This window comes from Notamacropus eugenii, chromosome 1 (assembly GCF_028372415.1).
Source record: "Notamacropus eugenii isolate mMacEug1 chromosome 1, mMacEug1.pri_v2, whole genome shotgun sequence".
In the NCBI taxonomy this organism is placed as follows: domain Eukaryota; kingdom Metazoa; phylum Chordata; class Mammalia; order Diprotodontia; family Macropodidae; genus Notamacropus; species Notamacropus eugenii.
Genome location: NC_092872.1, coordinates 69,674,702 through 69,963,059, shown reverse-complemented (window position 1 = coordinate 69,963,059; position 288,358 = coordinate 69,674,702). Strand labels below are relative to the sequence as shown.

Below are 288,358 nucleotides of genomic sequence, written 5' to 3'. Positions count from 1 at the left end.
CACGACCTCCATATCTGAAACTGACATATAGCCTTTGAATTCAACAGGCTTCAGTCCTTGGCCTCCTAATTTGTTCTTTTGTTTTAGGTAAAGAAATGATCATAACATTATGAGCTTTGAGAGGTCAGAAGAGTGAGTGACCAGGAATATGAAAGTGGAGTCTCTACTGGGCTCTGAATCTAGACGTTTAAACTTTGATACCCCAAGAAGTGAGGAAAGACCTCTAGGATCCAAGCCAGTAGAGGCCAAGATAAGTTTCCATCCTTCAGTGATGTCACATTTGAATGTGAACTTGGTAGAACCAATACTATATAGAAACGATATTAAGTCTAAGCCTACTACCCAAGGAGAGAATTTGCCCCAAAGGTATTTGGAAAGAAATATTTATGCTAAAACAAAAAACAAAAAACATTAGCTTTCCTTGTCAACTCTCACTTATTCAAAGTTTTTTTTTTATTGAACATGTATAGATAGATATACATACATTGTGTATATATAAATACATGTTCATTTTACCATTAAAAAAATTTATGTTTTTGTTCTTTCTGTAACTTCAAAGAAATGATATTTGAATATTTCAGTATACTTCCTTGACACCCATTGAGTTTCCATCTTTGTCCAGACTTAATGAAATGAAGCAGCATACATAACTCCTCCTAGAAGGTTGACTCTATACAGATTGTAACAGCTCAACTATCAGATGGCCCAGAAATTAAAGTTGCTCCCTTTCTTCATTGCCATCTCTTCCTTGAAGACCCCCTTAACAAAACTTCTCTCCCTAACCCCAGGTGAAAATATTCTTTTATCTTCTTTCCCTATATTGTTACTGAAGTCATTCGCTGGCATACTTTCTCCATCAAACTGCAAATTATTGGTCTAATCATTTAGTCTGTATCCTCTATTGCACTTCTCCATGTGTTGATTCTCCGTTGATTTTAGCTCCTGTGCTCCTAGTTTTGTTTTATCTACAGAGCAGTATTAATAATTCTTTCAGTACATACATGCTGGTTTCTTTCACCTCTTTTGTGAGTCAGACCCACAAATGTACCTTGCCTACAAGTCAGATCTCTCTTTTGAATTACCTTGCTTCTGTCTCAACAACCACTCTCTCAGACTGCCTACTGTTTAAATGGTATGAGAAAATTCCTTTCAAATTTGATTATGCCCTCAGACACTAGCCCTGGGGCATGCTGATTACTCAGGACTTTCACTCTAAGCAAACTGAATACTAATCAAAAAAATCTTAAATTAGCCTATTAAAGAGTATGGGAAAAGTTGGAGGCAATGAAATAGGCAATTAAGGAGAAAAAAACTATAATGTATGCAGACTGTTTTATAAGGGATCTGTGGATCCATATGTGAATCCATAAATAAGCAAACACACCTTATGTAGGCTGAATAATAATATGCCTGCCACATATGTTTTCAAATGTGTTTAGATGTACTTGTGACTTTAAGAAAAACTCAATTATACAACAGAGTTGTACTTTTTTCAATGTAATTCCCACTATGAGAAGTCTCTCCACTAATCCAGAGCAGATCCTGTCTATGAAATTGTTAAGTTCTAGGGAGTTTCTTGAGTCTCAGAAGGTTAAGCTATTGCCCAGGTAGGATATGAACCCAAATCGTTCTGAGTCTAAGCCTAGGCCTCTGTCTACTATACCATACTGTTACTATGTGTAATAGGTCAAGTTCATTGAAAAGTATTACTGAATTCATGGTATATTTGTCATTTTGTATTTTCTTAAGAAGTAGATACTATCAGTCCAATTTTTATCCTGTAGATGGTGGGGATTGAATGTTTTTTATGTAAAAGTACTTTGTATTTGTAAAGGTTGGGAATCACTGTACCCCATCATGCTTTCTCTCCAGAGTCTACATATATTGCAGGTGTTTTTGTACAGAACTTTCATTTCATTGGAATATAAAGAATCAGAACCAAGATAATTCTCATGGTGCATTAGTGCAAGGCAGGGAGGGCTTAGAGGAATAGATAATAAAGTCTGTCTGAGACATCCAGTTTGAGTTTTCTGCAAGGCAGTTGGAGATGAAAGATTGAATATTAACAGAGACATTGAAGGAAGATAGGAAGATTTGAGAATCATCCACATAAAGACAGAAATTAAATTCATGGGAGCTAATGAGATCACCAAGTGAAGTAGTATAGAAGAAGAAAAGTTGATCTAGAACAGAACCCTGAGAGACACCAATGACTAGCAGGTATGACCTGAATAATAATCTAGAAAAAGATGAAGATGTGAATGAGAATCTCTTCCTTCCTCTCTGACCACTCTTTCTCGATCTCCTTTACCTAGCTCAGTTCCTGGAACATAGTTAGAGCTTAATAAATGCTTACTGACTGACTGACTGAAGTTCTGAGTTCAAAGGCAACCTCAGAAATCAAATCTGGGCAAGTCACTAAATTTCTGTCTTAGTTTACTCCTCTGTAAAATGGGGACTAGCACCTACTTCCCAAATTTGCTGTGAGGTTCAAACAAGACAATCTTTGTAGAGTGCTTTGCAAAACTTAAAAAGTCCTGAATAAATATAATCCATTAGGTTATTTGGAAGAGAAAAAGCATTTAGGAAGTGAATATCTGGCTAAGAAAAAGGTGTCTAAGAAAGGGAGATGAATTTCTGTATTATAGCATGGGATTCAGTGCATTTAAGGAAGTGATAAAGAGAGGAAAGTCATGCATGCTCTGACATTTCCTCTAGATTTGTGGGGAAAAGATTTCAAAGGGCTCAGAGTAAAGATAAGTGGGTTCCAATAGATTAATATTTTGGAGAACTAAGACCAAGAGGAACTTACAAATGAGATAATATTTCTTAAGTACTGGGCACACAGTGGATGTTATATAAATGCTAGATATTATTATTGTTATTTATTATCATATGATTTTTACTCATTCCAATGATTAAAATAGAAATGAAATGAGATGAATAGTTCACCTTTTTACTAATTATCATTATCCCCTTCCATTCTGATGACCTTAGTTCTTCTTTGCTTAGCATGTTTTTCCCAGTACATACATACACAAACATGTGATACATGTATGTATACATACAAATGCACAATTTTCCCTAATTATCCTCACTAGCTTGAGCCCACTCTGTTTGTACTGCTCCTGACACAGTTCTCATAGGACTGGACTACTCTTTATTTGTTTTTCATTCTGATTTACTTTGCTTTGATCTTCTCTGTCTTTTTAATTCTTAGTTTTAAATGAGTTCCCTGTACATCCACATAAGTCTCTTTGGACATCTCCCCTTTATGCTCATGATCAGAATAATTTCCGTTTAGGTCTTCAGAAATGGTTAACAGAAGTTAAGTATGAACATGGACAGACACATACACATATGTGTATGTGTATGTGGGTATAAATGTATATGTGTGTGTGTGTGTATACAAATACCCACAAACATATCTCTCAAACATATGTGGCCAGGGCACACATAGATAGAAGTATGCCTTAATGAACTTATATGGCCAGGACACACACACATATCTTATTCCTTTGACCTTATATAGCCCCTGATGTGATCAGTCTGCTTCTATCAGGCCTGCTCCCTACTGCTTTCCGTCACTGAATGATGCTCCTCTGATCCCACAGGCATTGCCACAGGCACAACTTCACTGACCATGTCATCATGGAGCTTCTCTGTGATTCTAGCTCCTGGCTTTATCTTTATAAATTACCTAGGATGTCTCAGTTGCTCAGTGGAAGAGTGGGCTCTTCCATGTTGTTGTTGTTTTTAGTTTAAAGTCCCAAGGCTTTGTGCAACTATTTAAAAACAGTAACAGCAAAATAACATTTAACTCTCATTCATAAGACACCCAAAAATAATTCCTGGATGAAATGATAGAGGGAAAACTACCCAGATTTGTTTTTCTCAAGAATGATCCGCCTGTTCCTCTCAGAGCCTTAGTAAGAATACTCTTTGAGAACCAAGAGGCTCTTTGCCCCACGTAACAAGCTCTTCAGGAACACAGAGCAGAGCCACTCCTACCTCCTATCACCCTCAAACTCAAGTCTACTTTTTAAACCATATTTCCTGGTTTCTGGGGTTTGCCTTTAAGGTTAGGTTGGGAATTCCATTTGCCTTTTTAATCTATGTTGATTATACTATACTAAATCAGCATTTAAAGGCAGCTCTCTCAACAAGGGAGTCTTTGGGTCCCTGTAAAGTCAGTTTATCAATTCTGAGATCCCCTTAGCCCTCTTCAAGTCAAGTGAGTATGTAGAAGGTGGGAGGAGAAGAAGGATAGAAGAAAACATAGGTCATTGTCTTTCTCCATCTTATACCACATTCCTGCCTTTTTTATATACAATCAATTCTGCTACAATGCAACATATGTATTCCTAAAAATCCCTTCATCAAACAAAATAAGACAATAAAAATCACCAGGCTTATGGGGAAATGGGGTTAGTTCACAACACTCAAAAAACTTCACCACTGACCTTTTTTAAAAAAGGAGCCTAATAAAAGTAGCAGCATAGTTTTACACGTTAGATGATGAAGAAATGCATGCATACTACAATAAACAGGAGCTGTGTCCATGATCTCAGGCAGTTACTGCTCAGCCTGTGCCCCAACTCCCAAAGGGGCCACTCAGGTTGGCAAAGTTGAATATACAGGCAATAGGACAGTGTGGATGGGCAGCAGTTCCTTGGCTTTGGTGGAAGATAGGGGATAGGAGAAGAGCATCCCTCCTTGGCTTCCAGCTCCTACTGCACCAGAAGATACATTATATGAAATACGGTGCTTTACTTTGAAAATGATGTAAAGTTTGCTTGCAGAGGCTGTTGTCAGAAAGTGTGCAGCTTGTGAGTCATTGTGAAGTGGCAGTTTTCTTCTGTGTTTTCCCAATGTTTCTCTCTGATGAAACCTCACATGAGCAAACACAAAATTTAAGTTATGCTCAGATCGTTCCATAACATATCAAGTGAACAAATCCATATTTTCAAAACAAGGGTTGGAGAAGAACTACTTAAATCATCAGTAAAGCCTTTTCAGGGTCTGGTTCCCTTATCACAAGTATTCAACAGGTCTGTCTGTCTGCGTTGGTCCTTTGTGCCACCACAGAAATGATGACATGACCGTGCACTTGACTTTGCTTTGAGTGAGGGAGGGTTATACAAAGTCACCAGGATCCCATGACTATAGTGTTTGACGTCACGTCAAGAGTTACCTACAAGAACGTGCCCAACTGGCACCGAGATCTGGTGCGAGTATGCGAGCACATCCCCGTAGTGCTGTGCAGCAACAAAAAGTGGACACTAAGGACAGGAAAGTCCAGGCCAAGGCCATCATCTTCTGCTGGAAGAAGAATCTGCAGTACTACGACATCTCTACAACATGGAGAAGCCCTTCCTCCGGCTTTCCAGGAAACTCATCGCAGACCCCAGCTTGCAGTTCGTGGCCATGCCTGCGCTGGCGCCTCTGGAGGTGGCCAGGGACCCAGCACTGGCTGCCCAGTACGGGCAGGACTTGGAGGTGGCACAGACCACGGAGCTCCCAGATGAAGAGGAAGGACTGTGAGGGAAGCGAGCGAGAGCCGGAGTCAGAGGTCTGGATTTAGAGGAGGCTGCCCTGGGCTGCCCCGGGGTGGAGCGGTGGCTGCGGAGCAGAAGGTGCCCTTCCATCTTTGGGATGCTGAAGGAAACAAATGGGCTTCTGAGGGAGGGTGGCAGCTTAAATATATATATAAAATTCATCTTTTGTACCCCCAGGTACGTCCCTTTGAGTTTCAGATAGAAGATGCTGCAGTCCTATCATGGTATTTCAGGGTGAATCTTGTCACTGCTCTTCCCATTCCTTTTTCATTTAAATCATAATAAAGATGTATTTCAAATATTCCCTGATTGCTGGGGTTGGAAGCTCAATTCCATGTGGACAGTCTCGGGCGGGTAAGGGTGGGAACTTCTAAATCTTAGAGTTCTCACGAGACCCCCCAGGAAACGACTGGGAATCGAGGTGAACCGAGCTATCTGGTGTATTTCTGCCTCTTTCCGTGAGAGACGTGATGGGAGAGAGCTCTTCCCGCCCTTGAGATTGTCCCAGATCTGGGCACACCTAACAGGCACGGTATTCAGATGCAAACTATGCGACTGGAGAGCTTAAGTAGGATCAGGAAAGCCTGAAAGCTCTCTTGGGCGGAGGGGCGCGAGCGGACAGGACACAAGGCTCTGCTTTTCCTCTCTCCTCTCTCCCCTCCCCCTCTCTCCCCACTTACACTTCTAATTCCAATCTCTTATTGTAAGATCTTTGCCTCCTTGGGAGATCTTTCTCTTTCCCTCCTAAGGAAGAATTCCCCTGCACTTGTAACCAGAACCCTGAAATAAAGCTCAACCCTTGTTCGACTCTGGAACGTCCTTTCTCTCATACGAGCATCCGGTTTGGCCAGCCGAAGACCTCCGATAGAGGTAAGGGAAGACTCGGGTAGCCCTCAGGCCTCTAGGCCTGGCACCTGATCACTTCTTAAAGAGGTCTATTCATGGAATGGGCCTTACCTCCCTCTAATTGAGTTCCTGAATAGACCAGGGTCTCCCATTGTATCCTGAGCCTTCTCCAGTCATCCTGGTGAATATCTGGTCACTGGACCCAGAAGGTTCAGGAGGAGAAAGTGAGGTTGGTGACCTTGCACAGCCCTCCACTCAAAATAAAGTGAAGTACAAGTCATGTCATCATTTCTCTGATGTCAGGGTCTTCTTGGAAAATGAAGGCCAAACACAGACAGACCAATATAAGCAAATGAGCTCTTATTCGTTTTGACAATTAGCATTTTAAAATCTGTTTTGTAAAGTCTATTAGATGCATACCATATTGCTATTTTAAATGGCCTTTGCACTTTTATGACTACTTGTTTTAAAAATGTATTTCATACATATCATCAGTAAGATACAACTGAGTCATACATTTCATGAAGCAAAGCTAGGGACTGGACAGGTTAGAAACTGTGCGACTGTTAGATGACTGGTCACAACTTTTGTAACTAGTTGTTTTAAAAGATTTATTTCAAACATATCATCAGTAAGCTACACCTGAGTCATACATTTCATGAAGTAAAGCTAGGGGTTAAAAACTTTGTGCTACCGTTAGATGACTGGTCACAACTTGGTAATAAAGTTAAAAGGTGTGAGTATATATGATTTAGATAGTTAAGCTAAAAGTTTTCACACTAGCTAAGTAGTGTACCTACGGTGGCTTGTGGAAGAAGGGTAAAGTTGAATAAAATAATCCCATGAGTGTTGTATATTTTTCCTGTGTATGAGCTGTCAATAGAATCGAATTTTATGTGAATTGAGTATCACTTGAATGCAACTTTTTAAAGACTATATTGCTTAACATATGTGGGAATGGTAACCATGCTTTAAAAGGGGGGCTTGAGGAAATTATTATTAATTACGGAAAAAAGCTAGACTTTGATAACTTCAACTTTGATAAGCTTTAAATCCACCATAGGCAAAGTATTCTTGTTGGGGAAGGAAGCTTATTACGACAAAAGTCATTAATCAGGTAATACTGTCATGACCACTGCCAGAATAGTGAGAAGATGGACCACATTCAGTGATGTCGATCTAAATTGAATCCTTGGAATGAGTTTTGTATTTGGGGTTCTATAATAAAAGTGAAGCATTTAATTTTAAAAAAAAAAAGGAAATTAGTGGATTTTCTCTCATTGGAGGCTGGACAGCGACTTGTTGGGGGCATAGCAATAGGAATTTGGGGTTAGGTCTGGTGTGATTTGGATTAGATGGACTTTGGGATCCTGCATGTAAGATTAGTATTCTTTTCTCTATAGAAATTGAGCACCCTGAAAGAATGGAATACTAGACAGTGCATGGAAGGGTGAGAGATAAGAATGATAAAAGGGACAAAAAAGGAGAAAGGGCTATAAGGGAAAACAGAACTAAGACAAGTCCTTGAGAATTTTGTCTGGGACTGGCTTCCTCTGACATCTCCCACTAAAGGCAGTTATACTTTGTTATCCAATTAGTGGCATGCTAACATTTCCTGTTGCCTGCTGCTTTCCTTGGGGTAGGGATATGCTTAGGTCAAGCCCAGAAGGGTCTGCTTTCTGAGAACACAGATCAAGTGTTCCAGCTGACTTTAATGAGCTCCTGGAGGCAAGGAGATGGTTTTGGGTGAGACAGACTGAATTAAAAACAGGATACCTATACTTGCTCCATAAAATGTGTGTGTGTACTTGTACTTAGTGTTACAATGGAAGGGACATGGATTGTGTTCTCTAATAATAGGAGTTTCCCTTAGGTGATTCCTCTTTCTGAAAAAAAAAGAAAAGATGTGTTTAAATGCAGAGGGGATGGCAAGTCACTGGATGTTTTACCTAAAGGTTTGACAGTTTTCTCTTAGACCTCCATTGCAGCCTGTAACCAAAATACTTATTTTTGCCTGCATTTCATCACAAGATGAACCATAAAGAGCTAGCTTCAGTTAGGCATACTACAAAGCAAAGAAGGAGGATGTTTCAGCTTCACACAAGAAAATTAAGTTCTGGCAATCCTGTAAATTCATCCTGAAATGACATCTTTATTTTGATTGAGTGACAAATAACTTCTGACTTAAAGCAGAAAATTATGTATATGCTCTTGGGATTAAACTGTTCAGGGTAAAGCAATTGAGAATAAAAAATGTGCCATTCAGTTCCATGTTCCTCACTAATAATGTTGTTAAGTTTGAAAGCACTGCTTCTCCTGGATGTTAGGGGGGAGACAGAGAAATCTCACCCTGCAACTTAAATTCCTGGAGATAGCACAAGGCCATTCTAATGGCTGAAGTTTAATGTGATAAAGAAACCCAAACTGGGGTCAACCAAGCCTGTCAGTCCAAGAAAACTAATAAGCCAAGCATCTTGACTTTTTTCTTTACATTAAAGCTAAAAGAGACCCCCAAATCACCTTAGCAATACCTACTGTGATGGTCTATAAAATAGTACATAAGGTATGGGTGTGCCCTAGGGCAAGGCTGAAGGTGAGAGAGGTGTCACAGGAGGAGAAAAACTGACATGAATAGTAAGGAGACCACAGGGAGCAAAATACAGCTCCATGGGAAAAAAAGGAAGAGTTGGGATGCTAAAATATAAGAATGAAGGGCTCTCGAATAGCATGGAGCACACCTAACAGGGGATGGTAAAAATGTATTTGCCTGAGGTCTTGCAAATCTAATCAAAAAGATTTTTAAACTGAAATGGAAAGGGGAAGAAGAAAAGTGCCTGCATATATCCCCCTAGCTATATAAACACAGACAGTAGCTATAAGTAGAGCAGTAGAAACCACCACCACCCCATTCACAGGAGGCAAAAATCCAAGAAAGACACCCACAATAAAATCCATGGCTATAGATATCGTATCATAAACACAAAAAGTGGATACCTGGAGTGAAAGAGATTCTGACACAAGGAGGCAAAGTGGATTTCAGAGATATCACTGAAACTTCGTTGAATGAGTCTTAACTGTTGGAAGGATATTCTTGATTTAAAAGGAGGGACAGATATATAGATAGATCTTATAGATATATAGAGATATAAGCTATATCAGATATATGTGTGTGTGCATGTATATATATAGATATATAGATATATGTATAACAGAGGAGAGAGAGAGTGAGAGAGAGAGAGAGAGAGAGAGAGAGAGAGAGAGAGAGGGAGAGAGAGAGAGAGAGAGGGAGAGAGAGAGAAGAGATCTTTAGTCTGTCTACTGATCTCCAATCCCAGGCAAACCTTTAAACTCTTAGCCCATTTATTAAATGGAGACAATAATACTGATAATACATATTATGTAGGGCTGTTGTATCATAACGTTGTTATGAGAATCCACAGGCCTTTTCTCAGTCTTCATCCTATTTTATCTCTCTGCAGTTTTTTAAACTGCTGACCATTCAATTCCTGGGTACTCTTTTTCTCTCAAGATCTTCATGGTCCCATTCACTTTTGGCACTCCTACTTCTGAAGGTACTACTTCTAGTCTCTTTTGTAGGATCATTATCTAGAATGCTAATTGGGGGTGTATGCTAAGGTTATGGGTTCTCTCTCTCTCTCTCTCTCTCTCTCTCTCTCTCTCTCTCTCTCTCTCTCTCTCTCTCTCTCTCCCTCCCTCCCTCCCTCCATCCTTCCTTCCCTCCCTCACTCTGTTTCTCTGTCTCTCATCTCATCAGTTTCCATGGGCTCAAAATCTATCTCTATGCAAATGATTCCTAGATCTATGTATCCAACCCTAGTTTCTCTCCTAAAATCCAGTCCCATATCATCAATTACTTTACTCAAACTGGGTACCCTAGAGGCATCTAAAACTCAACATGTCCAAAACAGGTCACTCTATCTTTTCCCCATGTAAGGTATATCAACAGTTTGGTTACTAAAAGAGGCAGTAAAAGAACTTTTATGTTTGTGAATTAAAAGAGCTTGTTACCTACTGCCTCATCAGTTTATGAGTAGACAAGAAGCAGATCTATGCTGGACAGATTGCTCCTAAAAAGACAAGGATCATAAGATCTCTAGTGCAAAGTTGTGAGTTGCCCTGAGAATATTCACATGCCCTTCATGTGTCTCCCAGTTAGATCTCTGTAAATGTGTGTCCAATCTTCCCCAGGGATACTTTTTGCATTGGTTTGATAATGTGACCCAGGTTTATGGATGGCTTGTATTGTTTTGATTACAACGCATTTGCCTTATATTAAGTAAATGTGTTGTGATTACTATTCTTGCTTTTATCTAAGCATTAAATAAGTTAGATTTGGTTTAGATGGTTTCATGTTGACTAATTTTGTGTCAATGGGAAGCATACTAGTGGAGCCTTGGGATCTATAGAGGCAAGAAGTAGGAGAATGTTTTCCCCACAAAAGTGTTACCCCAGAAGTATGAGAGAGTTTCAGTCGTAGTTACATGGTAGTGGCTTTTCTCTGAGACTCAAAGACCTGAAAGTGTTGTGGCTTATTGAAGTAGCCCAGGGAAAGAAAGGTGGAGGACTGTACTCACATAGGTATTATGCCCTAAGCCCACTGCTATTTCTAACTTTCCTTTTCCTGTTGAGGATACCATCATCTGTCAAGTAATCCAAGTACTCAGCCTCAAACATACTCAGCTCCTTACCATCCCTCTACATCTATATCCTATTAATTGTCAAGTTTTATTGATTTTACCTCCATGACAGCTCTCATTTTTTTTTCCTTCTGTCTTCACACATGGACATCACTCTAGTTCAGATCCTCATCCCCTCTTACCTGAACTACTACAATAGGATGGTCCCCATGCTTCAGGTGTTTCCCGTCTCCAGTTCACCTTCCTGTTCAAAAACTCTAGTGATTCTCTATTACATCTAGAATAAAACGCAAACTCCTTTATTTGGCATTTAGCACCCTTTATAATCTATCTTCAGTCTCCTGTCTCTCTGCCTTTGTACAGGTGAGCTGGAGAGCTCCTACAGGAGGGTATCCAGGATGTTGAGGGGCCTTCATTTCATGTGATGTGACAATCATTTGAAAAATATGGGGAAATTTAGACATAATATCCAGGTAGCTAGGTAGTATAGTTGGTAGAGTGCTAGAACTGGAATAAGGAAGACCTGAATCCAAAACTAGTTTGGGATATTTACTAGCTTTGTGTCCTTGGGCAAGTCATTTAAACTCTGTTTGCCTTAGTTTCCTCATCTATAAAATGGGGATAATAATTATCATTTCGTGTGGAGGAAATATAAGTTAAGGGGGACATGATAGCTGTCTTCAGGCATCTGTAATGGTAATAAAAATGGGAAGATCTTTCCCATTCATTAATAGGTCCATAAGTCACATGTGGTGGGAGGAGCTTGCTGAACAGGTAGAACAGGAAGGGTGGAGCAGAGCTGAGAGGAAGTTGGTCAGGCTAGTCAGAACTGGGAAGGACACAGCAAGCAGACAGCTAGGTTTGTGAGTGTTTGTTTGTCCCCAGCAGGGGCTTGGAAATGCCTTTGTCTCCTGTAGTGCTAATGTGTATTGACTTCTTGGTTACTATGATGGATTTGGCTTTATGGTGTTGGCATTTGGCTTTCTGGTATCTGAATAAATGTTTTTCTTCTGCCTTCTATATGGAGAGTCTGTTATACTTTATGATTCAGAATTATGCTGGCATATCCATAGTCACCCTCAGTGCTGTGAATATTACCTGAGCAATACAGCATCTGAAGAGCTAACATAAGGAAGAGAGGTCCTGTGAGCCTCTGAGAAAAAGACTAGAAGCAAAGAGTAAATCTGCAAAGAGACATTTTTAGACTGATTATAAGAAAAAACTAGAGTTGTCCAAAACTGGAATAGTCTAGTTATTAGGTACAGCTCCCCTGCATGGAAAGTCTTCAAGCAAAGATTGGATGACCATTTTTTAGATATTTTATAGAGGGGATTCTTGTTCATGTACAGATTCAATTAGGTAGTTTCTGGGGTCTTTCTGCTTCTGTGATCGTGAATAGAAGCAATTTCAACGGAATATGAAAAATTCAATTTATAATTCTCTTCATATATTTATAATAATAATGATAACCATTATTTATTATTTCAAATATTAATCATTTTAATAATTAAATTATTAATTAGATTTAATATTTTTAAACACTTTTATTAATTATGTAATTATTATTTAACAATAATAGCCAACACTTACATAGTACTTTAAGTTTTCAAAGAGTTTTAAAAATATCTCATTTTATCCTCACAACAGCCCTAGGAGGTAGGTAGTATTATTATTCCCATTTTACAGATGAGAAAACTGAGGGAAGACACTGGCCCAGAGTCACATAGCTAAGAAATATCGGAAGTCAAATTTGAACTCAGGCCTCTCCTGACTCCAGGTCTAGATGTTTATCCACTATGCCACTCAACTTCCTCCCTTTGCTAGTGTTAGGTACAGTGATACCACATGACTTACTCCCATTGCCCCCACTATTGGAGACTTGTGACAGTGCCTCACTTTTTGAACCAGCTATCATAAGACTCAACTGACTGGTTTCCTCTACTAGGTTTCCATGGCCATTGATTTTTCTATCTCTTGTCCAGTCATTCATGACCTATACTGGGGGGATGATATGGGAGAGAAAGGGAAGATGGGGAGTGTTTGGAGTGGGATATTCAAGAGACTAAGTTTCAATTCCTACCTCTAAGGGAAGCAAAACACTAAAAATCTAAGTATCATATGTTTAAAGGAATATAGCACTAGTCTAGTCTTATCCTCTTCATAATCATTCATCCTATTATCCCTTCTTTTTCCTATCATTTAGGCCTTTTCCTTATTATTGTGATCAGAACACTAGAATAATATATATCAAATCACGTGTGTATACCTATATACATATATATACACACATATATGTGTGTGTATCTGTATGTATGTATGTATGTATATACAACCATGTGTGTATATGTGTGTATAGCTAGATAGGTAGATAGAGGGATAGATGGATAGATAGATATATGATAGATAGAATGACCATGACCTGACTATATGTGTAGTCAGGTCATGGTTTGTCCACTCTTTTCAAGGGCCAACATAAAGACAAATCCAACAGTTAGGACCCAAAATGGCAAAAGGGAGCACATTTCAATAAAGCGCCCAATTCAGATGATATGTAGAGTGAGAGGACTATCAAACCTCCCCTGAAAAACCCCAAATCCCACAGCATATGAGTCCCCCCTCAAGGCTTTGGTCAACACAACGAGCCAGCACTAAACTCAGACATCTCTATAAACCTTAGGAAGATGCCTTTGGAATATCCTGCTTACTTTGTACAGTGCCAGCCCAGATCCCAGATCCCAGCTCAGCGTGAACATTTCTTTCTCCCATCTCTCACTAGAGGTTGATTTGAGAATGCCGAAATCCACAGGAGGAGAAAGATTATTCCCAATTTTAATTTGTCAACACACTTTTCATGATACTAATGAACATTAAGCCATTGCTGTGTCTCCAATTATTCTTACTCCCCCTCACTAGAGATATTCAGGCAAACTAAATGGCTACTTATTGAAGGGATTCCTGCACAAGTACAATTTGGAATAAATGACCTTCAAAGTCTCTTTCAACTAAGAGATACATTATTCTGTGACCTTTACACCACTGTGCACATACCCACATTTTGCCTGGCTCCTTCCTACCACAGTTCTCTGTATTTTGACTGCTTTTGTCAGTCTCTTGTTACCAAGTGACTTTCTAGTGACTATTGTCTGAACTCATGGACTTACTGGCATATCTAGGTCAGGAGAGTCCACAGCATACCCATGGGCCATTGCTCACAACCAAAATACAATACAGTGAGGCAAAGGGTTTGGGATAGGGGAAGGGAAAGAACATAAGCTACCTTAATAAAAGAGTGTGACCACAAAAGAAGCTCAAGAGAAGAATTATTTCAGATGAGCATCACTTTGCTAATGCCCTTGGTTGAGAACCTCCCTGGCTTCAGGACATACTTATCCATCTTAAGAGGACCATCTCCAGTGTTAGAATATTATTTCTCCAGTGAGGGACCTTGCACAACCCCTCCCTCACTTAAATCCAACTCACTTGCAAGTCATGGCATCATCTTCCTGATGTCACAGTCCTCTTCAAGAAAATGTTTGTTACAACAAGGGATTGAACTTGAAAAGTTTTGCTCTACACCACAGTTGTCTACTTCGACTCCTTTTTTCTATGGATTTGGGCATACTCCATACTTTGTCCAAACCGAACCAATCAGGAAAACCTGATTCCAGACATGACCTAGCATCTAGTTTTCCTGCCTATCTGGATCCCAACTGGGATGGTCACATCAATCAAATACCTTCACTGATTTCTCAGGTCCACAAGGTACTACCTTACTTCATTCTTTCCACTGACTCATATCAACTCCACTGTGAGAAATATGAAAATTCTGATTCAATTGACCTTAGACCTCTATTTATTCTAACCGCTAAGTACTATTATTCTCTATCTAGCTCCATCCCTACATCCTTTCATTATGGTCAAGTACGGAAATTCCAAATGGCCATATCTGAAGAGGTGAGCATTCTTTTTGTTATTGTCAAATACTTCTATTACTCTCTTTGTTATCAGGATCAAGGGAATGTCCTCTAGGTTTATGGCTCAGTACAAGGAAATTTCAGGGTATCATGGCATACTTCTCTTATCTCTGTGAATATGGAGTCATTCCTTTATCTCAAATTATTCCCTAACTTCTTTCCTTTTTCTGTCCCACCCCATTGGTGGTGGGGTTTTTTTGTTTTTTTGGTCCCTTTCATTTACTTCTTAGTACAGCAAAACCAAAAGAAAATCAAACCAGCTGCTTTCTAGCTTAGAGGCATTGCTGGATATAGGTCAAATTGTAAGTATTGGCAGGTATTTCTTAATACCAGAAGGTCCCTCATGAAACACGTGGTAGCAGCTGTAAATAATTAGTACTGTTAATAGACAAAGGATCTAGGAAAAGAAAGTTAAGCTTTGAATCAAAGCTTAGGGCTCATCTGTGAGAAAAAAAGACAAAAGGATATTTAGCTACTCAGATGAGTTTCAGAAAGAAATTTTATGCTGCAAATTCAAAAGGAGATGGTAAAATCTAGTATGTGAAACTTTAAAAGTTAGTGGAGGGTAGGTAGGAAAACAAAGTCCAAACAGAAGCATCCTTAAGGTGATTATTTGATTTGGTTTTTTATTGCCCATATCACTGGATATTATCCATGTACTGAGGAGTAAATGGGATGGAGGTTAGGTTAGAAAAGTGCCAGGTAAATTGTGAATCAATACAGAAATGTAGGGTATTATTATTGGTTTCAAGAGGGGAAATGATATGGTTAACACAATTTCAGTGGTAACTGGGTGTGGTTTTGTGTTGTCTTAAAAACTTTCAGTGGTTTGGAAATAAAAGAAATGCTATGAAATGATATTTCAAGGTATGCTTTTCTTTGTCTATCCAAACCAAACTATCTAACAAATAACATTACTGTTAACGTTTACTGAAAATCAAGAATTAGATATGCTCTTTGCCTAATGCACATAATTCCAAATACTTCTGGTTTCAATTGTCTGAAGGGTTTTGTGATTCTTTTTTTCTAGTTGGTTCTCTTGAAAGTTTCTGGCAAAAGTACGGAATGACTCCAGTCAGGAAAAAAGATGTCAACAAGATAACCTCCATCTCAGAACCTTGGCTTGCAATGCTGCTGTTTAACCAGATATGAGCCAAGTAATCCAAAGCAAGGAAAGTGACTCCTTCTAGTCTTATCTCCAGTGGCCTTGTAGTCATCTGTATTTGTCATGATTAAGTAAAGAGGTTAGAAAGACCAGGTAGTAAGATGTTGCTGAGAGGTATAAGACAAATGTCATAACATTTCATAATTTTATAGTCACAATGGTAAATATACATATTATATATGTGTGCATGTTCATATATGTATATATATATGTACACATACATACACATACATATGTGTGTGTCTATATATATATATATATATATGTATATATCAGAAAGGTTGGAGGGGTGAATCCTTTTCCTATGTATTGTAGTACAGCTATAGGGAGATTTATCTCAGGCAGGGGTTATGAAGAGTCCTAAGAACTAAAACAGGTTTTTCTCCACAAGTTACACACAGTTGAATGGAAAGATCCCAGAGGGGATGGTGGGACATTTTTCAGTTTTAAAAGAAATACCATTCAGAGAAGAGTTCAGAAGTCAACAAGCACTTATTAGGCACCTACTGTGTGCTAGACACTGGGCTAAGTGCTGAAGAAGTTCAGAAGAGATTAATAGAAGAATTCTAGGAAGATTTTAAAGCGCAGTCCTGGGTCTTTCTATCTTCTGGTACAGTCTGGTTGAGGATTAGACCAAAGGAAGCTTGATAACTATTCACTATGGAACTGACTGAGAAAACTGAGTTTCAGAGTTATTTCATAGCTAAATTGTGAGTTCCCTGAGGGCAGTCACTATCTTCTGCTTTTATTTGTATCCTCAGCACTAAACACAGTGCCTACAACATAGTAGGTCCTTAAAAATGATTTTTGATTGACTGACAAACCTGACTTTGATTACTGAATTAAGTTTCATAACTATTGGCTAAGATTACTTCTTAGTGACACTTGACAATAACCATGTAACAGTGTACCCTTTTCAGATTTTGGCTATTTTGATGACTGAAGAGGGCAGAGACAAGACAGATGTGAGCCATATACAAAGAGCACTATAAAAGTAATTCACAGAAATAATAAGGTAACTCTGGACAAAGACTACTTAAGCATCTTGTTTCCCAGTTGTTCATTTGCATATGACCAACAGAACTTTCTGGTTGAAAACTAGGGAACTCTTAACCACAAAACTGTTTTGTGATTGTTGGACAACTATGTATTACTTAGTTATGGCTTAGCTAGCAGAAAAGAGGATTTGGTAATGTACTTGCTATTCACCACAAGTTGGAGTAAGAGTAAGGCTTCTCACTAAAAGGACCCAACCTTGAAGCAATGCCTCACTGTACTGCCATCTCCAATCCTATGTGCTTCTACTTGTTGCCTAGGAAGAGAGAGAGAGAGAGAGAGAAAGAGAGAGAGAGAGAGAGAGAGAGATTGAGAGAAAAACAACCTGTTACAGCAAGTACCCTTTCTGTTAGGGAAAAAGTCACCAAACAAAGCATTGTGATCATCCTTCATTTTCTAAGAAGACCATGACATCAGAGAAATGATGACATGACTTGCACTTGACTTTGTTCTGAGTGAGGGAAGGTTGTGCAAGGTCACCAGAATCACTTTCTTTTCCTGAGCCTTCTGGATCTGGTGACCAGATATTCATCGGGATGACTGGAGATGGCCCAGGATACAATGGGAGACCTTGACCTTTTCAGGTACTCACTTAGAAGGAGGTAACGCATATTGAGTGAATAGGCCTCTTGAAGAAGCAGTCAGGGAATGGCCCTTTCAATGGACAAAAGAAAAAAATCATTAAATGAAAGTGTATAGTTTCAGGTGACTGATTATCGCAATATACCTGGGTACAGAAGGAACAAGAAAGGTTTGAGAACTATGACAACACTCTCAGGGAACGGTGAAGGTGAATGTAAGAGATGGTAAGAAAACTGTAATTATAGTCTGCCTAGAAGATATTATTTCAGGGACATAAGTGAGTGACCCTAAGAACAACTGGAGTTGGTCAACTAGAGCAGAGAGCCATGAATAGTGCAAAATCTATAGGTACACCTGGAAAAGTATCAGGAAGCAGTCAAGAGCAACAGGTAGTGAGGATTAGCTCTGCAGAAAACGGCAGGAAAAGACATCAGCAGCTTTCCAGTATCAGTATTGGTCGTCAGTCATCAGTTGTCCCTACATGTGTGCCCTAACCACTATGTTCTCTCCCCTCTAAATATATACATATATATACATATATACACAAATATATATGTGTGTATGTATATATGTGTGTGTGATTATATAGGTGTCTTAGACATGTGTTTTATTTGTGGATGCCCCACACTTGATCCCTAGAAAGTTCTACTCTTTCCCCTGAGTATGTATGTATTTTGGGGAGAATAAGTTCAAGATTTATGGAAGAAAGTATAGCAGTTACACTATTTGCAGTTCTATTTATAATGTTTTTATTGTAAACTAAATGCAATAACAGGGAAAAGTAAACTACATTGGTAGGGGCTCGTGAACTAAGGTTTAGAGAGCATTATAAAATTCAAAGTATCTAGAAACTGGGGTAGCTAACTTATGCCCCAGAGTGATGGACCCTTGTGGGTTACTCTTCTTTCTGCAAATGTGCATCTTAAGAGGACTTCTCTATCTATAGAGAATCACTCCCCCATTGCAATTCTGTACTGAACATTTTCCATCCAATAAACAGTATAATTCAAAAAACATTTAAGTTCCCACTGTGTAAGAAGGTACCATGCTAGGTGCTAGAAATACAAATAAATTTTTAAAGTTTTAAAAATTATTTCTCTTCCAGGAGCTTTCTACTGAGGTGAAGACTAAATGGTGTCAAATATCTTTGGGGAGCATGCATCTCCCTCTTACATGCTTCATTTGATTGATAATCAGAAGATTATTTTCTCTAACTCAATCTCTATCCCTCAGAGTATTGATACTTTTTGAGAAATTGTCCTAACTGAAAAAGCCAACCTTTTCCCTATTGGCAGTTTGATATTTGCCATCACTTTATAAGTTCATTTTTGATGTTATATTTCAAAGATTTCTAATGGACAAAGGAGATACCAGAAATGTACTTGTCTATAGGTAACATTGTGCTTATTATATCAAATTCCCAAACATTGCACAGCCCTCTAAGTAGTATCAATAAATCATTCAAAAGAGTTGAACTTGGAGGGAGGGAGTAAAGCAGGAAGAAGAAAAATTCCTTTTTTGCACTATGATGTGCAGGTGGATGGCCAAGCTAAAGAGCTGGACCACTAACGTAGATAGCTATGTAGATACCAGGGTGGACGATGAACTAGGCCCAGAGTTAAATAGGAACAGGAAAGTAGATTGAGAAATTTTAATAACTTCCTTTGAGATACTGTGTAGTGTTTTTCATGACCAAGGATTAAGGATAGGAAGAATTTCACTGATATAAAAAATTCCCAGGAGAGGAAATGCTCTCTACCAATGCAGATTGGTGCTTTCTCTGCAATTTATAGTCTTAAAAAGTTTCACAGAACACTGAGAGAGTAATTTGCTTAGGGTCACACAGCTAGCATATATTTGGGACCAAACTTGAATTTCAGCCCTCTTGACTTCAGGGCCAGCTCTCGATCCATTACACCAAACTTCTTCTCATAAGGCTAGTTCCTGGGAAGCTATTTATTCTTAGTGCATTGACTGGAATTATGTGTTATTACCAAAGAATGCTCTCTTATGGTCATAGATCATAAAATTGTAAGCACAAAACTCAAGGGTCTTTAGAGGTCATTCTGTCAGAATAGTCATTTTGTAAACGAGGAAACTGAGACCCGAAGAAATTAAATGATTTGTCTAAGATAGTGCTTACAGCTTTGTAGCTCAAAAAGTCTTGCCCTTCAAAAGGATAGCTAATGAACTGGATTTATCACTCTTAGCCATGATTTGTTTTAATAATAAAATAGTCAAGTAAAGGGATCAAGAAGTATTATCAAATACTGTCTTTAGAAATGAAATGGAATTTAGAGCAATAGTTAAAGAAATATAAAGACCTGAGTATGATTAGTAATCTTACTCAATGTCATGCATTTTCAATTAGTGCTTATTTTAACTCTGGCTCTATCCCCTAGGTCTGAATAGAACTATCTTCTTACAAAAGGGGCTTTGAATTAGTTATACTTATCCAGGGCAGAGTGGCAGGGATTGAGGAAGGTTTACAGGAAGACACTGAGCCCCTCAATTGTAATAATAAAAGACTTGGGTTCTTACTCATTAGATCACAGATCTAGAGATAGAAGAAACTCTAGTATCCAAATATTCCATTTTACTGATGAGGAAACAGGCCCAGAGAGGTCACATGACTTGCCTCTAGGCACTCAGATAGCTGTTAGAGGCAGGATTCAAATTCAAGTCTCCCTGATTCCAAATCCAGTGCTCTACATATTGCACCATACTGCTATCTAAGTCTTCCGTCATTTTGCCACTTTTGCCTAAGTGATTTTATCCCTCTGAGTCTCAATGTTTTTATTCATCAAATAAGGGGGGGCCAGCCTAAATGATCTCTGAGGTTCAACCATCAAAAGATTTATTTCCATCTCCCAAGTTCATTGCCTCTCAAAGCCAAAGATCACTCGATTTCAAAAGTAGTACTTTAAATGTTCCCTTAGCAATATTTAAACACATACCAGATTACTTTAAAACTGCCTTCTTTAAGAGTTCTTTAAGATAACCATACCTTTACAAAAACTCAGGAACTTAAAATTAAAACATAACATAGGTTCTTCATAGATAGCTTCTCAATACTAATAGTCAAAAGCACAGAGAGTCATGAGAAAAAAATTTCTTTTTTCTGTGCATAGGGAAGATTTTCAAGCAAAGTACAGATCACCACCAACCAGTGAAAGCCAGACTGCAGATTGCTCTTCCTGGAATTTTGCTTTGTATTTTACATTTTGAAATATTCTTCTTAAAAGCACTTGTCAAGGAGAGAAATTGTCAGCACCCACTCATACACTCTGTTTTCTTCAAAGGAATAAAGAAAAAAAAAACAATTCACCCTCAAGTCAATGAATATTTGCTACTTCAAAAGCAGCAAAAATTAAAGCATGCCAACAGTTGCACCCTCTTCTTTTAGTCCCCAAATCCTATTATTAAGAAGCAAATACTCAAATAACAGAAAAAATTGAGAAATAGGTAGTTTTCAGCCTCAGTGAAAACACATTCATGTATTTTCTATACGAAATGAAGAACAGCCTCGGTTCTTCAATTCAAGGGCAGTATCATTAGATGTTTTAACTCATGATATCCAACACTTAGAAAGTCCATTAATGTAATTAATGAAATTCAAATGGAGGATGAAATAACCTTCCTACTTAATTGTTTTTTTTCTGCAACAAAATTTTGATGTTTAGCATTTAAGCAATGGAATTTGTTCATTTTTCAGCTGAGGAAACTGAGGCCCAAAAAGGTTGTTAGCCATAATAACCATAACTAACATTTATACATTGCTCTAAGATTTGCAAAGTATGAAGTGAGCAGAACCAGGAGAACACTATACAGAGTAACAGTCACGGTATGTGAAGACTGTTTTTGATAGACTTAGCCTCTCATAACAATATAAGGACATTGAACATTTCCAAAGGACTCATCATGCAAAATGCCATCCACATCCAGGGAAAAACCTATGGAGTTGGAACACAGAATGAAGCAACTATTTTCTCCTGTGTTGTGTGTTGTGTGTCATGGTTTCCCGCATTAGTTTCAATTCTACTATGTAACATGACTGACGTGAAAATGTGTTTAATAGGAATGTATGTGTCAAATCCATATAAGATTGCATGTCGTTGGAAGCAGGGGAGATATGGAATTTATAGAAGTGATTGTCGAAAATTGAAAATAAATTAATAAATTTGGGGGGAAAAAAAGATTTGCGAGGTACTCTTACATATCTCATTCAATCCTGACAACAACCCAGTGAGATAGATAGTCGTTATTATATCTTCATTTTATAGGTGAGTGAACTGAGTTGAGTTAATAAGTAGTTGAATTAGGATTTGAACTCTGGTTTTCCTGACTTCACGTCTGACATGCTATCCACAACACCCCCTAGCTACTTTTTTTTTAATAACTTGGGTAACAAGTTATTTGGGTAATAACTTGGTAACATTGTGGGCCATAACGTGGGTAACAGGGATTTGAACTCCGTACATCACACCCATGGCGAGAGGTTTACAGTGGGAATTCTTTTCACATATAGGTTATGTTAGATGGCCACTGAGTTCCCTTCCAATTCTCAGATTCTGTGACTAAATCTAGTGCTTTCTCCATGAATTAATTAAATTCAACAAATGCATTTAGTGGCTCTTGTATGCAAAGCATTGAGCTAAGTACTAGGGGGTCCAAAGTCAAATGAAACTGCTTCTGCTCTCCAGAGAAACTAATATCTTTCTGGAGAAACAAAATATGTATGCAAAAAAGTACATATTCATGTAATTTCAAGAGGGAAGGGGTATAAACAATGGATATGGTCAGAGTCTAGATCAAAAAAGGAAGGCCGTAGGAGTGGCACCTTTGCTGTGTTTAATGGCACCTAAGAGATTTTTAAGAAGTGGAGGTGATGGGGGAGGACATTTCAGACACAAGGGTCAGTCTGTACAAAGGCATGGAGACAAATGACACAAAGTAATGACACAAAGAGGGAACTGTTAGTCAAGATCCAGTTTGCCTGGAAGAGAGAATTTGGGAAAGGAAATAAGAGTAAACAAGCCTAGAAAGGGAGGTGGGAATCTGGTTTTGAAGAACTTTAAATGCCAGGCTAAGGATTCTTTTTATCCTAAAGGCAATAGGAAGTCACCAAAGATTTTTAAGTGGGATAATCATGTAGTGAAAGCTGTGTTTTAGAAAAATAGAAATATCTATATGGACTTCCATATGTATTACTACTATTAGTCATTCATTTTCATATAATATTGGAAGATTTATGAAGTCCTTGCTTCTTACAAAAATATTCTGATAGGTAGATAAGTAAGTACGTGTATTATTCACATGTATTCACATATTCACAGATGGGGGGGATAAGCATTAATATAGTATCTTCTATGTGCCAGACACTGTGCTGAGTTCTTTACAAATACAAATATTTACAAATATTTATAAATATTTACAAATATTATCTCATTTCATTTTCATCTTCATAACAACCCTTCAAAGTAGGTGATGTTATCCTATTTTATTGTTGAGAAAACTGAGGTCACACTATAACTGGTAAGTATCTGAAGCTAAACTTGAACTCAGGTCTTTCTGACTCCACTCTATATACTGTGCCACCTGACATTCAGAGAAGTAACTGGTCTATAGTTACACAACTAGAACTAAGATATGAACCCATATTTCTGTGCTACACCACTCTCTCCTGGTTCCTCTGACCTGACTGACCACCCCTCCTAAGATTTTTTTTGCTATCATATTATTAGGGATGTAAGATGCCCCCTAATTGTGGGTTTCCTCAAAACTCTCTATGGACCCTTTTCTCTCAATCTCTCTCTCCTCCTCCTTCCCTTCTTCTCTCTCTCTCTCTCTCTCTCTCTCTCTCTCTCTCTCTCTCTCTCTCTCTCTCTCTCTCTCTCTCTCTCTCTTTCCCTCTCTCTCTTTCTCTCTGTCTCTCTCTCTGTCTCTCTCTCTCTCTCTCTCTCTCTCTCTCTCTCTCTCTCTCTCTCTCTCTCTCTCCCTCTCTCTCTCTCTTCCTCTCTCTCTCTCTCCTCATCAGTTTTCATGAATTTAATTAACATATTGATCTGGATGACTTTCATATCTAGATACCCAGGATCAGTAGTCTCTCCTCCGAATTTCAGTCTCATGACTTTCTTGAAAACAAAGCTTAAAATCTTTTCCCCCAAATCCCCTCACTTCCAAAGTTCCCTACTTCTGTCTAAGGCACTATGATTCTTCCAGTCTCTCTGGCTGCTAACCTCAATGTCATCTTCGACTTCTCACTCTCATTCCCACCATAAATCCTATCTGTTGCCAAACTGTGCCATTTTTACCTCTGACATCTAAGAATGTGTTGGTAGATGTTTAACAATTAACTTTCAGGGTGGGAAGGGAGGTATTCAGGACATATTTTTAAGTTTATTATTAAGCATTATTTGCATTTTCTCCATCACTTCAAGTCTCAGCAATCAACAAAACAATACATTACACCTTGATTGGTAGCCTTTGCTCATTGCTGAGGTGTAAACGCTGACGTTGACAATCCTCATGTGGCTCAACCAGCTCACCAGGGATCACATCTGTCCTTCAGGACATCATTTTTTCTGTCTGTTCACACAGCTGGTTCTTTAGTTGCTGTCTTCCCTCTCACCTGGGTTATTCCTGTCCTGTCCTTTCCCAAAACCTTAAACCTCCTGCCCTCTGAGGCTGGGATGCCAATGGGCTCCTCTGGACCCTCCTGGCTTTACAGTGATTATCAATAATGACTGTTGCTGCTTCCCTCCCAGCCTGATGTCTTTGTTTTTCTTGACCTCATTAAAGGGGCCATGCCCTGGCTACTTCTTAAACAGGCCTATTCAATGAATGGGCATTACCTCACCCTAAGTGAGTACCTGCAAAGACCTTAGCCTGAAGGGCCCAAGGTCTCCCATTGCATCCTAGGGCATCTCTAGTCATCCTGATGAATATCAGGTCACTGGATTCAGATGGCTCTGGAGGAGAAGTGAGGCTGGTGATGTGCACAGCCCTCCCTCACTCAAAGCAACGTCAAGTATAAGTCATGTCATTATTTCTCTGATGGCATGGTCTTCTTCAGCAATGAAGGATGAACACAATAATAAGGTTATTCCAACAGTCTTCTAATTGGTCTCCCTGCATTAATTCTCTCTCCAGACCAGTCTATCCTCTACACAACTGCCAAAGTGATTTTCCTTAAATTCAGATCTATTTCATTTCCTTACTCAAAAACTCCAGTGGTTCCCCATTCCCCCTAGGATAAAATAGTAGCCCTTATGCTTAGCTATTCACAACCTATTTCCAGTCTTACTGGAAATTATTCTCCCTTCAGTACTAGGCAGCTAGATGGTACAATGGTTATAACACCGGAGAGAAGACATGAGATCAAATTTTGCCTCAGGTATTTCTTAGCTGTGTGACACTGGGCAAGACATTTAATTTCTGCTTGCCTCAGTTTCCTCATCTGCAATGTGTAGTCAATAATACCACTTCCATCCCAGGATTACTGTGAGAATAAAATGAGATATTTGTTTTGCAGACTCTAAAGTGCTATATAAATGTTAGCTATTTATAGTAGTCCTCTGGAATCCAGCTAGATTGGCCTTCTGTCTTTTCCTCACACATGGTACTCCATTTCCCTTCCCTGGGCCTTTGCAATAGAAATTCTCCACGCATAGAATGCTCCTGCTCCTTCTTTCCAGACTCTTAGACTTCCTTCTTTCCTTCAAGTTCCAGTTCAAGCACTGCCTCTATGGGAAGCCTTTCCTGATCCTAAGTGCTAATCCCACCTCCACCTCATATTTATTCTCTTTATAATTATTCTGCACATACTTATATATGTGCTTGTTCTCTCTACACTGGATAATGACCTCCTTGAGCACAGAGATCATTTTAGACTTTGATATTTATACCCCCCAATGCCTAGCACAAGAGCCCCCAGCTAATGCTTGTTGGATCGAGTCTTTTCTTCAGGAACAGGGCAAAATAAAGAGGAACAGTCATTTCTTTATTCCTGGAAGCGATGGCTCTCCTAATTCAGCTTAAGCTCCCACTAGCTTTTTTAGCTATTTAGCTCTTTTTTAGCACTACTGACTCATATTTGACATTGGTATGGAATGCTGGGAAAGAAGACCAGACAGATCGCTCAGCCTGGAACGAGATTGGAGATAGCATGCTTCACACAGGTACCTGGAAACTGAAGTGTTGGTGAGGCAGGAGGTAGAGACCCAAACAGCAAAGTGCTTCCAAACAGCTAGAGCTTTAAATGGAAGGGAGGAAGAACAAAGATTTCCCCCCTCAATCTTGTCAATGCCAGTAATCTTTGTAGGAAAAATATAGGGGCTCTAGCCAGTTCTAAATGTGATGTTCAGTATTAGATATGACCTACAATACTGGATAGAGAGCTGGCCTTGCCTTGGAGTCAGAGAGTCCTGAGTTCAAATCTCTGTTCTGACAAATACTGACCAAGTGATCTTAGGCAAGTCACTTAACCTCTGATTTTCCCCAGGAAATGCTGTAAGACTCCAAGTTACACAATGCAATTATGCCTTCCACACCAAGGGGTTTAGGAGTGTGGAGACCCCATGATCTGGAAAATCCATGTAAAATTTTTGGCTCTCCCTTCATACCAGAGAAAAAATCTGAATTATTATAGTATTAAAAGATAAAATATGTTGATATGGTACAATACCATACATGTATTTTATGCATTTCTGAGTTGCTCATTTTTTTCTGTGTCATCTGCTGGCCTTTGTGTGTCGGCAGCAGCTTCCGTAAAACTCCCAAAAAATTCCCATTTAATTTCCTATTCTAATCCACAATATATTGAAACCTCAGTGGGGAAAGTCACAATGTGGAAGGAATAACTGTAGTTTCTAAGCTGCATTGGCAGAGGGAGTTCCCTCACAAGGATGATCTCTATACAGATGAAATCCCAGGTTTTCTACCTCTTCCTCCAAATTCAATATATGCCTTTATGTACAAACACCATCAGAGAAATCAAGGCCAAACAAAACCTTCTTCTCCTAATTCTCCTCCAAACCACATGCCATAAAGGAGGGGGGCCATATTGTAGCTTCAAATAAAGAATTCCTCTGAAGTAACAGCCACAGCTCCCCCCTCACATCCAAAGTGACTCCTCTGTTCCACTGTGGCCTCTCCCCCAAGGGTGGTTTCAGTGGCTTTTCAGATTCCTTGGCACCATTTCTATAAAGAACTGTCCTCTGCGGTCAGAGGATTTGGCCTCCCAGGCATTTCCAATGTGGATCCTCAATGAGGCTGGCTGCCACACACCCTATCTTGATCAATAAGCAGACCCAGAAAGGTTGGAGAAGCCTCAAACCAACCCACTTAACAAACCTTTAGTGGTTGTTCCCAGAGAGCTGAATCAGATAAATGGCATTTATCTTCACCCTTTCTGCCTTAAGAGAATACACATCTGCTGCGCCTGCTGTCAGATGGGGAGGAGAGGAGAGAAGTGCCTTACTTAATGTGTTTTGTCCTTATGCTTCTCTCCCTCCTCTTTGATTTTCCCAAAAGTAGCCCTGATAATATTCTCCACTTTCTTTTTCTATTTGCCAAATCTATGAGGCTTAAATTCTACACATAGCCCCCTCATTTAGGAGTGGGGAGAGATGGGCTCAAAAGAAATGTGGTCTAAATTGGAAGGAGGTGGTAAAAGGGTGAAGGGGTCCCAGGAACACAATACAACGTAAAAATAAATGACTGTGGTTCTGATTCTGAAGACCTAGGTTAAAATCCCATCTCTGGCAATACCTATGTGACCTTGGCCTGCATGACCTACTTAAGCAACCTGACCCTCAGTTTCCATATGTGTAAGAGAAAAGGATGGAGCTGGATCGTCTCTGAAGTCCCTTCCAGTTTTAAATCTTGAATCCTACCATTCTGACACTGGAGTATTCCCAGTTGTGGGAAAGGATTCTTGAAGTTATCCTAGGAAGTGGGAAGGTGCGGTAAACTGGAAAGACTCAGGACAATTTTGGCTCAGGGCCTGGGTTTTTCACCTCACTCTGCTGCTCATTTCCCTTGAATAAAATAGCACAGTCATCTGCGAATGCAGCAGGGGCTGCAACAGTTGATTAGCTAGCTAATTGTCTGTTTAAAAGAAGTGGATTTTTCTACAGAATAGTGAGTAAAGAAAGGAGCCACATTAAAATCCGGAAAATCTTCCTGCTAAGAGGAAGCCAGAGAATAGATAATTAGAGCAACTCTTTTCAGCACTGTGAGCTAAGAGGCAGCTGGGATGAAAGGTTGCCTTCTTATTGTAGTCATTTTTTTCCTTTCTTTGGTGTTATTAGAGGTTAAAGCTGTTAGTCCCTGAAGCCTAGTCTGCTTCAAAAGCTGGAGGTCTCACCTTAAGGAATCGTAATTATTACAGTTTCATTCTGCTTTTGGTATAGTAACTATGAGGTAGCTTCAAAGTAAAATGGAAAGCATTTACAATTCAGATTTTTTAAAATTATGGTTGAAAAAAATAGCCCTAAGTATATGGTGCCATTTTCAGTTAAAAAAAAAAAACATTTTTCTTCCTCAATTAACTTTTTATATTTTGTATTTAATTATATATGCAGGTGTTGTTTTCTGTCACTAGAATACAAGGTTCTTAAGTGACTATTTCCATTTCTTATCATTTTATCTCCCAAACAGGAATTTTTGTATTTCAACATGGCATCTAAAGATGAGCACCATCCTGAAGGGGATATAATGATTCATGATGAATGTGAGCAGTCTGAAACATATAGCCAACCCTTAAGGATATCTGTAGAAGAACAGGAGCTGAGGGTGCCCCCACAAAGTGTTTAACAGAAAAAAGAAGATAGGTTGGTCATGCAATGCAAGGATGGGATGACAAATGGATGGTCAGAGTGCCTCAGTAATGCCCTGTATATTTCAGGAGAAAATGAAGGTCTATGATATGTTGGATGAAGTCCCTGTGGCAAACTCTTTCATTGACACAGGTGAGGGTAGAGCAGGATGGGAAGGCATGGATGGATTGTGCTCTACATCATAGGAGAGAATTCCCAAATCAATGAGATCATAAATCCATTTAAAATCCAAAAACCCATAAATACCTAGAGCAGAGTAGCTGTTTAACAAGTGTTTCTTGAGGGATTGAGTTAGCTGATAAAGGTATCATTATTGCTATTTTATAGCTGAGGAAACTCAGAAGTCAGGCTTGTTTCAGGAGAAACAATAGATTTCATAACTTTCATAAGATTACATGTTGAAAGGGGACTTCATCCTTCTATCTAGCCCAAGGGTGGAGAACCTGCAGCCTTGAGGCTACATGTGACCCTCTAGGTCCTCAAGTGCAGACCTTTGACTGAATCCAAATGACACAGAACAAATCCCCTTAATAAAAGAATTTGTTCTGTAGAACTTGGATTGGGTCAAAAGGCTGCACTCAGGCTAGCATTCTAGCTAGATTCTATCCTAACCCTTCATTTTACAAGTGAAAAAACTGAGAACTAGAGAGAAGAAGGTGACCTGCCTAAGGTCACACAAGTAGAAGAACTAGAATTCAAATCTGGGTGGTCAGACCTCAAACTTAGTGTTCTGCTAACTTTGCTGTGCTGCTCCTAGGTTAGGGCTAGAACTTGAACCCAGATCCGATTATAATTCCAAGGCTAAGAGGAGTTGTTCTAGACTGTATGTGTAACCACTGTCCCAAGACCATTGGCGTAGGACTCTCCTTATTGGTGGAGATGAAAGCCCTGCCGTGCATGAGGGGCAGGGTGGAGTTGGTGAGGGATGAGAATTGCAGTTCTCAATCAGTTCCCCTGTAGGGACTCTTCATGTGGGAGATCTTTCAGTACTCCCCAGGCAAGAGTATTCTTCAAGCACAGAGCCAAGATGGCTTCCAGCTTCAAAAGGGAAGATGGTATAGGCCAACCTCTCTTCAAGTGGTTGAAGGGAAGGACTCTGGGAAGACATAAAAGGAGCTGGCAGTCTCAATCACATCCTTATCCCCAGGCTGCTACTGTAGAGACTTCGGGGAATTACCCTTTGGTTGAGATTCTGGACATGCTCTTGTTTAAACTGAGTTAACTCACTCCTGATGGGAGAGCTCCTTCACTCTGTATTGGCTGGTATTCTCCTATGTATACCTCCACTGATTTCTGTTCTGATAATGATTTGAAGAAATGGATTTATTTGCTATTTGCTATGTGTTCTCATTGTAGAACTAGCATGAGGTAGGAAAGGGACCAAGCCATGGATACAGAGATTGGGAGATGCCTACAAAGCGATCAAAAGTTAGATGGAACCCAATTATATCCCCTAAAAGAACATTTAAAGGAGTAGACAGATAAAATTCTAGCCTGGTACACTCTTTCTCTCTGGGAGAGCAAAGTAGCAACCTCTGGCCCCAGCCTCCTGCTTCCCCTCCTAATAGAAATGAAAATCTCCCTTGGAGAAGGTAAAGGGAAGAAAAGGTTAGAGATTATCTATACTGTCTCTTTGAACCACACAACGACTGCATCCTTTAAGACATGGCCCCTCTAAATTTGGCTCCTCTGACCATTCTATCTTTACAAATGACTTCTGTAAACTTGAACAGCATCTCAAAGGTTCCCAAATCAAACTACTGAGTATTGAAAGATTTCATATGATGGTTCAACGAAATTTCTTTCTATTGTCAAAGCAATAAAACTTCTAAAATATACATAAAATTGATATTTGACTTAGATGTAGTATTGTACATTTTTAAAAAGGTATGACTTACTTTTGGCAATAAATCTGTATTTTCTATAGGAATCCTTTCCTTTCCCCTTAATTTGACTGTCTTTCCTCTGTTGATTATTTCCAACTTGTCCTATCCACAGGATACATAGTGGTTTGCACGCTATCTCCCCCATTAGACTGTGAACTCCTTGAAGGCAGGGACTTTTGTTTTTCTTTGTATCCCAAATCTTAGCACAGTGTCTGGTACATCATAGGTATTTAACAAATTTTTATTGAATAACTGAAAACTTTAGAACAAATGGAATTTTGTTTAATCAAAATGCTATTTTAAACATCCAAGGAGAGCTCAATGTGTAAAAAGCAGGATCATATCAGGAGATGATCATCAATCTCTAAAATATTTTTTATTAAATTTTTATGAAAAAGATTCCCTCCTTGTACAAAGTATACTTTAAAGGATCTCCTGCTTCTTTGGCTTATTGCTCCTGCACAGGTGAACTAGGAATCTCAGTGCTGGCCAGTACTCCCCAGAGCTGTGGTCATCAATTCCCCTTTCAATAACACAAGCTTCCAAGACTCAAAACATAGCCAGGTTTACTAAAAAGTGAGGGAAAACTAGCAGGACTCATAGAAGAGCTTATAGAAAATAATTTCAGGGATTTCCAGTCCTGCCTTGGCTAGTGATACAGCAAAGTGCATCTGGGGCTTATTCCTTACAAGTATCCGACTCTTTTGACTTCTGACCCTTCTGATATCTGTTGTTCATTTTCTTCAATGCTTGTATCCAGCTCCTCTCATCAGATGTCACTAGTTGCTACTCTGCCATATAGCCTTTTCATTTCCCGGGAGCTAAAGTTAGTAGCAGAAAGTAAAGGATGGTGGCCAAGTTTTTCTCTTCCTGTCAGTCATTTCTACCTACTCCTGCTACTCCTTTTTGATTTTTCACCAGAGGTTAGCCCATGAGTCATACAAAAAATGGGTAGCAAGCCAGATTTGGCCCATACGGTATAGTTTTCAGACACCTGAACTGGGAGGGGGGCGGTCAACAAAAGTGCCCCCTTATGCCTAAATCCAGTCACCTAGATGGCATAGTGCTAGTTGGAGACTCAGTGTATTGGACTCTACATATGCAGCCAGGAAGATATAAATTAAAATCTGGCCTCAGACATTTACTGCCTATGGGAATCCTCTGCCTCAGTTTCCCTAACTGTAAAATGTAGAAAATTGTAGCACCCATTTCACAGGTTGTTGTGAGGATCAAATAAGATAATTTTTGTAAAAGCACTTAACAGTGCTGACAGAGAAGACATTATATATGTAAAGGTACATTCCCTTCCCCATCCCCATCTCCTATAGTGTATAGTTGGATTTAAACGCAAAAAGACTTGAATTCAAATTCTTCTTCAGACACTGACTAGCTGTTTCTCCCTAGTCAAGCCACTTAATCTCTCTGTGCCTCAGTTTTTTTCATGTATAAAATGAGGGTAATAATAGTATCTGTTTTAAAGGGTTTTTATGAAAATCAAATGAGAAAATGCATGCAAAGGGTTTTGTGAACCTTAAAGTTCTATATAAAATTCTAGCTATTACAATTATTTATCTTTGTGATGCTGTTATTATGCAAATTGTTCTTCTTATTCTACTCACTTCATTTTATATCAGTTTATACAAATTTTCCCAGATTTCTTTGAAATCATTCCTTTCATCATTTCTCATAATTCAATTATATTGCATTACATCTATCATTATATCATAATTTATAATTATGGAATAATGATATTCCATTATAGTTATAATTATACCATATTTATTTTCCAATTCTCTGCTACCACCAAAAAAAAGCCAAGAGAAACTTGAAAAAACTATAAAGGAGAGGTACCTTTGCCCAACACTATTAGCAGGGAAGTAGAAGACATAAGTAGGCAGAAGATATCTCCTAATACAATGATGAATTATTATAGGCTAAGCTAACCACAAGATAGAATTTGATACAAAAGGAAATAATTCTGCAATATTTACACGTAAAAACTCAGAAAAAAAAAAGATTTGATTAACTATAAGGACTCCAAGAGTGGATGAAAGAAATGAAAAAGAAAAGAAAAGAAAAAGGAAGAAGTTAAAACAAAAGACAAAGAATAAAATTTGAGCATCTGAAATGACAACAAATAGCTTAGAAAAGAAAGTTGAAAACATTACCTAGACAGAAGATATTTTAAAAATAGAATGAACCAACATGACTCAAAAATTTAATGACACAAGAAATATTAGAATTAAGTCAAAAGACTTTTTAAAAAAAGAACATAAAGTACATGCTACCAAAAATAATTGACATGAAAAAGAAGATAATGAGATATAATTTAAGAAGACAATTTGACAATCCCTGAGGTTCATGATCACACAAATAAACCTGGATATCACTTTTCAAGAAATCATAAAACTACATAGAACTATTGGAATCTGAGGGTAAAGTGAGAAAAAAAACTCACAGTTAACCAACTGATGGAAATGCCAAGTGTAATTGTCAAACTCTAGAGCTTCTAGATTAAGGAGAAAATACTGCAAGACAGCCAGGAAAAAAAAGAGATCAAGTACAAAGGAATCATAGACAGGATCACATGAGATCTTTTAACAAGCATTAATAAGGAAAGGAAAGCTTGGTTTATGATATACTAAAAGACAATAGAAAAACCTTACCACCTAGAATAATAACTTAATCCTATAAAATGGAACATAATCTAACTTGGAAAATCAACTTCTAGTAAAACAGATTCCTTTCTAAGCATTCTTCTTGACAAAACTAAAGCTTAATAGAAACTTTAAATCATGGAAAGGTGAACAATTTTGAGCAGCTTGAAAAGTCTGAATAATTATCAAGTGTTTATATATAGATAGAAGAAGAGGGCATTATCCTTTAGAATCCCATTTTTCAAAGATTAAGGAGGAAACAAAGAAAGATATTTAGGACCTGGATGTAATTTTGCTTAATTTTAAGAGAAAAAAAGAGAATGGGAAAATAAGAATATATTAGAGCTGTATTTATATTATATATGTAATAAAATATAATATAATGTAATATAATTAATATAATATAATATAACATACACATATATCTATATCCATATATATATATATATATATACACATATCCCTTCAATATAACCATGACATATATAAAAATATCTGGGGAGTCAACCTACCAAGACATAATCTGTGGTTATATAAATACAACTAATATATTCTTTATAGAAATAAAGACAAATAATTGGAAGACGGTAATTATTCATGGTTAGGCAATGCCAATATAATTAAAATGTAATTAACTTGTAGATTTAAAGGTATGCTTAAAAAAATTCCAAAGGATTACTTTTTAGAATTAGAGAAAATGATGACAAAATTCATCTAGAGGTACAAAAGTTAAGGGGATCTTTTTGTCATCTATGCCATGAATTATTTTAATGACAAAATTTAAATGAGAAATGTTGGAGGATAGGTCTGCAGGAGGACAAGCACATTGGCACATTGTTCTTAGAGATGCAAATTGGTTCAACAATTCTGGAAATGATGAATATGAAAAGGTCAAACAAACTTAGAAATAATAGCATAAAGTGCAGCACAAAGAATAATGAGCAAAAAGAAAACAGTTTTCAGGATAACCACAATCAGGGAAAGCAATTTTAAAACATTTAACTTTCATTAATGCACTAACCAATGAAAACTTTGAAAGACTGTAACAAACGTTCCTCCTTCCTCTTGGTAGAAAGATGATGGGTCAGAGATGCAAGGTAATACATACAGTTTCAGACATGACCAATGTGTTGGTTCATTGTTCTTAATCATATTTATTTTTCACTGGGGAAGGCTGAATTGGAAGCAAAGGTTGAATTAGTGAAAATTGGTGTTGATGTGGGCGGCAGGGCTGGGGTGCAGGAGGGGAAGAAATATATCAGCAAAACGAAAAATGAAAAAAACAAAGAGAAAAAACTACAAGTTTAGAAAGAAACAGAAACAAACATACATTTAAAAAAAACTATATGCAATCACAATTCATTGTTCCATATAGAATTCTTTTTGTCTTCCTATCTGGTGTATTGGAACGTTTATGTTTGTTGAGGATTATTAATTTCACAAGAAAAAATGAAAAAGAAAAATCATGGTTTTTCACATACTTCGCATACACACAGCAGGGGCAGCAAGGTGGCACAGTGGCTGGAACACTGGCCCTGTAATCAGGAAGACCTTTTTATGAGGTCACATCTGGCCTCAGACACTTACTAGCTGTGTTACCTTGGGCAATTCGCTTAATCTTGTTTGCCTTGGTTTCCTCATCTGTAAAAATGAACTGGAGAAGGAAATGGCAAACCACTCGGGTACCTTTGCCAAGGAAACCTCAAATAGGGTCATGAAGAGCTGGATGTGACTGAAAAGAAGTGAATAACAACGAACGCAGAGCAATTCATTTCACATCTTCCTCTTCCTCTCTTTCTAATTGTCAGATGCCTCCCTCCTTAGGATCTAAACCACACCCAAACTCTCAGTGCTACTTACTGCCTCTGCTATGTGTTGAACTGTGATTTAAAAAAAAAAAAAAAAAGGCTCTTTTTGGAGAGAAAACAACATAATCTTAAACCCAATGAAAACAAATATATTTCAGGGGAATTATAAACATTCCTTTTATCTTGCCAGATAAAGAGATTGAGTATAAATACTCCCGGTGCCGACTTGCCACATACAATTTATAACAGATGAAGGGTTTGAAATACTTTCATGTAAACAACCAGAGATTTCTTGATGGTTGCTAAAAGGCTGTTTGACACTCTTTGTAAGTGGGAGAGCATCTTGGAGTAAGAATGAGTCCTGGAAAATATCAGAGCTCATTTTCCAATAGCAAAGGTACTCCATTAGGTGCTGTTTTTAACTTTGAAGCCTTAACTTCAGATAATATTTACATAATTGACACCATCTCTGCCTGAATCCTTTACAAGATGTATAATAAATCCTAATGTATTTTAACTGGATTTACAAAGATGTGATTTTTAGCAAGAATGTAACCAGGGTACCCGTGGATTAGATTAGAGAAAGATTTTTTTATAGCTTCTCCATCTCACATGTCAAGGCAACAATGTCTTTCAACAGTGTTCCAACAAAAATGTTCTTCTTGTGTTAATTCATTGAGTTAGAATGTTAATGAGCTCCAAATATCACATGCCCAGCCAAATTCTGGAACTAACCAAGCCTATTAGTGTAAAATGATGAACATAGGCCTATTTGGAGGAGAGACATGATTATAAATTGGCTTCACTCCCATTATCTATGTATTCATGGCAAGTGTGAATTTCATGAACCAAAGCAGTAATATATCACGAGCAAATCTTTGTAATTCACCATTTTAATGCAATAACACAAGAGACAATCCATCCATGACTAAAATTTGCTCTGATCTATTTCAGCTGAAAAGGGTCATTTTTACCTTGAAAATATTTTCTAGAACAACCTAACAAATCTAGATGGATGGGGTGCTTTCCATTACCCATCATTTCCTTACGGAGTATTCATTCTGGAAAAGAACATTTTGACTTGTGGTACTCTGGGTCCTCCTCACTTTAAGTGTACCTAAAATTAAATTAAAAATCCACTGGCTACAAGTTAAGCATGTCAGTATTAATAATACAATATAAATGTATATAGCACTTCAGTAGTTTAGAAATGCCTTCCCCACAACGACTCCATGATTTAGGAGAAGCAAATATCATTAATTGGGTATCACTAGCAAGAAAAGAACAGTTGAGCAGCAAAATGAAATTAAGCCCTCAGACGTGCTGAGGACCTGAGGCCAATTTTGCAACAAATCTTTTTGGGGCATTGCAATGCCCCTTGACAGATACATGTGACCTGCTTTAGCTTTGATCCACCCACTGCCTGAGGCACATGGAGCCAATGGTGGGAGAAGCTTGCTGAATGGGTGGAGCAGTAAGGGTGCAGCAGGAAGAGAGTGAGATGGAGCTGAGAGAGAGCAGGCAGAGCAGAGCAGCTAGCCTGGATGTGAGAGGGTGGAATTTTGCTTAAGGGAGCTTGTTTGTGGGGAAACCTGATGGAGGCTTTGGGATGGTGGTCCTCCCTCTATTGGTAATGTGTACAAACTTTGTTGTCATGGTGGAACTGACTTTCTGGTACCTGAATAAATATCTTGGTTTTGTCTTTGAGGAAGAGAATTTATATTTTGTGAATTTACCTTGGAAATATGCCTGCACATCCATGACTGCTGCTGTAGGTATCTCATTGGCACTATAGATATGAGGTGAAATGAGCACACCAGGAGGTCAGTTTACATAAAATAAAGTCAGACTTCCTGGTACTAACTCCCAGTCCAGGGGAAGAAGTGGTGGAGTAACTGGAAGACAAATCACTTAATCTCCTAGGACCTCAATTTATTTTTAATTGTAAAATGGGAAGAGTTTAGAAGACCTCTGAAGTCTCTTTCAGTCTAAATCTATGACTCTCTTGTCTAGATTGGACACCTTTCTTACTTTCAAAACCGAGTTTGAAAATGCTTCCTACTATATTCTGCTACTTCAAACAAAATTAGACTAAGGTCTAGAGAATCCTAGGTATAAATAGGAAATAAGCAAGCAGTGGAAAGAAAGTAATGGTTCTTGGAATATGACATTACAAATTCATTTCCTCAGACCCTGATGGAAAGAGACCAGGACGTTATCCCAAGAGCCTGAGGAATCGCAATGCTTATAGTCCAGTGCCCAGAGCCATCACCCTGGGAAGCAGACCCTGCAAAGATGCATCCCAGGAACTCAATCTGAAGGAGGCACATCTGCTGAAGACTCAGAAAAGAAAGTTTTTGTCCCCCACATCTGTGGCACTGTCAAAGTGCTTCAACATCGGAAACAGATATAATTTTGTCAGTAAAAATGATAGTAAAAGCCCTTCCATCTGCACCGTAAGGACCATAAGCCTTTTGTATCTGACTGGTCACTGAAGCTTTCTTTTCTTTCCCATTTGAATGTGAGCTCCTTGGAAGCAAAGACTCTTTCTATTTGTATATCCAGTACTTTGCATATAGTAAGAGCTTAATATTCCATTTAATATCATTAAAATGTAAAACTGAAAGAGGTTGGGACAAAGATTTAGGCATTGCATCCAATCTGTGATAATGAAGTGTTAAACTAGCAAATAAAGGAGAAAGAGAGTGACAAAAGTAAATCCAAGGAGCCTGGGAATGGACAAAATAGGAGAGAAGGAAAGTCAGGGGAAGTAGACCAGATTGTGCAACAAAAACACAAAACAAATGTCAGAAACAAAGTTCTGATTAAAAAAAGAAAGCAAAATTATCCTTTTTATGCACATTCGCACAGCATCGAATAATGGATAGAGAGCCAGATTCAGAGTCAGGAAGTCCTGGATCCAATTGGCACTTCTTATAAGTATTGTCATTGTGACCCTGTGGAAGAGCCTTAAACTGGCTCAGTGACCCAGGCAAGTCTCTAAGACTATAAACAAATTCTAATCTGAACTGGTAGAATAATGAATCACATACAGGTCAGATCCACCACACACATACGCGCACACTGAGACATGTATATATACACATATGTGTAGTTAATGGGAAAAGGTACAACCTTAACAATAATTACCCTAAATAGGAGAGACTTAAATTCTTGGGTAGAATTAAAAAGAATAGATAATGAATAACAAAATGAAGTCAATGATTTGTTACATATAAGAAAGGCATTTATACAGGTACATATGAAAGAAAATAAAGCAAAATTTACTGTGTTCCTGACGACCCTAAAAAAAGCAGGAGTTGAATCAGATAAGGAAACAATAAAAATTTATGAAGTCAAGAGAAAAGATGAGTAAGCTACATTATTATTAAAAACACCATAGAGAAATAATAATATTAATCATATGCGTATGGCACACATACACACACACACACACACACACATACACACACCTCAAATGTCATAGTGACGAAGTCCTTAAAATAAAGGTAGACAAATCAAAAGTAGATATTGATAGTTACACAATAATAGTATGAGGCTTTCATAGTCTTCTCTCAGGGTTGATGAATTCAGCATAGAGCTTGTTGTTCATTCTCCAAGTAAAATATAAGGACACAAGTTATAATTTGAGGAATTTCATCTCTCATCAATGGGCATACTTCCTTTGACAATGCAAATCATAATGCATCTATGTTCTCTACCCTGTGAAATGTCCGTTCATGTCCTCCCACAGATCCTTCAGGGGAATTTACACAACATAATAGATGCTTTCCTCTAGATCTCTTGTATGGATATCAGGGGATCACTTGGTTTGTTCATCACTCATCTCTCACTCTCATCACAGGACTAGGCCATCTTATTTTTTGGTAACACATCTCTCTGATGACATCTTGTACCAACCAAGACTTCTATAAGAAAGGCAGCATTATTGTATTACAGTCTACTTACAACAAATATGTCCTTCTCTGTTGCCCTTTTGGTGAACTTCGGTTTTAATTCTTTGAAGATGATGGATGATATTCCCTGACTCACAACCATATAATATCACTAGAGAACTATTGCTTTAAGATGAACTTTTCTGTCAAGGAGAAGGTTGAGCTCATTAAAAGCACTACCCAACTTCCAAAAGGCAATCTAACCCATTCTTCTCTTTCTCAATTTTGTGCCAAGCTCGTTTTCTTTCTGTGTGGAGTACCTTTCCAAGATAGATCAACCAATGAACTATGTACATCATAAAATGCAAGGGGATTAAAGAATGCTTATTATTCAGACTATAATTCACAGTTGTATGAGTCAACCCAAAGAGTTTTTCCCACTTATTTAGTATTTCATGAGGTAAAGAATGACTTGAAGAGGGGAGACATTAGAGTGGCAAAAATAAACATGGTATAAGTAGTTGTCCTTCAAAGACAATTTGTGAAAACACCAGGAAACACCAGACCTCTTGGGGCAGAGGTTCAGCCTGAGGCTGACTATACAGAATTAATAAGCAACAAGCCCTGGGGGCAGTTGGGTTGGGAAGCAGCCTCAGCCTTAGAACCTTTCATTTTGCAGATAGTGTGAGGGTCTTTCAGCTGTGTAAGAGAAGATTGAAGGATCTTCCATTGTGAGAGATGCCAAGCACAGCTGTACTGACCAGACACATCCTGGGCATCCCTGTGGCTGCAGGGACAAGGAGCTATCACACACCTGGTGAGTGCAGTAGCAAGGGGCCATGACTGTGTTGGCTGTGGGTTCTTACATGAGAGCACAGCCTCTGGTTTCAGTTCCAAAGCAGAGAGGACAGCTGTAGTTTGCAGTCACCAGCAGGACCACAGTGAGTGAGATCCTTTTCCAGACAGTGTGGCTAAGGATCCTAGCTGTGGCTTAGCAGTAGAGAGGAGAACCCAAGATTGGATGCCAGACAGACTTCAGAAAATAAAAGCAAGAAGGCCCTGAAACTTGGGGCATCATTCCTCATACCTCCGGACTACAACTTGATTACACTAATAGCTGCTTAAATGAATGAATGAATAAAAATGAGTAAGCAAAGATGAAAGAACCCAACCATTAATAGTTACTATGGGGATAGACAAGATCTGGGTTCATATTCAAAGAAAGATAATGGAGTTAAAATTTAAAAAGCTTCTCCTTTTTCAATGAGAAATGTCAAATTGCCCCAAGCACAAAAAAAGTTCTTAGAAGAACTTTAAAAGGACTTTGAAAATCAAACAAGAGACACTGAGGAAAAATTAAAAAAAAAAATAAGAGGAATCCAAGAAAATTAAGAACATTATGAAAAGAAATCAACCAACTTGAAATAAAGAATCAAAAACTTAAGTAAGAAAACAATTTCTTGAAAATTAGAATTGGACAAGGGGACGCTAATGGCATTCTAAGACACCAAGAATCATAACACAATCTCAAAATTAAAAAATAGAAGAGAAAGTTAGACATCTCACCAGAAAAACAACTTATCTGGAGAACAGATTGAGGAAAAATGATGTAAGAATAGTCAGACTACCTGAAAATAACAATTTAAAAAAATTGATACAATATTACAAGAAGCTATCAAGGAAAATTACCCTGAAGTTTTAGAACAAGAAGACAAAGCAGAAATAGAAAAAAATCCACCTATCACCACCTGAAAGAGATCCCAGGAGGAAAACTTACAGGAATATCATAGTCAAGTTTCAAAGTTCCCAGGTTAAGGAGAAAATATTGGAAACAATGAAAAAAAAAACAATTAAAATTTCACGAATTTACAACAAGGATTACACAACACCTAGCGGTCACTACGTCAAAGGATGGTAGGTCTCGGAATACTCTATTCCATACAGCAAAAGACGTAGGGTTATGCACCAAGGGTAATTTACCCAGCAGAGTTAAGCACAAGACCAAATGAAGAAAAAGACATTTAATGAATGGAAAGACTTTTAGATTTTGTGACAAAAACTCCAGAAATTAAGGAAAAATTCAACATATTACATCCAGGAGAAATACAAGGTAAACATTAAAGATCAATTATAAGGGACTCAATAAGGTCAAATTGTTTACATCATATATGTGAAAATATTAGCAGTCTTCTTATGATTGTCATCATTTTGGGGGTTATTTGAAAGAAAGGCTTGAACTGAGCTGAGTATGATGGGATGGTTCTAAAAAATAAAACTGTGTAGGGAGAAATAAAAAGAAGTAATTGCACAAATGATATATAAAAGGAAATCTTCATACAGAAGACCTAGTAGGGAGGAGGGTGGGTAGTGAAAATTTTACTCTCATTGGGAATGGGTTAAAGAGGGAAATTACACATACATACACATGTATGTATGTATGTAAGTATGCATGTATGTATATGTTTACATAGTATAAAAATCTTCTAACTTTATAAAGAAATAAGAGGTCAAGGGGATAGGGTAGGGGAAGATGAAAAGGAAGGGAGTTTTGGAGGGGTGGGTAGGTTAAGGAATAGGAGGGCAAAGTAGCAGTTAGAAGTAAAGCAGAGGAGTGAGGAGAAATAGGGTCAACGAGGTGAGAAGGATAATGAGGAAAAATAGGAAGGAGGAAAATAGAAAATACACAGCAAGTAATTGTTACATAGAATGTGAATGGGATGCATTTACCCATAAAATGAAAATGGATAGCAGATTAAAAATTTGATTTCAAAAATATGTTGCTTTCAGGAAACATTATAAAAATGAGAGAGGTACATACAAAGATTAAAATAAAGGGCAGGAGTAGGATTTGTTATGTTAAAAAAAAGGCAGAGATAGTAATCATGATCTCGAACAAAGTTAAGTTAAAGTAGATTTAATCAAAAGTGAAAAACAGAGAAACTACATTATGTGTCAGCAATAGTATTCAGTATTGTTTTAGACCATTTAAAATACCTAGACAGTATAAAATACCTGAGCATATATCTGCCAAATCAGACACAGGAACTATATGAACTTAAACATTAAAAAAAAACAACTTTTTATACAAATAAAGTCAGATTTAAATAATTGAATTCATATTTATTGTTCATGGGTATAGACAATATAATTTCAAAAATTACAGTTTTACCTAACTATTTATTCAATGTCATTCCAATTAAATTACTAAAAACTTAGTTTACTGGGTTAGAAAAAATAACAAAGTTCATTTGGAAGACCAAAAGCTAAGGAATTTCAAAGAAACCAGGAAAAAAAAGATGTAAAGGAAGTATATTCAGCAGTATCCAAACTTAAACTATATTATAAGACAAAACATTGTCGAAGTGTAAAAAAGAATAATTTATATTATTTTAAATTAAAATTTCCTTGTTGTAAATAAAACCTATGCAACCAAGAATAGAAGAAATGCAGAAAATTGGGGGGAAAACTTTCATAGTCTCTCAGATAAGATGTGATTAGGTTGGAATATTGCTGTGGTGGAGGAAATCAGGAATTGGTTGATTTAGAAAAACATGGAAAGACTTGGACCTTTGAAGGAAGATGCTATCCACCTTCAGAGAAGCAGAAGACAGGTGGAAATAACTACAGAGGTCTTACAGATACGTGCGTGAGTGTTTATGTGCATATATGTGCATGTTTATAGATATCTAACTATAAGTATATATGTGTATGTATATGTGTATATATGTGTGTCTGTATGTGCTTTCTTTGGGGGGAGGGGAAAAATAAAGTAAGAAGTTCACAGCAGAATACAAAAGAAAATCAACAATGAAACAAAGAAAAGCTGGGCAGCTTTAAAACAATGTGTAGTGTCTATTATATAGGTTTTCTTGAAATGAACATTTATTTTTTTATATTGAGTCCTCTCATATGGTCTGCTGGGTATCTGCTAATATGTTTTTTTTTTCTTTTCTCATTTTGTATTTAAATTTTTTTTAAATTACAAATAAAAAGGAATCATGGGAAGTGAGAAAAAGTTACCAGATTTCACCAGATCATAGGAAATTTGAAGAAAGAGCTTAAGTAGTATAATGATATTAGACAACAGATTGGAAAGTTTTGAGGAGTGGTAAGAAAGTCTTGTGTAGATAACTAAATGATTGATAGTGGAAAGTGAGGAGACATATAAGATGAGCGTGAGGGGTTAGCAAGGCCAAGTGAGGGATTTGGGGTAGTGGGAGAACAATTGGGTTAAGTGACTTGCCCAGGGTCATACAGCTAGTAAGCATCTGAGGGTGGATTTGAACTCAGGTACTCCTGACTCCAGGGCCAGTGCTCTATCCATTGCACCACCTAGCTACCCCAGTGAAGGCTTTCTAAGAGTGAGGGAAATCCGAGCCTATCGGCAGACTGGCAAAAAGGAAACAACAAATTGGCTTATAATATCACAGATTTAAAACTAGAAAGGACCTCAGAGATCATGAATATAATTGCCTCTGTATTTACAACAAGAAAGAAAAACTGTAAAAATTTACACAAAGTTTACACCCACTCTTCTGGACCATTGGCCCCAATTATTGCTGAACAGAAAATCTCCAGAACATGAATAAGAACATTTTTCTAGACTTCCCTGAAAAAAAAATTCAGAATAGAAAGGGGTATTCCTTATAAAACTTTTCAAGTCCTACAAAACAGGCCTCGCAACTTAACAAAATGCAGTTTTTAAAGATTGGCAGACCAATATTGCTTCCTCTTCTCCTTTTTAAAATCCTTTTATAAAAATATATGAGAGAGGCAGCATTGAATAGTGACTATGAAGTCATGAAAACCTGAACTCAAGTTCTGTGATTCATAATAGCTGTGGGACCATGGGCAAAACACTCCCAATGCCCCAGGCAACCATCGAAGACTCTTAAGTTACAGAGGAGTTGCTGATTTGGAGCCTTTCAAGGTTTCTTAACCAGGGACTTCCCAATATCAACAAAATCACAGGGCTGAACTGCCTGAACCCCACACTGGCTGAACCCCACACTCCAAAAGTGTCGTATGGTAACTAGAATAATGTAACCGTGGGTGCCACTCATATAATTCTCAGAGTCCTGCATCCTTCAATTTCCCCTAAAATATTTACGTAAAGTCCTAAGCTCGTCACTGCCAACACCATGAAACACACAAAAAGAGCACATGGATTTCAGCTGTAGGTCCCATTGCCTCCAAATAGCTATTCGGAGATCTGACTTGACCCCTTTTTCAGGCCACCACCACCAGAGGCTTGACTTCAAACCTAAGAGAAAACTTTAGAGCATCCAAGAAGCAATTGCACAAAACTGTCAGCCACCTTTATGTCACATTTCTGCATTCTGTCATCCTTTACCTACTCGGGTAGCTGAGCTGTCATGTTAAATATAAATTAGCTGTCTCCATATGCAAGAAAGAGAAAATAAGCTTACCCTTCATCATGGTGTACCAGAAAGAGCACTGAGTAGATGTGGGTCCAAATCATCACTACATTCTTCTGTGACTGACTTCTGCATACTTGTACAACATTAGGCAAGTATCTTCATTCTCTGTGGGCCTCAGTTTATTCACCTGTGAACTGAGGAGGTTATGTTAGATGATGTCAAAGGTCCCTTCCAGCTCTTAACTATATGAATACCTATATTAGATTCCATCTGTGTATAAAAATCATGACAGGAAGTATCCAGTCTGTGATGAGAACTAGAATTGAGATTTATTCAAATTTTCCAGTCACCCAGATTGCCACTTAAAGACTAGAAAGTGACAGACAAATACAGTACAAACCACTTTTAACATCTCCCCATGTTTCATGTCTAAATTTAAAAGTCTTAAGTAAGGCCTCCCCAAAGCAATTTTCCCCCACATAATTTTTTTTTCCCTTTTTGGTCTGTTGATAAAGGGTAACTGAGTTTCTTCTGCTGTCTCTGTTTATAGGCCAAGAATTTTTCACTCATACCCAAATGGCTTTCGCACTTAGAGTGAGAAAGAATTAAGTGTGTCTGTAATTGGAAAATGGTTCTGACTGCTTTAGAACCACAATAGCCTGGGTACTGAATTACTGCTTTTAGATATCAAAGGAATCTGGTTAGCCAAGGAATACTTACAAGGAAATCAGAGAATGAAGAAAATCACATATATTTTTTGCCCTGTGGTTCTTATTAGGTTTATTTTTTTTTATTTTCCCACACATATTTTTTTTTTTTTGCACTCAAGTGATTTTTTGGCCAGGAAACATTAGCAGCTGAGCCCTTATTGTAGCACTAGAAAAGTCGTAACCCAAAAACCATCCAAAAAGACATTAGAGCTCTGAATTAGACAAAATGGAGGAGAAGCTGGAAGAAGAATAGTGAGTTCCTCTCCCCAACCCTAATTCCTCTAAACATATCTAGAAAATGAATCAGGCCAAATCTTGATCAGAAAATTCAAGAGAAAAAAAATCACAGCGAGTCTTTTTTTCCAGCTTAGGTCTACATAGGGAGATAGAGAGATCCCTGAGTATGAAATATGACCAGAAACTGAGGAGCGGAGTATTCCAACTCAGGGAGAGAATATGTACTAGGGCAAGAAGACCAAGATCCAGAGAAGAGGAACCTAGACTTATGCAAGTTTCAGGAATAACTGTGTAAACTGGAATTCTGACGTTCACTACTTCATCTCAGGTCAAAGATGCAGGGATGACTTAGGAGAGGACATTTACCTCTGGATGTCGTACCAGGATGAGAGAGGGAAAAGATAGGAATAATTAATGACATAGGACCTACTATGTGCCAGACATTGTGCTAAGTACTTTACAGATACTGTCTCATTCTTCTTAATAACCTTTTGAGGCAGGTACGTTATTCCTGTTTTACAGTTGAGTAAGTTGAGAGAAACAGAGGTTAAGTGACTTGTTTAGGGTCAGACATCTAGTAAATGTATACAGGCAGATTTGAACTCAGGTCTTCCTGACTCCAGACCCAGTACTTTATCCATTGTACTACCTAACTGTCAAGAAAACATGGTTGCAGGCCTTTTGTTGTGTGGACCAAGCAAGGAGTCAGTTCAGAAGGAAGCAGCATCTGTGTGGCTCGGACTTCAGGAATGAAACAGGGTCTCAATTCTAGCTTCAAGCCTTGAAGCCTGAAAGAGAATAACTAGGGCAGGAATTCTAAAACAAAAGGAAGTCTACAGTCATGTCATTTTGAACCAGCAGATCTTTCTGGCTGGCTAAGACCAATACAGTCTACTGGAATTGTAAACAGAGAAAGTTCATAGATATGTTGCTCAGATCCAAATCCACATCAGAAACTTGCACATCTCAGATCAGGGTGGGATCAATCAGAGTCAAGAGACACATTTTAAAAAAAAGTAAATATTCATAAGGGACTATGGAGATGTGGTACATGAGTTCCTCAGAATCTTACTATAATGAGATATTATAGAGGGAACATAGTAAGAGGGACTAAGAATGGTTCTATCATATCTTCTGTAAGGAAGGTCTGAGCTGGCTCTGTTGCTGTTTTCTTATGGTTTTGAGTATTACTTTAGGATCTCAAGGATAGTTCAGGTGGGGAACCTGCAAGTTTTCAATGCTTCCAAGTGGTCTGATCCAAAGCTGTTCTGATTAGACAGAGAGTTAACAAGTAATTCTAACATATCCTGATAATCTTAAAAGAAGAATGGAAAGAAAGAGGGAAAGAGACATATTACTGGGGAGAGAGAAAGGGAGAAGATTGGGGAAAATTATTTCACATAATCAGGATGTGCAAATAGATGTCTATACACATAAGGAAGAGGTGAGTGCAGAGGTTAATACTTGGATGTTACTCTCATCTGACCTGGTTAAAGAAATGAAGAGTACACATGCACACAGAGTTCATTACAGAAATATGTTTTACTAAACAAGGAACTAAAAGAGAAAGGGAAGAAAAGAAAGGGAGAAAATAAAATAGAGGGTAGGTTTAACTGAAGGGATTAGTTTGAAGGAGAGCGACTCTAATGATGTACACAAATAATTACAGCAACTCTTTTTGTAGTAGCAAAGAATTAGAAACTGGGGGTGGGGAGGAGGCAGGGGAGGTGTTGTCTATCAATTAAGGAATGGCTAAACAAGTTATGGTATATAAACATGACAGAACAGTACTGTATTATAAGAAACAATGAAATTGATGGTTTCAGAGAAACTTGGGAAGACTAGTGTGAACTGACAGCAAGTTAAGTGAGCGGATCCAGTAGAATAATTTATACAATGCCAATATTGAAAAGACAAACTTCAAAAAACTTAAGAGCTCTAATCAGCATAATGACCAACCTTGATTCCAAAAGATTCCTGATGAAACATGCTAACTCCTGACAGAGAAGTGAAGGACTCAGAGTACAGAATGAGATAGCTAGATATAGATAGATAGACGGCCGCACAGACAGACAGACAGACAGACAGACAGACAGACAGACAGACAGACAGATAGATAGATAGATAGATAGATAGATAGATAGATAGATAGATAGATAGATAGATAGATAGATAGATGATAGATAGATGGATGGATGGATGGATGGATGGATGGGTGGATAGATAGATGGATAGATGGATAGATAGATAGATGTGTGTGTGTGTCTGTTTAAGAGAGAGAATTTTTTTTGGACATGACTAATGTAGAAATTTGTTTTACTTGGCTACACATATTTTAAACAAGTTTTTGGTAGTATTTCCCATTGACCTAAGCATGTGTTAAAGTTCTTTTTTGTGGGATACATGCCCTGGCCCCTACCAAAAGAACTAGTTGCAACCCAGCAACTCCTGATTGGTCTCTTGGCACCCACGACTGGTGCTGCGTTGAAGATGATTGGCCCCAGAATCAGAAAGATACTTCCCTTTCAGTAGGTTATTAGAGCTGGGCAATGGGTTCCACCCTCCTTTCTTTTTAGCTGGCCTCTAAGATTAAACCAACTCTCCTTTAGGTTTCCAGCTAGGTAGGGAAGGAGAATCCCTACTGAGTGCTCACTGTTCTCCAAAGCCACTTCACTTCTAGGGACCAAGAGTCCAATTAGAAGGCATTAGGTTACACATGTCCCTTAACAAAGGGTTGGTGCACTTGATCCACCAAGAAAGTACCAGAATGCACACTCAGCTCCAATCTCCCCCTACTGGGCAAGCACATCCCTCCAGGGGGTTCATCAGTGTAGAGAAAGTTAGCTATACTAGTCTTCTGTTTTTATGATGCTCACTTAATCATCATTTTAAAAAATTTTTTTCCAAAAGTAACTTGTAAACCAGAAAATATTTCTTTAAGGCAATTTTTAAAATTCATCTTGGATCAGATAAAACAGAGTTTGGATGATCACATGTTGGGGATTATCATGAAGGGAATTTTTTACTTCAAGAAGGAAGTCGGACTATGGGGTACCTATAGTTTATTTCTATTCAGAGATCAATACATTTTTTTTCCCGGGTCTAGACTTGTAGGGTGTGGAAATTTCCTCCATGGTCATTTAACACAGAGTCAACAAGTCAGCTAGTACTTATGAAGTGCCTACTTTTGCCAGGCTCTGTACTGAGCACTTACAGCGTTGTCTGGGGCACTGAGATTAAATGACCTGCTGAAGTCACAAAAGCAGTATATATCAAAGATAGGGCTTGAACCTATACCTTTCTGACACTAAACCTGCCCTCTTTCCATTATGCCAAATTGCTCTCCTTATTCAGATAGTCCTTTGGTAGTGTGTTCTACTTTAAAAAAAAATAACTTCTGCCAGATTACATATCCATTGTCACTTTCAATAATGCCTTTCCACCAAGAAGTTGTAAACATGAAATTTTTTCCTTTGAAAAATTTTTTTAATTCAACTGAGTTCCCTAGATGAGTCAGAGAGCCTGCATGACCCTCAGCTGAGGATGTAGTAGAATGGCATTGTCCTTAGATTGAGGTTAGAATAGATGACATTTTTAGCCCCTTTCAGTTAGAGAATCTATGTATGATTTGGGGTGGGGATGAGGAAGGTAAATTAAAACCTTAAAGAGGGATTGAGCACCACCAGGAAGTTAAATGACTCGATTAGGGTCGCCCTGTCAGCATGTATCAGAGGAAGGACTCGAATCCAAGTCTTCCAGAGTCCGAGGCTGCCCCTCATATTCACTTCACCCACCGCTTCTCAAACATGATTCCACGATTCTAAAAACTGGGATGAGGCAAGGCAGCATCTCTGTTTGAAAAAGAAAAAGGACAGCCCTGAAAATGATAAACCAAGCAGCTTATTTTCTATACCTAGAAAATACTAGAACAAACCATAAAAAAAATCAATTTGCAAACACCCAGAAGATCATAGAGCCCTGGGTAATAATCAACATTGCTTTGTGAAGAACAAATGTTGTCAGAACCATCTAATTTCCTTCTAAAACAGAGTGACAGGCTGGGTAGATCAGGAGGATGAAACAGATGTAATATAGCTGGGATTTCACAAAGCTGCTGATGCTGCTTTTCACGATACACTCATCAACAGATATCTTCAGACTAGGAGCAATTGGTTGTAAGGTTACACTCAAAAGTTGTCATTACCATTTCAGAGCAAACCTCAGGGGGGCCATCTGGGTTCTATTTCACAGAGGGTGACTCTGGAGTTCAGCGTGAGTCAATATATTCATCAACAGCCACGAGGACAAATTGGATTCTGTTCATTAAGTTATCAGGACACTGAGATGGATGGATGGATGGATGGATGGATGGATGGATGGATGGATGGATGGATGGATGGATGGATGGGTGGATGGATGGATGGGTGGGTGGATAGTGTGACTGGCATGTGAAAGAAGAGGAACATATCCATCATCATAATCTACAAACATTTAAACTCCACAAGAGTAAGCTTTGGGGCTATGGGATTTACACAGTTTGCATTAGGTTTGGTTCATGCCCTCCAGGACCTCAAAAATTAGTTTAATAAATTACAAAACTGAACACAAATAATAAGTTATGTGGTTTCCTTTCCATTCTTTTCCTTTCCCTCTCTTTCCTTTCCTTTTTTTCCTTTCCCTTCTCATCTTTTCTTTTCTTCTTCTTTCTCTTCCTTTCCTTTCCTTTTCTGTTCAGATCTATGATTTCACCACTGTAGAGAACTTGGAGCATGTAAAAGTACCTTCACTGAAAAAGATCAGAAATTCTTCTATAATTTACAATCTTGGAGACATGCCTGGGGCATTGAGAAGTTAGATGACTTCATGATCACATAGCTATCATATGTCAGAGACAGGTCTTGAATAAAAGGCCTGATCTATATTTCACTTGTCACCTTGCTTCTTGCTGTTTCTCCTAAATTGTGGGGCCAAAAACTAAGCACAACGCCCTCAATATGAACTGATCACAGAAGAGCACAATGAGGCTATCATATCCCTAGTGATGTACACTATGACCTCCTTCACACTCATATTGATCCTGCAGTCCACTAAAATACTTTTTTTCACATGAATTGCTACGTAGCCACACATCTCCCTCCGCCCCTGTCTTGAAATTGGGATGTTGATGTTTTCTAACTCAAGTTTAATACTTTGTATTTATCCCTAGTAAATTTCATCTGGGCAGCTAAGTGGCACAGTGCATAGAGAGCTAGACCTGAAGTCAGGAAAACTCAGCTGAGTTCAAATCTGGTCTCAGACACTTACCAGCTGTGTGACCCTGGGCATGTCACTTAACCTTGTTTGTCTCAGTTTCTTCATCTGTAAAATGAGTTGGGGAAAGAAATGTCAAATCACACCAGCATCTCTGCCAAGAAAATCCCAAATGGGGTCAGGAAAAGTTGGACATGACTGAAAACAAATGAACATGAAATTTCACCTTACTAGATTCGGTCTGATAGCACAGGCCCAAGCACAGATCCATACTAGGCTACACTACTTCTCAATCCTAACATTCTGGATTCCCAAATCACAGGGATTTATTAGGTACTTGAGAGTCAAGTTTTACCCTGAGTCAAATGAACTAAGTTAGCATTCTAATACAAGAAGGTGATATCGATTTTTGCAATAGAAAAGTTAATATAAATATGACATTCAATAAACATCATTTATAACCTCCTGAATGGACATAAAAGAATAATAACGGGGTAAAATTTAATTAGTACAACAAAGGAGAAATAAAGGACGAAACTCAAACTACTAAAGCAGTGGTCGGGGATAGCTGGATATATTGAAACACAAGAGGAGAGGGCATGGAGATCAAAATGATGAAGTAGAATGAGTCAGTAAGATATGAACATGCTGAAAAAACAGTAAGTTAGATATCTGAATCCTTGAAACACAACACAAAGTCTTTGAGAAAAATCTCCCTTCTCTATTGGCCTTGTAACAAGTGTTCTGGGTGCATCCAGTTTGGGATTATTGACTTGAGAAATACGGGAGTGTGGCCTCTTCCTTCTGTGAACTGACACACCACATTGTACCTCTCTTATTATATTTTCACAGATTACAGAATGTTAGAGTCTGAATGGACCTGAGAAAGCTTATCCAATTTGTTCATTTGATAGGTAAAGCAACTAGAAGAGAGTGATTTAATATTCTAAATCTGTGAATAGATCACATTCCCCAATCAACTTTTTATTTCCACCAATGAAAGAAGAAAACCAAAACACATTTGACTTGTAAAAGAAGGAATTTAAGGACAGCATATCAACAGATAAACAGCAGCTAGCATACCTTACTATAACCTGCAGAATCTTCTTTAGGTTTTCCACTGCTATTAAATACTCTCAGGTAAATGTCTCAAAAACTCTATGTACAACTTTAATAAAAGTGCAATTCAATAGAAATGATGGCCCTCTTATCCAATCTCTTTATTTAGGGATGAAAAAGGAAAAATAATAGAAGTGAGATGTCAGGATTAGTCACTGAAGCTGTCACTTCCAATCATATTGCTAGAAAAGAATTCAAGAATTAAACTGGTCCAGTTCCTGCCTCAGGCAGTCTACACTTCTAACAGCCAAGACAGATGGATAGTTTTTCACTTCCTTTCCAAGGGTGTAGATTTTTTAGCTTCTCCTGGTAGCCTTTTCCAATGTTTAAGTAAAACAAATGGGCCAGAAAATCATGGGAGAAAAGCTCTGGACTTGGAGTCAAAAGATATGGGTTCAAGTCATGCTTCCAAAAACTATTAATTGAGTGACTGTGGGAAAGTTTTTAAACTCTCTGATTGTCAGTTTCCTCATCTATAAAACATGAATGACAAAACTTGTAGTTTTTAACTCAAAAAGATGTTGTGAGATATGAGCAAATGTATGTAAAGTGTTTGCAAACCTTAAAACAGCATATAGCCGGTACATTAAATATACCATTTAATTAGTCTTATGAATTCTTTGTTATGCTTATTTACAAATTACAACAATGACAACTTTGAATTCCAGCCTGAGTGATTTGGGAGAATGTTGTTACTAACAGCTGGAATAGGAAAGTCCAAAGAAGAATTGGTTTGGGAGGGAAATGGACAAATTACATTTTAGATATGTAGAGTTTGAGGTACTAGGCGGTTGGCTACAAGATCTTGGATAAGTCAATGAACGTGAGGACCAAAGGTAGTTCTAGCTCTATATGCTCCAGAACAGGTGTCAGATCTGCATTGGTGGAGGGAGTTTCCACATGGAGATTTCCTTATAACAAGGAAATTACAGGGACATATCAGCATGATTTTTGAACTTCAATGTGGAAGTATTCCCAGGTAAGTAGTTGGGCCCATAAAAAATAGCAATGGAAAGAAATGCATGCACTTAAAATCCATAGACCAGCCACTCCACTTTTCCCCAGCTTTCCATCTTACCCAAGTTCAGAAACTAGGTTTATTTAAAACCAAATTCTGATGCAACGCACTTTTGGAAGATAGTTAAGAGAAAAAAAAAACACAAATTACTTTCAGCACTTAACTTTTCCAAAGTGATTTCATATCTATTGTCTTATTTTATGACTCCCCTTCAACCTCTTGGGGCTTTTACTCCCTAGCTAGTCTTAATTTGCAGCATACACTCATGTAGGCCCTCCGGAGATGTACAGGGAAATTTCATCAGATTTCTCATTTGTTTTGTAAATTCTTGTGAAAAGTTCTTGTGAACTGCTTCAAAACTCCACTGTTGCTCCTTCCAACTACTCGAATAATGCTGGTCTTGTGACATTTATATATCCCTTCCTAAAAAGACCAAGGTCTCCCATTGCATCCTAAGGCATCTACAGTCATCTTGATGAATATCTGGTCACTGGATTCAGATGGCTCAGGAGGAGAAAGTGAGGCTGGTGACCTTGCATGTCCTTCCCTCATTCAAAACAAAGTCAAGTGCAAATCATGTCATCATTGCTCTGATGGCCTGGTCTTTCAGCAATGAAGGATGAACACAACAACAACAACTTAGGGGTTATTTTGGAACTGTCTAGGAGGTAGTTGGAAGTATAGACTGAACCTTGAGGGAAAAATTCAGAGGCTGGAGATTTAGTTTTATGAGTTATTCATGAATGACAGGAAGTCATAGGAATGGATGAGATCCCTGAGGGAAAAGATATAAGTTTAAAGAATGATCATAAAGGAGCTCTGGGGGGACATTTCAAGAATGGGAAATGAAGCAGGAACAGAGAAAGAGGAGAGTAAGAAGGAGAACTGGAATACTGATGTATCACATAAGTCAAGGGATGAATTTCATGGAGAGTTTCCAATGCCGAAGCAACTAATAGAATATACCAAGAATTAGAGTTAATATGTAAATGTTGCTATTTAGTAAGGCAGCATGGTATAGTAAATAGGGCAGTGTAGTTGGACTTAGAAAGACTTAAGTTCAAATTGAGCCTCAGATACTTATTAGCTGCATGACCCTGGGCAAGTCACTGAACCTCTGTCCCTCATTTCTTCAATTATAAAATAAGGATAGTATTAACCCTGAAGTAATAACTTTTCAGGGCTATTATGAAGTTAAAGATGAAATTATATTTGTAAAGGACTTAGCACAGTGCCTGACTCAGAGTAGGTACTTAATAAAATGCTTGTTCCCTTTCTTTAAGACTATGTTGCAGAACAAATACGGGTAGGTCTTTCCTCACTGAGGAAATTGTCACTGAAGCTATTTCTAAAATGAACATAAGAGAAAAGCCCAAAAGAAACCCAGACAGGCAAGATAGCTTTGAAAGAAAGCTTCTGAAATATTCATTTTATTATAAGTTGCTATACATTATGTCATTATATAAGTTGTTATGTCAATACTTGGATGCTTGGAGAAGTTCATCAATATTGTATTTCATGATGGCATGTTTGCCCAGGTTCTGGATAATGGACAATGCTCTTGTGCCTTCCCAGTCACCAATGCACTGAAGCAAGGTTGTGTGCTTACTCCCATGCTTTTTAGCATGATGTTTTCAGCCATATTGACAAATGCTTTCAGTGAGAATGAACATGGCATCAAGGTCAACTACCATACCGATGAAAAATTCTTTAATCTGAAAAGGCTACAAGCCAAGACCAAAGTGGAGGGAGTGTTGGTGCATGATTTTCTGTTTGCAGATGATTGTGCTCTAAATGCAGCCTTTGAAGCTGAGATGCAACAAAGTAGGGATCAATTCTCTGCTGTCTATGCTCATTTTGGCCTAATAATTAACACCAAGAAAACGTAGGTGCTCCATCAGCCACCACCACACCATCCATGTGTGAAACCATCAATTTACAACAAATGAAGAAGTTTTGAATGCTGTGGATAAATTATACCTTGGTAGTAGACTTTCCAGGGATGTACACATTGACGATGAGGTTGATGTAAGCATTGCCAGAGCTACCTCAGTGTTTGGGAGGCTCCAAAGAAAAGTTTGGGAGAGGAAGAGGTATTAGACTGACCAGCAAACTGAAGGTCTACAGAGCCTTTGTGTTGACCTCATTGTTATACGCATGTGAAACATGGACAGTCTCCCAGCGCCATGCCAGGAAACTGAATCATTTCCACTTAAACTGTCTTAGGAAGATTCTGTGGCATCACCTGGCAGGATAAGGTACCAGACACTTAAGTCCTTGCTTGAGCTGAACTGCCAAGTATTCAAACTATGTGTCAGAGAGAGCAACTCCAATGGACTGGCCAGGTTGTTCGAATGCCAAATGTATGCGTGCCAAAAAGACTATTTTGTGGAGAACTCGCATGGGGCGGACAATCACATGGTAGCCAGAAGAAATGATACAAGGACACTCTCAAGGTCTCTCTCAAGAACTTTGGATTTGACTGTGTAACATGGGAGACACTGGCATAGGACCGCTGAGCATGGCATGCCCAGAGCAGAAAGGGTGCTCTTTTTTTTTGCTCTTTGAGCAAAGCAGAACTGAGACAGCACAAAATAAATGCAGGATGCACAAATTTGGGATATCCACCCCAAATATTCACATGGACTATCTGTGCCCAACCTGTGGTAGAGCATTCCGAGTTCATATTGGTCTGATCAGCCACAGTTGGACACGCTGAAATTTCACTTTATCATGGTGATGTCATTTTGGTCCTCTTCGAAGATGAAGGACAACAACCAACCAACCAACTAGTATATGATACTTTACCATGAATTATATAATAAATATGTGATTATATTTATTACATGAGTAAATATATATCAGAATATATATTTAAAAGCAAAAATAAGCTATGTAATATAAATTCATATTTTCATCTACAATTCTCTTTTTCTGAACTATATATGTTCCATATGGAAAGACTGATTTTATTTTGTGTATAAGAATAAGAAGAAATACTTTATAAGTAAAAAAGGAAACTATTTTTAATAAATACCAATAGGTACTAATCAAAACTGTGAGGAATTAATAATAAAAAAGCAAGGTTAGCAATGATTATACATTAGTCCCTAGGTCATTTCTGTTTCATAATCATTTAGAAATAACCTATAAGATGATTTGGTCAGAATCCCGGATTCCTGGATTATATGCAGCTAACAAGCCAAAAAAAAAAAAAAAAAAGATCCAGGTGCAGGATGGGACTCTGACGTTTCAGTATTTCATGAATCTTTATGCCATTGCCCAATAAATCTGAAGTTTCCAATATATCTGCAAGTGAAAACTACAAGAAAAGTTTTGTGGGTAATGGTATCTCCACAGTGCATTTCAGGTTTCATTCTGTGCAGGTTTAAGGCAAGCATTTAATTTATATCTGATATCCAACTCTAGAGAAGCCACATGGACCATTAGAGATGTGCAAAAGTAGAATGGGAAGGGTTGCACTCCCTTTTCTCAGAAGTCTCCTAACAGAGACTGGACAACTATTTTCTGGATATGTTATGATGGGGATTCCTTTCATGTATAGGTGGACTAGATGGCTGCTGAGGTCTCTTCCCACTTGGAAATCTTATGATAATTTTTAAATTTAGTTGCCAAAAAAGTCTTATTATTACTTTCCTTTGCAAAGCACCTAATATGTCTGTTGTATTCAGGTCTAGTGAGAGAGTTCCCTTGTGCCAAATAGAAATACTGAAAATGTGGCTGTGTCTTGGAACATGAGTCCATCTAGAATGAAGGAAAGCCATGTTCTCTAACATATCCCTTCAAGAGAGGGCTAGGGAAACTGTATGGCAGCAGTAAGACCCATTCATAAGTAAGTATTTCTTCAGTCTTTTGCAGAAACTTACCACTACAATCGTGTGTGTGTGTGTGTGTGTGTGTGTGTGAGAGAGAGAGAGAGAGAGAGAGAGAGAGAGAGAGAGAGAGAGAGAGAGAGAGAGAGAGTTTAAAAGGACCTCTATTACAACCCCTTCATTTTACAGTTAAAAAAAAAAGTTCAGAGAGTTTCAAGGCTTGCCCAAGGTCACAAAGGTAGGAAGTGGCAGAGGTGCCATTTGAACCTGGGTATTCTGATTCCAGAGCCCACTGGTGTTCTTTCTACTGCACAATGCTGACATGGAGTTAGATCTTCCAATGACCATAGATAGAAAGGAGATGACACAAGTTAACACATTCACAGTTGCCTATTACTCTAGGGAACTAATTATAATGCTGGTCTTAAACAGCTCTATGTACCTACCCACTTCTCTTCTGGCAGTACAAGTTTCTCATAGAAAAGCATTCCTCAGAGTGATTGGTCCAAACTTTTCTGAGATTGAAATCTTAATTAAAACAACCAACACTAGTCTCCCTGGCTCCCTTAAGAGTTCTCTTCTTGACAGGTGGATAGCACTGGACTTCTTCAGTGCCAATCTGTTACATTACGCCCTCAGAGTGAATAATCAAACTGTCCCCAGACTGGAGCAATCAATCCAAGTACTTCAGGGCATTCACAATGAAGGCACTGAGGATTTCATTTTGCCACATCTGACATATATACACACACATACACATACTATATATACATACACATATTATATATACACCATATATAATACACATATACATATATACATACATGTATACATATATTGCACATATACATGTGTGTATATATACTTATATACATATAAACAGAGAGAGAGAGAGAGAACAAACCTCGATTTACGAATTTAATTCGTTCCGAGATTCTGCTCGTCATGCAATTTGTTCCTATTGCAAAGCGAATTTTCCCATAGGAAATAATGTAAAGCCAGATGACTGGTACCATACCTCAAAAAATATTCATATAACAATAATTATTTATAATTTTTAGTAAGATTCTTTGTCCCTAATGCTCCTAAAATATAGTAGCAATGATTAGTATACAATATAAACCGAAAATATAATAAAATAACCTATAGTATCCCTTCTACATATTGCAGTTTCAGTATATCGTCATTCAGCATAGGAAATTAAATGGGAATTTCGAGGGAGTTTTGTGGAAGCTGCAGACAACACATGGGAGCCAGCAGACTGTGCAGGACTTATCACCAAATGCTTAACCTAAAGTTGACAATAAGATACTGTAAACACCCCATAAAAGAAAGAAGAAAAAATTCAAACTTCTTCTTTGGTACAAAGAGAAGACCAAAAAAGTTCATGCAGATTTTCCAGATCATAGGGACTTGCACCCCTTATCCCCATGATGTGGAAGGGATAACCATGTATATATACATATAGATATATACATACATATATGCACATATAAATACACAGATATACAAGTATGTGTATTCATACATATACACACGTGTATGCATGGGTATGATACATGCATGTGTATGAAACAATACAATAATGGATGCTTATGATGATTTTGAGTCATTAAGACAATGTTAAAAGAAGGCAAGGAAGTATGTAAAACATTTTGGAAAGATTTTCATCAAAAGTAGATGAAGTTTTTTAAAAGGGTGGAAAGGTTTTAATCCTTTGGAAAATTAAAAGATCATTCATTGATGCAACCTAGGGCAAATCCTTTGCCTCTCTAGACATTAGTTTCCTTGCATGTTAAATGACAGGATTGGACTACTTGATCTCTTTGGTCTTTTTACATGTATGTACATGCATGCATGCGTGTTGTGATGATCCCATGACAATATCCAGTGTCCAGGCTGAGTTCAGCCTATCATTTTAGACTTATTTTCCATAATTCCCCCATATAATCTATATTCCAGTCAAATTAGCCTATTTGCTGGTTCCCCTTCCACCACCTCCCTACTCATTCAATTTACCACCTCTATACTTTTGTACAGGTTGTCCAGAATGCTCTTCCCTCCTTCAGTCTATCTCTCAGAATCTCTAGTTTCCTTTAAGGCACAGCTCTGGTGTCACCTTTCCTTACGCCCCACAGGTTGCTAGCATTCTCTCCCACATCCTATCGAAATTGCTGTAGACCCAATACAATGCAAACTTTTGAAGATCAGGAACTATTTCACATATTTAATTCCTAGTTAATAGAATGTCTTACATTAAAAGATATATCTCTATATATGACATATAGATATCTATATTTGTATATCTAGATAAAAGATCATATGTGATATAAAAGATATGTAGAATACATTAAAAGATAAATAGAATGTCTTACATTAAATGTTCAGACTTCTGATATCAGTAAGAAGTTCCAGTAAGAAAATTCATTCCGCCAATACAGCTAAACAAACCTTTCACAGTTTACAGACTTAGAGCTTGAGCCCCAGAGTTTGACTGGAAGCTGGTTCTCTCTCCCCACTACCCCAAAGTGCCTCATGCCTTATACGCTGAATGTGCTTAATTAAATTAGTGTTGATGTGAATTTTTCAGAACAGAATTTTGTGCATAGGAGCTCAATAGGCATTTGTTGAATTAAATGGAATGAGTAATAATTTAAGATAACATAGGATTACAAGGAAAAGAAGTACTTAAATAATTGAAGATGATCCATGTGAATCTCTCTGCATATTGCAAACAAGGCTCATTTGTTTCTAAACCTTTGAGTTAATGGATGTTTGTAAATGCCAGAGTATGCTTTTTATTAAAAATTACAATAATAACAATAAAAGCATTCCAATATTGTTTCCTTGTAACCAGTGAAAGAAAGAAAAAAATCATTTGATAAGAATAAAAACAGTTATTGGTTCTGACATGAAAATTTCTGGCTGTGAGGTAGAAATGCTGTACTCCAAATACCGGAAGAAATGTGAAATCTCCAGGGTTATGTTCAGTAACTCCTAGTTCAAAAGCAGATGCTGCAGGTGCATTATTTAAGAGCTTGTCAAAGATGATCTTCTCCAGCACATGACTTCAGGCTTCATCTCTTGATGTTGAAGGCGGTAAGGTGGATTCTCTTGAAAATGTGAATGCTAACTCCTATTACTTGATACAGTACCCAACAAGAACTGCTCAAATTCCTATTAATGGAACTTTAGATTTTCAATTAATATACTGGTTCCCATTTTACACAATCAAATGTTAAAGAATTCAAAGCCTTTTTATAATAACTTTAACTACTGCCATGCACACAATAATAATGAGTTGTTTCTTTTTCCAATTAACTTTAACCTCTAAATATTTATGTACAGTCGGATTGAATAAAGGTCAACTAGAACCGTAACTCTGAATTTCCTGGCTACTGTGCTATAAAATTTCAGATCATGTAGCATTAATCCCAATTTTCCAAGTGGAGGGGAGAAAACAGTGCAGGACGTAATCTGATGAGAAATTACCAACACAATCTTCCACTGATGAGACAAAATATTGAACTAATGGTAGGCTGAAACGTTGGTTTAATTCATTTATTAAAGTACTACCAGAGCAGTGCATGAGCAGAATTAAGCTAAAATAATGACAAGTTGCATCAGTTAAGATAATGCTTTACCCGTTTACTTTATGTCTCCAAACAACCAATATATAAAAACCTAATCATTTAATGATTCCACGTGTCTATGTGTCAAAGGTCAGATAAGACTAATGAAATTTGACGGGTTATTTGGCACCATTTAATACTCATTAGGATATGCTCTGTAGCAGTTTATTCAGAATAGCTCCTTCTAAGACCTTGTCTTACTGCCTTTCAGAGTCATTACATTTCTTAAAGTGTAAGTGTCTCACAAGAATTTTCTGCTACAGTTGTCCTTTAATAAATTCTCCTCAACTCAGATGAGAAAAGAAACTTGACAATTGCATCGATGTTCTCTTCCTCAACAAACCTACCTGCAGTTAAGCACTTTCCTTGTATATGGACAGTAGCAGAGAGATAGATGGAAGGACAATGGGCTAAATCAATGACTTATCTGAGAAGTCTTTAAGATACCGGCTTTTTTCACAACGGTTTTGTGATAATGCTGGGAGACAGAAGCAATATATCAGACAACCATAACTTCTTTCCCCTACTACAGATTTGGCAAAGTCAGCAATTTGGATGGTCAGTTGAAGAAGGGGTATAAGTTGCTATGAATGTGATATACAATAGCCATAGAGGTGTCCATAGTTCTAATGTTACTACTTGGTTCCAAAACAGAAGTTGATCCTAGGATCAGTTAAAAGATGGAAGCAGGAACCAAATCCCATTTTCCCAACCAAAATCTTTTTGGTAGTATAGGTTCTAAGTCTAACTCTGAGGATGACTGAATCTTTTCTTTTTATGTGAAGGTAGATGATTTTCAACCAGATCTCTAAAAATAGAAACTGATCATTCTCTCTATTAGTACCAATACTGAAATCAACCCACATAGACAGAGAATAAAGCCTGATACGCCTTTGATTTTTGTCTTTGATGCTTAGCCCTGGGAATTGACAACTATCTTTAAAAATAGTATACGATTTTCCTTATCAAACTTTCCAAATCCATGGAAAGTAATTTAAATGTGACTATGAGAGGCAACGATCAATAGTCACACCTTTTTGCTTTATTCTTCTTTTCTCTTGTGTGTTTCTTTGTCAAGAAGCTCTAGAATCTTTTGCCCAATTGATATAAACCTGAACACGTCTCTGTTGGGCAAACAGTCTAATTTCCCAACATCTATGGCTCCTGAAAGGGCATTTCATTTCATTATGGAAAGTAAACCATCCCAGATATTCGTCATTTGATATTTCCTCCTTAGACCCCAGAATTCTGGTAACAAGACCAAAAATACCATTTCCTTCCCTAAGTACCACCACTCAACAAAGTCTGTGGTTTCCTTTAAAGCAGAATGAGATTCTAGAACTAAGAATAGTTAAAATTAGCATTTTTTAAAGTGCATTTTTGGGGGTAGAATGGCTAAGGAGGACTCAGTAAGGAAGGACAAATCTGTCTTTTCCCCCCTTTTAAAAAACTTTTCTTCTCAAAATGGCCCAAAGGGAACATTGCCCAGATTCACCTTGAGACTGAGAAGAAGCACAGGAAATTGTTTTCAGACAGCCACTTGAAAACAGAAACTTATAATGGAAAAAAGCCTTTTCTGCCACAACTATAACATTGCTGCTAAAATGCTGTAATAAATGGTAAGAGGCTTTCTAATGTGCTCAGGATTGCCAAAATAAGCTATTGTGTCATTGTTAGATCTCTATGGAAGCTTGAACAGACTGAGGAATAAGCATAGGAGGCAGAACACAAGAGCAGTAACTGTTGAAAGAAATCAGCAGGGAAGCAGCCGCTTCAGTCGCTGATGTCATAACTGGGAGCATACAGGGAGAGCAGAAGACAAAACTCATTGTTGACAAGGTGCCACTGTGCACAAATGTCAAGAGCCAGGGAGCTGAAGAAATATGCGTGCATCCAAGAATACAGGGCAAGTAATTAACTAGTTTAGGGTAGACTTCTTTTATCAGCGTTTCTTTAGCACTGGGTAGGGAATCTCAGAATAAATTGATGAGTAGTTACAAAAACAAAAATTTTTTAAAAATCCATTTAGCTACCATTATTAGGAGAAGTTTATTCCATTGCAACTTTCCATACGTCTGTGACACAATTAAGGGAAGAAAAATGCTGGTAATACATGAAATGATTCTTTGGAGATGACATAGCTGCTAGCTTTGTAGTTCATGTGCACCACGGTGGCTTTGAAAGACTGATGGGTGACCAGTGCCCTTTGTGTGAGAATGTCCTTTGCAGGGAGAAAGGGGCTAATTCCTATTTCTCAAACCAAGGGTTTTCTTGGGTACTTTTCTACCTCCTCACCTGTTATCCTATAAAACTCTGACTTTGCTCAGAGTCATTGTAGCTTTTGCAGATACACACCAACTCGGTTAGCCAGTCATTCTATTTCCCAGAACTTGATGGCTACTCAAAATTTCTTTTTTCTGTATGCTCAATTTTGTCTTTTTTTTTTAGTCTCTTAATTGTCCTTGCAACTGCTGTATTGCTTGCCTTTCAATTCACTGTGAATGACATCATTATTTCAGTGCTGAGTTGGCTGTCTTGTACCTCCTCAGGGGCAATTCTATCTCGTCAATGCATGCCAAGAACTCAAACAAAACAAAACAAAACAAAAAAATCTTTGGTACCTCTGCTCCAGATACCAGATGGGGAATCCTCCTATGAAGAGAAAGCTTCACAGGGTATTGGATATTCATTTCATTCTTCTCTTACCTTGATCTGGAGTTTGATATTGTGTACTTACTTGGTCCACTGTTTCCTAAAAGTTCTCATTTATTTGATTTTTTTTTTTACCATTCTCATTTTCTACTGATGCATTAGTCTAGAATGTGCTACAAAGGTAGCACAAACCTGTTACAGCTTTCAGTTCAGTCTTCCATTGATATCGTCTTTGACTGAATAAATGTATGTCTTCTAGTATTCAGGCGGACACACCTTCAGGCTTACCAATTGGTCCGGTGCTATGATAACTACAAGACCATAATTTGAAGCATGAAATGAAGTACAGAAATATATTTCATTGCTGAAAATTATTAAAATCTATGAGAAAGGGATACTTCCAGGTCACATGAGCAAAAAGATGGAAAACTAGGTATTTTCTCCCATCCCCAAGACTTCTCAAACCTCTCCAAAACAGAAATTATACATTAAAGAAAAGGTAATTTCAGCTGCTTCTGTAGTCTAGAACACCCAGAATCCAAAAGGTTAAAAAAAACTCATTCAAAACCCAGAAACTGATACTTATCGTGAGCACACAGCACTCTTCTCCCATCTCTCATGCTACCTGCAGCAAGGCCATAGTGACAGATACAAGGACATAACATACATATCAAAACCCACCCTTTTACCTCATTCCCTTCTCCCTCTTTCCAGTGCCATGTAGATCACAGCTCCAGGCTGTGGAAGTTTGCTTGAACTTCTGACAGCCAGCTTGGTCACAGCCCTTCAGGAGCAAAAGTCTGCTGGGGACTGCAACCTGGAAGCACCAGCACTGCAAAGTACTGAACTACCCACTGATGGTCCCAGCAGGCCTAGAGCTGCTAGTGTTAGGCCAGAGAACTAAGACGCAGAGGGAACAGTCATGAGGTCATGAGGGCAGAACACTGAACGTGGGAGCCTGGGCACAACTCAAGCCTGAGGAAAAGTGCACAGCATCCTGCTGAGGACAATTCTGACTACCCAAAAATCACTTGGGGCAGAGATTTGAATTTCCTAGTGTAAAAAGGGACTGAAATGTTTTGAGATTCAACCCCCCCAAGGAAACCATAATCAGAAGGGAGTTAAAAAAGTGAGGGATGAGAAAAATAGGTGTGTGGGGGTTAGATGATGAGAAAAATAGGGGGTGGGGAAATGGGGAGGACTGGAAGTACCAAAGATTTCAGGAATAAATTGCAAAGATCTTACACATAAAGAGATAAATCAACAGGAAAAACAATAACATAAGGAAATATGACCTCTGAATCTAGTAAACAAGTTCAGGTTTCTATGAATACTGCAAAATGAAAAAAAAAAAAGACCCAACACTTGATAAGGTAGAAGAATTTGAATTTGGAATCTGAAGTGAACATAGAACCACAACATGCTATTCCGGAGTGGCTAAAAAGAGAAATGAGAATTATAAGAGCAGAATTTATGGCCTCCACAGCAAAAAATAATGAACAAAATGGAAAAACTTGAATTTGCATTGGCAAGCCTCTCCAAAGAAACAAAAGAACAGTAGACTGAGAATGCAAATAAAGAGAAGTAAAGGACAACCTAGAAGAAAAGTAAAAAACAAGAATTTTTACCAAATCTGTTCACTATAAAAAAACAAAACAAAACCCTGTGGATTTTGAAGATGGGATGCACAGACAATCTAAGAATCATATAGGTCTCCCAAAAGAATGTGACAGGGCAAAAAAACTTAAGTGAAAGAAATAATAGAAGAGAACTGTCCAGAACTTCTGAACATAGAAAATGAAATCTCAAGAGACAATCCACAGATCACTTCCAGAAAAAAAACAAAAAACCAAGACTACAAATTCTGAGACACACATTTAACAATTCGATTAAAAAAAAAAAAACAAGGGAAGGGAAAAGAAATCAAATGCCAAGGAAAGGACATTAGGATACCACAAAACTATTCTGCACCCACCATAAAAAGGAGGTGGGAATGCAAAAAGGTGTTTTGGAAGAACACTGCAGCTCAGAATGCAGCCCAGGAAGATCTGTCATGCAAATCTGAACTTAACCATACAGAGCAAAAGATGGACACTAATAATATAGAAGAATTTTTGAAAGAAAACCACAACTGAAGAGATTATTTGCTTCTCAAATATCCCCAAACAACAGAATTGCAGAATGAGTCAATAAACACAGCAGGGAAGGATGATAGCAGTAAGAGTGACATTAGAAAGGCAAAGAAGAGACTTCTTACAGAAATATGGTAATTGTGAAGTGGAAAGCCAAGGCATTATGGAGATACCCTGCCTATGGGTGTATGCTTCTTTTGTGGGACTACATTACAACATGGAAGGGTGTGCGTATGCCCTCCGTGGCCGAAGAAGACCATGCCATCAGAGAAAATGATGATACGACTTGCACTTGACTTTGTTTTTGAGTGAGGGAGGGCTGTGCAGGTCACCAGCTTCACTTCTCCTCCAGAGCCATCTGAATCCAGTGACCGGATATTCATCAGGATGACTAGAGATGACCCAGGATGAGGCAATTGGGGCTAAGTGACTTGCCCAAGGTGACACAGCTAGTGAGTGTCAAGTGTCTAAGGTGAGATTTGAACTCAGGTCTTCCTGACTCCTGCATTGGTGCTCTATCCATTGCATCACCTAGCTGCCCCACATAGAAGGGTATACGAAAGGGGAAAAGGAGAACAGAAAGATAGAGAAGAGAGAGTGATCCACCAGAGTCAAATCAAGGGCTAGCAATGAGGGCAAGGTGACCTCTGTGATCTCAGAAAGAGAAAAGCCTACAGGCCAGTGGGTGAGAAGAAGTAGGGAAAGATTCTAGATCTAGAATATCCAAGGAAATGATGAAAAGATGTAAGGACAAAAGGGGAAGCACTTTTAGACTTCAGACTACATAATAAAAGCAGCATTCACGGAAACCATCTAATATTGGTTAAAGAGCAAAGTAAACAAGGGAGATTTAGAAACAATAAAACTCAATAATCCAATGTCCAATACAGTGTAGAGGAAAAACTCTAAAAACTGCCAGGAAAACTGGAAAACAATGACAGAAATTAGGCTTAGACCAGCACCTCACAACATAACACATTACACGACTAATATTAAAAATCACACTATAAACAACTGGAAGAGAAACAGATCGTTTACCTTATACAGCTATGGGTAAGAAACGTGTTCTTAACCAAACAAGAGATAGAGGCAATTACGAAAGATAAAATAGGTAACGTACTTGAAAATAAAAAAGTTTCTGCACAGACAACATTAATATTATAATAAGGGAAGCAGTCAAATGGGGGAAAAAATCTTTGTGTCAAATTTCTCTGACAAGGGTTTAGTATTCAAGATAAACGGTGAATAAATACATATGCCTAAGAGCTATTCCCCAATAGACAAATCGTCAATGGATATGAATAAACAGTTCTCAGAAGAACTACTGAGTATTCACAACCACATGAAATAAATGCTGTAATCACTCATAAGAGAAATGCAAATCAAAATAATCTCAAGGTTTAACCTCACACTCAGCAAATCGTAAAAAAAGATGACAAAAAATGGCAATATTCAAAGTTGAAGGGGTTGTAAAGATAGGTATACTAATACATTGTTGGTAGAGATGTGAGGTGGTACAGTTATTTTGGAATTATAGAAATAAAGTGGCTAAAATATCTATTCCCTTTGAACCAGAGACTCCATTACCAGTCTTTCTACCCCAAGGAAGCCATGGACAAGAAAAAAGTTTCTATATATACTCCAAAATATTTATAGAAGCACTTTTTTGGTGATAGTTAAGAATAGGAAACAAAGCAGGTACCCATTGATTGGGGAATTGCTAAGTAAATTATGGTACATCGATGTAATGGAATACTACTGCACTGTAAGAAATAATGCATGTAATACACTGAGAGAAGCATGGAAGGATTTATATGAACTAATGCAGAGTGAAATAAGCAGAGTTAATAAAACAATATAAATGGAAAGAACATCAAAAAGTCAAAAGTAAATGTGACAAAATTATAAAGATCAAGTGAGACTTGAATAAAGGTATGAGAAGACACTTCTAACCTAACATTTTATGGAAATGAGAGGTCCACAGGTCACACACTGAACATGTTTTTGGATTTTTTTGATGTATGAATCAGGTGTCATGATTTTTTCCCTCTCTAAAGAAAGACTACTTGTCGTATGGGATGGCTCTCAAGAAGGTGGAGAGGGAGTGCTACAAACAAAGCATATCATGGTGATACACAAAACATAAAATATCAATTAAAATTTATTTTTAAAAACTTTGGGAGTGGAATTCTTGGGAGATGTCATCTCTAATCTGATGAGAGGACTGAACTCTCTCTCCACACACACACACACACACACACACACACACACACACACACACACACACACACACACACACACACACACACCCCTTGGAAATCCAACTTATTGTCATGGTAAAAGATGTAACTGGTCATTTATTTCAATAGATTCATCTATAAATGTTTCACTTACTCACAAAGAGTCTTTTATTTGAATTTTACCTTTGAATTTTATAGCTGGAAGTAGAAAGCAAACTAGACTAGGTTCAGTTCCATGAGATCTGACACAGCAATCCATGGGTACCTCCTTCTTTTACAGCAGTATGGCATGATGTGTGTACATTAAGCTTTACAGCAAGAGACTTTCTTTTCTATTCTAATTCATTTATTGCTATTTTGTTTCTAATAAAAATGTATTAAAAACACCAATTTCACTCAAGCATTTTTGTAAAATTTCAGCCGCACAAAGTTACTGTGACATTTAAATATTTTTCACTACAAAATAGCAAAACCTTTTGTCTTCAAAACCTTGTACACCTATTGTATGAATCAGACTTTCCCCTCGTCTCTGCCACTGTAAAACCAAGAAATATGAGTGCTAGAAATATGTATCAACTTGGGCTTCTCAATCTCACCCCCAAGCATCCTCTTCATCTCTCATCGTTCCTTACGTAGTACCTCCTTCCCATCTTCATATTTCCCTCTCTTTCAAAACTAGAAATACTGTCAACACTCATTGTTTCAACTTTTCTCTTCTCCCTCACTTCTCAGACCCTTGCAATATGGCTTCCAACCTTGATAAAATCGAACTGCCCTATTCAAAGTCACCAATATACCTCAATGGTCAAAGCAAATGGACCTTATCCTTTTTTACCTCTGCATGGACACTGTTGATCAATCTCTTCTTCAGGATACTTCTGAGTTTTCATGATACCACCTTCTCAGTTCTTCTAGTTCTGTGTCTACTTCTCAGTCTCCTTTGCTGGATCACAATCAAACCCTAGCCCCAACAGTGGGTGCTACTTAAAGGCATCTGTCCTCAGTCCTCTTTTCTTTATTGTTCACTCCCTCTTGGAATGATCCAATGAACTCCCATGGGTTCAATTACAATTCCTATGCAGAAAAGTCTTAGGTCTCATTCTCCTTTGCTGGATCCTCACCCATATTACACCCTAGGTGCTTCTAGAGTTCTGTCCTCTGCCCTCTTCTCCCTCTATACTACTTCACTTAGTGATCTCATCAGTTCTCATGGCTTTAATTACCATTCTATGCTAATGATTCTTCAATCTCCTTATCCTGAACCAATGTAACCTCCAATATCACATCTCCAACTTCTTTTTCAGTCCATGTCCAAACATGTCCAAAACAGAACTCATTGTCTTTCCCCATAAACTTTCCTACTTCCAACTTTTCCTATTACAATACTATCCTCCCAGTCCTTCATGCTCACAACCTAGGAGTTATCCTCAACTCATTTCTCATCCCCCAAAACCCTATATCCAATGTTACCAAGGTCTGCTGATTTCACCTTTGTACCATCTCTCAACTATTCCCCTTTCTCTCCTTTGACACTGCCTCCACTATAGTGCAGGTCCTGATCACCCTATGCCTGGACTTCTGCAATAACTTGATGGTGGGCCTGCTTGCCTGAAGTATCTCCCCACTTCAGTCCATCTTCCAGTCAACCACTAAGATAAATGATTTTAGGAAGGTCCAAACCTCACTTCTAACTCAAAAAATTCCGGGGGCCCCTTAAACCTCTAGGATCAAATAAAAAAATGTTCTTTAGTATTCAGAGTCCTTCATAACTTAGCCCCCTCCTACCTCCTTTGGTTTTACACCTTATTCCAATATGTACTCTTTGTCCGAATGATACTGGTCTCTGGGCTGTTTCATGAACAAGTCATTCCAGGCATTCTGTCCTCTGTGTCTGGAAGGCTCACCTTTCTCAACACTACTTTCTAACTTCCTGGGCTTCCTTTAAGTTCCAATTAAAATCCCATCATTTATAAGAAAGCGTTTCAATCCCTCTTAACTTTAGTCTTTTATTTCCTATGTATCTTGTATATTACCTGCTTTGTATGTTTCCATGTTGTCTCTCCCATCAGATAGTAAGCTCCTTGAGGGCAGGGACTTCAGCATTTCGCAGTGGCTGGCACATTGTAGATACTTAATCAATGTTTGTTGACTGTTTAAAGATAAGTGTGCAAATGTGCATATATGTGTATATACCCAGGTTGTCTCTGTCCCAAGTATCATTTCTGCATCACCATTTGACATTTTGAACAAACCCAACATCCCAAAGATATCTCAAACTCAGTTTTCATACCAAAACTCACTGTTTTCACCAAGGTAAAGTCAAAATGAGTACATGATTTAGATATAAAGACTGACACTATAAGTAAACTAGGAGAGCAAGAAATAGTTTACCTGTCAGGTCTGTAGAGAAGGGAAGAATTTATGAACAAAAAAGAGATAGAAAACATTAGGAAATGAAAAATGAATGATTTTGATTATCTTAAATTGAAGTTTTTGCACAAAGTTAGAAGGGTAGCAGAAAGCTGGGAAAGAATTTTTACAGCTAGTGTCCCTGATAAAGGCCTCATTTCTAAAATATATAGAGAACTGAGTTAAATTTATAAGAATCCAAGTCATTCGCCAATTGATTAATGGTCAAAGGATATAAATAGGCAGTTTTTAAGAGGAAGAAATTAAAGCTATCTACAGTCATATGAAAAAATGCTCTAAACCACTATTGATTAGAGAAACACAAATCAAAACAACTCTGAGGTACCACACTACACCAATCAGATTGGCCAACATGACAAAACAGGAAAATGATAAATGTTGGAGATGAGGGAAATGAACATTAATGCAATGTTGGTAGAGCTGTGAACTGATTCAACCATTCTGGAGAGCAATTTGGGATCTATGCCCAAAGGGTTATAAAAATGTGCATACCAGTAATACCATTTCTAGGGCTGTATCCCAAAGAGATCATAAAAATGGGAAAAGGACCCACATGTACAAAAACACTTATAGCAGCTCTTTCTGTGGTGGTCAAGAATTGGCAACTGAGGGGATGCCCATAAACTGGGGAATGACTGAAGAAGTTGTAATGGAAAACTACCATGCTATAAGAAATGATGAGCAGGGAGACTTCAGAAAAACCTGGAAAGACTTACATGAACTGATGCTAGGGGAAATGAGCAGAACCAGGAGAACATAGTATATTCTAACAGCCACACTGTGCAATGACTGACTTTGACAGATGTAGCTCTTCTCAGCAATGCAAGGTTCTAAGATAACTCCAAAAGACTCACTAGAGAAAACACTATCCCCATCCAGAGAAAGAACTTTGGAGTCTGAATGCAGATGGAAGCATACTATTTGCTCTCCTTCCTTTTGCTGTCCTGTTTCTTCTTTCTCATGAGTCTTCCCATTAGTTCTAACTCTTTACCTCATGACGAATGTGAAAATTTAACCCAGAAGTTTGCTTTTTTCTTTTTAATGAAACCTAAGATTTCATGGGTACAGGGAACTCCTAATGAGGAAAACCTTCTAACGCAGATCACCACCTTCTCTGCACTTAAGAGTTGGGTGGTGAATCTGAGAGCTTAAGGGACATGCCTGGGATATGAAGCCAGGTCTTCCCAACTCAGGCTGGCTCTCTATTCATGAACACATCTTTTCAAAGGTGCTCTTGTTCCTGTTTTCCAGATGAAGAAACGGTGAGTTATTTCATGACTTGCCCAGGGTTGTACAGCTAAAATACCATTAGGTATTTTGGTAGTGAAGCCATTCATATATCTAAAGACACTCAATAAATGTCTATTGGAGAGGCTGGTCGAAAACAGTTCTTCCACTCACTAACGATAATTAAGAAATTACAAATTTGTACTACTTTTGCTTGATCATAGCCAATCACCTAATGCCCAACAGAAGCCTTGACTTTTAATACCAGCTGTGCAACTTCCAAAAGTGAAAATGTTAAAACAAGCACCTTCCCTCACCCACCGACCCAACAAAGGAATTTAGAAAAATAAGCATCCTAGAAGTTATTTATGTTTAATGCTTAAAAGTCTGAATGCACAAACAATATTCTACCATTATAGAAGTACTGGTGGTCAATACAATGCATTAGAACTATGTACAATGCACAGTTTAGTATCAAAATCTTTCTACACTGTAGAGTATTACGAAACTGTCAATGACATCAAACACAATGCACTTAAGACACCATTTTTTTTTCTGCTACCACATTGGAACTTCAATGAATAGTCCATTTCAATTTGCAGCATCAACCCCTTTCTAGTATGAAATTAAGTAATTTTCTACCTATACGATAAAGTTTATCTACACGGTTCTTTTGATTTTGATCCATAGCAGCAAAGGCACTGTACATCAGCAGATCCACAGACTTAAAAGATTTATAAAGCATTCAAACAAATAATAATAATTAATAATAATAAAAAAGGAGTCACAGATCATGGTTTAACAGTAACAACAACAACATAAAAATATAACCACAACGTCTCTGGTAGGATGGCACAAAACAGCCTTGTGTCTACTCCAGGGACATCCAACTAAGACATGGAAAGAACCGATGGCCAACAGAGCAAGTCCTCCTCTCATGTGAGAGCCCATTCGTCCTGTTCTTGGGGAGGAGGGCTTCCTGCAAATCCTCCTTCCTCCGCTGTCCTCTCTTTGTCAAAGGCTTGGCTTACACAGTGGTAGGAATTCCTTTCCTACAGCTGTGCACCTGTGCAGTTCCCAAACAACACGCGAAATGTTTTCCATAATCTCTTGCAACCACAAAATTGCCCAAAGATGCACATCTCCCCTTTTCAAAGAAATGTGGCAAAAATATCCAGGAGGGATTAAGTTGTCTCTTTGAGGCCAATTTACTGTTCATCTTTCTATAATACAAAAAAAAAAAAAAAAAAAAATTAAAAAAAAAGTTATATAGTGACCATTGCCTGGTCAGTAAGACTAATAAAAAGGAAAGTTCTACAAATAGCAACCAGTTCTGAAGTGGTTCCTAAACCTTCAGGTATCTAAGAGGGTAGCATTCGTTGAGTATATGTAACTGAGACAGCTAGAAGCTAAACTTTCCAAATTAACCGAAATGCATATGGCATCAGTTAGAAAATTCTCTGTATTTAGCAAGATTTCCAAAATTTGTTTAAAAAAAAAAAAAAAAGAAGCATGTTGCTTCCTGTTGACATCAAACATTCAATGTCTTTGTATAGCTACCAGTCTATGCTGACAACAATTTCTAACTGGTCATTTTCAATGTTCTTTTGCCCTCCCCTGCCAAAAAAAAGGGGGATATCAAAGTACAACGCACCTTTATTACCAAGGCGGCAGCAGACAGCTTTATTTAGTCAGTTCATTGTTAGAAAGCCTTCTTTAACCAAAATAAATATATTACAGATATAATACATAATTCAAGATTCAGTTCACTGTTAAGTACGCTTATTCCGAGTTCTTCCAAGTAGATATTTCAAGATTTGGTATCACAGGTTCTTAATGAGCATTCACAATTCAATAGCAAGGAGCAAGTGGGGGGAGGGGAGGGAATCAACTCCACAACTGTGAGCAACATTTTAAATCCTTGGCTTGGGAAGAAAAAAAGGGGATTATACAGCAAAGTGCTACAGGGAGGAGTCCGGTTTGCATTAAGATTTGTCCTCAATAAATAACTTCATAGACTGTTGCCTTCTTGTCCCCAGAGCCGGTGACAATATACTTATCATCCACAGAGATGTCACAACTAAGCACCGATGAGGATTCTTTGGACTAGGAAAGAAACATAAAAAAAAACCATAAATGTTGAAGAAACTAAAGTTATAAGCTTTAAAATGAGTAAAAGTAAAAAATATTATCACCTACCATCTTAAGGGATAACCAAAAACCATAATGAGGAAATGTAATGCTTCTTTTTAAAACCCTAATATTTTATCTCTGTATCTCTGTGTCTCACACACACTCTCTCTCTTTCTCTCTCTCTCTCTCACTCACTCTCGTGATTTCTACAACTTTTGCCTTCTATAAATCATTCTAAGTTTTGCACAGTGGATAAAGAGCCAGTCTCAGAGCCAGGAGGAGGTTTTAAGTGTTACCTCCAACTCACACTTGGCTGGGTGACCCTGGGGAAGTTGCTTAGCCTTGCTCCATACTCTAGGTAATGGTCTGAGATCATAAATTGCAGAGAAGGTGGTACTTCTGTATTGGTAGAGGGAGCTTCTCCATTGGAGGGTTCTCTACATGAGTGATTGATAATCTAATTCCTATCTCTAGATTAATAATCATGATGATAATGATAATTTTTCAATACAAAGACAGAATAAATATTATTATCCCCATTTTAGAGATTAGGAAACTGATGCTCAGAGGGACTAAATTATTTGTTCATGACTATACACATACACACGCACACGTATCCATGGAGTTCTAGCAGACTCATACGTTAACTCTGTCAACTCTAGTTCTTTTTTAATGATGCCAAACTGACTCTACTACACATGATTCCCAGGAAATAGAGAATTTCTTTCAAAAGGACTGGGACAGGAACTGGACTTGGGATTTCATAAATACTGGTGACTCCTCAGGAAAGAAACTCCCTGTATTACCGAAGGTCAATCCTTTCTCTGCAATTTATAGCTTTAGACAGTTGGCTGGAGTACTAAGAAGGGAAATGACCTGCCCACAGGCACAGTCCAGGAGGAGACACATACATACATACACATACACACACACACACACACACACACACACAAAATATATTTCAGCAATTAAACAGCAAATATTTTTTAAGGATCTACTATAACATACACAGCATGAGACATATAAGTGTACCACTATAACCCTTTACACCAATTACTGTTTTAAATGGAACAGTATTACTCCAACTTCATGTAGCAGTCAGACTAGATGACGTTTAAAGACAACCTTAAAAGTTAATGAATCAGTGATTAATAAAAATCAAATCTGACATCTTCACACAATTCTATTCCTAATGAGTTAAAAAAAATATGTAGGAGTGAAGCATCATGAAATACCTGGAATATACTGGCCCCATAAGGGGTTCTCCACGCATTGAGCAGATTATCCTTTCCAGTGCTTACAAACCATTTTCCTACAATCAGATCATTTAAAATGTCAGAGTTAATGCCTCAGAATCAGAATTCAAATTCACCAAAAAAGAACAGAAAAATTCACTCAGAGCAATAAGAATTATTCAAATAAAAGTCGTCTAATTTACAACAAACTGAATAAAAATTCTGTAAACAGAGAAAACTGGTAAAGTTAAAGCCAGAGAGAGGGGAATACAGTCACATTCAAATTCAAACAAGAGAAGCCATTTCATACATCCAAAGGTTAAGCTTTCAAGAAGTAAACAAAGAACTATGCTGCCCCTGCCTCCCCATATGGCCAGAAAAGAAATGACAAAGCACGGAAATCTGCTTACCACAGTGAGCAAACTTAAGGGACAACACGCAGCTCTCATGAAGATGTAGCTGGTATTTGTCTGGTTTGGTAACGTGTAGCACCTCTACGTTACTGTTCTCCATCCCAACTGCAAGCCACTCTCCAGTGGGACAATATCCCAGAGAGAAGATCTAACATTAAAATAGCAAAAAAGAGTTTTTGTTCTTTAAATATCAGGTGACTTGACTTTGGCTACTTTAATTTTAACCTAAAAAGATAAATCCTTTTTATACCTCTTTCAGGTATGCCATTCTAATTAGGAGAAAAATCAAGACTGATTAAATAAGAGAGAAAAATAAATCCCCAAACGAATGTGAATGTGGAACATAATCTTCACAATGTATTCCATCAGTCTAGTCTGTAGCTTTAACTGACAGAAAAAATTACATAAAAATGCTCTTCCAAACCAGCAGCTAACAAAAAGTGCCTAACACTAAACAACCTTTAATGACTCGAACAAGTAAACTAAATTTAAAAAAATGTGAACCCCTATTAATAACTAGCTAATTCAGAATTCCAAAGTAACAAACCATGCACCATGCATGATAACTCTGGAACTTGTTTTAATTTCTGCCTTTTAGAATTTCACACATTTTATGGAAAAATCACAATTTCTAAAATATCAAAGGCTTTGAGACAGTACCTGCGATGTGAAGTCATGCTGCTGTAACTGCCGCCCTTCCCGCAGGTCCCAGGACCTAACCGTGTTGTCCAAACCTCCCGTCCAGAGCTTGGTGCCATCGTTCGAAATGTCAATACAGCTGGCTCCGTCTGTGTGGCCCTGGAATTGCCTGAAAATGTCAAAAAGTGGGGGAAGGGGAGAGGAGGAAAGAGATTTAGACAATGAGGTAGTTTGAAGATAACTTAATGGAGTGTTTTATGTCAAAAACCAGGTTTGCTTCCTTTGACACCATTAAATGTTATTATATTACTTAATAATAACTGCTCCAAACTTCAATAAATGGCAAACAGGTGTAGAATTTCCTATTTCACTTGGTTGTTTTCCAAGACCTAGGTAGCTTTTGAAATCAATGAACAAAGAGAAAATTATCTTTAAATGGAGTGAAAAACACAACTCACATCTACATTCAGATGATCTGTCCAAACAATGAAACACAATAAACCCAATCCTCTCCCCATAACTTGGTACAAGAGGGTGTGTGAGGGGATATAAGGCTAATTTTTCCCTCGAGAAATGGATAGTCTGCCAAGGAGAGATACTGAGCTCTCTATTGTCGAACTGTGTAATTCCAAAAGGCTACAAAAGTTAGTGGTGTAAGTGTTAGGCAGAGAAACTCAAAGCTGCTCTACCCGGAAAGGCCACCCTTGTCTAAAGGGAGAACAGGCTATATTGCCCCTCAACAGCCAGTACAAAGCTAGAGCCCAATCCATTATTCTCTTTTGCCTTCCTACCAACAGGCGAAGAGTACAGTAGAGAATGCTGGTGGTTCAACTAAACAGCTCAACTGAATGCAAAGCACACCAAAGGGAAAAGAAAGGTAACTGTCATGCATTTGTAGTTATTTTGCTACAATTAATAACACTACATATAAACTGGTTCTAAACAAACTCCTCAAGCCCACTTCCAAAGGCTTCTACTCAAATTACCTTTCATCTGAATTTGGCAATAATTATTCCCCGTGACCATCACTCTTACCCTCTCCTCTCTACTTAGCAGCTGGATCTATGCATGGACCTTTTCATAGCATAGTACCATGGAAAAAACACTGTATTTGCAATTAGGAGAAGTGAGGGATGTGGAGATCAGATTTTAATCTGTTACCATGCAACCTTGGTCATATCACTCAACATATCTGGGTCTCAGTTTCCTCACCTAGAAAAACTGGGAGACTAGATTAAATGATCTCCAAGATCTCTGCCTCTAAATTTAGGAACCCATTTTTCATCTATTTTAAAATTATAATTACATGAGTGTTGTTCCTTCCCCTCCACTGCTTGCTCTATTAGATCATAAGCTATTTCAGGACAGGATCAAAACCAATCAAAATTATTGAAATACCACGGCACCCGGCATAGCGTCATATATCCTGTGGATTCTCACTAAATATATGGTGATGATGGTCATGGTGGCATTGGCTCCCATCATTTAACATAGGATCATGCCCCAGAAAGTACCTGAGGTACAAACTAAACCCAGGTATTTTTGAGCCTAAGTCCAGTGCACTAACCACTATCCTATCTTTAAAGGATATCCAGAGAGATCACAAGTTACAGGAAATTTATCAAAGTATTGCCTCAACATGAGTTCACTTTTCATCTTATACTCTATATGAACGAAATGGAGAACCAAAATGTCTGGTTTTATAAAGCACAAGGAGTTAAGGGAATTAGATGCTCCTTTTCTTCTGGCCTGCTAATGATGACACTCCAGACCACTTGTGGTCACAGGAGTGCAGCAGAATGACAGAGAGGAAAGTACACTTGATTTGAAGATCTGAGATCAAATCCCTGCCTTGCCATTTCCTAGCTAAGTGACCCTGGGCAAGTCATTCAACCCAAGTCAGTTTCCGCATCTGTAAAATGTAGATAACAATACTTACTACTCCTCACCCTCACAGGGTTACTATAAGGAATGAGTTTTATAAACTAAAGCATCATGTAAACGGGCATTGGTACGACTATTAACTCTTATTATATATCCAGTGTTCATCCATTTGTATATACAAAGTACTGAGAAACAACTGTGGTCCACAGTGGCTAAATGAGCTCTTCCCTTGTTGGTAATAGGATCCTGTTGACCTACCTGACCAACGTCTGGTTGTGCAGATCCCACACTGCGATGTTCCCGTCGCTGCAGCAGGAGAAGCAGACCTTGGAATCGGGGCTGATCGCCAGGGCGTAGCAGGCGGGAGCGGAGGATGTCAGCTCAGCTTTGATGCGTGGGGTCGGAGCTGCCAGGTCCCAAATGGATAATGTACTAGCTTCCCCTCCAACGATCAGGGTGCGGCCGTCAGGGAGCAACCTGCAGGAACGGATGTAGTTATCTCTGTTCTGTGGAGACAGAAACCATCAAGAGATTACTCATGAGGAAAGGAAAACAGCATTAACATGAGAGCAGAGATCCATAAAAGTATTGTATTCCCTCCTGGTTTTAATGAGCCATTTATACTTATGACAATGATAAAGTGGATTAATGCCAGAAAATTACATGACATTAGGGAAGTACTTAAACTTGATCTACAGAATTTAGTACTGAGAGATATTTAATCTTAATTAGCATCAAAAAGCCACGATCTAGACTAAACCCTGAACAATTAAAAGCTTTACATATTCAACAACTCACAAACTCATGTAAGTTATTCATACACACCAACATGTACAAGTGCACAGATACATATGGCCTGTAAAAACCCAAAACAATCAAAACAGAGAATCATGTTCTACCATGGCTGTGTCTAGAGAAAGACTGCTTATTTCTTTCAGCCACAAACATATCAAGAGTTACAGGCATTTTTCCATAGAATTATTACCTGCCTAAATATGTTATCCTGATTTTGATTAAGCAGTTCTTACATCAACAGGAAGTAAGACCTTATCAAGGATTACTAAGACAGAGGGAAAAAAGGTTTTCCTAGCAGGATTTATGCTTGTTAAGAGAGGCAAAATATCTGCTCCCAAAATAACTTTAGGGCAAGTTATGACCAAATGTCAATGAGAGACATACTCATGGAGTTTCAATCATGAGTTAAAAGTTACTGTCAAATAGCAAGGCCAGAATCCAGCATCACTGTTTTCTATCTGGCCACAGGTGACGATGGGCTTGGTGTTTCAAAGCACCTCCCCTGGTCCTGTGATCTGAAGTATTATTTCTGCTTGCCTAACTTCCCTCTGTCTAATCTGGTTTTAAAATGAAAGGATGCAAGGGGCTCAGATTTCTGAGTATGTTTATGTATGCACACAACTGTGAGTGCACACGCACAAACATACACATATCTAGCTGGTAGAACCATGCAACCGCATGGACCATAAACAAAGCAAAGAGAATTTGCCAAGTAAGATACAAACAAAGCCAATGTTCAGTTTTCCAAGTTCTAAAAGAGGAAAAATTAAGGAACAGTAATGAATGACCCCAAACTCATTGTACTATCCTTTGATGACTATCATGTTGTATATTCATACATAGAATTTACTCAACTCAAATCACTTCTTTAAACTCAATTTAAAAAACAAACATTTTCCCCACAGTTGCATGTAAAGACAATTTTTAACATTCATTAAAAATACTGTAAACTCATTTATTTTCAAAGACATTAGAGTCTTACTCATCACTAACTGCTTACCAGGCAATCCAGCTGAGAGACTGGACTCTTATTTCCTGGGTGGCTGATATCCCAGACTTTGACGCATCCCTTCCCACCAGTGTACACGTGTCTTGTGGGGTTGCTTATCGTAACTGCACACACGACTTCTCCATGATTAAGAGTATTAATCTGACGAGCATGTCGAGGGATTCCAGGCCCAATGAGGGCATCAGGTGGAAAAGGTACTGGCTGCATCTGACCATCTGCGCTAACGTGAAAGGAGTACGCTCTAAAGGAAAGAAGAGTGAAAATGAAAGAAAAAAATCTGCTGAACTGTTTGTTTCCTGTGCTGAATTATGATGAGAAATAAGAAATGAAATGTTCAACATTACCTACAAACCGAAGAGCTGGGAGTGATTCAGAGCCCAAATGCTTGGATTTTCTGTTAATATCTCATCATAGCAATCATACATATTTCCAAGTTAACTGGCTGATAGAATGCTAGGCACAAAATGACCAGGGACTAAGGGGTTAAGAATCTTCAGAGCCCTTGGTAAAATGGCAGATGAGTAAAAAATGGGACTTCCCCCCACCCACCCCCCTTGACCTGACATGACAATCACAAATCCCAGTAATACCAAATGGAATCTGAGCTCTCAGAAAAAATCTACTGCGTGACTGCCAGGAAGGCCCACCTGTGAATGACCTATCAACAGCTTCATCTCAAATTCATTTCCAGGGAAAACCCTCAGGTTGGGAAAGTGTTTGGCTCTAATATGTGACTTAACATAGAGCATCTCCTGCAAGAGAATCTGTCTCTATTTTTAGGATGCTAAAGGCAGAGACAGGCATCAGCAAAGCAAAGGTAGTGAGGCAAGTGACTGTGACTAATTTCACATTCCTGGAGGGCAGAAGGAAAACTCAAAGGACAAATAAGCAGGAGGGCAAAGGGGAGAACCAAGATGGGTGTAAAGAGCATGGGAGGGAAGCCACCCTGGGTGGGTCAATCAAGGGAGAGCACTTTGTTTATGAAGCTGTTAAACCCTTGCTCCATGAAAGGCTCAGTGAGGGAGACTATGAGAGCAGGTGCCTTCTATTTTATCAACTAGCTGATGAGGGTCATGCCCACTGCTAGCACGATGTTCTAATATTCAGCCTCTACCAGACTCAGCACCCTCCTTTATCACACACAAAAGACACAGTCACACACATCAGATGGTTGTTTTCTAGTCTATCTAGCATTTTAGTACCTATAAGGTATCAGTCCTGTTGGTTCTTTAACATTACTTGTGATTTATCCCATTCACAGGTCACATACAGGCTCTTTACTGGTATCTAAAAAGACAGCTCATGACTGTTCCAGGACTCCACTCTGCCTGCTGTCAGGACGGATCTTTCACTTCTCTTTCCCTAGTTGTATCTTGTTCTGCAGGCACATTTCCCTGTTTTTATTAGAGTGGGGACTTGAGACAAGAAGTACCCTGTGGACCACGACCCTTGGGCTTGTGCCAGTTAGTGGGCGAGAGGGAGTTTTCTCTCTTTCTCCATTAGTCAAGACATCAAACAACATGCCCAGAAGAAGACACTCTATCCAGCAGGAAGCATTTCAGAGTCAAGTAGCTCAAGGAAGGCAACAAAAACATATACACTCCCCAGCTCCCCAGAAGGACGCAGACACAGAAAGGCAGTGAAACTTCAAGTCAGGAAGTAGCTTCAGGGAGCAGACTGGCAGCAGAGAAAAGAGCCGATTATGAAATCAAGAGAGAATTAGCCCTGGTAGTTGAGACTCAATCTTTGGAAAGCGATAGACCTAGGAAGGCCAGCTGAAATGATCCTCCCTGGGTGAGGCACAGTGAGGGAATTAACCTCATCTCATAACTTACTGAGGAAACAGAGATGATTCACTCTGAGTTCTCCCTTCTCAATGTCTAAAAAACCCCTAGATATCTCATCCCTCATTCTCTTCTCCTTTACCCCAGCCTCTGATAAAGAAATGATCCTTTTCTGAACAAAGGATAATGCCCTTTTCCATGTAATCCTTTATCCCCCTCCTGTTCTATCATTCCCAGTAGACTGAAGACTAAAAAAAAAAATTGAGAAACTTGAGCCAATCTATTATTTTTTATCTGAGGTCTACAAAAATGCCCAAATGTTTCTAACCTGGAAAAAAAAGTTCAAAAGGCCCAACCACTCCCTAAAGCTAACATTCAATATCTCTTCCTTTTCATGGCAAAATTTATTTAAAAAAAAAAAAAATCTGTCTACACTATCTACAATTCATTTCCTTTCATTCACTTCTCAAATCTCTACAATCTGGCTTCATTTAACTGAAACTTTTTTCAATGTTTTCCAACAATTTCCTAATGGCAAAATCTATCGGACTTTTGTCAGCATTCATTCTTCTTGGCCTTTTTACATTACTTGACAAAGTTGAACAGTGTCCAGAACATGTTCCTGGATACTCTCATTCTCTCTTTCTCTGGGTTTTTGTGGCACTCTTTTCTCTTGGTTGTCCTATTATTTGTATGACCTTTGCTCAGTCCCCTTTTACTGGATCATCATCAATATTCAAACATTTGCCAGATCTTCTAATTTCTACATCTATAACAAGGGTCCTTAACTTGAGGTCTGTAAAATCTTAAAATACATATTTCAAGATAATTAGCTTATTTATAATCTCATGTATTTTATTTTATGCATTTAAAACTTCTTAAGAAGGGGTCTCTCAAGCTTCACCGGACTGCCCAAGGCGTCTATACAACATCTCTCATAGCCAACCACCTTCTCTCTGTACTCACAGAGATATCACCTGGATCAGGCCCTCATCACCTTTCCCCTGCACTGCTGTAATAGCCTATTACTGGTATCCACCGTCTCTCCTCTCCAAACCAAAGAGCTACCAAAGTGATTTTCATATTGTGCAAGTCTGACAATGTTACTCTCCTATTCAAATTTCAAGTTACCTACAGCCTCCAGGTTCAAACAAAAACCTACTGGTTTGGCCTTTAAAGCCCTTTTTTATCACTTGGCCCCAATTTACCTTTCCAACCTCATTATAGATCACCTGTGCTCTAGCCAAACCTGCCTTTCTGTGGTTCCTCACACACTCTTATCTCTGGCCTCTGGTCTTTTGACCAGCTGTCATCTATGCAAGTAATTGCAAACAAAATCCCTGTTCAATACAGTATGTGTGTAACCTGACAAATCTGGCACTCAAATTTTAGCGTTCATCTTATAACCCAATCATATCCTTTTTCTACTTTCCAGACTTAAAAACATAAATAACTTCCTGATAGCTTCAAGTATACTTAAGGAATACTCAAGACAGTTTATATTTTAAAAAAATAAAATGAGTTTTTCAGATTTCAATGAACTCTATGTAGCGCATCGCAATAATAATAGGAATAGTTAATATTAACGAGGCACTCTAAGGTATACAAAATGTTTTACATCACCATTTCATTTGATACTCTTAACAATGCATGAGGTAGGGGCTATTCTTATCCACACCTGACTTATAGAGAAACAAGTATCTGAGGTGGGATTTGAACACAGGTCTTCCTGATTCCCAGACTACTCACACTGACTCTCTAAAGCTTCTGATAGCAGCCAACCTTTCTAGAAAATCTTAGAAACCTGATTAATGTGAGAAACGACTGCCAGGGAATGGCATGGATGCTGCTTGCCCAGATACCTGCCAAACAGATACTTTTTAAACCAGGACTATATAGAGGTGACCTGTATGGAAGATCTGAAGAAAGGAAGGAACAAGAATTATACAGAATAAGAAGAGGCAAATATGAGCTGTGATGTGCATGTGTAGAGAGTAAAAGATCCATTCATGGATCCATCACTGTATCAAAAATACGGAAACCTGGGGACCTTAAAAAGTCACCTAGTCTATCTAGCTAACTTCATACAGAAGCCCCTCTGGGCTAAATACAACGACCCGTTCTGGTTTCCAATGAAGGTTAACACACACTTCTTTCCCTTCTGTTAATAGCAAATTATACAAGCAGAATGTTATTCTTGTTGTCAGTTGTCACTGGATTACCATGATTTTGTTTAACCCTTTAAACGGTCAAGTGCTAATTTTTGGAATATTGAGAGGATAAAGACTTTATCTGGAAGTGAACAATGAGTCAAAACAAAGTGTTATCAATTGAAATAAAATAATAGCACCCTATCCACTATAAATCTATTTTGTTTCTAAGGACTTCCAAAAAAGGAGATTCTACAACCTCTCAAAGTAGCTTCTCTGATATGTGTAACAATCACAATGGAAAAGATCTCTAATTCCATCTTTGAGGCTCTTCCTCTATTGATAAAGAATGAAAACTCTCAATGTCTTTAAGCAACATCTTCATGAGCTGCTTAGGCCAGACTAACATAGTACAGTGGTGATGAAGATGAGTATTCTGAATGTTGGCTCAATCCAAGCAATAGACATACAGAGTTCATTGCCAGGACTGCATTCAAAGACAGCTAGGACAAGAAAACAAAAACGAACGAACCGAACTATAATTGTTAGGAAATGTGCCTGATGAAGGTATTCATCTTTAATTATTTTTACTCTATCAGGTATATTTTTTTTTGTCCTCAGCAGAGACGATTAAGAACAGTGAGGAACGAGGCAGCTGGAAAGTAGTAGCCCAGAGATAGGAGACAGCTATGATGATGGAGATTTGTCAACTGTTACACATGTTACTGTGGGAAAGTCATTAAATTTCTCTATGTCTCAATTTTCTTTTGTCTACGAAATGGATCTAATCTACTTTACAGGAATAGCAGAAGGACAGAACTATGATAATGCTATTTTAATATTTTCACCACCTCTGTATTCTGACCCTGTACACAACTTATACTTAAAGGCCATTATTAAAAACAGCCTTTCTTCTCCCCATTTCTTTGAAACCTTTCTAATTACTCCAAATAATCATCTTATCAGTGTTCTCTACTTTGTTCCCTAGCTCTCTGTACCCCAATTTAAATGGTGGAACCCCAATTTAGGTAAGACATTCTCTGTAAGTCTAGAGTACTGTTAAGTGTAATAGGAGGATTATTTCATATACTTAGAATCTTGTTTTTAAAAAAGAAAAATCCAAGTTTATTACTGTATTATGACTGGCTCTCTACTATGACTCCAAGATCTTTATTTGTTATATTTTCATTCCACTTTTGTCACTTTCTATATTGAAATGGTAATCTTATTTTGCTTTTCTCTCCGTTGGATCAGAATTTGGTCATACTTTAGTCTTTTGTAGTATGTTAAATCAAGTATGGTAATGCTACTCAGAAGTCCTACCAGTAAAACAGAGGAAAAGTTCATTTTTCTTCACGTAGAAATTAAACTATATTGTCATTCCAATTATAAACTGAGTAGGACTTCGCTAATTCTACCAAATAGACAAGCAGCCCCAATGTGGATTATCAAATAAATGTTACTTTGTTCATTAGTTTGGTACATGTATTTAATTATAATTCCAGATAATATCTGGCAGTTCATTTTGTAAAAGTAATTAGGTCAGAGATGCACAACAATTATACAACTTTATTGAGAAAGACAGTATTTCGCAAGTGGAGGTGCTTTTGGGTAAGAAATGTAAGGTTTATGACCTGGTGAGTTTTATATCCTAATATATTTAACATAATTCAGGTCATGAAATAACTACAGGAGACAAAGATTTTAGGGTTTTACATTTACTATTGTCTTATAATCTAGGAGGTAAAATTTGTTTTCCAAAAAGTCCAGTATACTTATGTACATGACAGGGTCAAGCAATTACATAAACATGCTCAGTTCAATAAACGTTCATTAAGCCCTACTGTATGCAGAGCATAATGATTAGGTCATGGAGAAGAGAAAGTTCAGTTAAGAAACAGATCTGCCCTCAAAGAGCTCAGAATTTAATCAAGAGGCATAAACACACACACACACACACACCCATAATAAGATAATTTATGATGAATAATTTAGAATGTTTTTTTAAAAAAGTGCTATGAAAGGTCTGGAGGGAAAGGTCACTTTCAACAAGGGCAATCAAGGAGGTCTCCATAAAGGAAATGGTATTTGAACTAGTTTTTAAAGAATGGACATATATTCAAGAGATAAGGATGGGAGAAGCAGAGCCATAATTAACAGTGGCCCAAAGTATACAAGAGGGAATGACCACAGTATTTTTTTTTCACTTTCCTTTCATTGGGGCAGAGAGGTTAAGAAAGACATGAAGAAAAGATAAACCTGATTTGTCTAAAGTGCAGGGCACATGAGGAGGAGCAACATGAGAAGACGTTGGACGCAGAGGGTGGTACCAGACTGTGGAGGTCCCTGAAAGTCATTCAAAGGAATCTGAAATTTACTTGGCAGGCAAAAGGGAGCTCCCAAAGGTCTTCAGAGCACAGGAATGACATGACCAGACAATAACAGGAATAATATCACATGCAGTGATTCCAGCAGGGACCAGATAGGGAAGATTTTTAAGAGTTATACTCTACAGGATATGCTAAGTGACTAGAGATGAGAGGACATGAAAGGATGATTCAAAGTAAAAATAACAAGGTTTTGAACTTGGTGGTCTGAGTCAATGCTACCCATAACAAAGTCAGAAGGAAGCATAGATTTGGGGTGCGGGGGTGGAAGGTGGGATGGCCAGACGGTAAGCTTGGTTTTAGATAAATAGAGTTTGAAATACTAACAGGAAAGGCAGAGACATGCTATAAACCACTGAGAGGCCCAGAGTTCAGAAAAAGGCTGGAGACAGACATTAGGTGTCGTGTAAATGGAGATGATGTGAAAAAAAATTTTTTTTTTAAAGAGCACTGAACACAGAACACTTAGGCCCAAAACTTGATAGCCAACAAATAAAACGGATATATCAAAATGCCTGGAACCAAAATTACCCAAGCCTAACTCTGATATCTTATGCCAAGTGGAAAATATGAAGAAAGTGAATAAGGAGCACATTGGGATCATGTCTTTAAATAGTTAAGGAAGTGATGTGGTACCTAGAAGACTACTAGAAAGAACATTAGTATTTTCTACTTAAATTGCAAGACCTTTGAAGCCCGAGACACATTTCATATTTACCTTCACATTTCCCTTAGTGTTAAGTATAATGCTTGGCACAAAATAAGCAAATGAAAAAATGTGATAAATGATTGAATGGAAGTTGCCAAGACTTGAGATAAGCAAGTCAGGCTCTAAATAGGACCATCAGCCTCAGAAGGGAGAGACAGAGACATGTCCATTCCTCAGGAGTTACTGAATATTGCTGTCAATAACCCAATAATAAACAATAGCCCAAATGAACTATAATTAAAATAATTGAATAATCAGATAAACAATATCAACAATAAACCAATAGTCCCAAGAGAAATTTACAATCTCATTTATCCCATTTTTTGCTTATTACACGCCAAGCACATAAAGTGAGGATAACACATATAAAATGCTTTGTGGTCCTCCCAATGCTGTTGTGAGCTATTATTATTTTTCTCAAGAAGAGTGAAGGATGGGGTTCACACCTGCTCATAATTTACTTCTAGGGCAGTCCAGTCAAAGAGGTGCCAAGGAATACTGATTTTAGGGAGAAGCAACAAAGCATACTGAACTGAAATGGGGGACAGTTTAGTGGAAAGTGAGGATGGGCACCACGGTCTAAACTACATGTTACATTTTGAGACTCAGGAGGGCTGGGAAGAAAGTGATTCCCAAGGGCCAGGTTCACAGTCAGAGAAGTCCTGAGCACTCATCACCATATTTGCTCAGTTGTATTAGGAGATACAAGGAGAATGCCACCAGGATGTTTCTCAGAGTTTTGGAGCTAACCAAACACTTCCCTGTGCCTTTTTCAACATGCTCAACCTATGTGTAACGAGTGTGTTGGCAAGAAATAACTGGACTTAAAGGAACTGCCTTTAAACCAGCAATTAGAGAAGATATGATTGCTAGAGATCCCTTTGCAACTTGCGTTTTGATACTGGAAGCTCAAGGCTTCAAACTGAAAATACAAAGCCCTGCCTCATGACCTCTTTCCTGTACCAAGAGAAAATGAGAAATACCTTAAGGACAAAACTCAGCCCTTACAAGCCCCACCAATTATCCCCCAGATCAGAAAGGGCTGTGTTGGAGCAGTAGCACTCAGTGGCTAAGAGTACAACTAAGGAGCAAGGAAGAAAGACTTTAGCAAGCATTTAGTTTAATACAACGGCAGACCAACACTCACGGTTTTCCTCCAGGGATGCCAGTCAGGTTTGGTGGGATTGCTGGCACACGCATGTGATGGTGTGGATCAAAACCAACCTACAGTTTTCCGCAAGCAAAAGAATAAAAACAAACATAAGCCACATGGACACGGCTTACTGAGCTCAATATGGTGAAGCTTGTTCTGGTTTTGACTTCCAAACAGAAAAGGAAGTATGTCTCTTAACCATGGGATATGTCAAAACAAAAAAAGAGGGCTTTAGTTATATGTAGCTGAATTTTAGGAAGATACTCTAGCCCCTCTATTAATACTCCTAAATGCTGCATAAATTCTTCATACCATCCCATCCACAAGAGATAATGTGAGGATTCTCTTGTACACTATCAAACACCCCAGAAACATACCACAGGAGATCTTCCGTAGGCAGCGGCAGCAGCAGCTGCAGCTGCAGCCGCACTCATCTGAGGGGAGATGTTATGTAGACCAGCATAAGCAGCTCCTGGACTGGTCAGCTCCCCATTCATTCCAGCATGTGGAACAATCCCAAAAGGAGCTGGATATGGACACGGGACTGCCATAGGGGTTCTCAGGCCTGAAGCTAGAAGAGAAATGGAGGTGGGAGAAAGAGAAAAGAAAGAAAGAAAACGTTCTCAAACAGAATCATAATGATATTAACAAGAATAGTAACATCCATGCTAGAAGCCAATTTGTTTTAATGCTTTGAAAAGTTACTCAATGCTTCAATAGGATGCATTCAAACTTTCACAATACTTCCTTTTGTCGAGTAAAACATAGTTCATCAATACTCTTAAGAAGTAAGTTGTAATAAACAAAAGACAACTATATTCAGAGAGCAGGCATTGAGTAGTTTGGGGGTTTTATTTGATTTTGTTTACAAACCTAATGGGTCAACACCTGGTGGTTTTCCAGGCACAGGCCTTAGTCCTGGAGTGGAATTACTGCCTGGAGTCGGAGCATCAGTTCGTGGAGTGGGAGTGTTGGATTTTGAAACAGGAGTAGTAGATTTTTCATTCTAACAGAGACAGAAATCAAAGGCATTTATTTTCCTTCCAAAATTACCTATAAAGGTTTAGAAATTACTGTGTTAATGAACAGTAGCATAGAACAACCAAAATTATATTAGATAAAAAAAGAACATGCCCTGCCCGTTAAAAAAAGTTTCTCAAGGCAATGGAGTCAGCAGCACATGGGAGAGGATGGAAGGGGTTGACTGAAATACCAGCAGGCTTGAGTCATTCCTTTCTAGGTAACGGGTCTGAATCAGGCAGGGGCTGACTGTGACTCAAAAATCATTGCTACCTGACTGTGACTGACTCCTTGCTAGTGGCTTATGTTTAAGAGAGTAAGTGGTTTAAGCCTGGTTCCCAGTGGATATGCCCAAGCCATAATAGGCTTCCTGGTTAGCAGATTTCATTAGAAAGGCACCAAGCCTATGTAGTCATAAAGATTCAGCCCAGAGGAACTTCCATTAAAACAGGGTTACAACACAAGAGCAGACCAATGATGGATTAAAGCATACACGCACACACACACACACACACACACACACACACACACACACACACACACTACTCTTGTACCATATATATCCTCCAATCTGTAGACAAAGAGAGGAATTTTCCTTCTTTCTCTGAGTTACCTCATAAGGAAACTTATCTTAAATTTTCTTTAAGGATAGGTTCCAGAGACTTAATTGGTCATGGTAAATGTGATGAGCTGTAGCCACAAAGAAAGAGAAGGCAGGGAAGGGAGTGACCCCGACTTCTAACAGCTTTTTTGCATTGTGATTTGTGGTAGGAGTCAAAGTAGACTCTTGTAGGTGACGGATTACTTTTTAGATACGAAGTGAAAATTATTGCAACTGAATATAGCTTGGTAATTCAAACAAAGCTAGCATCAAAATCACATCCACCGTGAAAAGTGAATTTTCCATAAACCACAAGCACAAAAGTCTCTCTGGAACACCAGTGTATACTTATTCATCTTCAGGACGACACGTTTCACTCCATCTCCCCATCTCTCAACCCCCATATCCTTACAAAAAGACTCACAACACAAATGGAATCATCATTTGCAGGTTAACAAATTCTCCCCCTTCCAAAAAGACCCTGGTCTTACAGTCTTATCTACCATCTATTGGATGGGAACAGAGGGAGTTTTCAGTAGGCAGCTGGTCATACCCCTTTTCCTGAGTGCCATACTGGGGAGAGGAGAAGGGGGAATAAACCCAACCATCTTGAAAGAAGACACCCTAGAAAAGACAGTTTAAAAAAAGTGCTGCTTACAAGGCTAAGTTCTTTGGATTTTGAGGAAGGAGTACTGCTGGAAGATGCAATAGAGGCTGGACTAATTGGGGCATCTTTCTTGAGCAGACGGGTCTTGTCCAGGCCATTCTCTCTTGGAGAATGTGCTGGGCTCCCTCGAGGGGAAGAGGGATCCTACAAATAAACAACATGGACATTAATGCCACACCTGAAGTCACAAAGCTATATAGTCCAGAGGCAGGAAGGGAGGGGTAAAAGTGTTTTTCTGAAGAGAATTTAATGGAGCTATGAACAAAACATTTCCAGTCCATCCAATCCAAATGCTCAAATAAAAGATTCTAGACTTACACCAAAGGGAAAGTACCGCAGTTCTTCAAAAACAAAAATCAAACCAAAATTCTATGATCTTTACCAATAGTTCTATTACATGACCATAAGCTATGTGTTTTATTCAAGACAATTCACATCAGAGGGGGAAAAAGTTTGGATACTCTTAGAAAAATAACTAAAAATCCTCTGTTGAAGTCCTACTCTGACATCACAGCATGGAGGTGAAGCTTGGTTCTTGGCACTGTAGTTCACAGAACAAGCTCTGGCAAATCCTTCCCAGGCTGGAAAGTCCTCAAAATGTGCCTGGTAACAGACTATCTATGTCTGTCAACAGAGAACCAGCCTAGATGAGTCTGGAGAAGCTCATTACTAAAAGACTGGTTATCAGGTGATGACTGGGGTGGGGGTAGACAGCTCAGAGCAACTCATTCAACTATGTCCTAAGGCACAAAGGGGTCAGGATCCACACAGTTTGAGGGAGTTCCCACAGCCCCTTGAAAGATAAGAATTACATTTAAAAAAAAGAGCCCCAAGTTGAATAATAGCTAGTCGGGTCACAGCACAAATTAAGAAAACATTCTGGATAGCAAGACCCATTATTTCATGAGTACATCTGGTGTATATCAGAAAACAAGAGAAGTACATTTGTGGTCATTAGAGAGGCACACATACCTCATTGGAAACATCAACTACCAAATTGTCATCACTCTTCTCTCCATCGCTGTCCTGCATTGACAAGGGGGAAGATGCTTTGTTGTTGTTTTTTCAGAAGAGGATTATATTTTTAGACAATTTAAGTTAAACAAACACCTGAATATATATCATGCAACGTGATGGGAAATTACGTACTACCGAATATCCAAAATACAGTATGGCTACTTATAGTCATCACTTACTGCAATACTGCTAGCCTTTCTTGCCATTTGCAGCTGGGCACAAAAAGCTGTAAATCTGTAATGTCTCTAGCATGGGGAGAAGAAAAACTGCCCTATGTAAATAAAGTGATCGTCTGAAACAGACGCTCAAGAGACTTGCACTATTTGGCCAAGCTAGCAGCAGTTGTAACAATGACAAAACCCAAATACGCAGTAAGCAAAACAAACAAAAACTCACTTCACACTTTGAAAAGTAGGGATTTAGAGATGGCACAAAAAACTACATCAAATACTTAGCATTTCATTTTTAAAAAGTTTTATTACCCCCTACATCCTAGTTTTAGAGAGAAATAGCTAAAGGAAAAGTGGCTATTATTATAGCACCGAAAAGTAACACCAGCCTCAACCAAAGTGAATACAAGCTTACATAACGAGTTGTTATTTCCTTTTCTTCAGTTTTCTGTTTTTTGCTGTCTGATGAGTAGTCTGTTGAGTTCCGGTGCTTCTCTGCAGTTCTGAAACTGGCAGATGGGGACACAGAAGAACTCTGAAATGAGAAAGGTGAAGAGGTATTGTAAGTTCCTATGTATTGAACGCCACTATTTTTCTGTTCAATGAAGACTTTAATTTCCTTTTTTATTTTGGAATAAACTACTAGGAGAAGAGGCGGAGAGAGAAGAGGGGGTCTGAGGAGTGGAGAAAGAGGGGAAATGGAGAAAAAAGTAGAAGGGGAAAAGAGAAAAAGAGGGAGAAAGGAAAAGGAAAGAAAGGGTATGGGGGAGGAAAAGGGAGAATGATAAAACAATAAGTCACCACAACAAAACCAGTTTAAATAAAGAATGTTTATTTTAAAATCTTTTAACAATATAGCATCTTTAATTAAAATTATAAGAACGAAGAAAGGAAAAACTGATGATACCGTGGGCACTACTATCAAAAAATGCAAATATTTTAAGTATCTCTAGAAAACCATATTTAAATAAATAAAAAGTTCATCTTATGTCTCAATATAGGATGTTTATATGCATGTATGTACATATATGTATAAGTATGTATGATTTCTTCTGTATAAAAGAAAAAACTCTTTGGGAACTATTTTTCGGGAGGCAGGGTAATTGTGTTAGGATTCAGTAGATTGAGATGATGCCTAAGCCCCCCTCCCCCAAAAAAAAGAAAGAAAAAGAAAAAAGAAAATAGATTATATCTGTTAAGACCTTAATACACTGTCCTTTACTGATTCTGGGCAAATCACTTAACCTCAGTATTCAAGGCAACTCTTCAAGAAGAAGGGAATATTTCTGTGGTGCCTACTATGTGTCCGGCGCTCTGCTAAGTGCTTTTTATACATATTAAATCACTATCCTAGTAACAAACTTGAGAAGCAGGTGCTGTTATAATCCCCATTTTAAGGTTGAGGAAACTGAGGCAAACAGAGATAAAGTGATTTTCCCTGTGTGTCATACACAGGCAAGTGCCGGAGGACAGATCAGAACTCAGGTCTTCCTGACTCCAGGTGTAGGACTCCATCCACTGGATCATAAGTTGCCACAACCTTAAGCTGCACCGAGCCTGCATCGGTGGTGATAGTTCCCTGGACCAGTAAAATCAAAAGTCTACTCCCTATCCATATCCTTGGTTTTTAAAAATCACTTTAAACTTTCAAAGTGTTCGTTATCAGTTGGTACAGTTTGAGATCTCTCCTCACAAGTGGATGGTGGTGGAGGCAACAAGGAAACCATCTTTCAGGTGGGAGAGAGGAGGGTAACTGGTACCCCTAGTGAGTAGGAAGTCGAGGAGGAAAAGAATCATGCTCTTCTTAGAAAAACTAAACTCTTCCTCCTTAGGCCTTAAAAGGTTACAGGGAATGTAGCCTTTTACATCTAATGAAATACTAACTAGCAGTTGGCTTGGTAGGTACAGTAGGGTGGCAGCCAGTGTTCCACAACAGCCTCTAAGGAGATTATTTTTCTTTTGTGTATTACTAGTCAAGAGTTTACCTTTTGTTAGAATTAACTGAAATTCGACTTGCAAAGATATTCTATATGAAAATATAAATACAAAATCTATTCCAAATAGTACAATTCCAAGCTACATTACTGTTAAGAGGAGGACTTCAGAGATTGTGGTGGGAATGTTTGTGTTCTGTATTACAGTAAATTCATTAGGACACATTCCAGGGTTAACTGTTTACATATTTGAACCTGGCTAAAAATGGAAACTTGAAAATAAATCCCAACCCATGTAAATTTAATTCACGAACATTGAGGAAATGAACGAAGCCCCATTTCCGCCCTCAAATTATTAAAAACAAATGTCCAATTTTCATACTGTGGTTTTTAGGCACAACAGCCAGGTGACTAGAGTGAGAAGCAGCACTCTAGAGCAGGACAAGGCTGGAGAGAGATCTGGTCAAACCCCCTCATTTTACAGATTCAGAGAGGGGGCAGTCATCTAGCTCAAGGTCAAACAGGGGTTTAGTAGCAGAGTCAGTGTCAGAAACAGGCCTCAGGATTCCCAGCCCCAAGAGTTCTCCACTCCGCTCCATTGGATTTACATGTGAAATAAAGACATTCCTGCCATGGAGAACAGGCTTAATATATCCGAACAACTGCCCACAAGGAGAGAAGATGTAGCCAACCAACTGTGACTACTTTCAAAACCTCAATATTCTAAGCCTTATTATTTTCTGCAGAGTTTGTGTTACTCGTAAGTGGACTAAGGAATTGCCCTCCTCATCCTATGTCTCTAAATAACATCTCCATGATATGGGCACAACAGAGACTGAAATTCGGTTCAAACTTCAGTCCTTTGAGAGTTAAGCACTGTTTCTTCCCTTTCATTGTCTTTAAGTTTGATAACAACAACATCTTGAAAAGATAAATATATGTGAAAGACTTAAGAATTTTCAAAAAGGCAATAACCAATCACCATTCCTGAGACCCTAAGATGAAGAACGCTCCCCATCTCCTAACAAAGAAGTGACAGACTCAAGAGGGAGCACAAGAGGAAAAAAACCCCTATTTTTGGATATGGGAATTATGAAAATTTATTGTGCTTGACTATACATATTTGTTACAGGATTTGGGGGGGGGGGGGTTTAGAGAAAATAAATGTTGTTGATTAAAAGAAAAATTTTTAATGAAGAGACTTCCCTCCGCAATAAGGAAAGCACATCCATTCTCTAACACTTTAGTGTGAATGGGAGTTTATAGAGTTGCGGTTAGAAAACTCTAAGACAGCAAGAAAGTAGCAGGTACCACAGTAAGGAGGGAGGTGCTGAGAGGCAGGTAAAGCTTGTGGAAGATCCACTTCTGCCTCGACGGGCTTGACTGAGTTTTTATAATACTTTTTCTCAAAAAAAAAAAAAAAAAAAAACGGTATGAAATACTCTTCATTATACACTTCCAATGCCAAATCAAGAATTACTCTACATTCTGTCCCTTTCCCCTTAACCTTGGTGCCTGTCTTAATGTTCAACTCCAACAATATAGTTTTCTAAGAAACTAGAAGTGAATGTGAACATATAATTAGCCCAGAGTTGGGGTGGATTGTTTCTGATACACTATGTAAGAATATTGTTATATTCCTGTTAAAAGAAGTAAAAATGTTTCTAAGTAATGATGAAATAGCACCTAAAATAAAGAGAGTAAACAGTGATGTGTATTGAAACTTCAGCATTTATTTCCACTTTTTTAATGCATGTGATACTCTGGAGTTTCATTTTTCTCTATCTGGTTAGTTTTGGTACTATAGATATTTTATTCTTGGATTTTTACTGCTTAATAAAAGTGACATGTTAGAATACTCCAGCAGAATGATAAAGTAGTTAATTATCAACAGAATTTAAAGGAGGATCTCCACAATGGGCACTGGGGCAATGGGCGATGCTTAACAACATAATTGCTTTCGAGTCAAATCAGACTTGGCACAGATTCACATCACAAATCTTACAAACCCTCCATTCTGATCTTTTCTGGAGTGTGTTTACAGCAATAATTAAATAAACGCTGATTAAAACAAAGTCAGGTTTTTATCAAAAAACTAATTTTAAAATATTTTCCTCCCCCCACCCCAAGTCTGACTCTTCAGATTTCCCCCCTTGCATATAAAAAACAAAGAACTTATTGAAGTTGAATCATTACTCTAGACTTATAAACAATAAATAGGCACCTTTTCTTATTCAAGTTTTATCACTGAGAGATTTCAACAAGTTTTTTATAAGACAGGCTTCTAATTAGTAGTGACCTACTTATCCACCATGAGCCAATTTACAGTACAGAAATGGCCAATGAAAAAAGGCACAATTTTGTGATGAGATGTCTGTTTTTAAAAAAATGAATATCTATACCACAGAAGTGGAAGGCTAAGTTGTAAATAGATTTTTAATAAAAGATGAAGCTACAAAGCTGGGAGAGAAATCTCTAAGAATGATCTACTGTAGTTATATTATGAAACTTAATTCCTTTGGGTAATTCAATGAATAGATTAGTGAAAAATCATTAATTGCTTACCAAGTGTAGCTCAATACTGAGGATACAAACAGAGGGTCTTTGCTCTCAAGGAGCAAACACATAAAAAAAGAGGTTTTGGGTACAAGTCATATGGAGAGGTCTCTAACTCCTTAACAGATGGCAATGTATCTTCTGTAATGTAATTCCAATGATAAACATATATTCCCCCTTTCTGAGGCTGAGTCATTTGATGGTACACAGGACTCTGGTAGTGAGAACTTTCTTTCCAGAGTCCTTCCATGGTCCTGTCCAAGGGGAGGTTGTGGTCAAGGTGGTAGTGGTGGGTAGACCTGTCTGGCACGTGCTACCTTCTACAAAGAGCTACCCTCAAGAGGTTATTTTTATTTATGACAGAGCAGGTTCTCTCTACAAGCCATGTCTAGATCTTACAGAGAAAACTGACCGTGCAATTGACCTGACGTTGAAGAGAAGACGGAAAATACTCATAGACAGAAACAGGACTCATTTTGACTAAAATAGTAAACAAAACCGTAAGTGAATGATTTTTAATAATCATATGGCCCTTAAAGATGAAATTCAGTTTTTAAACTTTTTATCATACCATGCCGACCATAAATGAAATCTAATGAGATAGAATCTTCTATTTTAAGTCTAATCTAAAAAGGATTATTTTATGCATTTATAAAGGTCATTTTTTCTCAACTGAGACATTCAGAACCATGTCTCAGGTACAACATGGCGCCATTGATGGAGACAGTCTATAATATTCTAATGGAGCTGAGATTTCACTCATGTGAGAATACCCTCCCACAACCTATTAGAACCCTTCCTGCCTGATTCTTGTCTACAGTCTCCATACATTCATCACACAGGGTTGACCTGGAAGCCTTTCTCATGTCTTCTCAACATTGTGTGGATACCAGTGTACCAAACAGGTTGCCTATCACTTTGGTGATAGGATTGGCCTACCTTTTTTCTGACCATATGTTTCTCCAATTACATCCTTTACACTGCTTCTCTCCTGAATAATTCCTCATTTGTAATGTATCTCCACCTGCTTCCATATACTGGGCAGTCCTTCACTTTAGTTCTTCAAAGGCTACAGTAGTTCACCATTTGCAGTTACACACTGTGTGTATGTGTGTTCGTCCTTCATTGCTGAAGAAGACCATGCCATCAGAGAAATGATGACATGACCTGCACTTGACTTTATTTTGAGTGAGGCAGTGCTGTGCAGGTCACCAGCCTCACTTCTACTCTAGAGCCATCTGAATCCAGTGACTAGATATTCATCAGGATGACTGGAGATGACCCAAGATGAGGCAATTGAGGTTAAGTGACTTGCCCAAGGTGACACAGCTAGTGAGTGTCAAGTGTCTGAGGTGAGATTTGAAGTCAGGTCCTCCTGACTCTTGCACTAGTGCTTTATCCACTGTACCACCGAGTTGCCGCATCAGTCATATACTATCACTGGACGAATCGAGCACCTTCAAAAATTTCCCCAACTTAGTCTCAAAGGGTAGAGCAGTCAAAGAATGACAAGAAGGAAGAAAACTCTTCAATAGCGCTCTTTGTAAAAAAAGCACCCATGACTGATATGTCTAGGACTACCACACTGTTCCTTGGATTTGTTTAGTCATTTCAGAGGAGGAAGGAGGTAAGAAGAGTTCTAAAGACCAGGAAATAATCTTGGTTTGTTAAAAATTAGTACCTTGATTAAACTAGAATGATTCTCTCTTGAAGTCTACTTTAAAGAGAAAAAGGTAAATGATCAAAACTAAGCAATTACTGGGGGCTTAATTATGAAAGCACCTTCCAAATTAAGTCCTGAGAGCCAGAAGAGAACTCAAAGACCACCTAGTTTGATAATGTATGCTGACAAGTATTCATACACTCCTCATCTAGGAGTCCTCCAGGAATAGGGAAGTGACTATCCACCCACCTGTTCTACTTTTGGACAGCTCCAATTGTTTTCAAGGGTTTACTCCCCTTAAAACAAGCCCAAATCCACTTATTCCTTATCCTAGAATTGTTCTCTGGAGCCAAGCAGATCAAATTTACTTTATCTTCTGTTTGACAGACCTGTAAATATCTGATGTCTACCTCAAATCTTTTCCAGGCTAATTGTTCTTAATTTTTCCCCAACTGATCCTAGTATGGCATGGTCTCCAATCCTCTAGACTACCTTGGTTTCCCTCTTCTGAACACCTTCAAATTTTGACAATATCTTTCCTAAATGTGGAGCTCAGAAGTGAAGAAAATACTCCTTCCCACCCACCCCCACCCTCCCCAAATAGGATGTCCTGTTAGGGAGTCTGAAATCCCACTATATAATCTTTTTTTGGCCTATGTGCTGTCAAGAGAATATAGTAAACAGTGGAAACTCTTTCTATAAAAGTTAAGTAAGCCCACTAGCTCACATACACAGTCTGTGATAATAACAGGCTCCTAGACAAAAGTTCAAGACGGAAGTGGGACCTTTGACAAGAACATGAGCAAAAACGAAAGCCAACAAGTACAGCCTGCTGTGGGCCAAGATGTTGGTGGAACTGGAGGGGGGGGGGGGGGGGGGGGGGGGTTGGTGTAATGAGTTTAGCCCCACATTTCTATACCACCATCCAGTGCTGTTGTAAGCCAAGACTGATAAAGCAGACCTAGAGTAGTCTGATTTAACTTTGCCTACAGGTGGATCAATTCGGAGCTCAGCTGTGGGCCCTTTGGGGAAGGAGGACATAAAAATAGTTTGAGGACTTTCAGGGAGCACCTGAGATGCCAGAGAACTTCCTGGCCACCTGCTCTTACCTCTTTGCTGGTTTTATCTGTTCTTAGGGCCTTGTGAGCTGGTTTTACTGCCTCTTGGATTGCTTTTCCCTGGGAATATTTGAATTGTTTAGTTGACTTATCACACCCTGAATGATCCATTGCACCAGAATTGGAGCCACACCAGGACATACAGAGAAGAAACACTTTCAATGAGTATCCAGATAAAGGGTTTCCTTAGCAATTCTTATTTAATAAGAATAATGCATTTATAAAGTTATTCCGATTAAAATTTTGCTGAAATACATAGGGATGTCAGTGTCCCCTTTCTCATAAAGTATATAATTCAGGGGATAAAAATTCTGAATCAGAAGGAGAGAAAAAATGAAAAAGTACTAGGGGACAGTCAATATAACCAAAACAAAGTGCAAACTGGCTAAGAAAATGTGTAGCTTTATGCAAATAAGCATGTAAATGAACAGAGTATGGGGGTAGAAGGGTGAAGAGAAAGCTAAAAAAAAGGCAGAACTTCCAAACAAACTACTACTTGTGCCAGTCTACTGTTCATTACAGGTAAAGGTATTTTTTTTAAAGTCTACCTGATTAAGGAAATAATTAACACACAAAAACTATAAACAGCCTTCACAGAGCCCTCTATTCTCCCATTAACATAAATCAGATTTCTCCTTCACAAATAAGTTCGGGTCTCATCAAACACCAATAATTTTTCAGTGTTAATAACTACTGGGAGAATCTTCCAAAGTATTCCCTGTGCAAAGACGAGGTGGTTGTTCTACTAAACTACCCTATAGAACACGCTATGAATAACAATAATACATACTTCAAATTCCAAATTTCAACTACAGTATTTTCTGTCTTATTCTGTACAGGTTAAGGAAACTTTGTTTGCATATAATAAGTCAAACCATGAAATCTGAGAATTAAACAGAGTTAATCTTTTCTAATATGGGCACAGCATAGGATTAGTATAACACCATGATTCATAATACAGACAATATGTAAAATCCTGGATATTTCTCAATTTCCAAAAGTTTTTTCCCCCAATATTCACAGAACTATTTTTGGTTTTGTCCTCTACATTATCTATTATGTGCTTGGTAAAAATACACGAACAATTTACAGAGTATTAACAAAATCTATTTCAAATTGAAACGTTTAATGTTGTCTTGAGGTTTCTTACTTGTATTTTCCCCTTTCTGAAATAAAATTAAATACAGTTATACTGGTTAATCTTAGTTATGATGAGCTGAAGAAGCTAAGGTCATAACCTTTGCTCAGAGTGCGAAGGTTAATTCTGGTACTTTCCATGACCATTGATTGGGCTCTGGTAACATATGCTGTTGGTCAGAGAAGGAACTTGAGGAAACAATCAGAGTAAAAGGCACAAATTCATCTACACTGATGGACGAGCAACTTTGCTGATGGACGTTGGGCAGCACTATCTCTGCGAGCAGGGTGATGTCTTGCAAGTGACCAAATGAGACAATATTCACAAAAAGCTGCCATGTGAATGCCATTTCCCCTTCACCCCCTTCTTTCAGAGATACTGAAATCAACAGGTGTAAGTATATAATCCCAAGTTTGATCCTACTCACTCCTAACTTTTAGTTAACTCAGAAAAAGGTCCTCAACACCAATTATGCCACTGAATGTAAAAGATTAAAAAAATGACTAAATTAGGACTCTCCTATAAAATAACACACTGCAACCACTCGGTCCTCCACCACATGGTAACCAGCAGAAACCTACACAATTACATTTCCATTACTCCATTATACTAGGGCTTTGATATTAAATAGTCCCATGTGTGCTCTGAAAATAGCAGGGATAACTGCACTTGCTCCTTACAATGTAAAATACTGATGGTTATGAAAGAAAAAACCAACATTTGGGGGATGTTAAGTTATAAGTGGAAAAACTGCTTGGCCTCTCCACTCTTACAGAAAGTGTCTGAGTGGGTCAACAGGGCTATCCACATAGCTTTACCGAGAAAACAGTGTAGGTGTATATATATATAGCTGTAGCAGCACTAGGCAGTTACCCTCCTCCTACAATGGAAGAGATGCCACCAAATTTCTCAAATACCTCCTTTTCACATCACTGGTCCCTAAAATGTGGCAAAGGGGCCATGAGTGAAACCATCCCCTGGCACTGCCTCTCTTCTCTCTCTTATATATTTGATATTAAGGATTCCATGTCAAATAGGGAGTAAGTTCATAAGAATTAAGAAAATGGTGGAGAGTAAAGAACACCATAAAAAGACAGTCTAAAAATAACCTGAGACTACAAAAACAAATGATATGTAAAGTACAGACAAATACACTTCTCTCCTACTTACTACAGGCACATGAACGTGGCCCTATGGGAAATTTTAACTGACATCACATTTTCTTTTAAATAATGTAAATTTTCTAGATGCATTCAATTGGTGTCATTTATCACTTAGTGCCCTATCTTGCTCATAAAAACAATGCTGAACATACACAAGCCCAGTAGTCTTAAAAAACAAAAAGGGTAGAATATCACCCCCTTAAGCTTCCCATGGTGTCTAGTGGCTATAGCCAGTCAAAAATAATTTGTTAAATGCCTACTATGTGCCAGGCACAGTGCTATGCACTCAGGTTACCACCTCCCCCCACAAAAGGCAAAAAAGTCCGTCCTCAAGGAGCTCACCATCTATTGGACACACAGAGATACAACTACATATACACAACTCTGTTCTCAGATCAAAATAGAAAGAAACTGCCAATAAATGCCTTAAGAAAAGATTAAGTAAGGTAGGTGCTCATAGAATTTAAGCGATGCACTGTTAACACTTGGCAAGCTATAACTTAATGGACCAGAATCCTCATTTATAAAACTAATAAAATTGGAACTGCTTCTTTCCCCCCAATAAACTGTTTTAATCTACTTGAAAGGCTAAACATTTTTCTCCCACTGAGTGTTAATTCCATACAGTCATGTATATATTTCTTTAGAAATTATGTATGCAAATATACTCCATATATATTTGAGTGTCATTTAGCAAGGATATAGAAGGAAAATATAGTATATTAATTTATAGAGGTCTTAAGAGTTTCAGGATTTCCAGTTAGAAACTCTTAGTTACAATCTCCATATTACTACAAATTTGCTGGATGATCCTGAGCAGGTTACTTAGCCAACTTCATCTCAAATTTCTTCATTAGTACAAGGAATGGACTTATGACACTATGTTCTAGAGTGGCAATGAAAGTTTATCTGTCTAGCACTTTACAGAACTACAGAATTCTCTCTCTCTCTCTCTCTCTCTATCACACACACACGCACGCACGCACACACAGATGCAAAAGTGTCCCTTGTCCACACCCTTTTGACAGTAAGGCCAAAAGCCATTTTTCCTCCTTTTTAAAAATGATAAACTTTCAGACTGCTGCAGCGTAAAGCAGAGAAAAGAACAAACATAAACAAACCAATGCAAATCAAATGAATGCAATAAAAAAGTTATTCCCTCTTCCCTCTCTCCAACAGGCACTTGGACACTAGCTGAGGAGTCAGATCATGGGTGAGATGCCCACATCCAGGGAAGGCTGTTGGGCAGTACTCATTCTGACTGCAAATTAAAGAGCAAGTGTTAAAAGAATGATACACAGACCTACCATCTGAGGTGAGCAAGGCAATCTAAGGTTAGCAACCTATGATAGTTCGTGGTTTTCCATTTAAACAAGTCTTGGATCTCCATGAACTCTCTGTAAATTGACAAGTACAAAAGAAAAAAATCCCCAATCTTGGCCACCTCCCCATGTGATTAAAAAAATCATCACTACTCATTGGAGACAAACGGCAAAGTAAAGTGCCAGACTGCCTAAAACAGTTTAACAGTGGGATGCTCCTTGAGGGCAAAGTCTCTTTCACTTCTGTAGATGTACCCTCAGTGTCCAATATGAGATCACAGACTAGCAGGTTCTTAACAAATGCCTACTAAGTAAAATGAACTGATCGGTATGCTCAAGAAAAGTGGGTACAGGCCACAATCCATCCCTGCCTTTTCACTATGTGGGTTCATGTCCTCCAACACACTGGGGGAAGGTCTTCCTCTCTGCCTTTAAACAATCCATAGATAGATGATGTATAATGGCTGGCTCTTGATATGTGACTGGCTCACAGCCTTTTACCACTGTGTATTTGGTGGATGATATTCCTTATGTCAAAGTTACTGTTGATAACAGGTAGCAGCATGTTTACTTATGAACATCCTGCGCTTCTCCATTGCCCTTTAGGGTCATGTGAAATTGATTCTCTTGAAGATTTCATGATTTGCAGTCACATAGATGATTGGATCAAAGCCTAGAATGCTCCTAGGCCTCTTAAATGAGACCTGTGACCACACAAAAGACACGATCCATGCAAGGAAGAAGGATTGTTGTCCAAGTTATAACATATAGTTAGACAGACAACCTACTGAGTCAGTCTACTAGCACATCTAGACAATGAGCTGGGCCTGGACTTGAAAAGAGAGCAAACTGGATTATCTTTGGGAAGCCATGTAGCACAATGACCCCTGGCTACTTCCTGCCACAAAAATCTATCTTTTAAAATGTCAGAATTCATCCCTTGATGCTGTATGGTTATATATAAGGGGAGTTCAATAGAAATACAGTATCAAAATAGGCTTTTGCAGATTTTAAATAAATGGCATTTTTATAATTTTAACATAAAATTTTCATGTGAAAGACAATACAAAACATAAAATAATGTCAAATAAGCAAAGTGCAGAAGGGATTAAAATTAAATACAGTCACTGATAATTGAAGCTATATAATAATCATTTTCCGCAAAAGCAAATCTACTAATCTCCATAAAATAAGATCTAAAAATTCACTAGTTAGAAGAAGACCTGAAGGTGCAGGGGCAGTGACACTGGCAGAGTTATGCTCCAGAAGTATTATTTTGGCAACCATGTACAGATAAAAACCTTTCCCTTCCAAGTAGTTCTCCCCCAGGAAGAATTCAATCAGTTCTAGATATCAGAGCACTCTTCATGACTTAGCCTGCCGTAGTGAGCAGTGTGGTCCACCTCACTGCACTGAGGCATGTTCTCCATGACCTTCCATGATCAGAGAAAACTGAAAGGATGACCCAAATGCTGCCCTTCTATCTCAAGGAGCTCGTTTCTACTCATGATATGGAGCACGTCACATCTCTGAAACATGACAACACTTGACAACCAGTCCTCTTGAAAAATACCTGTGGCTCTAAATCTACCTTGAGGACAGAAAGTGGGTGTGTGGCCACAGCAAGAGTGGTGCCCTATAAGAAGTCAAAAGTCTCACATGGGGTCTGAAGCAGTGACCTGGACTTGATCAGCACCATGCTCTATCCAAGTGAGTTAACTATTCCACAGAGCATGCAGAATTATCAAATCTGGTTCTCCTTGTACAACTGCCAGGCAACTTATAAGGCCCAACTCAACTTCAATGAAGTCCTTCCTGATCATGCTTCCTGGAAATAATATCTTCCTTCTTCTAATTTACAAAGAAACAACCAAAGGTATGAATGTTCATAAAAGAAGTAACCGCAAATTACCACAAAAAGGTAAGATATTATTATTAATTATTATGCTTTCTTATGATTCCATGAATTAGTTATTCATACAGAATATCTAAGCTCTTTTACTGAACTTAGTTCAATTAGAGGAGTGAGTTTTTGTCTCTTTATTAGAATTAAAATCTGATTCCTTTACACTATAAGCTCCTCGAGGCTGGGGCCTGTTTTTGATTTTCCTTTGCATCCTTAATGCTTAGCACAGTGCCTATGCAAAGTAAGCACTTAAATGTTTATTGGTTGATGGATTATTCTTTTTTCATACCATGCTTGTTAGACTACAGTAAAGTGCCTAATATTCAGCAAGTGTTCAATAAACATTTGTTGAATAAATGAAGGAATGCTTCAGGATCGATAGAAATCTGTTTTCAAGGAATTCACTACTGCTAATAAAGGGAAAAAAAGACAGATAAAATCTGTAAACAGCAGAAATATATAATCTTAGAAGTATAGCATGGAGTTCAATCCAATGGAACAAAAAATTAAGTACTGACTATGCTCAGGGTACTTTGTTATGTGCAAATGATACATAGATAATTGCAACACAATTTGTAATAATATACAGGAGAAAGACAGATATGTCTACATTTTCTTTCTTGACAGATATAAGCTCTTTGAAGACAGGCAAGATTTCATTTTTGTCTGTTTTCTCAGCATCTGCCACATAATGGCTGATTTTAAAAAGTTTGTTTATAGTTTGGCTGATCTGAGAGCTGTAAGGAGCTAGACCACTTAGAGCTTAGAGAGGATTGGGTAGGAATTGTGTTGAAGGGCTGCAGAGTGGATGAAGTTCATCCTGAAAGAGTCAGGGCTGGGTTGTAATCTGGAGAACTGGAAGAAGTGTAAAGGCAAGAAAGACAAGTCAGACCATTTCAGAGAAGCAAAGCGGGTTAGCAAAGATGTGGAGAGAGAGGACAGAGAAAGGAAAAGCACAAGCACCCACTTTTCTGGACCTCAAGGGGTAGGTTCTAATGAAAGACTAGTTATGTATGGTAAAGTATTTTGGGTAATCTTAAAGTCACCCTCGTTATTGACATTTATTACTGTCATTTAATTAGAGTCGTACGTTCAGCATGAACTATATAGCATATTCTCCAGCTTCTCTCACTATGGCCCATCTGGGAAGGAATGAAATAAATTCCAAACCCATTCATTTCATTTTAGGAATAATGGGGTGAGGGTGGGAGGGAGAGGAAATTAACAACAGTATTGCCACAAGATAAAGCTAGTTACTCTAGAAACATCTTTGAATGCATGGATATGGTATTCCCTTGTGTGACTTTATAATACTGACAAAGTGATGTATTTTGAGTGCCATAATTAAAACAATAATTCCTAACAAAGTGGGCATTATAAGATAATTGCCCTTCCTCAAGTATTAAGCAAACTGTAGTAAAAGCCAAGGATGCTCACGATGCTCACTGCCAAGGTCAATTACAATAATTGCTTATCTGAATTATATTATTGTTATTATAAACTCCATTTAAAGTATAAGAGAACCAGTAAAATTGATACACATTATATCACAGCAGAGTGACCTCCAAGGTCTGTGTTGTTGTTGGGTTTGGTGGGGTACTTTTTAGTTGACTAGTACTTACAAAACAATTAAAACCAATAATTTTGGTTCACAAAATGTTTCTGAATTTCTTGTGAATTCGTTAAAAAAAAACAACAAAAAAACCCAATGCCCAAATATGAGATTTCCCATGATGTAATACCTAGAAAAAGGGAGTTGATGTCTTGTGATCCTTGAGCAAATCACTTTACCTCTCTAGGCCTCAGTTTTCTCTTCTGCAAAATGAAGGGGAGCAGTGATCTAGGTCTCTTTAAGGTCTTACCCCTAGAAGGGTACTGGATTTAAATCAGTCTAGAAAAAAAAAATTTTAATACCCTAAGCTGTGAAGTGGCCTGTTCTTATTCATCGGAATGACTGATGAGTCTATTACAAGGAAAGGTTTAAGGAACAGACAAGTTGGTGACTACAGAGAAATTAAGTTTCTCTGCTATGCTGCTGTATGTAGCTTTTTCAATAGAATTTTGCCTTAAATGTCTAACTATTTCAAGTCCAATGAAATGCAGCTTTTCTAGAGTAAATACCTAGGCTACTCATGTGACATCCCTCCAACCAATGGACTAACCGCACAGTTTTGAATAGTTCTGAAAAAGACCACAAAGGGGAAAAATTGGAATTGTTGACCCTGCTTCAAAACTAATTGGACTGTATTTGCCAATCGAAGGGTATAAAACTTCTTTTAAGCTGTGATTAAACATCAAGACTTTGATGTTTTATAAGGCATTCTCCTCCACTAATTAACTTCATTAGTACAGTTAATTAGTGGGAAAGAATGCCTTATAAAACATCAAAGTCTTGTTGTTCAGTTTTACCATCAGTTCAACTAAACAGTCATAAAAAAAAAAAATCTTTAAGTACATTTTCTGCATGCTCAGCATTTACATTTACAAGAGCAAATGTGTAAGATAGGAGCGTTTTTCAAAATATGCAAAGATTCTCTCTGCAACAAGACCTAAGCACAATGACAGCTAGAGCAAACCATTTATTTAATGTGCAGCAATTAAGTGGTCAGAATGCTGTGTAAAGCCAGGAGTTGAGACATTTAATCATAGTTGTGAGAATGATTATAAATTTAACATTAATGTAGATGATGGAGAGAGGAAGTGAAAAGTCATAGGGCCATAAGGAGAATTTCTACAACCTAGAGGTGAATTCAGAAACATCTGAAAGGAAAATACATTTTACGTGACGGAAAGAACCAAAGATCTGAAGTCAACAGAGTTGGCATCCTAAAACCACTGTCAAGTCACTTCAACTCTCTAGGCCTTGGTTTCTTAGTGTCTAAAATGAGGGGATTATAAATCAATCACGTGAGTTATTAGGTAACCACTCTGTGCCAGGAGCTGTGCTCATTGATAAGATCACAAAGAAATGCAAAAAAAAAACTATCCTTGCTCTCAAGGAGCTCGTCATAACAGTAGGGAGACACCACTCAAACAAGCATGAGCTAGGTACAGAATAAAGAGAGAAGGTACGCCCCGAGAAAGGTTTTATGCAGAAGGTGAGACTTCAGCTGAGACATGAAGGAAAGCAGGGAAGCCAGAAAGTGAAGACAGGCCACTTAGAACTGGCTGAGATAATCACCAAGGTCTTTTCTAAGTTCTAGAATTCTGGTTTTAGTGAATGAACTAAGGCAAAGCAGCTAATTTCAAAGCATTAATTTACCAGCAACAAATACGATGGTTCTAGCTCTTCTTCAGTTACACATTTAAGGAAAAAAAATAAGTGTTGAGCAGCCAAACATCAGGAAGACTATCATAAGTGGTTATTTCCTAAAATAAAATCAACGAACTCCTCTTAGGTACAAGTTAGGAAAAAGTCACGAAATATTCCTCAAAGGATGAGAAAATGTCTTAAAACATTATCAATGGAACTAACTTAATTAGAACATCTAGCTCAATTCCTACCTTTTACCGATTCAATTGTACAAATTCACTACTTAGTACATGCTAGGTCTCATGCCAAGTACTGGGAATATACTATCTGCCCTGAAGGAGCTCATATAAAGAAATGCGACATCAGTCTTGTTTGGTCTTTTAAAATCATTCCCAACAGTCAGGAATGAGTTATAGAACTAGGAACATTTATTCTGAGGAAGAGAAGAAAAGGTTAGATGGGTGAAGCACTAAAGAAATAAAAACTGCCTTCAAATTTCTGAAAGATTATTTCATAGGGAATAGATTCCATTTTCTTCTGGGTAGTTCAAGGGAAGCAGAATTAGGAATGTGACATGGTAAAAGGGAAGCAGACTGTAGGAAAAGCTTTCTAAAAAGTAGGGTTGTCTAACGATGAAAGTGATCGTTGTACGATGGAACTATAAGATGAGGAATATTCAAAAGGATGTTGAATGCTAAGAAAACTTCTATCTGCATACCTGTTAGGATGACGGGGAGAAACGGCTGAGAAATTCTCAGGGTGTGCATTTACACCTCAGAAAAAAAATCAAGGCTTGGTTTATTGTTTTGTTAATTGTCTAGCCTTAAGAAAGTAATGGAGAAAATAAATAATGAAGATTAACTTTAAAAAGAATATCCCGTGAAGACCTGTCCACCCAACTGCTCCTAGAGAGCAGGTTGCTAAACATTCACCAGCACAACATTGGGAAGGAAGTTCCTATACTGGGTAGCAGATTAGGTGAGATTACCTCAAACCTAGGAAGACTAATCTCTTACATCTCTAATATTCTATAATTCTATGTTGCAATAAAGGGAATATTGATTATTCAATTTATTCATGGATCTGGAAATGCAGAGTGACATACAGAAAGGAAAATTTTAAAAAGGAATAAACGGATAAAAGTTAATGACTATGAAAAGTTAGTAAGAAGTCAGACCACTGTTGTGATTCTTGGCCATTCTTGTCTACCTTATACAATAATCTGTAGTGGGAAAAAATTAATTATCTACTACCATCCTATCTTCTTCAGTAGAAAATTAAGCAAAATGCATTATTAACATTTTATTCAGGGCACTAGGTTCTATTCTCAACTAAAGGGAAAATAATAACAAATCCATGCCAACCAACCAAAACAAACATTTCCATTCCAGTGATAACTTGGAAGGTAAAGACAAAACACATGCCATCCAAACAAGGACACCAGAGTCTGAAACCTGATGATCCCAACTCAGAGGAGACAACGTGAGTGCTTACCTCACCTTTTCTATATCAAGGAAAGCTTTCACTGTACCCCAAATCTGACCATCAGTCTGAACTTGGGAAGGGATGACTTTCATCTAAGAAATGATACCAATGACACAAATGAGGGAACACAGGGGAAAAACTGAACAAAAGGCCCCTTACAGCTATTAGTAATGACTTCTACTCTACGGTGATGGGTATGCATTTGAAGAAGTAGGGAAGAAAACGCTACCAAAATTTATGAACATATCTTGAGATGACAGAAAGAAGAAAAATACATTCAAATGTCAAAGCTAACACACTAAAAAGTGACTCAAAAGCTTCACTACTGTCTTTAATTGTGCACTAATTGCATTTGGGGTGCTCAAACACAAAGGAAGGGTGAACTGTACAGTCATACAAAACCGATCTACCAGGGAAAGAAATATGATTTTTTGTACAATACAGGATTCCAAGATGTTAAGTCATTTACGATAAAGGCAGGCTCTCCAATGGTCATTGGGAATTCAACAAGAAGTTAGAAAGGAATTAGAATATGGAAGTAATAGCAAAGGCAGGACAACATTACAGAAGAGGTCCATCACTGAAATGACTGGCACGTGGAACAAAAAGCATCGCAGCTGTAGTCCTGCTACTTGGGAGGGGAATTCAATTTAAGAGAGTGACCCAGTGATAGTTATCAGCTGATATCAATGGAATTGAGACCACAAAACAGGGCAGGAAGCATAAGCACTTATTTTGAGTCACCAACTGCTGAACTAAGACAAAAGGAAACCAAATGGGTCATGGGTGACTCAAAAGGCATTAACGCTAAATTAAATCCCCCTTCAATTTATTTTAAAAAGCAGGAATTAGAACACTTTAAAAAATACTCCAAAAATGCTCTTTTGGCCAACTCAGACTGCTAAGTACATCAACTGCTTCCACATTCACAGAACAGAAAACATTAATCCCTACTACTTGTAAAGAATTAATCCATCATTTAAAATACCTTCTCCCTCTTAAAAAATAACTCTAGCTAGTATTTCTACATTTGCAGTTCATAATAAAAAGAATCTAAATTTGTCTTTGTAAAGGTACTGTTATATAGCTTATGAAGTACAACTGATGGATCAAAATTAAAATTAAGATCCCTAGGGCTTGGTAGATTCTTATTTTCCTGCGGATGGATGACAAACTTATTATTATAGTATTTAACAGTGTTTGAAAGTGGATTAATGGCCTGATAATCTACAATTACTAAGAAGAGAAGAGCTGGAAGGCATGGGTTAGGGGGCAAGTAATGATTGTGGTCTCCAAATTTTTCAAGGATTGTCAGAGATGGATATAACTTATTCTGGGTAATCCTACAGGGTAGAAAGGTAGAAGCAAATAAGGTTTGGATTAATACAAAGGAGAGATGAGGAGGGAGAGGGGAGGGAGGGAGGAAGAGGGGAGGGAGGGAGGGAGAGAGAGAGAGAGAGAGAGAGAGAGAGAGAGAGAGAGAGAGAAATGGTATTTTCTTATATTTACTTTAAAACACACTCCAAAGAAAGCTTCAGTGACAAATGCAGTATTTTAACAAGCCTTCAAGATTACCCAATTTGAATAACTTTGTCATCATACTCACCCACACCCTCAGATTCAATGTCAGAGTGGAGGTGTTATATCATTTAAAAAACAAAAAAAACAAAAAAAACTTGGATTTTATTTTTTAAAAAAAGAAAGAAAAATGGGGGAAAGGGGGCTTTTTGTCTTCTATTACTTTCTAAATCTTATTACACTTCCTACTTCCTCTCCAAAGGAATATGACTTAGATTACAAAGCATCCACTTTTTCCAAGAGAAACTTAACAGTCTTAGCTTCCCTAAATTTTTAAGTTGGAAAAGCTATCATATTCCAATCTCCCGCATTTTCAGATAAGGGTTGAGGACCTGAAAGGCTAGGGGATTGGCTCAAGGAAATTCATTAGAGTTCCAAGGTCACAATTCAAAGTTAGGGCTTCAGATTCCAAATCCTGTGTTCTCTCTAGCTCACCCTGTAGAATCTTAAGAGAGTAGAAAGGCCAACGGGTGATCAACTAATCCAACATCCTCCAAGACAGAAATCCTTTCTACACACATCCTCTCAATGGGGATCTTCCTATCTCTCAAAGCAGCCCATTTCATTCCAATCTGACTGTGGCCAAGTTCTCTTACCCAAAAGTCTCACTGGATACCACTGCAACTGATATGATCAGTGACCCTTAAAACACAGAGTCAAAGTTAATGCATTACTCAGACCATACCTGATACTGACTCATACATAAACCAATATGCTCACACCAGTGTATTCTTTTTAAATAGCTTGTTGACACACAGTCAAGCAACTGTTTTATAGCCTGTAACAATAATCATTAACGTCCTGCGTTCCTCACATTAATTTGTATTATATAGAGGGGTCTCTAATTTGATAAACTGAGAAAAAAATACTGAGCTTTGGAAATCATCTCAGACTATCTTAGAAATATTTTATGCAAGTAACAAGCAGACCCAAGATATTTTTTAAAAATTCATGCCAAAGCAGCTGAAAACCAGAAATCCCAGTCTCCTACACCCTTTACATTTTGCCAAGTAGTTAAGTGCGATAACTGGCATTCAGGCATATGACCTTCTGTTCTATTTAAATGAGTTATCTTTAGATACTTTTGTGATGACTATCCTGGTGATTTAAGTACCTCATAATACAATCTATCTTTCATTTTGCTTTTATAAAGGAAAGACTTCTGAATAATCCCCCTAAAACAGTGTGTTCTGGCAAACACTCCTAAATTATGTAATTTACCAGGTTCAGCTCTGCTGGTACAATCACTTTCAAAGACAGTTATAATACATTATCATTATAGCTATACAATCGAAGTTGAATTTTCCTTGGCTGAATTCCTAACATCTTAATGCTAAAATTGATCTGTTTTAAAAACATCATATGAAGGGTTTTTAAATACTATACATGCCCAAGGTCTTTATTTTAAATGGTGTAGAAATGAGCTTGTATAAACAGAAACGGTAAAAAAAATCTTCCAAAACTTCTGTTCTCTAATCTAGCATTAAGCATATTTTAAAGAACAAGAGGCATGTTTCCAAACAAAGTACTGCAGTGTACAAATTACCCGGCAGGGATGAAGATAACAGTGCTTCTCATTTGGGATTGGAACCCAGCAAAGACTGACATTTCATCAAGGTTGTCTTGGAAACAATATTAAAAATTTTTTTTTAAATGAGAGGTAGTCATTTGAATTTGGGATGCTTCCTGAGAAGCCAGCAGATAATGGGCTTGTTGCATCATAGTGCCAAAATGCTAGGATAATAACAGGCATGGTAGGAGTAGAAGCCTTAAAATTATGCAAGCTTATGCATGAACATGGGACAACCACATTTCATGCTCCAAGGCACAGCCTGATTCCCACTTGGGCCAGAAGAATTTCTTTTTTTCTAACCTACAGGACCAAATAATTGAGAAAATATAGTAAGGGAACCCATGCCTTTCTTCAAAGTATCCATATTAGCAACAGATGGAGATAGAAAATGGTAAGCAATCTTGAGACTTTTCTGGGTTTTGGTACTTCTTTTGAAACTATGATTTCTGTTTAATTTGAAGGAAATACATACATATTATGCACATACTGTCCTGAAAAGGTAATTAATTCCTGATCTCTTAATATTTACAATACTATCACCCGAGTGGAAAGATGGCCCCACAATATCACCAAAACTTCAAAACAGATACTGAAGAAATCCTGACTTGAAAAATAGTATTCTTTCCCTTCCTCAGGTTCATGCCTTCACCTAAATCATTGGAAATAAGCTATAAATGTAAACTGAAAGCAGAATAATTCACAATGTGACCTCAGAATTAGGTTGATATTTTAAAATTATGAAATTTAGATAACATGTAGATCATTTTTAAACACCAAGTCTTTAAAAGCATTTTATTCAAATCACTTCACCCTTGAAATCTTTTTAAGGCATTTCAGACTGCAAACAATATTTTGGTGAGTCAAAAGAATTATGGGGATAAACTGGCCAAGGAAAAGAATTAGGCTAACTGCCACCTTCCAGAATTTACTTGGGAAACGAACACTGAAAGCCCTGAGGTTGGCTCCTTTTGCATTCCACTATTAAAATGATAACTCTCAACTGTGTTTTCATGCTTGGCTTAATTATACATCTCAAGTTCATTTAAGTTTCCCCTTGAGGAGAACAGAAGAGGAAAGGAAAGGATCTTTTTAGGACTTCCATTGGATCAGAGGAAAAGTACCACATAAATACCATGAGAATAGCTGTTGTTTCCAACTAGAACTTACAGAATGAATAGGAGTAAGACCCTAAATAGTGGGATCCCTTGGTTTTATGAGCTAGACTCATGGTCTATATAACTGTAGGATACTCTGGCAGAATCCTCTAGCTTTAGTATGAAAAATATAACCATTCACAGCCACTGGCTAAAGTCTCTGATTGTACCGGTTCCTTATGCAAAAATCAAATCAAATCAATTTCCATCTAGCACTGACCTGTGCTGTGTTCATTAATTGTGGAATTCTTGCTAACATATCCCTGATCCCCATCGTTCACACACATCCTTGCCAAAACAAACAAACAAAAACTGCTGGAAAGTTCAGAAAGGGAAAGTCCATGATGACCAAATATTCTCTATGGCTCTGTGAATCTAGAATTTAAGACCCGGCAGATTACAGAGTATATCTTGCTGCCCACCTTCAGGTTCTATAAAGGAAATGATACCTGTACTAACCTGAGATGAAACTGTTATCAAATTGATGGCTAAGCCCACGTTCAGGGGTCACGGTGTATACTGAACTTTGTGAAACTAATGGATCTTTTCCCACTGTTTACAGTTGTTAATCATTGGTATAGCCCAGTTAAAAACCACTAATACACTCTAACAGAAACAAATTAAACAGATTTTCCATTATCCCACAGGGAAACAAAGATCTACTGCTTGAAAATTACTGGTCTGCGGGAAGAGCACTGAGCCAAAAGTCAAAAAGTCCAGTTTCTTATCCCATTCTAATACTAACCATGTTGATCAGTTTAGGCAATCTGAACCTCAGAAGAGCCACAATAAGGAACTAACTCAAAATAGGGAAAGTGGCTACCCAATTTCCTTCTACAGTGAAGACACCCCTGCAGCAGCATCATGTGTCCTGCTCTTTATACCAGTCTAGGTCAAAACACTATTCAGTTTGCACTGGCTGAAAGAGAAAGTTCCCTTTGACTTACATATCATGAAAGCATGTTACATGAAATGCTATGAAGGGTGGAAGAAAAAATGTTATGAAAGGGTGATCACCCAAAGAACTCTTTAGAATAGGGTTTGAAGACTTTCTATAGTAAAGGGTTTGTAATATTTTGATGCTATTTTTACATGGCTTGGAAAAAATGAGTATGAAGGTATTATAGATGTTTTTTGTTTTTTTTTTTAAAGTATACAGTAAAACTTAATGCTCAAAATTGAATTGACTGTTAAAGATACCCTAGTCAATAAGGTCTTTTTTGGGAGTAACATAATACAAAACTCTCTCCAAGGCTGTCTTAATTATATTAACCCTTTCCTCCCCCAAAGTTGTAACATCAACTCAATCTTTCCCCTATCTACTCCTCCACAGAACAAAATAACAATTTACATATCTGAAGTGACTTAAGGTTTATAAGGCCCATTCATTATAAGAATCTCAGGAAGCTATTGCAAATATTACTATCCCAATTTATAAACAGAAGTAAATTAACTTGGTTCATTAACATGGATATCAAGTAGTTGATCAAGGTCTATCTTCAAATTAATCATGTAAATTAAACTTAAAAGTAGGATCAGAAACAAAGAAATTTGTTTTAGGGGAAGATATGTCTAAAGGTAGACCTCCATAATAAAATCACAATCACAAAAAGGGGAAAGAATATATATGCATACACACAGAAAAATACTATTGTAGACTGCACTCAGGTATAAAAACATAATCCAAATTTTAGGGGAAATGTACAACTATATTTGATTAAATAGTGTTTCATAAATTGAGAAACGTGAAATTCAGTCATTTACTAAAATGGAGATATTGTATGTTCCTACCTAATTTCCATTAGTGAATGCATCATACAAATATAAAATGGATTTACAGACTAAGTTCCACATTTCTAACTGCCTGGGTATCTCCATGGCTTGCTAGTACTTCATATTCAACACGTTCAAACCTGAACTTCCCTTTCCTCCCCCCAAAAAATCTAACCTCAGCTCCCAACATCAAAGGAAGTTTTGGTATCTCCATTTCAGAGATGAGGCAAATTTTTATCCTCACAGAAGAAAAAAATAATTTATCTAAAATGGCCAGATTTCCTAATTCCAAGTTCTGGATCTGGCTGTGTGTGTGTATCTCATTCTAATGGGGATTTTTATACTCAATGATTTTTTACTCAAAAAGTACACTCCAGAAATACTCAACTGAAGCGATTTTTTTTTTAGCCTCAACTTTATTTGCTTTGCTTTTTGTTACGAAAACCTCAAAGAGTAAGTTCACCAAGTATTAATTAGAATATCTAAATCAAACAGTAGTAAAAATAACAAACCATCCAAATACAATGTTATAAAACAGGTAGAAAAATATCAATCCCTTCTTTCCACTCTACAGGGGTGGGGAAAGAGAGGAGAGGAAAGGAAGAGTCCCCTTGTGTCATGCCCTAGGGTTCTCAATCTGTCAGATTCTGGCAGCAAGGGATTCTAAGATTTGAGATTTTCATGGAAAGACATTTGGCTTTAGTTCTGGAATGTAAATCTGACTAGTGGAAAAAATTCACACCAGCAGAGCAACTAATATCTTCAGGGAGAGTCAGACAGGACCTCAAAGGTATAGGTGACCAAATCACACAACACTTTAATTTAAAAAAAACCCATCAATTCCCTTACCTAGTGTTGGGGACAAACTGGTAGCCAGTAAAATTTCTAGCAGACTAGTGTTCAATGACTCTCACTCAAATGGTCTATTGTGCATGTATAAAAGCTTTCTGGTAAGTAATTGAAGTGAAAGGAACCTAACCCAAGTCACTGAATTTACAGATGAGAAAATAAAGAGGTCCAGGTAGGAAAGGTATTGTTGCCTGGGCTTGTAGATCTTAATATTTTACACAAGTTCACAGGAGAGCTTAGAGCTTAGAAAGGCCATGGGAGGCTAAGGAACAGCGCCAGGATTCAGACCCAGGCCTCCTGACCCCAAATCCAGGGCTCTTGCCACTAGACTTTAAACCACTAGGTTTAAGAATAAAACTTATATTTGTTTCTTTAACAAAAAGAAGAAAGAAAAGTATCACTACTAGTCCAGTCTTGAGATTGCTGAGGTCATCATCCTCATGGAGGCCAAAGTGTGTTTGTTATGTTAAAATTGAAAAAGGACAGGTACCCTCACTACAACTCTACAGCTCACTGTAGCCAGCAAACCTGGCCCTATGCAGTCAGAGGATCATAGACTGAGCTCAAAGGGAGTCTGGGAGGCCATCCAGTCTAACCCTCTTATTTTATAGAGCAGGACCTGAAGCCAGGGGAAGATGAGTGCCTCTCACTGGGTCCCCACAGACAGTCATCCAGAAGTTCAATGTGAACCCAGGTCTTTTGGATTTCTGTTCTATCTGGTTTTAACTCCACCCAAAAAGATGCCCCTCCTAGGACAAGCTCATCATTTCAGATCTCGTCTCTTACACTGTTGTGTCCCCCATGCCAATGCTGCTCATTTAGATATTCAACACCTTCCCACCTTCCTTTGTGATTGGAGGGATGGAGTATTAAAATGTTCCCAAAGCTTCCTTTAGAGAGGGTACAAACTCAGTTCCATAAACTCCATAGAATAACCCTTGGTGTCCTGTGTTACCCTGCCCCCTCCCCATCCCTATCTCTAGTCTCTTCTCTCCTTGCTTAGCACAGTACCTCTGGCACGTCTGTCGTTGTTTAGCTGTTTCAGTCATGTCTGACGATGATCCCATTTGGGGTTACCTTGGCAAACATACTGGAGTGGTTGGCCATTTCCTTCGCCAGCTCGTTTTACAGATGAGGAAACTGAGGCAAACATGGTTAAGTGACTTGCTCAGGGTCATCCAGCCAGTGTGTGTCTAAGGCCAGATTTGAACTCTAGAAGATGAGTCTTCCTGACTTCAAGTGCCACCTAACTGCCCTGTTCTGGCAGACTGTGGGTACTTAGTAAATGTTTTTCTGAATTCAGACTCCAGTGACATCTGCTCTCCACTGTACCCATCCTAAAGCTGTGAATTTCAGTTGCAAAAGGCAAACCTCAACTCAAATAAGAAACTGATCTTTAACGCTAAGTGGGCAGTTGTCTGTCTCTCAAGGAAGGACAAAGGTCATGAACAGATTATCAATCTATCACATTCTATGGGCACTTGAGCTACGAAACATTACCACTAATGAAATAAGTGACCTAAAAGAAAAAAAACACAAAAACCCACCCAGGTTGCCCACAAATTGCCATCAAGCTATAAAACCCAAATTAGGGTAATACAATTACTATAAGAGTGCTTCCATTAACCTCTAGCCAAATGACAGGGCCACAAATTAAGCTCTTTGTCAATTTTTCATTCTGCATAAATCTGACTTAATTAGATAAAAGACTTTTAAACCGTAACACAAGAAAGAGGCATCTGCTAGATATGTGTAATTGAACATACAGACTGCATAGGACAATGTGGTCTCTATAAAGTATAAATGCTCACTCTAAGATGTTACAGTACAGCAAAATGGAAATCTTACCAACATTACTGAAAGGACTAATATTTCAATCCTCCGAATATGTTAAATGTCCCACAGAACATATAATATGGTTTCTATTTTCTCTGAGCAACCTGATGCACAGATCACACCAATGATAAAAAGAGGATCACATTTAATACTACCTTTGAAAAGTACTTCCTATTCATGCGTGCAAAACTGAAAAGTTGTAAGGGAAAAGGTTAATAATATAAAAGGAGCTTGATAGTCAGGAAGACCTGAGTTCAAATCCTACCTCAAACACTGGTCATGGGATCTCAGACAAGTCGCTTAGCTTCAATTTATTCATCTAAAAAAAGGGGAAAAGAGTACCTACCTCACAAAAAGGGCAGTATCATAAGAATAAAATAAAATGAGATCATCTATACAAAGCCCTTCACAAACCTCAAAGAGCTTTATAAATGTTACCCACCATCATCTTTATTATCATCATCACTGTTATTATCCTAATCTAGAAAAAAACTTTCTATAGGAGACAGGTCCTAATAATAAATATTTCAAATGGGGGAGGGGGGTGGAGAGCTGGCAGCTTTAACGAGTAAAGAGTAGACATTCCAGGTATATGGAACCAGAGTAGGATGGACAAAAGCAAGTTTTGGGAAAAACTAATTTTATAGATTAATGAAAGGACTCTCCCAACTTATGAGATATAATCTCTCCAGTAAAGTTCTACTTTGACACCCTACCATGGCATAATGGAATGCTAATGAGAATTAAAGATCTTCCCCACTCACTAAAGGGCCTGCCCATTACGGGAGATTATTTTGGTTGGAAGGCCCATACCTTTTGTTAATTTCTAAGGAGGCAGTGATTCTCAAGGGCTGTGAAAAGTGTATACATATTCTGAGGTGAGGTTTCCCTTTGGGGTCTCCTCAATGGAAGTGTGTGTTTGGCCAGAGGAGACTCTGGGCAGCCGCTAAGGAGCCCATGGTTTTAAAAACCCAAATGTTGGTACTTCTCTCTCTGGTAACTATGTATGTATAGTCAGAAAGCTGGATCTGTCTGTTGATGTGTGATGTATGTATTGCTTATGGTCAGACAGTTGGAAGCCCTGTCTGTTGATCTTTGTTTCTGTTTGTATTTTCTCTGAAGTTCGGGGTGCTGACTTTTCCCTCTGAACTAAGTGAATGACATATATGCTTGATTAAAGTGATTGTTGATCCCTCGAAAGTTGCTTTCCTTTTATGAAAGCAGATCTAAGAATCTGTACAGTAGGTCCCTCTGTGTATGTTGGGGTCCTTGCTGATACACAGTAAGCTGATGACCCAGGTTTCCCAAAGACTATGCCTATCGGGGATAGGATCTGGCAGGTAACATCCAGCCAAAAGGGTCTCAAGTAGAAGCTTGGTGACGGATGGTGTGTTTGTCATCTGAGGACAGACTTCATTAATTAATTAATTAATTAACTGAGAGAAGCTCAGCCTTAGGTTTGCTAAAGGTTGATGGACTGTCATAAAGAGATGAATATCTACATATTGACAAATTATGAATCCACCAAAGTGAGACAAAATCATGCTATTATCAGTTCATGTACATTGGATAAGGGCAAAAAATGTATGACTTCTGTCTCAAATGTCATGCCAACTGTCATTACAGTCACTATATTTAGGGTCTTCCAAATGCATGGCCACCATGATTTTGGAATGATAGAAGCAAGTGCAGCTACAACCCTGGACTTGAGTCAGGACCCCTGATTCTGAATTCTAGCTCTGAGTCTTATTATCTACCTTTATGAGCATGGACAAATCACAATCTATCAGCCCCAGATCCCTTACATATAAAAATTGAGAGAGTATTTATACTATACAAAGCACTTTGTAAAATTGAGGGCATTATAGGTGATTGATGTCATGCTACAACACTGGCTACAACTCGCTTCCACCCTTACTAAGGAATTGTGCTAGCTGTTGGGAACAACAAGACGTATAACACCACCTCCTTTTCTCTAACAAGCTTATAATTCACTAGGCAAGGTGCCAGATATGAGCAAGTATGATATCAAGGAGAATGTAATAGGTTCAGGGAGGACATCTAGATATAAGTGTTCTAGGAGAAGCTTCACAAAGGAAGGAAGACCTGAGCTGAACATCGAAGGAAGAAATGGACATTGACAGGCAAACATGAAGAGGGTATTCTAGGCACAGGGCAAGAGGAGAGGGGAAATAACGTGAAATAAGGCTGGAAAAGTAGGCTAGAGCCAGACTGTGGAAGGTCTCCACAGTTTAATGTAATTTGGGGTTCATATCACCTCTGAATTATGACCTGTCAGTGCAATCAGATAGAGGCAAGTAACAGTTGGAGGTTTGGTTTTTGGTGAGTGACAATGACTATTACTTAATTCTACCAAATAGTTATGATACATGCACACATGTATGCACACACATGCATATATGCAAACAGTATATACACATGGTGTACATATACAAAAAGGAAGTGTGTGAATATCTATAAATATCTCTAGCAATTTTCTGTGTATACAATGGGAAAATTTTAAGTTTGTGAAGTAGGAATCTAATACATCGAGGGCTGCCTCTTCCTGGTATATCACAAATGCAAACTTCTTTTTAGTATGAAACCTTTTAAAAACAAGATTAGAAAGCTATACTTATGGATACTAATATATTCTAAATCTGACAAAAAAATGAGTTTTGGATTACTTGATTCCCCTAGAAAAGATAGGATTCAATTCAACATTCATGAAATGCTTACTGTAAGTGCAAGGTGTTCTATGTAGCAGCTCACATTTAGAGTTCTGTATGACAATTACTCAAATTTATGTAGCACTGTACAGTTTAGAAATCACTCTCCTCACAATAAATCTATGATGCAAATATTATTCCCAGTTTACACATGAGAAAACTGAGGCTCAGAAGCTTGTGTGACTGCCTACTACTGGAGAAGGGAGTCAAACTCTGGTCTCCTGACTCCCAAGTTGATGTGTAACTGAGTTACTTATATACTACAAGTAAAACTCATTCTTGTACACCCAGAGACTAAGGAAATACTTTTGTCACAGTCAAAGTGATAGAAAGTCTATAGGTATAAATGTAAAGTCTTAAATGTGTGTTTAAAAGAATCCACCTCAGAAGTACAAGATAGGGAAGGCATAATTAGACAGCATTTTGAAAAAAATTGCAGGTTTAGTGGACTGCATTCTGCAGGTTACTGAGGCAGTCCAAAACTAACAGCTTCTAAGAATAAGGATGTGTGTGCAAGTCCTGCTATACTCTACTGTGTTCAGTTCTGGGTGCCATAATTTAAAAGAAGGATGGTGATAAACTGGAGGGCATACAGAGGAAGACAACCATCTTCCATGAATTCATGTCATGAGAATTGGTTGAAGGGAGTGGAAATAGTGTGGAAAAAGCAAGACTCAGGGGATATGACAGCTGTCTTAAAGTACATGAAGGGTTATCATCTGGAAGAGAGATTATTAGGCTCGTTCTTTTAGTCTCCAGAGGAAAGAACCAGAAACAATGGGAAGAAATTGCAAAGAAACCAATTTAGGTGGATGTCAGGAAAATTTCCCAACAATTAGCGCAATCTAAAAACGCGATAGGTTGGTTTGAAAGTTGGTGGGTTCACCCTCATTAGAAGTCTACAAGCAGAGGCTGGATGACAACTTATGTATATTTAAGTGGAGATCCCTTTCAGGTGAAGATTGGACTAGATCAGAGTCAACCTCTTCTTTTGTCATGGACCCTTGGGGGCAGTCTGGTGAAGCCCTAGGGACCCCCTTTGCAGAACACACATCAGATCACAAAGGAAACCAATTATATTGAAATACAATTAACAAAAATTAAGAAACAAAGTTCAGGACCTGTCACTGAGGTCCTGTTCCAACTCTCAGTCGGTGACTTGGCAAAGTATGTTAAAACAAATGCTATTTCAAAGTCTTTTCTCTTCATTCACAATGCCCCTATACTCATCTCTCCTTTCTTGGACCACTGTAACCAGTCTCCTAACTAGTCTCCGGGCTCCTAGTCTGCCTCCTCTTCAATTTGTTCTTCACAGATATCCAAAACTCCTTGATCTGACATTTAATTGAGGGTTCCCTCATTTCCAATCTGAATCCTACTTAGCTTTACAGCCTTACTTAATGCTAGTAACCTCTTCATACACCTTCCATTTCAGTCATATGTCTCAAGTAAGGGGGAGGTGAGAAGACAGCAGGCTGGCTTGACAGGTGAATTGTAAGAAATTCTGTGCATCTGGAATCAATACCCCCATGTAGGATGGAGAGAAATAAAGATTTAGGAAAGTATAAAAATGTATAGGCTAATGGGGGGGGGGGGGGGGGGGGCGCGCACATTCTGCTTTCTTTAAACAACTTGTCATCATATCCTCACACAAGCTAACTGTCCACAACGTTGTATCCTTCCACAGCTTTTGCCTGTTCTAGGGCCATTTTCTCTATGCACCCTCATCCCACCAGGTGAAAATGGGCTGTCTTGCTTCCAATTTCCTTAGAGCACTCTGAGTCTCTCCTTTCTCAGCTGCCACACTCTATCTTGTATTATCTTTAACTGTGTTGCTATTCTATCCCCCCCCATCAGCATATTGGAGTTTTTCATCTTTGCTCCTCAAGGCCCCAATGCTGAGTCTTCCCCAAAGCAGGCATTTTGGTTTGGACTGAATTGTCCATACTTTCTGCTACAACATTTCACTGTAACGGCATTTGACTTGTCCGTAGATCTCCTACCCCCAAAATGTGACAAATGTATCTGGAAAATCTTGGGGCACAGAAAGCTACTTTAAAAAAAATAATTTTCTAAACGTATTTTTTATGGAGGGATGGTGCACAAGCATTCCCTATAATGTAATTCCTGCTCTTTTTACTCTAAATATTTCAAGTGGCCCACCTTCTGCAATTTATCACAGGGTTTTTGAATCAGTGCCCTTTCGGTTGGTCTGGCATTTCAAAGATATTTTGCACACATCTTACCAAGTTCTAACACTAATAAAACTGATCGGTACTACATTTAAAAAGCAGGATTAATTGTGTCACCAAGCCTAACTGGTGCTCTGCTCTCACCTGCCTTCATGTGTACTTGTTGCCTGACAACTTTTTACGACCAAATTTAACATTTCTCTTAACCCCGCAGTTCCTCCTAGGGCTTAACTGGAAGGATACGACAAGAAAAAACATTTCTTTTCTCGCACTTAAAAAAAAAGAAGTGAAATGACTCTGCATGTAAGATTATAGATCTGTTCATCTTAAAGATACTGTCACAGCCATACACAGTTGGTTTCACTGGAGGTGTTTTGGCAAAGTAGGGATTTCACCACAGGAAACTCTCCTGGTGAATCATGGTAAGGATAAAGAGGCTTCACATTTTTAAAGGGATACAAACAAGTGACACTTCCTCCCACCCTCATTATAGTGTTATTTTAAAACAATTTACCTAGGCTAAGCTCAAAGTTCCTTCTATCTTAGTGTAAGTTCAAGGGTGAGGCAAAGAATGCTATGTCTTCATATTGAAACCTGGTCTCATTTCTACATTATTTAAGTTGTGTAAGGTATCATGCCTATGAGGACTCTGAGGTAGGCAGTGCCACTATATGTCCATTACACAGAGGAGGAGACTGAAGACAGGAGAGGTGTAGTCACTTGCTCATGATCACCAAGTTAGCATCGGAGGCAGGTTTCCTGATTCTGAGTACAGTACCTGATGCACTCCACATGCTGTCTTGAACCAGGATGGTTTTATAAAGCAAAGACATTTGGTCTTTGAAAATTAAAAAACCAAAAACATCATTTCCTAGTGTCCCAAAAGTGTAGAGGCGGAAAGTGGGGAGTACATTTACATGAAACATGACCTCCTCCGCCACACCCACACCCACACACGCACACACCCCTCTCCCACCCAAGTACATAGAGTCTAACTAGCTTTCCCTAGACAGATCAGATGCTATCACAGCCTCAAGAAAAATAGGTGTAAATAAATCAGTATTTTAGTACAGAAATGTGTGTACTCTCCCCAAATAGCCAACCTTATTGACAGGGATTAGGTGTATGGGCAGTAAAATAATGAAAAGCAGGCAAGAGCTTCTCTTGCACCACAACCACCTCATGGGTATACTCCCTTCTCCCTGCACAATCAGAGAAATGCCAGGGTTGCTGAGGTTTATAGCACTAGGGGGAGAAGTCCATTTTACAGATAATCTGACAGAAAAATTTAAAAAGCCTTCCTGTATATTACAAGGGAAACCATGGGTCCACTTTACAGACTATTCGTGTGATACTTCTACGATTAGTTATCAGCTTTGGACAAAAGCAGAACACTGTACAAGTTCAGCAGTCAGACTGCCTTTAGAGCAACGATGATAACTCTAGGGTTATCACTGTACTCAAATGGCCCCAACGCATTACAAGTGGCATTTGGTTTTACTCATGAAATAAATGAAAATCATCACTTTAGTGGCCATTTAAGGTGACCTGAAGAAATCATATGAATTAAATCAATTTACATACTTAGGTGCAAGCAAGTCTTGATTACTTGTATGTACATTATCCATCTTGTGGATTTTATATGTAGCACATTTTAGTCTGGTCCTCTAGTGAATCAGCACATTTCTATTTCCTTTTCCCAATGTCAAATGGTGTATAGTTGTCCCTTAACATTCAAGGACGTTAAGGGCACAGGATCCCCATGAATGCGAAAAGCCTTGTAATAAATAATGCTAGGTCCTACCCCAAATCTTTATTTTTAATAACTCTGATCATATTTATTTAACATGCAAACAAGTAAACACACTGCACTCATAAAAAAGTTGCAGTTTCTGAGATTGAGAGATTAAGTCATCTTTCCCACTATGCAGAGTCTTTGCAGCCACAGGGGTAGCTGCAGCAACTGCTTCCTGGATTTCCTTCTCCTACACAAAGTGCAAGACACAAAGCTCACCACTGGAGAAAATCGCGGGACTGGGTCTAGATGGTAGAGAGACAAAGAGGAGGCATTCTCAAAAAGATTGCAGTAGCTTAGAGTTTTTAGCAGACTGAATGAAACTTTCGACAAATTTATGCATGAATAAACGTTTATGGTAGTACATTATAAAATAATGATTAATACAGTATTTATGCATTTATGACTATTTTTTCTTCACATCAAAGTACTTCATCCACAATTTTCTGCAGTACGTTACAAATCTCCAAAAATTCTAGTTTAATTATCAATGACCAACCCTCGAATAACCAAAATCAAAAATATGAAACCTGTGAATGTCAAGGGATGATTATATATGCAGAGAATGCAAACATATTTTAAGACTAGTCTAAAAAACTTGCTGGCTTTATGACCCTGGACAAATCACTTAAGTACTCAGTGCCTTCAGACACTTCTCTAAGACTACATGTGACATTAGAGCTGGCAATCTGCATTCCTAAACAGGTTTGTTCTTAATTGGGGAGTCTTAGATACCAGTGAAATCAGAGGTCTGGACCGAAACCAAAACCCAAACCCTCACCAGTAAGATTTTAACAATCAATCATCTTTAATTATCCATGATTTTGAATTGTAAACATCATAGCTCATGACCAGCTCAGCTAATTGAGAGTTGACTAGTTCACCGTGTCTGACACATACGTGCAACACTTTAATTTGGCCTGTCTTAAGACACGTATAATTTTCCAACATGGGAATGCTACATTAAGAAACTTAGCTCAAAGAGTGTTTATTAAGAGCCTTCTTAGTCACTCTTTACAAGTGTATTACTTCAGTTTAGAAGCAAAGCAAACATTACTGCATCTACTAGTAGTGGGAAAGGAGGAGGAGGGGGAGGAGACTGTCTATACAGTAAGACTGAATGAAGCGTACCTAACACTCTTTCCCTGTAAAACAAGTCTTCTAAAGAATATGATCCCACTGTAGCCTTTATTATGGCCTGAAGGAGAGAAGTCTATAGATTTATTAGTCTTGGCTTTAGTAAATAACTTTTGAAACTCATTCCTTTGGCTTGTGATCTTTTGTATTCTCTTGTTTGAAGTTGCTTACTGCATGAAATGTTCCTGGTCCTCCTCTGTCCACTCAGCTGAATCTTTGCTTTTCCTCTCATTTAGCAAAGATGGTAAATGTAATGTTTTAGCTTCTTTTCAATGTTTGTAATATGTAGGGCCCCTGCTGAGGATGGGTATACAATACTTCCCTAAATGAGTACAAAGCTGTGAGTGAGGTCTCGGTGGTCCTTCTTCAATTACCACAAAGAACTCGGTTCCGTTTAGTTCCTAATTCACTAGGCTCCTAACGGTGCCCTCCCCCCATGACACTTGCTTCTACATTTTTATGCATTATAACCAACACTCTCCTTTAAATCTTTCCTAAACTTGATCACTGAGGAGTACTCCAAACAAAATTCTACCCACTAGTCTCATTTTTAGCTCAGTAAATGATATGAACCAAGTGTATAATTCTGCCTTTACTTCACCAAGTCTGTGTATGAATGATCATTTCCACGGAGGTCCATTTCTGATGCCTCATAGAGCAGAGAAAAGACACTGGGTTTTTTAAAGCTGGGCTAACAAATGGTGAGTACTCGGGAAGGACCCACACAGAGCCAGACTGTCACTGAAGGGCTAGCATACTGAAGTACAGAGTCTCCCAAGTAATGAATTACTTCAGCCATATCACCTCATAAACCTATCTACTAAGGCACGGAGCAGACTATGATCTGTTGGAGCAAGCGTTCTTAACCTTGGAGTCCAGGATCCATGGATAGACTGCCTACCCTCTGACACCTAGCATTTCCATCAATTATTTAAGGACATCATTCTGAGAATGTGTCCTTAAGGCTTCACCAGACTAACAGCACACTGTTGTTAGTGGAAGCAGCACCTATATTAGATTCTGGAAATACTTAGAGAGCTTACCAATTATCCTCCATCTCTAGGGAACAAAGGCACTGCAAAATCTCCAAAAATCATTTCTATTTTACTGGATCTTAATCTTCTCTCCCACGTCACTACCTCTGTGGCCTTGAACAAGACAGTGAACCTCTCTGGGTCTGTTTCTCCTTTTTGAAAATGAAGGAGTTAAATGAGATGACCTTTAAGGCCCCTTCCAGCTACAATTCTATGAACCTAAAATCCTGACTGCAATCTATTCCTATTTTCCATTCAGAGTCAAATACCTTATGCTAAGCTAAAATGGCCAAACTGGACATGGTTAAGCGATTAAGAATCTTATCCCAAAAAAAAGGCAAGCCACCTTTTGAGGATAAGCCAATGACATGGCCTTCATTCATGACACTGATGATACAAAAAGAAGGAAGCCACATTTTGCCTCTTTCGATCACCTGAGATAAAGTTGATGATGTTACAAGGAGGGACCTTAGTTATCACGGACTCTTCTCAAGTGCTCTTGCACTTCTAGGAAAGCTGAAAGCAAAGATATTACTCAATTTTCCTGCTCATCCAAGAAAGTTGTAGTGAATGAAGAAATCAATTCAAGTCACAAAATGCTGAAAGACATCTTCAAAAAATGTTTGGTGGTTTTTTTGTTTTTCTGTTTGTTTTCTCTTCAGAGAAAGCATATCCAAAGGCATTTTCCTGCTCCAATTTCTACTGCTGAGCATCAAGTAGCCTTGACCTCTTCCCCTAACCCTGTATCTACTGCAGTAAAGCAAATTTTAGAAAGGCTGAGAGAATACTCATCTTTTCCTTACCTGTTACCTAAATCTTGGTATGATTTAGTTAGTTAACACTTCTACCTTGCTCAGAAATACCATCTTGTACACTTCAAAGAACACCCCCTTTCACAAAAAGACCATTTACATACCAGAAAGTGATTGAAAAGCTCCAGCCTTTTTTTTTTTTTTAACTCACCAGGTTACTCCCCTATTTTAAGACACATAATTCCCAGTCAAGAATACTTCATATTTGGGTTTGTGAGAAGGAAAATAAATGCACCAATGAAGCCTGAGGAACTAAATGCAAAATGAACCCATCGAGCAGAAGGACAGCAGCATCCCCAATGCTCAATCACTTTCAGTCACACTATGTTGTCCAGTAACCTGCATTGATAATTCCTCATGAATAAAATGCCAACATTATCATCTGCAGCTAGGTTGTTGACATGCTCTTGCTATTTCACTAAAAATACCATTAATTTTCTGGCTTCACAACAGCTGAGCTACTCCCAATTTGAATATACAAAAGAGTATTTTGTTTAAACCAAATTAAAAGCGTTCCAGTAAATGACTTCAATTTTGCCAGCTATACTATTTCAGCATATACTCCTCTTCTTAATCCTCTTTACCTCAACTCTATCTCCATCACAAAGCCCCCCTCCACTTAACACACTCATATTATAGAAAATAAAGGAGGGGGCATTTTTCTTCAGATCAGAGCTGGTTTTGGAGGGTGAGGGTGGTATTCATGGTCAGCAATTAATGTACTACAAATACAGTGCATCTCTATGAAGTTTCTAGGTGGTTGTGGACAGAGGTGAGCTAATTCCAAGAGGAACAGGGTCTACTCTCTTTCCTTCATGCTTATTTGATAAAGTGTGTCAATAACAGGTATGAGTTATTATCTTAAAAAACATCTTGATAGCTGAAGAAGGGATAATATACATGCACGCACTAAATGTACCTTCCATCTCCAATCGAGATAAGTGCAGACATCCCCCATTTAAGACAGAATGAAAACCACCACTCCTGCCAAGCCCTCCTGGCATCTCACCACTTTATTTGTTCCCATTTGTATCTAATGCTTTTGTCAACAGTTCAACAAAAGTCAAAGCAAACAACCCACTACAAACACTGGGGGTAACGGCAACAAGCATGAATCCTTCACAATTATCCAACCCAGCTGCTCAGTGCCTGTCCAGGCTGCTTTCATTTACAACAATGTCAACAGAAGGCTGAAACCCAATAACTAGGTGGGTCAATACTGCCACTGTAAACCCTCTAGAGAAGGAAATGCTGGTCTCCTGCTTTACTGCTTCAGTAAACATGCAGAATAATTCAGTCAGATGGACAAGTGCTTGTCTAATCATTTGTTATGTGAATTATTCAACGGCTTTGCACGTAAACTACTAAACGATGGCTCTTCAAATATTTCTGAGGCACTTCCAGCTGTCCAACTGCAGACAAGCAAGAAACAACAAAGGCAGATTAAAGCCGAAATTCTGAACCAAGGAGTTCCCAACCATATCTTTAGTCTCCGAAAGCTGGGGAGAGACTGGGTTAATCCTTGCTACATCAAAGTTGCTGACGTTTGGATGGAGGGCATAACACTTCGGTGCTGGCCTGGATGGGGGGAAATGCACCCTTTTGGTAAATGATTACTATGTACTTTTAAATATTTTAAGGGTGCTTTACTTGACAACTTTTTACATATGTTCACTTTCCATTTTCAACGTTTTTCAACATTTTCAACAGGCATGATATGCAGCTTAGATTTTTTTTAAAAAATGAAATATCTGGTTATGTGGTATTGGTCAAAGCCTTCTTCAAAAACTCTCACCAACTCAGGTACATGCTCCTGGCATTTGCAGTTTTGGCTTTTCAGATGCCCGTAGATTTTTCTGCACAAAAGAGTATTCCAGGAATACTGAGAGATGCAAAAACCTCACACCACACCTTTCCTTGGCTTCTTTTGGCATCTCTGGGCTCAAAAGTTATCTATTAATTCGAAAGAAACAAATGTAGTTCACACAGGAGCCATTTCCTTTGACATGACACATCACAAATTAAGCCTCATGCATAAGAAAAGCAAGTAAGCCCCTTTACCTCATTCATGTTTGTATTTTATAGCTCACACCCAGAGAAGTGGTCTTTGAGTCCCTTGCACTCAGCATCAGCCTGACCCATGGCTAAGTGTTCAAAGAAATCCTTGTAGATTCACTGACATCAGGTAAAGTCCCAATATTTTTAATTTCTTATAATTATAAAGAACATTAGAGATCTAAAAAGTAAAAAAAAAAAATGGATCTTTCTTTTATTAGTGAAGTCCTGACACATAACAGAACATTTAAAAAATGCTTTTTCATTTATTCACTTAGGCCCAGTACCTGTATCAGGCTATCTTTTTCCCGACATGGGAAAGGGAAGGCATATTTAATTTCTGTGTATTTCCATGTGCTTTCCCTTTCATAGTTCAAATTTCCAGACTGCAAAATAACTGCTACGAGTAGGGGTCAGGTCAGGGAAGGAATAAACATTTATATAGTGACTAATACCGTCAAGCATGGTGCTAACCACTTTGTAAAATATCTTATTTCATCCTCACAACAACCTTGTGAGGTGAGTGCTATTATTATCCCCACTTCATAGCTGAGGAAACCGAGACACACAGGTTCAGTGACTAGCCCAGAAGCATACAGCTGGGAAGTGGGTGAAGTCATTTTTGAACTGGGGTCTTCCTAACTTCAGGCCTGGTATCTGATGTACTCTGTCAAACAGAAATCAAAGCGATAGAGCGGCCCCTAATTGTCATGAAGAGGTCTGATCGTTCCACCTGTAGCACTTCTCTTCCTTACTTTAATACCAGGGTCACCACTAAACAGAACCAAATTCAGGCATGAAGAAATTATACTTTTAAAAAATAATTTTTTCCTTAAATCATGTAAATTCTGCTTCTTTCTAAAGCTTACTGCTACCTCATTCTTGTTTTTTGACTAAAAAGTGGGATGGTTATCCAGGTCACAAACTATACACATTTTTTTTCTGGTGGAAAATATCAATAAACAGATACTTCCTTAGCAGAATAAAAATAGGTGAGTTAAAGTAGTATTAGTTGCACCAACAGGAAACTAATTTGAAACCAAAGAAGATACCATAAAAGAGAGACATTTAAAAACCTGCTCTTCATTTTAAATCTCTCCAGAACAACTTTTTGTTGTTGTTTAATCTTTAGGAAAGATAGCCGTACCAGTGATCGGAATCCACACTGAGAATGTACAGGATGTGGCTATGATGACCAGCTCTGAAATTGCATGATGTATTTGATGACCATTTGTTTGCATGGATTTGCAAGTCCACAAAGGCCACTTCCTAGGAGAACTACCTGCGGACCTCAGGCCTTTCCTCACAGTATGTTCCTCAAAATGTTTTCATATATACTTATGAATAATTTCCAAATCTCCAAAACTACAGGGACAATTCTTATGAAACTGCAACGACCCATACCCATATTATAATTATTTTACTTGAAAAACAGCATCTCAAGTTTTTTGTATTTTCAACTGGAAAAAAAAATGATTTACAGAAAGAACAAGAGCCTTCATTTCAAGAACCTAGGACAGTGTGCCATTTAAACTTAAGATTCCTTGGTAACTAATGAACCAATGCTTTTGAGTTCTTCAGTGGGATTATGTAGTTCACTTTTAAAATTTAGTTTAACACCAATGACTTGAAAGTTCTTTTAAAACTGTACTTTTCCTATACATACTGCATATTTCCTGTATGCAAAGGATACTTCCACTATCTATTATTAATGCTTCTCCAGGAATTGAGAATCTTGTGTATGTCTTTAATTATACACAGAGAGTTAAAAAGTTTTATTTCCCTCTTGCATCTGAGCAGGTTACTTAGCAAATAACTCAAAAGGGATCCTAGAGAGTAAGCTGCTGCTGTTGTCTTAACTCAGTCAGCATTAACAGACTGTAATGCATACACACTGCTTCCTTTTGGTGGGGAAAGTGGACGACAAAGTGAGTAAGAGGGGGGGGAGAAAGAAGAGATGAAGAGACAAAAATGACGAGGGTAAGCAGAACAGTTTACAAGTGACCATCTGGTACTGACATTAGAAGCTGAACATAAGAGTCTGTGGAGGTGGTTTGATGTTGGGAGGGGACACACAGACACAGACACAGACAGACACACAGACTCACACAGACACACACCCATGTCCATATGCTGGCAATTACCTAAACAATTACAGCGCTGTTCTTAGATGTCAGAATACTTAGCAGTTTTTGCGATACCTTTTTAAAAAAAGTCAGCAGCTTCACTTTTAATTCTCCCTAAAATAAACGAAGGATACAACTACCCTCTTTGGGGATCAAATCAAGCTTCTGTTTAAGGATCCAATTTGGCTGTGAACTAGGCAAATAGGGTTTGGCTATAATCTGTGGGAAGGGATAAAGTCACCTATATGACTAACATCCAGAAAATTTGTGGTATACACACAAGCAATTATTTCAATTTTCTCTCTAGATTAATATTTTTTTCAGGGCAGCCCCCAAAACCCCAATAAGGCCCAGATTTACTAGAAAATTTTTTATTCATTTCCCCACGCACCAGAAAGTAAGCTAATAACGTCCCACTGAGAGTGCTGTCAGGCTAAATCCCTCAACTACTGAAAGCAGCGCCTGGATAAATCTCGCTTCACTTTCCACTCTGCCATCCACTCAGGGCAGGGCCCAGGGGAGCTCTCCACATCATCCCTCCTCACGCAATGTCACAGGCACAAGCCAGAGCGGCCCAATCAGTGCCAAGAAAAGAACAAACGAAAAAAGATTAATTCACAGATGCTCATGCATTTCACATCCACTGTGCCCTATGGTCCGTTGCTAGGGCAACGGGAGACCACCAGTGCGCGCTTTATTGGCTTTATGAAGTGCGTCTTGGGGACTATAGTCCGAGAAATGCTGCACGATAACAGCAAGGCTTTCCCGAAGCCTTGTTTTGTGTTTATCCACATTTAACCCTCTGAGTATTATTGAGAGCATTGCTATGCACATCTTCTGAACCCCTTCCCAAAAGAACTGTCTCAACTTTCAATCTAGGAACATTAAGAAGTAAATCCTTGGGGGCCGTTTTTGGTAGATCTATGTTAAGCTACTCAACTATATGTCCAAGGATAGGGAGGGAGAGGAAGATGGAGAAAGGCACAGAGAAAGAGGAGAGAGAGAGAGAAGGAGAGAAAAAGAAAGGGAGAGAGAGAGAGGGAGGGAGAGAGAGAGGGAGGGAGGGAGAGGGAGAGGGAGAGAGAGAGAGAGAGAGAGAGAGAGAGAGAGAGAGAGAGAGAGAGAGAGAGAGAGTACATTTAAAAATCACTACATTAAACACAGGAGACTTCATGTACTACCAGTAAGCAAGCTCTAGAAGTCAAACAAACATAGGGACTTGGAAGCACATTCCAACAGGCCAAAGAAACTCCTCAAAGTTGAGTTTCATTTATACAACTTTGAAAAATATTTCACAAAATGCTCTGTGCTCAGATTGCCACTGGCCAGTTCACTGACAAAACTGTGCAGATCGGTTCTCTGACTGCCATGCGGTGACCCCCAGCATACTCGTCAGTTCTCTATTTAATTTGGCCTTGTCCTTCTTCTTTTTTCCCTTCTTTTTCCCCAAGGGGGGTGGGTTGGAAGGTTAAAATCACAAATGTCACAACTCTTGGGGCAGTCGCACAAATCAAGTGTTAATCTAAAGGGGGGCAGGGGTGTGAGGGGACGGGACAGAAAAGGTACAGAGAGGGGAAAAAATAAGGAGAAAGAGAGAGGCAGTGAATAGGTCAATAGAAGAAACAGCTTACATTCAGATTCACAGGAGAAAGAACACACAGACACAATCATTTCCTGGGAAAAGCTAAAGCCTAATGAGAATTTACTCTGTCTCTTTGATTCAGACAACCAGCTCTTTTGTGACAGGGGCTTCCTGACTGACAGGAACCCAGGGCCCCTTAATAGGATTTCCATATTATTTCCAACACCTGCCCAGAAGTTATTTGTTTACATTGAAGGAGGCAAGATTCTCAAATCAGACATCTGCTTCTAGTTCAGGGATATCTTAGGAAACCATCTAGAAAGAAGCTTTGTCGCCATGGTGACATTTTTATTTTCCTCCTTTAGTTGGTTCAAAACATTAGCATTTCCCATTTTATTTGTTGTTCAAAAGGGCAAATGTCGCTCAAGAAAAACACAGAAGTTTAAAAAGTGTTATAGAAATAGCATTCTCAAAATTTTCTAGAATGTGATCACAAGGAAATGCTTCCCCATGATTTGGGGTTTTGCTCAATCTAATGACTTGCATTACCTTGTTTTCCTCTAAAATTTGAACAATCACCAATTTGCAAAGCCTTTAACAGTTTTCAACATTATTCACACATTGTTAAGAGGAGGATCCAATTAAATAATAAACCAATAAGAAAGAAAAATAATTTCTCCTATTTTTTTTGAAATGTCATGTTTGAGTGCCTGGAGAGCACTAGACTGTTCACAAAACAGAATTAGATGTTCTTCTTGAGTTAATACTCATTATATAGTTCATGCTTCTACTTCCTATTGACTTCTTTTTTACTTAGTATTTTATTTTCCCCCAATTACATGTAAAAGCAATTTTTAACATTTGTCTTTAAAACTCTGAGTTCCAAATTCTCTCCTTTCTTTCCTCCCCACCCTACCCCCATTGGGAAGCCAAGCAATCCGATATACAAGTGTAGTCAGGTAAAAGATTTTCCTATCAGTCATGTTGTGAAACAAAACACAGACCAAAAACAAAACAGAACAGAACAGAACAAAATTGCCTCAAGAAAACTGACGTTAGAAAGGCATGCTTCTGTCTGTATTCAGACACCAACAGTTCTTTCTCTGGGGATGGACGGCATTTTTCATCAGATGGCTAGCTCATTCACAGCTGATCATCTTACAGTATTGAGGTCACTTTGTACACAGAACATTTCACTGTGCATCAGCTCATAGAAGTCTTTCCAAGTTTCTCTGAGAGCATCCTGCCATCATTTCTTATAGTGAAATAGTATCCCATCACAATCACATAGCACAATTTATTCAGCCATTCCCCAGCTGATGAGAAAACCCTTGATTTCCAATTCTTTGGCACCAGAAAAGAGCTGCTATAAATAGTTTTGTCCATATAGGTTATTTTCCTTTTTGTTTTTTTGCCTCTTTTGGGATACAGACCTAGCAGGGGTATTGCTAGGTCAAAGGGTATGCACAGTTTTATAGCACTCTAGACATAGTTCCAAACTGCTCTACAGAATGGATCAACCCAGTTCACAACACTACCAACAGTGCATTAATATCCCATTTTTCTCACATCCCCGCCAACATTTGTCATTTTCCTTTTCCGTCCTATTACCCACCCAATCTAATAGGTGAATTCTTCCTATCTATCCGAAACTCAAAGTCTCAGGGCGCTTACTTCGTTGACTATTTTAGGCATTTTTAACTTTCCTTTGACTGTCAGATATTTAATAATTTAAGAAGGAAGGTGTTACCCTCCCAGAAAGCACTCAGTGGCTAAAATATGGCCAGAAAATTAAACAAAATGGTTTTCAAAATAATAATAATTTAAAGCAAGCTAAAACTAAATGACCATAACTGGTTTACACTAATTTGTTCATTATTCCTTCTTCTATCTTTAGTGAGCCAAAAATAAAGGTCTATTATTACAAATTATAATAATAAAGCATTTAAATAGCATTTACTACATGCCAGACATGATCTCATTTGATCACCACAACAACCCTGAGAAGTAGGTGCTGATATTATCCCCACTTTACAGAGGAGGGAACTGAGGCAAACAAAGGTTAAGAGATGCCCAGGATCACATACTCAATAAGTATCTGCAGCCTCACTGGAAATCAGGTCTTCCTAACTCCAACATCAGCACTCCATCCATCCCCTGGACCACATTAAACTGGGAGGTTCCTTCACCTCCAATTATAATGGGTACAGGTCAACAGAAAATTCTAAGGTAAAATACAGGGACATCAGCAATCTGACCAACAGAAAAATGACAATATTTTCTGTGCAAGATAAGAAGAATTAGCTCAACCCTCAAAATTGCTTTGCTAAGGCTACAGTAATAACATGCTTTCTACAATAGATTAAAAGCAGAGGGACTGTTGTGCAAGTCAACAACACGTTTTTAATTCTTATTTGATTCAATGAATAAATACAGTATATGAACTCATGAGCATAGGAAGCAATGTCTTTTTTTTAAAACTCTATTGAGCATGCTTTTACGAAATGTTCACATGTTGTTCGTGTAAGTGACCTGATCCTTCAGGGTGACCCATCATTCTATTCTAGGCTCTTTCCCCGTATTAAACTTTGCTTGGGCGAGTTGTCCTCAAGCCTTACTGAACTTGCTCATTCTATTTTATAGGGTGAAGTCATAACCCTACTCAACTAACATCACAGCCTGTTGCTATGGTAATAATTAGATATGACTGCTCAGGTTAGAAATTACAACCCGTGGAAGTAAGTGGTTACCCCCTGAGGGAAGAAAGCATCTGGAAAGAAAAAAAATATGAGTTACTCAAAAACGCCATGCAGCAAAATCGAAGTTGGACAGTGCTAAGTCTGGCAGAAATCTGCCAGGGAGGCAAGTGGAGAGGGATGAATTAGTCTCTGGAAAGCTGCGCTCTGAGTGGTAGGATAACTGTGTTATGGTGGATTCTGAGTGAGAACACCGATAAAATTGTAAACCATTCTTTAGGCCAAAAAAAGGGGGGGGAGGGGGCTCTTGAAATCCAAGTCTTGTAATCATATTTACATAAATCTTATTTAAGCACTTAAGAGGATGGTCTCATACAAATAATGGGGGAGGAATGTTGAGAACGTAAAGAAGCTGACATGTAAATTTCATGCTTTTTTGCAAAAATGAAATGCATCAAGCTAAAAAATTAGAAAGCTCCACCACCTGAACTAAACATTTATCCTATCTTAAAGAGGATGGTTAGGAGGGAGAAGAGGGAAACTTGCCCAAGCCAGCTTGGCCAGGGCGACCAAGACAACAAGTAAGGCCCTGCTAATTAATATCTGTTCTGCCTCAGCAGACAGCCACTGGACGAGACCGCAACAAGCAAGCATGTCTCCCCCAATCACATCACTAATCCATTCACATTGACCACCTGAGGACCAGCTATACCCCAAAGATATGTATTCATCTGTTCCACAAACAAACAATTACAACACATTTTCTAGAATTAGGGCACCTGTTACATCCCATACAGTTTACATGCCCAGAGGCAGATCTCCATTAATACTAAACAAAGTACTGTATCATAAGCCAACAGGACCAAAGTTCCTAATTATACTTTGATAAGACTCCACGAAGCATCAAAACATGGAGTGTAAACAAATCTCTTTAAAGTAAAATATAATGCTGTATACTCTGTTTTATCTATCATGTCACCAGGGTGGAAAGGAGGCAGAGATATTAATTAAGTGCATGAGAAGTATAATTTAGATGTAGAACTTCCCCCCCCCCCCCCCGCCCCTGCTCTGCAAAAATATTAAGTTCATCCAGCCAAGTGTTTTTGTCCAGTCAATGACATGGACAGTTTAATTGCTGAAAACATAATCTTCACATAAGTTTTTAACTTAAAATTCTTTTTTTTCTCCCTAAATGTCCTTTCCAATGCTGTTTGCAATAGAGAAAATAGTTACATGATAAAGTTAAACAACCAATACTGAACTTCTAGAGTTACAGGGAACCCTGTAGGTCATCAAATCCAATCCCTTCATCTTACAGATGAAAAAAATGAAGTAGAGCTTACATGACTTGTTCAAATTCACACAGCTTTCCCAAGATCCCACAGATTAATGGCCAGGTTGAGCCTGGCCTGTTTCTTAGATACCAATGCCTCTCAAGTGACTTTTTTTTTTACACAGATTCTTTAGATCTTAATGTCTTTGTATTGTGAGGAAACATGTATCAAACACAAAAAAAATTAAGATTTTATGTAATATACATAATTTACTGTGATACTTAGATTTGAAATACAACAACTATGTTGTAGCAATGGCTAAATAACACATCTAGAATTTTAACATACAATTCTGCTTAGTACTGCCTATGTCTCTCTTGAATCCTGTACCTTTTTTTAGCTTTATTCCTCCCCTTAAGGTGAGTATTTTTTAAAAAACATAAAAATGATCCTATGAGATGATAAGAAGAAAGGTTTGCACAGTCAACATTACAGGATAACATGTCTTCTCTAAATCTATACTGACTAGGGATTTTTTTTCACATTATTTAATTCCATCTGGCAGGCAGGCATATAACATAATACCAATTTATTTACTCATTAATGCTTCTTCAGTTCAGATACATGCTTTTCAAACTAGTTTTCGTTGTTTTATAACTCCTTCTTTGGTAGTAAAAAATGTGGGTATGTACACCTACACATCACACAAACACACACATACAGTATCACACTGGGTTACTGCAAACTAAACATAGGGTTTTTTATAAAAACAAGTAAAATTTCAACTATTTCCACCTGTTTTTTGTTGTTTTTACTTAACCACTAGTGCCACCCTGTCACTTAATGTTTCCTGGTACCTCAGGTCTGATCCTGTGGTTAGCTACACACTAGAGGGTGTCACTAAAGGAAACCTTGGTTGGAGGGTAAAATCTGACCAACACGTCAAGGCCTACTGTAAATACCGTATCACAGATTAAAAAAACATTACTTATAAGGCACTGTACTTGAGGTATCCACAAGGCATGATTCCTGTAGTTACACATTTAACAAAGGAAAAAAAGCAGCTTAATTTAGCACTTTTACAGCCCTTTCAAAGATCCCCTCACTGAATTCTAATGCTATGAAAAAGGTTAAGATGTGACCCAGGAGAAAAATGAGCTTTAAAGCATTTAAGTCATCCAAAATCATTAAGTTGTAATCAGAAATCAAACCAACACCTTCTGACTCCAAGATGCCCTCAGTACCCTATTATGGCACATGACAACTTAAAACATACTACATGACCTTCTCCTGAGTTCAAATTGGGCCTCAGACACTTACTAGCTGTGTGACCCTGGGCAAGTTACTTATTTGCAAGTTTCCTCATTTGTAAAATGAGCTGGAGAAGGAAACACCAAACCACTCTAGTATCTTTGCCAAGAAAACCCCAAAAAGGTATCACGAAGAGTCAGGCACAAGGGAAAAAGGGAAACAAACAAAAAATCTCATTCCAGATACATTATTATCATTATAAGTAAGCTTCCATATGGTACTTTAATTCTTATAAACAAATATCTCATTTTTTTCTTCACAACAATCCTGGAAGGAAGTGGTATTGTCTACATTTTTTTACAAATGAGGAAACTGAGGCAGCAGTTAAGTAACCTGCCCAAGCCCACATAGTAAGCTTCAGAGGCTCCAATCTGAACTCAGGTCTTCTTCACTCTACATCTTGAATTTTCTTGTTACCTGGCAATACTGTGGTCTAAGTTTTCGTCTTTATGGTAGTGGCTCCTTACTAGAATTCCAATTTCCCAAAGTCCTGACCATCACAAGATCACATTATATTTTAGAACCCTTGTGTGTCAGATGCCAAGTCACCATTTGGTTTTTCGATTCTTAAAAAACCATCTCTGGCAGATTCTCAAACGATATGCATCATAATCATGGCTACCATATTCTCAAGGATCTAAAATATCCTGGAACTGTTTTAACTGACCCAGATATCAGTAGTGTCACACACTCTGAAAGTCTGTGCTAACTGATTTAATATTCTATCATGTGTTCCAGTGTTGGAGTCACTGAAATAATGATGGCGATGGCATAGAATGTGTAGGGGCGCCTTATTTGGTACCATGCACAATGGTTTTCCTCCTCAGCCAGATTTTCATGCACTATTTAGGGGAACATAGTCTAGTTTGGCACATGAATCTCCTTTGCCTATTTTCCTTTTTTTTTTAACAAAAGGGACAAGACAAAAGATATAAATAAGACACAGCTTAAATCTAGATGTGCGGCCTTGGGCAAGGCACTTAACTTCTATTTTCCTCCATTTCCTCAACTGTAAAATGGGAATAATGGCACCTACCTCACAAGATTGTGGTAAGGATTAAATGACAGTATTTATAAAGCACTTAGCACAGTGCCTGGCACACAGTAGGCTCCCTGTAACTACTTATTCCTTTCCCTTTCCCATTATTTGCCCTCACCCTAAACCCATTCCTGGAGAGGTTAACCAATTTGCCCCAAATTATGCCAACTACAGTTTACTCTCAGGCCATTGATCTTTCTACTGTACCTAAAAAATCTAAGATAGAGATAGAGGAGAGCTACTCTGTGAGCCCATTTTCAGACTGTTTAACGAGGCATAACTCATTTCTTCTAGAAGTCTGTTCAAAAACCAATAGTAACATTTGTTTCCTAACAACTGAAGAACATGTTCTTCAGGATAAATGAGGTTTCAAGATAACAAAGGGGCTACTCTTCAATCTTTTAATTATAAATGCTTTGGGGTTGGAAATGTTTCCAAAACATATTGTACCTTTCCATGACTTCTGCTGCACAAATGCACACAAGTAGAGATTACCTCTATTAATGTCTTTAAGGGTTAGAGAACGGAGGGGCATGTGACTTAGCCCCCTGAGAGTTATTGATCCATCTCATTTCTCCCTCCTCAAAGCATCTACTGCTCAGCATCCTCATCACCAATTCCCATCTTCTCTAATCTCTGAAAACAATGGTGCCATGGCCTTCAAATCTCGTTTTTGTTGCAGCTGCTGGCAACAATGTCTCTGCCACCCTCCACTCTCCCTTCTTTTCTTTGTCCTTGTTCTTCCTTATCTCCTCTGTTTCCATTCTCTCATCAATCACAAGGTGTATGACCCTGAACAAGTCAATTCACTGGGCCCCGATTTGCCCCTCTATAAAACAGAGGTTGGACCATAGTGGCTAAGGTCCCTTCCACATTTAAGAGTCCATTTTCCTAGAACAGACATCAATCATCTAGGGATATCTGGCTCTTTTCTAATTTTTTTTTTTATCACCACTTAAACTTCTTTTCTTTCTTTTCTCTTTTTTGCTATCAGACACTTTCTTTCCTTTAATTCTCATTTCCAGGATAAGACACTGTAGATGCTTGAGGTATTGAATTCATAGAATTGAGACTAAAAAGAACCTCAAAGACCATCTACTACAAGCTTCTTTACTCTTTAGCTGAGGAGCAGAGAAGGGGAAGAGACTGATTACAAAGGCAGTCAGTCAACAGCAAAAGCAGCGACTGACCCCAGATGCTAGGATGCCAAAGGCAGGTCTTCTTCTGCATCAACATGCTGACTCAAGTAGGAGCATCTATTCCTATGCTCTCTACATGGTAAAAGGAAACTCCTTAATCTGACAGATGAGGAAACTGTAAAACATTCCTTATGTATTCAAGTTTGTTGCAAATAAATTTTATCTGGAATTCTAAAAACCCACATTCATGTATAGAAAATATCTGGTATCAAATGGATTCTTTTCTTTTCAATACCAATTCAGTAAGAGGAACAGAAACTTAGACTGAGATTCAAACGTGCTTTTTGTTGTAGTGGCTCAAACCTGATTGCCCTCTAAATTCCGATTCAATATTAGGACCAAATGAGGCACCTGTGAGTCACTAACAAAGATGGTTTACTTTGCCCAAACACAGCAAAGATATATAGCCAGAATACCATGGTACCTAAGCTTCTCTGGCTTTGGAGCCCCACCTTGTCTCCACATCTGCTAAGTCTACCATCGGCATATGATGACTCTCTTGGTCTCAGGTACCCAGCAATCTGAGCGGCTCCAAATATACATGGTGTGGACCTTTTATGTCCCCAGTTCAGGAAATCCTATCCATTAGACAATCAATAAATACTTATTAAGCACCTACTACAGGCCAGGGACTGTGCTAAGTGCTACAGACAAAAATAAAAGAAAGGAAAAAGACAGCCCTATTCTCAAAGAGACTCTAATTGAGGGAAAGGGAACAATTCCAACATACTAACATATACAAAGTTACATACATGATAAATAAGAAATAATTAGTAGAGGGAAAGCACAAGAATTAAAAAGGATGGCAGAAGACTTCCAGTAAAATTTTTAAAAGGGGGAAGGAGATTGTAATTGGGGTTTAAAGGAAGCCAGGGAGATCAGCAGGCAGAGAGCAGGAGGGAAAGTGTTCCAAGCATGAGGGACAGCCAGAGAAAATGTCTAGAGCTTAGGGGAGAGTCTTGTCTGTAGAACAGCCAGGAGGCCAGTGTCACTGGATCAAAGAGTACCTGTCAGGTAGTAAAGGGGAAGAAGACAGAATTGTAGGAGGGTGCTAAGTTATAAAGGACTCAACACCTAACAGAGCATTTTGTATCTGGTCCTGGAGATAAGAGGGAGACGCTGGAGTTTATTAAGTAAGGGTGCTGGTGGTTGCAGTGGTAGTGGGGGTGCATGGGTGACATGGTCAGATCTATACTTTAGGAAAATCACTCTCGGGGCTAAGCAGAGGAGTGGGGAGAGACTTGAGACAAGCAGACCCAACAGAAGGCTACTCTAGTAGTCCGGACATGAGGTGATGAGGCCGAGAGCTGCCCTAGTGCTCAAGCAGTATCAGAGGAGATTAGGGGGTATATATGAGGGATATTGCAAAGATGAAAACAACAGGCCTTGGCAACAGATTGGATAGGGGGGAGTGAGAGAGAGTGAGGAGGAATCCAGGATGACACTTAGGTTGTGAACCTGAGAGACTGGGAGGATGATGCTGTCCTCTTCAGTGAAAGGGAAGGTAGTTGGGTGAGGGTGATGGAGGGTGTCAATAGAATGAGTTCTGTTTTGCGCATACTGAGTTTAAGATGTCTCCCGGATGTCCAGCGTGAAAAGTTTGAAAGGTAACTGCAAATGAAAGACTGGAGGTCAGTAGGGAAACTGGAACAGGAAAGGCAGATTTGAGAATCATGAGCCTAGACATGGCCATTAAGTCCATGGGAGCTGAGGAGCTCAACAAGTAAAGTAGTCTATATAGAGGGGCAGGAGAAGAGGTCCGTGAACAGAAACCCAAGGTAAGGGCATCTATGGTTGGGGGGTATAATCTGAATCAAAGAACCTCAAGTCAGGTGGGGAGATGGATTGGGGAAGAGGGGGGGAATAAGTCAGGGGAAATGCTGGTCATACTGTACTTTTATACCTAATAGGAAAACTCAATAAAAATGCATTATTTTAATTTTGCTTCATTTATGACTATTTCTAAGAAGATGTTGCATTATAGACAGGGAGTCCTGCCTCTGAGACCACAGGGAAATTAAAGAACCTCTCAGTGCCCCAGGGAACTCTCAGACTGAGATTATAGAGAAGCTCCCCAGAGCTAGTTTTCACATCAGAAGCAGAAGATCTGTGGGTATACACCTGTGAAATAAACAGCTTATGCAAAACCTTCCATTTGTTCTAATGTCTACTTTAAAATGCTAAATAAGGTCTAATTATAAGCAGTGTGTTCTAAATGGAATCACTGACTATATCCTCTACAGGTTAAGCCTAACTGATTTATGTGAAGAGATTTGGGGTTCTTATGTTACAGTTAGCCCAAACCTACAGAAGACACACAACAAGTTTCAACAGGCTTCATAAAAACGTAAAAGACACAGAGAGAGTTGAGTGGCAAAAATGGACTTTAAAATTAGTAACTCTAATAAGAATATAATTACATATAATATATAAAAGTATCATTATATACAATAATAACTACAGGACCACGATTTAGATAGAAAGAACCTCAGAATAGACCCTTGAGATGAGCATTATACATTAAAGGTACATCATACACAGATTCTTCTCTGCCATCACACATTTTATCTTCCACCTCACCATCCTTCCAATGTCTCCTTCTTTCCTGTCCATTTCTCAGGCCTTCCAGAGGTACCCAAAGGCACTCCTTTAATCCTACTGGTAATGGTATGGACATAGGATATGGCTCCACTCCCTCCCCAAGTAGAATTCTGCTATTCCTCATTCAATCCCTGTGTAAATAAAAGTCTAGATCAAGATTTTAAACTGCAAGACAACAAAAATGACCTCAGTGAAAATGATTATTTTGCCGAAAGTTAGATTTTCAGTAAGGAAAGAAGAAATCCCGAAATATAAATGCAATCCATTTCAAGAATTTGAATGAAGTCACATGAAAATGTTCTATGAGAATACCTAATCTAAAGGGAAGAGGAGTTTGCACACTTAAGAACCCAAATTAAAATTAAGAAGGCGGAAGTACAGAAATGTCCATGGTGCTATCATGCAGAATAGCAGGAAGGGCCCATTTTACTTGTGGCCACAACACTCTTACTCTCAGACAGTCAACAGGTGTCTGAGATTAGTTGGCTAACAAAGGAGTTAAATAATGAAATTCCTGATGTGGAAGATAAAAGGGTGAAAAGACAACCAAGAAAATAAAATCAATTACTAAAAACTATTTGTGTGTATGTACGTAAAGAAAGAGAAAGGGAGAGGGAGAGAAGAGGAGGAAGGCGGAGAGAAGAGGAGGAAGGCGGAGAGAAGAGGAGGAAGGCGGAGAGAAGAGGAACCCATATGTACATACATGTGTGACATATATATTTAAATATATATAAGGAGTCAAGACGATATACATGTGGTGTATAAATATAGATATGCACTTAGCTAATATATATTTATTTCTACTTGTGTATGCACATATTTTATTTATCCACACTAATATTAATTAAAAATTAGGCCAGTCACTATAGTCACTATTTATTTTAGAAGATGCATAAAGCGTTGAAGAGCTGCCTAATAACTAGAAAAATAGAAACTGGTGCCTAGCTTTTTAAAAACAAAGAAAAAAGGTATTTCCCTGGAAATGACCAATCTGTTAGTTTAAGTGAGGCGGGGGTGGGGGTGGGGATCTAAAGTAATTCATTTAAACTAATCACTTATAAATACCTTGAGAGCTAAGAATGGGTCAATAAAATATTACTACCATAAAAAATGAGTTCTAAGAGACCAAGACCTTCTACCCCCATTACAGAATGATGGACTTCAAAGCAGTAATTAGTATCTAACTGTGTACGAAGAAAGGTGGGCCTTGGAGTGAGTTAGACCTGGGTTCAAATCCTTCAAGGGACTTCTGGCTGCAACACTCTTACTCTCAGACAGTCTAAAGGCTCTCTCAGCTTGGGTGTATCTCTATTTGAATCGTCCTTCGTCTTCTGCAGGCTCACCCACTGCTTCTCCTGTCCTAATCCTCTGTTTCCACTGTTGTCAAACCACTGTTTTCATTTACTTCTCTCCTCTCTTACACCCTTGGATTCTACTTTCATGCCATTCTTTTCTCAATCTATACTAATCCAAATTTAATTACTCCTCCCTCATTCTACTGCAACAACCCCAAATGGCCAAAAAAAAAAAGAGAGAGAGAGAAGAGAGGGGAAGAGAGAGTGAGAGAAAGAAAAAGAAGGGGGACAGTTGGGAACCCATCTTATCCTCTCATATACCACTTTATTCCCTCTTTCTTGCCCACTCCCTTACCTGCCTTTGCCATTTCCTCTTAGAAACAAGACTGATAAAGAAGAATGAAAATTTAAAGGACATGTACAAACTACTTGGCTGAGTTTACAAAGACCTATTTTCATTTTATATACAGGAAAAATGGTAGAAAGCATGACTAAGAAATCCCAGAACCTTCTGTCCTAGACCATCAGGCTATTTCTTGAAGCTGTGGATAGATGCTTCCCGAAATCGTTATTTTTCAACGATCTTCTAGGAAGAAACTTCCTGGGACTCCACACCTTAATCTTCCACCTCTCCTCTGTGGCCCCTCCAAAAAACTCCTCACAATAACCACAACAGAAACAAAATTTAGCAAAAGACTGAAAAATAGGCAATTCTCCAAAGTAATCCAAATTTTAACTCCAACATCACTTGAAGTAGCCATTCTCTATCAAACAAATGTGGATTACAACATACACTTCAACTTAGTCCTGCCCTTCAGGATAAATCTATACTTCTAAGAGAGTTCAATCTGGAAGGAGAGGGAGCAAAGAAAACAATCTTTTCTTGTCTTCGTAATTCATATAAAGTAAACGCAAAAATTCCAAAACTCTGACTCAAGCTTTACTTTGAGTGAATAGTAACTGCTTTTTTAAAAGTCTAAATTTTAATCATCGAGAAAAAGCCCAAATGTTACCATTCTATATATTAATGTTCACACATCTGGTAGATATCCCCTCACATACATACACACTTTAAAAGAAAAGGGCATAAATTCAGAGAGTACTTTTTTTTTTACATGAATGCTATTAACATACAACTCACCCAACATGTCACAGGTCATATATTTCCAAAGTCACTGTGCCTGTCTGGGTCTTGGTTTCTTTATCTATGAAATGAGGACAGTGACCAACAACCTTTACAACCCTAAAATCCTACTTCAGAGATTCTGCGACACTGTGGTAGTTCGATCTCATGGTTCTCCCTCATTTATTTTTGCTGAAATTATATAGACATCTATGTACGGAACAGATTCCCCAGCTAGATTTCATTTATGGCCTGGTCTCTTATATATTCAACTAAGCTGGGTGGGACAGTGGATAGATCGCCAGCTGTGGAGTTAGACTCGTTTCACTGAGTTCAAATCTGGCCTCAGATATTTATCAGTTGTGTGACCCTGGGCAAGTCACTTAACTCTGTTTGCCTCACTTTCTTCATCTGTATAATAAGCTGGAGAAGGAAATGGAAAGCACTCCAGTGTTTTGACGAAGAAAACCCCAGTGTCACAAAGAGTCAGACATGAATGTAAATGAATGAACAACTTCCACTTAGAAAGGTAAGGATATGAAGGTTCTGAAGTTATTAGGATGGCTATATGCTTCCCCAGAGAAATAATCTTTTTCTATTATTTCTCAATAATTGTCTAAGAAGAAAATTCCTTGAAATTTCTCTCCCCTCAAAATTAGCTAGATGACCAGTATTATTTTAGAAGTTACCCTGTCCAAAAGGAGTAAAGGTCTCTGAGCATCTGAACTTTTATGCGGTATTCATTCCATGCTGGGGGGTTATGGGCCCCTGACAGTAACAGTTTGTGTCCCTGACAATAGTCTGTCTTACTGCCTTTGATAAAAAGGCACAAAAGTCTTTGCTCTTGTCTCTTGACTATGTCAGCTATGAGAAAAAGTTTTGTCTCATATTCTAAAATTGTTACCAAAGTAACAAAAACCAAGAGACCCTCACTGTCTTTCAAGATCAGTAGCATCTTTTTTCCATCCAGGTACTGCATGATACCCAGCCTGAAGTTTCAGTACCTCCATTCAACACCATTATGTGAGATTATTACCTTCTAGAAACTGGGGGCTCTTGCTCTTTGCCCTGCCCTCATCTCCTAAGACCTTGGAAAACCAAAAGTCCAAAAACAGAGTAGAAGAGAGTAGGTACTTCCTTCATCACTTCCAACAGTGTTTTTGCCTCACAGCCTCTCTGAAAAGAATGTGTCCTAATCCCAATAGCATGGTGAAAATCAATGAGGTTCCATACATTAAAAGGTTAGGAACTACGGCTCTCCAATGCAGTTTACACCTGTAGGAACCACAAAGTGACTTCTTTTAAGTATTTTGGGGGAGCTGGAGGAGGGAAGGCCTACATTCACGACTGGGGAACTTGAAACCTTCTGGGTCCTTGGTTGCGGCCTTCTGACTGGGCCCAAGTTTTACAGAACAAATCTTTTTATTAAGGTGATAGGTTCTGTGAGGTTTGAATTCAGTCAAAAAGGTCTGCAACTGAGAATCTAGATGGCCACCTGTAGCCTTGAAGCTGCAGTTTCCCCACCCCAGGCCTAGATTGATGGACAGCTTCTGTCTCAGAACAAGGGGTTAAATCTTGGTCACCCATCATGATGAAGAATGGCGCCATGAACCCTAGAGGTCTAACTCTCTCCACCCAAACCCTCACCACAGTGAACACATACCCCTCCTGTGTCTTACAGCCCCCACAGTGGTGCTCCTAGAGTTGGGCTATTGTTTGCAGGCTCTATCCTGGGGATCAAATTTAGGTTACAGCACCCTTCCGGGATTCAAGGGGGCTTTCAGGACTACATAACTCAAGGTAAGAAATGGGCACAGAAAGTTATATAAAAGAGATTGATAAAAAGCAACTGGCCAACACACACGACCGATTATATTTGGTTTAATAACTATGTAACTTTCACGAAGAAAAAAGAGGAAAAAAAACCAAACTAGAATGCAAGTAAATTTCTTTTTTTCTTTACTTTATACCAATAGAAAAAGCACCTTAATTACCTGAATTTTACAGTATGTCTACATTTACATTTTATGAGCTATTCTGAAATCTGCCCTGTTTAATAATCTGTGTCGTCAGGAAAACACTTTAAAGTGTCTCTCACAATTAAACCCATCCACAACCTTATATAAATCAAAATTTTGCTACCATATCAAAATGTTACACTGGGACTGTATAACATTGCCCACATCCTCATTACATGCTACACTAATTACTACCAGCAGATTCAGAATTTTCTGCACATTAGAGGCTTTTAGAGGAGCTATAAAAAATTTCAGGCACCATTAATTTAAATTTGTATTGAAATTTCCTTTTGACAGATGGCCAAAAATTACTTATTATTTAGAGTACCAGAGCTGCCTGTTTGCACATTAGAAGAGGAAAGGGAAAAATTAAAAGCAAGAAGGAAATTTATGTCACGTTCATTACCTGTTAAATGTTAAGGAGCATTATCCTGCATGAATAAATTATTTCATACAAGCACACAGACTCCAGCTGCTGGCAACTGGCACGTTCTGGCTGATAAAAACCATCTCAAGTCACACTGCAGACAATCATAAAAAGCCCCTCTTAACCAGGAGCCACTTAAGGGAGGACAGATCGATAGAACAAGTGACTAACTGCTACCCTGGGCATCACTGAAAACATTTAAGGAAATTAGCAAACTATTTCACCTTGCAAAGCTGGCAGCTAGCCCTAAATGCTGACACACTCCAACTCAGGATTTGATAATAGGGTAAAAAAAATCTATTCTTAACTATCGTTCCATAATATATCAGTACAGAATCTTCGTACCTTTCTTTCCTATTTTCCCTGGCTTCTAGCTACAGAGACACTCACTCCCAGACTCACCCCCAAATGGCTATAGATTTCAAAATAGCTACTACTCCTCTTTGAGGGAATATAAAAAGTGACTGACACATACTATGTGCACTGGAGTAGAGCCATTTCTATGGCCTTCTGGGAGTGGGACAGGATAAAAGTCTGATGTTTAGTTCACTAACCTGCCTAAAGGCTATATATTTATCATATGAAAACAGGGTAGGTTTTCACCATAACTTGAGAATAATCAGACAGGAATTTTTTCAGGATCTCTTGGTTTATTCTGATTCTGTAAGCTATAAATATTTGTTACTTGATAAGCATACAGGTATGTTATATTACATATATTTTGCTCAAAAATAGTTGGGAATCTTGGTTTTAAAATCAATGAAAAAGCATTTAGTATGACATCTACTATGTACCTGGAATTGTTTGGTGACACAAAGATATAATTTTATACGTCATACCATAAACAGCTATTCCTGAGGAATTCATTACGTGAACTTTGTTTCTACAATGATAAATTATGACATTCAGATGGGTATGTAAATGTACATTTAAATTACAAATGTTTTTACAAGGTTAAAATGGTTTATAGTCAACTTTTTTTTTACATTGTTTCAGGACTTAGGAAAAAACTGAAATTTTTTTCAAGAGAATTAAATTGATGTTCAAAGTATACGTAATGAGGGGCCTGAGTAGAATATTGTGCTTTTCATGAAGACTCCTCTGAATCCTTAAATTCTTTGAGGGATAGAGGGAAGGAAGGTGGAGAGAAGTGATGAACAAGTTGAGTGACAACATCCTCATCATGACAAAGACTCAAAAAAGATTCCTCTTGGTTTCGGATAGTGTTGACCTCTCTCAAGACCCAAACAGTTTTCACATTTTGCTGATATTCTGTGCTACTATCTGTGTGTTATGTGTAAAAGTTTCAAACAATTCTCAGAATGTTCTCTTGAGATATCAAAGGGAAACATTCCCCCAAAATAAGGAAAGCCCAACATACATCTTTCCTGTTCTCTGCTTTGTCTACAAAGATCCCCTTAGATTAAATGCCTCAGATTGCCCACAATAACCCTGAAAGGCAATCATGAAGCTTTTGTATAGAACACTTCTATAATGAGAATTTTTTTAGAAATCAAACTAGTCCCCACATTATGAAAATAATGTGCACTTGCTTCCATATGTACAAATTACTTTATCAAATATTTTTGTTCATTTATAGATACTCTCTAAACGGAGGATTTTGCTATTCAACTTTTACATTGCAAGCTAACACCATAATAAGGGACCAAATACAACTCTCCAGATGTGGTACAGATTCTTATGTCCTATCTGATAAATTTGTCCTGATAGAGAAATGAATAAAAACTCACAGATCACAGCCAAGCCCTAAAATTATTCCAATGACTAAGTTTTTAAAAAGTATTATCAACTTCCAAAATATTCTCCAAACCTAAAAGATTCTCTCATTAAAATTAAAAAAAATTAATGAAGCTGTCAAAATTACTAAAATGAGAATTTTCCTCAAATTGATTTTAATACAGCTAAGCTAAACTCAACTCAACACTTTTCCTACACTGACTGTGATTGCTGATATTGTTAAAGAAATTTATTCCTCATAAGAAATGAAGTCTTACCTTTATGGAGTCTCTGTCTATGGGCAAAACAGCAGCCACCAGAGAGAACAAGGGATGGGAAGAAGGAAAAAAAAGAAATGGACTCTTTAGTTTACACAAAATCATACATTTACCACACTTGATCTCTGTTAAATAATAAATTGCAGAGATGTTAACTTTGCTGTGAATTAATAATTAATACTGCTCAACCATTTATAAAGTCTAAGTCAACCTTCCTTACTTTTTCAGAATGATTAAAATTAGATATTAGTATTACTTGGTATCTCCACAGAACTTTCTACTTATAAAATGGTTCATAATCCTTTCTGGCGTGACTATATCATTAAGGTAGGCTGATAAAAAATTTTCAGCTTTAGAATTAGGAAATCGAAGCTCAGAGTGAAGAAAATCTTTTACTCAAGGTAAAGACAGACATAAAAGCAACAACTCATATTTTTATAACACTCTAATTTTTTCCAAAAGCCTTAGTTACAAGAACCTTCTAAAGTGTTGTTGTATCCATTTTATGGATGAGGAAACTGAGGCTCTGAGAGAAATGAAATGACTTTGGCTCACAAATCACATGGATAGCAAATATCGAAGGTTGAATTTGAAGCCTAGTTCACCTGACTTCAAGTCCAGTACTCTACACACTAAGCCATGCTGCTTCAGAACCAGGTCGAGATATTATGAGCTTTTATTATAAAAAACTTTATAAAAGAAATCAAGAGAGCCACACTGCTGGTGAAGTAAAGTCCCACAATTAAACCTTTGTGGGATGTTACCAAGGAGACTTCCATCTATCTTCCTGCTATTAACTAATAAAAATGATTATAAAGCATGCCGCAAATATAAATTGCTATAAAAGTGTCTGCTAATTATAATCTATCTTCATGGGAGGTTTAAAAAAAATCTAGCACAGCATAATTGATATTTCGGCAAATTTTTTTCCATAGGGCAATGTGAAGGGAGGGGTAGGGGTGGGGGGGTCCTGTGCCTGAGTTATCACCAGTGAGGAGAACTCTATATGAGGCTCACTCCTCCAAGGCACGTCAGCCACTCATAGGTAAGAGGTAAGCTGCTGATCTGATCTTACTCATTTGGTAAGCATCTTTGTAGTTTTAAAGGTTGCCTAGACACTAAGGGGTTAAAAGACCTGTCCCAGGGTCATACAACTAGTGAAACTAATAAATTACTAATATCGGACTATCATTAATAAAAAGAAAATGAATTCCTTGCCACTGAAGGATAGATGAACTCTTTCAGAGCACAAAGGTGCCATCTTGTTAATGTACCTCCCGATAACGGGCTATGATCTAACTCAAGAACAGAGTAAATACTGGCCCCCAAAACCTACACCCAGCGTCATGGTAACTGAGCTAGACATTCCCACAAGACTTCTCACCTCTTTGGTGATCACTGTCATGGTGTTTCTTTTCATCTTTAATTGGAAGGTGAGACTGCCCACCCAGTGCACTGGAGAGAGCCAAGAGGCCAGCACTGCTGCCAATGGGTGGGATGGCAGGTGGTTGAAGACCCGATGGGTGTGGAGTGAGAGGCACCGGCAGACCATGTCCATGTGATAAATGCTGAGCCTGGAGTTGTTGCTGCTGTGAGAAATTAAACATAGATATTGAACTTGTTCCAAAAGTTGACATGGGGGGGGTAAGGCGGGGAGGTTGAAAGGGAGGAGAAAAGGAACAGGCCTAGCAGCTTACTGATAAAATCTCTAATACCCATCTGTGCAAAAATGGAGACAGAGGAAAAATAGTCAACGCTATCTTAAATATAGGTATAGGGTATCATACATACATGGTTTTGTAGGGCATAATTAGATTTTTTTAAAAAACAGAAATTAACTGAACAACTTACAGCAACCAAAGTTCAGAGAGATTTCTTTCACAAAATGTTTACATTTCATACTTAAAAACAAAACCTTGGTATCGTACATTTCTAATCAAAACATATACGTGAGTAACTATTAAAGCAGTTATATTGAACAAAAAAAAGCTGAAAATTGAGAAAATTAGTGTTAAACAGTTCTCCCAGAACCACTGCACAGCATGCAGTGAGAGTTAATTTGAAAGAGAAAACCTGAATTAACAACCCAGAAAAGGAAACTGGTTGCAGCAACCGTTTTAAGCCCTTTAAGTGTCCTCAGCGGTACTTGAGCAAATTACTAAAGAAAATCTAATGTAGCAAGGCTTGGGTCCTCCTGTAGGCTTGCTCAATAATGCTGAAATAATTGGGCACTCTGTGCACGTTTAGTGATGCTCGAATGAAAAGCGAGAGGCCTGCCCTTGTACTCGTCTCTAGCTGCTGACTCTGTGTTGTGACAGGTTTATTTGAGTGGGACTGTGATGCATGCACCAGTAACTGCGCTGACAAGAGTCTAAAGTCATTTTTACCAGTACACTGGCAACACATAGAGAAAGCCCTTGAGAGATTCGAATTGGAGTGCTTGACCTCAACCAAGGCCACATCCAGCTCTGCAATACTAACCATTGTGGGGTGGACCGTTTGTTGTTACTACTGAATGGGAAGGGGGTGGGGGAAAGGAAGAGGTAGGAGGATGTTATGTTAAATCTCTCTCTCCACATGGATCCATTCAACTTAAAAACTTATTGAACAATATTCTGTGAACAAGTGTTCAGTAGTTGTCAGATTAACTTTTTTAGTAGGTGGAGAATCGGTTATTCCTTTTTAAATAAACCACTTTTCAAGTCTGGCTTATAATAGTCAAAAAGACTTTACTACTATTTTCTCCTCCCAAACATGGACTTATAAAATAGGCTATAAAGAATCAATTCTGTAAGAACCTATTCTGGTAAGAAATGTCTTTAAATGCTCTTCTTTAGACTGAGCCAAAAAGCTGGAGAGTTTTGAGAAAAATGCTTCCTCTTCTCCCTAACCCCCATAAAAAACCCCAAAATGCAATTTTCTCCTCACAGGGATATTTCTCTGTCTATGCCCACTCTCTATCTGTATTACTTTTGACTATAAAAAGCAAAGTGCACCATTAATTATTTCCTCCTATGACTTCTTGTGTGTTTGCTGGTTATTTTAATATATGGCAATACAAAAAAAAAGGAGGGAACAACTTTAAAGGATAGATTTACTTTCAAGAAATAAGGCAATTACTCAGACACTTAAAATTTTTCCTCACTCTCTTCTACTACCACCCCAACTTACTTTTAATGTTAATTAAGCGGGTATTTCAACTAACTGAATTTTTGGTACAAATTATCTCTACAATTGTGTCAAGTATTTATATTTCATGTAGAATAAGGCAAAAAAAGTTGTATGTAGCAATCATATTTTCAAGATATATGCATTTCAAAATGCACTAATATAGCTCTTTTTCTACAGAATGAGCCCTAAAATTAAGTCTGTTATGGAACACTTCTGTCCAAACCTATCTTCAGTTGAATATCCATATGCTTGCCTCCCTTTTGCTTGAAAAGTGGAAACATAGCAAAAATTCATCATATCCTCAGACTGCTTCGCATTTTTCTCATTGTGTCAAGGGCACAAAATAATCTCATCTTTCCATGCAGCCGGGGACTTTTGAAAAGATATTCCTAGTCTATCCGTGACCAAGAGAGATCTCCTGGGATTCACACTTCAACACACCTTTCCACTTCAAAATAGTTGTCTCTACTGGAAGGCTAACACCATCTTGACCTGTGCCTTTAGAACCTATCCCTTGCTCTTCCTCCTGAAAATTCACTGCTTCATTCATCCTCTCCTCCTCCCTCTCCCCAGTTTCCCAAGCATTTAATTCAAAATTTACAATTAATCTACCTTAGGAAAGACTTAAAAGCAGCATTCCTGTATCCTGAAATAAAGCCCAGTTAATCCCAGCGTGCCTTTTCTAGCTTCCAGCATTTCTCTCCTTTTGACTGCTAAACTCTTGGGGGGAGGCAGGAGCATTCTGTTTATACTATTTTCACTGCCTATCACCCGGTTCCTTCCGAATCCCTTGCAAACTCCCCTCACTCATCAATTAAAAACTATTCTATGTCAAACTACTTCCTAATTTCCAAATCTGATGGTCTTTCTTCAGTCCTAATGCTCTTTGACTTCTCTGAACCCAAATACTAACACCTTCCTTCAATAAAGAGCTCCCTTTCCCCAGCTTCCAAAGGCATCCTACTATTTTCAATTCTTTCCTCTGACTGCAACATCAATTTTCTTCCTTACCACTCCGGAGATGACTCACCTCTCTCAGATCTCCAGCCCGAGGTCTAATCTCTGATCTCACATTCCCAAAAGACTGATAAACATTTGCCCTTGAACGTCCTTTCATCACAATCCACAAACAGTTACCAAACACCCCAAAATCAAAGCTAAATTATTATTATTAACAGACATCTATACAGCATTTTAAAGCATGCAAAGCAGTTTAGCTACATTAGCTCACTTGACCCTCAAAGACTCTTTAACTAGAAGTCACAGAATCTAAATTGCAGTTCTGCCTATGACTATGAGACCTCAGGCAAATCACTTAACCTTTCGGAGCCTCCGTTTTCTGGTCAATAAAATGAGAGGGTTTAGAATAAACAGCCCATTAAGTCCCTTCCTCTGCTAGCTCTTTAATTGTAAAAAATAATGAATTGTATAATTCTGTAAGAGGAACTGTTATGCCCATTTTACAGATGAAGAAATTAGAGCTCAGAGGTATTAAGTACTTTGTCCATAATCAAATTCTAGGAAATGTAAAAGGCAAGATTCTTTACTCCTTGATTCCAGGTCCTAGACTTTCAAAGAAGGCACTCTGGTTCTCAAATGGAACTCATCACTCCCACTACCCCAAAACCTAGCCTGTGATTACTTTTTTAATCAAAGGAAACCATGTGATAGAGTGAAATGAGTACCATATTGGGAACCCAGTAACCTAGGCTCCACTCCCCGCTTCTAATTAGCTGCACAGCCTGATCCTTGATATAAAATTTTAAAATTGGCCTAGAAGTTCTCCCTCTAAGGATTCCAGCTATTCCATCCATTCTATGAGTGCATCATCATTCTTCTGGTCATTCACTGTTTATGCATCCTTCTCTGCTCCCTCCCATGTGTATACATATATGTTTGTGTAGAATATCAGGGGTGGGGAACCTGAGGCCTCAAGGTCACATGTGGCCCTCAAGGTCCTCAAGTGTGGCCAGGTTCCCAAACCCTGTTGCAACAGACAGGAAGATTGGGGCTTACGACAGAAGAAAAGCTGCCTAATGCTTCGAACTATCCAAAAACAGTAATGGGTTAAGAAGGCAGGATTCTCCCCCTCACCAGAGCTGAATCACATCTTGGTGATGCTGCAGAAGGGGTGCCTATACAGGTATGCTGAACTAGAAAGGTAATCTCTGAGTCCCTTCTAAAACTGACTTCATGGGATTCAATTTTAATGACTTAAAATTTTATCAAATATGAATAGTTCTAAATTTTTCACATACCATTATACTAAGTTTATTGACTAAGATAATGTACTTCAAATGAGAGGGGGAAATGCCAGGAAGCAATGAAACATATGGTAGTATACTTGTGTGTGCGTTTGTATATATACATATTTTCAGATTTATACATGCCCAAGTGTATGTGCACACATACACTCATTCCATTTCCATTTCTATACATATATACTGTTGTTGTTCAGTCCAACTCTTCAGGACCCGACATTTGGGATTTTCTTGGCAAAAATACTGTAGTAGTTTTCGATTGTCTTCTCTAGCTCTTTTTACAGATGAGGAAACTGAGGCAAACATGGTTAAGTGACTTGCCCAGGGTCACACAGCTACTAAGTGTCTGAAGCTGCATGTGAACTCAGGTCTCAGAGGAGTCCAGATCTAGTGTTCTACTCACTGCACCACCTAGCTGCCCTATACATACACACATTCATATATACCCCTACTTCACAAGATGATTTTGAAAATGGAGCTTCGCAAATCTCAGAAACTTTGTTATTAATAGGTTTTTGTTTTTAAAATCTTAATTATGATATGTAATATTTGCTGTATGTGAGAACCAAGCCATCCCCCTAAAGTCAACTATTTTGAGTATTGCCCCCAAAATCCCTAGAAAATAAAGTAGATAATTATTATATGAAGTTTAAGTTTCATGAAATTTTTTCTATAATATGGAGATAGCTCATAGTAATTCAAAGCTATAGAATAAAAGCAAATTGACAGCTTTTAAGTCAGGTATATTTAACATCTTAACATCAATAAAACAAAATATGCTACAATTTTACAGACATGTTAAAAGTCATGAATGTCACCCCTAGATATTTTCGCCTTGCAACATACAGTGGCATATATAATATTTACAACAAATGACTAATTCCTGATAGTTCATACAGTTGGTTAAAAGACACCTTTTGCAGAGATGACATATTGCTAACTGGCATATAAAAGCAGCTAACCATATACCCAAACCCTATTTTTTAAAAGAATTTAGAGTGATCAATCTGAAAACATTCAAAAACAAATCCAGTAAAAAAAAAAAAAAAGACAAAAGAGTTAACATTGAGTAACACAAGGATAAACCACAAATCCAGATACCCCACAAAGAATGCCATCCACTCCAAGACTCCATGCAAAATAGTATAGACATTTTGGGACCAGGCCAACGAGGGCATCTGTTTTGTTTGACTATTTTTCTTTTCTAGAGAGGAAAAATTAAAGTGCTTAATAATTAAAAGAAATTAATTTAAAAATAAAAAAATAACATGAACAAAGAAAACATTTTAAGAGCTTCCTACTCAAAAGTGTTCCACTTTCTCCAAGATGTTTTACAATCAGCTTTGAATCAGAACTGCTCACAGCTTTCCCCCAGACAGATGTGAAAGCCCAAGGTCATTATCCTGATAGCCTTAACATTCTCCTCTAACCTACAGCTCTTTCAAGTGTTCATTACAGACCAATGAACCTTCAGGGGTCTACTACTTTATCAAATCTGTACCCTTTACACACAAGAAATGTAAAACTTACAATATTTTATGGAGAAAAGATATACATATAAGTAGAACATAGTAACTCAAAAGGCAAGTAAGATCATTTAAGATAAAACAGCCCCCAGGATAATTGTAAACAAGAACATTGGGGACAGAGGGGAAAGAAGAAATAGACGGTGAAAGGGAAGAAATTGGAGCGAAGAGGGAAGAGGTATAAAAAGTACAATGAAGGACTTATGGACATGGTCTATTTCAATTACCAAAAAGAAAAACAAATTGAATGATAAGAAAAATAAGCTCAAACAATCATAAGGGATGGAGGTTTTTGTCTACGAAAGTACTTATCATGAATGAGAATTTCTTCTTCGGTGTCAGACACAGGGCTGCCTAAGCCAACTGGCACAATTACCAGCCTTGTCGTTTCTTCTTCAGATGAATAATTTCATTAAACTCTTCTGCCCTAAACCACACTACCAAAAAACTCCTTTTCTTTTTTTTCTTATAATCTCTATGTGCTATTTAGTCAGCTAAGTAATGTCAAAACAGACTGTGCTAAATAAAATGTACAACAGGCACACAATTAAAATGATTAATCTAATACTGATAAAATAGTTGGTAATTATTTTTTGAAAGTCCAGTACAGTGAAGTTAAAGATGGCAGACAGATGGTTGGCAGCAAACCTCACTGAAAACCTCTCACTGGATTCCCTTTTAACTAAGAATTATTTTCTTGAAGCTGTTTCAAGTTTGAGAAAAAGGGCAAAAAAAATACTACAAATGATGTCTTTTGAGATGTTGGATTTGCATCACCAAGAAACGTCAATGAGTGGTGCAGTGGAGACAACCATTTGGAAACAGAGGACCTGAGTTCGAATGATGGCTCTGATGTTTACTACCTGCGTGATCTCTGATCAGTTGCTTAACTCCTCTAGAAGTTTTTCTTAACTATGACATATTAATTTGGGGGATTGGACTCCGTGACCTTTAGAGTTCTAAATCTAGAAGCCTACAAAGAAATGGAGGAAACTGAAGCCTATATAGGGCGAAATGGAATTGAAATGTTCTACCAAATGCCACCCAGCTAAGCTTTCACAATGGCAACAAGGGTAAAAAAAAATACAAATGCATGCAAAAAAGGCTACAGTTTTTCAGAGGTTCAGAAAATACAATAAAAAAAAATTTTAATTCTACCAATTCAGAATCTGTAGCAATATGATCTGGATATTCAAAGTTTACCTTTGCCATATATAATACAAACATACATACACCCACATATAAAGGGTTTCCCAAGTAAAAGTATAAATTAATTCTGAAGAGCTTATTTATTGTACTTAGCATATTTTAAAGGACTCTGACACCTTAATTTTGTTGTGAGAATAAGTACTGCTAATTATGAACAATTTATATTTATGAATAATCACTCTAATGATCAGATAACAGATTTTTTTTTAAATCACATACAGATTTATAAGTGGGAATGTATGTTCAATTATTCTGTTTTCCCTTTCAGTAACTAGTATCTTCCATTATAAAGAAATTCAACATGTTTAATTTTTAACAATATGATTAATTTCATGCAGATCTTAGCCAAGTTCCCTACAACCAACCAATCAATTTCATTAAACACCTACACCAGGCACTATACTAAGTGCATAGATACACAAAGAAGGAAAAGACAGTCACTGCCCTTAGGAATTTAAATGTAATGGAGGAGACCATGCCAACAAAGCAAGCTGTTCACAATAAAAAGGAAATAAAGGCATTGGAAAGGGATTGGAGAAGGCTTCCTTGTAAAATACGGAGTTTTAGTTGAGAGTTAAAGAAAGCAAGGGAGGTCACCAAGCCAAGAGGAAGAGGGAGAACATTCTAGGTATGGGAGACAGAGAAAATGCCAGGAGTCAGGAAATGAAGTATCTTGTTCACTGACCTGCTTTGATGAAAGCATACATGTAAGGAGTAAGGTGTGAGAAGACTGGAAAGAAAGGAGAAGACTAGATTATGAAGGGCTTTGAATGCCAAACAGAGCATTCTGTATTTAATTCTGGAGGGAACAGGGAGCCACTGAAGATTAATGGGGTGGGAGAATGGAGAGACAAGATCAACAGGACCCGCCCTTTAGGAAGTTCACTTCTAGTGGCTGAATGGATAACGGACAGTGGGGAGGGACCTGAGGCAGACCCCAAGCAGGCTCTTGTAATAGTCCAGGTGTAGTGATGAGGGCCTGCACCAAAGTGGTGATAGTGTCAAAGAGAAGACAGATGTATCAAAGATGAAATCGACGGGCCTTGACAAGAGATTGAATGCAAGAGGTACAGACAGTAAGGAGTACAGGATGAGGGACTTGGAAGATGGCGTTTCCCTCTACAATAATATGGAAGGGCAGGCGGGGTTTAAGTGGAAGAAGAAATGAGCTCTGGTTTGAATGTATTGAGCTAAGATGTCTACTGGACATCCAATTCAAGCCATCTGAAAGGTAGGTGGAGATGTGAGCCATTCCAGAAGGGCCTTGTGCCTAAATTGTGCCAGCTGTATCCACTGCTTCCCCCAATCCCAGTTACAGCATAATGATAATATCAATTCTGTCACTGTTCCTAGAAAGGGCATATTGACCTATTTCGTTTTGGCCCCATTACCATTCCCCTGACTTTCCAGATGGGAGCTGCCCTTCCTAGGACACCACGCTGTGCCTATGGATGATGTCTACCCCATTACAATGTAGGCTCTTGTGTACACTGATTGCCTTTGCTTTTCTATTTAACCTCCAGGTCTTCGCACAATTTTTGGCACGTAGTGATCATTTAATAAACGGTTTTTTAAATAAAAAAAAAAAAAAAACCAACCAACAACTTTCAGTGGTTCCTTCTACCTATCAAACATAATGCAAATTCCTTAGCCTAGCACTGAAGGACATCTACAACCAGGCTCTAAATTACCTTTCTACAGTCTTTCTGACTTGCTCCATGAACCAGGCATTCAAGCCCAATTCCTTACCTTATCTGACTCATGCCCCATCACATTCTACACATTCTATTGAATATATGGAATATACTCAATAGTGAACAAGCATTTATGAAGCTTAAAAGCCACCTTTTTCTTGGTCTTCCACGCTGCTGGGAACCTTCTCCTCTGAGACTATCTCAGCCCATAACATGTCCCCTCTTAGTTACTGATGTATCATCTTCTCCATTAGGTGACCTCCCTAAGGAGGGGACCTCTCCTGAGGGACTGAGTAGACTAGACATTTTTGTACTTTACCCCTCACACCTCATATGTCTGTGGTAGAACGTCACAGGCTATCTAAGTGAGCCATGTAAGTGTGTTATCTATACTAGTCCAAACAAACAGACACAAGTCCTCAGCTTTGGAAGCACCAAACTACGAAGAAGTAAAAGAGGTTTGTGGCTTCGACAAAGATTAGGCCACAGACATTTCTGGGGTCTAATTTTGACATTCTGTAATTCTATGAATGAACGGGATCGTCACTAGAAATGATCTGTTAAAGATTATCTCAGATTACTATGTATACAGTAGGGGAAAAAACTTGTCTTACCCAAATAAATGTGAGCTTCAAGAACAGAGCTTGTTTCTTCTTGTTTGTTTTTGCATCCCAAGCACCTGGCACTTACTAATATGATTACTAAATGCCTGTCGGATGCCTTAACTTAATAAAACTATATTTTTTAATCAGTACACTCAATTCACTTTTCACAAATTCTGACTGGCTTTGTCCCTCTGGTCTCAGAGCTAAAAGGGACCTACCTTAGTGCACCATTTTCACAGATTCACAATCTTAGAGTTGTCAGACCTCAAAGATTGACTGGCCCAATCATGTGTTTTTACATCTCTCTCTCGTTGCTAAATGAATGGCCATCTAACCTTAACTCCCATAATGGGGAACCTACTCACTGCCTCATGAGAAGCAGCCCACATTTAACTGTTAGAAAAGTTTTCTAGCATTTTTAATGTCACCTTTAAACTTCTCCCTTTTAATTACCAGTTACTTCTCAGCTCTCCCCTCTGAGGCACAGTAGAATATGTCTAACTCCTCACTCCACAAGATGCCATCACGTCCATGAAGACAGCCATCCTCTCAAAATCTTCTCTTGTACAAGCTAATCGTTCCCAGGTTCTCCAACCTATTCTTTTATACCATGGCTTCTCATCATCTTGGTTGCCCTCCTGTAGTCTCACTACAATATGCCAAGATCCTTCCTAAAATGAAATATCCAGAACTGAACTCCAGATTTGGTCTTACCAAAGCAGAGCAAATCATGACCCTCATTTTTCTCATTAAGGGTACTATGCCTCTATTAATGCAGCTTAGGAAAGAAAGCAACAGATTTTTGATTGCTATCTACTGTCATTGATTTATACCGTTTTTAATTTATTAAAAACCAGATCTTTTCCTAAAAAAGCTGGTGTCTGGTCAGTCCTCCTCCTATGCCTGCACATTAAATTTTTTTAGAACCAGAATGGAGGCATATCCTTAAGTGATCAGCCTGTCACCTTGACCTGTTGACATCTTTTTGGATCCTGTTATCCAACATGTTAACTATCTCTTCCAAAAATTTGATAAACATGCCATTTAAGACTTTATCCAAATAGCTGACAAAAAATAGCACAGGCCATGGACAGATCCCTGCAGTAATCCACTAGAGACTCTCCCTCTGGTTGACATTGATCTCCTCTCACATTTAATCATTCCAAATCCAAATCCACCTAAATATTCTAACCCTGAGCCCACACATGCATCATGCCAACAAGGACACAATGAGACACTCACTAAATGCTTTGTGGAAATCCAGTACACTAAGTTTATAGCATTCGTTTTATCTACTAGTCTAGAAACGCTGAAAAAAATAAATATTAGCTAATCAAAATCAAGCCATATCAAGTTATTATCTCTAAATACTTTCAAACCATTTAAAAAATAACATGTTCTAGAATACTGGGACAAATTAACATTAAGGCCACTGACCTACAGATTTCACCCTTTTCTTTTTTTAAAAAAAATTAAGACGTTTATCCATTGTCCTCATGGCATTACCACCATTATCTACAACTTTTAAAGTATCAATTTCCTGTTAGTCATTCTGCTCTATCCTTAAAATTCAAAAGATTATTTCCTTGGAAAGGAAACAGAATAAAAATTAGACAAGTGGTTCTACTTTCTTTCTAATATCTATCTTCCCATCCTGGAGCCCTATCCCTTCTTTAGAATTCTTGTCCTGCCCAACATACCATCCTCAGCATGTTACTAGTCTCAGTTAATTCTGAGATTTATAAATCCTGACACTATTATCACAAGATTACTGTATACATCTTTAATTACCTGTCCTTGCTTCCATCTTCTATATATGTCTTAAAAAAAAACAAAAACAAACAAACTCGTTTGCCAGTGAGTTCCCCTCTACATTCACAATGGTTTTTTAGACAGCTTACCCTTTTCATACACACTAAAGTCACTTGCCTTTTAGACTTTCATTCTTGACAGTTTGCCACATTTTTCAATTAACTTCCCTTACAGAATTTTAGGTCATGGATACAGTGGAAAAAGCCCTGGATTTGCAGTCAAAGGACCTGGGTTGAAAGGTGGACCTTGTCACCTACCTATGCATCCCTGGTCCCTAAGCCTCAGTTTCTCTACCTGTGCCTTGAGGGGGTTTGAATAACTGACTGCTAAGACCCCGCCTAGCTTTACATCTTTAATCCAACAAATTCCATCAAGTCAACTTTCCCTAAGGCTCAGAGATGTAGGCTGGTCCAGTAGAAAGCACCAAAGAACAGAGAGTCAAGAGATGTGCCATCAACTCGCTCTATCATTTTAGAATTTTCCCCTATTTGGGCTTCAGTGTCTTCATCTGCAAAACAGTATTTGAACAGGCTATTTCCAAAGCACTTTGTAGCTCAAACCTAGAGTTAAGCAAGCTATTTCCCAAAGCCAAATGGCTAGTACTGGAGCTGGAACTCAGGCCCCCGACACTAACTCTATTGTATTTCTCACTGTACACCACATTGTATTTCTGAATGAATGGTATAAGCTCATTTACGAAGTTTAGGTTTAATTCTGTTTTTCCAGGGTATTTTCCACCATACTATTATCAGTTTTTCAAACACTGGATGGGCCAGTCTATGATTAGGAGAAACAAATCCGTAAGTAATAACAACTTAGAACTGTACAAGGCTTATGGTTTACAAAGCATTTCATGTTATTTCATTTGTTCCTCACAATAGCCCTGGGAAGTAGGAAGTATATAACAGTCACGTTTCTGCAGTACTTTCAAGTTTATAAAATGTTTTCCTAGTTTATAGATTACTATTCCAATGTTACATACGAATAAAACGAAAAGTTTCAAATACAGATATTGTTGGACACTCTATAAAGTGTTCATCCAAATGCACAAAATCTTGGCAATAGACATTCCTGATCCACTTGGTTTTTCCTGTGTGGATGGACAAGCCAAATCCTTGGAGAGACTATAGACCTCTTCAGTACAGATGTCCAGGTGAGCTGAGCCCAGAGTTGAGAAGGAAAACTGGATGGACTGGCTCCAGGAAACTGCAAAGCTCATTTACCGACCACCCAAGCTTCCCAAACAAGCAAAGATCCATCTTTTCAATGCTAACCGGTTTGCTGAGATCTAGTAAAGAACCATGAAAAATGAGAGTAAAGGAATTTATGGTAAAAAGAGAAGATGCACTGGTCACAGGGCATGCATAAGGGATGGAAGGTAAATGGAAGGGAGCCTGAGTATTCTATTTGTAATAATGGGGAAAAGTGAAGAAGGTCTCTATCCCATTAAGTAGGCGTTTTTAAAGTGAACTTTAGGGAGAACTTAGGCAAAAGTCACATATGTTAGACAGGCATGGATGAGCAGCAATCTGCATTTTTGGAGAGAATGCTTGAATCAATGCGATCACAGATTATTTGGATATTTAAGTAAATTAAGGATCAAGAAGGTTAAGAGACTTTAGTACAGTCACCTAGCTATTAAATCACACAACTCACAACTCCTGATTTTGGGTACACAACCTAATGTCTTTTTCTCTACAGTACACTGCTTGTCTTAGAGGTAGTATACTCAGTGGGGGAAAAAAGCACTGACTCTGGAGTCAGATAACCTGGATTCAAATCATCTTTGTGACCTTGAATAAGACACTTAATCTCCCTGGGCCTTGGTGAACTCATCCGTATAATGGAGGAGAAAGGTGGACTGGATGATCTCTGATATCCCTTCCAGTTCAGCATCTATGATCCTATAATCAAATCAATCCAGTTTTTAAGAAAAGGTCCCTTGCTAAGTATTCAGTGTCTCCCTTCAGACAAGAGGGATCCCATGATCAGACTAGTACTTCACAACTATGAATTTGGCAGCAGTGGAAGAGGATGGAGGGGAGAATGGAGAGAGGAAAGACTGGCAGCTAAGGGAATATAATAGTCCAGGGGAGATGTGACGACTCCTTTATTTCTGTATAGCCATGCTTATCACCCAGGACTTACAGTGGAGCATTTAAAAACACAGCATCACATTTTTGTCCCTACAATCTAGCTCTTCCTGGTGACTGTGCCACTAATAGCCAGAGGATAATAAACTAGGAACCAGGTAGCTTTTGTTTCCATCTTAGTGCAGCTGTTATCCATTAGACAAAGCAGGAAGGCAATACCTGGGACAAGGGTTATAAGTAAGAGCAGTGTTTCTCAGAGGGTTGCCTTGTAAAGGGTTCAAGGGCATCGACATCCTTCCAGTCACCCAAGTTGCCACCTCAGAATCATCCTCAACTCTTCGCTTTCCCTTTGCTTCACAGCATCCTTTTTTAACAGTTAGAAAACTGAAGCCCAATGAAGGAAACAGATTTGCCCAAGGTCACACAGACCACCCCCAGTTTAGGCACACATCACCTCTTACCTGGACTAATACAACAGCCTGCGCTTCCAGTCTCCCTTCTCCAGCTGCCAAACTGATCATTCTAAAGTACAGTTCTGATCATGTCGTACCCTGGATTAAGAAGTCTCATTGCTTCTAGGATAAAATGTCGGGAATTGAAAGAATGTAAATCTTAGTCCAGCCTCTCTCTTCAAGCTAGTCACACGCTACTCCCCACTGCATTCTCTGTTATATAAGACATAATATTCTACCTCTTTCCTCCAGGAGGAGGCATTTTAGAAGCCGTTCCACAGGCCTGGGAAAATCACTTTTCCTACTTCACCCACTAATATTAGTCCTGATTCTCCTACTTGGTAATGGTGTGTGTGTGTGTGTGTGTGTGTGTGTGTGTGTGTGTGTGTGTGTCTGTGTCTGTGTGTCTGTGTGTGTGGTGTCCTATATTTATATACCTGTGAACATTGTATATCTTCAAAGTAAAATATAAGCTTCTGGAGAGAAGACTGTCTCTTATTTATGTCTCTACAGCCTCAACAGTACCCAATCTATTCACTGTATGTACCTGACCACTATCTCTTTATAAAGATTTTGGCATGTAATTCTCAACCAGCTTTCTGTTCATTTTAAGGCTAATACTGAGGAGAACTCCATGTCAAACAACCAAACATTCCAGGACATTCTTATCTCTGGGCTTTGGGCACATAATGAAAACAACCCCTTTATTGGTCTCATAGGTGAGCCTATTTTTCCATTCTTCTATTATGTCTCCCATTCTTATTTCTGGCTAAAACATTCCAAATTATATGGTTCAGTATCTATAGTAACATTATCAGCTTACTGATAGACTACAGCTCTTTTCCCACTATTATCACTGTTGAAACAGAAGTGGACTGCACCAACATGAGGTCCGTTTTGTGTTTCAGTCATTGTGCTTAGTGGGCTGCCATGACCAAAAAATTAATCGCCTCATTTTATGGTGAGGAGCCTCTTTATCCTTAGCTAGACTGGTTCTTGGCAGACATAATCTGTGCCTGAGATCATACCTGGAGCCTTGGTAGATTCAGCCAGACCTAGCACTAGCATGGCCCTAGGTAACTCCGGTAACATGATGAGACATCAAAGTAGAATTTTTGTGGAGGCACTTCCAAAAAAATACTTAAAGACTGAAACAAGGAGTATATAAAATCATTTAAGAGGAATAATTTTTCTATTACTATTCAGTCTTTTGACAAGAAATCATTATTTACTCCATACTTTTAAAGTTTCCCAAACCAGTGTCCCTGCAGAGTTTCAAAGGCCCCAGAAAAACTCAAGTTATAAAGCTTCAAAAAGAGGTTTGGTAGTTACATGCATCAAAGGGGTCTATACAGAGTTAGCCACTGGAACTCCTATAGTCTTAGACTGTAATTCCACCTTTCCAGACTTTTAAAAGCTGACGTACATTTATGGTAGGGTAGAATAGGAAGACTATGAAGAACTGCTGACTTTAATAACACAGGCCTACCCTAACCCATTTTCTCCAACTCATGTAATTTTTTTGGCACAAATATGACACTAAGTGAATCATTAAGGGACAGTTTTCCCCATAGGAACAAAGTCATAAATAGGTGATCAACTGAATAATGTTATTGGAAAGTTATGTTCAATCATGGTGGGGTTAGTCTATAATGTTGACAAAGGACAGGGCAGCATCATGTAGCACTTGCTTATACTAAATGGGAAGGTCATAAGAGAATCAGGGGAACAGAGAGAGAAAAACCAAGGAAGGAAACATGAAATAAAAGACATTAAAAGCAAAACTTCAAAAGGCAAAAGAATATTAAAGATTCCAAAGTTATATCCAATAAAATGTGCCTTGACTCATCAGGGTCAGTTCTATCTAAGGTTTCCTACAAAATACTCACATTTGCTGCTTCTAATGTGGAATGGTCTTGACATAATAATAGATCAGGGTAACTCTCACTATTCCTCTTAGTAAGTGCAGTAAAAACTAGAAACCGGCCTCTTGCATGTCTTAACAAGTTCCATAGGCTGCCTTGGTGATGTCAGATGAACTTACCTGAACACATTAAAAAGCAATTGTTGTCCTACAACCATTAGGGAAGGGAGTGCCCAATGCCCTGAACTCTGTACAGCACCGTCATAATGCATACTTGACTGTTCTACAGCCAACTGGGTTAACATTACTTGGCCTCCAAACAGAGAAACAGCATTCCATGCCACCATGAAAAGCAAATTTAATTATGAAAGAATATGCTGGAAAGGTCTCTTAGAGTAGTATTCTTTTAGAAATTAAGTTTTGAATTTTAAAACAAACACCACTGACCACAATCAGCTTTACATAGCCCTCTCCCTATTAAGGATTATGATGGGAGGACCTACAAGTAGACAGGGGAAGGAAAAAAGTTACTTAAATATAGTCATTACCAAAAGTATCACTGCTACATAACCGAAATGAGAATAAAACCATAGCCTCTTAGGGCTTCATCAAATTTTAGCTGAATGATTTGATTTTAAATAAAATGTTCTATAAATATAGTCTCTTACTACAGGGAAAGTAGAAACTTTTTTTAATTTTAAAAAACAGATAACTGGCAAATATCAATATAAAATCCCAGAGAGAAGAAAAGACCTGGAGATCCGTGCAATCTGGCTGTAGTTAGCACAATCAGAGCTTTATAACACTTTTAAGTTGGCAGTATATGCAAATCAATGCCACATGAAACAATTAACGTATACCTTTAAGCTAACCTCTCTCCCCTCCCACCAAAGCAATCTGTGTACAATATACAGCAGGTGGCCAATCTGTTTTATAGCCTTTAAGCTCCAAGCACACTGTATGGTAAAGACAGTTTGTGTTTGGTTGTGGCTGTATTTTTTTTTTAATCAAGCAGAGTTAAGCATAATCGTTTGTGGTAGACATAAGTTAAGAGTGCATTGATGAGTATCTACATTTCTGATGTTTAAAAATCTGAACATTTTGAGTACATCTACTAATTATACTGACGGTATAGAAGGAAAAGCCTATGAGTTAGTGAAAACAATTCTAAAAAAATCATTTAAAAAATAGCATTCTTTATTTTCCAAGGCAAATTGCCCAAAAGAATAAATCTACATCAAAGGTCCCTCCTAGATGAACTTGAGTTCCCTGGTGTCACACCAGCAGTGAAAATTTACATTGATACTCATGGGCAGGAACTCAGGAGCATAAAAGCCTGAATACCAAAGTAAAGATATAGTGAGAACTTCTGTGAGTCTATCCATAATATTTTTTTGGGAATCTACAAAAGCATAAATACGATTACACCCTGGAGTGTGTAGGGGATGATGTGGGGGAGGGTGGGGAGGTGCCTTAGGTAAATTTGGAGGAGGAAGGGAGTTGTTTGTAGTTGGCTATTTTTCGGCCCTACCCTTGTCATGAAAATTAGTCTTCTGGATGACTGTTCACTGTAAAAAAAAAATAAACAAAGCAAGCCAAAAGGAAAGAAAATCTGCAAAATGGAACAAATCCCTGGAAAAGCCCAAATGGTAATTTAAAAAGCTAGCATGATGTAGGGGGAACCTTAGCTTGAAAATTCCTCATCACAATGCAAAAAGAGCTCTCCATCCTAAATGTCACTGCCTTTTGCCAGAGTAGATTGTTTTTATTTATTTCTTCTAAAAGGGCTAAAAAGACAACACACACAATAAAATAAAATGCTAAAACAAAATTAACTGAGAATATTGTCTCTTTTTTCTCTCTTACTCAAACCTATAGGATGGTAAAGGCAAAGTCATTTAAATCATTTCCTTAGTAATACAAGTAATATTTAAATAGATTTAATAGTGCTGCTCCAAACCAATGAATTATGAGTTTAAAACCTATTAAAATGTAATGTTTTTTTCCTGAGCTGAGGGGAGAGAGATTTAAATCCACTGAATTTTAATATTTCAGCTTGAGCTGCAGGAGGTAGAGAAAGTCCAAATGAACTATTCCATCAGCACCATTCAAGCATGAACATTTTAATCAGTTTTCCTTCCTTGGAGTTCTCTAACACAGTTTACGCTGTCATTCTGAAAGCACTTAACACAGAGAGTGTGAAAAACCACCAAGGCTTGTTATTGCCTTCACAATTGATGGCAAATAATTTTGCAGACTTCCTATCATTAAAATGTCACTGCTCAAAATTGAGGTTCAGCATTTCTTGTGCTAAACTGCATTCCCTTGAACACCATCACATACCTGTTCTTAAGAGTTGGGTTTCTTTCTTTTTGGGGGGGGAGGGCACATTTCTTCTTCTTCCTCCCAGAGATAAATGGGCAAAAAAAGGCCCAAAAGGAACCCATTTTTCCCTACCATAAGTCAAACATTTTCCTTGTCAATGTTCATGCTAAAGCAACATGGTTTTTAAAATGGTAGATCTTTTGGTGAAATTCTGATGTAGTTTTAAGCTGTCTCTCATATTAGGCAAAACTGTATTCACAGCAGCATGTGCTGATTATATAGTGTAATGGATTAAAAAAACATTTTAAGATAGTCAGATGACTCAATTTAATAATACAGGAAATGAAAACATCATTCCTAATTAGATCATATTACTGATTTAAAACTACAATTTGTGTGTTGTTCCAACAGAGTGATCTTGCAGAGATTCTAATTTAAAAACACAGTAGCGGGTAGGACACAGGACAGACCAAGCCCCAACAGGGAAAACATAAGGGGTGGGGAGGACATCATTGCAAAAGCAGAATAAGGCCAATTCAGGATACAGCACAAAATATTAGTCACTGGAAATAAATCTTAACAAATATTTCTTGGGGGTTTTTCCCCTTATAAGTAAAAGCTAGATAATATTTGGCTTGTTTCAATCTATCAACAGTTTTAAACTGAACATGACCTATGGAAGAAATCATTATAACTAGTGCCTCGTTCCATTAAACACAACCAGCGTATTGTCAAGAGGACAAGCAGTCTCCCCAGGTTCCAGGCTCACTCCAGTATTCGGCATTTAAACTGCATGGATCACTGACTGGGTTCATTTACCAATGAAGGTAGAATAACATTGCAGAGCAAAAACGGTGCTTCATCAGATTTCATTAAATCTGAGTACATTTATGCTGATATGGGATGGTGTGTAGACAGAGCCGAAAAGATAGGTGCTTTTCCTCCAAGTACATATGTCTTCACATCCTCCATTAACTTGTTGTAATTCGTTTTATTTACTAAGTGCTACATATTATATTCTTATGGAGAAGTAAAAATCATGCCAAATTATCCCTACATACTTTCTAGCACAAGATCAAACATTACCACTCAAAAAAGAAATTTAATATATAGAGATAGTATACCCAGGTAGAGTAGGAGGTGCATTTAAGATTCCAGCGTTACAAAGAAAGTACATGGCACACTAGAAATAATAAAGCTTTAAGACACAAAACAGAACAATTAACAACCACCTCAATAAACTCACAAGTTCATTTTAATTAGGCCCCCGTTCATTCCTTTTTTCCAGAATGGTCTGATTCCATGATCTGCATTCCATTTTCTGCTTGTGTGCAAACACCTCAAATTTCCCACCAGGTCCATAACTATAACACACACTGCTCTGATAAGCTGTTACTCAACAGGTCATTTCTCAAATAAAATTGGGAGCGGGGAGTGGGATTAAATTAGCTTCATCTTAACAGATAATCCACAGACAATACATTGGCCAGAAATGCTGTTATAAATTAAACATATCAAAGAATTTCATAATTAGACAAGAAAAACTGCCACTTCACATAAAACTGAAATGTTGGAAAATGGGATAAATGTATATGTACGTATGTGTGTGTATATGTATGTATAGGTATGGAGAGAGGGGAGAGAGAATGTGCATGAAGTGATAAAGAGAAAGGACTTATATTTCCCTTTCTATTCCTACTTTTACCTATTTTTTAACATAAGTCAAGATGAAAATAACCTACATGCATAATTTGGTAAACAAGCAATCAATTATCCAGAAAAACACTCCAGAAATTATACCAGCCCCCCCCCCCAAATAAAAACTTTAAAGGAAACAAAACCAGAAAAAGCAACCACTATGGCCTAATCCACACAGGTTGTATTTTAGTGGTTCAACAAAGAGTGAACCCAAAGTTCAAAGTAATCCAGTAACCTCCCACATGTGTAATCACAAATCAGTAGTTGACATTATAGTAGGCTTACTCCAGCCCTTCTGACCCATGGGACATTTGGTCATGAATATCTAAACAACACCAACACACTCGCAGTCAAACACACTACTAATCTATAGATTTTTAAAAATCCAACCTTAACAACTTACTCTATTGAAATAATGCTAATTTGGAGTTAGGTAATGAAAACTAATTGAGAAATATATTTATCTCCCAGTCTTCCTCACCAGAGCGTAAAAGACATACAACAAATGCTATTCATGACTCTACATGATTTGCTTAGATTCATCGCCTTCTTTCTAATGGGCACTTCAGAGGAAATAAAGGTTACTCTTTTCCATTTATATCTTCTAATTGACTACTAGTATTTCCTTGTGGTCAGAGGGACAGAAAATAGAGTTAGAAATAGCCTATTAAAAACGAGCCACAATCACGCTACTGCTCCAGTGCTGTCAGCAGTGATCAGAGAGTTCTGATTTCCTTGTTAAAAGACACAGGCATAATTGAAGCAGTATCTTCACTTTAGATTGATTATTCGGCAACCCTTATCCACATCTTCACTCAGCAATTTGAATTTTAATGAAAGTAAATGGAATAATTAGCATTTCAAAGTGTGTTTGATACACTGAATAAAAAAAAGAAAAGACTTTTGTGTATAATCTATACACAAAGAAAAAGTGATGGGGAGGGGGCAGAATAGGGAAAGTACACTTGTTGTGTCTTCATTAGAATAACTTAAAAAACTGCGAGCACCAGCTGCATAATTATAGATGTGAATAATGTGCTATTAAGCTATAACTCCTCATCTGGGTCTTAGCATCTTAGCGATCTTGAACACTTCAAGTTGTTTTTTGCCTCTTTGTATCCCCAGTGCTTAGCACAGTGCCTGGCATAGAGTATGCAGGTTAATACACTTTTACTGATTGACTGGGTTACTTTCACTTTTTTTCTGTAGGCACTATTCAAGCCATAGTCTTACAGGACTTTTATGCAACACTAAAACCAATGTTTAAAGTAAGTTTTCAATAACTCAGTGAATGATTTATCAAACAGGTGGAGAGATTTTTCCATGTGTTTGAGGGAGGAAGAGAACATTAAGAGCTTTACCAAAAGTGAAACAATGCCTTTAAAGTAATATATACGTGAGTGTATATACATACACACATATACACATAACATACATAAATACACAGATATGTTACTTCAAAGACATTGTATATATCTCTGCATATGTCAGTTTCACAAGATTATAAGCTACACTCTTCCTGTATATTGGTTACAGAAGCAGACTTTACACATCAAGTGAAGTTCCTAAGAGTAAGGATCTGTTCTTGGGGAGGAAAAGTTTAAAAATACACATTTGCCCTATTAATTTCATTGGTGAGAATGTGATCAAAAATTTCTGGTATAGCAATCAAACTTATGAGGTTTAAGTCAAACTACTTAATTTCACTTTATTGTCCACCGCTTTTGCCCATCTAATGGAACCAAATTGAAAATGAGAGCTAATTACAAACACTATTAGAGCTAAAACAGAAAGACCACATACCCCAATGATTGCGTTCAGTTCTGCCATGGTCACTTGCTTGGCACGTTCCACAGCCTGCACCACTTGTTGCTGGTGCTATAAATAAAGATCAGAAACAGAATAAAATTATTTGTTTTCTAGTCAGTCAAGTACAGCTTTCTTTTTCTCACGATGTTTTCTAATTTCCATCACATGCAGGGCTCAAAATCAGGAGTCCCCTGGTTTGCAAAATATACACACATGAAGGGGTGTGTTTATGTAAGTGAGTGTTTATGGGTCCACAAAGTTGAAAAGAAAAACCTTTTGAGCATTTCTCTTATAAGAATTGTAATATGTTCTTCCTTTCCCCAAAAACCAATTAATCTGTTACATATTAATAGAAGCTATTAATCAGGTGTGTTTTGGACAAGTATGTGGTCTACACAAAAACAAAAATAAAAAAGACTGACTGCCTTCTCCCCAAAAATCAGGATGCTAAATCCATTAAAAAAAAAAATTCTCAGAAAAGAAAAAGTTTTCTAGAGGTACTTTTGAGGAGAGATGTCCTTCTCAATGTCTAATGTGTAATGTCTCAATGTCTAAGAGTAAATTTTGGAAGGATGCACGGAAATGAAAAGTCATACTGCTTTTGAAAATGTTCATTTTATCCCATATTTAAAAGAGACATGTATGACTTATGACAGTACAGCTTATACTTTGGAGTACTGCTGTATTTTATTTAAAAATTGTTTAAAAGGTTAAAAATCTACAAGTACTTGAGTGATTTTCTTTTCATTAAAAAAACATAACAAAAATTTCACAAAATTCCTTTGTCCTTGATCCTGGACAAAGTAGAAAAAGTTATAAACTACTTTGAGCAAGAACTCAAGTCAAAAGTTTTATAGATGTGGCATAGAGGTGGCAAAATTTAGTGGTATGAAAGTCTGCATAGCGAGGTATGAGATAGTTGCATACGTACATATAGTTATGTTTACATCAACAATTGGCTCTAAAATATAAAACACATTTTTAAATTAAATTTACAATAAAATATTTCTTTTTAAGAATATATAAGTGTTGCTTGGAATAAGGTATATATGGAGCCCATTCAAGTAGGGAAAGGCCTGTGTTAAAGAGTTTTACCTGTATATGGTGCTCTCATACTATGAATCCCAAGGACAGAATAGTAAGGTTCCATTTTATTTTCTAACAGAAGTCTTAACTATAGTTTACCATACTATCATCCTGAGAAGGTGGTCATTTTCTGGCTAATAGGAAATCTATAAAAAATTCTGAGCTGCAACTCTTGTCTTAGAAATCAATCAGGCAAGTAGCCAACTTCAATGACTTATTTCAAATTGAACAGCTACCATATATACTTAAATCTGGACAATGAACATAATCCATTAATTATCCTGGTGTATATCATTTCCCCTTCTAGACCCCTGACAATAATTCCAGTACATTAAACATATATTCATCCAACTTAGTCACAGAGACTGCCATCCCCACTCCTTAAGATGAAGGTAAATATATATCCCCAACTACTAGATAGAAATATGAAATTCCAGTACTCATTCTTCAACTTTAATATCTGTGTTTTCACCAGCATGTTCTCAATTTATAAAGGTCACCACCCCCACACATTATTACACAGTTCCATGAATTGATATGGTCAAAAACTGTTAACAACTGGTAGTCAACTTTCTGGTGATAAAGGCTCTACAAATTTAGTATCTTAATGTAGGAATTTTCCCTTCAAATCAAGGCCTTAAGAAAGCAATTCTGAAGGCTAGCGCAACTGACCATAGCTTCTCCACTTTCCAAAATTCCCCTATTTCCTAATGAAACCTGTGTCAACATAGAGCAAAGGTAAGATATGTTTCTCCTGAGGGGAAAAATGCCACACAATTAAAACAGCTAAGAAATAGAAGATAAGGTAAGGAGACAGTCATGTAAACGATGGGGGTCAGGAAGTGCTGGAGACAACTGTCTGCCTTGAAACAAGAAATGACCACTGAAGACATATGGAACTAAAAGCTGAAAAAAGATCCAACCTACTTATTTCAAAAACATACCATTTTACCATACCACTCCTGTTTTATACTAAATATTCATGAAAGGTGATCTGAGACATAGATACAGTAAACCACATCATCAACCACACATCACTAGAGAGACCACCTCTGCCATGAAGCACACAGAGAGAACTCTATGGAGTTTGCTTCTCAAAACCAAGGAAAGGAAAACCAGTGTCTCAGCCTACTTGGACTTCACTCTGGTATGGCAAATGTACGGTAACACAGAAAGAACCAAGGGACAAACCATAAAGTGGAAGTCAGATGCTGCTAAAAAGAAATTTGCAAGAAATGAACATCGGAAGTCCTCATGAAGGCAATGAACTACATGCTAATGTAATATATCCTAAACTGGGTCTGTGGTTGAAAATGTCCTTCCTCATTGGCTATTTACAACTATTATTCGCTGAACATACATACAGTATCACAGCACCCCGGAGTTGGAAGGAGTCTCAGAAGTAATCTAGTCCAATCTCTACCCAAAGCATCAATCTTTCTACAACCTGTGTTTTACTCTAAATACTCATCTGAAAAATCTTCTGTGCCACTGGAGTTTGAATATAAGCTCTCAAGGTAGAGAATTTGTCTTCTTTATATTGTAAACAGGAGAGAAAACACACTTAAGAGGGATCACTCAGACACACAATCACATTCCACCAAAATCTGTAGTTATGAGGAGTAGGAAAATAAAAATCCCAACTCAGGACGGAAGAGAAACCTAAGCGCATAGAAGAGGGGTAGCTGACCCACCATGGGCTGCCCATTGCCAACTGAGCTTCCTTTCAAGTTAAAAAAAGGTAGCAATCCTTTAGTGCAGAATTAGCAATTCCTTTTGGTTTTATCTTAAAACTAAGATTATTTCCTATTACACTGATGGGCCTTTTCACGTTTACTCTTTCTCCAAACATTTCTCTTCTCCCACTTTACCACACATTTGATTTCCTGTCTGAGGGCGTCCTTCATCCAGTTTACCACATCAAAAGCGGCTGATGGCCTACTCAAGGAGCAGTCTGTGAAACACAGGGTACTAGACATCATTTCGTATTACTGAGTTGCTTGGCTGAACATGAACTCTTGTTTGCACTTCTACCAAGTATAACAGAGGAAAATACTGCTAAGGGATGATAGCCATAGTCCAAAAAGGCCAGGGTGAAAAGGGTGACCTCTGAAGGGAACTTCTGAGAGAACCAAATATGCCCATTTATTGCTTTTTTCCCCCCCCGGAATGAAACCATGAAACATACACCCTCCAGCACAAAGGAATTAGAAATGCAAGGCTAAGTGGCCAAATAAAGTGAGAGCCTAATGCAATTCAAGGAGCACTTAGAAGTGCCTACTATGTGCATCACTGTGCTAGGAGCTTGTATTCCACTGCTGGGAGAAGTAGTAAGTAAACAAGGTAAAGAGCAGAAAGAGAGAGTTTAGGATTTGTTTCCTTTCCTTCCTCAATTCCTCCATCATTACTGCAAGACAAGTGAGGTTTAGGTTTGTCTCTCCAAACATGGTATGATGAAAAGAGTGCTGGACTCTAAGTTAAGAGAATCATGCAAAAAATTCAGTCATTTTTAAGTACCTATTAGGTACAAGTTGCGGTAAGCATTAGTGACATGGATACTTTCAAGTACTTGCCTTCAAGAAACTTACAATCTAATGGGGGCATAAGACAAATATATAAATGAATATAATGCAAACAGGTCTAAATATAAGTATTCTTAGAAACAGATGAGGAGGGAAGAGATAACCTTGAGCTAAAAAACTGAAAGAAGACTCAGTGCAGGAAGGAGTATTGGAGTGAGACCTTGAAGGATTTCAATAAACAACAATGCAGACAGACTGCATCCCAATGCAAATGCAGGAAAGAAATAAAGAATTTGGTGAACTAGTCATACAGTTTAATTGCATGTGAAATTTATGAAAGAGTTGAATGAAAATAGCTAGAAAAGACAGGTTGGGAGTAAATTAAAAGGAGGGGAGGAGAGTGTAGAGGAGGGCAAGGAAATGCATTGCCCAAATGGAACTGGCCAGTTGGGTCCTGTGAGGCAGCTTGGATTACTCACAGGTTGTCGTTTGTCCTTCATTGACATCATGACATCAGGAAGTTTATGCCAAGTGAACTGGACTTAAGTGATGGAAGGCTGTACAAAGTTACCAACCTCACTTTTTCCTCCAGAGCTAACTAGGTCCAGTGGCAAGATACAGATCAGGATAACTGGAGATGCGCCCCCGTCCCCCATCAGAAAATATGCATATAGAAAGGAAGACTATCTTTTAAAAATTTGGTTTATCCAAACTACAAGGAAATTTCACAAATGTGGACATGGTTCCAAAGGCAACCATATGTGGGATATGCCTTCATTTCTTTATAAGCTCCCTGTATGACCCAGCACACGGCCAGGCACACACAGTAAGTGTTCAAAGAGCCCTGCTGACTGATTTCTACCTACTCAGTCTTCATTTGCCAAAGGAGGCCACCATCTTCATTCTCCCCCCATGAAGTCTTCAAAAGAGAAAGAACCTTAAATACCTATCTTTATTAATAATAACGTAATTTCCATTTTCCAAAGCAAAAGAGAAGATGAGATCTGTCAATTTCCTAAATATGCGGTATCTATGAACAACCTATACCAGGGGTGGGGAACCTGCAGCCTTGAGGCCGCATGTGGTCCTCTAGTCCTCAAGTGTGACTCTTTGATTGAATCCAAAATTTCACAGAACAAATCCCCTTTGGGGGTTAACAAAAGGATTTGTTCTGTAAAACTTAGACTCAGTCCAAAGTTCACACCCAAAGACCTAGAAAATGCCAACATGTAAGTTCCCCACTACCAGCCTATACTATATACCTGTACAGGAACACAAACCATCATCTAGGCCTTTGGAAGAAAGGTCACCACCATACCCCAGAAAGCAGCACTACCTCTTTCCCAAGACAAAATGCAGAGCAGAGTAAGAACTTAATAAACATTTGCTGACTAGTTGATTTGATCACTCAGAAAGAAATTCAACTGCTACAGCTGAGGCCATGTCACCACACAGCTCAGCACAAAATATCCAAGTTAAAACAAAATGACTCATTAATGCATCAATTCAATGATAGTAAAAGAATATAGCCAGTGATTGGGGGGGGTGAACGAAGGGAGGACAATTTTAAAAATATTTTTTAAATAAGCTGTTAACTCAAACGCTGTCCACACAAAAAGATGACAAAACTTTCTTTAAAAAAGTTGGAAGTAAAAAGAGGCAAACCCACCGAAGGCCCATACTCAGACGGATTTCTGCATTACATATTTTAAAATTCCTCTTAAGTGTAGGGGCATAATATGACACACACAGTGATGCCTACAAAATGTCTAACATCTATGGTGCTAGGTGATCCTTAACAGAAGTCCTTAATAAAGGATACTGGTCCTTAATAAATGTCACAGAGATCCCTGGTGCTGGTGACACAATACTCTCATCAAAGGGCATCTCTAGTGGTTTCAACCAAGATCCCCTTTATCAAAATGTGTTGCCACAAGCCACTGATTCCTTACAACAAATTCCTTAACAAGCAATAAGAGTAGACTTAACCTGGTGCTATTCAGAGGCAACTGTGCTGCTAAGAGTGCATGAAACCGCAGTATTTTGTTCATTTTCCCCCAAGGCACAATTGTGAAAGTGACTGATAACATTTTTCAGCTTCCATTTTGCAATTATACTATACAAGCAAAATATAGTTCAGAGGAATTTTATACTGTATTAACCTAGAAGCTCAAATAAATAGTGTTTTAGGAGGCCATGGTTTTTCATAAACCACAAAAAAATCTGTTGTCCATTACGGGAGAAAACAAATTTATGATATTCAAAACAAAAAGCCCCATGTCTTTCAATTCCACTAATACATACATACATACATACATGTACATGTATATGTATATATGTATACACACATATATATGTGTGTATATAAAGCCTGCCTCAAAATGATCTCTTGAAGTAGATATTAATGCCATTTTACAGGCGAAGAAACAGGCTCCTTAAGATTAAATGACTTCCTCATGGTCCCACAACTAGAGGCAGAGCACAAACCCAGTTAAAGATGATTCAAGTCCAGTATTCCATCTACCATGTTACCTTCTCTCAAACACTTTACCATACAACTAAATACATACAATCAGTTAGATACTATGCAGTTAGCAGTTAATTACTTTCTTTTTCACAGTTTCCACACAGGAATGGCCACATTACCAACTGGAAAAATTCCAGAGAAAGATGTGATTAGAAAAAAATGATGCCATACTGAAAGCCTTATTTCTAGTCAAGACTAAATCTGCACACTTGCTAAGATTTGCTTGGAATTTTTTTTCTCCTTCTCTCCTGGTCATTTCTACCTTCAGAACATTATACAAACACATATACACACTTCTCTACACTCATACGACTGCCACTCTGGTGCAGGCTCCCATCTCCTCACACCTGGACTACTGAAATAGCCTTCTGGTTGTTCAACTGATAGCTCCCACCTCCACTCACTCCCAATTAACTCCAGTGGCTCCCTATTGTCTCTTGAATCAAATAAAAAGTCCTTTATTTGGCTTCTGAAGCCCTTTACAAACTGGCTCCTTGCTATCTCTCCAGTGCTATTCTACCTTACTCTGCCATCTAGCTACATTGGCCTGTCTTCTGTTCCTCCTGCTAAACACTACATCTCCCCAATCTGTGCCTTTTCAATGGCTGACTTGTATACCTGGAATGCTTTCCATACCCATCTCATTCTAATGAAATATTATTGTGCCATAAGAAATAATGAGGGAGGTTTCAGAGAAACCTGAGAAGATTGGTATGAACTGATGCAGAATGAAGTAAGCAGAACCAGGAAACCAATTTATACTAGAACAAGAACACTGCAAGACACAATTTTGAAAGAAGTAAGAACTCTGATCAACATGATAACTTGTCACAATTCTGGAGGATGAATAATGAAGCATTGCTTTGCTTTTTTAAACATAGCCAATATGTTAATTTGTTTGGCTTGATCATACTTGTGTGTGTGTGTGTTTTGTTTCTTAATGGTGGAAAGAAATAAAAGGGAGAAAAAAATAGATATTTGCTCCTAAAAAAAAATACAAAGACACCAATGCAAATAACAATAATATGTACCACTATATGATTATTTCCTAAATTTCTGATGTACTATGGCTAACCTAGATCCAGAGTGAATTTTTACAGCATTGGCCTGAAATGCAGAGACATTACAGAATCTCAAAACCACTTTCTGTCATTTGTCAATTCTGACCTGTATTATTCAATTACACCGAGATAGAGTGAGTGCTACACTTGGTGTCAGAAAGACCTGGTTTCCTATGGAGCCTGCCAACAATTACTCACAATGCATCTATAGACAAGTCCCATTAACTTCTATGAAATTCAATTTCCTCATAAGTAAACCTCACACAATTGTTAAGAGGCTTTAATGAGAATTTAGATAAAGTGCTTGGCAAACTTTAAAGTGTCAAATAAATACTTGTTGACTGTTTGCTCCTTAGTTTCAGCTTTCCAGATTTCTCTTTGGCTAGAAATAACTTAGAGAATTTTCTATTTCCTAAGGAAGACTCTATCAGAATGAGAATCTATTTCCTAGGAAGAACAATGTTATTATACAGGGGTTTCCACAAGTTTTAGTAAAGTTTTAAAGCTTTTGTTGATTCATTTCATCTATGCCTGACTGCTCATGACCCCACTTGGGATTTTCCTGGCAAAGATACTGGACTGGTTTGCCATTTCCTTCTCCAGTTCATTTTATAGATGTGGAAACTGAGGCAAAGAGGGAGAAGTGACTTGCCCAGGGTCACACATCTAGTTGAGTATCTGAAGCCAGATCTGCACTTAGGAAGATGAGCATTCTGTCCATTGCACTACCCAAGACTCTTGGAACCCCTGGCATGTTTAAATACTTGTTTTTTGCCAAAGCCACACTGGATCTGTTACAGTGTTTTCTAAATATCCAGAAAGTTGGCTAATGCTCCCAAAGGATCATAGTGCGACAAAGGCGTGATCTTTTTATTGACAGCATAGTCTGCTTGTGCTAAGAACATACAAATTGGAGGTCTTTAAAGGTCACTCATCAGCAAATACTGCCAAATGGCCTACATCAGGTTTCTAGATGAGTGTCCTGATCTCATAAAAACAAACAAAAAAAACCTTTCCCTACATGTACAAATACTATACATAATATAGCTAAATTCCATAAGAACAAGCTAATAATAGGTTACTTGATGCAAATCAATTATTTTTTTCAACATAGTTTGTGGATTTAAAAAGAAGCTGTTTTCAAGCTTACTGTTCCTTGTGAGGTAAGCTCTATCAGTCTAAAAGCTTGAACTCCTGTGTCCTTTTTTAGTTCCTGGTTATTACTGTGGGTGAATTAGCAGTGGTTGAGAGACCAGAAGAGTCTGCCAAATAATTTTCTCGTTCATAAGTAGGCCGACTTTCAAGACACATGTTTTTGTTTCCATTTGGAATAGTAAAGAGCAGAGGTGTCAGACAAATGGCCCACAACACTGTTGGGTGCAGCCCAAGTCTGATTAACATGAAATGGGGGAATACTTAAATAAAAATTAATACAACCAAAATAATATTATGTTTTAAAACTAAGTCAATAAGTGACCCACAGGGATCCTTACGTACAGTTTAGTGGCCCCTTTCCTATTTGAGTTTCACATCACTGGTGAAGAGGACACATGGCACGAGCAAGTGAGGTTCTCCCAAAGAGAGATTAAAGGAAGGGTCAGTTTTAGGCTCTTCAAAGAGGATAGCATAGAACAGGGAAGAAAGTCCTTACACCTGAAATCTGAGAACTTTTAAAACAAATATTTTTATAACCATATTTGAACATAGTTGGTTTCCTTTGTAATCAATCCTATCTATTTTATTCTTTGTGCTTAAGCACATTATTCTGAGAAGTTATCCATTAGCTTCTTCTGAATCCCAAAGGGGTCCATGGTACAAAAGGAAACCTCTGGCAAAGACCTTTATTCGTCCTGAGGCTCCTCTTTTGGCCTCCCAACTAGACCAGTGGAGTTTGGAAGAGGCACCACCGAGCAGAGAACCAGGCAGAAAAAAGTTAGCAACCTGTTGCTTCTTATGGCACCACAGACTCTCTTTCTGCCCTCCCAAACAAAACGGTAACAGTCTGGGGAAGGGAGGGATGAGTTTTAGAGAATTCTTTCCTATCTTGGGAGTTTTTTTAAAATTGTATTTATTTTCAACATTCACTTTCAAAAAATCCCGAATTTCAAATTTTCTCCTTGTCTCTCCCCTTCCCCCATCCCAAGACAGCACGCATTCTGATTACCTTTCCTCCAATGTGCCCTCCCTTCTATCACCGCCCGGCCTTACCCTCTTCCCTTCTATTTTTCCATTGAGCAAGGTAGATTTCTATACCCCACTGCCTATATATCTTATTTCCTAGTTGCATGTGAAAACAATTTTTAACATTCAATTTTAAAGCTTTGAGTTCCAGACTCTCTCCCTTCCCCCCTCCCCACCCACCCTCATTGAGAAGGCAAGCAATTCCATATAGGTTATACATATGTAGTCATGCAAAACACTTCCATGACAGTCACGTTGTGAAAGACTAACTGTATTTCCCTCTATCCTGTCCCACCCTCCATTTATTCTCTTCTCTCCTTTGACCTGTCCCTTTACCAAAGTGTTTGCTTCTGATTATCCCTTCCCCCAATCTGCCATCCCTTCTGTTATCCCCACTCTCTTATCCGCTTCCCCCCTGCTTTCCTGTAGGGTAAGATAAACTTCCATACCCAATTGAGTGTACATATTATTCCCTCCTGAAGCCAAAAATGATGAAAGTAAAACTCATTTATTTCCTCTTATCTTCCCCTTCTTTCCCTCCATTGTAAAAGCTCTTTCTTGTTTCTTTTATGTGAGATAATTTACTACTACATTCTACCTTTCCCTCTCTTTCTCCTAGTACATTCCTCTCAATACTTAATTTTCTTTTTTAGATATCATCCTTTCATATTCACCTCACCCTGTGCCCTGTCTCTCTATATACACATATACATACACATATGTCTTTGTCTCTCTCTGTATATGTATATATATCATATGTAGATATATATGTACACATACACACACACACAAACACGCACATGTTCCCATCAACTATCCTAATACTGAGAAAGGTCTCACGAGTTACAAATATCTTTCCATGTAGGAATGTAAACAGTTTAACTTTAGTAAATCTCTTATTCATGCTTCTCTTGATTCTCGTATTTGAAACACAAATTTTCTATTCAGCTCTGGTCTTTTTAGCAAAAATGCCTGAAAGTCCTCCATTTCATTGAAGTTCCATATTTTCCCCTTAAATATGATTCTCAGTTTTGCTGGGTAGATGATTCTTGGTTTTAATTCTATCATCTTTGACCTTTGGAATATCATATTCCAAGCCCTTCTATCCCTTAAATCTTGGATTATTCTGATTGTGTTCCCATAATACTTGAATTGTTTCTTTCTGGATGCTTGTAATATACTCTCCTTGACCTGGGAACTCTGGAATTTGGCTACAATATTCTTAGGAGTTTTCCTTTTGGGATCTCTTTCAGGAGGTGATTGGTGGATTCTTTCCATTTCTATTCTGTCCTGTGGGTCTAGAATATCTGGGCAGTTTTCCTTGATAATTTCTTGAAAGATGATATCTAGGCTCTTTTTGATCTTAGTTTTCAGATAGTTCAGTAATTTTTAAATTATCTCTCCTGGATCTATTACCCAGGTCAGTTGTTTTTCCAATGAGGCACTTCACATTGTCTTCTATTTTTTCATTCTCTGGTTTTGTTTTATAATTTCTTGATTTCTCACAGCTTCCATTTGCTCCGTTCTAATTTTTAAGGAATTCTTTTCTCCAGTGAGCTTTTGAACCTCTTTTTCCATCTTGCTCATTCTGCTTTTTAAGGCATTCTTGTCCTCACTGGCTTTTTGGACCTCTTTTATCACTTGGGTTAGTCGAATGTTAAAGGTGTTATTCTCTTCAGTATCTTGGTATCTCCTTCAGCAAGCTGTTGATGCATTTTTTCATGATTTTCTTGCATTACTCTCACTTCTCTTCCCAATTTTTCCTCCACTTCTCTTACTTGATTTTCAGAATCCTTTTTGAGCTCTGCCATGGCCAAAGGCCAATTCATATTTTTCTTGGAGGCTTTGTTATCTTCTTCTGGTTGTATGTTTTGATGTTCCTCATCACCAGTGACATAAGAAGATACCCCGCCTCTGAGAAAGTAAGAATCTATACCCTGTTTCTTTTTCCCTGTTTGTTCATTTTCCAGTCAATTACCTGACTTTTGAGCTCTTTGTTAACTGCAGGGTTCCAGAAGCAGCAGCTGTTGCCACTCTAAGGCTGTGGCCAGGGTCAGGGATAGATCATGCTTCCCTCTTTGCCAGGTGAGAGATGTTTCCCACTGACCTTCAAAGCTGTCTTTGGCATTTGTGCATTAAGAAGTCTGGAAATTACAGCAGCTGTCAGTGATTCAGTCCCTAAGATCTGCTCTAGCTCTGTCTGCAGCCAGCGTGGCCCACACTAAACTGCGCTCTGCTCCCAGTCCAGCGCGATAGACCCCTTCTATCATCTTCTATATTTTGTTGGGCTGGAAATTTGCTTCAGTTTGTACTTTTGAGGCTTTTGCTGCTCTATAATTTTTTAGAGTCATTTGTTACAGGTTTTGTAAGGAGTTTGGGAGGAGAGCGCTATACCACCATCTTGGCTCCATCCCTTGGGAGTTTTATTTGGCAAAAAGTAGAAATTTCCTAAGATGGACAAAACTAGATTTTTTTTAAACCCCTTCCTTAATAACATCTTAGCAACATTTAAGCTGCAAGATTTAGGATTCAGGGGTGGGGAGCCTAAGGCCTCAAGGGTACATGTGGCCTTCCAGGTCCTTGGGTGCAGCCTTTTGACTGAGTCCAAGTTTTACAGAACAAATTCTTTTATCAAAGGGATTTGTTTTGTGAAATTTGGATTCAGTTAAAGATCCACACCTAGAAGGCCATATGTGGCCTCAAGGCCAACAGTTTCCCACCCCTAGATACTAGGGGTAATGGGAAGTAGACCTTTAAGAATCCTGAGAATCAAAACCCTCATGGACTTACAACTGAGAAAATCAAAAAGCTTTTCTGGTACTCTAAAAGTCACTTACCTTAAAATATAAACACAAACGAACACACACACACAGCCCAATGCCTTTAGAAAACATGAACTTTGCCACAGTTGCTATAAGGAAAACATACCACAAACCTTAAAATGTAATATAAACCAGCTATAATTAGGATTGCTTAGTTAAATGTAAAAAATGAGTATTATTCTTGCCATTAATATATGTTCAGTCACACGCACACACATAAAATGAAAATTTTGTTTTACAGTTACAAAATCTATTTTCCTAAAGTACAGTTAAATGACTGAAAAGATATTTATAGATTACTTAATACTGCTTTTTTTTAAAATCTAGAAGGAAAATATGGCTAATCAATGCCTTATATTAAGCAGAAAACTATAGACAGACCTTTATTATCTCTTTAAAACAGATATATGTCACTTATGTATATGGTAGAGCACAAAGAGTTTTGAGACATTACCCAAAAAAAATGTATATTTGGTCACTTAGTTCCTTCCTGTCAATGAACTCTGCAAAGTATATGATGACAGAAAGAATATCCCTGAAACTAAAGAATTCATGGGTTAATGAAGTTACGAAATCTCAGAAGACTAACGCACATGTTTACAGGACAACAAAAGCTTGGCTGGATTTCTTTTTTCAATAATATTGTTACTGGTTTAATTTCTAAATGAAAACATTTTCAATAATTTATAATGGCACACCTGCCATTGGGCAGTTAAGAATATCACACAGAGGCTGTGTTAAAAGATCAGATTAAGGGCCTTCAGCCCTGGCACTGAGTGAGGATAGCAGCCATGCAAGAGTGATTTTCCATGCCTCTGAAGAGACAGGAAATAGAATTCATCTTTCTCTAATAACCTGCCTCCTCCCCTCCTTCCAGATTATGGTCCATCTGGCCTCAGGGAAGAAGTGGGAGTATGAAGCACACACAAAGCAGAAAAAGAGAAACAAGGTAGAAAATGTTCAGACATCTGCCAGGAGAAACACCCTGATTGGAGAGAGGCAAAAGTATGCTTGATAACATAGGTTAAAGGCAGGGGAGGGGAAATCAAGTTGTTAAATTAACAGGACAGACATGAATCAAGAATTTTGCCTACAAGACTTCCAAGCACACAATGAGAAAAGACTATTTTTTTAAGTGTACCATTTATCACTACCCAAGCCACAGCAAAATGGGAGGTCTCAGCACCTGCAAAGGTTCACTTCATCCTGAGGGCAACTTCATCAGCCAATTAAGATCAGGCCTGTCACTCAGCTCCACCTAGGATTTATCTCTTACCTGCAAGGACTCTTCATGCAAACAGCCCAGATAATCAAACAGGCTCTAAAACACAGCTAGCGTCATAACTACCTTCCTCCTATAACCCCAAAATGATCCTGAACTGTAAAGCACCATATTTTGGGGCAGGGGGGAGCGTGGCAGGGGTAAGGTGGAGAGTGAATCATACAAATGATCAATGCATGTGTAGCCATAAAGCCAATAGGAAAAAAAAACTGAAAACCGTCCCTGAGCAAGCGCGCAAGCTAACCCTTTTGGCCATGAAAGAGAATTCTATAAAACTTCAGGGCCCATAACTTCTATCTGCAAAAGCACAGACCTGATTCCCTAGGGATGAATGGGGTTTTCACTTTGGTCCTGGGTAAGGTTCTACCCCTAGACACATCTCTGCTAGTTCAGGTCCCTTCCACTTCCCTACCCCAGGGTACTGGAGCTCTTTAAATGAGAATAGCGGTGTGGCCTGGGTCACGCAGGGTACATGCAGCCAGGCACTATGTAAGGTTCCTCAAAAACATGCAAATGCAGCCCTCCACACTTCCATACAGCAGTGCAGCAGCTAATACAGTCACAAGCAAATCCTGAAGAGCTCACTGGGATATGCTTTCTGGTGGTTTTGTGACCACATGCTAAAAGAATGGACCCAGGATATCCTTTCACATGTATGATTCATACTGACATGTGAACTTAGGATCACAAACTGGACTAAAGGTTTGGACACAAGGTCACTCTTCCTCAGGCTTCCTTAGGATAGGACATTTTACTTGTCCAAAGTTCAATTTTACAGTCCCTATCAAAGGGTAATCTTCTTTACAGGCAATCTTGCCACACTATTTAGTCCCACACATGAAAGAGTTAGGTACCTGTGTACACATGCCCCTCCCTCATATTCAGAAGAGATAGGTAAATGAACCACTGGCTGGATGCTCACACCAAAGCACAGGACTTCTAGCAGGCAGAGGAATGAACAGCTCTCTTGAAAAGCAATGACAGGACAAGCAAAGGGTAGGAGAAGGGGTGGAGAAGATGCCTGGGTGCATTCGAGCTATTAATATCTAGAATGGCTAGTTTTACCAAAAGAAGAGCTAAACAATGAGGAAACACAAATAATGCTAATTCTACCCACACCCTCACCTTTAGTCTCAAAACTACTAAGAGAGAGAAGGCAGGAAAGAACACACTGGAAACAGGGCTTTTACCACACACAAATACTGGCAACAAGACGCCTTCATTGTTGCCCAGAGTAAATCCCGCAGTAAAACATATCCTCAGATCCCTCTGACCTTCCAAGGGCTTCGTAATGCACTTAAGTACCTGTCACAAATGCACAATTTTTAGGAGACTGATATTTAAGTCCATAATGAAGCAATCTTGTACAGATTTTCATAAACAAATACTTTAAAAATCTTAATCAAGTAATAATTTTTAAAGCAGTTAAACACAAGTGGCAGTACTTTGCTTACTATGCTAGGTGATATTACTTCTGCTAACTTTTAATGCCCATTATCAGAAGTGTAGAAGAAAGTCTGTCTTTCTGGTAATTTTTCAATCCATCCTATTAGATGCCATTTTGACAAACAGCCATGATTCTTAGCAACACTACATTGTACATGACAGCAAAACATTTTAACAATTGAATTTCGCTTAGCACATTAGAACATTTTCCATTATATAAATGCATTTAAATTATATTCCCCTGAATTTTAATAAGGTGGTAGAGTTGGAATGAGAGCAGTACCTTAGAAAAATGAAATACAGGCACCAAGAAATTCATGAAGCCCGAAAAACCAGCTCCCAGCCCCCTCTCTACAATACAGTGCTACTGAACGGCAACTTTAGAGCCAGGAACTGCCAGGAACTGCCTTACCTCTTGGGACAGGAAGGGGATGACTTGGGCACAGATAGCATTCAACCTCTTGACAATTTCTGCCTGCAAAAGAGAAGAGGGAAGGGAAAAAAAGAACACAGTTCATTACAGACTGCCTAAATATTAACATGATAATATTAAGGTACAATTTACTGTGGAATGGGACTGTAACTGGGGTGCTTTATAAGGCAGGGAAAAGAAAATCCCAGACAGAGGAGCCCTATTAATAGCATGCAGAGGTAACAGCGCCACGTTAAAAGCATGGCGATTTATTAGCAAATATTCTTCTTGAAAAGCTAACCTTCAAGGATGCATACAGTATAACAGAGGATGCCATTTTTATTCCTGAAAATCAAAATTTCCACAGGAAACTTAGGCCCAAGCCCATTCTAATTTGGATTTTCATGGGACCCTGAGTTTTTGGATAGTAAAGACATAGAATTTCCTCTCAATTTGTATTTAGTATGTTTCTATTTGTGGCCACTGCTTTCAAAAGTCTTCAAATGCCATAAAGCTAAAGAAAGACTTTCTAAGAAGATTTATTCCATCCTACAATCTACAGGAAAAGTAGTACTTAACTATCTTGAATCAGTAACTCTTAACAGTAAACACTGTTATTGGGCATTGTTGGGAAATAAGATGGTTTGGTTCGTTTACAGTTGAAGGAAGAATCTTCATGATAACTAAAGAGAGAAAAAATTTTCTGCAAAATGTATGTATCTATGTGATGTCAATATTAATAGTTAAATGGATTCCTGATCCTAACAGCATAGTGAAAGCTACCACCAGGGCAGACTAGAACTACCCAGCCACTCTTTTTCCATATCAGTTTGAATTCCACTTCATCTATCCTTGAACATTCAGCAGATATTTTAAGACCTTTCAGTGCCTTGGGATCATTGTTATAAAAATCAATTACCAAGGTACTATGGAAATTTGGTTAACTGTGAGATTCAACAGGCAAATGATGAGACAACTAGGAGTTTAATGTAATAAAACTAGAGTTCAGGAGGCCTTAAACCAATTCAGTGTCATGACACTAAAAAGCAAAAGACACAGAGGACCTAATTTGTATTTAAAATATGGTAGGCCACAGACATACTTCATTCAGCACACTGGAGTGTATATACATACACATGGACCAGCATATGGTAGGAAGGACCAGGCTGAAGGAAGGTGTTGAAAGGTAGAAAAAGTACAGCAATTACAACTCCTGAGGCATTCCTTAAAATAAAGTCTGCCCAGGGTCAGTTCCTCATTATATGGGAGGACACAGTGCTCTTTTTCTTGCAAAGTCATTATCCAAATGACAGAGATACTCATACTTGTGCAATTTAGTTTTTCCTTCTTCCATCATCACCCTTTCTGACCTTGTGCAAGGCAATCCTTTTAAATGCCAGCACCTTAGAAACTTTGTCTACAAAGCAAGAACGCAACTCACCATGAAGCTCTTCTAACCCTGTTTTCATGAAAGGATGTAGGGAAGGCCCTGATTAGTACAGACTCATTAGTGCCGCCAGGACGTAATTTAGTGCACTGGCTCTATAGAACACTTGTCAATCCACTAGGATTTTAAAACCCATCACCCAAAGTTGCAATGGAATCACCAACCCACTCTCCACATAGATGAAATACCTCATGATAGATATAGGGTGAAAATTCCAGTGGTGGGCTAAGAAAATGAAGCAACATTTACCAAGCTAGAGAAAATGCATCTCGAAGGCATTCAGTTGTTAAGTTTTTGTAGGGAGAGGTAGAAGGGGAGAGAGTAAAAAGATAATGAGACACTTTGGGGCAGACCAAACTGATGATTCTGGTAGTCAGAACCATCTGCCAGGCATATTTTCCTCATTATGTTGTTTACATAAATAAAATAGTCCCTTGCTAGAAGAGTTGAAAAATATGTGGGCACATAAGAAAACCAAGCTCTTTCATTTGCCTATACAATCCAGAGAATGAGCTCTATTCTGAGGAGGCTAACACTACAGAGACAGGAATTGTGGAATACAAACTGATGAGAAAGAACGTATTTCCCTAAATAGGAATTTACCTATTTCAAGCCTATCCAAATGTTAGCCCCAACGACTTCTCCCTCATCCTCCAAAGGAAAAAAAAAAAGGTTTTTTTATTAATATATATTTATATAAGTCCATACACACTAGACACAAGAGAAAATAAGGGAAACCTTTCCACCTTTTAGAATGTCTTCTTTTGTTTAAAGAATTTCATAATTTATTTTAGTTGCCACACCAATGGAATTTTATGGTGAGTCTAATTGGCAGCAGGAGGGGGAAAAGTGTGATTTCATAAAATTAAGCAGGCGATTCTTCACTTTGAAAGCTAAAGTTGCCTCGGAAACAGCGCAGCTTCCACGGTCATCTAATTTTGCCTCTTTTGTCCCACAGGACCAAGCTTTAGGGAGGCATCATTTATTTACAGGCCTTTCCACTGGGCTTCAGTTATCGGCCAATAATACTGTGGACACACACTTCTAATGGCCTATGTTTTGAAACTGAGTCTAATCTAATGGCGCAGGGCCCAAACTCCTTTTCCAGCATAGCCATTAAAGGATGTAGGTTATTGCTGTTGTCACCATTGATATTTGTCATTGTAATGTAATTAGGGCCCTAAAATGATGCATTACAGCCCTTGGCACAGCTTCTATTAAAATCTTTTCTTCTGCTCACTGAACTGCGACCTGCTTTCTGATGAATAACAGACAGACAGCTTTAGGGTGAGGAGCGGATTCATCAAAGAAGTATTTTTCAGCTCTGGAAATAAAAATAAAAAGGCAACCTAAGAGGAAAAGCACAAGGGGAGGGTTGGGGGTAGGGGAGAGATCCACAATACGCATTTGAATTTCATCTGACCACTTGAAATTCTGATTGCATCTGATGAATCTTGCTTAGACAATATATTCCCAGCCTTCAAATCACATGGTTAATCAGGGTTCTAATCTGCTATCCATCAGCCTATGCCAGCACTGTAACTTCCCATCCAATTTATAGGTGATGTGGCTCATGCATCCCTGAACAAGTACATTCACGGGTATCCCATTTAAATGGGTCCCGATTCTGAAATGCTGTTGTTAGGGTTACTGAATGTTATAATAGTATTCAATGTTTTATGAAAGCTCCTGATAAACAGCTGCTAAATTATTGCCTTGATGTTCCAAAGTAGCATTAATGGTCCAATAAAAGGGTGATTGCTCATGCCAAAATACAAAAAGGACAGTTTTCGCTGCCATAGTTTGTCAAATACGTTAGCAAATTCTGACACTTCTGCTATTTCTCTCCCAATACACCAAAGATACTTGTTCAGAAAGAAAATACACTCAAAATATTTCTTCATCTTCCATTTAGCACCACCCTACTTTTTGCCTCCCTTTCTATTCCTCTCTTCCTTCTACTATTCCCATTTAAAAAGAAAAAATAAAATCACCAAAAAAAAAAAAAAATGGACAAGAAATTTCAAAATCAGGCAATTTCAGAGAAACAACCTGTTCTAACTAAACTCTAAACACTGTGTGCATGTGAACACCAAAGGTACCATTCCAAAGAAGTAATTGGAGGAGTAGACTGGACAGTATGATCTGTTATAAATTAAAAAGGTAAATGACAAAGAATACAATGAATTTTCTTTCTACTTCGCCTCCAATTGTAAAAATTGTAAAAAAAAATTACATTTACAATCTTGGGGAGATGGCTATTACACATTTAACCAACAATCAGATCACTGTCTAAAAATAACACCTGTGTAGAATTTAATACCTTCTACATCAATTCTTTCCTTATCATGGAAATCCACAAAAGAAGCCATTTAGGCAAATCAACTGTATTACTGAGCAGAAGGTTGGTTTTTAAAATGCCCCTCCCACCACAAGTGATTCTAAAATGTATAAAAGTTGTAACTCAACTTTGCTTCCTACATTCTCACTTGTTTATAAAGAAGTAATTCAGGTTACAAAACATTTTTTGTTAAGGAATTGCTACTGCGGGCTTTGATCTAGCACACAAATGGAAATAACACTACTACATATAGAGAGTAGATAATAAAACATTATTGGAAAATCCATTTCAGAAGTCAACAGGAAATAAATACATATGCAAATACAACTTTAGAAAAAAAATATTCTCAAAGAACATTTATTTCAGAGTTAATTTCTTTAATATGAGTATAACCTTTGCCAAAAAAGATGAATCTAGTTTATTAGACACTTAGTAAGTATATAAATATGTACAATATCAAAATAAGCTTTTCAAACATGGGAGGGGGGAAAAGTTTATCTAACAACACAGTGTGAAATAAATGAATCATTATTTCACAGTGAACTAATTAACCCACAAAGATTGCAATATATGTTTTATTTCAATCAGGAAATAATTTTTTCTGGAATAGCTCATTACAGAATTTCAAAAGTATAACCACTGAATGTATTAACTGCTTACACCTAGATTTAAGTATTTTGGGGAATAATGCAAACTCCTGAGTGGCTTATTCATAAGTCTGGAGGTTAAGAATTATTTGCTCACTGAGATAATGAGTCAGTTTTATCTTTATGTTCAGTACAACTCAACTTTACAGAGGAGCCATAAATGTTTTGAACCAAAGTGTTAAGAGTGAATTTTCCATCAAGTAAAGAAGTGAGGAAGCTTCAAGTTGTGAACAGACAATACAAATGTCTCCAGTGAACTGTAATTGTAACTCTGAGACTTCCAATTTGCCTATTTATTTTGTACAACATACTGTACAGAACTTAGTAAGATAAAATGATGTAATAATATTTTCAGAATCAATTTATTCATACATTCATTAGCTTTCTAGACTGCAAGAGTCAACTACTGGGACTTTAAAAAAAAAATCCTTCTCCCTAACAAAATCCCACCTCCAGGTTGGTCAATTCAAATTGAAATAACGGTCTTAGACATGCAATTGTTTAAAAATAAGACACCCAATGGGGAAGGGAGAAACTGTCAGGCACAAATGAAATCTGAATGCTTATTCACCTTTCGGTATGCTACACAATAATGATCCTCACTCTAATTAAAAACTGCACACAATACGGAAAAGGAGCTACATATGGTATGTAAACCAAAGACAGGTCACATTGTAAAGCTAATTTCAGATATGTTTATTCAATGCAGTGCTAGCTATTAAACTTGATTACTAAACTCTTCAATTAAGCTTCTAAAATACAGCACACACAGACATGTCCCCTATTTAATCTTTAGATAAATATCTAAGCCAAAATAGACTTGTCAGGGCTGGGAGGGTCAGTCTTCATTATTCATCTCCTTCCCTGCCAAGAGTTCAACTATGACTATGGCACCCACCGCCGACGGGGACATCCTAAGCACTGTCACTCAACTTTCTTTTTAAAACACATTATTTATGGTATTTTTACTGCACAGTGAGTGTGCCATAAAGTACACAGTGCTCAGTTAATTGGATACATTCATTGATTCTAACACTTTATATTCTACTTTTGGTGCACTTTATGGCTTGGGAAAGGAAATACAAAAAGTGATAAAAATGAGAATGATTTCTCTCACCTGAAGATACTCACTGTACTTGAGGAAACTAGTTCCAATTTGTTTCCAAAGAGGATCTTTTGTTTTACTAAAATTTTATGCAATAGCTTTTATTAAAAAATGAGTATCTAGTTCCCTCCCATCTCTGAAGCTTTTTTAAAAAAATCTTTGAAAGAAATTCTTGCTTAAACATCTAGTCTCCTAAATACATCTTCTGCACTTACGTTATATGTTTAAATACTGCTCCAAATGTTAAGAATGATTGAGAGTGATGTATTATCAAGGCTGAGAATGATGAGCCTTGGGCCAGATTAACAATTTCTTGTGCACGGTCAAATCATTTCAGTCCTAGAGTCTGATAAACATTGTAACCCATGTTATCAAACTGTACTCTGCTTCACTTGTATGGTGGGGGTGGAGGTTAGGAGAAAGAGAGGAGGAATGAGAAAGGGATGACACAGAGGGTTAAGAAAGAAAATGACTTGTTTGGTAGGGTAGGGTTAGCTCCTGCCTGCCTGCCTTCCCAGAGGTGGGATTGTGCAGTGAACCTTATTGGCTAAAAGCCTCAAGACTCTTACAAATATTCATTCACTTCTTAGTTTATCCACTGAGTTTTCAAAGCAACACTGCCCCCTCCAACGTCAAGATGGGCATTTTTTCAATTCATTTAGGTGCTTAAAAAGGCCCTATTTCTATATGCTGTTATCCAAGTTTATACCTTTTAGTGCTGTCTTAAAATTAAGTTTTAGATTTGAGTTTTTAAGATCACTTGCACTTGGGATCAGAGACCCCAAAAATTTCAATTTTCTTATATGCCTACCTTATTTCACATAGAACTCTAATCCTATAACTTATTTTGATTCTTCCAAATGATCACAGTTATGGGATTGGGAGAAAATAAATTAAGAGCAAAACAAGCAAAGGGTCTTCTCTCCTTAAAAACATCATCTCAGCCCAATTTGTTCCTTTCCACAGAAGGAAATATGAGCAAATCTATCCTTTATTTCTTAATAACATAGCAGTCAGTAGCAGTAGTAGTAGCAGCAGCATCAGTAATAGGAATGTCTGGCATTTGTGGAGCATTTTAAACTAGGCAAAGCACTACACGTTCATTACTTCCTTTGAGAGTTATAATAGCTTTATAAGGACATACCATAGATGTTATTATCCTCATTTTACAGAGGAGGAAACTGGGGTTCAGAGACATTACCTAACCCGCCTTGGGTCATTCAGTTAGTAAGCCAGCTAGAAGGTGAATTTGAACCCAAATCTTGTCTTCCAACTCTAGCACTCTACCTACTCACTATGTCCATCACCACCTCTTCTTAGTCAGTTTTCCTCCACTGAAACATCACTTGAAATGTGGCCAATTTTGTTCTATGAAGATGAATTTTTTAATGTCATCTGGGTTTTTTTATGTTAAGTAAGTTATTTGCCCAAAATTATGTAACCAATACCAAAAGCAGATCTTAATGATCATCAAGGTCCCACAGAAGAACCGGTTGCCTAAGTTAGTTCTAGATACTGTTCATAAAGTTTAGCCCTTGACAAAACGGCCAGTTTTAACACTAATGACAATAAGAGAATAAAAAGATAAAGTTTCATAGATATAGATTCAATACTGATAAGGCTCCAATTCATTAATATTCACATACCACAAAACACAGTTTAAAAACCATGCAAGGATACCCCTCCTACACACATACACACGCACATGCACACGCACACACACACTATTCCTATACTTGAACACGATCACACCTTGGCAGGCTCTCTTCTCTGGACCTAACTTCTAACCAACAGGACACACAAAAAAGACAAAGGCCAGAGACAGAAAGTCATTTTTATTCCAATTATCCATACAATGAATGTTGCTGCATTTAGACCACAGATATTCACAGGCCTAGGACCTCTACTGCTTTTCACACAGTTCAGTGTAGAAAGAACACACAAAATGACACAGATGGAGAATACTGAACTGAGAGTCAGGAGCCCAGAGTTCTAAAAGTCCCTTAGATTCTCAGGGCTTAGTTAGCTTCTGTACAGATAAAATGAAGGGATGGCACAAGTGGACCTCTTAGACCGCTCCAAGTTCTGGCATTCTGTAACGGTGCATTCTCTCAATAGAATGCAAGCCACTTACAAGGGTTTTTTTTTTTCCTCCTTCGTATTCCCTTCTTTTAACACAGGTCCACATACACAGTAGATGTTTAATAAGTGCTTGTCAAATTAGGTTGGAATTCAATGATTCTCTTTCAAGTACACATACTTCCAAGTTGCCTGGCATTTAGTAGGTATTCAATAAATAAATGCTTGTTGAATCTAGCTTCTCCTGTAGCAGGGCTTCCTTATGGAGAAAATGAATGAAATCTCCCACAACTGCTTACTCCAAAATCCTAAAATGACCAGAGATTGACCTGAGAGACACCAGGTGGTACACACTTGCACATGGAGTCAGAAAACCTGAATTCAAATTTGGCCTCAGGTGCTTAGTAGTCATGTGATCCTGAACAAGTCACTCATTTAATCTCAATTTGGCTCAAGAGTCTTCACATGTAAAAGAGATAATAATAGCACCCACACTACAGGGTGTTTGAGGATCAAATGAAGTCATATTTGTAAATCGATTAGCATAGTGCCTGACACAGAACAAGCACTTAGCAAATATTTTTTTTCCCCTTCCCTCCACCCCATTTGGCAAGCTAAACAAACTGCCCTTATGACAGGGCCATAGGAAAGGGATGGTAAGAGGTATAATTTGAGGGTTACAAGGCACAGAAATGATCTATTCTGTATGCTAAAGATATTGTTTGCAGAAGTACAATTTTTGAAAAATATCTGAAAGGATATAAATTATCAAGGGAGAAAGAAAGGACTTCAAAAAGAATGTGCTCTACGTAAAAACTACCCCCTGGATTTCCTTTCTTCTAAAATCTCCTATTCTCTTTATTCCTCATCACTTAAAATTCCATTACCCTTCTATTATTTCAAATTCCCAACAAGTTACTTGGTTCTAAGGCTAATTCATTTTTCTCTCTCTTCAAAATTCATCCTATGTTTCAGCAGATTCTCATCTTTATACCAAAATTCTTCCAGCTCTCTGGCTAGCCAAACAGCTAATAATGCTTCCTTTTCATAAACTAGTTATCTGGTTTTCTAGTAAAACTGTCTTCCCCTTTCACATTCCCAAAACAAAAAAATGTAATTAATCAAAGCAACAAAGTTCAATGTAAAAAGCCCTGGATTTTGGAAGCAGAAGCCCTGAGTTCAAATCCCAGCTCAACCACTTAGTAACATAAGAACAACACAATCTCAGGCAAATCACTTCAATTTCATCGATAAAATGGGGGAGCCCAAATAGATGACTTCAAAAATATCTTTCCATGTTGAATCTACTGATTGATAACATTCCATAATCCATATGAAAGCCTGCCAGGATTTCCTACATTCCCTTAGATGATTAACCTAATGGTCACTAACCTAACCTTTTAATGCCTCAAATGGAAGCAGTATTTAAATGACCAGACCTACATAACTGCCCTTAAGAGTGTATTTAGAAGCAAGGTTGTAGTGGAGTGCCCCAAGGATATATGTTTGACAGTGCTTAATATTTTTTATCAATGAGTTGGATAAAACATAGAATAGCATGGTTTTCAAATTTATAGTTAACACAAAGTTGGGAGGATTACTTAAAGAATACGCTGGAATATAGCGTCAGTATCTAAAAAAAATCTGAATAGGCTAGATAGTTGGGCCAAATCCAGTAGGATTAAATTTAATAAGGATATCCTTGTGTTCAAAATGTCAACTTCCCAATTAGAAAATGGAGGAGGGGAAAAAGTAGTTAGAAAGCAGGTCATCTAAAAGATGAGGTTGGGTAAGTTGACTCAACATGAGTCAACAGTATAATATGGAAGAGAAAAAAACAAAGTAACTCAATCTTACTTGTGCTGCTTTAAGAGAAAGGCATGATACCCAGGACCAAGAGTTTATTGTGGACACGTCTCTATATCAAAGTCTAATTTTTAGTCCATTTATGGACTTACAGGAGGGGCAGAAACAGAAAGATATTAAAGCCTTATAATAGACATTATCATTTCCTTGCCTGCTGCCATGAAAAATACAAAGTTGAATGAAGTTGCAGGGACAGGAAAAAGCCACAGAGACAGAGCCACAACAGAAAGAGAATATGAGAAAACCCTATCATCAAAGGCGAGTGACTGGTTAGGAGCGGGTAGCATTCACCTACAGACTGTTAGAGCACCCCATGGCACCAGAGAGGGTATTGGGACTTGGTATATTTCTCAGTAGCAGCTACTTCTCTCTCTACTCATGAAGGAAAGCTTAAAAGCTAGGAGGGATAAGGCTTTTCTGTCTTCAAGTGTAGTCCAAACCTACTGAACTAATTTTGGCAAAATGTCTACATTTTCTAAATCAAGAGAAAAATGTGGATCTGGATAATTGGTCTTCCAGACACCAAAGATGGGTCTGTAGAATGGAATTAGATGGGTGATGATCCTTTTACAATAGAAATTCACTTTTTTACATGTTCGGTAGCTCAAAAAATAAGCTTTAAAAGGGTCTTAGGAACAGTTGCAGGATATAAAGAAGATATAAAAAAGACATAAGGAACACAAGAAATGGAAAAATAAAAAGTGGTTTACATAAAAATTTTAGAAGATGGAGAGAAAGCATGGTACGGTGGAAAGAGTGCTGGATTTGAGTCTTAAGGACTCGTATGTAAATCCTGACTCTGCTACTTTGTATCTGTGTGACCTTGGGAAAGTCATGTAGCCTGTCTGGGGCTCAGTTTCCCTATCTGCAAGTTGAAGAGTTGAAATGGATGACCTCTAAGTCCTAAATCTATGACTGTATTAGCTGCACATATGTATATGTGTATTATACAAAGAGAAAGGGAGAGAGAGGAAGAGAGAGAGACCACGAATTCTAGAAGTAGGCAGACTACCTGTTTAGCTAGCTCCTCACTTAGAAGAAGTTAATTAGCAAGAAAATAAATTGAAAAGACTATATGTGGTTGGGAAGCCAGCTCTATTTATACAACAGGACAATCTATTTAGGCTCGATTTCACTAATACTATGTGTGCCTTGATATTAAATTAACTTAAAGATAAAAGGAAATCACATCAACACTTACAAATATACAATTTCTTAAGTAGCTTTAAAATCAAACTTTAAGTAAGGCTTTAGATATTTAAAAAATATGCATCTACATAAATGCCAGCAATAACATAAATGTGAAATTGTACATTTGGAACCTCAGAAACCATCTAATCCAATCCTTTCATTTTCCTCTTGGGGAAACCAAGGATCAATGAATTGTTCAAATACTTTGTCAAAGGTCATACGATCAATCAAGAAACATTTATTAAATGCCTACTATTTGCCAGGCACTATGCAAGGGACCAATATAAGAAATGGGGGGAAAAAATCCCTACTGGTAAGAAACTTATGTTCAAACAGGAGAGGCAACAAAATATACATATACATAAAATAAAGAGAATGAAGGCAATCCCCTTTGGCTGCAGGGTGGAGGATGTCTGGAGCAGGGGTGGGGCACCTGTAGTTGAGGTCACAGGTGGCTCTTAGGTCCTCAAGTGTAGCCCTTTGAATCCAAACTTCACAAAACAAATCCCCTTAATAACTGTTCCATAAAACTCTGACTCAGTCAAAAGGCCACACCCAAGGACATGAGGCCTCTGGGCAGCAGGTTCCCATCCCATGGCCTGGATGAAGGGAGACCAAGGCCGAGGCTCTGCAGTAGTTTGGGATGACAAAGTTGAGATGAACTTAGGTAGATCAGTCTCCAGCAAGAAACTGGGGCTGGATACAGGCCTGTGAATAACTGGCACCAAGACAGCTAATAATTAGACTCATGGAAGATGATGAGATGACCAAGAAAGAGAGTACAGTGAGAGGGGAATGGGGACCTGAGACAGAGACTTGGCAAACACCCCCAACACTGAGGTAGCTGAATAAAAAGGAGACTTGGGAGGAAAACGAAGAGTGTGAAAGGTCACCTTGGGGAGAGATGTTGGTGATTAATGTTAAACAAAGCTGAGGTGGGGAAGAACAAACACTGAACTAAATGCCATCAGATGTGGTACCTAAGCACTCTTTCATGACTCTGGAGAAAGTAGCTTCAATAAGTGATGACATCAGAAACCAAACTGCAAAAAGCTGAGGAGTGAAAGGGGAGGAAGTCACTGTCAACAAGGTTTTGTTGTCTGGCTGGGAAAAAGAAGGGATAAAATGAGAGGCTGAGTGTGGCAGAGGTTGTAATTCTCAGGAGAGAACGGGAGGAATGGCAGGGGCAGCTTATATTCAGTGGCAGGAAGCAGAAAAGACTGATTCGAACTCAGATCCTCTGACTTCAAATAAAATGCTCTTTCTTACCACTGCATGGCATCGCGACCTCCATGATTCTATAACCCAACATTAAGTTTGTAATCAAGAAAATAAAAATGTGGATCAGAATGAGAATTTTGACACAGGCCTGAGAACATGTAACACCAGAATCAGTATTCTAGGGAAGCCATGGTACAGAGGAGGAATTCAAGATACCCAAGTGATGTTTTTCTCCTTTTTGGACAACAGAATTTGGGAACGAGGGAAGAAGAAAGGCCAGGGAACAAAGAATAAGGAAGGCAATGAAATTATGCCGGGGCAAAAAACAACTTCAGAATATTCAGCAGGACACATTTTCAAAGCTAAGCACCTCAAGAGAGTGGCTGGAATTCTTTCCTTAACTAACTCTGACTTAGTAGCTATATAGTAGAAGCAGCTAGTGGCACAGTGAAGGAAGACCTGAGTTCAAATCCAGCCTCAAACACTTACTAGGTGCATGATCCTGGGCAAGTCACTTAGCCTCTGCTTGCCTCAATTTCCTCAAACTATAAAATGAGGATAATTACAGCACCTACAACACTATGTTGTTATTATAAAATGAGATATTCGCAAGTGCTTAACACAACGCCTGGCACACAGTAGGTGCTACATAAATATGATTATCATTACTACTGTGTACTAAGCCATACTGGGAGGTGGTAGGGTGAGGGACAGGAAGAGAAATAAAGATTAGTAAATAAAACATGGCCCTTTATCTCAGAGAGTTTACACATGACTAAAGGAGATAAGGCATGTCCACAAATCACGCAAGTATGTGACAAATGCTCCAGGAGTGGGATCCAAAGAGCTACAAAAGTTCAGAGGCCACAGACATAAATCACTTGTGCATGAGGACTCAAGGAAGGCCTCAGAGAGAAGCCCTTAAAATTAAGTCATGTAAGGTGGGCTTTGGAGTCAAGAGGATTTTGAAAAGCAGAACTGGAACTCAGGGTGTTCTGGACAAGGAGAACATAAGCAATAGGTATATCTAAGCAAATAGAATATTTTCTTATAAGCAAAGAAAGCCTCTCTGCACATGTACAGGGCAGCTGGAAATCATGTGGTCAGTCCTCAGCCTGAGGTCCCTAGTCCAGCAGCTTCACCAGACTGCACAAGTGTCCAGAACACACAAAAGACTTGAAGAATCCCTAGTCTAGTTGAATTGGAATGTTGGATTCATGTAGCAGAATATACAGCAGGAGAAGCAGATTACAGGCAAATGGCAAAGGCCTGTGAGTAAGAGGTGCGGGACTTTACCAGAAAACAAAGTTTTCAGAGCAAGAGAATCATATGATCCAAGTAGTACTTTAAAATAATGAATCCCGTGAAAATGTAAGATCAATGGCAGTTAGAGACAGACTCTGTAAAACACAAGTCAAACAAAGAAACTGTAATAATCATGAAATCCAGGGATGAGGTATGTTGACAGGTATGAACGGTGGCCATCTGAACTGGCAGCAAAGATCTGATGGACAATAATGAAGGGAAAAAAGGATAGATAGGAATTAGTAACTGGTTATGAAAATCCAGAGGAAAAAAGAAAGAAATCAGACATGATACAGGTTTCAGAATGGTGATACCATTAATAAAAACAAGTCAGGATCAAAATCTGTCTTGAAGAAGGAAGCGGGGAACCAGAGATTACAGAATTTGTATCTCATACTTCTTAGGAAGACTTAACTAAGAAAATCAATACCTGGGCCTCAAATGAAACAATCCCAATGCAGATCTGGACCTCTACCAGCCCTGATCCTACTCCCTCATCCTCTTTCACAGTGCTTGTTCCCACAGTGCTTGTTCCCCCGCCCCGCAACTTTCCCACTCCCAGCAACTGTTCCACTCCCAGCAACTGTTGTGGACTTCTAAGGTGGCTGCCAGATTGCTGATGTCAACACCAAAAGCCAAACCCCAGAAGGCCCATCCTAGTTACAGCTCTACAATGATCAAACATTCCAAAGGGTACAGAGGCAAAGTCCCAACCATAATTCTACAACTATCAAATTGACCTTAGATGTCAGGCAAGTCAGGTAACTTTTCTAGGACTCCACTTTTACATCTGTAAAGTGGGAATAACATTATCTGTTCCCCACCAAATTCCCAAGAACTAATGAGTGAGGATTTATAAGACAATCCCCTAAGGTCAGTATTACCGCTTTCTTTAAGACATGAACAAGATTAGATAATGCTGTAAATTGAGTAGTTTTACAGTTAGGTATTGATTCAAGCTTAGGGCTCTATCTCAGTTAGGAAGGAATACCTCACTAATTTACACAACATGAGGGCAAGGGATAAAGGAGAAGAGGACCACAGGGCACAGGGCAAATTATTCAGAATGGGAAAAGAGCCAAGCCAGATGGTGGTGCTTGCCAGCCTGGATGGCGTAGTAAAGGAGTTCAGACTTTCTTGATTGACTGAAGGAAGTGTAAGGTCACAGGCTCTGCCCCTGGAAATTTGCTGTTTCTCCACTTTCACGCACTGTGACCCAGGAAAGACATTCAGTAAATTTTTTTTTGGCCACTGGTCAACTCAGTAGCGCTTAAAGCTGGGGATCTCTTTCCTCTAATCTTTGTCAAGAGGACACTTGCCCCCGGTGTAGTATATTTTACATTAGGTGAAGAGTAAAAAAAAAAAAAAATTACTGCCTTTATTTCTTTTACTGCCTGTGGTTCCCCTGCAAGAGTGCATGGTAGCAATGGGGATAGAGGAGTGGAAATTTGTAGAGCTCTATGTGTACAGGCAGAAAGAGGCACACAGAATATGGACTGAAGTGGTATAATATCCATAACTGTACTTAATCTCAAAATCACATTCCCACTAATTTGTGAAAGCAGGAAAAAATGACAACAAAAATGGTCCAGAATCCTCCAGTCATGACAAGTGCTATCAGATGTACTTTTAAAAAGTCTTAGAGACATTTTTATCCATCGTTTCTTCCAATATAATGAGTCCTCCTGCATAACAAAGGAAGTTAAGCAAAGCTAGCCAAAATAGTGGCCACAGTGTGTAAACTGTCCCCCATTCTCCTACTTTTTATCTCCATGGGGGTGGGGTAGAAATCAGGTGTAGGGAGCTGGGTTGTTTTTTATTTTTTTTTAGGAAGAGCTTTGTATTTATCAGTGAGAAAAAAAGCTAAAATCAGTTTTGTAGTAAGTAAAGCATTAAACTTGAAGTTTCTCTACATCTACCCATACAGCACTTTGCTGTTGAAAGCTGGATCAACGCTTTTTCCCAAATGTATTACTTTGTACTTGTCCTTAAGAGCTTCATGGCTTGCAAGGTCACTCTGAATTCTGTTCCTGACTTGAGGTATTTAGAAACCATCACGAACTTCTTGACATCTGCAAACTTAATGGAGCACAGAAGGTACACCTACACTCATTCTCAAGTTTATTATAAATTAGTTTACATATTAAACCCCATTTTACCATGCCTTCCAATTTTAAAATGGATTATCTTCATTTTTACAGAGGAAACAACTGAGGGGAAGAAATGAAGAGATTTAGTCAAAATCCTACAAGTACACGAAAGGACAGGGCTAGATCTAGAACCCAAGTCTTCTAACTCGGTACAATACTGTTTCCTCTAGAACGCGCTGCTTTCTAAACTGATTCTGAAGGATGTGAAATGAAAAACAAAGAGCCAATTAGGACAAGATTTTCTCATTAAGTTCTCAACAACGGTGGTGCAATAAAAAACTCTGCAAAAACTAACTTAAGGAGCTTCTGCCAAAACCAGACATTTTCTACTGAATGTTTTGCTTGTATTTTTATGTTCTCAATATGAAGGTCTGTGTAGTGTTCAGATGAGATATATGAATGCCTCTTCTTTTTTCAACATGACTCATAAGAACCAGGAGCCAATACCCAGTGAGGCTATCTGATAAAAAGTTACTGTTTAAATTACTTTAATCAGCCGAACTATTTTAAAGATAGAAAATCTGGAACAAGAACCCAGAATACAATCAGGGAAGATAGCCACTCACTCAACAAACATTTACTAAGAACTTTACTATTTATACTGCGCTAGGGGAAGGGGGAGGGAGAGAGATACAAAGAAAAGACATAATTAGTATTATTAATAGTCAGCACTTATCTAGCACTTTAACGTTTGTTAAGTTAACCTTGTAATTACAAAGGTAGTGCCTCATCCAGGCAATGTGAGTCACAGAGCTAGAAAACCACTAAAAGATCATCCAATACAACCCCTATTTTAAATATTTTTAATGAACAAGCATTTATTTTTTTCCTACCTTCATCTATCTGTCCCTCATTCTCCCCTTCCCCCACTGAAAAAAAGCACAAAACAAAAACAAAAAATATTTGGAACAAATATTCACGGTAATCACAACAAATTCTCTCACTGACCGCATTCAAAAAAAAAAAAAATACCTCATTCCACCCTCTATCAGGAAATGAGTAACATGCGTTATCCTCAGTCCCCTGGAATCATAATTGGTCACTGCATTTGATCAGAGCTCTTAAAGTTTAAGTTGTCTGACTTTAGGATGCTGCCATTAATACATAAACCGTACTCCTCACTGTGCTCTGCCTCAGCTCTCCCAAATCTTCTCAGGTTTCTCTAAAACTCTCCCTCACTTCATGATTTACTATAGCAAGCAGTATTCCACTACATCCTGTATCCTAATTTGTTCAGCCATTGATTTATCGCCCTGTTCTGCTCACTTCACTCTGCATTAGATCACAGAAGTTTTCTCAGGTTTTTCACTTCCCCTTCATGATTTCTTAGCACAGCACAACAGTATCCCATAAATTTCCATCAATCTCCTTAGTTTCCAGTTTTTTGCCTCTACAAAAAGATCTGCTCTTAATATTTTTGAATATATGAGTCCTTTCCTATTTCTTTGAACTCTTTCAAATCACTCATCGTTTTAGAAATGAGGAAACTGGGGCCGGAAGAGGTTAGGTGGCTTGTATGGGGTCACAGACAGTCCGTGGCAGAGCGGAAACTAGAACTTGAAGTGTTTAGGCTCATCACACCCAACAAATGTAAAATGTCAGAGAGAACAGGAAGGTTTTTTTTTTAAAGGCAAAGAGTACATATTCCATTTTAATACCTACTTTCCACAGCTTAATGGGAAAGAAAATCACAATGCATACTACACGGCCTAGTCTCATTTTGAACACAGAGAAGTATTTCAAGATTGGAAGGCCTTGTGTTAGGTCACATAGAACAAGGCAATCAAGATGTTACAAAGCCTTGGATCTCCAGCCTCTTCCTGGCCAAGCTAGACCTCAAATGTTTATTTCACTTAATACTGGCCAGTTTCATAATATGAACATTGAGCATGGTCTTGATACAACACAGAGCTCTCATCTGTGCACAATGGAAGAGTATTATACCTAAAACAGAATTTCGCTGGGCAAAGTGCTCTACCCAAGATTTCCTCTCTTTCTGGTGGTTGATGACATCAATAGATTCAAGTCTTCCATAAATTAATCTAGACGTTCAAGGGGAAAAAAATTCAAGAGAGTGAAAGCCGTGGTCAGACTCGTGAAAACACACCATAAAACAACGTATGTTTCTGACAGTTGAGCAGACTCTGTGACAGACAGCAAAACCACATTTCCGCATGCCTTTTTTTTAATGGATCTGTGGCTTTATGCCACCAAGCAATATTTTGGTTTACCAAAATGTACTCTATGGCCTTTTTAATTTCATGTTTATTCAACTTAAAAAAAAAAAAACAAACTATCACTACTGCTCTTACCAGGGAGATTCAACACAAGTGAATGGAGGGGTGAGGCAGAATTTAACAAATAAGAATATTCTTCAAACTAGTTTTGATTTGGGAGATTTTTTTTTTTCAAGTCACATGTTGGAATCCTGCATCTGTAAAATTTTCTGATAAAATCAAGTTGGTAACTAACTATAACCATGTAAAGGCCTAATAAACATGTTAGGTATGTTGCAGAGAGGGGTTTTATTCTTTATTACAGCTCTTTTATAAACTGCTATTCTGCTCTTACTTTGTGAAGAAATATATAACCCCCCCACATTATCAGAAATCACAAATTCTATAAAGATACTTGTACAAGTAGCCAAAGAGCCTGAGCAATAAAAGACTGACTTCTGGCCTCCCTCAGAGTCCCCCACTCCCACCTGCCAAAGCTCTCAGGTGATAACATTCATGAACGTTGCCCTGGGTATATGACTGATTATAAAAAAGTTTCCTTCTTAAAGGCAAAAGCCAAATAAAGGCAAGAAGAAGAGCCTTCTCTGTTCCTGATTTCAGAAGGCACTGTTGGAGGGAGCCAGTAGATAAAAGATCATCTAGGTCAACATCAAGTTAAATCTGAAGAGAAAAATTCACACCACCCAGACATAATCTAGGTGATAAGATTAGATTCAAACTGCCCACTCAAACTAACTTGGCTGTTTTCCCAACACGTAATCATATGCACTAACCTCGGGATTGGGAACGTAGACAGATAGATAGGGAAAGACAAGTTATTCATGGACAATAACCACTACTAACAAACAGGTTTCACTGCACTGGACTTAAAACTGATAAACTTATTTACAAGGAGTTGGCTCATTAATTCAAGCCCCCTGCAGCCAGCAAGACTACATTTCCAAATGGGGGTGGAGCTGGCTGGTCTCATAAGTCCAAGAGAGTTCTCCGTCCTCAGGCACTCCTGAATATATCTATCAGAGCCCTACTCTCGGTCACACTAACTACGTGTAATATACCAAAACCAAAATGTTTTTGAAAATATGGTCAATTTCAGAAATTCAAGAGGTGGTACAGAACATGACCTCTAGACCATGCTCCAATCCTGTATTTCCAACTTCCTGCATTGCGCAGAGAAGACAACTGAATGAAAAACTAAAAACTTTATAAAGTTGCTTAGCACAAGCACTGTAATTCAGTCCAGGGACCATGGAAAATGATAAGATAAATCATGTCCTCAAAGAGTTGATGTTCTACTAGAGGGGTATGACACATTTTACTACAGGGATATGACACACACATAAAAGTATAATCAAGGTAATATATGAAAACATGAAAAAGCTCTAGGACAGGACTGCCCAACCTGTGGCCCACCAAAGGATTTCTGATGGCCTGGGGAAAATGTAAATGAAAACATCCTTTGTATGGAGAGGAAATCCTTTGGAGGTCTGCAGGTTGTATAGGCCTGCTCTAGGAAATTATGAGGAAGGGAGGAAGGTAACAACATTCTGGGAGTAGGGGGTTGAGGGTGGGGAGAGACAACCAGAAATGCTTCAATAAGCAGTTGACACCAAAGTAAAACCTGTAAAGAGATAGATGTAGACAAGTGGAAATAAGGAGTAAACTCCAGGAGTGAGAACTGGAATGTTGGCGGTCAGTTACTGGTGTCCCAATTTGGCTAGAAGGTACCATGTCTGAATAGGAGTAATGCCCAACAAAAGCCGAAAAGGAAGATTGGAAGCAGTTTGTAAATGGCCCTATAGAGGTTCACGTTTTGTCCTAGAGTCACATTACGGTTCTTAAGCAAGACAGTGAGCCAGTGACATAGTTCGACTCATGCATTTGGAAGATTATTCTGACAGCTATGTGAAGGACAGATGAGACCTGGGGATGGATGAAATACATGAATACAGTTTAGAAGGCTACTAATAAGTGTCTGGTGAATTACATGTCTTTTTGAATGAATGGTGAATAAATATTCTTTTGGCACCCCAGAAACCAGTCTAAAATCATATTTACTATCATTATCCCAAAGTGGCTCTTCCTCTTAAGTTCCCTTTTCCCACTAATAGTACAAGCTAGTCATCCAGGATGAAATCTGTCTTGGACTCTTTCCTTTCAGTTGTCAAGTTCCCTTCTTTCTAGAATCCATCCCTTTCCTTCTATTCCTAATGCTACTGAAATAGTTTAGGTCTTCACCATGTAATGGTTAGATTACTCATGGTCTCTCAGGATATAGACTATCTTCAAAATAACTTTGCATACCACCACAAGTTTAATCTTCCTTTAAAAAAATTCAATTTTGAGTACATCAATTCTCTTAAACACATGCAATGAATCCTCATTAAACACACAAAAGAGCCAAACTCTTAACTGTCCTGCCCCCATTCAAAGTCCTCCACAATTTGTTTCCGACACACATACCTTTTTGGCTTCACCTCTCACCATCCCCTACACAAATTCTACAGTCCTACCAAATGGGAAGGTTATTCCCTCAAATGCATGTTCCTGCCACTTCTTGTCTTTGTATACAACATTCCCTCTCCTTAGAATATCCTCCACACTCTCTCATTCCAATGGAAATGTGTAAAGTCTATCTTTCCTACAAGGTAGAGCTTAAATGACAGCTTGTCCCTGATTACCCCAGTAAGAAACAGTACAATTACCCAGTCCATAACACTTAGAAATCTCATCACAAAGCGGCTTGTATTCTATAGTATACAATTACTCTATTTCAAATGGAGAATGAGACAGACTAGATGATTTCTAAAAAAATCTATTTTACTTCGGACCACCTGAGAGGGCCCAAAACCGATGGTACCTTGAACATCTTTTTGTCCCTTCTCAGTGACTAGTTCAATGCCAAGCACTTAATAAATAAATAAATATTTGATTTAGACTAGGTTGCCTTTTAGCTTCCAAGAGTCAAATCTTGTGCCTATTATTACTTAAACAAGTTAAACTTTAAATGATGGGAAAGCAAGATAAGGATTGAGGGAGTTTTTTTTCAAAATCATTTACAATCCTTCTTCAACCCCATCTTTACCACTCCCACTCCCCATCAAGTTATCTAGAATACGAAATACTTGATGAGAACACATCATCATCCAAAGCACACCCGGTGTACCCTCCCCCTTCCCTCCCAAAGTGAAAGGAAAATTCATGCATCCAAATCAAAGTAACATATAGAACTTTGAGACCTCTCTGTCCAGCTTAAAAAGGCATCATGAAGCAGAGGATAAAGCCCTGAGCATGGGAGCCAGGAAAACATAGGTTCAAATCTTACCTTACACTCTTACTAGTTGTGTGACCCTAGGCAAGTCACCTAACCTCTTTGATAGATTCAACTGGAAATCGGATTCATAGCCTCTGAGGACTCTTCTAGCTCTAAGTCCAGGATCCTATGATACGAATCTACATAAATAATTTCCTACAATATCCTGCTATTTCAGAAATGATTTCTTCTAGATTTTTTTGGCCCCTCTTCTGTAAAGGATTCAAGCTAACTTTCCTCAGCTCACATTAAAGGCTACTCTTTCATTCTGTTTACTTCTGGTTAAAACTGTGTCCTTGACACAGCCTGCAGGGACACTGAGCAGACATCAGAGAGCAGAGCTTCTATCTTTGGTAACTAAATGTCTTTCGTCTTGATGCTTATCTTTCTCCTACTAGTGACAAACTTAACTTCTGGGAAAAGTGCTCCAACCCCAGGCAATGGTGGCTGACCCTTCAGCAGGTCAGGCTAGCTAACACCTAGCACTCAGTACAAGGCACTCTTCACTCCTCCCTCTCCAATCACCCCAAACACCCAGACTCTGTGGAGTTTCTACCACATGTTATTGGCCTAAATTAACATTAATATTTTTTCTGAGGTAAACCAAGGCTCGTAGTAGACGTAATAAACCACACGCCACAACATCTACATCCTTAAGGTCAATTCCTTATTTTTCTCAGAGGAAAAAATCCAGCTGCTCAAACAAGCCCCTTCTTTTACAGAGCAGCACAGTTTGGAGCTGGAACAGAAGGAGCCAAACACGAAGAGGGCTGAGTTCGCCAATACCCACACAATCTAAAGTTCAAGAATAAACCCATGTTTTGGACCTGCTGAAAAATCAAGGTCTCAAGAGAAATAGGGTCCTTGACCACCGGGCCTATAACCAAGAACCAAGAGTTCTTAAATTTTTCCAATCGTGAGTCCTCCAGATGCTCTCTTTGATCTCTTTTTGTATCCCCAGCACTTAGCACTGGGCCTGACACATATATTCTCATGCTTGAAGTGGACTCCCTTCTTAGAATACAATCCATATCCAATTGGTTGTCAAGTTCTATTAAGCCTCTGCTCACATCTCTAGAATCCATCCCTTTCGTTCTATTCCTACTGCTAGTGAAATAGTTTAGGTCTTCACCATGTAATGGCTAGATTATTGCAACAGCCTCCTAAGTAATCTCGCAGGATATATACACTATCTTCAAGTTAATTTGGCTTACTACCACAAATTTAATCTTCCTTTAAAAAAATGCATTTTTGTGTATGTCAATTCTCTTGTTTAAACACACGCAATGAATCCTCTTAGAATCTCAAGCTTCTTTCCAAGCTTCATTCAAGGGCCAACACTAAATGTTGAATGACCGACTCATGAAGCCCTTTGGCAATCTGATGAAGCCTATGGATCCTTTTCTCAGGATAATGTTTTTAAACGTACAAAATAAAATACACAGAATTACGAAGGAAGTCAATTATATTACAATAGTTATAAAAATATTTTAAGACCCCTCTTCTAAGCCTTTCATGTTGAAAAAGCTTTCAAAAACCTAGATACATCTTCATATTATGAAGCAACTGTATAAAGATTTCAACGAAACTGCTCCATGAGAAATTTTAACAAATACAACACATTTCAATTCACAGAACGATGGTTCATTAATATCTTAAGGGGTTCACTGAATTTATCATGTGATTAGTTTGGGTCTACTAAAACTCACATAACAAAAACATATACTCAGATGCTTAACCTGTGATAAGTCCATAATCTCATGAATAGGAGTCCTCTCTCCACATGTCATAGGGTCCAATTTTTGCTCTACTTTTTCCGCAAGTCAGGGTAGCTAGGTGGTAAAGTAGACAGAGCACCAGGACTTAGAGCCAAGAAGACTCATTTGGCCTCAGATGCCATGTGGCCCAGTGAAAGTCACTTAACCCTACTTGCCTCAGTTTCCTCATCTGAAAAATTAGCTGGAGAAGGAAATGGCAAACCACTCCAGTATCTTTGCCAAGAAAACCCCAAATGGTGTCATGAGGACCTGGACATGACTGAAAAAGGCCTGAACTGAACTGACTTCCACAAGAAGAAAATCCATCCAATGTACCACCAATTATTTTAACACTTGGACTGTCCAAGATACAGGAGGGCCATATTTTTTCCCAATCATACACTCACAACATTGTCGTTTATACCCCAGCTGGTAGAGTGCTAAAGTCTTTTTATGCCCACCATTTATCTTTATATTTCAATTGATCCCACAGAATAGGCAAAATTGAGCTTAATACTAAAGCACAAGTATGACTGTGTCATTCTGCTTGCTCAATAAACTCCTGTGGATCCTTAATACACTGAGGATCAATATCTGATCTATTTGGCATTTAAGGACCTTTCCAACCTGGCTCCAATGTGACTCTCCAACCTTATTAGATGTTACCTACCTTCATGGACTCTGTGGTCTAGGCAGTTTAGCCTTTTTGCTGTTCCTTGTATGTGACATCACATCTCTGATTTCCTCACTCATAACACTAAATCTTCCATTTCTGTTCCGTTGCACAGACTATTTATTCTCATGCCTAAAATGTTTCCAAGGGCCAACTCTAATATGAAGCCTTTACTGACAGCCCTTTCCAGCTGCCAGTGGCTCCCCACTAAAATTGTCTTCTATTTTACTTTCTATATATTTGTATATGTTGTCTCCCCAATAAACTATAAGCTCCTGAAGATCAGGGAAAATTTCATTTCTGTCTTTGTATCTACAGAGCCTTGATTAACTGATCAAAAAGCAGTCTCCACAATGGCAGTTTAAGTAGTTAATGAAGCATTATAGAGGCCTAGGTTTCAAATTCAGCAATAAAAGCTGAGAAGAGAATCCAGGTCTAAATTTCTAGGTCTACTAATGTTATACTTTGTGTCTCTAGCTGTTTCCATGAAAAGCAATGGGACAAAACTCTGTTAAAAACCAAACAAGGAATGAAACTGATAATCAAGAGGATTGCTGATATTTCCACTTACAAAACTAATAATCCAATGTGCCAAGCTCTTGGTAAAGAGTTTTCTATATTCCACTACATTCCACTATAAAGAGATGCCAAGCAGAGTGAAAACATAGGCCAGGGATTCTTAACCTTCTTCATGGTATGGACCTGTTTGGCAGTCCAGTGAAGCCTTTCCAGAATAAGATTTTTAAAGAAATATCACAAAATGTGGAATTTAAAAGGAAATGAATTATGCTAAAATATAAAAAAATAAATAAATTCACAGACCTCATGAATTAATTCCCAAACACTAGATTAAGAAGCTCTGGCCCCAGCAATCCACCAGTCCAGGTAAGGCCTCTCTTGAGAAGGATCTGCTCAAACTCTAATACTGTACTGTGAGTATATGTAATACATTCCTACAATACAGTATCACCCCATTCACATACTGAAAAAATTTGGTAATTGGAAATTGGTAATTGGAAAAATTGGTAATGGAAAATACAGAAGCAGAAGCAACAGACTACTCTTACTACAGCAATGTTGAGACGTACTATAGACGTCTAGGCAGTACCTCAAAAACAAGAAATAATACTTCTCCATTTTGGTTTTTAAAGGAAACCAGTAGGGAAATACGATAATCACAGTCACTTTCATTGTCTTAGCTCTCATTACAAAGAGGGCCAAAGGAGAAATGAGCATGACCAGAGAAGAGACAGCATGGCTAAAGCCTTCATAAACCACTGAGATTTGTTGGGTTTTTTTCCAGAATTGGAGGTTATCTTTAGCCTGCCTATAAGGCTGAACTAAACCTGAACCTCTCTCTAATGTAGAGTCATTTTTGAGTGATATGGAATGAGCAATATTAAAGGAAATCATGAAGCCTGCAATGAAAACTAAGTCCCTCCCTCCCACTGTTCCTTGTTCTGTTTCTCTTTCTTCAGGTCGGTAAATTTCTTCCTACCCCCTTCTCATTTCATTCATTTTCAGGCCAATAACTTTCCGAAGCTAAGTCAAAGGGTCTATACCCCTTTCATAAATAAAAACTGCTCAACAGATATAAGGAACCATGGAATACTTTTAGCATGAATTATATTGTGATATCTTACTGATTCACCCCACTCGAGTCAAAAGATAACCTTCACTAAAGAAAATAACATGCTGTAAATTTTCTCTTAAAAAAGAATAAGCGCAATTAAAATGTAATTATTACAATCAGAAATCTCTAAAGGCAATAAAATTCATAAGATCTAAAAGACTAAGAAGTACCAAATAATGACTGCTGTGGTTCTGTAAAGACATTGATTTATCACTATAGTTGAGTAATTCTCTGATGCTGACCAGCATCCGTTAGTGGTCTAAGAATCAAATGAACTTTCTGAAGACTTCTAAAAAGGCAACATTAAATCTGAATTCTTACCCACTGAATCACCATTAACCATGAACATGAGCCAACTGTCAGGGGTTAATAAAATGGGAGGACCCAACTAAAATGAGGGAAAAGAACCAGAAACTAGCTGATATCCAAGATTGGTTTGGGGAAAAGAAATAGAAATATAGCTTCACAAATGCCCTGATATGACTAAAACTCATAATCTCCCACGTTCCATCCAAATTGCATCTAGCCAGAATTCCTAGACAAATAATTCCTTAGACATATACTGATAAGAGACAGAGATTCAGTTAAAATACCATACTATCAAGAAATGAGTATTAGTGCTCATAACAATGAAAACACAAAAGGCAGGCTCAAACATTCAGAATACAGAAATATACTATAATCTATTCTATACCCTCTTCTATTATGTCAACATTCTCCCCAAAGGGTGCAAGAATATGAATACTTCATAGTTTTGAGTTTTGTTCCTTGTACTTCCACCTCTCCCACATTATTTTTCCTCAAACTACCTCTATCTGGCCGGCAGTGTGTTAGCCCACATTTGCCTTTCAGACTTAGCCTTTGTCCCCCTCCTCAATGTTAAATTACCCACATTCTTGGCTGACACTAACTGGATGTAGTATCAAAGTGTTTTATTAAGTTCTTTGCTGAAAACAGATCTTGGCCTTGTGGCATTCTGATTTGTTGATCTCAGATTCCATTGGGTGGGGGTGTGGAGGGAGGGTAGAGATGGTTGGGAAAAGGGGAAGGAGCATTTCTTTGCTTAAGAGGTGCCATAAAGAAACAGCTCATCAGCTTTATTTCAAGGTGGAATTTTAGCACCTCCACTGCCAACGGAATAACCATGCTACTCTTCGTATGCTGTAATGCAAGGACCATCACAGAAATGAATGCGTTATTTGCCATTTGGAAGCAATACATTCTAGACAATGCCCATCCCACTCTCTGCCATAACTGCTTGTGTGACCTTCAGCATGTTGGTGAACCTCACCAAATCCTGACATCCCTGTCTACATTCTGATCCTTACTGTGACACCAGACAAGACATGCTAAGCCCTTAAATCTCAGCGTCATCTGTTAAGAAAGAATAGTGGAATGGCACATTTGGCAAATGGTCTGTGTCCTCTACTAATAGAAGCTCTTTTAATACATGAATAAAAGCCTTGCTACCTTCTTTGTAAGAACACTGAAATGACAGATGACACATAAAACACCTTAAGCTCCTGGTAAAGAGAGGACTTCCCAGAGTACCACCATTCATTATTTTCACAATTACAACAAAACTATTCATATTACTTTGTGTTTTAAAAGTTCTTCAAACTAGAAAAATAATTCTCTTTTCCCTTTTCTCTCATGTCCCCACTTTCATGTGACAGGATGGAAGAGATGGTCATTTAGAGAGAAAAATAGGGTGAGAAAAAATTTTGATAAGTTCCTTTGTCTGTTAGCATAAGGAAAAGACATCCTTGTAGCTATAAAGTAAAGAGCTCCAAATATAGGAGGAGGGCAGAGGCAAAAGGATGGATGAAAGAGAACCATGGAGTAGAAAGAAGGTTGATGTGGAATCAGAGGACCTGTACTGCCACCTGTGTGACCTTAAGTCACTCATACTCTTTGTTTCTCAGTTTCTTCCTCTGTAAAATGGGGAAGCTGGACTATATATTTGACTATGAAGGGCCTTTGGACACTAAATCTCTGCTCCCATAAATCAAAACAAATTGTAGAGTTTCACAGAAAGAAAAAGACACCCTAAAAGACCAAGGGCCTGCCTCTGTCTCTAGAGTCAAAGCTCTTTCCACTGGACTATTATAGATCAAGAGGGTAAATGACTTAAAAATGAGTGCCTACATCAGTGACCAATGAGCTTGAAAGTATAAACAGCATTCTGTGACCCCAGTGACTCTTAAGTTTCCTTCTAAGTAAGCTCACATACATAGCTTTGATATCTTGTACACAATTTAGCAGTAGTCTCTTTGCTTAGCAGGTACGAAAAGCAATGTTTGGGCCCACCAGAAAAAAAGATGCAAATCATCCTTAACACAAACACTAGTCTAGTTCTAGTGAGAAAAAAGTACCTAGATGAACTGTATATAGGTGACAATATCGAAAGAACTCTGATCTCAGAGATGGAGAACCAGAATGTGAGTAAGTAGCTCTATCAAGGTACTAAGACAAGTCAGCAGCTCTCTGGCCCTCGGTTTAATTATATGTAAAATAATGCTCAGGCTCCCTACCTTCACCAGGTGCTTATGAGAAAAGGACTATGTAAACATTAAAGCTGTATACGCCTAAGCAATTATTATCGTAGAGTTGAGTTAGTATATTAAGTTAGTATACACACTGATCAAGCCCTTCTGCATTGGAAATATCAGGAGACCACTAGTCGGCTGCTACTACAGTAAAGTCAAAACAATCTCAAGGTTCACTTTTTAAAACTAAAAACATTGTTATATCAAATGAACCAATGTTATTCTAAAGGCCCTCTACTCTGAATTAGGACATGTTCAAAAGTAATAGCCTAATGAAAACTATCTGGATAAGTCTAAAACAATCTAAACAATTTTTGCTTAAAAGATAAAAACAAAACTGTTTTTGCCAGCTTAAATATTTAAAGCCACTAGTCAACATACAGTACATACACAGCTTCTTATAAGAGTCTAGATTCAAGAGACAGTAATGATTACATCAATTAAAGGTTGACTAGTGAGTGATTTTGAAAAGGGGGCCAGACTGAGAGATAAAGGAAGGGCGTTCTAATAATACTGGTCTTTTTCACAATGTCCTTAACTGCCATTCAACACACTGTGTAAAAGAAATAAATACAGAATGTCTGATCACCTCAAAAGTGGTAAAGAAGGTCTTTAAAAAAAAAAAAAAAGGCTGACAACATATTTGCAACCAATACCGTTCCCTCAACTGGCTTCTTTTTCATGGAATTAATATTGAATCGACTCCTTGTAACTACTGTAGTTGTTAGTAGAACACAGAATTCTTTTCTACAAATGAACAGGCCAATGTCTGTAGAACCCTGTCCACTAACATTTCAACAGCATTTAAAAAACAAACTTGCTTAGCTTGAGTCAACCCAGCCCAAAAGACATTCTACTTTGGATAGATTAACTACGCTAGTCTCAAACAAAGAAATGAAAAGGTAAGAAGTGAGAGGCAATGAGAAATATTTCTTTGCTTAAATGCTGCAGATAAAGTCTTACAATAAAAGAAAAACATCTGTCTCAATTTAGAAGTTTGAGTTCTGTGTGATTTCCTGCATCTGAAGGGTCTTTCTGAACTACAAAGATGTAACCAAACATCACACTTTTCCCCTCCTAGACACCCCCCTAAAAAACCCACAAGATGGTGATTAACAAACACCCTTGTCTTTTTATACATACTTTAAGAAGTCACAAGGAAAAGATAAAAGCTAATTCAGATAGCAAGCTCATCCAGAAAATGAGAATAGGTTACCTCAGAGGAAGCAAACTGCATCACGTTAAGCAGGCAAGTGGTCCCGGGGGATGATGAGAACGGCATCCTCACAGTGAGTCACATTCATCTCCAAAAGACTGGGCAAAGCTACCCTTCTCACCTATTCAAAGCCACTCTGTTTCCAACCTACAACTCCAGAGGCACAAAGGCCTAGACTGTGGGAAATTCAGTCGTTTAGGGGAGCCCTAGATGCTCAAAAGGACAGTCTAGCTATTTGTGGGCCAAGCCCAAGAACTGTCTCAAACCTCACAAGAGCTCCTTTTCTGATCAAGAAATGATCTAGAACCAAGATCTCAGTCCCAAAGAAGTCCAGTCTCTTACAAGAAGCAATGGGAAGATGTCTTAGTGTCATTCACTGAAGAATTCTCTCAGGTGAAAGGCACTGAATGCACATTGTCACTAAGTCATGTGTGCATAACCTTTACCTCTTTCCCTGCTCTGCTTCAGGAAGAACAAGAAATAGGACAAAAGCAGGAATCCCAGAACCAGAGACACTTTAAGTAGTCCTTTAGTGACAAATCTATTTCTCTTGCTTCAAAGCAATCTGGTAGTTATAGCCAACCCTGAGAGAGGAAAATGTCTTGGCACTACTTCTCCTGCAAGTAAGTCTCTGTCTCATGCGAGGGAAGAAAGGGTTGGCTGACTCTTGTCCTGGTGAAAATTTCCATTTCCACTTCCTCATTAGGCCTACCAACCCATCTTCCTGGCAGTTGCTGAAAGAATGTATTCTGAAATCAAGACATAACTTGGCTCGGCTAGCTAAGCTTTTTAAACAGAAATAAGCAAAATGGATACTCTATCCCAAAGTATGCAAATCATGAAGAAGGAAGGAAATGGGGGAGGAATGTGACCATTACTAGGGACACTAAACTGTGGAATGACATAAATTACTGGTAAACCCCATAGATAATTGGATGGCTGCACTACTGTATTATACTAAGCAGGTGGCTGTTTTGGTCTAGCTAAAAAGTAGGCAGTCTAATTTTTTTTTAAACTTTGAAACTGATGGAAAACACACAAAATTGTATGCATCTGAAGGAAGACTATACTTTCTGATCCTATTCAGTGTTTTTCCACAGCTTTTAAAACTCCCCTTGCAATCAATCCTTCATTCTGAGGTTTTCCAGTTCAATAGTGACTATCCCTTCCATTCATCTTTCCATTAAAATTTCCTACTGTTTACTAAAGGATGGCAAATTCTGCCAGCATCACTTGGGATTAGCATCCTAGTTATTTACAAAGGGAATACAAACGCCTTCAATTACAGCGTACTTTCACCATTATATAAAAGTTCAATTCTGCTTACTTCTGTTAAAAAAAAAAATTAGTCATGTTAAGCATATGCAGAAGTAAACTCTCATTCATATTCTCTCTCTCTTTCTCTCTCTCTCCCTTGGATGCCTCCTAACTATAAGGCATTCAATGAAATGGATAATTCACCTTCAAGAAGTCAGGTACTTCTGAGAAATTTTTTAAAAAAAGCTAAAAGGGTCAAAACGGAACCGTAAACAAAGCATTTTAGTTTCTACCTAAACTACCATGATTTCTACCTTCACTATATTTCCCCAAATAAACTGATGATGACACAAGAATCAACCACGCTCAAGGCTGAATGACATGTCATGCCAATTGTATGTTTCTTCAGCCTCAATAAATCTCTCCTTACTCTCAAAATCCTGAGCTGCTTCTAAAATAGCTCAGTAAAAAGCCCCAACCTAATTAAAAACAGCTTCCTCTGCAACAGTGGCCTTGATTTCACTTATTTACACATTAGCTGCAGCCTCCTTTTGGCCAATCCAGTCCATTCTCTGGGCTGTGCAGGGCCTTTTATCTGCCCCGGACAGCATTTTCTCCAGCAGATGCAGTAGATGCCGATTGATTTGCTGTCGAGCACGGTAAATTAATAGCAACAAATTGCTGAGGGCCCATCTTGCTGCTCTACCATGCTTCGGCAGTTCTGCTTTATTTGCTCCATGATGGGCAGCAGTCAGGCCTCTTCAAGTCAATTTCTTCTTAACAACCTGAAATACTTTTCAATGGTGAAAATAGAGCTGTTCCTTGTAAGTCAGAAATCAATATCCTATTGCCCTTAGAAAATGCTAAACAAGCAGTATTGGCAATCCACTTGGTACTAGAGGGTATCAGATATAATGCAAATCCATACTGCTTCCCTCCTTGTAGTTATTACAGTTTGCTAAAAGGTTCCTAATGCCATTTATCATCATTTACCATCGACTGCTGCAGCTATGATTATGAGATCCTATCAGCTGGCAGAGCCCTTTCATTTCTATTCAATTAATATTTTAACAGCACTCAAATGGTTGTTGCCCAAGTCTTGTAATAAAATTTACATGGCTTGGAGCGAAAGTTTTTCTTGCTTTGATTTTTAAAAAACATTTGTATGTGTATATTTACTTCATTTAGATTCTCATATTGTTGCTTCTACAAAATCAAGATTTATCAAAATCAAATAAGACTAATTTTTGGAAACAAGGGGTGCTTTTGACTAGGGAACGTTAACTAGCAAGAAGCTAGATAGACGATTTCTTATTCTCTTTCGGCCAAAATGTAATACTTCCATCACTACCACATTTCAAATTCCTGTAGCTCTTATTTCAGAAATGCCTACTAGCTAATCAAATTCCAATATTCAACCTTCAATACTAAGTACAAATGTCTATTTAAACCCAAAGGGTCTCTCTTACTTATAGCATCATACATAAAAGAGCAGTATGTGCTAAGATCATCCTAAGATGATCTCAAACTCAAGCATAGCCCAATTCTGCAACAATGAGTGACCCATGTTAAGATAAAAAGCGACACTGTTTTTATTAAGGTATTAACTGGCAACACAAGTAACATCTACTAAACACTATCAACTGTCTTTCTACACAACAAACCAGTTGAGATGCACAGCGAGAGAATTATTCTCTGATAGTCTCTCATTTTTTCAGAAATTCATGACGCAGACACATCTCAATAAAATGTTCTTTAAATGCATTCCTTTTGTCATCCTCACTTTCATACTAGAATATGAGATATAAGGAAGTATAGACTCATATTATAGCCTATAATGTTCCTCCTTAACTTTTGTTTCTTCTAGTTTCATCTGCTCAGTTCTATTGATCCTAGTAGAGATTACCAAAAATTAGATTCATATCTTGTGCTTTAATTCGATGTCACGTTACTGTGTACCCTCAGTTCCCCTTTAAAAAAAAAAATCAACTCATTCTACCAATCTAATGCTATTTACTCAGTTACCAAAATTTAAATTAATTATGTTCTCAAACATAATTGTTAAAAATTGGCAACATTATGCAGGCTTAATTAAGATTAAATCCAATTTACTAAATGTACTTTAATTGGTACTAATTACATTAAGCTTTCATTTCAGAATGACAAATTCCCCATAGGTTTTACTTTAATAGTCTTCTATCAAAATCAACACAGGATGACTGATGATGAGCACCAAGTGAGGGGGGAGGGGGGAGAAGACAATATCGACCCCCACATCGTTTCTGCTCCATGCATTTATCCTTTTATCAATTTGCTAAGTCACAGAGTCATGCCTCCATCACAGCCATCATTTTCTGTTCCAATGAAAAATTTCTCTAAAAATAAATACTGTGTAGTTGGAAGCAGCCAAGAAGAACAGGAGCTTTAACCGAAAAATACACAAAGGTTTCAAATATCAGGGCCACCAATTACTAGGGTACTTCCAAGGACTCCAGGGACTCCTACTCTTGAACCCTCTGAGACGCAAATCTAATAAGTGAATAAGCCTAACCTGATCTCGAGAACTAGGCCCAATTATGCCGCAGGGCAACTTCACTGCATTATTGCCTGCTTTCCATTACAAGGGCATCCAGCGAGTACATCTGGAAAAGAAGCTAAGAGGAACCAAGGCTGTCTGCCTAGGAAAACAAATAAAGACAGATATGCCTCTGTGCTTAAGGGGAAAAAGAAAGAAAATATAATAAGTAGGTGGTTTGCAGGCCTGTCTGTATTTCATAATGTGATAAACTGCCCTCAGGATTCTTGATGTGATTGAATTTAGAAAGCAAGAGGAAAAAAAAGGGGGGGAAATACACTCTGCTCTCAATTTAAAATGGACAGCGTTTGAGGACTTACAAACAAGAAGACTGCACAATTAAAGGTGTAAGTATAAAATGTAATTAGAAGACATCATAAAAGACTATACTTCTGGCAGAACATGGAGTGTCTATCTGTCCAGCACTTACACAGCATAAAGAAATCTAAGCCTAGAAGGTTATGGAGACATAGGAAGGAGGGAGAAAAAGAGGGAGGAAAACATAGAAGGACATTAGTCACTAAGTTCAATCTTTAAAAGACACTAATTAATCTTCATATAGCAAAAAGACATGTACAAGATACAGACCTAAGATGAAATTGAACAGTAATGATACAAACATCTCAGCTGTACTTTGTTCAAGTAAAGCGGAATGAATGGAAGACCGTAAGCTTGAATGAGTTCTCTGTAAGCAGGCAGTATTTAGGCTCCTAATTTAAACAGAAATGGCAGTAATACCAAAATGATATTCTAACTAATCTGAATGCTATCCTCAATACACTGTCAGTGCTACATTCAACATAGCCATGGAACTAATGAAATAAAGTATTCCGAATTACAAACTCCAATTTTCTCAGCCCTTGAAATAAGAGATGACTTTGGAGCTTTGCAAGTGTTTGGCCAGTTTTCATGTTTTCAGATACAATTGATTTGCTGTCTTTTACTCTCTAATTCACAAGTTTAAGGTAATCAAATGTACCCTTGGTGGTGCTAAAAACCATACCAAAGGAGAGGTCCATCATATGGCAAAAGATGAACAATACTGGGCAAATCATCTTCTCCAAACTCAAAAAGTAATGAGAGACATCTTTAATATGAATAAGGAAGAGCACATTAAACTACTTTCCTAGCCTCTGTACACAGGGAGGTGAAGACACACACCTATTCCATTACTGGTTGGTGAGATATCAAGCAACATTATTAAAAGGGCATTTAAAAAAAACCACACTACTCCATAAAATAAATTATTATTGCCAAACAATTCATTTTTTTTTTTAATAAGTGCTGTTTTTCTCTCTAGGAAACCCAAATCAAAGCACTTATTTTATCGTCCGGCAAAAAAAAGGTTAAAACCCACACACTGCTCAGTGAGTCACACTACTCACCTTTCCTACTAATCACTATTTTTCTTTGGCTTGAACTAATTGCTGGACTTCAAGGCACAGTGATGAACCTCATCATATCCTGCTATCAAGCTCATTTACTTCTCACAAATTTTGAAAGTAACGGACAGTTTCCTGGTAAGACCCAACTAAGTAGCCTCAAGGGACCAGTTTGAGGATTTTTACAACAATTTATTTGGTAGGGCTACAGAGTCCATTTTGATTCTTTGCAGCTAACCTTTTACCTTTCCATACAATTTTACTTTTTAATCTTTTTAAGAAAAGATATATTCCTTATGGCAGAGATTCTAGTTTATTTAAATCCACGATATAACACACATCTTTCAAAAAAGAAAATGATAATATGTAGGCTTGTGAAAAGTGTTCAAATCATTTTCACCTATGATTTAAAATGATGATAACAGACAACAAAAAAAGGGAAAATACAAAGAAAAACCGTAGCACTCTACATACCATAAATCATTTTGAGAATCGGGCCATGCAAATATACAAAAGGATAAAGAAAGACTAGAGAATTACGTTTTTAAAAAGCATGATATATTACTGAAATGATTTTATCATTAAAGGAAACCAACCAAGGCTTACCTGCTTGTGCATTTCTATATTCAACCCGTAGGACATTTCATAGTACTGTCAAGGAAGGAAAATCAATTAAATTCATGCCAACTATCAGGCAATATTTCTATTTTCTGTTTGAAATTCCTCATCTCCCTGACAAGAACCTCAAAAAACCCACAACCCATATTACCCATTCCCATAAACTCCATGATAAATTCGGCTATCTATCTACTAATTTTGACTTAATCAAATACAAAAAGTGATTTTGAATTATAGGGGAAGGGGGAGGGGGTGAAAAGGGATGAAAGATACTCCCAGTGAAAATGTTAAGACAATTCAGAGTTCAAAATCTGAGCATCTTTAACATGTTCTGCTCCCTCTCAGTATTTCTCATGAGAAGAAAAATCCTGGTGTGTGAACTCAGTAACAAGTGTACGTTAATTCTTAGGCAAGACCAACATGTAAATGGGAAAAATACATCTTGAATTAATCTTTGTGCTTTGACAGAATTTGGTCATAAAGGCAGTGTTACTTAGAAATAATCTCTGGGGTTAACTTTCTCATTTTTTAAGCAGTGTGTTTATAACCACAAATTCAAAGGGAAATTGCCTTAGATGCAAGCCCACAATGTAATCCTTCAGCTGCTTTAGAAGCCATCATACAAACATTCATGATTATATGTCTTGGAAGGAAACTGTGATTTTTAAACCCAGATGATAACTGGTACTTTGGGAATCTTGATGCAATAAACCTTGGGAAATTTAAAAAGTCTCTTTTATTCAACACATAGGTGAAATGGAATTTTATTTTTTAATTTAAAAAGATGATCTTTATCTTTCTTTAATTCCTCACTCTTTAAAAAAAGAAAGCACTAAAAACTAAACCATATACAAAAAAATCGTTAGTTAACAATCATTTGCAATTATAGTAAAACACAACAAGGCAAGCCACCAAAACACCAATATTTTGATCATGACTTATAAGCAAAGCAGAAATGCAGAGGTTGTGTTGCTGTTTTCCAAAATTCTTAAAAAACAAAGTACAGAGAAAATGACACAGCATGCTGTTCAACTTGGAGGAAAATTTCAAATCAAAACCGGTTTTCCGAAGCAAGTTCTAACATCCTGGAATTACAGGTTTCTGATGGAAATTATGCCACAATTCCAAATACAGTGGCAACACAGTAGTGATTTCTTTTGTAGCCTGAAGCTACCTGAATGAATTCCTGCTTTTGGTATATCAGACTAATAGACATTTTGAACGTGTTATTCAGTTTTCTTACCATGACATAATGCCGCTGCATCTCGGTCTTCTCACTGGCCAGTTTTTCACATTCCAGTTTCAAACTGTTCAAGACATAATGAAGCGTGAGTACTCCATAACACTTCTCTTCTAATCCAAGTATGCTCATTACCTCTCAAGATCAGTATCCATAAATTTCAAATCGACAATTAAAATACCAACACCAAAAAAAATATAAAGGAGGTGGTCTCATTTCTCCTTTTGAACAGAAAGTGTTATTTAAAGTTTAAGGTGGAAGATAAGGAATCTCTATTTCATTCTTGAATCTCATCCAGAAATGTGTATTCATTTAAAAAAAAATCAATGAGATTAATATATGGTCACAAATGATAAAAGCTCAGTCCCACAAAACATCACACTTGAGTTTTCCTTAATGGTCCACAAAGAAATGAATGAAAATATGAATCACATGTAGCTTAATGATGTCTCTCTTTCCCTCCAAAAATAGAGACAAGTTGAATACCATCACCCCTGGGGGGCAAATTGTTGATCCTGTCCAAGTTGGGGTTTATTTTTTTTAAATCATGTAAAAAGAAACATACATAAATGAAAATTATGGCAAAACGATTTTAAAATGTCAACTTTCAGTCAATGATCACTCTGAGAATAAAACATCTTTCAGCAAAAATGAAATGAGATAGCTGTGCTGGAAGCCAAGATTCTCCCCCTTGATATGTTGAGAACAGAAAAGTGAGACGGTCAGGTAGAAGAAAAAAGAAGAGGAGGAAAATCCCAAGCAACAAATAAGGAAGCTAAAAGGCCCCTGAATCTCCTTATCCCTTGCTTTCTTTCTGCCCCAATAAATTATTACTGAAAGTTTGCCACCATCTTCCAAAGCTCCTACAGTCTCAAAGCGTTTCTGCCCCCTTTTCTATTTATGTTGGGGAGAAAGACTCACACTTTCTTTTGCACCTGCCCAGAAGGGTGCTATTACTGTCTATAAACAGAAAAAAAAGTCACCCCAAATCTTTACATTCAACCTAATCAAAATGAAAAAGAGGGGGCGCTAGGGTGATGGGGGGGCAACTGACAAGAGCTAAGCAAACAGGAGGATCAAGGAAAGTAAACATCATTACCTGTGATACTGAGCCTGTAAAAACTGAAACTCTTCCTTAATCCTATCGCAGGACTCGGAAATTGTAAATTTAAAGGGTTGAGCAGGCTGATGCGGTGCCTAAAGAACAACAATAAAATTATTTAATTATCCCACATCACAGGCGAGCGAAGATTGGGAAAACATGCCAAGCAGGGCTAAAAGGGGGAGGGGGGGTCACAGCACATTAAGGCAAAGAGCTATTAAAACTGTCTCTCCCTTACTCCCCCCCTCCCACTTTTCGTCTTTTAACCAAATACAGAGAAAAGTCTCTTCCCCTTAGCTAGGCATCCCCCTCATTCCCCGCAGACATGGACACACGCAAACACACACCGGTTTTTTTCCCATCCACGCCTTTCTCACGAACATCAAGGTTCGAAAGCTCTTTTCTCATTAAGGGTAAGAAGGGGCAACGTCTGGAACACAAGCACTCCCCCCGGCCCGGAATCGAAACTGACAAACAGCCACGGTCTAAGTCAGGGACACTTTGGATACATTGTGAAATTGGCATGAGGGGGTGGGGGGAGGAGAAGGAGCTGAAAACGACACGTTTCATTCTCCAGGGACAAGTGAGAGAGGAGGGGGAGGCATCACCCCCTCCCAGCATACACGCACGCTCGCTCTGCTCTCTCCGCGCTCTTCTCTCTCTCTCTCTCTCTCTCTCTCTCTCTCTCTCTCTCTCTCACACACACACACACACACACACACACACACACACACACGCACACGCACGCACACGCTGGACCCCCATCAGCCCAGGGATGGAGAGAGCTCCCCCGTCTCCTGGTCCCTCTTCGCGCCCCCCCCCCCTTTCCATCTCTGGAAAAACTGAAGGAGCCGAGATCGCAAATGGTTACCCCCGGGTTTTCAGGGTTTCCCGAAGACAACAATAAGAAAATGGCTACAACTCAATTGCTTTCTCGAAACGACACCCCCCCCCCCCCCCCCCGCTCCCCAGTCCTTTCCCCTCCTTGCCAACATCCAGGAGCAGCAAAGGGGCTGACTGGAGTAGGGGCACGGATTTATTTGTTTGCATTCCCCCCCTCCTTTTTTTTCAAACCTTCGTAGTTAAACTGAAAAGGTGGGGAGCGCGGTGGGGGGATCCCAGCCTGGAAGTCTCCCCGCGCCCCCTCCCCGCCGGCCGGGCTTTGCTTCCACTCACCGGGTGTCTGGTTTGCGGGTACATCTTGCTCAGATCGCGAATCATCCAAACCGATTTAGTTGGCGGCGCTGGGCAGAGCGGCTCGGTTCATTTGTTTTAATGGCAACAAGGAGGAGGAGAAGGCACCCGGCGGCCGGGCGGCGGGGCTGGCTGGCTCTCGGAGGAGCGTCTCTCCGGCGGCGGCGGCGGCGGCGGTCCCTGCGCCCCCCTCCCCGCCCCCGGGTCTCGCGTGACACAAGAGGAGGAACCCTCGGCGGCGGCGGCGGCGGCGTCTCTGTCCCCGGCAGAACGGAACCGCTCCAACATTCCACGGGGGGCTTGTCACTGGCCGGCGGTCATTGTAGAGGGTGGAACGTCTCCCCCGGCAACGTTCGGAGGCTGCTGTCCCCACGTTCCGGAGGGGCCGGTCCTTACGAAGGAGCGGCTGCCCGGGAGCCCCTGGAACGTTCCTTTGGCGGGTAATATCCCTCCGATCGCACCAGTCACTGCCCTCCAAATGTGGTGGTGATGGTGAAAACCGCGAAACACCCCGTGTACCCGCACAGTCTCTCTCGCTACCCCACTCCAAACTTTTATTTGTCTTTTAATTGGTTATTATTCCTCCGTATGCAATGCCTCTCTTCTTGCATTAAAAAAAATGCAAACTCCTTTGATTCGGAAGCGGTCCTTGCTTTCAGTGATTCTCTGGAGATTATTCGGTTCACAGCAACGATCTCTTAACATGCACCTTTTAGCTTCTTTTACCTCATCTCATTTCCTGGTTTTTCTTCCTTCCTGTTTTTTCTTGTTTTTCACCCCTCAAAAAAAATTTTTTTTAAAGAAGAGGGGTGTTAAAAAAAAAAGAAAAGAAAAGAAATGCTTTGCGGCTTTATTTCTCTCTCCTTTCAAACTCCTCGAACACCACCACAAAACAACATACAAGTGTGTGAGAGAAGGGGAAGAAAGCAGCAAGCAGCCTAAACAACCGCTCGGAACAGCTCTAACAACACACTCTGTCTAGGTGACTTCTTTGACCAAATTTAGCAGCAGCAAATCATTAACATTCTGATACATATTCACAATCATAGAAGAAGGCGGCGCGGAGCATCCCGGGAGATGTAGTCCGATCCTGGTGACTCTTTCCCTACTCTAAGTTACAGGATTGACCGAGACAGACTACAATCACCGCCAGGCCAAACGACGACTCCTGGGTCCCCCACCAACGCCCCGCCTACTCCCAGCGCAGCGGGCGACACAGACAACCAATCAGAGACCGCTGAACATTAATCGCCGTTCTGTGTTACTGCCCATCATTTCATTTCTGACAAATGGGGAGCCAGTGGGGAGGAGCCGGACAGGCTAGTTCCCACGTGGGGGCCGGGCGTCGCCCGCGGCTCGAGCCAATCAACAGTGTGGGATGAGGTGAGCGGGGGCGGGGCAGAGGCGGCCCGCCCGAGGTGGAGCTTCGCGGTTGCTGACGTTCCTTAGCGCGAGCGTTCGAACAGGGGAAACATTTGTTCAGCTGTCAATCAAAGTAACGTGGGGTTTGGTGGAGCTGCTGCCTCCGCTGCTGCTGCTGTTGCTGGTGCTGCTGCTGCATCTTCAGAACTGGGTGATGGTGGCAAGGGGTGGGGTGGATAGAGAGGGAAGGAAGGAGGCTCGGTGGTGGTCAAACGCACTCAACTTCTTATCCTCGTCCTCCCCCCCAAACCCCCAACTCCCAACCCAAACATGCACACGACGCTGCCCTCCACGGCGGCCGCATTAGCCGCGCCAGGAATGCGGACTAATTAGGGTCCAATGTCTCCTTAAAGAGACAAGCTCGGCCTTGTGTAACGTGCCGAAACCCCTGTTGAGACAAGAGAGGGAGGATCACGCTGATCCCTCTTCTTTCAGTTCACATCAATTTTACGCACCGCTGGAGCCGGCATAATTTTCCGTGTGAACGGGACTGAGTCCCCCCTGCCCTTGTTTGGAGACAAAAAGCACCGCCCAGTGACTTGGGGGGTGGGGGGGTTGTAAAGGGTTGGCACCGCGGGGGGAGAGGGGGGAGAAGGCGCCTCCTCTTAAAGAGTGTAAGACGGATGTGATTGCTGTTTAACCCTAGAGCTCTGACTTGGCTTCTCCCTCCCAGAGAGGGAAAAAGGGGAGAAGCGTACCCAAAGAAGGCTTCCCCCCCACACTCCACCCGATAAGCCAACTTCATCCCAGGCCTGGGTCCGAGAAATAGTGAGCTATCCATGGGCTTCCAGGACTGGGAGAGGAGGCTCGGGATCCCCAAAGAAACTTTATTTCCAGCTTCCACTCCTCCCGGTTTCTACACTTTATGGGGGTGGGGGAAGCACCCTCTTTCCCCCCGCACCAGCCCCTTTGTTGAACAAGAAATGCAGCCCAGCAAGTTTGACTCCGACGGTCTAATAAAGCAAAGGCTGGGGTTCGGAGTGGGGTGGAGGTGGGCAAGGGGGTGGAGAGAGTTCTCTAGGGGTGCGTACCTCTCGCCCATTTTAGCTCCGGAGAGACCGCGAGCTCTCGGGGCTCCCTGTAGGGAAAACGAAGGACGGCCGGGCTGTTGCATGCCCTCCGGGGCGAGGTGGCGCCTCCAACGCCCGGTTCCTCCTCTTTGCGTGTCACCAAGCAGCAGCAGGATGCTCCGCATAGGTGATGAGGGGTGCCAAGCTCCAGGGAGCCTGCCCTCCCTTCATTCCGCCCCCATTAGCGCCAGCCTCCCAAGAGACGCTCACTCCCAGAGAGGAGGAAAGGAGATCTCGAGACCGCTGGAAGAAGCAGCCTGGCCCCGGGCTTTGGGGAGAGCCTGGGGCTCGAGTGCAGGGCTGCCTTGCTAAGCCAGTAGACCCAAGCTTGGTTGATGGAAAGATGGACTTGCCATTCCTGAGCTCTCCAGCCGGTCCCGATTTTAGAGTGGAAGCTTCCTGCGGCACCTTGGACCATGGTTGTTCATGTTAGCAAATGTCACTTGAAGACAAGAATGTTGGATGGTGAGGAGTCTTGAAAACCATGCCCTGCTTGAAGCAGTCAACCTCCCATTTTTCCATGGTACATAGGGCACCTCCTATAAAGAAGAGCGAAGGCAATGACGCAGAAGTGTGTAGAGCCAGTCCCTTCTCTTAAATAGCTCACCATGATGATTGATGATGATGATGATGATGATAAAGGGAAACAATGACAACGAATGGTTGTTGTTAGATTCCTTGGAGACTGTGCCTAGCTCTCATACTAGAGAGCACCACAACCACCCCGAAAAGAGGAGAGGGGTACCTTCCTAGCCGTATCCTGAACCCTCTCCCAAAACTAAGAAAAATAATTAAGTGACTTTTGGTAATAATGTCTGACATCATGACAGAAATGTATGCTGTACTTTCAAAATCATTCATGACTCTTAAGGCACTTTACATACAATATTTTCATGTGATTCTCACCACAAGCAAGTCCCCGTTAGGTCATGTTTTGTTTTCCCCATTTTACCAGTAACTATACTAGTGAGATTAAATGATTTGCTTAAATTCACTCAGTACGGGTCAGAACCCAGACTGTCTCCAAATTGTGGTCTTTGCCTTTCTTACTTGTGTATTTTCTGAAATAATTTATACTTGCCTTTGTAGGATACATAAGTATTCTCTGAAGTTTGTGCAAATAGGGTGATATGTTGCTTGCACTATCATAGAAAGCCTCTGAATCAACTGGACCATATTTACTGAAATTCTGTGTAGCAGTTTCACTTCCCCCAGCACAGGAAACTTGATGAGACTTCTAATATCAGAACCTGAAGAGATACTGAGGGTCAATGAGCAGAGAGTGTCCTTTGCTCTGTGAGGAAATATCAAATAGCTTGTAATAGGAAACTTTCTCATAATACCTCCTGACAGTTGTGTGTCAACAGGAGAGTTGGAAGAGAGGGAGCAAAATGTGGATTTTTTTTCCCCAGGAAAAAACCCAGGTCCTCAGGCATGTTTCATCTTTAAGATGTGAAACAAAGCATTACAGCTTGTAATATCTAAGAGAAAGAAAAAGTCAAATATAAAGGTACTATGAAACATCCCCAGTCCAGAATACTACACCCTGAACAGAAATGTAGTGATTATCATATAAGTACTACAAGTAAGAGAAAAAGGTTTTAGTCTAGAAAAATCATCATTGAACTAAAGAATCAATTGATTTGAGGGCATAATTCTGGCTCAGTCATTGATTTGCAATCACCTAAACATTACAATCTGCCAAATTTCGTATATGCTATACTGATTATAAAAATTTAATAAATTACTGTACAAAATCAACATGAGCTCTTTAGTCATGGCAAACTTTAATGCTTCATAGATAATCTGTGAACCTACCTGACAAGTATCTTGTGAGGATAAAATGAGATAATATGTATAAAGTACTTTGCAAAGTTTATAAATGCTAACTATTGTTATTTATTCATGTGATTGCTATCTCATCCTCATTGCAAAAAAAAAAAGATTCTTATAATCTTAACAGAACTGTAAAAAGAACAATGGGCAATGTATTATTTACTTGAGAAATGGCAGCACCTACCCCGAAACTATTTTCTTTAATTACTCCTAGATTATTTGACTTTCAAAGAGTCTAGAGGCAGAAGGGACCTAAAAATATTTTCTAGTCTAGGCACAAGGGATGCAATAAACAGAATGGAAGTCTGTAGTTAGGAGAAATCTGAGTTCAAAGACCATTTCACTTATTTAGTTCTATGACCATGGGCAACATGCCGTTTTACCTATCTGAGTTTCAGTTTACTCTTCAGTAAAATGGGGATAATAATACCTGTGATATTACCTCTGAAGTTAACTGTGAAAACTTTAATCTCCCTTGCTGATATTCTCATAAAGGGTCACCGATGAAGCAGCCGGGGCTCCTGGTGATTAAGTGATTTGCCCAATCTCACAACTGTTAAGTAGTGAGGTAGAAAAGAAATTCTGTGTTTCCTGGTCCTTTGTGCAGAGCTCATGTTTTCTATACTCTTAAAATTGGTATTGACCAATAAAAATGTGTGGTTTCAATCATATTTACTTAAAAATATTTAATATTTATTTATTTAGGAGGGGGAAGGTAGAAGGAATTATGTTAATAAATTGTGACTGACTGCAGAAAGAATGACCTCTAGGACCCCTTGCACTTAGTTCCCAATGCACAAGTCTCCCTTTTCCTCCCCACTTTCTTTTCCACCACTACTTCCCCTCCCCCCCCTCCCCATACATACTCCTCCTTGGAGGCTCTTAAGACTTGGTAAGAGCAGCTGAAGAAATACACCTAGAGCTTAAACTACTACACTTTTTACTAACAGAGTTGTTTCTTCAATTGCTCTTGCCAAGCCTTCAAATAGGTTTCTGCTTCTGTAACAACCTCAGCCCAGACAGAAATTAGACAGGAGAAATTTGTATTTATTTTTGAAAATTAGAGGGTGAGAGCAGCAAGGTGGAAAGACGGCTGGATTTGGAGTCAGGACCTCATTTCCAATTCTGACTCAACCATTTAATATATATGTTACACCTTGGGCTAATCGCTGAAGAACCATACTGGATCCCAGTTAACCCTCTGTAAAATGAAGAAGCATGGTCCCTAAGGTCCCTTCCAATTCTAAAACCATGCTCCTATGGGCTTAATAGGTACATAATACTTAAAACTTAAGCACTTTGTTGTTGTTATGTTTGGAGTTCCCTCCTTCCCTTCCAAGTTTTCATTAGAGAAGGTCAACATTTGATATAGATATATATTTTTAGAAGCATACAATACATACTTCCATATATCAGTCCCTTCTCTGAAAGTGGGTAGCATTTTCCTTCATAAGTCCTTTGTAGCTAATTTGAATTTTCATATGTCTCAGAATAGTTTAGCCATTCAGTTACTCTGAAAAATATTAGTGTACTGTATACAACATTTTCTTGGTCCTGTTCATTATTTCATTCAAGTCTTTCCTTGGTTTTTTTTGATCAAACTCATCATTTCTTACAGCACAGTGGTATTCCATCACAATCGTATACTACAGCTTCTTCAGCCATTCTGCCCTTCATGGGCTTCCCCTCAATTTCCTGTTCTTTGCCTCCACAAAGAGATCTGCTATAAATATTTTAGAACATATAGGTTCTTTTTCTTTTTCCCAATTACCTTGGGAAACAGACCTAAATACTTAAGTACTTAATACTATACATTGAGGTGAGGGGAAGCATGGAGCTAAATCCTATACTATTTGGTGCGTTATAAAAATGTGTGAAGTTTAAGAATACCTCAGAGTACTAAGCAGATTTTTGTTTCCACTGACCTTGCCTGGTCCTCTGAGTGTCATTAAGTGTGACTCAAATTTTAAGGACCTATAATATTAATACCTGTGTATAACTCTCACAACTATATTTCATATCAGGACTTGTCTATAATATTATATAGTCTTTCCTAGAACAAGTCGGGTCTATCACACAACTTCTCTTCTTAGAAATTCTTTTAAGTCATTGTGAATGAGCCATCATGTAATATCTTGTCCAGGACACTACTAATTTTAGAAAACACTAAAATGGATTCAATCTTATTAGTCAATAATTGTAGTACTTGCCAAATTTCCATCAAAACAAGTAGAAAATTCTGAGAGATTTTCGTTCATTAGGAATAATTTTTTTCAACCTTAGCTTAAAATAAACAAAACAATTTTGACCGCTTTTATTTTGATAGGCTTTTAAAGTCAGTGAGGAAAGACTTACAGTCATCATTAAATGCGTGCTTCATCCTTCCTTGCTGAAGAAGACCATGCCATCAGAGAAATGATGACATGACTTGCACTTGACTTTGTTTTTCTGAGTGAGGGAGGGCTGTGCAGGTCACCAGCCTCACTTCTCCTCCAGAATCATCTGAATCCAGTGACCATCTATATTCATCAGGATGACTGGAGATGACCCAATATGAGGCAATTGGGGTTATGTGACTTGCCTAAGGTCACACAGCTAGTGAGTGTCAAGTGTCTGAGGTGAGATTTGAACTCAGGTCCTCCTGACTCCTGCACTGGTGGTCTATCTACTGCACCACCTAGCCTCCCCTTCATCATTAAATACATTTTATGTGAAAGGTGTAACTTGATCAGGTAAATAAGGATTTTTAATTAGATCCTATGCTATACTATTATGCAGGAATTAATGCATTATGCAAAAGCATTTTTTTTAAAGAAAATAGAAGAACTCTTAGTCTAGTGATAGAAGCATAGAAGTAGCAACTTCTGAAATAGTGAAGAAGGCCTCATGGTAAATCTAACACTGTTCATCCAAATTTAAAACCAACCTGTAATAAACTTAGGAAAGCTAAACTTCCTAGATTAATAGCTATTCAGTTCAGCAAATACTATTGAGAGCCTACTATAGTATTATTAAAACTTAGAGGTTTCCTCAGTGAGAGAATTTGGCAATCTGATACTGATTGACTCATATTCTGATTCGTCTTTTGGTGACTTGAAATGGTAAGAGCATGTATGAAATGTCCTCTATTCCTCAAGTTAGACTTTCTTTAAAGAACAGTAAAAAAAAAAAATCTAAGTAGTAACCATATAAATTAATTCACTATGATCATGAGAAAGTTCAGTAGTCAGTACGTGAGCTAGAAAAATGGATTTTGATATTGTTGTGAACAAATATGATTCACATGTTTACTGTTTTTAAAAGCAAGTTGTTAAAGAACAGGGATTCCTGAATTGGAATTTAGATGTTACTAATTCATTTCAAAATGCAGCACATATAAATGTTCAACACTTCTTTATTTTAAATTTTCAAGTTAAGTATTTCTTCAATAAATGACAATTTCCCACCATTTCCAAATGGCCTTTTTCTTACTTTCCAAATTATTATGTTCTTTGACAGTTCTAAGGGATGATTAAAGTCCACCAGCAGATTAAAGATAAAACATTTCCTTTCAAAAAAAGCATACAAACAAGTCTCTAATGCCTGCAAGAGGGGAAAAAAGTCTGCTTTGTTTATATTCTTGATAAATATCAGTATTGATGATTATAATATTATTTCTAGCACAGCTTCCCTCCTCCAGACCATAATTTCTCTTTAAATTCTGTCTGGATGCATTATAAAAAGTGCCCCAGTTTGGGAACACAGGAGGGAGAGATGGAGAATGAATGGGTTTTCCTCTCCCAGAGATGTTGTGAAAATTAGTCAAATTCAAAAAGCCGCCTTAGGTTCCCAGGGGGAATGATGCTACACATAAACAAAACGGCCTCACCAGTTGTTACGGCAGGATCTCTGCCAATCGCACTGTTTCTGTTATCCCTACAACAGTTTCCTAGAACAGAGAGGCAGATAAATTGTTTATGTTTGTAAGCTCCTTGAAGGCAGGAGCTGGGTTTTTTTTTTGGGGGGGGGGGGGGCGGGTTTGTACCCCTGGACTAGTTAGTTCCTTACTCATAGAGGGCACTTCATAGATGTTGGTGGCATTAGATTTTAAATTTTGGTGAATAAATTATTTTAGTCCCATATATTTTTGAATTATTTATATTATGCCTAAGAGAATTCATAATCAAAGCAGCATCAAACTATTTTTAATTAAACTTGAGTATCTGTGAGACTACTGAATAAGTAGAATTTTACTAATTATTAAAACTAAATATGTACAAACATCACAAGTCAGGAAAGAATTAACGATAAAATACAATATTCCATTAAGTTAGCCACTTAAGTAGTGATCATTTCAGCATTTGCTGCTCTAAGAAAAAAGATTTAGGTGCTGGTCAAACAGAGATCATGTCTCAGTCCTTAAGAGAATAGCTAGCATTGTGTTTATTCTGTTACAAGACAACAAGGATGTAAATTGGAGAGAAATGACAACTAGATCTGTAGTTGTGCATACCAAAAAAAAAATGAATACCTTTTGTTTTTCAAATCTCATTTTCAAGGAGTAAATTGCAGAGATTAACATATTTCCGATCTCCTGGCAGTGAGATTTTTCTTTAAAAGAGTTTAAATATGAAAAAGTGATTCAACAGATGGAAGCTGAATATATTCTTTTTCTGTTGAACAAGACATATATATATGATTCTAATTCACTCAAATTGTTTTCATTTTGTTGATCAACAGTAAATGGCCTATTCTTTATCTTTAGCAGAATAATCACCAAAATAAGAATTTGACATTAAAAAAGAGTAGAAGTAGAAAGGCTTCTCTAGTGTGATATCTAAAAGCAGAATGTTAACCTACTAGCCTAGGAACATGTAACATTTTAGAGCTGTTATATTTCTACATTCAAAAACCTAAACAAGAATGAATAACTGAATTCTGATAGTGTTGAAAAAAAAGTGGCTATTTCAGATCTTTTCTGAGGATCAGGCTTTTGATCACATCCGTGATGACAGCCATCCCCAATTACAGACAAAACATCTCTAAGCTAGCAATTAATTTGCTATATTTCTTAAACTTTGTTCCAACATTACCTTTCCTGAGAGCAGAAAAATCTACTTGTAGACGTGTACGTGAAGCCAGAAGAAGAAACTGCACATTTCTTTGCCACATTTCAGTCTGGTTATTTCCTGATGATTCCTATTCAGGCACCTTTCTCCACAACTCTTTTTTGAGCTAATATTTTAAGGGAAAGACATCACGTATGCTGTTTAAAATGGCATGTCTATAAATATTCTTGTACATTTGCATGGGATATAAGGAAGGGATCAAGTCAGGTCCCTTCTTTTTGTAGATAAGGAAACTGATGAAAATGTAATTAACAAGTTAAGGGCTAGAAAAAGCCAATTCTAAGGGTTTGTTTTCTGAACCAGCAAGGGATGTGGTATGGATAGTGCCAAAGCAAAACATGGGGCAGTTTACCAAACAACCTCTTATTCTATTAGTAACAACTTGAAACTGGGCCTTTGCTATCAGACTCCCATCAGAATGGGGAGGGGTAGAGGAAGAGATAAGCCCATCAGTGAAATAGTATCCTTTAACAACCAGTAACTTCCTGCAATCAAAACCATGCTAGCATGCGGCTTGTTCAAATAAAAATTACTGGACTGGAGCCAAACAAGGAAAAAGTAATTGATAATGTGGTTTTTCAGAAACCACCCATCCATCAAATGTGTCAGTCCTTCATAATGCTTTATTTCCCTTCTGAACAAAGATCTTTAAAATTCATTGTGTGTACTTAAAAACAAAGTGTCCTTGTACTGGTTTATAATGATTCTCTTTTAGTTGGGGGTTTGTTTTGTTATTTGATTACATTCCCTCCCATCCTGCATTTTTTTTTCCAGATAGTTGCTGGAAATTTCTGCCCTTCTTAAACAAAGCATCTTTGTGCTGTATCAGCTTGCATTTTCCTTGGATTGTGTTTGGATGGTGCCTTTTCACTGACTTCAGCATTGGAGTATTGTAGCCACAGCTCCTTTAAGTAGAGTGTAACAAACAGATTCACTGGCCCTTTTTGGATGCTGCATCTGATTAACCGAGCTGTGGGAAATTCTCTTTAGGTGATAGAGGCACACGGGTTATTCTAAATACAAAATTAACCCAGAGAAAAATCTCAGGCCATTAGCACTAGCTATTACTAAAAAAAGCCATCTTCAGTAACACATCTTCTCATTAATTTCTGGATCTTAAACAGCAGAATATAATTTATTTTGGTAATACTGATAACATAAAGCTCCCTTCAATGTTGAGAGATATTTCTGAAAAGTAGGTTGTTTAAATGAATTTCCCTGTATTGGATGCCATTGACCTCCCCACCCTCATTCCCTTACCTTCCCCCAACCCTTTCATTTTCATTAAGAGTAAGATAATACTCCAGAAGAATTCAATTCAAATCAGTAAACATCTCTTAAGTGCCTGCCATATGCCAGAAACTGAGACTAAAAGCCAAAACCCAAGTGAAACCCTGCCTGCCCTCAGAGAGGTTCCATTCCATTGAGGAAACATCATACACACAGATAAATAAATGCAAAGTTTGTACAAAATAAATCAAACATAACTTTGGCCTGAGGGCAAGAGAATGGATTACACATTATGCAAAAGCCTTGTGTGGTAGGTGGCTCATGAAGTGAATTTTGAAAAGAACTTGAGATTTGTATAGATGGAGATGAGCCCTGCCTCACTTAAATCCAATTCACTTGAAAATCAAGATATCACCTTCCCATAGTCACTGGGCCTCTTGGAGATAAAAGGAGAAACAACAAAATGAAGAGGGAGTCCATTTGAGGCCTGAGGCACCGCCTGTGCAAAGGCATGGAGATGAGAGAATGTCTTCTGTGAAGAATAATAAGGCCAGTTTAACTGGACAATCAAGGGCATGGAAGGATACAATGTTTAATAAGGCTGGAAAGGTAATTTAGAACTAAGTTATGAAGGGCTTTAGGTGCCATATAGAATAATTTGTATTTGATCCTAGAGGTAATGGGAATTTGCTAGAGTTTATTGATCAGCGGAGCAACTAGGTCAATTGTTTACTTGTGTGGTTTTGCATTGGTATCTGTGTGAAGGATGGACTGGAAAATGGAGACATTAGCAAAAAGGAGATAATAATGAAACTGTAGCAATAGTCCAGGTAAGAGGAAAGGAGGATTTGAGCTATGGTGTTTGACTAGATGCTCAGAGAGAAGAGGACTGATGCAAGTGACACTGTAGAGGCAGAATTGAAAAGATGAAAAATGATTGATTTGAGGGCAGAAGGAGAATTAAGAATTGAGAATGACTCCCAAAATAGAAGCCTGGGTGCCTTCAAAACAGAGGTGGGTTTCAGGGGGACAATAATGAATTCTGTTTCAGACAGGTTTAATTTGAAATGGGAATGGGAGATCCAAGTATATAGATATCCAGTTGGCCTATCCAGGTGGTGCAGTGGAGAACTGAAGTCAGGAAGACTCATCTTCCTCATTTCAAACCTGGCTTCAGACACATATTAGCAATGTGACCCTGGGCCTATTTGCCTCAGTTTCCCTATCTGTAAAATGAGCTGGAGAAGGAAATGGCAAACCACTCCATTATCTTTGCCAAGAAAATTTAATGAAGGGTGCCTAGAGGTCTAGAGATAGGAGCCAGATATGCAGATTTAGGAGTCTTCTTCATGGAGATGATAATTTAACTCCCCGCTCAGACCTTTGTGAGAGAGCTTGGAGAGAAAGAAGAAAGCCCAGGACTTGCCCAAGGTTACATTCATGCATAAAGTGTGGGATGTGAATAATAATGCAGGAGTTATTACTGAGGAGGAGTGGTCAGACTGGTGGGAGAACCAGAAGAAAAAAGTATAACAAAAACAAAGGGAAGAGAGTATCGGGGAGGAAGGGTCAAACCACTGCCTAGAGGACAAGAGTGAGGAATGAGAGGTGTTGCATTTAGCAAATAAGATGGTATTGGCAGCATGCATAGAGCAGGAAGATATCTTCCTGAGTTTAAATCTGATCTCAGATACTTACGAGCTGTGTGATCCCGGCCAAGTCACTTAACCCTGTTTGCCTCAGTTTCCTCATCTGTAAAAAGAGCTGGAGGTGGAAATGGCAAAACATTGTAGTATGTTTGCTCAAACAAACCCTAAGTAGGGTCACCAAGAGTCAGATGGGATGGAAGCAATTGAAGAATTACAGTCGTGGAGGGAAAATGACCTGTCCCTACGACAAGATGAAAAATCACACATTAGAATGAAGCAAATTTGTCTTCACATCATACATTGCAAAGAAATGGAAAATTTTCTGGCAATTAGATGGAATGGTCTTCCTCCTGGGGGTTGATGGGCTTCCCTCTTTTTAGAGATCCTCAAGTGGAAGGTGGATGAGAATTTACGTGGCTGTACTCTCTACCTTGCCCTTTGCCCTGTGGCTTCTCCCCACATTGGATGAACCTTCATTGAAGGAGGATACTCAAATCATCCGGATCTCCTTGTTCTCCAGGCTGAACAGCCAATTTTCAGACTTTATTTACTATTCCCCCTTGTAGGGTACGTTCAGTGCTCCCTCACCCCTTGTGCTTTCCAGGCATGTAGCATTTTCTTATGTGTTAATTTCTAATTAGAATATAAACTTTAGAGAATCGGGATTTTCTTTCTGCTTGGATTTTTATTCCCAGTCTTAGCACAGTGCCTGGCACCTCTTTGTGGTAATAATAGTCATTTTCAGTCAACTCTGACTCTTCCTGACCCCTTTTGTTGTTTTCTTGGCAAAGATACCAGAGTGGCTTGCCATTTCCTTGTCCATCTCATTTTACAGAGGAGGAAACTGAGGCAAACACTGTCACACAACTAGTAAGTATCTCAAATCGGATTTGAATTCAGGTCTTGCAGACTCCAGGCTGAACGCTCTAAACATTGCGCCACCTAGCTGGCACATAGTAAGTACTTAATAAATATTTATTAACTGACAATATTAGGACTCAAAATGAAAGTCACATATTAAGAATCCTAAAACTGAAAGTGCCGGAAAGCTTGTACCTCAATTGGGGTAATCTAGATATAGATATAAATATAGCCATAATAGCAAAAAACCTATATGGAAAAGGCAAGCCTTGATGCTTTGGAGATGCTGGTGGAGATTTCCACTAGCTTAAACCCCTGGAGCACATATCAAAACATCTATGATTAAACGTTACGGCTTCTTGTTGTCCTTCTATTACCTAGAATTACCACATTCTTTCAAGATAACTCCTGTCTCTGACCATTCCTGACATTGTTGATATTTTAGTTTCAATAATCTTAGATAGATTATTAAACTAAATAATAAATTGTCCAGTCCCTGATAAGGATGATCATTCTACATGCTCTTGTTGAGAAGAAACCTGTCCTATTACCTCAAAGGCATCTTAATAAAATTTGTTTTAGGAAGGATAGCATGGAGTAATGGATAGAGTCCTGACAAGACCTGAGTTCAAGTGTTGCCTCTCCCATGTACAGGCTACATGAATCTGGGCAAATCATTTAACTTCTCAGTGACCCCAGGCAACTTTTTCAGATTATAAATTGCAGAGAAGGAATCTCTCTCTCCTTTTCCTGCAAAGGAAAAGCTCACTGTGTGTTCTCTACAACATTGAAACCACAAGTTCAGTTAAAAAACTTTTTTTTGTAACGTACTTTACTACACTTCATGGAGACAAGAAAATGAAAAATGGTTCGTTTTCCTCTGCTTTATAATTTGGGGATACAACACAAAAATAGAGAAGTATGTATGTTATAATTGGAGGAGGAGAGAGAGAGCAAGAATAACTAAGGAGACCAGGAAAGGCTTTCTACGGGAGATGATGTATGAGCTAGAAATGGAGATGATGAGGATGTGCATGTGTAAATTTACAGAGGTAGTGTATGGAATGCTAATTTTGATGAACAATGAGTAGGCGAGCTTGGCTAAAATATAGCATGTGAGGGTGAGCAAGGTATAGTAAGCCTGGAAAGGCAAGGTGGAGCCATATGGAAGAATGTCAAACTGAAGAACTTATTATAGTCTATCCTAGAGGCAACAGGGAGCCCCTGAAGATTATTGAGCAAGAGAGTCAGATTCTACTTTAAGGAAATTATTTTGCAGCTATGCAAGAGGTTTTTTATAGGAAGGGGAAAGATTGTATACTAGGAGTTTAAATGGAGACTTGCAATAGTTTAGGCAAGAGGAAATGAGGACCTAGATCACAGGGAGATAATATAAAATAAAGCTAAAAAGGGAGGCATTTGATATCAGTATCAGGAACTTAAACTTTTTTTTTTTTTTCAGTAGAGATTGGGAAAATCACTAAAGGTTTTTGATGAAAGCAGTGTCATGATTAGAGTGGTTATCAATGAGATGATTCAGTTCTGATATAAGGAAGGTATTATAGTGAAGATAGACCAAAAACAGAAATATCAATTAAGAGGCTACTACAATTGTCTAGGCAAGAAGAGATAAGAAACTGAACTAAGGTGGTTGCAGTGAAAATAGAAAGGACAGGAGAGATTGGAGAGATATTGATGAGGCAGAATCAATAAGATTTGGATCTTGATTGCACATGGGGATGAGCTAGAGGGAAGAGTCAAAGATAAATGAGGTTATAAAGCCTGGCTGCTCTTGGACAGCCTCTACTTTTTCCATGAGATATTAAAAGTGAAATAACAAAGAGAAAGGTGCTCAGCTGTACCATTCATCAAAAGACCAATACAACAAGGTCAGTAGTTCCATGATTCTTTTTAGCAGAAGAAGTAGCATCAATATTGTAATGACAGGGATCTCAATCACCATTGAAATGAGTCCTATCTTTAGTGCCCAATATTGGACTAGGAGTAGAGGAAATCTTCATAGCTATAGAGTCAGATATAGAGTTACTTCCCTCAAAAGTAGAACAGAAATATATTGTGTACACAAACTATAAACTCTATGTGTAAGTGTCTTGGGTAATGTTCATCAACCAACTATTGGCCATCAATCACTTACAAATTGATTATATTTGAGAGATATTAATGAGCAGATTATATTTGTGTTGAAAAGTCTCACAGTAATGGAGTATTTATTTAACCAATGTCTACTATCTTCATATGGTCGTTAACGTACAGCATTCATTAACAAACTGTCAGAGAAAGCCAACATAAATTATCGTGTAATAGAATATTGTTGCTACATTAGAAATGATGAAGCAGCAGTGTGGTATAATGGGTAAAGAGCTACTCCAGGAATGTAAGGGAGACTTGGATTCAAGTTCAGTGGTCTCTTATGCTCTAAGTAGCCCAGAGGGTACAAATCTGCGTTAATAAAAGAATTTCCTCATTGGTAGTTTCCTACACTGATGAAATCACAAGGCCAGTACAGCAATGACAGTAAAAATAACTACAGCAATAAGGGAAGCAAAAAAAGAATGAAAAATGTATAGAAGCCAAAGAAATATGGTTGTATATACTACATTGTTATAGAGGAAAGAAAGCAGAACTAAAAGAAAAATATAAATACTGACTGCAATTCTGTAGTAAAAGACTATAAATGGACCACAACAAATCCATGTTAAATACATAGACTAGGATAAACTCCTAAAACTCAGGGTCATACCTTGGTAATGGAAACAAGTAGAATGATTTGGTCACCATTGAACTCAATATGCACATTTTTAAAAGATTAGTAAATTTACCAGTTTATAGAGGCAATCTTTATCTCTCCCCCCTCTCCCTCTATCTTTCATCTTTCCCCCAGTGTTATTTTTTTTTATTTTTCCTTTTTATTTGTTCTGGTTAATTTGTTTTAATGTCAACTAAAGTTAAAAGAAAATTTGCTTTTTCTGAAATGATGTTCAAAGAGTATCATAAAATAAGAAGCAGTTCTTGAGGTGTGCAAGAATCCTTTATTGATAATAGATGTTTGTGTTTAAAGGTGAAATATCAACAAAGGCAATTTTTAAAATTTTCTGATTATTCCTTGACATTATCCATGAACAAGATATATACAGCATAAGAAAATGAAGACATGAATATGAGGACCATGAAACATTCTCTCCAGAAGTCCTACTGTAATGCCTTGTCAAGGCATGGATCTAACCCTGAGTTGTAGGAGTTTATATTAGTGGAATGTAAATTCAGACAAGTTCTACAGAGCTAGAAAAACTTTAAATATATATATATATAAAGAGAGAGAGAGAGAGAGAGAGAGAGTTGTGTCCTCTCTCAGACTCAGCAAAATACAGAGAGGTTTATTACCAAAAAGTTGACCAACTCGTGGTAGATTATTTGGCCATGACAATCAATGATTTTTTTAAAATAGCAAATTTAATTTTTTGTCACTACCATATGCTTGCATAGTGCAACATGATAGTAAAGGGGGTAGAAAGCATTAAGAATTTTATTTTTAGACCATCAATTAATATTTCATTGCTCTGAATATGAACTTTTGTTCCAAATAATGAAAGCATTGATATATTATTGGAACAATGTTAAAATTTTCACTGCAAATGAAATCAGAGGAATAAATAAGTTGAAACTAAATGGCAAGATGGCTCTTTGAATCTCCTCCAATAGGCAAATGAGGAAGCTGACAGACTTAATTTCATTGTTCATCCAAGGGTTAAAAGAAATACCGCTGCATGACACATATTATCATTTCACCTTGAAGGATTTGTGAAAAGTATAAGCAAAAAAGACAATTATGAAAATCCAGCGACTGCAGCTTATGTGTCAACGTCAACTGCAGAGGAACATAAAGACGAAATTTGGCTGAGGACTTGAAGAAGGTGCTCCCAAGTCACCATATTAGTGATATTCAATGATTTCAGTACAAAGTTATTTGGCTTGATAAAATGGCAGAAGATATATTGAAAAATATGGATTAAGTACTAAAATCATCCAAAGGTTTTATGGGTTACTCAGAAGCCTGATGCATTGTACAGCATCTAAAAGTTCTTTAATAGCTTAAAACTGCACTAACACTGTTGGGACACCCTGCTTCTCATTGGTTTCTTGTAAGAATGTTCTAGACACAGCACGCACTGAACTGCATTCCTAGAAAAAATGCAATATATAGTATATATAATATATGTACATATGTATGTCTATGTGTGTCATGTTTGTTGTTGTCATCTTTTGTGACCCCCATGGAACATATTGTCCATTGGGTTTTCTTGGCAAAGATACTGGAGTGATTTGCCATTTCCTTTTCCAGTAGATTAAGGCAAACAGAGGTTAAGAGATTTGCCTAGATTCATATAGCTAGTAAGTGTCTGAGGCCAGATTTGAACTCAGGTCTTCCTGACTCTAGGCCCAGCGCTCTGTCCACTGAGCTACCTAGCTGCCCTCATGTGCTATAGATATATGTGTATATATGTTTATAACTGATTTCATCAATTTAGGAAATTGCCTATATCAATGCGGGTTAGCCTCTTTCTGAAATTGACTGTTTTAGAGTTGCCTGGTATACTGAGAAATCAAGTGACTTGACCAGGTTATACACCCAATATATGACTGAGGAAGGACTTGAACCTGGGTATTCCTGTCTCCTCTGCCATTTCTTTATTCACTGTACTATACAACCTCTCCTGATGATAGCTCATCAGACAGGATATGAGTTACTGACAGGGTAGCTATTTCATAATAAATTCTCTTTGTGGAATCAGATCAGACTGTTTCAAACAAAGGTCAAAATTAATCAAATTAAAAGGAAAGCTAAAAATTAAAAAAAGTATGAATTGCAACTGTATCTCAACCTATTGAAACAATCAATAAGCATTTATTATGGGCCTACTATTTGTCAGGCATTGTGCTAAATGCTGGTGACTTTCAAAAACAAGAGCTAAGAGAAGACGACTCTCTTATAGTTTCTTAGAAAATTTAATCCATGTCAAATTGTCACCACAAGAAGGAAGCCCCAAATGCCCAGCAACCACCAGAGTCAGCAACAACTTGACCTACATTCCAACCTGAGAGGTAATGGCAGCCAAAGTCAACAATGGTTTCCAAATACGAGCTCAATTGCAAGACCATATAGGAGAAGTGGATAAAAGATTATGAGACACATTGCTTCACAAGACAGCAAAATGCTTGAGAGGGTAGAACAAGCCAGAAGAAAGCTTAACGTAGGACCCAACTAAGCCATAGAACATTTGTAGAGCATTTGGTTAAAATTAGTGCGACAAATAGATATGGAATGGAGTTGATTTGCAAGTATTCCTCCAGTGATCCATTCTCATCCATTATGACTACACAATCTGGGTATTTGTACTCCACTAGGTCATTATGTGTGTGTGTGTGTGTGTGTGTGTGTGTGTGTGTGTGTGTTCATCCTGTTGCTGAAGAAGACTATGCCATCAGAGAAATAATGACATGACTTGACTTTGTTTTGAGTGAGGGAGGGCTGTGCAGGTCACCAGCCTCACTTCTCTTCCAGAGCAATCTGAATCCAGGGACCAGATATTCATCAGGATGACTAGAGATGACCCAGGATGAGGCAAATGGGGTTAAGTGACTTGCCCAAGGTCACACAACTAGTGAGTGTCATGTCTGAGGTGAGATTTGAACTCAGGTCCTCCTGACTCCTGCACTGGTGGTCTATCCACTGCACCACCTAGCTGTCCCTACTAGGTCATTATGCCATTATGCTAAAGAACCAAAGGTTTAGTCATAATACTTGAGATAAATCCCCAGCTTTGCCATTTACTACCTGTGTCACCTGGAGCAAGTTATTTGACCTTTCTGGGCCTCAGTTTCCTCATCTATAAAATGAAGGGGTTGGCTAGATACACTCTGATGTCCCCTACATTTGTATGGCTTTAATCCAAATGTTGTGTGTTGCTATGGAATTGAAAATAGCACTCAAGAAGATGAAGTCAGGATCTGACTTCTAGATCTGAATGAATACACATTGAAGACATCTGTGTTGCAGGGGATGCAATTTTAGAACACTAAGTTATATATTTTCAAGATTTTTCAAAGTGGGGAGGACTCCAAGAGGGTGGGAAAGATCACAGATAGTATTACATAAACAAGATGCCAGATAGGATGTTAGCAAGTACCAAATCACATGTCTACTATCTCATCTCCATAAAATATTTATGGAGATGGTTTACGCATGTATTAAAGACATCTTTGATGCAAATATGAGAAGGGAATAGGCAAGCTTTCACATGTGATTTTCAATGGCAGAACACATCATTCTCTCACCACAGACTGAGATATTTTTTTTTAAAAAAAGATTCTGCTATGCTTATTTTTCATTGACTCTTAAAAAATTCATTTGCCTCAGTAGAACAAAATGCAACCTTAAAGGCACCCCTCCAACAAGGCATTCCATATGCATATGTTAAGATCATATACAATTCCTGGATGGATGTAACTAGAGATAATTTTGCTTGGTGTTCCTCTGATCATCATTATCAACCAAGATAGAAAACAGAGATATGTGCTCACCATTTTTGTTAAGCAGTGTCATGAGGAAGGCAAAGTCAAAATGAAAGAATTTCATATAAATGATAAAGTTTATCAGATGATCCTATCTGCAAGTGTCAAGCTGATTATATCAAGTCTTAGAATTCTATGAGGCCTCTTCAGGGATATTCATAACCACTCAAAAGAAGTTGCTTCAAAATCTGCACAGAAAAAACTAAGTGGATTGAGAATGCATATTTTCCAGATTATTACATGCCATTTGATGGGCAACCCATTAAGTTACTCCATCAGTACTTTTATCTTGGACAGAACCTTAAAACTGAACTGAAGATGGAGAATAAGTTGGATTGCATTTGAGAAATTGCAGAGTGTTTTCAGTGATCATAAACTGCTTCCTGCAGCAGAAGTCCATTTTTTTTATACCAATATTCTCCTGGTGATACTTCATAAGTGCAAATCATAGAAGGCTGTGATCACAAAAAAAAAAAAAACTACAGATGACCCCAGTGGCACTGGAAAGTTATACAGTGGGTATAAGTAGGTCATTATCAAATTGAATTCATTTCAACAAACTTTTATTAGGTGCCTAATATTTACAAGGCACTGTTGTCAGCACCAAAGATACAAAGATGCACACAAAACAATCCTTTCCTTCAAGGAATTTACATTTTACTGGGACTTATATTCCACTATCAAGGATGATTTATGTCCAAGAAGTGGTTTGAAAGAAATAATCATTGCAGATATATGTTCCAGAAAAGAAGGTAGGTTAGTCAGATAGTGAGAATAAAGGATAATCCATGGGCAGTCTGAGTGGTGTTCTACTGGTGCCCATGAAATATCTCTAGGAAGTTCTCCAGTCCATTAAGTAGATCCTTTATGAAGGATCTGGGGAAAGACATAGACAAAAAAAAAACATAATATGATAAAACACAGATGAATTGCAATCTGTACTGTTGGAAAAGGTGTCCCATGATTGAGATGATAGATCCATCAAGGTATTGAAGTACAGAGACAAATGGAACAGGTTGTAAGCCTGAAACTGATGAGAAGGGGAGAAAAAAAGGCAAGTTGAGTAGAAATTGACATTTGAAATCAATAGCCATTTACTGAGTTCCTCTGATGTATATGGCAAAATGCTTGCTGGTGACAAGGCTTAGAGATGTAATACGTGGTCCTTACCCTCAGGGATATGAACAAATGTGATATTTTGCCTTCTTCATAGTTCAAAGGACCATAACTATATAGCTGAATGGGACCTGGCAGCCATTTAGACCAACCCCCAAAACTGGAAAGACTGAGGCTCTTTAACTGAGAAGTTAATGACTTGTCTAAGGTCACACAGATAATTAACATCAGATGCAGTGGTTGATCCAACTCTTCTGACTCCAGAATCAATGCACTTTCACAAAAACCTCTAGGGTGGGTATAATTCACAGAGAAGGAGACATTTATGAGACTTAGAGATGTTTATGAGATTATGGATTTAAAGCTCAAAGGAATCCAGAAATCGTTCAGTAGAACCTCTCCTATCCCCTACTTCTATTCAGTGATTTCCCATTCCCTGTCAATAGAATGTAAGTGCTTTGAGGGTATTCCCAGCACCTAGTACCTGGTATATAGTTGGCATTTACTAAATGCTTATTGTTTCCAACTAACTATGCTTTCCTATACTCCAACGAAGGGAAGACGATGTCTGAGAAATTATTCACTCCATCTGAATAATTTGTAGCAATGGTGGCAGGAAAATCCTGTCTCCTTTTCCCACTTTGAAGGGCTCTAGTTATAACTAAGGCCTTCTTCCTGAACATTAAGTCTATAGCATTCTTGTCATAGCTCAGAAGTTCCTGAAACTCACTCCCCACCCCTAGCATTGGGAGTGGGGGAGAGGGGAATGTAGAATCCCTACTATAGATATAAAATTGAAGGGATAGAGAATCTTAGAACCCCTAGCTTTCTTAAAAATTTAGCTAAAGAAATTTGTATGATATATGAAAAATGCTCTAAATCGCTGTTGATTAGAGAAATGTAAATTAAAACAACTCTGAGGTACCACCTTACACCTACCAGACTGGCTAATATGAAAAAAAAAGGAAAATGATGGATGTTGGAGGGGATGTGGGGAAAATTGGTACACTAATGCACTGCTGGTGGCATTGTGAACTGATCTAACTCTTCTGGAGAGCAATTTGGAACTATACTCAAAAGCCATACCCTTTGATCCAGCAATAACATTGCTAGATCTATATGACATCCCAAAAAAGAGAAAAGGACCTATTTATACAAAAATATTTATGAGCAGCTCTTTTTGTGGTGGCTAAGAATTGGAAATCGAAGGGATGCCCATCAGTTGAGGAATGACTAAACCAGCTGTGGCATGTGGTCATAATAGAATATTATTATACTATAAGAAATGAAGAGCAGAGTGATTTTAGTAAAACATGAAAAAACTTAATGAACTGATGCAAAGGGAAGTGAACAGAGCCAGGAGAACATTTGTCCATAGTAACAGTAGTATTGTTCAATGAACTGTGAATGACTTAGCAATTCTCAGCAATATAATGATCCAAGAAAATCCCAAAGCATTAATGTTGAAGTGAACTATCTGCTCCCAGAGAAAGAAATGTTATTGTTTGGATACAGACTGAAGCACGCTATTTTTCACTTTTTCTTATATTTTTTCCTTTTATTCAAGTCTTGTACTAAATGACTAATATAGAAATATTTTATATGATTGCACATATATCACCTATGTCTGATTGCTTGCCGTTTTGGAGAAGGAGGGGAGAAAAGGAGGGAGGGACAAATTTGAAACTGAAAACTTAAAAAAAAAACAAATATTAAAAAAATTTTAATGTGTAAAAAATAAAAGAAATTTACATAACTTTATTATAGCATATTTTTATTTATTTTACACTTAAATAGATTAAATAATAGATTTGCAGTTTCATGTGCAATCATCTTTTTTATTATACTTTATTATGGTAATACTTGTTTTATTCCATAAATTAAAAATAAATTTTTTTAAAATTTAGCTCGAGCCTCCTTTTTAGTGATGCATTTCCTGATTGCTATTTTCATTTCCTTTCCCCTCAAGATAAGTGTTATTATTAATACGGTTGTTATTTTTTATGATAATAAATGTATATACATATATCATAAACACACATTATTGTCACATAACTGAATAAAGCCCCTTGAGGGGGAGACACTATTTCTTTTATGTGTCTAGTACACCGTAAATGCTGAATTGCTTGTTGATTTGACTTTTGTCTTTGTATCTTCAGTGCCTAATGCCAATGACTGGCACAAGGTAGGACCTTAATAAATGCTTGTCAGTTGGATGGTTGATATAGTATGGCAGAGCAGAGTTTGAGGGTATGCATTAGGCTATACAGGCAGGAAGCACAACCACAGTAGATATATCCCTTCTGAATGTGTGTATGTATTCACAGTTTCTGAGAAAATATTATCAGTTTAAATGTGCATATGTTATATAATAGTTGTATAAAATTCCACATATCCATTGCCCTGGCTCAAGCCCTCAGGGATACCCTGTGTCTCATTGAAATTGTCTTCCTCAATGACTCAGTTGTCTACTAGCATCCTGGACATGCTCATACTCCAAACCAGGCTCCTTGAAGGCAAGAAACATTATATATTATTTTGTTAGCTGTCCTTGAATGTGATTTGCAAAGCATTCTAATACTTTTCCTGAGCTGTTGAGTGCTACTGATGGAGAAAACAAAATTAGAAATATATGCTCTCTGACCTCAACTAAGTTCTCATGACTTTTCAGGCAGTTATACGTTTTGTTCATCTCTCAGGGACTCCCTACCACACTCCTCCCTGTGGCTCTTCCAAACTTTCTCATTAAACACTCTTCTCTACCCCAATCCTCTCCTCCTCTCTCAGCATATAACCTCTGAACAAGTTTTACTGATAAGGCTAAGGCAATCTGACAAAAGGTCTCTCTTTTCTTTATACTATACCTAAAATTTTTTCCACATTTTCAGCTGTTTTCTTCCTTCCTTAGAGGAAGATACTTCCCTCTCCCCTGCCAAAGTTAGCTGTTCCTTGTATATCCTCTTAATTTCCTTATTTTTTTAGGACTTGAGTCCATAGCTCATCTTCAGCCTCTCCCTCTTTATTTGCTTACTTCTCCTCTGCCTACAGATATTACCTAGTGCTCCCACATTCTCAAAAAGTCTTTCCTTATCCCTACCACTCACTCATCTAATATCTTCCTTTTTTTCACTCTACTGCCTAATTTATAAGAATAGTCTTCATTTACTACCTCCACTTCCTCCTCACCTACTTATATCCATCCCTTTGTAGTTTCAATAGTCTGGTTTACATTCCTACTGATCTACTGTAGGTACTCTCTCCAAGGTCTCCAGTTATGCCCTTCACACCTGGAAGCTTTTCTGCATAGGACTTTCTATCTTGATTAGAAGCTTCTATATTCCTTGCTGATAGGTGCCTCCCTACCTATAATTTTAGAAATAGGGAAACCAGTCAGGTCCACTTACTCAGGATACTCTCTTTTCTTCCCTATGAATATCTTTCCTGATCTCTAGAAATGCCCTGTGGCACAGAATGAAGGTGGATCAGAGACTTGGAGACTTGGTTCTGTCTAATTCTTCTGCAAAGGCCCTCTAAGTTAAAAGCAGTAATGTCACAAAATCACTTATTCAGGGGCCACAAGAAACATTTTTCATGGGAAAGTTGTTCATCTTGCTTTTTCAGTGTTTATGATGAACTTAGGTAAGATAACCACCATGAAATTAATGCCAGCGTATGCACTCATATCTGTTGCAAGAGATGATGAAATAGAGTTTTACTACTACTTGATAAGATCTTCAAAACAAGTACATAAATACTGTGACATTTACTAACTTTAATGTGAAGATGGATACAGGGAAGGATGGCAAAGATTATGTGGAAAAAATGGTTCAGAAGCAAGGTATGAGAAGAAATGCTTGTAAACAACTCAGAAATCTTCCATTTGTACACCATGTTTTTTTCAAAAAGAAAGTCCAGAGGCACTAACCATGGTAGGCGTGGCTATGTGGTTGATGATATCTTATCAGACAGGAAATGACTGGTTATTAACCTGGGAATCATTTTCACAATCAGCTGTTCATATACAGCCAGATTATTGACTTGTTAGAGCAATGCCCAAATTAACACTAAATTGCCAGAAAGGATGAAAATTAGAAAACAAGGAATATAATTTCCCCTGACCTGTTTAAATATCTTGATGCTGAAAAAATGGGAAATGGACAAAAGTAAATATATTGATCTACTTAGCTCCATTTCTTAGAGAAATTTTGCATCAATAAAAGTTGCCACAAGACAGATCCAAAGGGTCCAGCAACTGCCTTATTGAATAAACAACTGATGTTCTTGCCACACAGATAGATGTCTATGAAAGAAAATGATGGGAAAATAGAGTTGTATTGTCTTAAAAGAGGAAAAATAATGGAGGGAAAAGTAAGCCCATAAAAAGGTTGTCATGAGATTAACTTGTCCAGATGACCCCTAAGTCACTTTTAGATTAAAATGGAAAGACAACAAATAGATGTGAAATGGAGGATATTTGCCACTTTTTTATAGTGATATATTTTAACTATCAATGACAGCACACCTACCACAGTACCTGATATACTCTATGAAGATATGGAAATGAAACTCAATAAAATGAATTCAGGAAACTATTCTCACAAGACAAAGGAAAAGAACATAGCTCCCCAATTCTCAATCCCAAATGAACAGATAAAATTTTCCCCAAATGAAAGCATAAAGAACAAAAAGGAGAGAATGGAAGAGGAATAACCAAAAAGTTGGAAGATCAAATAATCTCTCAAATGTAGAAAAGGAAAGAACAAGGGAAAGAGCAAACATTAAAAAATATTCCAGTATGGTGAGAAAATATATTGAATTGACATATCCAAAAGAGAAGTCAGCATAAGGAAGAAATAACAAATACACTTTCATAATGGCCCAAGGAATAAAGTTGGACCTAGCACAAGATACATGAAATTCAGTAACAGTCCCAAAGAAACAAAGAGGGTCTGGAGTTGGTAAGGAAAGATCTGGTTTTAGTCAAGAAAGATCTGGCAACTGCAATGAGAAATCCATCATCAGTAGAAATGAAGGAAGACAAATTGATAGCAAGAATCAGTAAGATGGAGAAAGTAATGGGAAAATATGGAATCAATGAGCAATAAAATTCTCAGGATGGAAAACAAATTGGCAGAACCAGCAGAAGATAAAGTGAAATATGCTTAAAGGACAATTCTACTAGAAAAGTCAGAGGTTGGAGAAATACTCTAAAAGAATTATTGGAATTAGTTTTTCAGGCAACTGATGAAGAAATTTTTTTTTTTTAGAACAAAGAAGATCAAAGCCTACACATGGATAGAATCCATCAGACACCCTGAGAGAGAAATGTGAGGTTCAGCTCACTCAGACACATTCTGGTCAAATTCTAGAACTTTCCTCAAAAAAGGAGATTTTATAAGAAGCTTAGAAGAAAAATGTCATTTATCAAAAGAACTCCAATACAGATTCCATATCAAGTCTAAGAAGTATTCGTCTGTCATGAGGAAATGGAGAAGAATGTGATGCATGATATACAGAGAATCCAGAAAAATTGACCACTCCACAGAATTTTCTACCTGATTAATCCAAGAATACAGTCAAACTCTAGTGGAGGTGTGGTTTCAACGATGTCTTCATTCCAATGGTGCTGATCAGAACACATCCATGCTGCCATTTCCTTATCCGTGTTCTGTTGTATATCTACCCTACTGGACTGTTCTGGGTCTTAGAGTATATTGGAGGCATTGGCTGCACCTTTTTATAATGTGTAGAAGCAGCATAGTGCTCAAATTGTTCATCTTCCTGGCTTTTATCACATGATTGATCTACCTTCTTTTCAGACCTTATTTGATCACCTTTCTTGATCTTGCTCAATGATTTTCTATCTGGTACATCTTATAAGTAAGTCATCATTGGAAATATGGTATAACCAACTTGTACCCATTGCCCTTTGGGTAACTGACAACTTTGATTCTTCAGAGATTGTGGTATTTCAATATCAAAAAGGAAATATACATTTTTAAAAATTCTCTACCACCTCTCTAAATATTTCTAGGAGGAGAAAAAAGCCTTCCTAAATACTTTGATATGCAAAATCTAAAAGCATAACTTTTTTTCAGATCATAATACAAATAGAAAAGAATTCTGTAGCAGAAATAAAACCAAAATACATTAGTCTTAAAGGAAACTAAAACATTCTTTGCTTCAGAATGACTGAATCTGAGGCCAAATTCTAGGAATAGTAACAAATTACTGGACTTGGAGTCAGGAAGACCTGAATTCAAATACCAATTCTGACACTTACTAGCCATATGACCATGGGTGACAAATCAACAAACATGGGAAACTTAAGCAGAGACTTAATTTATTCTTCCATAAAATGGGAATAATAATGCCTATATTATATTTCGAAGGATTCTTGTAAAGCCCAAATGAAATAATATATGTAAATTGTTTTGTAAATCTTAAATCACTATGTAAATGCTGACTATTAATAATAACATTATTATAAATATTAACAATAATACTAAAGACGTAAATTTTGGGAGTTAGCGTCTTGTGGCTTTTTTGACCTTTTGCGATCTACCAAGCCTCTATACCAAAAGAAAGAAGACAGAAATAAAATCCTAAGGGCCATGGAGACCACGTGGTCAGGAGCTGACCTGGTAGGAGAAGGAAAGAAAAGAGCACCCTTCACTTCTGAGAGTCATCCTTATACCTTGTCAACCAGAAGGAAATAAAGAGACTTGACTTGTTGATGCCTGACTTCATTTCACCTCAGCAGCCAATTAAAATTCTCTCTATCATCATATAGTTAGCCAACTGGAAAATAGTCACAAAATACCTATCTGTGTGCCCTGAAGTGGCTGGTAGGGCCATCCATTCCATGTCATGTCAAGTGTTTCCAGTAACAGGCTCCTGTCAATTCCTTGCAGGCTGGCACTAGGCTCAGTACTGAAGGCCTTATACTTTGACACAGTAAACCCTTCTCAAAGCACAAGGCCTTCAGCACAGTCATGCATGTTCCTAGAATTTTCCAGGAGGTCTCTTGTTGCCTGCTCTCTAGCATGTCTCCTACAGGCCTGTTACCTTGTACGTTCCAATCCCAGCTACAAATAAATAACCTCTAAATTCTTCCTAGATCTGAAGTTCCATAACTTTTGCCATGTTTTTTCATTGCAAATACTTATCCTCTAATTTTTTTTTTTAGTGTTGTACATTTGGCTTATTTTATATTGGATTGTCTTTAATCAGGGCAGTCCTGTACTAACATATATTCAACTGAATTTTCTGTAGAGGATATATTATGATTTATCTTTGGTCCAGGGACTTCTTTTTAGATATCCAAGCAACCCACACATCTTAATAGGGACATTAAAATGTTGAAGAGAAAAAAAAGCAACAACTTGTTCCACTCAGCTTTTCAAGTTCTTTCTCTTTAGCTTATAGAAAGGAACTATTTACATTTTCTTTAATGACTTATAGTTTTTTTGGTTTTTAACAAAACCTGTACACTGACTGCTTCAACAAATGAGCATTTATCTTTCTCCTTTTGGGAAACCAGTTTTTATTATTGTCATGTTAAAGACAGAGCTTTACTTCAAGACTCAAAACAGAATGGAACATTTTTAAAATGGAAAACTCATTCAAATGTTTTGATTTATCAAAGCATTTTATATTTACTTTAAAAAGCACATTTTTCTGCTCCCTAGAGAAGTCCATAATGTGTTCCGTGAAAATTGAACATCAGAAAAATAATGTAGTCAAATGACAGAATAAAATTCAAGAAAAACTACTGAAGCTTTGCTCTTAAAAAAAACAAAACTGTTTGCATGTTATGTATGTATGTATTATGAAAATGCAGTAGGAAAGATATACAGTAGCATTTACACAAAAATATTGTTTGCAAACACATACTCGCAAGTCAGTCTATTTTAAACACATTCCATTTCAAGAGACAGAAAATTAAATTGGATGGATTTTAAATAGGACCTATATTCAAGCTATATTATATATAAGATATCATTATTGAATATTGTTTGTTACATATTAATGCACTATTAATATTAAATATCTTTGTGTCATTTTGTGGTTGTTTATGCTTGAAAGGTGAAGTTTTTAACAGACTGAAATATTCTATGCAAAGCCGCTGATCCAAAATGTCACAGATGATCATGTTAAGCCTGATTTTGAATAAGCCTTATTTTGTTTTTCTCTGAGAATATGTGAAATTTCTTTTCAAACAATTTTATTTATATTATCCTGAACTTAGCCTTCAAAACCTTTCTGATCTTTTACTGAAACCCTTTATCTGGGTTGATATTAGATTAGAAACCTAGATGATCACTAGCATCTATTATAGGTCTAAAGCTTGGAACCCTTTGCTCCTAAGTTGCTTTATGTTATCTTATGTGGAGTAACTTATTTCTGAAGGATGATTTCCCCAAAAGATTAAGGCCAGTTTTCCTCTTGACATAATTTCCTAGGTTCATCTATGTATTTAAGAGTTTCCTTGGGGGTGTTTTGGATTTAAATATCGACATTTGTCTATAACTTTCAGGGGAGGTAGAAAATCATAACCTACCTCTTGGGGGAATAAAATATAATTTTCAGTGTTATTATTTTATGTATTTTGGAAATATATAATTTGGCAATGAAATTAGTTCCTGAAAATCTGCACTTGTCAAAATAATTAGTTACAAAAGAGGCCTCAAATAAGTATCTGAAGTCAGCTGAGCAGAAGGAGGTTCACTGTAGAGAAATTTTTCCAAACAAATCAAAAAACCTTTCATGAAAATGCATTAAGCAACAAGCCTTATGTACAATATGTAACATTTGCATGACATAACCTCTTTAACCATTTGGGAATATGATAAACCCCCTGAGATGCAAGCCTTTTCCATACTTGGGAAATATTGACACAGCGTTAGAGTTATAGATTAAATAACTATGCCTCATATTTATATGGCTTTTTCCTTATAAAAACTCTGTGGGGTAGATAATGTAAAATGTTATTATCCTTATCAGATAGATGAGGAAACTGGGGCTCAGTGAATCTGATCAGTGGCAATTTCTATAATACTTTATGTTTACAAAGGCTTTTTTTTTTATATTAGAACCCTGGGAGGTAGGCAGTGTATGTATTTGTATCCCCTTTTGAAAGAAAAGTCCACAGAGAAGTAAAATGAATTACAGAAAATCAGATCTGGAATTTAGACCCAGGTCTTCTGTCTCCAGATGCTCCGCTCACTGTATCATGGGAATTCTTTTCCCACCACATGTAAGCCAACCAGTAAATTCAACTGATCTCTCTCATGGGAGCAACCTTCCAACCCCCCAAAAATTTGTATCTGGTACGTAAGTATTTATGAGTTCCGGGCCTAAAGTCAGGAAGACTCGTCTTTCTGAGTTTAAATCTGGCCTCAGACACTTAATAGCTGTGTGACCCTGGACAAGTCACTTAACCCTGTTTGACTCAGTTTCCTCATCTGGAGAAGGAAATGACAAACCACTTCAGTATCTTTGCCAAGAAAACCCCACAAGGGATCACGATGAGTTGGATAGGGCTGAAATGTCTGAACAACAACACTAGCAAATTCAACACACTATTTGAATTTTGTGACATTCTGTTTTTTATTGTTTTATCATGTAAGCCTCAAAAGTATGCAGCATTTTATAAGCATGGTTTATATTATTTCTTTGTCTCCACATTTAATCAATGGGATTTACAAATATTTGGTTTACAGGCAACTTTTTGAGGAATGGATTTATTTGTAAAATGAGATATAATTGTAAAGAACTGTTATACAAATGCTTTAAAATGTTGGGTAGTTCTTCCCCCTTATTTCTTATTATAATTTTGATAAAATTATTAGTATTATAAATATTTTTATTGTCATCATTCCCTTGTAACAATCAAAAGCAAAGTAACTTACAAATGAAATTTTTAAAAAACTGAGATAAGAATATTTTCATAAAGGAATCTATTTTGAGATAAAATAGTGGATAAAATATTTGTTTGGACATTCTGTTGGAAGTTTAGCTGTAAAAATGTGACTAATGGCCAAATGATTCCACTTCTCTTGCAGTTAAATTTAAGCACAGATCTTTCCCATGCATGCATGTGCCACCCAGGTCAGTACCTGGTGCTGGGAGTTCTATTTGGCATGTAGCAGGAAAATAATTATGATGTAATTTAGGTTGAAAAGAGTCAAATTTGGGAAAGTAAAGTTTAAGGCACTCCTGAAAGTCTGGCTTGGACAGATAGTCAGGCAATGCATTTCTGAAAATAACAACCAACTTATTATTGCATTAATTTTCAAAAAGTTCTCTCACCTTTATTGCCAGACTTTCATATCTGAGTAAAAGGAATTGAATCTCACTGCATGCATGTCATCTCATTTAAAATTAGAACCCTTTCTCCTTCCCCCTCCACACCTATTTTGATTGTGTGACAGATCAAAGTTGCTTACCTTTTCCTTACCATCAGGGATCAAGGAGCCCCATTGTGGATGTGGAGTTTTACTGGAACCCCAGGAAGCCTCACAAAACATTCATAGGGAGAGTCCATGCCCCAAAGGCACAAACCTAATTGTTGCAACCTAGCGTCTTTTCAAGGTCTCCTCCCTCCTTAAAAGCAGGTAGTGTCCTGAAAATAACAAAGTTAAGAGGTGGCTTTGAAGAAACAGGTTAAGTAGGATAGAGGCTGGAGAAAGGGACATAATGACCTTGAGATCATCCAGTGTGAAAAAATAAGACCTGAGTTGCCTTCATTCTCTTCACCCTTGGAGTTCATGTCCACATGATGTCAAGAAGAGTTTTAAAGATGTACAATTCATTTATGAACATTTGTTTTTCCAATAAACTTGTCACCTATTCAGTGGTGACTTCCTGCCAGGTCCCAATACAATATCACTATGCTACATGTACATCAGTCCATATATTTTATTTCTTCTGATTAATGGAGAAAATGGCTGTCCAGCTTTTCAACATGTGCATAACAGAGTGCCCAGGAATCTCTGATTTGGCCACATTGATTTTGCTTTGAGGATTTTTCCAATGAGTTAGAGCCTCCCCTGATACTTGTATTATTTCTTCACAGCACTCCCAGTTGATTTTATATGGGATACCTCTCTGCATGCTTCTCTCTTTCCTTGCCTTATATTTCTCATGCAACATGTGAGCTGACAAACTCTTATTTCATGTCTGAGTTTTGTAATTCACTTCTGATTCCCTTGGGTCCAAATACTGAATGTTCTGAAAAAGAAAATGTCAGTTTCACTCATCCAATGTATGTACATATATTCTGAGAGATGAAAGTTAATGATTAGTTTAACTTTTTGTTCATGCATGGTGAAGATGATGATTTTATCCACAGGAAACATAGAAATTCAAATTTTGTAAGTATTAAAAATGTAATATTCAATCTTTAAAACAATCGAGTTCTGAGTTGAGATAACTTAAATAATCCATTATTTCTGTGTTATTCACATACAATGCTTATTCCATCATCCTAGAATTTCAGAGTTTGAAGAGATCATAGCAGATTCCCCTCCCCCCAAAAACCCCTCTTCCATACTTATTACTCTATTGTGTTATGTCTTTCTTTTCCCACCACTGAACACAGTTGTCTTGTACCTAACAGATCCTTAGCAAATATTTATTGAATGAAAATATGAATGAATGATGAGTCAAATTAAAATTTACAGTCAGAGCCATTTTGGACATGTAGAAATAGGCTACTCTTCAGTATAGCCAGGAATGAACATTTCTGATTAGTTTCTTTAAATATATCATATCCATAAAATCAGGGCAGTGATCCTCATTTACCTAAACGTCAGAAATAAACTTTGATAGCACTCTGCTAAGGGATTTGGGGAATAATATGAAAAACATGGCAAACAATCAGTTTTAACATTTAAATAACTAGATAGTTTATCAAGGAAACACAGAGTAATATCCTTTCTACTGACCACGTCTTAAAAACAGAAATGAAAGGGAAAGGTCTAAGAACACAGTTGTGGAGAACCTAGCTAGACATCTAAGAGAATCTATACCAATTCTAGATACCACAGAAATTTACTTAAGCTTGAAAAGTTTTGAACCTCAAGGAACAGAAAACATTGCCTTAAATATAATTAGAGGATTTATTGATGGTGTATGAATCATCAGTGGTACATACATATAAAAAGAAGCATGTTCTGATCTCTGAGAGGCAGAACTATGTAATTGTTAGTTCTAAGGAACCAGCCCTTCCCAGAACTGGTGTCTGCGTACCCATTTTTTTTTTTTTAATTGTTGATAGGGCAAGAAAGAGTTACTATTGTTTAGTTGTTTTCAGTTGTGTCCCTCCCTTCATGATCAACTGGACTTGTTTGCCATTTCCTTCTCTAGCTCATTTTATAGATGAGGAAACTGAGGCAAACAGGATTAAATGACTTGCCCAGGGTCACACAGCTAGCAAGTGTCTGAGGCCAGATTTGAACTCAGGAAAATGAGTCTTCTTGACTCCACGCCTGACACTATCTACTGCACCACCTACCTGCTACAGAAAAAGCTATGTAGCTTTTTTTCAAAGGCACCAATCTAGGATAAAGAGAGCCTTTTGAACACACCAGCCATGAATCAGTTAGCAAAGACCACACAGGCATTAGTATACTTCTTCTGATGTTGGAGGGGGGAGGTACACTTACAGATTTATCATTTTTTTTTTATCTATAAGTTCCTCTCCTTCCCCCTTTATTCCTGTTTAGGGCAGAAAGGGTGGTTGTGGAGCCTAATTTAGACATCTTCAGAACTAGGATAATCTTGCAGAAGAGATAATGGAAGTAAACATGTATTTGCCCACTTGGACCAAGAGGGGAATTTATAGACAATGTTCTTGAGCCCCAACCTGTTGTGTAGTTGAAGGAAACTTCCTAAGCCACGTGATTCCAGAATCTAGCCCTCTACCAGAGAAAGGACATTTCTTGAGTAGCACAAACTTTGTGTGTTGATTCAAGGAATCCCCAAATTAGGAATTCTTTTTTTTTCCTTTTACCATGTGCACTTTCATTCAAACTGGTCTAAGGTACAGGAAAAGCTCCCCACATACTGGTGCGAATCTCATGGGATGCCCAGAGAGACTGTAAACATCCTTATTCACATCTATGTTGGAGGCAGGGAGGGAACTTAGTGGTCTGACAAAATTTTAGCTCTGACCAAAAAAAGAAGGAACAAGTATTAAGGTGGGAGATACAAAAAGGTGGTTTGCTTTTTTTTTTTAATTGTATAATTTTCATGTGTAACAATACCACTGCCTTCCTCCTTGCCCCATTCACTAATCTGGATTTGAATGTGAATTGGATTTAAGTGAGAGAGGGCTGTGCAAAGTCACCAACCTCACTTTCTCCTCCAGAGCCATGTGGGTCCAGTTACCAGACATGGATCAAGACAACTGGAGATGACCCAGGATGCAGTAGAGAACCTTGGCCTTTTCAAGCTAAAGTCTTTAAAAAGACTTGGTTTGACTGAATTTGACTTAAATCCAATTCACTTGCATTTCATAGCATCACCTCCCTGTTGTCTTGGTCCTCTTCAAGAACAGACAAGCACAACACTCTGGATTTATGTTAAGGAGCTTCCTTGTGTTGAGCAGGACAGCCTTCATAGAGGCAAGTAACTCTCTGTAAGAATTACACAATATTTGGAATGACTATTTTTTAAAAATACTCCCCCTCCCCCCCACACATACACAAACGTACAACCAGAGTCCTGAAGATACACTCCAGAGCTCTAGGGATGTTTGTCTTCGACATACTTAGGTTGCTCATCACCTTCACCATTCAGCCATTCAAGTTTTTAAATCCTGAGTCAAGTGCCAGAAAATAAAACAAACAAACAAACAAACAAAGCCACGCCAATCTCATCTCTTTTTGGAGAGCAATTATCATGGAACACTCTTTGACCAAAAACAACAAACAAACAAAAAACCAACAATAACAACAATGCACAATGGATTTAGGAATATTTGTGATGGACAATGGAGGACCCAGATTCATCATACTCTTATTTGCTGATTCATATTTCCTGGAAAGCAGAGAGAGAAGCCAGAATGGAGGTTCTAATCCAGACAGAATATTTGTGCTCAGATGGGGCAAGATCTTAATTTTTATTGTGCTGGGGGATAGAGCTGTAATCTTCTGCATCCTTTCAGCAATGCTTGCGTGCATAATGGCACCACCAGATAAGATAATATGGTATTGGTATACAAATCTTTACAGATATCAACTGTCATACTTTTTTTTTGTCATACTTTATGACAAAGTGAAGGTAGTTTTGTGGATTCCCTAGGATTCCATGTCTAGGAAAGATGATTGGATGGTTTCTGGGCACCAGAAAGTCTCAAGGCAAACGGTGATAACCTGACCATCAGGTTTGAGCTCTTTTTTAGAGCTTGAAGTCTAAGACTAAGTAACACAGTTTCTCTTTAATGTCATGCACAAGTTCCCTCTTAGCTGTGGTAGTGAAACAATACACTTTCTTGGTCAGGATCTTCATGAGGTAGCCTATTAGGTCATGGCCAGCCAGATCCAGAAAGAAGATGGCATGGAGAAGAGCATAGCCTTCATAGATGGGCACAATGTTGATCATACCATCACCAGAGTTCATCACAATACCAGTGGTACCACCAGAGGCAGACAGGGACAGCACAGCCTGGATGACAACATACATGGCTGGAGTGTTGAAGTACTCAAACATAATATGTGTCATCTTTTTTCTGTTTATTTTGGGGTTCAGGGGCACTTCAGTTAGTAGTACAAGGTGCTCTTCAGGGGTCCTAGTAGAAAATATGATGCCAGATATTCTCCATGTCATCCTAGAGGATGATAATACCATGTTCAATGGTGATACATCAGGGTCAGAATACTTCTCTTGTTCTAGGCCTCATGCACCACATAGCCCTCTTTCTGGGTCATATCCACCATCACAGTCTGATGTCTGGGTACCCGACAATGGAAAGGAAGACAGCCCGAGGGGCATTGTCTCCTGCAAAGCCATCTTTGCACATTCTAGAGTCATTGCCAAAAAGTGCAGCAATGTCATCATCCATGGCAAACTTTGAAGTGGCAAGTTTAAACCCTTAAGAGAGAGAGGAGATGGTGTACCTGAAGGCAAGGGGCTGGGGTGGTGGGAGGCAAATACATGCTGAGTGGGACAGCTCGTATCTAAAGATCAGGAAATGTTGAATGAGATTTATACAGGGAAGGAGTTCTTGAGTAGGATGTTTCTTAGAGAGAGATGAGAATAACACATATGGTCTCTGTAGTCAGAGGAATAGTAATATGGGGGAACAAGGAATCTGGACCTTTCTACATTTGTTATTTGGACAGAGCAAGTCTGCTATAAAATCATGTTGCCCATATAACAGTTCCAAAATGTATTTGTCTTCTGGAGAAGTGCAAACCACAGAGGAAGCTATGAGTCTGGGAAGGATTGTTTAAGACCATATGAGAAAGCCAGGGATTCACTGGAATGTCTCTTGTCCCAATGGCAACTCTGAATTCAGTACCTTTTGAAAGTAACTGCTCTGAGTGCTTTATATGTTTTCTGAATCTGTTTATGAGCTCCTATGTGTCCTCTGCATTTTCTGTATAGGTTTATGGCTCTTGTGGGCCTTTTGTATCTTCTGCATTTTCTGTGGGGCAACATAAAGGCTGTCCTATACACAATATACATTTGCTACTTTAAGTACTTATAGGGGATCAAGGGACCCTGTTTTTTTCCTCTCCTCTCACAGCCATATCAATTGCCTTTGGTTATACTTTGTGCCTCTCTTAACTCTTTCTCATCTGGTTTCTGACTTTATCATTCAACTGAAACTACTGTATGACTTCTTAGTGACCAGACCTGATGGTTATCTTAACCTTTGTTTTTTTGCTTCTGTAAAGTTTTAGGTACTGTTGACCACTCTGTTCTCTAGGATATTCTATCTTCTCTGGGTTTTCGTGATACTGCTTTCTTTTCATTCATTGTCTACCCCTCTGATTGCTCTTTCTCAGTACTTATTGGTTCATCACTCCTATCAAGCTTCCTCACTGTGGGTGTACCCCAAGGCTCTATCCTGCCTGGGCCCTCTTCTATTCCCTCTCTACATTATCTCACTTGTTGATCTCATGAACATCTATAGGTTTAATTACAATCTCTACACAAATGACTTTCAAATATGTATCCACATCCTTCATCTATCACTCCAATCACATATTCCCAAATCTGCATATACAACCTTAGTCTATCTATATACAAATCTGTATATACAACTTCACTCCAATCACATATCCCCAAATGTCTATTGTATATTCCAAACTTTAACTCGATATGTCCAAAATTAAACCCATCTTTCACCCCCAAATCCCCTTTTCAAATTTCCTCATTCCTGTTAAGGATACTTCCGTCCTTCCAGTCATCCGCGTTTGCAACATAAATGTTGTCCTTGATTCCTCACTGTCTTACACCCTATAAATCTAATCAGTTGTCAAATCTTTTTTTTTATTTATACCATGTTTCTCAAACCTATCTCCTTTCCTTTATTCAAATGGCTACCACCCTAGTTCAATAAACTCCTAATTGTTCTCCTTACCTCAAGTCTCTCCCCTCTTCAATCCATCCTCCATATATTTGCCAAAGTGCTCCTCTGAAAGCACAGGTCTGACCATGCCATCTTTGGCTACTCAATGAATTCCTTATTGCTTTTAGTTTCAAATATAAGTTCTCTTGTCTAATTTTTAAGCTCTACATCTTGAACTCAACCTACCTTTCCAATTCAGTTGTGATTTACTCTCCTTCATGCACTCTACCATTCAGGCAAATGGATCTTGCTGTTTCTCATATACAACACTGTATTTTCTATCCCCGTCCTTTGTACTGATTATCTCCCATGCATGGAATTCACTACCACATCCCCCACCTCTTAGAATCTCTTGTATCTTTCAAAACTCTGTTCAGGTGATACCTTATGCATGATGCCTTCCTTAATCCCCATAGCTGCTAGTGCCCTCTTTAATCATTCAATTTACCTTGTATTTATTTTGTGTACACACTGTACATACATGCCATTTATATTTCTTTACATATACATTTATATACGGGGGCAGTTAAATGGCACCATGGATAGACTGCTGGACCTGAAGTCCAGAAGACTCGTTTTTCTGAGTTCAAATCTGGCCTTGGACACTTATTAGCTATGTGATCCTGGACAAGTCACTTAACTTCTGTTTGCCTCAGTTTCTCATTTATAAAAGGAGCTGGAGAAGGAAATGGCAAACCACTTTAGTATCTTTGCCAAGAAAACACCAACTAGGGTCACAGAGTCGGACATGACTGAAAAACATTTATTTACTGGTCATTTCCCTCAGTAGAATTAAACTCTTTGAGAACAGGGACAATTTCATTTATGCTATTGAATCCCCACTGCCTTGCACAGTGCCTGGTGCATAGCACAGCTAAATTCCAATTAGTGCTAATAATGAATTTGAATACATGATTGCATGTATTCAAATCTATACTGTTCAATACTGGAAATATGTAAAATATAGCAAACTGTTCCAGGCCAATGGAAATATGTAGAGTGAATTAGAACAATTCATCTACTTCATGGGATTTATTATTTGCACTAATTGGGATTTAGGTGGAACATATTAAATAAATGCTTGTAAACTGATTGATTTGCTTATGTTCATGGAAACCTAGATAATAAACTCTACTCGAACATTTTCATGTACTAAACTCTGTTTTGTGGCAATGAAGTATGGGGAAAAATTATCCTTGGAGTCAACCTCTCCTAACTAAACTTATATCTGAGTGAGTCCAAAGTTTAAGGCACCCTGGATCACGGGTTAAACTAGATATCAATAAATATTCTTCCTCTTATACGTCCAACTATCCAAATGTTTGCAAATGCAAAAATCAATTTGTAATTGAAAGAATCTTCTACTTCCAACAACTATTACCTGACATTAAGTCAAATAAGTTAGAACAAAGTGACTTTAAGGGAAAAGGATTCCAGTGCTTAGCAGAAATAAATTCAACAATGTTCACCTTTAAAAAGCCACATCTGTTATACATTTTAAAACTGTAATGTTTTAACTCAAGAGAGAACATTAGAGAAAGAAAATAAGGTTGATTTGTGCTATTGAAATTATGTCATACAAAGAAATGTCTTCTTCTTCCCCAGCCCAGTATCCATCCCTCTATACTACTCCCCCAGGAACCAATTAAAAAATGACCATATGATAGATTTCAGATATAATATCCAAAATGAATATATTGTCTAAGGATAGAAAAAAATCAATCTATTTAACCTACAAGGCAAGTACATGATGCATGTTCATGTTGAGAAAATTCAGAAAGAAAACTTTAGGGCTGGATTCTTGGAAGGTTGTCAGATAAACGTTAGAATGGGAAAATTCCATGTGATTTCTATAAGAAATAATAAATAAATAAAGAGGAATAGAGAAAAGTAGACTTTCATTTGAAAACTAAACTTTGAGATCTTCTCCCTAGAAGGCAGAAGTGGATGAAATGGATGATTATTTCTGTTCGTCATATTTCCACTAGTTAATGTCATGTAATATAAACTCTTGCTTACTATTGTGGCATTATCTAATTTAAGGGTACCCGGAACCTTCAGTTTTTTTTGTTTGTCATTTTTTCTCTCGTTCTCATGACCATTTCATTATTCATTAGTATCTTCATTAGCATTCTTAGGAACATGAAAGGTAAAGACAAAATGCTAATTTATCATTTTCACGTATTGATTCCTGACTTCTTATATCAGACCTAAAATGCCCCAAATGCCATTTTCTTTTATGTAGCTCATTTACATAGTGTGGAATTTCAACTGCTCTGTCTATTCCTTGATTCTATACTAACTTGACAAATGCTATAAAATTTGCATTTTTATTTATAAAAATTAAAGACCTTTCCAACTTAAAAAAAATTCTTTCTTCTTTCTTTTGGTCTTTGCTTGAACTACCTGCCTTTCATTCTCTGGGCAGTGTGCCTTCTTCTTCCATTGGAATTTTCTCGTTTGGATTTTCGGCCAATCTTTTTGGAATGACCACGGATTTCATTGTCAGTGGATCAGTGGATTTACTGTACTTGGACAATTGGTCCAGGAATGACTTCCACATCAGTTAGGAGTAGTTTCCTGTTGGTTAAAATATAGTTAGTGTGTGTGTGTGTGTGTGAGTGTGTGTGTGTGTGTGTGTACCATTTAACTCTTTTCTTGGAGAAAGTATTCCTAATTTATAAGTATGATTGTTCTGTGTAGCATATAAGCCTTTGACCTGTCTCATTTCTTACTCCTGAGGCATATTTTCCAACATATGTTTTACCATCTTCTCCCCACCCCCCCCCACCGCCCAAGCTCACCTTTGCATTGAAGTCCCTCAGAAGCAAAGTATATGCTGATTTAAGCTGGGAGATTTTATTGAGTTCTACCTAGAATTTCTCTGCCTCCTCATCCTCTGCATCAAATGTTGTTGGTGTGCAAGCTGCAATAATTTTCATGGTGATATTTTTGCACCTACTTTTTTATGAGCACAGCAGTGTGAGATGACCACGTCCCACGAAATGATTGTTACTTATTGCTTCTGTGTACATGATAAAACCAGCTCCACCTGCTCCTTTATTTTGCCTTTCCAAGGGGACTTATGAGCCATCCTTCCTTTTAGCTACAGCTTCTTTTTCTCTTCTGATTTTGTTTGCACTAAATGCTATACCAGTGCAATTCAGTTGCCTCAGTAGAATGTCTGCTCATTCTTTACTGGGCTATGAACAACTAAGATAATACCCAAAAACTATGTGATTCCTAGCACCCTCTACCTCTTTTATGTTATTGTCACTATAGAAACAGAAGAATTGAAGACTACTTTCCATTATTTCTTTGTTTCATGGGTTGCCGTGGCTTAAGAATGCATCATTATGGCCAGCCAACTTTGGGTGAACCTCTACAGATTTAACTAGGTTGATCCTCAGAAATCAGATGTCATTTCTTGCCAGAGCCAGTAGGACCTTAGGCAAGTCATTTAATTTGACTGGTGCCTCAGTTTCTATCCATCAATAAGCATTAATTGAGTGTTTACATAATAACAACTAATATTTAAATAGCATATCAGAGTTTGTAGTGTTTCACATATATTATCTCAGTTGATCCTCACAGCAATGCTGTAAGGTATGTGTTCAATCATTTCATTCATGTCCTCTGAATCTTTCTAACCCCATTTGAGGTTTTCTTTGCAAAGATACTAGAATGGTTTGCCATATCCTTCTCCAGCTTGTTTTACAGTTAAAGATGTGGAGGTAAACAGGGTTAAATTACTTGCCCAGGGTCACACAGTTAGTAAAGGCCAGATTTAAACTCAAGAAGATGAGTTTCCCTGACTCCAGACCCAGGACTCTGGGCACTATGGTGCTACCTCACTGCCTCAGCTGTAAGGTAGTGACATTCTCATTTTTTCAGATAATGAAGATGAGATTTGGAGTGATTAAGTTACTTTCCTAGTCACACAACTATTGAGTGCCTGAGGAAAGATTTGAACTCAGGATACTTTTCACCGTGCCATCTATCAATCTGAATGTGTTAAGCACTATGTTAAACACTGGGAATACAAAATATGGCAAAGACAATTCCTGTCTTTCTAATGGAGGAGACAAGGGATAAATAATTAGGTAACATAAAATATAAACAAATATAATCTGAAAGGGAAAGGCACTAGCAGCTGAGGAGTCTGTGGAAAGGTCCCCTACAGATGGTGGCATATGAAATGAGTCTTGAAGGAAACTGAGGGTAGAGCATTCCAGGGATGGGACACAGCTGAGACAAAGGCACACAGATGGGAAATTATATTAAAGGAGCTATAAAGAAGCCAGAATAGCTGGATTACAGATTACCTGTATGTATGTAAAGTATAAAAAGACTAGAAGGATAGGAACAGGCCAGGTTACTAGGAAGAGGCCAGTTCCTCATCTGCAAATAGAGGGAGGGGGTCAAACAGATAGTCTTAGGGTTGCTTCTGTCTTCAAATCTATTTTCCTATGACACCACGCAGTAGAATCTGTCACAGTGTAAGCCCTGTTGGCATAGTATTCAAAATCAAACAGTTATTGTAGTATTGGAAGATTTTCTACCATGAGCTAACTCCTATAAAGGTTCCATGACAGATGTAAACAAAGAAAACTTGCAGCAGTTTTTTAGTTCTGAACCTCATGTGAGGTATAACATGGGGGGGTGGTGGTATATGTGAGGTATGCCATATGGAAATATATGCTCACCAGAAATGGTTTCCATTCCTGTGGGGATGTCCTCCTTGAAGTTCAAATGTAAGAATGATTCCTAAAGGGTGATCACATGTTCTAAGGACTCCTTTCTATAGATGATGTGAGATGCTCCAGAAAATACAGGGCCTCCTCAGTGAGACTCAGAGGTGTTCCCAAAAGAATAGCCTATAATCTAAAGAGGAAAATTCCAATAGGTGAGAAATGCACATTGCCCAGATTATAAAATGGAGTTGAATGGGTGTTTACCACCTCTGTACCTTAAGGAAAGTTACTTAACCTTCGGGGGCTTCAGTTTCTTTACTTTATAAATGAGAGGTCTGTCTTAGAAGGCCCCTGAGGTCATTTCCAGATCTAAATCAATGATGTTATTAGCTTATTGAGTTAATTCATCAATTTCTGCATCTCGGAGAGGTGGTGCAGGTGTTCACTGAGTTTGTCAATAATTATATAAGAGAAAGAAGTAGTTGTATTCCATCTGAGAAACAGCATACTGTTTCCACAAGTGGCTCCTATACACAAAAGCCCATCTTTTTCATGTGAATATTTTCCCAGTAATGTCATGTAGTTTTACGTCATGGGTCACCATGATTTTCAGAGGAGTTAAAATTACAGAGGATCAAAAGGGCAATGGAAGACACATGATGGGCATAATTAGACTGCCATCTGCTGCCGGTTGTGATTTGTATATATGAAATATCATAAAAGATATCAAGGACATACATGACCAGATAATAAGAGTGGGTAAGTTATGTACTAAGTGAGGGACAATAGAGAAATAATCTGAATGTTGTACTGATATCTACAAAATACTGAAAGACCTAGGAGATGGCTTCCAGCATGTTGAGTGGACCCTCCATGAAGGATTTATGGAAGGACATAGACAAGAATGTCACAGAATGAGAAGACATAGCTTTTCAGTGGGACAGGGAGTGTCAACATTGAGACTATAGACCTATTGAAATATCTGTATCTATCTATGAATAATAATAATTTCATTAGCAAACATTTATCATGCACAAGGTATTTCAAATTTTATAGTTTCATAAATACACCTCTAAGAGGACTTCAAAAGTCTCAAGTCCAATCCACAGATGGATTAATTTAAATCCACAGACTTTAATTCCACAGATGAGAACATGGAGACTCAAATGTTACTGTCCCATTTCATAAATGAGGAAACTGAATTACAGAAGTGAAATCATTTGTTCAAGGTCAGATAGTTCACTTGAACTCTAAAACTACAAGTCAAGTTCGTTGTCTTCTCTGCAACATTCCACATCAATAACATTGGAAATATTCCTATGATTAGCCTTATCAGTGCTCTATTGATTGACATTCAATCAAATCCAATATTTTTTTTGCTTTAAATAATTAAGAATTGACTGCTGTGACATATCAATTTAGAAATAAACTGAGAGGACTTTGAATTAAAATGTCAACATGGCTGATGACTATGGCAGCATTGTTTACATGCACACAATGTAAAACAATTAATTCATTTCAACAGGGTCAAAATATAACTATTCTCGGAGTGAAAACAAAAAGAGACCAAGAAATGCAGCTCCATGAAAATTTTGGCATGTCATCTATCATAGTTATCTTCATGTTTTCCCCTTCTTGTATTTCTCCTCTGCACCATTGTGAGGGGAAGAAGTTAAGAAAACATTTCCCTTATTACTTCTCGCCTTCCTTTCTCCTCTTTTTTTCCATGCTCATATTTCAAATAGAATTTATTTTGTCTTTTCCAAGAAAGAAAGCAGGTTAAAGTAAAGGAAGTGATGGCTGCGTGCTACTAGGTGGAGTGCAGTGGAGGGCTGGCACTAATGAACACTGTCCTCTCTACCCTTACTAGCAGTTTTTGATTGAGTTCCAATTTTATTTTTTTCTCCAGTGTTGAAAGTAACCCCGTGTATCTCTTCCCCACCCCAGCATTTGGGATTGTAGCAGAGATAGAGACAGAGAGAGTGAGAAAGAGGAGAGACAGAGACAAAGATAGAGAGCAAGAGAGAAAGAAAGGGGGGGGGGGAGAGAGAGAGAGAGAGAGAAAGAGAGAGAGAGAGAGAGAGAGAGAGAGAGAGAGAGAGAGAGAGAGAGAGAGAGAGAGAGGGCATCCCTTGCACAGACTTCTTGATGTCTACAAAGTAGGAGGTGACAATTGTTTGAAGGTCGCTGCCAGTTATTGAAAGCACATTCCATCCGTATTTGGCCACACTGTGGTGGGAGCGGTCCAGAGTTCCTCTGGAGTTAATAAAAGTGTTGTTGAGTCAGAGTAGAGCTAAGGAATAAACACTGACCTGGGGTCAGAGGACCTGGGTTTGAATCTTGACTTTGTCACTTAACATGCACAATTTTGAGAAAGCCACTTAACCTATTAGGGCCTCATATGAGGGAACTGGATTATATGACCTCTAACATACCTTTTAGTACTAATTATGTGATTCCATAGTTATTCCAGCTACATGTGTGAGTTCATCATTATATATATATGATCTATACTATACTCCTTTACCTGCTCAAGGGAAGTAGGGCCATGGGAGCTATGCAAATTGAATTGTGCATTTTTTAGGACTAAAGTTTGAAAAGCTTTAAATATTGTTAGGGGACTTCCTGAGTCTGGGAGAGGCTGAAGATATCCATTTGTACATTAGACGTTTTATTATACATGGGCTTATCTTCCATATTTTGTTCAATTTTTATTGATTTTAGGCCAAGAGTAAATACTGTATACAATTAAGCATGTTTTTTCTGTTAACTGTGGGACATTGACACTATTATACCAAAATCGTGTGATAAGAATGAAAGAGTCAGGGTTTATCAGGTTTAGGGGAGGAGGGAGACTTAAAAGCTGCATGTAATTGGGCAAAAACACAATAAACCACACTTGCCTAGATAGTGAGGAGGTGCTCTCTGGGATGGAGACAAGTAAAGGATAGCAAGTTGTCTACTCTCTGAGAACAGTTAAAAGCTCAATGCTTAGTTTGTCTCTCTGACAGGAAGACATAGCTACTGGGGAGAAGTGGGACCATCAAAGGCTTCCTTTTTCCTATTGATCTGGATTAGAATAGGGGTTACTGATGCCAGTTGATGACTGAACTTCCATAACCTCTTCTTAGGGAGTCTACCTAATACCCAAGAGGTGTTGTTGGTCTTTAAATATTTCAAGCATAGAGGTGCAACATTGGGCTATATATCTATTATTACTACCCCCACTCTCAATAATTTACTATACATCATCAGTGGGAGAATTTTGGTATTTAGATGATAGGGTCTTGAAGTGGGTTGCTGCTTGGAATTACTGAAAACACTGCACAATTCCACAAGTGTATCCAGTCAATTCTCCTCCTGTTCAATTCTTGGTCCATTTCATTGTCCATCCACAGTGCCTACCCATAACTTGATGGATTGTCTGTCAAACTGCCTTTCAGTGGACTTCATCCATTTAATTTTTTTTCAAGTCAACAAGCATTTATTAAGCACCTACTTTGTGCCAGGGACTACACTAAGTACTGAAGACACAAAGAAAGGCAAAAAAAAAAGTCCTGTTTTCAAGGAGCTCACAGTGTAATAAGGTAGACAAATTGGAGATAATCTTGGAGGCAGTACACTAAGGTAAAGGAGTCTTGGGAAAGGTTTCTTGCAGAAGGTGAGACTTTAGCTGAAACTTTGAAGGAAGCTGGGGAACACAGGAAACAGAAATGAAGAGGGAGAAAGAATGTCCTGTGCTAGGATAGCAGGAAGGTCAATGTTATTAGTTACAGATTATGTGGAAGGGAGTAAGGTGTAAGAAGTCTAGAAATGTAGTAAGAGGTTATGAAAAACTTTATAAAAGCCAACCTGAATATTCTATATTTTTCTGGGATAGAGTGTTAGACTAATCTTTTTTGAGTGACCATTGATATAATTGAGGAGACCTTGTGATGTTAATGGATCGAAGTAAAAAAAAAATGTCATCTGCAAAGAAAAGCATCTGGAAACATTATTCTCTACAAGGAATCCCTTTTTATCTGGACTTGTCTATGACCATAGTTTGTTGAATATATATCTACCTATTTTTTGATGTAGTTGATATTAATAATCAAAGATACAAATCAAACTACAATTATCTCAGTGGTTACATCCATCAAAAATTTTTGTGGTATTGTAGCGTATTCATGGGAGTTGCTTTGTTGAAGAGCCTTTAAGTTGTATTTTTCTCTATCGTATCAAATGCATTTTTAAAAAACTGACATAGCAGTATCTTCTAGTTTCTTTAGTTTTCAGGATTTGTGGTCTGCAGTAGAATATCACCTGTGAACATCTGTTTGTTCACTTCTCACATTTTCATCAAAGATGCCCTCTATGTATGCGCAAACCATCCTCATAAATATTTTATAAAAATGAGGGGTTAGGTACATGGGGCAATGGTTGCTGACATCTTCTAAGTTACCTTTTTTTGTGGTAATAACACTATATTCATTTGCATTCTTTGGATATCATCCTTTCTTAGAAATTATTAAAATGACTCACTTGGTGCTTTTGAGGTTGAGTTATTTCCATCGCAGATTTCTTGTGTGTGAATTTTGTTAGGCCTAGTCACTGTTCCCGATTTCATCTCGAGTGCCATCTCTATTTCTAGTGTTGTTGGAGTCGAAATTGGAGTCATCCCACTGTCATTAATGATGAAAATATATCACTATGGAAATCTATTTCTCCTTTTCACTTGTATTTATTGTCTTCCTTGTAATTTCTTGGTTGGCTCATATATTGTGGGTTTTTAAAGGCTTGTTTTCTTTTCTTTTCTATTTTTTTTTTAAGAATTGATTAAAATTTTTAATTGACATCTTTTGTTCTTATATCACTTTATTTCTGAATATATCTGTTCTCTTTCCTCAATCCACTGATACATCCCTTATAGTAAAGAATTAATAAAAAGAGGAAAGGAGGGAACATTGACTAAAACTAACCAATATATCATCAAAGTCAAAATCTACTTGACAAAGATCCATGCTTCATTATTGATACAAGATGCTCATGAAAGTAACCAAATCCATTCTGACTGTACTTCTAAAAGTCGTTCACTTCGTCATTCTTGGTTTTGGCAGTCCGGTAGTGTGACAGCTCCATTGGCTCATTCCTGTGACAGAGGGGTTCAAATATTTTTAAATGTGCATATTGATCACTCCCAAGATGTACCTTTACAAAATACACGGTCCCCATCACCATTTAACTTCTGTACTCTGCAGCCTCAAAGCTGTCATATTTTCTATCGCTCTTTTTTTCAAACTATGGCTTTACCTTATCAACTATCTTTTGGATTTCTGGAGTTGCAGGTTTAGTTTCACCTATGCCTCCAAGCATCATTTTGGTAGTGGTTGGTTTGCAGAAAGAGAAGCTGGAACTGAAATGATGAAATGATCAAAGGCTTGTTTTCTTAACCTCTGCTACAGTTTATTATCTTATGAGGCAATATTTCTCACAATTAATTGTTCATTCTCTTTACTTACTGTTTTGTAAGTAAGTGAACTTGTACTACCCTTTATAAGTGAACTTGTACTACCTTTTGTAAGTGAACTTGTACTACCTTTATAAGTGAACTTGTACTAGCCTTTGCTTCTGGGGTCTATCTCCTTAGCAAAGAGAGAAGTGTTTGCTAGCTCTTTTGGCTTCTTCACTGTTGTGAATTTTTATATTGATTCAACTTCCATAAGAAATACTGATAATCAAGAGTCAGTGTTTTTACTTTTATCCATTTCTCAATATTTTCAGAAACAACTGCTTGTTTAAGTAAGTAGTGGGAGCTGTCGTACTTGCAGACAATTTCTTCCTACTTTTACCTTTTCTTCTAATTTGATATTGATTTTGGTGTTTATTCAAACCAGCCTGTACACACAGACAGCTGGTTCTGAGAAGACATCCAGGTCAGTAACTAGTAGATTCCTGTCTTTAATAGCAAGTATTTCTGTGTCTCTTTGAAGTTTGCAAAGGGCTTTACATGCCCTATGTCATTTTAGCTTCACAACCACTCTGTGAAGTAAAATATAAAAATTTATTAGTATCCCCACTTTACAGATGAGAAAACTGAGGTTTATTAAGGTTAAGTGATTTAACCTTTGGGCACACAGCTAGCAAGTACCTGAGATGAGTGAAGTCACTATATCATCCTGTCTGTTTGTCAGAATGTATGCAATTTAATTTTTGATGATGTTTAATCCTGTGTCCAATGCCTTTTCACTCTTTTCTTGAAGCAAATATTATCTATAATCTACATGTACAACATTTTTGATTTATCTCTAAGTATTTAGAGTGAGCATCACAGGTAAACGAAGGACCTTAGGTAAATAAATCATTATATGGTACACAGGCAATTCGAGGTAGTAAATATTTTCTACATTCCTGACTTACCAAGTCAAGGTCATAATGCAGTAGAGTATCTCAGCACAATAAGTCTATATATAAACACCATGGCACTCATAACATTTCTTCTTACAGAACACGGTTTTCAGAATTTCTGTATGTATGCACCATTCCAATTTCGTTATTTTTTCACAATAGAATCACAAGATCCAGTGTTTCCTTTTCACTTCGGTATCTTTAGGGGTCTTTATAGATCTCATTGGCTTGGATTCCCCCCCCAACCATGCTATTATAATTGTGTTTGCAAATACCTGCATTGGATACTGTTTTTTTTTCCCCCAATAAAGTCTAGGAATTCATTGAGTCTGCAGAATACAAGTGGACGCTGTTGTGAGATTGTTATTATACTAGTTAACTTTTATGCATTTTCCTGTAGACTAAAAAGTCCACTGCATTTCTGCATTGTAATTCTGTTTCTCATCACCTCACGCCTGGACTATTATAGTGGCCTGCTGCTGGTTCTCCCTGCCTTAAGTAAGTCTCCCCCCATTCCAGTCCATCCTCCACTCAACTGTCAAATTGATCTTCCTAAAGCAAAAACCCCACCTATCTAATAAACTAATAAACTTGAATGACTCCCTATCATGTCCAGGATTAGCATGCAAAGCCCTTCACAACCTTCCCAGTCTTCTAATACCTTGTTCCCCACCAAGTATTCTGCAATCCAGTGACCCTGGTCTCTTTGCTGGTTCTTGAACGAGATACTCAGCTCTGTGCATTTTCATTGGATTTCTCCCAAGCCTGAAATGCTCTCCCTTCTGGCCTCTCTAGCTTCCTTCAAGCCCCAGCTAAAATCCCATCTTCAATAAGAGGCCTTTCCCAACCTCCCTTAATGCTAGTACATTAAGTGCCTCTGTGATTATCTGTAGTTTATCCTGTTTAATCTTGCTTGTATATAGTTGCTTGCATCGTATCATCCCCATTAGACTGTGAGTTACTGGAGAGCAGGGACTGTTTTCCCATCATTCCACTTTTTGCAACCTCAGCATTTAGCACAGTGTCTGGCACATAGTAGGTGCTAATAAATGCTTCCTGACTGACTGATAGAAACTCATAACTAAAGGTCTTAGTGAAAATAACTAAGCAAATACCCCTTAAGTTTAGACATTTTCTTTTATCATGGCTGCAAAATCCTATAGGGGTGTGTGTGTGTGTGTGTGTGTGTGTGTGTGTGTGTGTGTGTGTGTGTGCGTGTATTTAAAATCCTCTTAAGCATCATACAAATTCTCTGGACAGTCAGTTTGAAAATTTTGCGTCTGAAATCTTTGCTGATAGACAGCTTTCCTGGAATAGTTTCATTGGCAACAAAGAATAAGTTAGATCATCACTAATTCAGTATAGCAATATATGCCAAAAAAAGTCAGGATGAAAAAGAGCTGTCCTTAGGGTGAGAGAGACTTGTGTTCTGACACATATTTGTGACCCTGGACAAGATGCTTAACTCCTTAGTGTCACATGCAAGTCTCTAAGACTGCAAATTGCATAGTAAAAGACTATCCGCATTGATTGAGAGAATTTCTTCACTGCAAGTTCCCAATTAAATCACAGGTCTGCTCAAATGACGGCAAAAAAAAAAAATGTCCAACATACTCTAACATATTAGTAGAGTGATATACCATTGTTTAAGCAACATAAAATTTAGAATTTGCAAGGCAACCAGACAGACAAAACAGGGCATTAGTAAAAAAAAAAAAAGAAAAGATATTAGAAAATTACACCAATGTAAAAGATTAATGGGCTGAGGAGGGAATGATTTAATTTTGTTTTCTTTTTTTCTAAATCTACATTAGGAATACGTGCAATACTAGCCATTAAGATATAATCTTGCATAATGATATTCTCTGGAAGTGAATTTTTTTTGGGGGAAAAAAAGCATGTTACTCACAGGTAGTTAAATGGTTTCCCTTTGCAAACCCAGGGAAAACATAAATTTTTCTTAGTGCACAACACTTTACACAGAGCTGTAATAGTAGCCACTGAAAATAGGAAATGCTGACCGCATTCTAACTAAAAGGGTGCTATAATTCACAATGCTAATATCTGTTTGTATAATATATGCTGTTCTAGCTCATGCATTTTTTTTTTTTTTGGCTTGCACTTGGGGCATGGAGGACTGGTTGCGGAAGGTCATTTCGTACCTAACACAAAGAATGCCTAGATTACACAAAGAGAACTATCCATTTTACTTCTCAGAATGACAGAGGAATTAAGTTCGGAGTTGACATTTTATCTATAGTAAGTCAACAAAAAAGGACCTTTGGAAGAAATCGTTTACCCTGACTGATTTCTTAGACCTGATGGTCTTCTTTACTTCCACAAATAATGCATAATAATGCAAAAATCATACTGAAATAATATAGATATGGAGCTTACCTAGTGTCTAGCCTAGTGCCTAGAGGGATATTCTAATGGTCACTTTTTTGAATTCTCTTATGGAGCTTGAGGATCTCAAATTGTACTTGAATTGCCCTGTTCGTTTAAATAGTGAAACCATTTCTATTTGATCTCCTCCAGGATTAACCTTTGCTTCTTTCCTGCTACTATTAACATTTCTGTATCGTACTTATATAGGAGCTAACATTTCTATATAGTGCCTATATACCAGCTAACATTTCTCTGTATTGTGCCACAGGCACCGTGCTACTATTAGCCCCATCTTACAGATAAGGAAACTGGAGCAGCTGGAGGGTAAGTAATTTTCCCAGGGTCACACAAATGGTAAGTGTCTGAGGCTGGATTTGAACTCACGTCTTCCTGCCTCCAGTCCCAGAGGTCTGTCTGCTGCAACATCAACTGCCTTACAACAAACAAGAGGCAGAAAATGGCAACTAAAATTATGTCTATTCTGGCTGTGTCAATAGCATGCTAAACAACAAATGAAAACCAAAGAAATTCCATCAATTATCCAAATTTTTTGTCTGTATATTACCAAATATCTAGATATTTGAAATATATTTTTGATGGAATTTTTCATTTCTTATTCAAATATTTGTCACTCTACAGACGCATAAGATAATTCCATGAACTGATTAAGGACCTCCAAATGCCAAATTATTAGGTTAAAAGTATGACTGGATGAATATCTATAATTGCTTCATAATAGACCATTTCTATAGCTTAAAATATTTCTTTTTTCAAAAAATAATTTAATGGCCTTTGTTTCCTACCCTAGAATCTCTATTTTATATACTCATGATCAGGTCTACAATAGCAAACCTACACTAAAAATGTATGACAACTGAAATTTCTGGTTGCTTGGATATGTGTCTTAGCTGTTTTTGTCAAAAACCCTTCATCATTTGGCTCTCTAGCTTACCTTTCTGGGCTCACTGTACATTAGTTCTTTTAATATACCCTACATTCCAGCAGAGTGGTATACTTACTGTTACCTGAACTGGCCATTCTATCTACGTCCTTAATGCCTGGTATAAGCTATCCTTTATGCTTGAAATGCACTCCCTCCTCATGTCCACCCCTTAAAATCTTCTTTAAACGGTTAAATTCATGTTTCTTTTCCCACAGAAATGGCATTTCTGTATTTCCTAGTCGGTAGTGCTCTCAAATTACACACAGACACACTACATATATATCCACCCACGTATGTATATATCCACACATATATTCATATATATGTATATATGTGTATATATTCATACACATATCCATTCCCTTCTCTCTGTCTCGGTCTTTCTCTTTATTCTTATTTGGCAAGTGGTTCTACTGCAAGATGCAGTTGCTAGTCAAAGAGAAATCCCCTCCTTCCTGTGCTGTTCCTAGGTAAAGGTACAGGGGTCACATTCCACAAAGCTGCTCCCTGAATGCTAGATTGTCTGCAGGGCTTAGCAGGCTTAGCTTTTTAAAGACCTCCAGTGGTGTGGCCAATCTTTTTTCCTAGTGATAGACAGCTCCCCTTATAATTCTATCAGGGAAAAGTCTCTCACTTATCAACATATATTTATACCCTGTTAACATTAATATTTTATTATCTGCCCCTTCATTCCTGTGATTACATCAACTAGGGGGGGAGGGATAAGTTCCTGTAGTCTACTATGTATACTTATGAATGAATGAAATGCATTAAGTACTTCCTATTTGCAAATCATTATGATAAAATCTAATACAACATCTTTTTGTCGAGATTGTAGAAAAGTAGAAAACACAGATGTTAAATAATTAAGTAGATTACATTAAAGGAAAGTTTACTAGCATCAAGACTTTTCAAACTCAATGCATTCTCATACCTCCCCTGTCATACTCCTAGCTTTCTATTTATCCTGAATTTTCTAATTCATCTGCTCATGTATCCTGTCCTCAGTCACATCCTGTAATACAGTAGCTGGGTGATTCTATATATTGATATTTTATTTCATGTTGAACAAAAGGATAGTGAATTGTTGTAGATACAGGATGCTGTATCTTTTGCCTGACAAGAACAATGTCCAGCCATGACAACGAATGATCAAAGAAACACATTGACAAAGAAATATAAATGTGAAATGAAAACAGAGGTACAAGTGCTTTCTGGCCTCAGTTGAACCATTTTGTTGCTCTGTTTTCTCATCAGCATTGAATTCTTTCTTGTGTCAAGAGGGAAGTTTCCATATTACTTAGCAGCATGGCAAAGATTAATATAGAAAAAAATGTTGGACATAGACTGGCATAAGTATAGAAACTCTGAGCTGGAAGGGACTTCAGAGGTTATTTAGCTATTTAGTTCAGGTTTCCTCTTTATAGGTGAAGAAATGGCCGGAGGAGGAAAGTTACTTGCTCAAGGTCGTATAGGTCATTGGGAACCGAACTTCTTTATATTCTCTAAGTGGCTTATCTGAGTTGGAATTATGGAACTCAATAACAAAAATATTTGGCAGCTAGGTCACAGTGGATAGAGCTCTGGGCCTAGCATCAAAAAAGATCTGAGTTCAAATCTGGCCTCTGACACTTACTAGCTTTGTGAACCTTAGTATCTGTTTGCCTCTGTTCCCCCATTTGTAGAAGGGGATAATAATGGAATCTAGAATTATTGAATTATATTATTATATAACACCATATAGTAATATATGAGAAAATAATTGTAAAACACTTAGCACAGTGATCAATCAGCACACAGTAAGTGCTATATAAATGTTAGTTAATATTTACGTGATGTGGATGTTCTTCCTTTGTTGCTGAAGAAGACCATGTCATCAGAAAAATGATGACATGACTTGCCCTTGACTTTGTTTTTTTGAGTGAGGAAGGGCTGTGCAGGTCACCAGCCTCACTTCTTCTCCAAAGTCATCTGAATCCAGTGACCAGATATTCATCAGGATAACTAGAGAAGACCCAGGACAAGGCATTTGGGGTTAAGAGACTTGCCCAAGGTCACACAGCTATGGAGTGTCAAGTGTCTGAGGTGAGATTTGAACTCAGGTCCTCCTGACTCCTGCACTGGTGCTCTAACAACTGTACCACCTAGCTGCCCCCATTTATGTGATATAATATATGCATGTGTGTATATATGTATATGTATGCAAATGTTTATGTGTGCATACATATAACATCACATATTAGTTCACCTTTCTAGGGCTTAATTTCATCCTCTAAATGTTCAAACTCTAAGATCCCTTCTGACTCTAAGTTTACGACTGTGACTGAAGTTAGAAGACCCAGGTTCTAGTCTCATCTCTATTTCCACTAGCTACTAGACTTTGGGCAAGTCACTTAACCATAAAGCAGAGAGAATAAAGCTTACTCTGCCTACCCCATGGAGTTATTATGATAATCAAAATGATGTTTTATATGAAAGTGCTTTGCAAACTAGAAAGCTCTATTTAAGTGTAACCTGTAGTTATATTTATAGGGAGAGGTTAAAATAAAGGTGTGGAATATTTTAATTATGTGGTCCACTACGTATGGATGCAATATGAGTATAAAAGTATACAAACTAAACCAAGAATTGACCTTTCAAAATTGAAATGCATTGGTATGAGTGACATTTTTCTCATTCAATTACTTATTTTGAAGTCAAAATTTTAGAAAAAAATCTGACACATGCACAAATATACATGACATACCAGTGCTCCTTTCTTCAAATTAAATACCTCCTCCCAGGAATGAATATACCAATGATTTTATAACCAAACAACTTAAACAACTAGTAATCAACAAACATTAACATGTAAATACTTTCTTTTAATAAGCCATAAACATTAATAAGCGCATGACTGAAATTGCCCCTGCTGAAATTATTCATCAGCCACACAAGGTAAGGACCTGAAAGGAGAAAACTGTTAAATCTGATTCTGAAAACATTCCTGTGAGTTTGCATAAATCCCCTTTATTTTCTAGTGGATTTTTTTTAGGTTTTTTTTTTCCCCCCTCCCTTTGCTAGAAGCCTTATGAAACTGAAATGTCAAGTGAGGGTTGCTTTATATCATGTTCTGTCAATCAAAGGAAGGGAGGCTTTATACATCTGTTGCTAGTATATTGGCACTTTTTGAAGAGTGTTTCGGTGGGAGCGAGAATAAATAAAGATCCTTCAGGCACTTTCTCATTTATGGATGAGGAATCAAAGCAGTCTGAAACTTCATTTTCAGCCTGATACCCTGAAGATTGTTGGCTGATAATTCTGGATGGAACAGCTTATCTTGGAGGATTAGGGAGAACATGGGCTTCCTATTACTTCTGGCTTCAGCCTATTCAGCTGGGTAGACTTTGTCACACAGTATCTGTGCCTTTACATATGTCACTAATCTTATCTATATCTTTTCAGCTCCTTCTGTTGGAGCTGTGGTTTCCCGTGCCTAAACCTCCCATTTCTTCATTACACCAGCTGTATAGGCATTAGGCTTCACTAACAGTCTTTCTGCACCATGTCATTCCATAATGGCTAGTAATGCAGAGGTACAGCCTTCACAAGAAGTTTAGGGAAGGATTTTTATCTCAGATCTTGTGGGTCTCACATCAGTTCGATTAAGGGTTCTCCCAACCCCTCCCCCCCCAACTCAATTTTTAAAAACCAAAATCGGCTTAACAAAATGAAATAAGCCTGACAATGGATTTATCTTTGTAAGTATTAAAGATAACACACACACATACGCACAAAAAAACCTCTGTATGCAATGGGAAGGTGTCGTGTTGTTGCCTTGACTCACAAGTTGGCAATACATAATTCTAAGTCATGTGCAAAATAAGAAAAAGAAATCAAAAATTAAATTCAAAACCCAGTGATTAGCATGTCTACTATGTGCTGGACACTATACTAGGTAACAATGATACAAAGACAAAATGATAAATAGTTCCTACCCATAAGGAATTTACAATCTGCTGAGGGAAAGAGGAGAATAGGTAGGGGTGGGGGATGGGAAGAGATGGGTGGTATGGTACCAAAGCTCATATCTGAGTCCTAACAGTATTCATTTTCAAGACTAAATACGGAGGTTTGATGATCACATTCCATGAAATGTAATATGTGGTATGTGTAATTCCCAAGCACAATGTTTTAATTAAAAAGATTAATCAATCAATCAGCAAATATTTATTGAGTTCCTAGGCATTGTCCCTCCTCTCCAAGAGTTTATAATCTAGTTCAAGAAATAAAATATGAGCACATGAAAAGACAGAAAGAGATACAAGCCAGTGGATGGCTACTATGAAATAAGGGCTCTGTGGACAATGTGTTTTCTGTGTTGACAGAAAAGAAAGATCCTTTGGGGCTGGGTTTTGAAGTCTGGGAAGGATTTTAATAGGAGGGGGCCAGAACAGAACAGTCCACATGTGGGGATTGGTATGAACAAAAGTATGATTTGGAAAAGTGTGTGGCATATTTTTTTTGTGTGTATGTGAGAGAAGGGTATTTTTTTTTTTACTGGAGAATGATGGGAGTCAAAACAGTAAAGATAGAGATGCATAGAATATGTGTGTGTGTATTAGAAAGGGGGGTGGAGAGAGAGAGAGAGAGAGAGAGAGAGAGAGAGAGAGAGAGAGAGAGAGAGAGAGAGAGAGAGAGAGAGTGACTTTAGGGATCATCTAATCTTAAGGAAACAGAGGTCTAAGTGTGTTAAGTGACTTGCTCAAAATCCCATAGCACTAGATTCAGAACTGTAAACCAGGTGTTCCATGTTACGATGACCATGGACCATCAGAACCATGATGATGATAATGCTGATGCTAAAAATAATAATAGCTGATAGTTAAGTTACAAAATCTTTTTCATACATGATCTCTTTTGGTAGGATTCTGGAGGGCTTTGAATGTTAAAAAGTATTTGGACTTCATCCTCTACTCAATGGGTGGCAAATGAATTCTTTTTTTTTTTTTTTTTTGGCAGATACTGATATGATCAAATCAGTATTTCAATAAGATAGTTTGGCAGGTATGCCACAGGATGAATGAATGGGAGGGGAGTTTAATCCTTTGTAATATGACATTCAGTACCATCACTTACTGAAACTGTTCTCTCAAAGGTTACCAGTGATTTCCTAAATGCTGAATCTGATGTCCTTATCTTGGTCTTCATCCTTCTTGATGACTGCAGCTTTTCACACTGTTGACCACCTTCCAGATACTTTCTCCTCCTTTGAGCTCCATGACAAAGTTCTCTCCTATTTCTTCTGTCTTACCACTCCTTTCTCTACTTTTCTGGTTCATTACTTTGTTCTTTTAAGACTATTGTCCCTTAAGGCTTTTTCCTAAGTCCTCTTTTCTTCTCTCTTTATATTCTCCTAGGCTATACCTCACCCTAAGTGATTACCTGAGTAGACCTTGGCCTAAAAGGTCTCCCAGTGCATCCTGGGTCATCCCCAGTCATCTTGATGAATATCTGGTCACTGGATTCAGATAACTCTGGAGGAGAAGTGAGGCTGGTGACCTGCACAGCCCTCCCTCACTCAAAACAAAGTCAAGTGCAAATCCTGTCATCTTCTCTCTGATGGCATGGTCTTCTTCAGCAACGAAAGACAAACACAGCCACAATATCCTCCCCTAGTTATCTCATTAGGCACTGTGGGTTCAGTGATTCTTACTACACAGTTGACTCCATCTAGCGCTAAGCTCTTTTCTGAACTCCAGTTCTGGGTCACCAAGCAACCTCTTTGTGTATATATCTCCATGGAAGTTTCATAAATCTCAGATTCAACATGTCCAAAAAATCCACAGACAAACAGACTTGTAACCTTCCTTCTAAGCCCAGGATTTCTTCAAACTTCTCCATGTTGATTGCAAAATCATCTACTAACGGACCCTGATTCATCACTCTAAAAGCATCTTTGGCTTTCAATTCTCCTCTTCCTTCTCTTATCAGTCACCAAGCTCTGTTCATTCTCCATGCATAACATCCCTCATATTCATTCTTTTCTCTCTATTGTTGGGGTCACCACTCTGATTGAGGCTTTCATTACCATTAACATTATTTAACATCATGTATATATATATATAATGTTATGATATATATAATATAATATGTGTTATGATATATGTGATATGACATGTGTTATGATATATATATTTATATAACATCATTACTTAACGATGTTAATAAGCTTCCAACTAGTATTTCTTCCTCCAGTGTCTCTCCTTGACAATGTATAAATCTGCCAAGATAACCTTCTTGGGAGTAGTAATTGTTTCTCCTTTGTATTATGTTCCCAGAGACTAGTATAATACCTGGCACATAGTAGGCATTTTACAAATGCTTGCTGATTAAGAATAACATCAAACAACAAAACTCATGATAAATACAGTTAAAACATGGAAGTTGCCTTGTGAAGATTAATGCATGCACTTTCATTTCTTATATCAATCAGTAAATAACAGAATGATACACACGATGCCAGGTTTGAGCCCAAAATGTAAAGTCCTTTGTTTTGTTTATTTTACTTTTTTTACTTTTACTCTTTTCCTCTGAGGGTTTTTGTTTGCAAGTTAGTCATTTCTTTTTTTTTCTTTTTGTCCTTGCTTATTATTTTACTAAAACTCTTTTCTTCCATTCTTATTCATATATATTTGAATGCTTTTATGTGTCCATGGAAAATAAAATTAATTTTCAATTAAAAAAATTTTCCTAAGGCTCAAATCTATGTCAAGTCTCTTGCTAAAATACCTTCAAGGTCTCGCTATTGACACTAAGACAAAATACAGGCTCCTAAGTCTCGTACTTCAGGACTCTAGTCTGACTCCAGGCTGCCTTATCTTCCTTTATTGTCTTCCTTTTTGTTATTTTCCTTCATATACTCTAGTTTCCAGTCAAACTGGACTCTTTTTCTTTGAATTCATCATGTATTATCCTGTCTTCATATATTCCCCCAAACTATCCACCATACTTGGAATTTGAATCTATCTCCATTTTGTTTCTCAAAATTCTCATCTTCCTTTCACAACTCAGGTAAAATGCCATTTTGTGTGTGTGTGTGTGTGTGTGTGTGTGTGTGTGTGTGTGTGTGTGTAGCTTTCCTTAATTGCTTCTCTGTTTTTCTTCCTTAAATTACCTTCTGTGATGTAAGCTCCTTGATGGTAAATGCTGCAAATGGTAAATGCCGTTTTATTAAAATTTTTAATTTTTATATTCCTATTCTAGTACCATGTCTTATGTTTCATTAATGTATAATTGTACTGACTTTGGCTCATGTTGGGTTGTGTGAGAGTGCTCATCCCTAAAACATATACAGTTATCAGTTCTTAGAGCACGCATAAATATTCTCTATGTCCAGTCCAACCTCATGGAATCTTTGGTGGCCTAGTTTTCTGATCTTGATAATTCAGATATTGGTACTGTGTGATAACAAGTTTTCTAATTGGCTGTGGAACCTAAAGAGCTGATGATGTAAGAGGAGCCGAGCTACAACTGTTGTGGTTATTGTTTCATTAGTATCTGACTCTTCATGTCCCCATCTGGGGTTTTCTTGGCAAAGATACTGGAATGGTTTGCCATTTCCTTCTCCAGTTTATTTACAGATGAGAAAACTGAAGCAAACAGGTTTAAGTGACTTGCCCCGGGTCACACAGCTAGTAAGTATCTGAGGCCAGATTTGAATTCAGGAAGATGAGTCTTCCCAACTTCAGGCTTGATACTCTATACACTGTGCCACCTAGCTATCCTTGGCCTTTGTCTCATAGGTTCATAAAAACATAGAATTAGAGTTGAAAGGGCCCTTAAAATCAATTTAGTACAGCCCATTAATTTTACAGATGAGGAAACTGAGGTCCAGAGAGGCTAAGTAACTTGTTTAAAGTCACACAGGTAATAAATCACAGAACTGGGATTTGAATCAGGCATATCATGAGGTCTTCTGACTACAAACCCAACTCTCTTTTGAACTATTCTGCCTCTCACTGAACTAGTCTGATTTTTACCTCACAGTTTTCTTATCTATAAAAGGAGTTTATTGGACTAGATGACTTCTGGGGTCTCTTCTAAAGCTACATCTATGATGAATCAACTAGCTGTGGGGCCCTGGGCAAGTCATTCAACTTCTTAATTTCCAAGACAACTCTTTAAGACTACAAGTTATAAGAGAATGACCTGCATGAATGAAGAGAATTTCTATGTAAAAGTTTCCCTGGACCTCCTTGAAATCTCAAGTTCAAATCTCCCCACCTCCAGACCCCTGACAAACAGACAAGAAACTAGCCACAACAACTTAAATTTTCAACTAAAACAGTAAGATCATTTTCTCCTTCAGATGAAGCTTCCCAAAGGAATAACTTCAAGCATCTTGCTTCTTTTTCTCACACCTACTCACTTAAGAGGAGCAACATCTTTTGACTTACTTTTGTTATATACATGGGTAAGAGAAGTCTTTACAATTGTGAGGAGGTCAAATTTATCCTTGACATTCCTGGATTCTGTTTTTTCTCCCTTCTCCCTTAGACACTGAGTTCTCTCTCTTCCTTCAATCAAAAATAGCTCTTAGGATAGGTTCTAATGTTAGTGACGTATCTGTTTATGAGTTTGAGTCAACTTTCTGGGCTGTTTGCATCTTAATTTCAGGCATGAATGAATTATAGAATTGTAGTCTTTTGAAGTTAGAAGAGACCACAGAAAGCATATGATCAGGAGTGTTGTGAGGTTCAAATGAAATAATGAGTATAAAGCATCTTGCAGACTTTAGGGTGTTTTGTAAAAACCACTTATTATTATTACTATTATCATTAGTCTATACTCACCAGGCCTCCAGTCCAGTGACAATTTAATTCCCAAAGCCTTCTATGACACTCCTGTTGAGCTAAATCAATGTTTATAGAGCAAAATGGAGGTGTGCTGGTAAATATTTAACAACCAGGCTCTCTGGGGGATGGGGGAGGGGAGGAAAAAAGAATGTATGCACATAGACATATAAATTTAATCTACATTAATAACTTCTTAAAAGTCTACACAATCAATAAAATAGACAATCAAAATGTGATTTGGAGAGAACCTGCTTTCTGAGATGATATATATATTATATTTACATATATAATATATATATATGTTCATTCTGAAAATTTAATGAATCCTGTTGGAGCTGGCTCCAGCCCACCCCTGCATTTTATCTAGTTCCCTTATAGTATAACTGAGATTAAGTCATTTTCCTCAGTTCATATAATTAGGAATTGGTAGAACAGGAACTTGAACCCAGTTTTAACTCCAAGTTCAGTGCTTCTTCCAACATATCACTTTGTTTTTAAGGTGAGGAAGTACTTTGTGGGGGAAGGAGTATCTGCCAAATTGGCAATTTTAAATTGCGTATTATAGTTTTTATTCAAATCTTTATAGTTTATTCTCTCTATTGTATGGTAAACTTATAAACTTTCATTTTAACCAAGCTGTATAGATTACTTCTCAATATAAGCAGAATGTCCTGTATACAGTAGGTGCTCAATAAATGTTTAATTGAATTGTTGAATTTCCCTTGCAATTATATCATGTATTCTGCCTGCATTTAATTTCAGCCTTTCCAAGAAGAGCAACAGGCAGGTCACTGCATAGAAGTGAAAACTTTAATGTATTGTTGAAGGAAGAATTCCTCATATTTTTAGAAATACTCCTTAAAATTGTCAACTGTCTTTAAGTCAAGGAGCTGTCTAAGAGAAATATCTGCCTCCTTACAGTAAAGAGATGTAGAATTATAGATGCAGAATATTTCGTGTATTGTTTGATAGTCACTTGATTTTTTTTCAACAAGGGAAGGTTTATTTGGGGACCATCTATCTGAAAATGACTATGATGTGAAAACAAGGAGCATCAACTAAAAACAAAAAGGAAGTGCCTGAGACCCTTTCCCCCTAGTTCTATCCCATCCCACTCCCCAAATTTCCTCCAGAAATCTTCCATTCTCCATCTCTGCCCTGTTGGAAGCAATGTTCATTCTTTGTTTTGAGTGTATGTGTACCTATGTGTGCGTGTGTGTGTGTGTGTGTGTGTGTGTGTGTGTGTGGCCATCCAAGCAGAAGACAAATATTTCTGCACACAGATTTTATCTGTCAGTTTAGCACTGAATGTAAATAAGGCTAGTTATGGTAAAATTGCAAAGCAGGAAAAGTGTGTCTTTTTTTCTGTATTCTTTCCCCCCTTCAATGGTGGTCATTCGACCCACAAATGAAAGTGAATCTAGATAAACCAATAGTATCAGGGGAAAAAAAACAGTACAAGCAATTGGCCTGGAGTCATCAACTAGTAGAGGAGAATACTAAAGAGAGATCATGACACAAAAGAGGTCGGAGCCACACATCAGAAACAACACAGGTGACACAGATAGGTTGCTGTTGTGTTTGTCCTTGGTTCTTGAAGAGGACCATGACATCAAGATGATGACATGATTTGCAGTTGACTTTGAGGGAGGGAAGGTTGTGCAAGGTGAGCAGCCTCACTTTCTTCTCCTGAGCCATCTGGGTCTAGTGGCCTGATATTCATCAGATTGCTAGAGATGGGCCAGGAAGCAATGTGGTCCTTTCAGGCTAAAGTCTTATAGTATTCTCACTTTGAGTGAGATATATCCATTCAATGAATAGGGTTCTTTAAGTAGTTTCAAGGGATGGCCCCTTTAATCCAAAAAAAAAAAAAATCAGACTGGGAAGAGAAGACCCTCAGGGTTCCTGAGTAAAAGAGAAACAATTACTATTTAGTATTTATACACAGATAGGTATGTGAATGGTGAGAGAAGGGGTAGAATTGGAGGACATGGAAGTGGAGAGGGGCAGGGAGCACAAAGAGTCTCGGATCTTTGCCATGGAATGGAGGAGAAGACGAAGGAAATGTTTGCTATTGGAGAACTGGATCCATGACCTTTGCTTTTAATGAGTGTCATTGTCAATATGAATGTTTGATAAAGATTAAACTGAACGGGGAATCAGGGAACACTGTTAACACTGACATTGACTAAATATATTGCCTGACTTTAGATAGTCATTCACTCAATAAGCATTTATTCCATATTTACTATGTTCCGGGCACTGTGCTAGGCAGTGAAGATGCAAAGACAAAAGCTAATACAGTCTTTTCCTGCACTTATTTCATATTGGGGGGAAGAGAGAGGAAATGCTTCATAGACATTCTCTGAT

General features: G+C 38.1%; 1 protein-coding gene and 2 pseudogenes across 5 annotated transcripts; 1 reads left to right on the top strand and 2 right to left on the bottom strand.

Annotated features, from left to right (window-relative positions):
* Window positions 1-5,159: 5,159 nt before the first annotated feature.
* On the top strand, window positions 5,160-5,544 carry LOC140503780 (GTP-binding nuclear protein Ran-like; annotated as a pseudogene).
* A 65,600-nt stretch (window positions 5,545-71,144) lies between these two features.
* LOC140501449 (transducin-like enhancer protein 4) lies at window positions 71,145-225,391 on the bottom strand. Of its 5 annotated transcripts, none has more exons than XR_011966187.1 (21): window positions 225,254-225,391; window positions 224,075-224,172; window positions 222,979-223,042; window positions 221,724-221,768; window positions 187,174-187,236; window positions 171,829-171,903; window positions 150,700-150,904; window positions 149,316-149,332; window positions 90,970-91,089; window positions 90,340-90,393; window positions 89,359-89,511; window positions 87,953-88,085; window positions 87,457-87,650; window positions 87,074-87,150; window positions 78,888-79,137; window positions 77,351-77,598; window positions 75,230-75,377; window positions 74,567-74,717; window positions 74,157-74,233; window positions 72,443-72,894; window positions 71,145-72,011 (listed from the first exon to the last, which is right to left on the bottom strand). XR_011966187.1 is itself a non-coding variant. In XM_072605068.1 (20 exons), exons 1-20 carry the CDS (start codon window positions 225,296-225,298, stop codon window positions 72,787-72,789), a joined length of 2,325 nt encoding a protein of 774 aa, XP_072461169.1. In that variant the 5' UTR covers window positions 225,299-225,391; the 3' UTR covers window positions 71,977-72,786. The 5 variants fall into 5 exon arrangements, 1 of the variants encoding a protein (XP_072461169.1); XR_011966188.1 differs by having other exon boundaries at window positions 150,700-150,901; XR_011966191.1 differs by lacking the exon at window positions 171,829-171,903.
* Window positions 225,392-260,427: 35,036 nt separating this feature from the next.
* On the bottom strand, window positions 260,428-261,224 carry LOC140503721 (actin, cytoplasmic 1-like; annotated as a pseudogene).
* Between the last annotated feature and the right edge of the window lie 27,134 nt (window positions 261,225-288,358).

Coding starts and splice junctions, on each gene's coding strand:
- LOC140501449 (XM_072605068.1), bottom strand. CDS start 225,298: ATGATTCGCGATCTGAGCAAGATGTACCCGCAAACCAGACACCCG. Junction 224,173..225,253: donor ACCCGCAAACCAGACACCCG/GTGAGTGGAAGC, acceptor GTTGTTCTTTAG/GCACCGCATCAGCCTGCTCA. Junction 87,651..87,952: donor ACCAGGTGTTGACCCATTAG/GTTTGTAAACAA, acceptor TTTCTCTTCTAG/CTTCAGGCCTGAGAACCCCT.